Consider the following 288,358-nt stretch of genomic DNA (forward strand, 5'->3'; position numbering starts at 1 on the left):
ACTAAGCCACCAAGTGCCCCTAGGGTTTTTTATATATAGCATCATGTCATCTGGAAATAAGAAAAGTTTTACTTCTTCCTTACTCATTTGGATGCCTTTTATTTCTTTTTGTCTGATTGTGGTGTCTAGGAATTCCGGTACTATGCTGAACAAAAGTGGTGAAATTGGACATTCTTGTCTTTTTCCTGATCTTAGAGGGAGAGCTCTCACTTTCCCCATTGAATATGGTGTTTGCTGTGGGTTTTTTATATATGGCCTTTATTATGTTGAGGTATGTTCCCTCTAAACCCACTTTGTAGAGGCTTTGATCATGAATGAATGTTTACTTTGTCAAATGCTTGTTTTGTATCTATTAAAATTATCATATGGTTTTTATCTTTTCTCTTATTGATGAAATATATGGCATTGATTATTTTGAAAATATTGAACTACCCTTGAAACCTAGAAATAAATCCCAGTCGATCATGGTGAATGATATTTTTTAATGTAATGTTGGGTTTGATTTGCTAGTATTTTTGTTAAGGATCTTTGCTTCTATGATCATCAGAGATATTGGTCTGTACTTCTCTTTATCTGTGGTGTCTTTGTCTGGTTTTGGTGTAACTGGCCTTATAGAATGCATTTGGATGTTTTCCTTCTATTTTTTGGAATAGTTTGGGAAGAATAGGTATTAACTCATCCTTAAATATTTGGTAGAATTCACCTGTGAACCATCTGGTCCTGAACTTTTGCTTCTGGGTAGTTTTTTATTACTGATTACTGATTACTGATTACTGACAACTGGTGTGTTCTAACTTTCTGTTTCTTTCTGCTTCTGTTTTGGGAGGTTATGTTTCTAAGAATTTATCCATTTCTTTTAGGTTGTCTAATATATTGGCATATAGTTTTTCATAATATTCTCTTAACAATTGTTTGTATTTCTGTGGTGTTGGTTGTTATTTTTCCTCTTTCACTTACGATTTTCTTCCTGACTTTTAAAAGAAGAAGGAATTTTATTGCCTGCCAGAACAAAACTTAGTAGCTTCTTAAAAATTAACATATAATGTATTATTTGCCCCAGGGGTACATGTCTGTGAATCATTGGCTTACACACTTTACAGCACTCAGCATAGCACACACCCTCCCCAATGTCCATAACCCAGCCACCCTATCCCTGACCCCCCCCACCCCCCAGCAACCCTAAGTTAGTTTTGTGAGATTAAGAGTCTTTTATGGTTTGTCTCCCTCCTGATCCCATCTTGTTTCTTTCCATAGTTTGGCTATTGTGAACATTAAAAAAGTGCTCAACATCATTCCGCAGCAGGTAAATACAAGTCAAAACCACAGTGAGGTACCGCCTCACACCAGTCAGAACAGCTAAAATTAATAAGTCAGAAAACTACAGATGTTGGCAAGGATGTGGAGAACAGAGAACCCTCCTACACCATTGGTGGGAACCAAGATGTCCATCAACAGATGAATGGATAAAGAGGATGTGAGATATATGTATATGTATATATATATATATATATATATTATGCAGCCATCAAAAGAAATGAAATCTTGCCGTTTGCAATGATGTGGATGGAACTAGAGGGTATTATGCTAAATGAAATAAGTCAATCAGAGAAAAATAATTATCATATGATCTCTCTGATATGAGGAGGCAGGGCAGGGGGTTGGGGGGGTAGGGAGGGAAAAAATGAAACAAGAAAAGAAACAAGATGGGATCAGGAGGGAGACAAGATGGGATAAGGAGGAATAGAGGGTAACCTTAACTTTAAATCTGGAAGTGTCTTTGGGTCTCAAATTAGTTTCTTGTAGACAGCATTTTGATGGTTTTTTTTTAAAATCCATTCTGATACCCTGTGTCTTCTGATTGGGGCATTTAGCCCATTTACATTCAGGGTAGCTATTGAAAGATATGAATTAATGCCATTGTCTTGCCTGTAAGGTGATTGTTACTGTATGCTGTCTCTGTTCCTTTCTGGTCTGTTACTTTAGGGCTCTCTCTTTGCTTAGAGGACCACTTGTAATATTTCCTTTAGGGCTGGTTTGGTGTTTGTAAATTCTTTTAATTTTTATTTGTCCTGGAAGCTTTTTAATTCTTTCTGTTTTCAACGACAACCTAGCTGGATATAGTATTCTTGGTTGCTTATTTTTCTCATTTAGTGCTCGGAATATATCATGCCAATCTTTTCTGGCCTGCCAGGTCTCTGTGGTTAGGTCTGCTGACAATCTAGTATTTCTGTCATTGTATGTTACAGACCTTTAGTCCCAAGCTGTTTCAGGATTTTCTTTTTGTCACTGAGACTTGTAAGTTTTACTATTAGATGATGGGGTGTGGACCTACTTTTATTGTTTTTGAGGGGGATTCTCTGTGCCTCCTGGATTTTGATGCTTGCTCCCTTCACCAAATTAGGGAAATTCTCTGTTATAACTTGCTCCAATATACCTTCTGGCCCGCTCTCTCTTTCTTCTTCTTCTGGGTTCCCAAGTATTCTAATATTCTTTCATCATATGGTATCACTTATCTCAAATTCTCTCCTCGTGGTCCAGTAGTTGTTTGTCTCTCTTTTTCTCAGCTTCTTTATTCTCCATCATTTAGTCTTCTATATCACTCATATTCTCTTCTGCATCATTTATCCTAGCAGTAAGAGACTCTATTTTTATTGCACCTCATTAATAGCTTTTTAAATTTCAACTTGGTTAGATTTTAGTTCCTTTATTTCTCCAGAAAGGGATTTTATTTCTCCATAAAGAGGTTCTCTAATATCTTCCATGGTTTTTTTGAGCCCAGCTAGCCCCATGATGATTGTCAGTCTGAACTCTAGTTCTCACATATTACTATGTCCATATTGATTAGGTCCCTAGCTGCTGGTACTGCCTCTTGTTCTTTTTTATTGTGGCGAGTTTTTCTGCCTTGTCATTTTATCAAGATAAGAATAGATAAATGAGAGAACAAAATACTAAATGGGTAGCAATGACCTCAGAAAATATACACTAACCAAATCAGAAGAGTCTTAAAACTGGAGAGTTAGGAGGGGAGAAATGAGGGGGAAAAGAAAAAAAAAAAAAAATATATATATATATATTAGACTGGTGAATAGAACAGAGCCACACACTTAATTTTGGGTGTATTTTGGTCTGTTAGAATAAACCAACTCCCTAAATTTTAAAGAAAGAAAAACTTATATACACAAAAATAAGGGTAAACACAATGAAAGAATGGAATATGACTGTAAAGATGAAAATTTTAAAAGATTCTAAAGAAGGAATTGATAAGAAGGTTGAAAAAAGGAAAGAATGTGATCAGGCTGGAGACTAGAGCAAAGCCATGTGCTAGATTTAGAGTATATTTTGATCTATTAGAAGAAATTGTATCCCAGAATTTTAAAGGAAAAAAAAACCCTATATGTATATAAAAAGTAAGGTTAAATAAAATGAAGGGAAAAAATATGACTATAACAATGAATATTTAAAAAGTAAAGGTATTGATAAAATAGTTTAAAATGTTAAAATAGGAAAGAGGAAAAATTTTAAAAATAGAATAAGAAAAAAATAAAATTTTAAAAATTTAACTTTGAAAGACTAAGGGATTATGGGGGAAAAGCCATGAATTCTATGTGTTGCTTTCTCCTAGCTCTGGAGTTCCACAGTTATCTTTGATCAGTGACCTTGGTCTTGGCTGGATGTTCATGCTGATCTTCTGGGGGAGGGGCCTGTTGCAGTGATTCTCAATTGTCTTTGCCTGAGTCAGAATTGCACCACACTTGCCAGGGGTCAGGCTAAGTAATCTTCTCAGGTTCACTCTCAGTAGCTTTTGTTCCTTTAATGCTTTCTGTACAGCTTTGGAGGATGGGAATGAAGATGGAAGCCTCTCAATCTCCAGTCCTGCAGGAGCCAAGAGCTCGGGGCCCCACTCCTCCATGCACCTTTAGAGAAAAGCAGTCAATCACTCCCATCTCCCTGGTCTTGACTAAGCATTTCTATCTCTGGCACATGGCCCCATTTGGAGTCTCTAAACCCAGCGGATTCCTGCAGCGCACTCCCATGCCACTCCTCCCGGAGGAGGAAGGAGGGAGTCTCCCTGGATCATGGGGTCTCTGCTCAAAGACCAGGGGTCCGACTGTGCCTTGGATCATGGTTTAAGGTAACCCCAAGCGGAGAGCCCACTCCTTGGCTCCATCTCTACAGCTGGCTTCCCTGCTCCAATACCTGGGAGCTCTGCCACACTCAGACACCCCTGGTCTTTTTGTGACCGGTGGTTTCTGAGGCCACACTCTCCCCTTGAGGGCTCCACCTCCTGTTTAGCTTCTGGAGCGATGTCCCTCAGTGGAGCAGACTTCTAAAAGTTCTGATTCTGTGCTCTGCTGCTCTACTGCTTGCCAGGAGCCAGCCCCTCCCCCTGAAGTCTATCTTCCCATTACTTCGGGTTCACTTCACATGTCCTACATTCTGGAAGGTGGTTGATTTCCTGTTCCTAGAATTGCTGCTTTTCTCTTTGAGCTCCTGTTGAGTTAGTAGGTGTTCAGAATGGTTTGATAACTATCTAGCTGAACTCCAGGATCCTGATGATATTTTGGTTTCCGGCTCCTCTGCCATCTTCTCACTTGTGTTGTTGTTGTTGTTGTTTTGCCCTTTCACTCTTTTATGAGTCTGGCTAGAGGTTTATTCATTTTGTTAATCTTTTCAAAGAAATAGCTCCTGGTTTCATTGATCCTTTTTTTTTGTTGTTGTTGTTACTTTGTTTTGTTTTAGTTTCTGTATCATTTATTTCTGCTCTAAATTTTATTTCCTTCCTTCCTTTTGGGTTTTGTTTTTCTTTTTCTAGTTCCTTTAGGTGTAAGGTTAAGGTGTTTTGAGATTTTTCTTCCTTCTTGAGGTAGGTCTGTGTTGCTATAACCTTCCCTCTTGGAACCACTTTTGCTTCATCACAAGGGTTTTAGACCATTGTTCTCATTTTCATTTGTTTCCATGTATTTTTTGATTTCTTCTTTTATCTCTTCATTGACTTATTTATGTTTAGTAGGATGTTATTTAACTTCCATGTATTTGTGGTCTCCAGATTTTTTCTTGTGGTTGATTTCTAGTTTCATAGCAGTGTGGTCTGAAAAGATGCATGGTATGGCTTTGATCTTTTTGAATTTGCTGAGGCTTGTTTTGTGTAAAGTAATCTATTCTGGAGAATGTTCCATATACACGTGAAAAGAATATGTATTCTACTGTTTTATGGTGAGTGTTCTGAATATATCTGTTAAATCCATCCACCCTGTGTGTCACTCAAAGCCACTGTTGCCTTGTTGATTTTCTGTTTTGATGATCTGTCCATTGATCTCAGTGTGGCTTACTGTTGCAAAGTCCTTTACTGTTGTTGTATTATCATTGAGTAGTTCCTTTATGTTTGTTATGAGCTGCTTTATGTATTTGGGTGCTCCCATGTCGGGTGCATAAATGTTTACAATTGTTGTTATCTTTTTTTTTTTAAGGTTTATTTATTTATTTTAGAGAAAGAGAGCATGAGCAGATGTGGGGGCAGAAGAAGAGGGAGAGGGAGAGAATCCTAAGCAGACTCCTTGCTGAGCACTGAGCCTGACACAAGGCTCAATCTCACAACCCCAAGATCATGATGTGAGCCAAAATCAAGAGTTGAATGCTCAACTATCTGAGCCAACCAAGTGCCCCAATTGTTATGTCTTCTTGTTGGCTTGTCCCCTTTATGATATTTATAGTGTCCTTCTTTGTCCCTTTTTACAGACTTTGTTTTAGTCTATTTTGTCCAATATAAGTATTGCTATTCCAGCTTTCTTTTGACATCGTTTGCATGATAAATATTTCTCCACCCCCTCACTTCTAATCTGCAGGTGTCTTTGGTGTGAAATGAGTCTCTATTAGGCAGCATGGAGATGGGTACTGTTCTTTTATCCCTTCCATAATTCTGTGATTTTGATTGGAGCATTTAGTCTATTTACATTCAGAGTAATTGCTGATAGATATGTATTTATTGCCATTTTGTTACTTGTTTTGTGGTTTTGTAGCTTTTCTCTGATCCTTTATTTTCTTTCTCCATGATTTGCTGGTTTTCTTTAGTGATATATTTGGATTCCTTATTCTTTGTTTTTTTGCATATGCTACTCCTCTTTGATTGGAGGTTACCAATGCGTTTATATATAACATCTTCTCCTGTAGCAGTTTATGCTAAGCTGATGGTTGCTTAATTTTGAATTCATTCTGTACTCCTCTTCCCTCCATGTTTCAGATATTTGGTATCATATTTCACATCCTTCTATTTTGTGCTTCTCTTGATAGATTTTTACAGATATACTAATTTATTTTTGCCTTTGTGCTTCCTATCTTTCTTGCTCTTACTTGTGGTTTTTGTTTTCCACTCAGAGTCTCCCTTAACATTTATTGTAGGGCTGGTTTAGTGGTCATAAATTCTTCACTTTTGTTTGTTTGGGAAACTCTTTATCTTTCCTTTTATTCTAAATGATAGCCTTGTTGGATAGACTATTTTAAAAGAATATTTATTTATATGAGAAGGAGAGAGAGTGTGTGCACAAGCAGGAGCAAGGAGTCCCAAGTGGGACTTGATCCCAGGACCCAGAGATCATGACCTGAGCTGAAGGCAGACACCTAACTGGTTGATCCACTCAGGTGCCCCTGGATAGACTATTCTTGCCTGGAGATGTTTCCTTTTCTGCACTTTGAATATATTGAGCCCCTGTCTCCTGGACTGAAAAGATTCTGCTGAAAAATTAGCTGATAGCGTTATGGGGCTTCCTTTGTATGTAACTGTCTTCTTTTCTCTTCCAAACCTTAAAATTCTTTATCATTTTTTTTTCTTGGTCATTTTAATTACTATGTGTCTTGGTGTGGACCCCCTTGGGTTGAATTTGTTGTGGGGATCTCTGTGCCTCCTGAATCTGGATCTCTGTTTCCCTTTCCAGATTCAGGATGTTTTCAGCTATTTCTTCAAATACATTTTCTGCCCCCACCCCCACCCTTTCTCTCTCTTCTCCTTCTTGGATCCTTATAATGTAAATGTTAATTACACTTGATGGTGTTGCTGAGTGCTCTAAGTCTATTCTCATTAGGCAGCATTTATTTGTCTCTCACCTGTTCAGCCTGATTGCTTCCCATTACTTTATCCTCTGGGTCACTGATACATTCGTCCACTTCCTCTAGCCCACTATTTATCTTTGTTAAGGGCCTCACTAATGTCCTCTACCCTTTTCTGAAGTCCATTAATATCCTTATGATTACTACGTTAAATTCTCTATCAGGCATATTACATATTTGTTTCCACTTATCTCACCACTGTGATTTTTGTCTTGTTCTTTCAGAGCCAACTTCTTATAATAGTATTTACCACGTTGCATAGTCATTTATCTGTTTACCTCCTATTTCCCAACCCTATAACCCCTGCCCCAACCATCCTGGCAGATCTTTGTCTTTTCTGTGTTTATCCTAGAACATACTTATAACAGGGCTAGTAGGGACTACAACATTCCTAGTAGGACCTCAACAAATGAATGAATTCTTCTTTGGCCTGCTTCTAAAAACCAAATGCCATGTTATTCACATTTAATATTGGAATGAGTTACTTTTCTTCTTGTAGTTAGTTATGTTTTTGAACTCCTTATAAAGGTATTGTTAGAACTTTGCTCTCTCAATTCTATTAATTTCTTATATACAAAATACTTTTCTGCAATTCATTTTTCCTTAAAAATTACTTCCAGTCCTGCTGATGAGTCAGTAGCTCAAGTATCAGGAAGTGATTCTTTAAATATCTTTTAAATACCTATAATTACATACACCAAACCCACATATCCTTCTCTGACCCCATACTCGAGTTTGATTCTCCTGATTTTTAATTCAAGGAGGAAAATGTGAAATGACTTGGGGTGGGAATGGCAAAATGCAACTGAAAGTTAATTGCTCTCCTCGCTCAAATTTGCATAAAACTTAAAGCTAGAAGAAATATTAATAATTACCTAACCTAAATCCCTTTTTTAAAGTAAATCCTTTTTTCCTCCAGGAAACAAGACCAGAAGTCATAAAGGTCCTAAGTTTGCACAGCAAATTAGTGACTCGTTGATTCCAGGACATGTGTTTTTCTCTTCCATTATACTAACTGCTCATGAAAAATTTGGTGTTAAAGGCCTATTAACTATGCATATGGATCTTTTCAAGCTTCTATTTCCTCATATGTAAAGTAGGGATAATAATAGGAGCTATGTCATGGGTTTGTTTTGAGATTTTTTAATTGAACTGTAATTGACACATGATGTTACATTAGTTTCAGGTGTACAACATAGTACCTCCACAACTCTGTATGTTATGCTACATCCACAAATAGCTACCATCTGTGGCTATACAATGATACTGTGATACCATTGATTTTATTCTTTGTGCTGTACCTTGTATCTCAGTTACTTATTCATTCCAAAACTGGAAGTCTATACTACCCACTCACCTTGAGCCATTTGGCCCATCCCCCAACCACCAGTTTCTTCTCTGATTTATGGATCTGTTTGGTTTTTGTTTGTTTTTTAGCTTCCACATATGAGTGAAATCATATGGTATTTGTCCTTCTCTGACTGGCTTATTTCCCTTCGTGTAATACTTTTCTGGATCCATCCATGTTGGTTCAAATGGCAAGATTTAATTCTTTTTTTATATCTGAATATTCTATTGTGTGTGTGTGTGTGTGTGTGTATCTATATCTATATAGTGTGCATGTGTGTGTATATATATATATACACACACATATATATATATATCTATCTTCCTTAATTTGGCTATATTGCAGTATTTATAATAGCCAAGATATGGAAGCAATGTCCATGGATAGATGAAGAAAACACACACACACACAAATATTATTCAGCTATAAAAAAGAATGAAATCTTGCCATTTGCAACAAGGATGATCTAGAAAGGTATTGTGCCATGTGAAATAAGTCAGTCAGAGAAGGACAAATACCATATGATTTCACTCATGTGTGAAATTTAAGAAACAAAACAAATGAACAAAGGAAAAAGAAACCAATAACAACAACAAACAAAAAATCAAACCAACACCCACCCCCCACCAAAAAACCAGACTCTTAACTTTGAGAAAAAAACAGATGGTTACCAGAGGAAAGGTAGGTGGAGGAATGGGTGAAATAGGTCAAGGGGATTAAAAGTACACGTGCCTTGATGAGCACTGTGTAAAATATAGTATTGTTGAATCATTCTATTTTACACCTGAAACTAATATAACTATGTTAACCATACTGGAATTAAAAATTTTTAAAAATATTTTATTTATTTATTTGACACAGAGAGATCACAGGTAGGCAGAGAGGCTGGCAGAGAGAGAGAGGGAGGGAAGCACATTCCCTGCTGAGCAGAGAGCCCAATGGGGGGCTCGATCCCAGGACCATGAGATCATGACCTGAGCGGAAGGCAGAGGCTTAACCCACTGAGCCACCCAGGTGCCCCTGGAATTAAAATTTTTAAAAATGCTTCAATGAGCATAGCAGTTAATATATCTTTTCAATTTAGTGTTTGTGTTTTCTTTGGGTAAATCTCTAGTAGGGAAATTACTGGATGATATGGTAGGTTGACTTTAAATTTTTTGAGGTAATTCCATGTTGTTTTTCATAGTGGTTGCATTAATTTGCATTCCCACCAACAGTATAAAAGGGTTCCTTTTCTCTACATGCTCACCAATACGTTATTTCTTGACTTTTTGATTCTAGTCATTCTGATATATGTGAGGTGGTATTTCATTGTGGTTTTGATTTGCATTTCTCTGATGATTAGTGATGTTGAGCACCTTTTCATATGTCTGTGGGCCATCTATATGTCTTTTTTGGAAAAATATCTATTCAGGTCCTCTGCCCATTTTTAATTAGATTGTGTGTGTGTGTGTGTGTGTGTGTGTGTGTGTTAAGTTCCTAATATATTTTGGATATTAGCCCCTTAACAGATATATGATTTTTAAGTTTATTCTCCCAGTCAGTAGGTCACCTTTTCCTTCTGTTGATGGTTTCCTTCACTGTGCAAAAGCCTTTGATTTTGGTGTAGTTCCAGTAGTTTATTTTTTTGCTTCCTCTACTGAGGAGACCTATCTAGAAAAATGTTGCTAAGGCCAATGTTAAAGAAATTATTGCCATGTTTTCTTCTTGGAGTTTTATGGTTTTATGTCTCATATTTAGGTCTTTAATCTATTTTGAGTTTGTGTGTGGTATAAAAAGTGGTCCAGTTTCATTCTTTTGCATGTAACTGTCCAATTTTCCCAGCACTATCAAAGGGACTATTTTCCTCATTGTACATTCTTGCCTCCTTTGTCATAGATTGACTATATAAGCATGGGTTTATTTCTGATTTTTCTATTCTGTTCACATGCCAACTTGTGCTTAGACTTATCCTTAACCTCTTCCCGGGGGACATTAATACTCAAGTCTATCAGTGCCAGGAATGCAGCAGGTATTGTTGGCCATGGTTTTCCAATGAGTGACTGCCTTAGGCTCGCCCCTAGTAAATCATCTTATGGAACCACAGGGCCCTCATGATGTCACAGGATGAGTATCTTATGTCAGGATCAGATTTAAAGTCTTTTAGTGAATAGGGCTGTCACTCTCCATGTTAACTAAAACTTACTATTAACTTCCTCTTGTTCTTTCCATAGTCCTCTTTTGTAGTTCCAATGATCTTCTACCCATTAAGTCCATTAGCATTTTAGGATGACTTATTGGGATTGCATTTTCCTTCAGGACAAAGAAAATATTGTTTTCTGAAAAAATTGATAGTTTAAGTGGGGCTTCCTGAGACCAGCTGTACATGTTTGTCTAAGGCTGGCCTACAGTTAAATGGCCTTAATAGACATGAATGGCTCTGATAAGGAGGCAGTAATTGGACAACAGAAGTGCTCCTCTGAAGGCATGATCATCGTTTACTGCTTACAGTGGTAAAGGGGGTAAAGTAATCAGTAGGACCATGTGCTGAAGATAAACTAAAGGCAATATCCATGCTAGGATGGCTATAGCTAGGTGTAAACCTAGGGACAAGGAGGGAAGGAGGAAGAAATCCTCCACAACTGTTTACCTAACACCTAACATGGCTTAGAGTGACTATACAAATGTATATAGCATGTTATAACTGACCATCTTGCCAATGAGAAGCTAATCATCCCCCATATCTAGGAAAGCGGGAGGATCAACATGACACATATTTCCACACTAAGCTACTGCCAGCACCTGTAGGTATGGGCTCCTTATTCATAACATTAAGGTAGTATAACATTTTATCTGCTATGTGACTTGCATAGTCTACCCCTTCCACTGCACTCTCTTCCCTCACCTTGTTTTAAACTCACCCCTACCCAATCCCATCTACCCCTCCCCCCATATAACTGTCTTCCATCATGAGTTATAGGAACTTCTGGAAATTTGGTTAGAGCCAGTGAAAGTACATGTCAGTTGCTGTCTGCTTTTCATGACCAAAGTATCTAAATTCTTTAGTCCTTTCCTAGAAAGGGTTGAATGACTGTCTTTTGCTCCTACCCTCTGTACTGTATAAGTACTGATTCTCACAAGCCTGGGTCATATCTGTAGCTACCTGGTCCATAACCAGACCCTCATTGGCTGCCTTTTTTCCCTTTCTGGATAATGTTCTCCCTTCATTCCATGGGAATTCCAGCCCTAGAAGAAGGGACTAAGGAGGAGGCAGGGTACCTTTGGCAAACACTTGGGTGAATATGAGTCATTGTGAGTGTAATGGCCTTTTCATTTGTTAACTGTTTCCATGGTCACAGCTGGGTCTCAGGATGGGAAACAGCCCTCCACACACTGGGTATCATTACATCACTCCTCTTAGTAACCTCTACTGCCTTCCTGTTGCTTGCAGCATAAACAAGGTAGTATGGGAGGTATTCTGCATACTAGTTTTGAGCCCATTCTCCTCCTTTTTCTTCACTTTCTCCCAAGACTTCAATCCGGTGCTTACAATGTTTTCTTTTCTCAAGACCCAGTTCAAACATCACCTTCCTTGGGAGCTTCTGAGACTTCACTGATGTGTAGCTGGTTCTCCTTCCTCTGAGATCTCACTGTACTGTATGTTCACCTTCTCACATGGTACTCTAATTACTAGTCTATGCATCTGCCATTCCCACCCACCTTGCTCTTGATGGTGAGCTTTGCACAGGCTGGTGTGAGTCTTACTCATCTGAGTGTTGGAGCCTGTGTTCAACATCTGGCTCTCAGTAGGTATTCAGACAATATTAACTGAATGAAGGAAAAGGGAAGAGAATGGGTCTTCTATCAATTTATTGAGCAAAACACGGGTAGGATAATACAGTGAGGCACTGATCCAGTAAAGAGAACAATGATGTTTTAATGAAACTTCTTTTAAATCTGTGAAGTACATGTGAAGTAAATGCTTTTATTTTTTCCATAGGACAGATTTCCAAACAATGATCACAGTGCTTAGGTTAATAAGATACTGGAAAGATGAGGAGCCAAAGAATGCTATGAGATAACAAAATCTCTCCAACTATGTATCAAATGCAGATTACTGAAACATCAAATGAATGATGTTTAGAATGACATGACTAAAAACAAGACATTACAGTCATCAAGTCCATAAAACTAGAAAAAGTTATATCACAAAAAGACCTTTCATAAGCTATTAAATGAGCATATATGATAGACGAACCAATTTTATATGTGAAGCAGCTTATAGCACCAACACATTGGCAGGACCTGTAGAGTGGGCCACTGGACCGAGGCATCGGAGGGGAGGTTGGGGCGAGTCTCCGCCATCCTCTACTTAAGCCTCCTGTTTTACAGATGGTGAAATGGGGGCCCAGAGAGAGATGAAGTGCCTTGTCCGAAGTCTCAGGACATAGGGACACAGGATTGGCTGGAAAAGGAGCCAAGGCTACCATCCAGGCCACCCAACTTTAGGTAAGTGCTCTATTTTAGTCTACACATAATTCTATATGTTACATGTATTTCGTTCCTATTAACAGATCTACCATAAAAGAAATCAATACAATCATAACACACTCCAGTATTTTATTTTATTGAGAAGGACTGACATATACTATAGTTCATTTCCTGGGCCTCTATAGATCTTCAACTGATAGTTGGAATAATTAGACGACGCTTATCTTGGTTGTAAACGGGCTGAGCAGGCAGCATCCGAAGCCAAGTTTAGCATATCTTCTACTACCTAAACTGAGCTATGCCTCAAAATTACTAAGTCATTGGTAAATTTTTTTTTTTATAGTTTAAAATACAAAAACAGTACAGAGAGAAAGCAAGTTGGGTCCTTCCTTTAAAAGATCATTATGGCACTCCGATTTTAATAAGGTAAGGAAAGGTAAAACCCTGATTCTTTTTAGATGAATAAGTAACTACAACCTAGACCTTGTGAACGACCTGGTATAATGCGTTTCTATAAAATACTTTGAAGTCATGAACTTTTGTCTAGCATATTTTGCCACGGTCCTGAGGCCTCAATGGATAGACTGATGCACTATTGAACATATAAGAAGGAAAAGGAGATCACTATTAACAGAAGTAGCATTAAAGACAAAAGTCAATAATGAACACATTTAAATAGCTTCATAGATATGAAGCCAAGAAGTTGCAAGTATATTATGTGATTAAGTGTGTCTTTATAGTGGTAGTTGGAAAAACAACAACGCCAACAACAATACAACACATACTGGGTATTTGTCCATTATAAGCCAGCTACTGAAGAACAGTTTAATTGTAGTTCATAAGTTGAATAGAGCCTGATAAATAAAAGTGACTTCTGCATATCCTATACATAGATTTTCTTACACAGACATCTAGTTGAAAGTCAATCAACATTTAGCTACAATTTTCCCCCACTGGGTCTAGCACCCAAGGATGGGATTTCTCTTCTCCTGAACATGCCCTACACCTAGTTAGGAAGTTACATGACATTCACCCTCCTAGCCTTTATGATATCTGACCAGCAAAAATGAAATCTTCTGGGACCTCGAGTCCATTCCTTACCACTACAAGCACATCGACAAATAGAGAGCAAAACATGTTTTGTTTTCTGTTAGGTAAAAAGGACATAATTTAGTACTAAAGAATAAACTATGCTTGCTACTGAAAAGTTGCACATATGCCAAAAAGGTATAATAAAATTTCATAAAAATATTTAACAAACTGCCTCATAAATATTTAAAGAAAAATGTTAAAATCAGAATGAGAATAAGATTAGTATTCTGAAACGATCAGTAGAAAAATATACTTGTTAAAAGGAAAGGCCTCATTCAGTGAAGCATTAAATGTAATGTCTTTTTAGTGTACATTTCAAATTTTACCTTTAGCTCTCCTAAACAGGTGCCTCTAATTTACTTAGAAATGGGGCCTATTGCAAAACCAAGCGGTAGATGACAAGAGGTTAAGGCCAGTGGCATGATTTTCACACGATGTTGGAAAAGTGAGGGCAGTTCCCAATGCTGAACAGATAGGTGCCTGGGGAAATCCCGACTATATTTGAGCAGTTTAAAGACAGCCCTGCATTTGTTCCTCCACAATCAGCTTCATACTCCAAACCCAGACATTCGATTTTAAAAGGGGCTTGTGCTGCAGAGCAAGATTGTAAGAACGAGGGGAAACCACTGTAGGTAATATCCTGGGGTTGGATCCTTTTTGAAAATAAGCTTTGAAATCCTTCACTAGTAGGTATTTTAATGAACTAAAGATAACTGAGAAGCTCAAAGGCTTGTGTATGGTTTGAGCCCTTAAGTGAGCATTTTTGTTTAAAAAAGGGATCCTTTCTCCTTCTTTGATAAAACTAAAATACTCTGTTGACATAGGAGCTTCTTCTGGGTGCCACTGGCAAGTCCAAGGATGTGAGGGCTCTGCTCATGCCCAGAGGAATATTAAGAATCTGATGAGCACCTGCTGGAACCCTGAAGCCCCGGTACTGCACCCCCGAATCCAAGCCTGCCTGGGGGGTTTGTAGACAAGGTAGGAAACAACACAGCGGCCCCGCAGGTATTTGTAGTGTCTGATAACTTTGGCTTTTGTATGTTTCTTTCCCACCACGTTCCACCCACTTGGGGCTGGGGAGGTGATACCACACCTCTGGAAACAGCCATTCCAGCAGGAGAGGAAAGATAATGGACCGGGCATCGAGGAGGAATTCACCAGGGTTGGCGAAGGAAAGCAGCTGGCTTTCACACATTCCTGCTCCTCTTTGGGCGGGGCTCACGTGCACAGTCTCCCTCTGAGCATGGGGGTGGACATTTCCAAGGTCTCTACCCCTAACCCAGAGAACACAAGCCCCAGGGCCACAGCTGCCCAGAGTCCTCCCCCGACCAGCCCCACCCTTCTAGACGTAGGATCACTGAAGCCCAAAAGGCTCCCTTGTGTATATCTCCTTAGAGGGTTTTTAGTTCAGTTTTTAATTGGTACTGTTGATTATAACTTAAGAGGTCAGCACGATTTCTTCGCTACTCAATTACAGTGGCTAGGATCTTTAGGATGGCCTTCACTGTCTGTACAGTAACTACATGAAAAAAATCTTACCCACCTACATACAGCTCAAGGCAAAGGTATGACTTCTAAAGTTGAGGAACTGAGGGCATGGAAAAAGATTTTACTAAGGAAATAAGCATTGATATGTGTATATACAAAGACATATATACACAACACACTCCTCACGCAGGTATACTGTACAGTTGGCACAACCCTATTAAGAACATACTAGGATGTAAAGGTTTTAGAACTGAAGTCATTCTTGGCATTTTAATATAGACAGCTACTTAGGTAACTGAGGTCAGGATATAACTGGCTTTTTCGTATGTTTAAAAGGATATAATCGTCTTTTTTTCAATGGCCCAAACCAATATGACACCATCGTTATCAAATGGGAAAGAGGGCTGTTATTCTGGATGAAATCAGTAAAAGGTGTTTTAGAGAAAGGGCAACTTGGAAAATAAAGACGTCAGAGTCGATTATTCCAAGTTAGAGTATTTTAGTTATTAGCAGTGGTTACCAAATAAGCTGAAAGTAAATTTCTTCCAAGGAGCTGCTCAAAATTTGCTTTGTTGAGAAGAGGTGAGGAGCCATTTCAGCGTTCCTCTATAAGATGATGCAAGTTTTTTTATCCTTGAAAGGGTTTTCTGAGGTCGGTATCCCTATCAGCAAAGGGTCGCTCCTGGCGTGCTCCTCACAGTAGGACATGAGGTCCGCTGACGCCTTTGAAACCTGCCAGGGGGAAAAAACCCAAAGAAACAAAATTTATTTACAAACATTGTGAGTATAACTGAACAGCCACGCACTGGGCAGAGGACTGTTGGAGTGATATTCTGAGAGCCGGCTTCTCCGAGATTACTTGTGAGTGAGGAAAGGAAAAAGACGGACCAGTCTGGCAGCACTGGCCTTTTTTCGCCAAGTGGTCAGACTCAAAGATCAGACAGACCTCCTGTGTCTCCTGGTGTGAGCACAGATGACCTACCCCCAGTTGGCAGCTTGGAAAATTAAGTATGCCAGTATTTAACAGGAATCGAATCCTCAGCAACCCGGGGTAATTTCTGCAAAATGAGTGGCCTGGATTCTTCAAAAGTGGACTGTGTGGCAGATTATTATATGATCCTGAATGTTACCATTGTACTATGGCTATGTAGAAGAATGCCCTTGGGTCCAGGAGATAGACGGTGAGGGGTTTAAGGATGAAGAGTCACGAAGTTGCACAGAATGTTCAAGAGGCTTAAAGGATAGGAGGTGTGTGTGTGTGTGTGTGTGTGTGTGTGTGTGTGTGTGTAGACAGAAAGAGAAAGCAAATGAGCCAAAACGTTAATAATTAGCGAATCTTGGCAAACACTATAGGGGTGTTTGTTGTTATAACTCTTCTATAGGTTAGAAATTTCTCAAAGAGCCAGAGGGGAAAGTATATAGGAATCAAGGCAAGGGTGTATCTTAGTTTGCATTTGAAACAAAACTGGATTGCAGCAAGATTTAGGAATGGAATTATGGGCCTGGAGCCAATACTCTCAAGAGATAGTCAAGTTCTAGAAGAGCTTCAAGAGTTAAAGACCCAGCCTGGGAAAGTAAAAAGAGGGACAAAACCAGAAGGGGACGAATCAGTGCCTTCCTCTGGCGGGAGTTTAAAAAATGCCCTGCCCTGTTCAGAGGCCAGGGTGGGATATCCCACAGGATCATCAGATCCGTGTCTTTAACGCAAGAAGCACAGGGCAGCTGAGGCCTGTCAAATACAGCCCAGGCAGCCTGCTGTTTTGAGGACAGGTGACTGTCCCCAGGCCCAGAGGAATGTGTCAGGTGACTGCTCCAGTTTCTAGGAAACAGCATTACTCACAACATTCCAGGGCACACACTGCCTCGTTCCCTCTTGGGATTTGGGGTGGGGGAAGACTCTGAATTCAGGTGACCATATAAATGCCTTCCCGTTTCTTCCAGATCTCAGCTAAGGCTGGCATTATTCATGCTGGCTGCAGAATGTGTCTGTAAAATAGTCCACATACATTTAAAAAGCAGCATACTCTTAAAAAAAGGGGACCACGTGTGTTGACTAGCTGTGCAAGGCTAGCTCACCTGCAATGATAACTCTAGAACGCTTCATAAATTCCAGAGGGATGACAAGGGTGCGTTCCTTAAGTCCATCTGGACCCCCTGGCCCAAGGCAGAACACCTAGATCGTGGTACTTGACAGGGCTTGGTCAGGGAAGGTGGGTCCTCAGGGGATCCTGTCCTGGGTTTTAGGTTTTTCTGTCCAAACAGAAAGGCTAACTGAGACACTTGGGCTGCCCTGTGCTGAAACTAAAGTCTGTGCCAGGCAGCAATGAGAGTTAAGACTCTGAGGCTCTTTGCTTGCTCTCGGAAATTCCTGCCCCCACCTGCAATAAATGGCATTGTCTTCTCTGAAAAGTGGCCTCGCCTTGGGAGAGCAGAGGGGCCTGATTCCACCCAGGCTTCTGACCTTTATTCTCTCGATGGAGGCTTCCATTCTCAACTGTTGCACTGTCCTCCTGGCCTGGGCGATGTTGTTGGTGCTTGCTGTTTTGCTGGACATCTTCAACTATTGTTTCTACCTGAAACCTGAAAAGAACATCAATTGTTGAAGCAGTGCTAAAGCTTTCGCTCCTTAGGGGAAAAGGGTGTACCTTCCCACTTCTCCCAGGTGCTGGCAGGTAGTTACTAAGATGCCCTTCACTGGAGCTCCTACATAGATCTTTCGTTTGCAGTACTAGTCACCTAATCCGTGCACCCTGACACACAGCACAATGGAGGCTTTTCCAGCATTTTCTAAGAGGGAACAAACACTGGTGGTAGTCGGGGGGCCTCCGGCAACAGTGAGCAAATGCAAGCACAGGCCACATTACGCACACAGTTTAATATTACTGCTATGTACTTTAGTGGAAGGTTCGATTTTATTTCCTTTTGGCTCTTTTATCCAACTATTACACTGATTCAAGTCCTGGCAACCAAAAACAGTGAAGGAGAGTGCCTCTGGAGAACTTTGCACAAAGGGTGCATTTTTAGGTGCTATCGAGGTTTGCAATCGTTTGAGGAATGTTAGTTAGGCAGATAAGGAAGTCTTTATTCAAGGAAAAGTGGGAACCTTTCAGCTGGAGGATTCTCACTGGCAGACCCATTGCAAGTGTCCAAGGGGATACATGGAGTGGCCTCAAGCCTGAAATACCGAACAGAACTCTCTCTTTCCCTCCTTTGCCTCTGTCTGGCCTCCTCCTGGGGGCCGGGCCGCTTGCTAATCCCATACCCCCACTCCAGGGTTGTGGGTTGGCTCTCCTCTTTGGCCTGACCCTTGGATCTGAGACTGCCTTTTTCCTTGGTCAGCCCAGCCACCTGGTAAAAACGTAAAGGAAACCTCCTGGACCTTGAGCTTCAACCCGTCTGCTTGTCCAAGGACATATTCCAAAAGGAAGGCTCAGAGGAGAGCGCTACCAGGTGCCTCTGCCATATATGGCTAAGTTCTGTCCTGGCAAGGCGGCGACCAGGGGAAGTGCAGAGCTGGCAGGCCTGGCATCAGTGTGGCCGTTTGATGACTCACAGGAGCAGGTGGGCAGTAGGTATGCCTCCTCGTACGCTGCAAGGGCTCAGCAAAGTCTCAGGGCACCCTGGCGCCAGCAGCAAACCCAGGCTGACTCAACCTTCTGGAGGGGCTGCAGCGGTGCAGTCTATCTGCTGTAAAGGCTTAGGACCAGATAAGGTTGCAAAAGAGACGGCAAGCCCCAGGCTCCATGGTGTCCAAGCTGTGGTCTACCACAGGTGTTCCACCCGAGTTTTACCTCACGAGGAGTGCTCCCCAGGGCTCAGCGCCAAGACCCGGGTAGGGCCTTGGTCAGAAGCAGCTTTGGGTCAAATGCACAAATAAAACCGTGCTTTTAGCTGCATTCACAATTCTGATATCCAGCCTCATCGGCATGCTGCACATTCCTAAGTTTGGATCCTTCCTCTGCTGCTTACTGGCTGGGGAAGCTGGGCTGGTTACTCGACCTCTATGAGCCCAAGTTTTCTTCTACATAATTGAAAGGGAGGAGTGTGTCTGAGGAGTTAATTCGCTGATGCACATGCAGTATTTAGCCAAGGACCAGGGCGCTCCAAAAACAGCAGCTGCTCTTCTATTTATCCTTGGAGGTCACTTGTGGACCTGTCTCCCTCCCCCCACCTCCCTGCCAGGGTCACTGAGTCCCTGGGATCCTGATGACCGGGCCTGGGTGGGGGAAAGGGCTAAGGCATCATCCCCTTTCCAATGCACCCCCAGGCAACTCTGCTGCAGCCCTGCCATGCAGAATGGAAGGGCTAGTGACAGCCACTGAAGCATCGCCTAGAAGAAGGAAGCCCAACACAGCGGGAAAGAGGGAGGAGGAATCTTAGGGCAGGGTAAGGTGACCCTGCTTTATCTGAGGCCTTGGCGACCTCATTTCCATATACTCCCTGCCAAGCTGCCTCTTCCTCAGATTCCTGCAGCCCACCCCACCCAAAGGAGAGGCCTAGGGCCAGCTCCCACCCAGCAGCCTGGCCCAGAGTGCTGCTGTGCTCCCAGGGAAGGCCTTCGGAACGGAGCCTTTGGAATGGGACCGAGGCGGGCAGCAGGCTCCCTGCAAACGCAGCAAAGTGCACGCTCCTTCCACAGTCGTTCCCTGCAGCACGCTGAGCTGGGCTCCCATGCCAGCTGGCCAGGGTTCTGAGGACTGGCCCCCAGCCTCCAGAACGCAAACATGATACCCTTCTGAAGGGCCTGCCTCCTAAGGACTTTCTGAATGTCCCTTTGGGGGAGAATAACGCCAAGCATTCTCTTCTCCTCTGCTTCCAAGGCACGAAGTTTCCAAGGCCTGAGTGAGTTTTCCTGCAACTGCTCCATCGTTCACACGCATCAAGACTAGTCATAACCAGCAGAGAGCTCACCAGCAGGCTCAGTACGTACGATCCTGGGGTGGGGCCCTCTAACATTGGTGAGAAGCCGCAGCCAGGACCTGAAGGACTTTCTTTCTGACTGTATTACCATCCAGACAAACAAGAGTGAGCAACTGACTGCACGCTCGCAGGTTTCCCCCATGCTGATAGCTGCCCTCCGACCTGCTCCCTCCCCGCCTGCCTTCTTCCCTGCTTCCTTCCCAGGGACTTCTCCTCTGCTTCAGGGAGAGTGGAGCCCTTCCTCCTGTCCCACCAGCTTTTCTCAGGTTCCCCAACTCAAATACAAGTTCTCTTCTCAAAGGCCACTTCCCTCTCCTGGCCTATGTATAAACCCACCCAGAAAACTAGTTAACATTTAGGACAGGGGTGATTTCCACAGCTTTCCAGATGATTAAACACAAACAATTTCCTCCTAAATAGGAATAGCTCTGGCTGGTCAATTAAATGGGGCATGTGTGGTCATTCCTAGAAAAAGCTGTGTACTGGGCCACTGGAAAACAACATAATCTCTTATTACAACATTCTTCTTATAGAGAAGAATTCTACAGTTTCAACTTAAGCAGCCTCCAGGAGGGCCGCGCTGTTTTGGCTGTTGAACCGCGGAGTCTACGGGAGCCCGAGGTCTAGGCCAGGATTTCCTCCCAAGCTGCAGCTGCTTTGCATCTCCTCACAGGCAGGCTGGGGCAGACCAGGCCAGAGAGCCTCTCCCACCCTGTTTGTGCCTTTGGAGGGTTTCTTTGCTCTTCCCTCAATGGCAAGGATGTCTAACTGGCTGCTTGTGCCACCAGATGGGTGAAAAGCTTGCTTTATTCTTACTTTAAGAATCGCTTCCAAGGCAAACAACACCTGATACTTCTGTGGAACCTCAGGGTGAACACGTTGCTTTCAGATGCAGGGCTCTGTGAAGCCTCCCTGTAAGCCTGAAAGCTGGGTGGCTGTTTCATCCTCATTTTAGAGATAAGGCACCTGAAGTTCGAAAAGCTTGCTCCAAGTTCACCCAGCATCTAAGCCTTGAACTGGCTTGTAAGCCTTTCACCCCAGAAGCCACATTCCCCACCGCACCAAGAAGAGGATGCAATTCCAGTTAATCTGACCCACAAACACTCAGGGCAACGGTGACCGTGACCCTGATGACCCGGAGTCCTGAGCTTGCTGACTGCTCTGCGGCTGTGCACCACCCTTCTGGGCCAGAAAGCATCTGTTTGTCTAGTGCCCTGAAAAACAGACCTCCCCTCTCCTTCCTGCAAGCTAAGCAAGAATGTTCTCGCTGTCAGGAGCAGCTAGGACTGAGGTCAGCATCTGGAGATCCTGAGCGACCGGCGCTGGATCCTCCCTTCCCCCGCCCTAGAAGCAGGGAGGCCTGCGCAGACCCCCACGTGGATAAAAACATGGCTATCGCTTCTGCGACCTTGTTCGCATTTTTACAAGTGGCTAGCAGATTTGAATAAACACGTGTGCTATTTAGTTATTCAAATACTTGGCGTTAGTTCTAATGCTGTTGTTCATCTGAAGTCTTAGGTTCCTAGAAATTCCTAGGAACACAGCTTCCCATTAGGGTAATAAGAGCACCTTAATCTTTGTCTGGAGGGGCCTGGAGCAGGGAGAGGGCGGGGATGGAAAGTATGTCAGGGAGCTCACTCCGTGAACCAGCAGCTGAATCAGAGGTCTGCTGGGCTGGCCAATAACTGAATCACTGGAGTGAAGCCAATGTTCTGAGTAAACACACCCCTTCTGTGTATAATAAAAGAGCAGGGTTAAAAAAAACCAAAAACCAAAAAACAAAACAGGTTTCCACTTCCCCTCTGATCTTGCCTTCTACTCTCTATGTTTTAATGTCTTACCCTGGCTCTTTGTCCCCCCTCATCCATTAAAGGGGTGTGGGCAACAATGCCAGTCTCACAGGGTTGCTGGGAGAACAAATAAGCATCTCCCCATACTGTACCCTACACAAGCTATTTAAATAAATGCTTGGTCCCTGGGTTCACCGACAAGACAAAAAAATCACGCGTTCAGTGAGAAATGAGAAAAATGCACCCAGCAAAGCAGCAAAAGAATTTCAAGGTAGTGTGATAGAGTAGCAATATCTTTCTAATACGGTCCGAGAGGGAGTGCAACTAGACTTTTAAGAACACTTACTTTAGGGGCACCAGGGTGGCTCAGTCGGTTAAGCGTGTGCCTTCCGCTCAGGTCATGATTCCAGGGCCCTCTGATCGAGCCCCCTATCAGGCTCCTTGCTAAGCGGGGAGCCTGCTTCTCCCTCTCCCTCTGCCTGCCTGCCACTTCCTCTGCTTGTGCTCTGTCTCGTGCTATCGCTGTGTGTCAAACAAATAAAATCTTTAAAAAAAAATTAAAAAGAACACTTACTTTAATAAATCTCACGAACATTTATTTTAAATCAGAGTCTATGGGCTGAATGCAGGTAGGTGTGTTTGCCTGGGCCCCACAGAGGGTTAACTCAAGTGTGTGTGTGTGTGTGTGTGTGTGTGTGTTTTAACTTTGAATTGATTGTCAATGTTTGAAAAGCTGAGATATTTCACTTCAAGACAAAGATTTCGGGAAAAGTCAAAATCTTACAAAACCAGGCTGGGTCCGAGTAGTGGCTACTGTTTTCACACTTGCTGGGACACCTGCCGGTCCCTCTATTTGAACTTGTGACATGGCCTTTGTACCGTGCCTTGGACACTAAGTTCTGGCGACATACTCAAGGATTAGGCCAGGGGACTTAAGCTGACTCCTGCCCTTACCATTGCCTGGGAACCCATGTAAGCCTCAATTTTCTCATGGGAAAAATGGGGATAATAATACTTTTCTATTTCAAAGGGCTGTTAAGAGCATCAGATAAAATACGCACGTGAATGTAATAAACACGAAGCAGACTCTCACTGAGAGGTAACTACCTACACCCTCCACTCCCATCCCTGCTGAAGTGCTCTCAGCACCCCTCCATCCCTGCTGATTGGGTACTGAGCAGCTCCCTACCCTCCCCCTGCTGTGTCCTGAACAGTGGCAATGGACAGAAAACATGACCTCTCCTGGTGTTATCAGTGGAAGCATGCCCCAACCCCCAACAGACATGCTGACGTCCTAACCCCCAATAACTCAGAACAAACCGAATTTGGAGAGAGGGTCTTTAAAGATACAATTCAGTGACGATGAGCCCAGTCCGGGGGGTGGGGGCGGCGATCCAGTATGATCGGGGATCCTCACTGAAGAGGGAATTTAGACGCAGATGGGTAGAGAGGGAAGAACACGCTAAGACAGAGGGAGAAGATGGCCCCGCCACAGAGAGAGAGGCCACGGAAGAAACCCACCCTGGTGGCACCTGAAAATAAATGTCTGCATTTAAGCCACTCTGTCTGTGGTGCTCTGTGACAGCATCCTGAGACAACAGGGACACTAAGGTTTTCTTGCATCTGGATGACGTGGGCTCTGCCGATGGGGTACATTCATCAGAGATCTGGAAAGTAGAAGTGAGGCCAGTTCTTGTGGCTTGGCTGACTTTCCTGCTTCAAGCAGGGTAATGGGCAGGCTGCATCTGGTGGAGACGGGAGCATCACAGCGTGTAGTCACCAGCAAGCTGGCGCTAAGAAGCCCTATGGCTACAGCAGCCTCCCGGGTCTCCACTTCCTGCTGGGTCCCGGGGGCCAGTTCTGCACGCTGAGGTCTGGAAGTTGGTCCTGGTCTGAAGTTGAGAACCAGTTCCTCCAGCCCTTCCACTCATTATGCAAGCAAGCACCTCATCCCCGGTGCGAGAGCCCATTCTGCCAGCATTGCCAAGAATGCTTTCTGTTTGTTGTAACTGAACCCTGACTGATACACAATTGTTAATCTGTTGTTTTGTAATCTGCAAAGAATTTACAGAGATTAGCTATGATTTCTATTATAAGGCTATTATTGCTGAACACACCAAACCCTAAGATGTAAAAACAGAGAGATGCAAGACATGAAATTCTTTTTCTCCTTCTCTCCAACCAGAGCTTGCACCCTGTAAGATCAAGGGTGGTGGACCTGGGACCAGTCACAAGTCCTGCCCTGATCCTGCCCTGTGCTGAGAGCAAAGGGCAGAAGAGAACAAGTTCCTGGCCTGCAGAGGGGAAAAATGAGAGGCAGACATGAGGAAGGGCTGCATGGAGCTGTGGACAACGTAGTTTGGGCTGGGGAAGACACAGTGACTGGAACTCTTCTAAGACTTTATATAGGCTCAGAATCCACAAAATGAAGAAGAATAAGGAAGCACTTTCTCAAGACCTCAACAGAGTTCATCCTCTAAAAGTAGCAAGCTTTTCTACTTGCAGACCCTTGCAAAGTCCTTATCTGGTATCTTTGAGGAGTTCATTTTACCTGCCATCCCGGCACAGGTCCCTGAATAATAATGATGATGGTGGACAAGGATACTGTTGCTTTAATGATGATTTTTGAAAACTACCACCATTTACTGAGTATGTGCCTGGTAAATGAATGTTATGAATCATTTCATTTAATCCTGTTAGAAAGGAGTTCTTTTAGCATTTCTGTTTTACAGATGAAACACAGAGAGGTCAAAGTGACTATATTATTTATGCAGCAGAGCTGGGACTCGAGTCACCTGATTCCCAAGGTCATCCTCTTAATCACCACCTATCATGCTTGTCTCAGAACATCCAGAACACAAGGGAGGAATGGGGAGGAAGCAGGGGAACTGTCAGGAGCACTGAGCAAAAGAAGGCATGACCTCCATTTAAAATGAGCCTGTTGCTAAAAGAAAAAAAAAAAAAAAGAGCCTGTTGCTAATTTAAATAGGTAATCTCCAGAGCAATGGCAGTAGGTGCCCAGTTAAGTGGCCTTGGGAGAATACCTACGTGAAGAAGAACTAAAAAAGACTGCCCCAGATTCTAGGTAAGGCTATTGCTAAAGACGCAGGATGATCCCATCACGCCTAATGAAGCTGGTAGGAAGCCACGAGAATGAGCCAGTCTTGGTAATAAATCCGGGAGACTGTTGCAGAGCCTGAGTAGTGGGTTCCTAACTTCACTGTGTATCTAGAACATCTGGAGCACTTGTTAAAAAAAAATCTGATTCCATAGGTCTGTGGCAGGACCCAAGAATCTGCATTAAAGCTTTCTACATGATTCTGACTTGGTCCTTCTGAGAAACACCAATAATGATCGTCAGAATCTTACCTCTGGGTTCTATCCACATTTATTTTTGTCTGGGAATTAAAATATGTCCATTTAAAAGAATGCCACTTCCTATCTATGCTTAAGTTTTCAACGTTCTGAATAAGCCCGGGAAAATTCTGACTCCTTTTAATGACCTTAACTTATAGGATTAAGTAGCCTTTGGTTTGAAATAGCTATCATTTAACACACTTCTTGGCTACAAAATTTACATTTGTTTTCTGAACAGTCACTTCCTTCTGGAAAGTTTCTCCTCTCAGTGATGCTAGACTGTCCTGTTCTTGCCTGTCTGACGATGTTCTTTCTACAGCTCTCATTCCTTCTTCAAATTCAGTTTTCTCAGGCGCTCAGTCCTGGAGGCCTGATGCAGCCAAGTGAACAGGGTTTTGACAGTCGGATAAATTTGAATCCTGGCTCAGCACTTACTACAACTCATTTGCTTCACTTCTCCGAACTACAGTTTCCTCATCTGTAAAATAGGAAGGGATGATAATAGCCCTGACTTCACAGGGTTGTTAGCAGGAGGAAATGAAAGAACGTATGTAAATTACCTGGCACCTGCCTGACCCACATTGGTCTTCAGTCAGGTAAATGACGTTCTACCGTGACATGGACCATGACCAATGCGCTTCTCATGCAATCCTTTACCACAATTCCACGCTCTTAAATGAAAGCCAGTTTAAATGTACACACAAATGGCACACAGGTGCTTTGAACACAACACATGGAAAAGCTGGTGAAACACCACTGCCCGCCCTCAACATTTCTGATGTCCCTTTCTTCAGAGAGTGACATCACCATTGTCCCGGTCACTGAGGCATCCTCATGCCTCCATTCCCTTCTCCTAATTCCTTAGATCAAGTGCTAGCCAACAGAAGTCTGAATTTTTCTAGTAGCCACATGAAAAAAGGAGAAAAAAGAGAAATTTTGATATATTTTAGATGGCTATGACCAAAGTCAAAATATAGTTGATGTAAAAAACTGAGATGTTTTACCTTCTTTTGGTACTGAATATTTAAAAGCTCAGTGCCCATTTTACATAGATAGCCCATCCTGATTGGGACTAGCCACATTACAATTGTTCACGAGTCGCAGTGGCTGCCTCAAGGGGCAATGCAACTGTAGACCCTGGCATTTTCCAAATTCTCTTGCTCCCTACATTTTGACACGCAGTCCATTTTTAGTCCCCCTCCCGCCCCATTCTCTCTGCAGCCATTGTCTCTCCAACGTGGCTCCCAGCACCTCAAGTTAGGGCCATGGTCTCAGCCTCATTATAGGACTCCTGCCTCTCACCTTTCTTTCTCCACTCTCATCTCTTCTGATTACTAGACGCTGAGATGTAGGGCCGCTGTTTACTTTTTCTCCCGTCGCAAACCAAGGGTTCCCCAGGACCCCAGGAAAAGTCCAGAGGGCTCAGCTTTCAATCCTGATCCTCTCTAACATTTCTGCCACTGTAATAAAAATCCTCATCATAAAGGCACTGCTGCCACGCAGAGCTTGCTCTATATGCCAGACTCCAGGCTCCACGCCCATTCCTGTCAATACATTATCCTGCTGAGTTCTCGCCGTCACCCTGTGAGAAGATGAGAAGATGGGTTCTCTTCTCATGGCCATTTTACAAAGGAAGGAACCGAACCACAGACAAGTGAAGTCTGTGCCTCATGTCAAACAGCCATCAAGCTGCTTAGGTGGGATGTGAGCCCAGGTGGTCTGACCGCCGAGGCCAGGCCTGGAAGCTTCCCCGTGACGCTGCTGTAGCACCCAGGGGCTGTCAGCCCACTGCCCGTCTTTTAGTGAGCTGTGTTTACAAGTCCTCTTCCAAGTGTCCTTGCAAGTTCTCCGCCCATTTCTCTTGGCCTGTATAAATTCTTTCTTTTAGGCCCTGGTTCACATTTTTCTCTCTTCCAGAAAGGTCTCTCTACTTCTGCTTGCAGTGATTATTCCCTTTATGAATTCCGGCTCCATGCGTCAAGCTCAGGGGTTCAAGGATGCCGAAGGGGTGACCCGGGCACCAAGGCGGGGGGCAGGCAAGGGCTGTGTATACTCATGTTTCCTCTTTCTGATGTGCAGCTATCATATATGATATATGATATAGCTATCATCCAGCTCTCAAAAGGGTGACACATTTATTTCAGTGCTAAGGGTGTGTCAGTTTGTGCTTACTGTTTGTAACTGACTTTGCATGTATGAATATTGTCTTCCCACTGAACTGTGAGAAGTTTAGCTCTATACTAATAGTAACCCAGTAACATTTATTCATCACTTACTGTGTGCCAGGTGCTGTATCACATACTCTGCACCGTTACTCATTTACTATTATCTGCGACTGTAGGAGGTCGGATTTATCATACCTATGGAGACTGAAGCTCAGGACGGTTAAATAATTTGCTCAAGACCAGACAGCTAGTACACAGGGGAGACAGAATTGGAACCCAGATCTCTCCTACTTCAAAGCTACACCCTTAATTTCACAGATGCGTAATCCCATGCCATCTTCTCTCTCCTATTGACTAATTCTGAGAATGGGGCTTCAATAATCACTCGGCTAAGATTAAGACACGAGATGTAGCAACCAACACACCGACCAGCGAACCTATCACCCTGGGGAGTTTGTGTCGGGTGTTTGTTTTCTTAGAAATAGGATCCACCCCGCTGCTCCTTCCCACAAGTATCCCACAAAATACAGACTGTTCTGAGCCAAAGGTCACCCACCTGTCTGGTTCCCTTCATAGCTCTGCGAGGCCTGGGTGGAGTCTCTGGGACTCCAGTGCACTTGACCGCGTCAGTTGCTGGCACTGTGTGAACGCAACTCCAGCGTGGGCTGGCCACCTGTGCAGCCCCCAGATTCCAAAAGCAGGGCTGCTCTGCACCCCCATCTTGTGCCCCAAGCAGGTTCGCAGTCAGTGAAGGTGGGTTGCGGGGAGCAGCTCTGTGCCGGTCACCTGCAGACGTGCAGGACCAGCCCCTTCTGCTGACGCCAGGCCGGGACGCCGCAGAGGGATGGGTTCACAATCAACAAGGGGTCCGACCTTTAGAAAAACACGTCTTCCTCTCACCCTCGTATAGCAAGCCTGGCTGAGAAAGGATCTGCTCCTATCTGCGTGGCTGCCTTGAGGATCGCTGGAGATCCTGTCTGTTTAACCACGCGAGAATGAATAAATACGTGGGTGGATTCTAGTTACTTAAAATCCAACACAAAAGCTGACAGAGTGATTTTTCTGTGCCAGGCACTAGGTTACGGGCTTTATTTAAAGTTATTTTATTTACTCAGAAAAAGAAATGACTATCTCACTAGCTTTTAAAATTTTAAAAGAATATGTCGATCTAGGAAAAATTCTGAATGGATTTGCCCAAAGGGTAGACAAGTAAAGCTCGCTGTCCTTCTACACTAGACTTCCCGAGGTGGTCACTGTTACCAGTTTCCCGGGTTTCCTTCTGAAGACATCCCCTGCATATATAAGCATGATGATTTATAAATCTTAAAAAATGTATATGTCTTTAAAAAATACAAACGGGACCATGTTTGATGCATGGCTCTGTCCCGTGTTTTTTATTCTAACACTCTAATCTGGAGATCATGGTGAAGGTGGTATTAATCGCCTACTTTCCAAATAAGGAAACCAATGCCCTCTGGGATGCCTAGTGCATAAGGAAACCCTGGGGTCCCTAACCCTGACTGCACGCTGCAGCCGCCTGCAGGCCTTGTATAGGGAGCTTGCAGGGCTGGAAAGAGGAAGTGGGAAAGACCAGAGAAGCAGAAGACAAAACTCCTGCGTTAAAAGGGCTCATTGTTTTGGGGGGCAAACGGTGCTATCTGACGTGAGAATGATTTCCAAACAATGGAAAAACATATCCAAGATCCAGTTCCATGGTACCCGGAGGTGCTAAGCATTTGCGAAGTGAAGCAGTCTCAGAATGGGGAGTGGCCCCACTGGGGAAGTCCCGTAAAACAGGTGAGTCTCCACTCCAGCAGACAGCAACATCATCCCTGGGGACCTCTTAGAAGTGATGATTCTCAAACCCCCACCCCAGACCTCCTGATTCAGAAACTCTGGAGGCAGCGCCCCAAGCAGCTTAGAGTTTGAGAAGCCCTTCAGATGCTCCCTAATGCTGAAGAACCACTGTGTTGGAAGAAGAGGAGTTCTGAATTAGAACTTACAAACAAGAGGAACATCAGGCTGTTAAATGAATCAACAGGTGGTCATGTAAACCAAGCTTGGTCCACATTCCTGGCATTATCCAAGGACTAAACTGAGGCCCACAGCCTTCACCTTGAGGAGGTTATTGCTGGCAAAGGACATAGGACCAATCTTCCTAAAGAAGGAGGTATTCCAAACTCCTACCTGTGCTAATGGGTCTGTGCCCCTTTGGATACCCACACCCAGAGAACCTGTCCCTTCCTTTCCATCTGTGTAACCCACTGGAAGTCCTCTGTATCAGCCATCCCAGACCTGCTACCACCTGCCCTAGCTGAGCAGGGAGGGAGGTGGTCTGTAATGGGGTCCCTTGCCCAGAATGTTCTCCACAACGTAGAGGTTCTATCTTCGCTCCTGGTTTCCTGACAAAGCAGAAGAACAGAGATATTTTGAGTTCTGGTCATAAAGACCTAGCATCTGATCCTCTCTAAGCAAGGACATGCCTTCTGAGACTGCTTAGCAGACAGACGTTTACCCACCTGCATGCAGTCCACTCTGACAGACAACCCAAACACCTATTGGGAGAGTTGAAAAGTGAGGCAACAGGCAAATGTCGCTGCCTCCGTTTCCACTTAGGAGGCAACCAGGTAGTCCTTTTTCTTGCCTGAAGGTGCCAGCTGCTTGGCGGCACGGAAGGAGTGGATTGAGAGAGAAGGCGAAGAAAAGAGTGGGAAGGCTGAGCAGCTTGCTGACATCCACAGTCATGGCCACGGCTGTGCTGTGTAACAAATATGGCATGTGGGCTACCAGACTGGGGACTAAAAGGCTTAGGATGCCGATAGGATGGACCAAGTCTTGAAAAATAAGGAATAAAAGGCCAAAAAAGCACGACAGATGGAAGCCTCAGGAACTTGGGGAGAGGATGGTCAGTGGGGACTTGGGCAAGCAGAGAGGTGCATGAAGGAGACACTTCTTAAATGAATCAATCCTTGAAGGGTAGCGACTGGGTAGGTGGTAGCAAAGGAGTGGAGAGAATTTCAGAATGGATGTTGAAGGCGTATAAGAGTGGGTTAAAGCTGACTCCATTATGTGAATTTGGGAGTCCCCAAAGGTTTCTGAGCAGAAGCGACAGGCACAGGGAATATCGGAAAAAGAACTGAATGAACTTATGTTGGGCGGAATAGAACTAGGAGATAGAGAAAGAAAAGACGGACTATTGCCATGGAAGGTCTAAAGGCAGACAATGGGGTAAAGAGCCCAGGCTTTGCATGTCACTCAGTATTGCATGATATTGAATCAATGACTTAGCCTCACTCAACTCCTAGGTTCTCTGTCTATAAAATGGGATACCAAGAGGGCCTGCCTCACAGGATTTAACAATTAAATGGACTCCTACAGGAGAGAGCCTGGCACACGGAAACCACCCAGTGTTATCTATCGCCATTGCTACCAGGACTTCATCAAACAGAGGAAAGTGACTGGAATGTCAAGAAAGAGCTGGAGACAAGAGTAGGAAATGGAAGAAGGATCAAGAGTTCTTTCTTGGGGCCAAATGGGGACTGACAGCCCAGAGATGGTGCTTTAGCCCTAGACTTGGAGGGGGCATCTGAGGGAAAGAGCAGCACACTTCCGGGGTCTTCCTCGCACAGGCAGGGACAAGAAGGGCAGATTCAAAGGAGCGGGGCAGAGGTGAGGGGAGGCGGCGCAGACGCTGCCAGGATGGGAGACACCAGACAGCTAGGAAGAGAGAGGGATGTTGGGGATGTAGGGCAGACATTAATGCTATAGAGATAGGCTTAGCTAAAAATACATTCTACCCGGAAGACAGACTAGAAGAGCATACTCTCCATGTGGCTATTGCTTGGTGGAGATTAGTAGGGGACCTTCCGTGTTGTTTTTATGCACTCCCGCAGTGTGTACATTTTTATTTTTTCGGTCTCAACAGCTAACACTTCTGTTGCATGTCGTTTGCTTGTCAAACATTGTTCTGAGAGCTTTACAGATTCTGAGATCCAGTTCTGAGAGCTTTACTCACTTAATCCTCAAAACAATGCTATGAGGTGCTCACTACTGCCTTTCCCCAATTCAGGATGTTGTGTGGAGGAGCCGGCGCTCCAAAGGCGGCAGCCGGTTCCAGAGCCCGTGCTCTGCACCATGTGTGATGTGTTCACGATGGAAAAAAAAAAAAAAGAATCCCAGTATGTGTTACTCAGAAAACCAGGAGGAGGGGCAGTTACCAGTCACTTTATGGGGGCACAGGAAGGAGAGAGCGACCATAGCCCATGGGATTGGGTGAGGAAGGGGTTTGGGGTGGGGGGGCCCGGGTGAGGTTGCTACGGCACGAAGGGGACGGAGGTCCCACGATGAGGGGTGCTAGAGAGAACTATTAGTTCAGGAACTTCGGCGGTGCCCTGGGGGCAATTTCGAGAAGTATTGGTGTGCTGAAGATGAGGAACACGCTGCGAACTTTGAGGGGTGGGAGGATTGCTTCAAGAGGTGGCTGTCATCTGGGTGTTGTAAAAAGCAGAGGAGGCGCTCTGAGCAACTAAGGAGAGTGTGAAAATGCCAGAGAGGTTAAATGAGGGCCCAAGAGCACAAGCTCAGGTCAGAGGTCTGGGATGAGAAAGGGAGGCCTAGAAGACACCAAGGGAAAACAGGGGAGCAGGCACCCAGCAGCTCGGGCCAGAAGCCTTTTTCCAGGTGAGTGACAAAGGGCCACCAACCAGAGGTGCGCCCAACATCGCAGGCCAATCTCTCAGGCATCGCGCTGGCCAAAGGAAGCCAGGCGCAGGAGCACATGCTGTCTGATTCCACGTGCAGAAAGTTCAAGGCCAAACAAAGTGATGGTGATAGAAACTAGATGAGTGGACAGGGGGAGAGGAGATGTGTGGAGCAGGACTGGCCATGAGTCTGGGGCTGACTACTGAAGTCAGGCGACAGGTGCATGGGACGCCTTCTTCCTTGGTAGATGGAAAATTTCAAGAATTAAAAGTTAAACCCTGTGATCCTAAACACTTCATGGTCTAGAACATGATAATAATTAACACCATAAGAGGAGCTCTGTCATTAAAGAATGGAAGATAGGTTAATTATTATCTACCACTTCCTCCTCCAGATCATGATATAGCAAGTACGTCCAATGTCCACAGTGCAGGGGAAGGACCTGCCTTCTGAGCAGGCGCAGAGAGGATGAAGGCAGCCATAATCCGGGTCCTCTGCCCATTTTACACAGCACTCGGACCCCGAGTCCCAGATGCCAAAGTGCAACCCGCCGAGAAGCACCGCTCCCTGCATTCACCCTCAAAACACAAAAGCCTGTGGTCCACATACCCATAACCAGTAGGCTAAGAGACATCATAGGACATTTAATTTTTCTTTCTTCTTTCATCTCCCCTTCTTCCATTAACTACAGCAGGAAACACGCTCTACCTCCTCTCAAACATGTCCGATTTGATAACTGCTTTGAAGAAAAGCAAAATCTATGAAATTCCTAGGGTGACCAGCAAGGTAAACTTGGCCTGGCCCTCAGGGCTCGAAGTACTTGTTGTTTTGTACGCAGGTTCCTGAAGACATCAAAAATAGAAATACCACACGATCCACTAATTGCACTACTGGGTGAGTGTAAATACTGGGTATTTACCCAAAGATAACACAAACACTGATTTGAAAAGATGTATGTGCCCCTGTGTTTTCTGCAGCATTATTTACAGAAGTTAAGATACGGAAACAACCTAGATGCCCGCAGAGAAAATTAATGGATAAAAAAGTTGCATAAACATCCAATGGAATATTACTCAGTCACTAAAAGAGAATGAAATCTTACCACGTGCAACAAGATGAATAACCAGAGGTAGTCTGCTAAGTGAAAGAAGTCACTGGCCTTGGCAGCAAGTGACAGCTTTGTCATTTTTCCTCTTCATACTTCAGGAAACAAAAGGGACAAAATATTCCTGGGACTGGGCACACGGCAGGAACTCAAGAAAACTTTACCAATGAAATGATGACAGAAGTCTCCATGGCAGTACCTTAGGTGAGTGGTAAGGGCCTGAACCCAATGTATGAACACCGGAATTTCTGACAAATGTGATTGTGTCACATTATGAAAGGATTCCTTCAGATAATATTTCCCCGGATGCATTATCTACTGGACCAAGAGGTTAAGTCAGAGAAACTCATCGTTCAGCTCGGATTCTAATTAAATGTCAATTAGGAACTGCTTCTGTGTCTTGAGCACAGTTCTACTTGGTTTCCAAAATATCATATGAGTCTGCATACTGTCCTCCTTTCTCTACTTAGGAAAGGGAGGGTGGGACAGACTTTGGTTTGTGACCCTTGGCTTCAACAACAGCTCCTTCTCTGGCCTCTGGCCTTGGTACACTTTTCCCCTTAAGCATGGCTACAGCAAAGTAGAATTCTGCTGCCACTTGCCCTGGAAACAAAGAAGTACCCCCAGAGGCCTCCACCGCTTACATCTGCTTAAAGTGGGGGGATGGGACCGTTTCCCAAGGGTAATTCATCTCATGAGTGCCCTTTGGGCATAACACACACTTTCAAGCAAATCCTAATAGTTCATACGGCAATATTAATACTTTTCATCGATTCAGGTATTTAACTGTAAAGTTACTTAAATTTTTCTAACACTTACTGAATTCAGGGATTAAACTCCTGAGAGAGATGTAGGAGATCAGCATGTAGTTGTTTGTGGTCAAATAGAATCCTTTTGCCCCATGAGACTCCTGTTTTTTAGTAGCTTGTCAGGAGCTTCCCCTCTTAATATGTAGTGTATTTTCACTTATAACAATTGCACATGCTTTTTTTTTTTTTTTTAAGATTTTCTTTATTTATTTGACCAAGAGAGAGGAAGAGAGCACAAGAAGGCAGAGCAGCAGGCAGTGGGAGAAGCAGGCTCCCCACCGAGCAGGGAGCCCAATGCAGGGCTCAATCCCAGGACCCTGGGATCATGACTTGAGCCGAAGGCAGATGCTCAACCGACCGAGCCACCCAGGCGCCCCTGCCCATGCTTCTTAAAGGGAGGAAGGTATTGATTTTTCCTCTCTTAAATATATCCAATTAATGACATTTTCTTAGAAGCAGATTATACCTGCACTTAGGAGGTAACGTGGAGCAGAGATCACAAAGTGACTAGAAGCTGGATTCCTAATAGGGCTGCTTTTCAGAATCCCCTAGACAGCTCTTTCAGGGCACCCACATCCAAGCCTCCTGAGTTAGAATATCAGGGGTCGGTCCTGGCCTAAGTGCATCTTGAGAGAGCTCCAGGTGATTTGGCTCGCACTCTGGAGAAAGAGCACGGGACTTGAACACGGAAGGTCTGATCAGGTACAATGCCCAGGTCTCTCTGCCTGCTCTGTCTGAATTAAACTAGTGGCCCTGGAAAAGTCACTTCCTCTTTCTGGGCCTCAGTTTCCACATCCTTAAGAAGGGAGAACTTATTAATAGAAGTGCTCTGTGCTGCTTCTTTGCTTTTTTTTTTTTCTAAATTTTTGAAACTGAATGTAGTTATACAATGTTATACTAATTTCTGGTGTACAACATACTGATTCAACTTCTCTATACATTATGCTCTGCTCACGAGTGTAGCTACCCTCTGTCCCCATACAATGCTGTTATGGTACCATCAACCACATTCCCTATGCTGTGCCTGTTATTCCCGTGAGTTCTTCGTTCCATAACTGGAAGCCTGTGTCTCCCACTCCCCTTCACCCGTTTTGTTCCTCCCCAGTGCCCTGCCCTCTGGCAACCATCAGTTTGCTTTCTGTATTATAGGTCTCTTTTGGCTTTTTATCTGTTGATTCATTATTTTTTTAGATTCCCCATGGTCCTCCCTTCCCTACTCTTCAGAACTACCTGAACCGCTGGTTTAAGCTCTTAATACTTATATGGGTGAAAGATGACCGGGACAGGGACTGCATGTGCCCCAGAGTGAACTGACTGGGTGACAGTAACCGCTGGATCCAGTGCTCTGGGAAGATCACGCACGTAGTGGAAGGAGGGTCAGTATGGAGCTGCTCCTGAAGCTCTCCAAAGACATTATACCTGGGGAACCAGACATTTTCAAACCAAGGGGGTCCGAAAGCTGGCAAGTATACAGGAGGGAAAATAGTGTCTATGGGTGTTTAAAAATAAAGCCATGCCCACAAATACCGTAAGCTCGCTTTTAGCCAGAATGTTCTGGGAAAGGAGATTAGAGTAAACTGAAATTTCTGGTTGGGTTACCATGTGCATGAGCACACTGTCGCCAGTTTTCAGAGATAACAGCACAATACATACGTAGCCCTGAACATAACTGATGGTTAAGAAGGCACTTCTGTGAAATTTCATGATTCTAGATAAAGCTGAAGAACTCTTTGAACAAGTCCATCTTTTTTTGGTGCTGACCCTGATGGACGGTCCCACCCTCCTGACTCTGCTCCCAGTCTTCTCCTGGGGGCGTCTTCATGTCCCTGATTGTCCTCTGTCTTGGGGCTGACGTCTTCCCCTGTCTGAGCCCTCCAAACTCAGCTGTCCTTGAAGATTCTGCCTGAGTGCCTATTTGTCCTCTCTCCAATCTCCCTTTCATCTGCTCTCACGGGCTGGCACAGGCTCTTACATGTATATCTGGCCTGGGATCCCCATCCAGAGAGCCTGCTTGTTCCTCAGACTCACCGGAGGCTGGACTCCCCGCTCTCTGACACAGGGGGCCTTCTCTGGATTTGGCGTCTCAACCTCCTTACTAATAAAACATCTTTACTCTAGTTATCTAGACTCCAGACTTTAGTTCTGAGACCATCTCCTTTTTCCTTGACATCCAAAGAGGCGACCAGTCCGTACAGGTTCTATTTCCCGATCCACACTGACCTTCTGGTCAGCCTGTCCCCTGGTGTGTGCTAGGAGATGACGGCAGTGGCCTTTCTGTTCTTGGTTTCCCCAAGTTCTCCCTCAACGGCTGCTCACCTGTCAGATGGCTGGTTGCCGGCCAGTCATCCCAGATAATGGCAAAAGCTAATCAACAGATAAGAGCTCTGGAGCTTGGCCTGATGGTGGTTGGGAATGAACAGCCCGGAGGGGTACCCCTCGGAGATGGCTGTCGCAGCCCCTGAAAGGCAGAGTTTGCGGATTCCCAAGGCTCCTTGAAACACGGTATGAAACCACTGCTCTGAGCCATCAAAGATACTACCGCCAGATAAATCTTCTGAAAATCAGCTCTAGTCACACAATGTTCCTCAAACACCATGTACCGGTTGGTGGGGATGGAAACTATGGCTGTATTCACTTGGGCAGAACACTTCCACACTGCCATTCTCGTCCTGGGTGAACACCAACAGAAATGTGTTCACCGGAAGACATGCATTAAGATGTTCAGGGCGACACTATTCATAATGGCCCGCAAACGGAAACTGCCTGAATGACTGAAACAGGAGAACACTCACTTGATGGCACACTCTACAGCAAACGCCAACGAACAGGCCTCAGATCCATGCAGCAATATGGGTGAATCTCACACATACAATGCTGAGTGAAAGCCAGATTCACAGAAGAACAAAAAGGAGCACACACTACAGGAGTCTAGTAAGTACAAAGATGGGGGAGACTAATCTGTGTTGTTAGACATCAGGATAGAAGTTACTTTTTTTTTTTTTTTTAAGATTTTTATTTTATTTATTTGACAGAGATCGCAAGTAGGCAGACAGGCAGGCCCCGAGAGAGGAGGAAGCAGGCTCCCTGCTGAGCAGAGAGCCCGATGCGGGACTCGATCCCAGGACCCTCAGATCATGACCTAATCCCAAGGCAGAGGCCTTAACCCACTGAGCCAACCAGGTGCCCCTAAGAGGTTATTTTTGAAGGGGACGGTAGCAAAAGGGGCAGGGGGGTCTTTCCCAACTGCTGGCTACGTGTGTGTATTTAGCCTGTGGGGGGGGGGGTGGCGGAATTATACTTGTGATCTGGGTAAGTAGCTGCATGCTGTACTTCAATAAAAAGTTAAAACAAAACCATCGGCTGCGCCCCATTAACTTGAACCAAACACAACTTTCACTGTGGCTCAGAAACCCATTATAATATGGTTCTCACCCACCTTTCCGGTCTTTTCTCAACTCTTTTTCTTTTTTCCCCTCCATGAGATGCTGTGGGTATTTACATTTTCTGGGCAAAGGGTCCACAGCATTGATCAAAGGGGCCACGTGATCCAAAAGAGGAAAAGACAAATCATCATCCTTGCGGAACCCGAATGATCTCTGAAACTGAACTCTGTGACTCGCCTTGTTATCTTTAGAAAGCCCCCGCCCCTCCCACCCTCCCTTGCGAGATTCCACCCCTGTTTGCAGGTCATGTCGGGTTACCTCCACTACCAAGTCTCTGATCACCCTCCACCCCAAAACTCCCCCCTCCCTCTCTCCCACAACTGTTTATCAGGGTCCACTCTGATCCTTCGGTAAGCACCGAGCATGTACAAATAAACAAATCCTCAAGGAGCTTTCCATCCAGGAGAGGGAAAACAGATGTATCCACAAATAACTTCAAGCAGAAAGAAGCATCGGAAGAGAGGTTGGCTGAAGGGGAGTTCAGGGTACACGGCCATTCCCTGTGGCTGGGGGAAATCTGGGCAGGCGTTGTGGAGCTTTGCACCACTGGAGCTGAGAGGGGAGGGCATTATGCAAAGGCTAGTGTTATGAAAGCTCTGGTGCTGTGTAGGCCAGATAAGGAGGTACGTCTAGAGCAGAGACATTTGAAGTCGTAAGAGATGGGGTCAAAAGACTGACTGCCAGGCTCTTAAGTCTGAATTTGGATGCTGTAGGCAATGAAGAGCCACTGAAAAATTCTGAGCAGGGAACGATATAATCAGAAGTGTGCCTCCCTGTTACATCAGATGGATGGAGATGGTCTGCTCCTCCTCTAGGGGTCTAATACACATCGTGCTGCTTCTGCGGCACAGAACAGCCTCTTGCTTTGCAATGTGGTTACCTGCATGCTTTGTTTTTGTGCCCCCGCTACGGCCACTGGACTCAAGCTAATGCAAGACAAGACGGGTTTTAGTGCTAGCATACTGTTTACACACGGGAACACTCAATAAATATTTACTTAACAAATCAATGGGCAATGTCTACCTCAAATGGTTTTTGAACAAATGAGGAAAGAAAGTGGGGGGAAATGGGAAAGAAAACCACACACACGCCATAACACCAATGAGCTGGACGGTTCAGGTGCTCCACTCAACCTTAGCATTCCAGCGCAACGCCTACACGTTCACAATTCTGAGCGACTGACACCTGGAGGAAAACTACAATCACAAAGGAGAATGTTTAAAGTTCCTTAAGGCTTGCGTGAACACCAACAGAAATGTGTTCACCGAAAGACATGCATTAAGATGTTCAGAGAGACACGATTCATAACAGCCCCCAAATGGAAATTGTCTGAGTGACTGAACGTGTGTGTGGACCAGGGGGCCCTCAACATGAAAGGGGCTATTCTTACATCAGAGTCTGGTTAGAGCTTAGCACCCAGACCGTGGAATGTGGGAATCCAGCCTCACCCTGGGCCCTGTGTCCTGACATCCGCGGCATGTGGGAAGGTGGGGAAAGAGAAGACAGTTTGACCTCTCAGGTCCCTGGGGTTCTTTATCTATCAAGAGAGATTTCTGGGACAGCAAATCCTCTGAATGCTGCAAAGAAAGGGGCTCTGCCTCCAAATCAAAAGAGAAAGAAAAATCACCCCCTGCACAGCGGGTCCCCGGGGCACAGTACTGCTCACAATAAAGGCCACCGGAAGACTTTTCTTTGCACATCACCACCTTTTACCTTTTGAAGCACTTCCAATTTGTTATCACATCTCCCAACCACCATGTCATTAAATACTCTGTCCTGCCAGTGTATGAGAAAATGGAGGCTGAAGGAACTTCAGGCTGAGGACTTACCCAAGGCCCCCAGGACTTGAGAACCCCAGGCGCTGGGGCTCCTGACTCTCAGAACCCCCCCTTCCCCCACTCCATCCCAGGCTTTCTGATGGATCATTTCCACCCTGGTGGGGCTCCAGGGTTTGGGGACGTGGCTTTCACAGGGAGTGAGGACTCAACAGGGGTGGCCCAGTGATAAGGTGCCCATGTCTGTGTGAGCTTGGGGTGCCTCCCTCCAATTGGTCAGGGCATGGGTGAGGAAGGGGCTTTATCATGGCCCAAGGCAATTCAGGGGGAGTTGAACTCTGGAGAATCTGAGCAGCTTGTGTGGCTTCCCCAGGGAAGGTATGAGGAAGGAAAAGCAAAACACAGCAGCACCATCTGCAACGGCCCAGGCTGGGAAGCCACGGCCTGCGGAGGGTACCCTGCTCTGTGACTGGAACTGGCCCATTTTCTGGTCTGGTCTGGATTTCCTTCCTTTTTACTGCAACGCCTCCCAGCCAGTCAGGCGAGACCCACGGTTGGCCACCACTACTCAGTCTTGCCCTATTTATGGAACTGGCTTGGGTATTTGCCTTTTATTACATTCTTCCCCTTTTCAATAACAAAAGGAGTATATTGAGACATTCAAACTATATGCATGACCATGGAATGAAAAGCTAAAAACTCCTTCCTTCTAATCTCACTTGGAAGAGGTACCCACTGTGCATAGTCTTTCCTTCCCGGCACAACTTCTGCTGGCTTTCTCATACATCCTAGACACGTATCTGGTTTTTGAACAAACGGGACATTTACATACAGTTCTGTAAATTACCTTTTTTTTTTTTGACTCAACAATTAATATATTAAAAAAATACAAAAAATATATTATGAGCAACCAGACTTGATCATATGGAGGGTTGGTACATTTTTCTAATTTTCTCATTCTGAGACTCCTGAAATTGACTAAAAGAATACAAAGGGCAACATAAACACATAGGTTTCATTTTTAAAAACTAGTCTTTTCTTCAATTGTTCTCCTTCCCAGTGGACTGCTCCCTAATCACCTTGAGAGTCATGGCAGGACCAACCTCAGAACATCCTGGGGAAGGGAAGACCCAGACCCCACCGAGTGATATCTGCCTGCTGCAGGACGTTCTGAGAAGTGGTTCGGGCACCAGTGCCCAGAGGCTGAGTCTACAGAATTTCGAGACTCCTCACCCAGCATCCACTCCCTTCGGAGGGGCTCTTCTGGTTAGCTGTTGGGCACAGGAGGAGTCGCAAATTCAGTGAAAGTGCAACGCTTTGCAATTGTTTCCCCCTCTGGAGATCCAGGGGCCAAAAGTTTGCAGGGGCAGCTGTCTTGTTTAAATAGGGAACCCGAGTTCCCTTCTCAGCAGCACATTCTCCCTGCAGAGTTTCCCTGGGGCCACCCAGAAGCATGTGGCTAAGCCAGATAGTGATCCCCTGTCCCGGGAGGAGTGTGTGCCAAACCTGACTTAGAGGCTGAGACCCAAACCCCGTTCTGAGCTGCTATCTGGACCAACCAGATAGGGGAGGGACAGAGAGAATCCGGGGCAGCTACGGAGAACACCAAAGGGAAGAGTAGGTCTCTGCCCTCGAGTCAGGATCTGCAGACAGAAAGAGGGAGGTGGGAGGGCGTGCCTGTGATGTGTTTTCTGAACATGGCGAAACAGCATTTTGGTTGTGGTCAGACCCCACAGGTAGCACATGTTTTGATTCGTTCTGCTACATTTAGAATATCAAGTGCTTCTCTCCGTGCACAACAGCCCTCTGGTCCTTCAGAGGCACCGACTGAGGGCTCACAATCACCCTGGGTGCAGGAGAGTACTATTACATTTCCCTGTTAGAGGGGAAAAGTGAGGCAGAGGAAGCTAAATAATTTACCTAGCTAGTAGCAGACATGGGATCTGAACGCTTACCCCTCAGGCTGCAAGCTTTCCTTTGCTAGTGTGATGTTTCTCAAAACGTGTTTATGACTTAACAGGCATATGTGGAAATAAGGCTCCAAGTCCCATATATTTTGGAAAACCCTCACTGGAACAAAGATAAGCAGGCTTCTTTCATGCAAGACTTCTAAAATGCATTTATGATTTGCAAGAGACATATGGTTTGCAGCATTTCCCCCAATTCTCTGAACACAGAAATGTTTTCCTAGGAACATCTCATGAGATCAGTGTGTTCTGCTGACCACACTTGAAATAAATGCTGGCAAAGGGAGTTGCTGGGAACAGAGCTTAAGGTCTGGCTCTCGCCATTTAACTAACTTTGCGACTCTGGAAATGGCTTAGCCTGAGCCTCAGTTTCCTCATTTGTAAAATGGGAATAACAGCAATTTGTGCCCTTCATGGAGCTGCTGGGAGGATTCAGTGCATAAGCAAAGTTCTTAAAATGGTGCCTGGCTTGAAGCAGTCAATCAATGGCAGCTATGAAAACTGATGATCAAGAATACTAACTATTTAAGAAGAACAAGGGAATTAGCAGAGAATCCCCAGAAATATCCTTCCAAATGATGTTCACCAACAACAGTTCCTCCTGTTAGAAACATGAAAAATGTCTGCACAAAGGAAAGTCCTGAAACACCATAGATTGCATTACCATTCCAAGGGAAGGGGAAACAAGGGAAAATATTTTCAAAAAGTCGTTCAGAGAAAAAGTTTCCTTGGCAAAGAGGGTTCTCCGATACTGTAACTGAAGCAGACCAAGGACACCAGCCAATTCCCTGAGCATGAAAGCAAGCTGAGATGTCCTTCACAAGCAACAGAGTCAGGCGCTGGACCCACTGCGTCAGGGGAAAGGAGGGAGATGCACAATTTTTTTTTGCGGGGGGAGGATCAATTCTCCTAACTGAACTGAAAATGGCTTGGCACCCACAGGATGTCTTCCTGTTCCCATCTCACGGAGTGACTCATGCATCTGCCATTTCGCTTGTAGCCACTGTGGGAGCACTCTGCAGCAGCTCTGCCTCCACAAAAGGCACCCCCCCCCATTCTGGTCATGCCTGCCAAACATGTGACAGTTCACAATACACCAAAATGTGCCCCCTCCCCAAACTCCACCAAGCTGCTGCGGTGGGAGACTGTGGCTCCCTGAAGCTAGAGTGGAAACCAAGGGCAGAGCCCAGGGCTCCCAGACGCTGGGCACCTGAAGTAATTTGCTCCGGGTGAGCCAGCTCTACACACTGGCCTTGCTTCCTGTTGTGCAACTATGTAAATGAACGTGTGCTGGGCCAGCTGCACTGCGTGCCAGGGATAGTGTGAGTAATGGAGCACCTCGGCAGCCTCTCAGGGGGACTTGTGCAAAGAGTTGGGATACCAACTCTGGGGGGGGGGCAAAGGGCACCTCTTCCTCTTACCAGGAAGCTGCCCATGAGTATGGACAGGCACTGTCCTGGCAAGCACAGCCTGGGGAAGACCATCAGGAGATAGAGTCTGAGATGGAGGGTAAGTCCAACCCAGGGGACTGGACTCCAGGCTAAACTCAGATTAGTTTTTTGGGGATCCTTAGAGGCCTCAGTTTCCCTATATGCAAGATAAAGGGGAGCTGGTCTCTTATCCCCAGGGCCTTTGTGCAGGCCCCAAATGTGTGTGTTACCTAATGCCCACAGCAACGCTGAAAAGGAAGTGTCTCTCTCCCCACTTTGCAGATATGTAAACTGAGGCTTGGAGAAGTGAGCATAGCTGCAGTCCATACAGGTGGTGGTGTTGTGCAGCTGGGATTTAGACTGAGAATTGTGGATATTCAGATGTGTCCCATCCTGAAATTCTATGTGGGCTTCTAAACTTTCTTAAAATGATATTTACAACACAAATCAGTTCTTAACTTTTGACATGAGAATCAGTTGGTACATGACCTACAGCACATTAAAAATTTTACTTCCCGGGGTGCCTGGATGGCTTGGTTGGCTAGGCTTCTGACTTCAGGTCAGGTCAGGAGGGATGGAGCCTCGCATTGGGCTCCCTGCTCAGCAAGGAGCCTGCTTCTCCCTCTCCTTCTGCCTGAGTAGGCTCTGCATACTTGTGCTCTCTCTCACATACGCACTTGAGCGCACTTGCTCTCTCTCTCTTTCAAATGAATAAAATCTTCAAAAAAAATTTTTTTTCTCTTTCCTTGACCCTTCTGGGACTATTCTTTCACTCTGCCAAATAGAATGTGTTTAGGCAATTGTGAGTGGATTTTGAAATGAGCGAAAGCAAACTCTAATTATAATTCTCATATTCAATCATTAACAAAATAAGTCATCGAAATAATTCCATGGCTAGACATGAACGATGTTCTAAGGCAATACCTTGGTTACTGGTCTGAAAAAAGTTGGTGCTGAGAGACAGAATAAACATGGGGTGGTGGAGAGAGCGTCTATCCAGCTTATGGTCCATGGAGGCCCAGTCGTTAATCAGCTGCTTAATTTATTCAACTCACTTAATCCCATCCCTCTTCCCTTTCTTCATCAGTAAAACAGAGGGCTTGGAGTAGATGCCCATTTCCCACCTAGTTCAGTAAAAAAGACTCCTTTTAATGGACAAATGCTGACTGAACTCTCTTCCCTCCGAAGACAGGTGTTCTTTGGCACCTGTTATGAGAATACAGAATGACAAAAAATTAACACAAGTGTTGTTCTCTTTTATTAATCACAACATCTTCCTACAGTTGGATAACAGTGCACTGATGTTCAAGATTTTATTGATTCACCTTCTTGTCAGTGCATGGCCCCATGACATTCTGACCCTTTGTCAAAAATGGTCTACTCTCCTTACCATCCACTGTCCACAGATTTTGAACTTTTGCATTAAGTGGTGTCAAACGTTCTTTTCAGTGGCCCACTTTGATGTTATCACATGCTAATTATTTCTTAAGAAACTACATACCAGGTTTCTATTTTTTGTTGGGAATAATAAAGAAAATTTTCAGTCAACAATTTCATTTGGTACTAAACCACAGTCACTGTGCAACCGATGCATTTACTCACCAGACACGTACAGAATGCCTGCGCTGGGTAGACAGAGGTGAGTGAAACAGAGATGGTCACTGTCCTCCCAGAGCTTCGGTCTACTGCAAGGCCTTCTCCCCCAGTCCCGAGCACCCCCACTTCTGCATCTCCAGCTTTGACCTCTCCCAGGGGGCTGTGGCTTCTAACATCCGCCTACCAGCTCAACATCTCCATCTGGATATCCACTGGACATGCATCTCACACTCAACACCGGGAAGGTTACCTCCGGTTTCTTCCCCTTCCGCTTGCCAAAACCCTTCCTCCCTTGGCATTCCCCAATCCCTGAAATGGCAACATCATTTATCCAACGCTCAGACCCCAAGTACTTGGAGTCATGCCGGTCTCCTTTCATGACCAGCAGTTAATCTGGGGAGAAAGAGCTGCTGGCACCAGCTACAAGAACACATCCTGAACCCAGCAGCTTGCTGTTACTTCTATGCTTCTGTGCTCCCAGCATGTTCCAGGGCACACTCCCCTCTCCCTTTCCTATTCCTCTCTTTCTGCCCTACAAGTTACTTTACAATCAGCAGCTAAATTTAATTGAATCCCATCACACTGTTCTTTTTGCTCAAAATCTTTCGGTGGCTTCCCTTAATTCCTAGAATAATTCCAGGGTCTTAGCATGGTTTAGGAGACCCTAGATCTGGCTCCTGGCCACTACTCCAGGCTTCTTTCCCACTCTCCCCCTAATTCTTGTGGTCATAAACGTGCCAGGCCTGCTCCCACCTCAGGGCCTTACCGTATGCTGTTCCCTTGCTTGGGATGCCCTTCCCTTACATATCTGGGTTATGTAAACAAACATCTCTGTTTGTTTTTTTCCCTTTCAGTTTCTGCTCACATCCTTTTTCTCAGGATGGCAATTCCTTGATTGTCCTGCTTGAAACAGTCATCACCCTACCCCACCTGTTACTTTCTTTCTCCTTACTCTGCTTCTGTTTTCTTCTGAACACGGATTACTGCCTCATATTACATTCTGTGTATTTTTTGACCTGAGAGTTTTTTTTCCAACCTCAGCAGGTTCACCCCTCCTTAGGCAACCTGGTCGTCTCCCACTCCCAGGAGGTCACCATGTTGATGCCAAACTTAGCGCAGACCCCCAGCTGGCCTAACATCCCACAGCCCAGAACCTATGAGCTCACAGAACCCTCCTGTTCAGCCTCCTGAGGAGCTGGGACCACAGGCACGCACCATTGCACCTGACAAGGTCTGTCTTTTTCAATGCTGTTTTCCCAGCTCCTGGAACACTGCCTCGTATGCATGTGTTGAGTGACTGAGTGACAGAATTCTATAAATACCATTTATTGAGTGTGTCTTATGTGCCAACTTCTGTTCTTACTTTCTAACCTATACGACGACCTGACAAGGTGTATAATATTACAAGCATTTTGCAAATAAGGAAACATACTCAGAAGGTGTATGGGAGTTGCCCGCGGTCTCACAGCCACTAACTGGAAGAGGCAGGGTTTGAACCTGGCTTTAAGTTGCAAATATGAGATAAGAAGGCCGAGGAAATGGCAGAGTGTCTGGGTGGCTCAGTGACTCTGCTTGGTGAGCCTGCGGTTAGCGGGATGCTGACACTTCGGTGAGAAGGAGATCACAGAAATTATGCTAGCAGCCACTGCAGAAGTAGTCCCAAGTCCTACTTGGATGTGGTGGTAGCAGTGGTGTCAGGGAGCTCTGCTGAGGCTCAGCCAGTCCTCACCACCCTCGGGCTTTCACACAAGTCCCGTCTCCCACCAGTTCCTGCTCACATCGGCCTCTTCCTCCCTTATTCATTAGAGGGTCCGGCTTTGCTCAATTCCAAAGCCTGGTCTCTGACCATGTGTGGCTCTCCTCAGGGCTGGCTGACAGATCTGAGGCAGGTGGAAGGTGCCCAAGGGTGATGGGCAAGGTGCCCCGAAGAGAGAAAGCCAGCTACTCCTTGCTCTGTGCTTGGGCTAAGGCAGCACAACTGTGAGACACTATGGGCACGTTTAGGCCTCTGCTGGTCGGGTTCTGAAACCCCATCAGTGCCCTCAGAGGGGATCCTCTCCATGAATGACCTGTGCTCGTCAAACTGAAAGAGAAGAACCAGTGGGCTTGCTCCTCCTTGCACAGGACAGCCCTCCCTGGGACCAGGGGCTTCAGGGAGGATGCCACGGGAGACAAGGGGAGGCTGCCTGGGGAGCACATGGGCCAAGCAAAGGGAAGTGAGTAGTAGCGAGATGGCTCAGTTGGGTTGTGGTGAGGTCCGAAGGCCACCTTGAGGTCTAGCAGATATCTGTCTGGACAATGCTCAGTGACCATCAGCTGATTCTTCTCCCTTCCAGACTCCAGGCAGAGCTCCTGCTTTCCAGGAACACATTCTCTAAGAGGAGAGCTCCAGGGACCATCGTTTCTGTTAATACTCAGACCATGATTAGAATTCAGGGCCTAGCTCTTCCTGCTCTGAGACCCCCTCCTTCAGGTGACATCTTGATGGTCTATCCCCTCCCACTGTGTTTGGATTTTTGCCAATTTAAGTCTTGGAAGATCATCTTAATTCCAGGCTCTACTGGAGAACTGAGTGAAACTCTACAACCTCCTACCCACTGACCACCAATGTACAACAGAGTCGCCACACAGGGACCAGCAGGGTCTTTATGCAACCTAAGTTTATCAGACACCTACTGTTGCCAGGATCCGTCAGAGAAACCAGGGATGGAGCAGTGAGGGAAGGCTGGCATTACACAGGTGACAAGAAGTGTTGTAGATGTTGTATGGGGGTGAGCTCTGTGCTGGGAAATAACAGAGCAAAGGGGCTCCAAGTGGTCCCAGGCATCAACGATGGACTTCCAGAAGTGGTGTTTAAAATCTATGCCTTGGGGATGCCTGGGTGGCTCAGTTGGCTGGGCGGCTGCCTTCGGCTCAGGTGATGATCCCAGCGTCCTGGGATCGAGGACCACATCGGGCTCCCTGCTCAGCAGGGAGCCTGCTTCTCCCTCTGCCTCTGCCTGTATCTCTGTCTGCCTATGCTCGCTCACTCTCTCTCCCTCTGTCCCTGACAAATAAATAAATAAAATCTTAAAAAAAAAAAAAAATCTATGCCTTGGGGTGCCCGGGTGGCTCAGTCAGCTAAGCATCTCCTTTGGCTCAGGTCATGATCCCAGGGTCCCGAGGTTGAGCCCTACATAAGCTCCCTGCTCAGTGGGGAGTGTGCTCCTCCCTCTCCCTTTGGCCCTCCCCCTCCGCTTGTGCTCTGTCTCCTGCTTTCTCCCAAATAAATAAATAAAATCTTAAAAAAAAAAAAAACAAAAAAACAAAACTATACCTTCAAAGGAGGAGTCTCCTACAGAGTTGTCTACTTGGAAAGTTAGAGATTTACTCCTAATGATCCCCCTGTTGCTAAGAATATCCAGCAGATGAGTTTCAGTGGGAGGGAAGTGTTATGTTTCCATGCTTGTACACTACAGCAAACCAGAGCTGGGCACGAAGCAGACACAGTGAGTTCAGACAGTCCAAGTTCAAACGGCCTGCTTAATTGAAGCCTAATGTGGCCATGATCGCCACTGTGAAGCTAGAACTGCTGTGGGCAGTAGTTGTAACTCTTCCAAAGTTACTTTTCAATCCTCTTCCAAAATGCATTAAAAAAAAAAGAGTCCCTATCTTTTGAACCAATAATTCTAACCTACGGAATTTATCCTAAGGAAATAATCCAAAGTATAAGGCATGTGCATTAAGATATTTACTACAGTACTATCTGCTGAAAAATGAAGAAAAAAATAAAAATTCGCAAAACATACTAGTGGATAACTGATGGTATGTCAGCAAAAGGCAACATCCTACATCACTGAAGGTGTAATTTTGAACACCGTATTGCTATATAAAAATATTTAGGACAGTACATTAGGAAAACATTTGTACCTCTGCTACTCACAAGGTGTATAGAGATTATATATGCATATGGACAAAGAGTGATTTGAACATAGAAAGATGAAACTGATTTGCCTAGATAGGACTATGAATGCACTTTGGCTTTTGTTGTTTGAGTAATAAAACCAATGAAGAATATAACAAATGAATATAATCAAGTATCCCATATTTCTTCCTCACTCAGCTAGAGCAGAGGCAAATTATTCCCTGAAGGCCAAATCCAGTCTGTTGTCAATTTTTTCAAGTAAAGTTTTACTGGCACATGGACATGTCCACTCGATAATGTATTATTCATGGCTGCTTTCACCCTACAGTGGCCGAACTGATCCTTGTGGAAGATGCTGCATGGTCCACAGAGCCTGAAAGAGTTACTATCTGGCCCTTTACAGAACAAGTCTGCCAATCTCTGACCTAGGGTAATGAAATGTTACGGCTTCATTCAGAAGTGCACTACATGTATAACCCACCAGGTACTCCGCGAATATGGACGGATAAACAGGGTATCAACTGTTTCGTACTTTCATCCAGTAGCTATTAGAACAAAAAAGAATTAAAATGACCTACCTCCTCCAAATGTTGCTCTCCACTGACTGTTCCCACTTCAGCTCAGATATTAAGGTTATGCATTAATCATACAGCTTATCTAATTTGGACCTCAGTTCATTTTTATAAAATACACACTGGGGAAAGAAGACAGAAAATGACTTCTTAAAGATTATGAGTGCTGAGAACTAAAAAACATTTCTGATGGTTTAATGGTTTTTTTGTTTGCTTGTTAAAGCTCTTCAGGGCTTTGGGGAGAATAAACAAGTCAGAATTCCTGGCTATTCCAAATGACTGCACACCTGGACTTCAAGGCCGCTTCTTTTATAAGGTCATTGCCATGTGCACCCAACGTGGACTTTTCGTCCAAGCTGCTCCTACCGCTCTACAAAAATGCATGGACTATGGAAGAAAGTTCGCTGTATTCTAGCCCAAGTCTCTACACCAAGATGTTACCTGTGCTGATAACGGCCTGGCATCTGATTCTTTTGTTTGCAAAGAGGGGAAAGAGGTGAGCCCAAGCTTCATGGCTAACAGCTGGTTCTCAGATTTTGGAAGAGCTGGATCACCCCCAACAGGAACTTAGCACCAAAGTTACAAACTGCTCTTTGATTCCAGCATTCTTAGAGTTTATAACAATTAAACTAGCTGCTTGACATTAGAGCAAGTTATTGAAAAAACTACTGTATTATGTAAGGACAAACTCTAAAATCAAGGCAGCAAATTCTAGGTCAAAACTCACCAACTGGGGCGCCTGGGTTGCTCAGTGGGTTAAAGCCTCTGCCTTCGGCTCAGGTCATGATCCCAGCGTTCTGGGATCAAGCCCCGCATCGGGCTCTCTGCTCAGTGGGGAGCCTGCTTCCTCCTCTCTCTCTGACTGCCTCTCTGCCTACTTGTGATTTCTGTCTGTCAAATATATGAATAAAATCTTAAAAAAAAAAAACAACTCACCAACTGGCAGCTGGAGGGCTGGACTGGCCTGCAGACCTGTTTTATTTTGCCTGCAGGGAATTAGTTAAACACATACACAGAGTGCCAACATTTAGAAATGGAGAGTTTTCATATAAAAACCCAGGTATCTGGCACGTTTACAGAGAACACATTCCCATATGGTTGCTGAGCTGGGGCAGATGGGTCTCGCTCCCTGTCCTGGCCTGAGTCCTCCCGCATCTGAGTTTTTGACCACGGGGTAATAAAAGATCTTCTGTAAAGTTGTTCTAATGTGTCAAGCAGGTGGTGGGACCAATGACAAGCGTAGGAATCAAAAACTTCCAAGTCCTGAGATAATTTCAGTTCTTCCTCCTTCTCCTCTCAGAGGTGGCATGAATGAGGGACAGCTCACCAGACATAGATTCTCCAGCACTCCTCCAGAAATCACTTGAAAAGAGGCCGTCACAAAAAGACTCCTTCACAGCAACATGCATTAATATCAAGAAACATTTTATCCTTTTGACTCCAGTCTCTATTTATTACCCCGGACTATTCCCCAACTGCCCAATCTTTATTATTATAAGTATGTGCTGGGCTTCTTCCAGAGGTAAGCCACTATACTACAGACTCACAAGGAATCTAGGAATTCCGTGATCCTAAGGATTTGATTAAGTTCAGCTGAGAAGAAAGCACCCATGCAGACCAAAGAGGTCTTCACTCCTAATGGCTCTAACTCTGTGCCAGGCACTGTGCCTGGAGCTTTCATCCTCAGGTCACTCCAGGAGATAATGAGGATGATTATTTCAAAAGAGGAGTACATTTTAGAGCCTTAAATGACGGAGTCCAACTAAGCTGAAGAAAAGAAGAAAAACAGTGCAGAACCGTATGTGCAAAGTGACGTCGCCCCCCCCACCAAAGAGAAATATTTTTGGTTATAAATAAAGTCACTCTTCTTCAGTGAAAGAATGCTAGCAAATTACCATGTGATTGGTCTCAATGTCAAGGAGTGCTATATTCCACTCTTTGGAACATTCAATGATTTTTGGTGGTCACAGAGATACATTCTTTTTTTTTTTTTTTTTAAGATTTTATTTATTTATTTGACAGAGACAGATCACAAGTAGGCAGAGAGGCAGGCAGAGAGAGAGAGAGGAGGAAGCAGGCTCCCTGCTGAGCAGAGAGCCCGATGCGGGGCTCGATCCCAGGACCCTGAGATCATGACCTGAGCCGAAGGCAGCGGCCTAACCCAATAGCTAATGTTTATTTTAATGTTTGTTAGAAAAGCATAATTACACCCTAGACCAATGGTTTTCTGGATGATATTGTTTACGAAGAGCCTACTGTAAAAGATCCAGTCAAGAAGTGGGCAGAAGACATGAACAGACACTTCTTCAAAGAAGACATGCAAATGACCAACAGACACATGAGAAAATGCTCAACATCACTCAGCATCAGGGAAATACAAATCAAAACCACAATGAGATGCCACCTCATACCAGTCATAATGGCTAAAATGAACAAGTCAGGAAATGACAGATGTTGACAGGGATGAGGAGAATGGAGAACCCTCTTAAGCTGCTGGTGGGAATGCAAACTGGTACAGCCACTCTGGAAAACAGTATTATGGAAGCTCCTCAAAAAGTTAAAAATAGAGCTACCCGATGACCCAGCAACTGCACTACTTAAGTATTTAACCAAACGAAACAAACACAGTGATTCAAAGGGGCACCTGCACCCCAATGTTTACAGCAGCAATGTTCACAATAACCAAACTATGGAAAGAGACCAGATGTTCATCAACAGATGAATGGATAAAGAAGATGTGGACTATTACTCAGCGATCTCAAAGAATGAAATCTTGCCATTTGCAACAATGTGGATAGAACCAGAAGGTATTATGCTAAGCAAAATAAGTCAGAGAAAGACAAATACTGTATGATTTCACTTGTATGTGGAATTTAAGAAACAAAACAGATGAACACAGAGGAAGAGAAGGAAAAATAAAATTAGATGAAAACAGAGAGAGAGAGGCAAATCTTCAGAGACTCTTAGCTATAAGGAACAAACTGAGGGTTGCTGGAGGGGAGGTGGGTGGGAGTGTGGGGTAACCGAGTTGGGTGATGGGCATTAAGTAGGGCACTTGGCGTAATGAGCACTGGGTGTACACGCAACTCACGAATCGCCAAATTCTACCCCTGAAATTAATCATACAGTGTATGTTAACTAAATTGAATTAAAAAAAATTTTTTTTAAAAAGAGGCTAACCTAAAAGCTGAGTTAACTTGAAATAGATTTAAAGAAAAACAGTAAACATATGATATTAGATGCCACACAGGTATGCAAAATACTTGTGTTTTATTCAATAGAAGAGTAAAGGCACAAGCTGTCTACTTGTTAATAGAAGAACAAAGGTCTCTGATCCTGAAGGGCAGAATTCAGAATAAGGCTGGATTCACTAAGGATAGCATCTCTGGCTGGTCTGACTGAAGTCACTTTTCAGGGTCTGAAGGAAGGAAGGAGGAGGGGAAGCTGGGCAAACACGAAATGCCCTCTAGTATTTCAGGAATCTGAATCTTGGATTCTCACCATTAACATTTAGAATGTGTTGTACCTCGTACCTGAAGCAGAAGCAAGGTTCTTTTTACCAGAGCCAGCTGGTTAGGCCAACATTATCAAAACATGGTTACATAAAGCAAAATGCAACACATTTTTGTTAGCAAATAATGAAAACTAATGGCACCTAATCCCATGACACGAAGATTTGGGTCCAGCAGTTGAGAGGTTTTTGTCTTTGCTGCCTGCACAGCCTAAGGCCATAGCCAGAGCGTGAGCCCTCCATCCGGTTGGCTGGGTTAGGGAGGGAGGACAACAGGCCAGAATGCCCCTGGACAGAAGCACCTTGGCAAGGTGAGGCCCCAGGGAAAGAAGACAGCTGAGGTTTATTCCCATCTACCTATATTTGAATTTGCTTCTTGACCCTGTCACCAAAACAAAACCCAAAAGACAAAAATACGAACAAAAGGAAAAAAACAAACAACCCCCCCAAATGTTTAAAAATTTAAATGTTTAAAAATTTAAAACTCCTGAAAACTCAAAGAGCAATTACTACAGGTGGCTGTGATGTTTGCAGCAGCAGGAGCAACTTTAGGAGGCAGACCAGTCATCTAGCTTTCGTTGAAAGTACTGCTCCCTGGGAGGCTGGGGAGCATCAGTTGGACGCTACATTACTTTCTGGAAATGGATTGAGATGGAGAGGATGATATTTTCCTATAAGTAGAGTACTGAAAATGGCTCATACTGTAATAACCTAACACGCCACTTTAGGTGTGTTAGTGTGTGAAAGAGAAGGGAGGACGTCCCCAGAGGTCATTGCTTGAATGATGAAACCACTACTAAGGATACGCTCAGTGGTACTGACTGGGTTCTTACTATGTATCAGGCACTGTGCTAAATGCTGTGCAACAACTAATTTATTTAACCTTTACACTAATGCTATGAGGGCACCTACTATGATCCTCATTTGACGTAGGGAGAAACTAAGGCACAAAGAAATTAAGTAAATTGGAGCTAGCAAGCCTCACAGTGCTGGGATCTGACCTTAGACAGATGAGCTCCAAAACTTTGCTCTTGAATGCAGATCCCTCAGATGCATTCTGAGCACGATGGTTCTAGGTTAAGCAGCGGGGGTTTTGAGCTGCCAAATGTTGCATGTGGGTCTACAGCCCGAGCCAAAATTCTTGGGGTGTCCAGGGAAAGGCAACAGCTACCCGGGCTGTTTCTTCTTCCCTAGCCCTCATGTCGTACTCAGGCACCTTTTTAACTAACTGATTTTCAGATATGTAAAGCACATTCATGAAAAAGGATGCCAATTTGTAATCTGCAGAGAGCCTGCATATCATAGTGCAGCTTTCCAGAAATGGATGGAGACAAGGCTCAGGTCCAAAAGCTTGAATGTGTAAGCACTACTACTACGGAGCGGCCACAAGGACTCGGGTGTTTTTGTGAGGGGCTATGTAAATACAATCTCCTTTCATCATCACTACAATCCAATGAACTATGCTTTAGTCCCATTTTACAGATGGAAAGAATGATGTCCAGAGAGGTTCGATCATTTGTGCCAAATCCCACTCCTACTAAGAGGCAGATCTGGGATTTGAACCTAGGCTGCTCTAGTCCCACCCAAATCTTCTGTCCCTCCTTGAGGCAATATGCCATCCCCTTTAGCCACCCGGAGCCTTGGCTAAGTTCACAGACCTGAGCCACCTGTCAGGCCTTGACCAGCTTTGCCACTTCCAAGGTGTGTGACTGAGGGCAAGTCACTTACTAATCTCTGTGCCTCTTTCTTTATCTCCAAGATGCAGGTAACAACTGTACCCATCTCTCAGTCTGCACTGAGGAGTGAACAAGGTAGTATCTGTAAGGTGTTTAGAATAGTGCGTGGCACATAGTGACTATTCCACAAACGCTGTGAAACAAAGTACAAGTCTCTCTTATGTGGGCATCTACACACAGCTGATAAGCCAAGCCAGGGGTAATGGACATGTCATCAGTGGAAGAGGTACCTAAATCTGATCTCTTAGTGGCCAAGGAGCCAGCCCTTCACGGACACTGGCTGTGGGACCCAGCAGGCTCTTTGAACTGTTGAACTGAAAGGATCCATTTGGAAGGGTTCTAGGCTTTAGTCCCAGATCTGACAGGAGTTAGCTGTGCAATTTGGAAAAGGCACTGTATTCTTCTGGGCCCCATTTCCTCCTGTGTTAAAACTACTGGGCCTCCCGTGACCAGGACACATGGCACAGGGAAAGAAAGAGGGCAGAAACTGCTCCCAGTGCTCTGGGTTCTGGTTCTCCCACAGAGGAATTTTGTGACTTTGGACAAATGGTTTCATGTCCTTGAATTTTTATTTTCTCTCCTCAAAGATGAAGAAAATGGTACCTGTCCCCCTTATCTCACAGGGTTAAGGAAAAATAAGAAAGCAAACTTGAGAGCCCCTCTGTGACAAGTGTTCTACGAGACCATCTCCTATTTCTGGGTAACAGGTGGACACTTTATTTAATAAATAAATGTTTGTAGAAATGATTTGATCACTTCCTATGGTCTGGAATAAGCCCCTTATTACTTTCTCTCTGTCTCCTTAAAAGCTAAGGTCTCTGAAGGCAGGGGATCTTCATCTATATCCCAAAAAAAGTAAGCACTTAACTATTTATTGACTGAACCTGTGGAACGTAGCAACACATGAATTAGTGAACAAATGACTTTGAAGTAGCATGAAAAGCAAAAAACCAAAAACCAAAAACCAAAAAAAAAAAAAAAAAAAGCTAAAGCTGACCTAAAATTTTAATTAAAGCCCAGAGTACAGAGAGACAGAAGGGAAGATGTGCAAGTATAAAGCTCTTCTGTATCACCTGACTCCTCTGAATTCTTTTCTTTGGGGAATTGGTTTGGTCCAGGAATGGAAGAGTTCAGATGCTATAAAGTGGTTAAATTAACATACGCAGCAGGTACACTGACTTTCTAAAGCTGAATACCAGCTGGGATAATTAAAGGCCAGAGCCTTCTCCTTCTTTAAAAATTGACTCCCCTATAAACTACCTGCTGACAAAGGCATAATTAAGTTGACTCCTGTAAGAATACATAAGGAAACTTTTCTCCTCCATTTTTAATTAAAAAAAAAAAAAAAAAGTTTCCATTTCCCCCCAAGCTCAATGAGCACTCAAATGCTCAATAACTAAAATGAAAGTTACAAAACACTTTTTGTTTTCTTTCTTTCTTCTTCTTTTTTTAAAATTAAATCTGCAACATCCTTTCTTCCCAGTAACCAATTTGTCAGAGGTCTGGAAGTGGCTTGTGCTGGGGAAGGCATCCGGAGGGAGGCAGCTGCCCAAAAGAGGAGGTGGTCACACTAGCTCTTCACGGGGGGATGGAAAAATGCCCAGGAGCCTCCTCCATGACTGTCCGTCTGTGTGGCCTAAAATAAAATCTGCAATTTTTTTTTTTTACACTGTTCTAAAAATAGGGGTTTGGCTTTAATCCACCAGTTGGTGTTTTGATTTTTAAATTATGTGCAAAAAAAAAAAATCATGCTTAACCTAATGAGTACTGGTAAGTAATTCAGAGAGATTACAATTTTGATCTATAGGTTCTAAAACATTCATTCTTTTAGAATCTGGGCAAAGGTGAGTAAAGATAAAAGGAAGGTTGATGCTAATGATGTGAAAGCTTAAACTCCAAATTGAAAGCAAAAGGCCAGTAGACATCCCTAAAGTAAGTAATATTTTAGAAGTTTTCTTGGAGGGGAGGTAGGTGATGGAGGGAGCTATAATTCAATAGTTCACACAAAATAAATGGAAGAGACTGGTGAGTTTTGACTTATATCCTTCCTGATGTCATTTCTGGAACCAACATTCATGTACACAAAACTAGAAATAATTCCTAATAGGGATCTTTAAAAGCAAAAAGAGTTTTCTGAGTGTTGGGTGGTCCAAGGCTTGGTGTTTGGGATAAGACTTTTTTTTTTTTTAATTTATTTGACAGAGAGAGTGGCAGTGAGAGATGGAATACAAGCTGGGTAGTGGGAGAGAGAGAAGCAGGCTTCCCGCTGAGGAGGCAGCCCGATGTCGGGTTCTATCCTAGAACCCCGGGATCATGACTTGAGCCAAAAGCAGAGGCTCAACGACTGAGTCACCCAGGCACCCCTTTGTGATAAGGCTTTTAAAAGCTCCCTCATTAGATGCCAATCATAATGTATTTTAAGAAAGATGTGCTATTATTGCATCTTAATTAATGAAGATTAATTTCAACATAAATGAAATGGGGCTAATCTTAAAATAAGGCTTTCAATAGACAGGAGTGAGGTGAGTGAGGACTGCCGTAAAAAGCAAGTATGAACGCTGTCTGCTTCTGGAAAGACTGAAGTACCTTCAACAATTGATTTTGCTTGTGAATTTTGGCAACACAGTTTTCAGCTAATCTCCAGAGTCCAAAGATTTGGAATTTCAGTGTGTGTGGGTAGCATCATGTGTGACCCATGAAAGTCACCATCTCTTCTCCCCCTCTCCCCGGAACAAACACCCACAAACCGACGGAGATGCTCTGAAGGTTAAACTGGCTAGCTCAATTGTCCAGGAATGTACGCTATGCAAACAATGTCGGCTCCCCGTGCCAAGGCAGAGATACCAGGGGACTTGAGGCTGCTGGCCAGGAGGAGAAGGATGGGGAGGCATAGTTCTATTCATTGGGGCAGAATGGGAACCCACAGAGAGCGGCTGCAATGTTTCACTCTCCTAATCTGCAAAAGACAAATAGTTACAGAACTTGCTATATTAAAACCAGAGACTGTTAGTCTGAGGAGGGCAGGGGAAGGCCAGCAGGAATGAAGAGCCTTCCTTTTAGGGAAAAAAAGGCGGGGTGGGAGGGGCTGGGGGAATGGGGAGAGATCTGCGAAGTGGACTACAATTTACTTATTTAAAGGATTCTTCTGTTTCCAAAATGGTTCTTTGGAAGAGGGGAAGTCCTGGGTATTTAGGGGTTTGGTTAAGGATCAATGAAGAAATCCCTGGCTTTTTCAGACGCTCCTGGCAGAGAAAGAAACGGGTGTCCAGGAGGCAGGCCGCCAATCAAAGATCAGTCGCCTGATAGGAAAGTCAGAGCAGCCTCGCAAGGGTACCTTAGGCTTCTGGGAAGATGCGGTTTACTTTGCAAAAATCTCCTTTATGCACTTTTTTTCTTCGTTGGAGAAATACAAGGGATGTGGGATCTTCAACGGAGGCAGCAAGAAGGGGGCAAGAAGCAGAATGGGGTAGGGGGGGCATCTCTCCCTGGGGTGTCGGGTGTTTCGCTTGCACTCTCTTAGGGTTCCTGAAATAATTAACATGCACTGCCATTCTTGTTTTTCTAGTGGTGATTTCATCCAGTCCTTGTAGAAACTCAGCATTAAATGTCAGGGTTTTGTCTTCTGGAAGGCAAAACTCCCCTCCAAACAAGAGAGTTCTGCATACCGCTGAGAGCACGTGGGATCCGAAATGTTTGCAGAGTGCTAATCATTAACACACTGTGTTTGAAGGCAGGACAGCCTCTTTCTCTGCTGACTATCTTGTTTCCTTCCATTGGGTCCTGCCCTGTCCTAGTTTACTTTCTGTTTCTCCCACTCGTTTCCATGCATCCGTCTGCAACACAGGCACGCGAAGTCCTGAAGAGCCTCTCCCTCTCTGCTGGCCAGCTCAACACTTTGCTCACTAAACCCTTTTTCAAAATAAACTCATCTCTGACTTATTTTTCCAATGCCTCTCCCTCTTCTCACCCTCTACCCCCACCCCCACGCCTGGGAGTATGTGCGTGCGTGCGTGTGTGTGCGCGCACGCACACGGGGTGGGGGGGGGCTCTTCTCCTTCCCAAGTAACACAGGATAAGGAAGGAGAAGTAAGATCTGTAAGAAAATGTAAATAAAAATGCCTCCGAGAGAAGAAGAGCTGGTAATTAAAGCATGGAGGCAGCCTGACCTGGGTCTGCATCCTGACTTTGTCTTTGCCTAGCAGTGAGGCTTTGGAGGTCACTTAACTTCCCTAAACCTTAGCTGCCTGGTCTGCCAAATGGGGGGAACAATGTAACAACTCCTCCAGGGCTCTAAGGAATTAAAGGAGATAATGAACTATATGCTGCATTCCCAGCGCCTGGAGCAGAGTAAACACCGGACCAATGCGTGTTTTGATATCATCACTACGACTATTATTATAATATAAACTCTTTGGCTAGTAATGTCACCTCCCCTCTGTCCCCAAGTGCCCAAGGAGTAACAAGGACTCAGTGCTTCTAAAAACTCCAGATCGGTACCACAAGGAAGGCCTGGATGCAATTCCTGGCTGATCACAGGCCCTGGGAAGCACTGCTCAGAGGCAATGCACAGCATACAGCTATATTTAGGCCTTTTCCATCACCGCACAGTGGTTGCTCTGGAGGCCTTACCTGGCCGCCCAGCCTTGGCCACATCCTTCCCCCACAGGCTCTCAGCCTTCCCAGGAGGACACAGGGAGGCCCCAGACTCAGGAATTTACTGCCCACTTGCTGCGCCCCACCCCCACGACTCTTCTCACTTTAGGTCCGTCTTGAGAACAATGACAAGCAATAGCTTCTCACGAAGAAGACAAGGGCTCTCTGCCTGCTGTGAGTCATCCACTAAGGCCTGTCCCCACTGTAGACTCTCCCAGAAAGTGACACAAAACACACAAAGTCAGGTTCCACATCTCAGGCTGATTCACCAGGGCGTCTTCAGAGCTGGAGCTGTGGGCATGGGAGGTTCACCGCAGCCTAGCCTGCCAAGAGCCTAGCCTCCAAAAAGAAAAAAAAAAAAAGAAGAAGAAGAAGAAAGAAAGGAAAGAAAAGACAGAAAAGAAAGAATGGCTGAACCTTCCCTAATAAGGTAATGCCACACGCCATCTGTGGTTTCCAATTGCTCAGCACGCTGGCATCATATGACACTCAGTGCGGGCCTGGCTTGGAGCTTGTATGAGGCTCTCCAGGAAGACGAGAAAGTCTCTGGGGCGCCCCTGGGGGTTACAAATGAAGGGGGAACCGCTCTGCTGGTGGCACCCGCACCCCCCTGATTAGCCACACTTCCTGCTGCCCCCTGCTGGCTTTTGGCTTTGCAGCTGCAGGCATCAAAGAGCTCAGGGGGCTTTGCAGGCCAGCTCTTTCCCTCTCTGAGGAGGTACAAGCTTCCTGAGGGCAGAAATGCTCCTTGACGGCTTTTGTCTCATGCTGCTACGCTTATCACAGTGTAAGCCACTCAGCGGTTACTCAGTAAATGCTTGATAATGGAACAGTGCTGAGAATTTTACAGATCAGTAGGTGATCACTTTTTGCCCTTAGCCCTCCAACTTATAAACCAGCAGGATTTCAAGAGCTGGCTTCAAAGAAGGTTCTTAGGGAGCATACTTTCCCACAGAAACCGTGTGTAGCAGGGGGGTTAGGCTCCCAGGCCCACTCCTTTCTCAGAATATCCTGCCCATATTTATACACCCTCTCATTGAGCCGGACTCACATCAGTCCGACAGATAACGTGCAGAACAGACTTCAGTCCCTTCCATTTACTTCAATGATTCATTTTTAGTTACAGCATCAGTGATTTGCACAGATTTCTTCCCACGTCTTCTGGGATGCATCTCCCTATTTTAGGACATTTTACGTAGGTAATGATACGTAGGTAAGTATCTCACATCAGATACTTTAAAAAGAACATTTAGAAAGGTATTTTTGTTCATAATTTAACAAAAGATACGTGTACTTTCGTTTTCCTTCTGTATAAAAAATACAAGCTTTTTGCACCCCCGTGATCATTTTCTCCGGAATTACAGCTTCTCTCACACAGGAGACCTTAGCCCGATGGGTCTCAGGTCCCAGGGGCTTCTCTTTTAAAAAGCTGGATGTGGAGGTGTTAGGGGTAGAGGTGGCTAGGGTTAGGATCTAGGATTCTGTTGTTGTAGCCTGTGAATTAATAATTAATATTAAAATTTACTGGTTGGTGAAAAAAAAAATACAAGCTTTTTTACGATCTGAAACTACAATTATTATTTGGGCCACCCAGGACTTTTCCAAACATTTTATACACACGCACACACCCCTGTATATCCATTCATATTTACCTATTTCCAAAAAAGATTCGTAAAAATTCCATCCTCCATGACTGGCCATTTGTATTCTTGTTACACACACACACACGCGCGCGCGCACGCATTAAAATATTTATTTGCCACTAAATAAGCCAATGACATTAGCCTTTAAAGTAAAAACTACAGTTGTTCAAAAGTAAGGCAGAGTCTGTAAGAGACTTTCTTGCTGGGGCAAAGAGAGAATGTTTCATGGTCTACCTCCAGGAATACTGCTGTATGTACAGAGAAAAGCCTTCTGTGCTTCAGAGAGAAGAACAAACACCATCAGTTGCCTGGCAGAGGGTGAGGACAGTCTGTGGCCTCGGTGGCCAGTATCCGTCAGAGCCCACAGTGTGGCCGCTCCAGGGAAGCACCAGTCACTGCGGAGGGCGGGGCCTTCCAGCAGGTCAGAGCCTCTATGTCTGGGACCATGAGCATAAAAGTTCACATGCACCCAAATACTTGCTTTTGCACCTGCTCCCTTTACTAGCTCTCTGGACACTTGGGTCAACTGAATGGCCTTACGTTGGCCCTTGTTCCCCATTCAAAAGCATCCCTCAAAAGATAAGCCTACATATTTTCCACATAAAATGCAAGATACCTCTTGTATCTCTAAGACTGACAGAAAGCATTAACCCGTGGACGACACTAGAAGTGGGAAAACCAGAATAGCACTCAGGACCATCTCATGAACATAACGTACTCAATGCATGCACTCAGTGTACCTCACTCCATCTTCTGGAGCTTACTGCCCTTCTAACCCAAATCAGCATCTAGCGCAGCAAAACTGAGATGTCAGGTTAATGACCGTGAAGCATGACAAGTACCAGTGCATTTGTATCACAGCTGTCTTTCAACAAGTTATTGCCCAGATATAAGTAACTGCCATTTCTTCTCTACCCCGCTGCACAGCACCTGGGAAGAACTCATTATGGCCCATTCTTGAGTGATGGAGCTGACCCTTTAATGGGAAGCTCTGAATAATGGAACGTTCTTATTTACAGTCCCTCTCTCCTATCAGCTCTTATGGAGAATCTCCCATCATTGGGAGAAATACAATTTAATCAACATAGCAATTAATTATTAATTCACCTTTTCCTTGGCATTTCAGGATGTTGCTCTGATTCTAGCTCTGATCAGGGACTAGAGGACAGCTGTCTAGCTGTAACACATATAAAAGACTGGGCTCAATGTACTTAGGTCCTCATGGACAACTTTGAAGTATATTTACTTACTTTCAAAAATGTCACACATGAACATGAACGGAGCACTTTTGTCTTTTAGAAATGCAAAGTGCCCAGGGTGGGGTGCATAGGTTTTATGTAGTCAGATCCCAGTTATTTGAGTTGTTACTCTAATTTAAGGATGACAGATGTGAGGCACGTATGCTGCCTCTTCCCCCTCCTGTGCCCGCAGCAGACATCACTAATGGATCACAGTCTGTTCTTTCTTGTTGGGCCCAGACATGAGTTAATTAACAGCACTTTTCAACACCAGGGTTCCAATCAACTGTAGGTGGTGCATATGTTGAAAACAATTAGCTACTCCTGTTCTGACTTTGAACACCTTAATTTATGTAAATGTATGCAACTGACAGTTGACTAAGGTATCTTTACTTTCCTAACAATGTTCTCTTTATTCTCAGCTGGTCCCTTCACTAATCTTGCTACAAATAATATGAGCCATCACCTCTTGCCTTTACTATGTGCCAGACACCTGTTAGTCAGCACTAACTTATGTCCCCCTATGTCCTTACAAACGTCCCAGAGCAGAGATGGGTAGCGTAAATCTGATCTGTATTATAGCTTCTAGCTACTTTCTCCAGTGACTCCCAGGCTGAATTAGTGGCCTCCTTTTGGTGTCCTCCACTGCCACCACTGCACTGACCTCATTGCACTACAATGGCAAGTTCATGCAATTGTCTTCCCTACTCAACGAAGACAAGACCCACATCTTACTCACCTTTGAATGCCCAACACCTGGAACACAGCTGAGTACATAGTGGGTGTTCAGTGCATATGTTGCAACAATTTTTTTTTTCAAAGTTCCTGTTTTCAAACATTCTCAAGAGCTTCGATTCAGGCAGGCCCTACAGTGAACAGATGAACCACGGCAAGCTACCACCGGGAGGTCATTTACATCATAAAGCAAGGTGTGTTGGTCAGGTGAGGCAAAGCTGAGGTAGGGTCCGGTAGCCCCCAGTGGACTTTACAAGTCTGCCCTTGGCCTTACTCCGCCTCCCCACTTCCGAGCACTGAAAGCACCAAGCTCGCTCACTCACAGCTCTGTGTTTGCCTTCTTGCTTCACTGGCTTTTGTCCCCTTCCTTTCTCTGCCTGCCACACTGGATTGTTCTCCCCAGTTCTACAATCCCAGCACTTAGTCAAGTGTCTGGGCAGTGGTGCATAAAGACTCTTTGAAGGGGTCTGGAGTCAGAAGGGCACTGGCCTGAGTCAGGAGCACAAGGAGTTGCTTCCAGAACAGCCCTGACCGCTCTGGGTGGTTGTCTCTGTTCTTATTACTGGGAGAATGCCTGTGCTGGCAGGACAGGTGGGGAGCCTTGAAAGTGACACCAGATTTAAATTCTCTGCAAAGTTCTCACTTCTCCTTTTTGTGAGGCTGCCAGGTCCAGAGTTGGTGCTGTCACTCTAGAAGAGCCCCAAACCCTTTCCAGCTGCCTCGGGCCCCCTCCCAGTCTGCTTCGTGCAGCTCATTCTACTGCGACACGGCAGAACCCGGGGCCTCCTGCCTCTTGTGACCCTTCCAACCATCATGCCCAGAATTTCCTTGCCTCCATTTCTCCTCACTACCCCGCTGCACAGATTCTTGGGAGGATCAAGTGTAACCTCCCAGCAGGGCCCACAGGGCCCTTTGAGTTCTGACTTCTGACTACCTCTCTAGCTTGCTCCTGACCCCGCCCAGCTCCCACGCACCAGGCTCTGGTCACACCTGAACTTGCCATTCCCGTCCTCCGCCACAAACCTCCACCTACTGTTGTGGTCTCCAGCTCAGGGGGCGGCACCTCTCTGCTCATGCCAGACGCTCTGGAGTCACCCGGGGCCCTCCTCTCTCCCACTGCACCTTCTCTTCCATCTCCTTGCCCTGCTCTCTCTCTGCATATGCAGTATTTCTCAAATTCATATGCTTTTATTTCCACAGCCAGGAACCTAGCTGGGACCATGAGCAGCCGCCTACTGATCTCTGCCACACTGTCACAGTTTCCTAGCCCACCCACCTGCCATCAGAACTCCACCAATCCACTCTTCACAGCCAGAGTGATCTTCCTGAAAGACAAATCGTATCGTGTCCCTCTCCTTCTTAGTCTTCTTCTACAGCTTAGACATCACTTCCTCCAGGAAGCCTTCCTGGTGTGCTCCCATGGCATCTATATTTCTTCCATTAAAACAAAAAGTGTGCAAAAAACTCCCAAACGCCAAAACAAAACAAGGTGTGTAGGTCTTCTCCATTAGAAGCAAGCTCCATGAGGCTCCACCTTTCTCTCCTCTGAACAATGTGGTATTTTTTACGACTCCCTCTGTACCAGGCACTCTAACCTGCCACTCCAGAGCCATCTCTGCCTTCTGTCCTGCTGGCAGAACAAGTGCACCCTTTCTTCACGCGACTAGGGTAAATCTACATTGGTCTAGGCCATATAAGTGACCCCACCCCATTTGTGAAAGATGAGTTTTGGGGTGGGCATATGTACCACTTCTGCCAATGACACATGAGAAGTCAGCTGGGGGTGGGGCCCGGGTTTCTAAAGGTCTCTTCATTCTTAAGGAGGATGCATAAGAAGCAGTCCTCTATATGCCTTGGCATTGACAGGAAAGGATGAGCTGCCTGCAGCCTTTCTGTGCCCATGAGGAGAGCTAGCTGATGCTTTGAGGACGACACAAAGAACCTGATGTTGATGAGCTACTAAACTGGTCAAGTGGAGAAGGCCTGCATCGGAACTTCTTTTTAGATAAGTTGGCTTTTTTCTTACTTGTGGTCCAAACAGACATAAAGCATTTTTTCCACTTTAGATTGTCTTAGAGGTACTTAGGTATAAATCTTGTTTCTTCTGTTCCATTATGGGCCTTCTGAGGGCAAGGTTTACATTTTATATATCCTTGTATTCCCCAAAGGCAGCGTGGCTCATCTCCTCACACTCCTGGGATTGAATGAAGAGCCCACAGTGTCTCCTGGCTTCATACTGGGAGATCCCACTACTCTCAAAATGGGTCTTGCCTTCTTCAAGGGCTTCATTTTTTGCTTTTGTTTGTACTTTTAAAATCTTTGACATAGAAAGAAACATCAAAATATAAAAGCTCTGCGGTCAACTTTAGGAGGCTAACCCTATCTTACCCACCCTTACACACTTCGTAGCACTGAGTACACACTTTGTGAGAAGTGGATACTCAAAATGTTTGCCAAATGAATGATTTAATTTGCTTCTGGTGAGTCAAGGGCGCTTAAGACTTTTACAGAGTCCTAGGGTCATAATGATGAACAGTAATTACCAACAAACGTGCTAAATATATCCTGATCCCGGGCTGTCACTAGTGGTCAGCTTTTGTTTGTTTATAGGAAAGCCTTGATACCACCAAGAGGCTAAGCTTTAAACTAGGACAACAAGCAGAACTAGGCGCTGCGGAGTGAGCCAAAGACCAAGGTTCAGTCGCCTGGGGAGTGTGTGCACTGAAAGCTCATCCTGTCTGGCCTGGGACTTCAGGCTGCAACCAGATACGAGAGAGCCGACTGTCCTTCAGGGGCTTAGCATCCACGGGGTGGGGGAGAGAAACACAACTTCTCAACAGTGCAGCAACTACTCTACGAAGTAAGGCGGAGGGTGTGAGTGGGATGGCTGGGCGGCGCTGAGCTGGGCAGACCTCCCAGAGGGACATGTGGAGGGCACCCGAATGCAGAAGGGGAGTTAGTTCATCAGAGGAACAAGGAAAGAAAAAAGAAACAGAGTAGCACCTTCAGGCTTAGAGTTCATAAAAAGCCCCTTCTGACCACATCCTGGAGGGGGTAAGAGATGAGGCTAGAGCTGGACAGCAGCTGGGAGCCTGTGGCAGTAACTCACTGCGGAGTAATGGGCTTCTTGGGCTACAAACAGATGGAGGACAACTGATGCTGGGCACAGGTCCCCAAGAGTTTGTGGCGCTGTGCCCAGTGCTCAAAGAATAATAGCTTTGGACACCAGTCTCCCACCTTCTGGGTCTGGGATGGGATAGGGGTTTGTGTTGGAGGCACCATGGTACAGGGCAGTGGTTTAAAATTTCTCTTGGCTTGTAAAATACTTGGTTAGAATGAAATACGAAAACGAGTACAGCAGCTCCATCGAACCCAGGGTGTGTGTGCATGTGTACACATGCATGCGTGTGATATCAAGTCCTCCCTTCTCAGTCACCCCTATTCCATAGTTAGGGGTGCTCATGGTCGGTTCTGGTCCCAGCACTCCCGCTGCTCCTCTGTGACCAGTTCAAGCTTCTCTGACTCATTTTTTACCCCTGCAAGTCCCATGAAGGATCTGGACCTTAACATCTCTATAGTCAACACCTACTTTGGGCAGCAAAAGGGTTCGGTAAAATATCCTTGCCAACTGACTGCAAGAGTAATCCCTACTTTGAGGTTTCTGATTTGATGGAGCACAGTGTCTCACTCTGTCCCCTTGGCTGGGGTTTAGGAGTGCCTCAGCTCACATGTCCAGGTAGAACCCGGCTACCCAGAGCCCATAGTGTGGTATGACTTTTCTTTTCTTTTTTTTAAAGATTTTATTTATTTATTTGACAGACAGAGGTCACAAGTAGGCAGAGAGGCAGGCAGAGAGAGAGAGGGAAGCAGGCTCCCTGCTGAGCAGAGAGCCCGATGCGGGGCTTGATCCCAGGACCCCGGGATCATGCCCTGAGCCGAAGGCAGAGGCTTTAACCCACTGAGCCACCCAGACGCCCCCTAAGTGTGCCATTATGAGGAAGCAAGTAGGAAGCCCTGTTCTTGATGGGAAAAAGAAAAACATCCACATGAGTCACGAATCTCCTCTAGCCTATCACTTACACGTCTTCCCATCTCTCAAGGGTTCACAGCTCTGCTAATGACAAGGTGAACACCTGCTTCCAACTGCATCCTGGGAAGGTGAACACAGAAGGGGACACGTAATAGGGACAAAGGAGCAATGACGCGTGGGACCCTTAGTACCTGTGCTCTCCAGCTCATACCTTTTGGCCTACCAGGGGACCTCCGCCTACTGGCCATCAACTACCCCTCCAACAGCTCCAAACCTTCCGTCTATGTCCTTTAATATGCATAATTTTGGTCAGAGTGGGGGTTGGGGAGGAAAGTCTTGTACTTAGAAGGAAGAACACTACTTTCCTTGAGAAGGCTGACCCCAAAGGCTCTAGTTCACGCAGGCCTCCAGGGATGCTGACAAATTCGGAGGAAGATTCAATATGGATGGTTCAATTCACTTCAAGAGAAAAAGCAGCAACGAGTAGAAGGTTATGGAAACAAGCCTCAGAGCTCAGAACCACAGGTGTGAGGAGGAAGTTTCAGTCTGACTTCACCTGGGTTTCCTATTGCAATGACACATAAAGAAAAAAATCAAACAACCAAACCACTGGGACTGAATTATTATACCTGGAGAATGATTAATGTGGCCTGGGTCCTGTTTTCCTTCCTCAGAGCTCACTGACTCCGTGACAACCAGAAAATATGACCTGGTAGCAGTGGCCAGTTTGCTAACCGGGGAAGCAGGTCCTCTGCCCTCTGTGTCCCCTGGCGTCGGTGTGGTGTCAGGCCCGGGGAGCGTGCCTGCTCAAGGCCTGCTGAGTGCCCTCTGCACGTCAGAGCACACACGGATGGTGCAACATGGACGGCTGGCTTGCCACCCTGGCAGCCCTCCGGCCCTGGCTTGGAAAGGCTAAAGAGACACTGCTAGACACCATGAGAGCAGAGCAAACAAACTCAAAGAGGTCTACCAGAAAAATGTGAAGCAAATAAAATGAGCTGGGATGCTCCCCGAAGAGGTGTTTCCCGAAAACATTTGCCATAAGAGCGGCCTTTTCCTGACTGTTCCAATGGAAGAATATCTATCTTATTACCCACAAAAAGTTAGATACAGGGGCGCCTGGGTGGCTCAGCGGGTTAAAGCCTCTGCCTTCGGCCCAGGTCATGATCCCAGGGTCCTGGGATCGAGCCCCGCATCGGGCTCTCTGCTCAGTGCAGAGCCTGCTTCTCTCTCTCTCTCTGCCTGCCTCTCTGCCTACTTGTGTTCTCTGTCAAATAAATAAATAAAATCTTTAAAAAAAAAAAAAGTTAGATGCAAGATCCTGGTCCGAGAGCAGCATATGTATCCCGTAACATTAATGAAAGCTAGCAGAGGTGCAGTCTGGGGGTAAAAGGAGTATGAAGAACTGTTCAGCTCTTCCTTAGCGAGTCTCCTGTGTTGGCTAATACTCTGAGAACTCTTCAACTCCATAAACACTTATCAAGTACCTACTGCATACATACAAAGTGCTATAGGAGGCAGCGTGGTCTAGTAGTTAAAAAAGGAACTTGGGAATCATGTAGGCCAGGATCTGTGTCCTGAATGCTCTGCTTCCTTCCTGTGTGACCTCCACAAAACTATATAACCTCTCTGTGCCTGGGTTTCCTCAGGTAGATATGGTTGTTGTGGGAGGGATACTTAAAGATCTTAGAGTAACACCGGACTTGTGGTAAGTACACAGTACTGTTGCCTATTACTATTACTATTATTATTATTATTACAATCTTTCTGAGCCTCAATTTCCTCATCTAGAACTAGAAAACAGACATAATAAGCAAACCTACCTCATGGGGTTGCTGTGAGGATTAAACAGAATGATGCACGTATGGTGTTCAGCCTAGTAACTTACACACAGTAAGTGTGCAATAAATGCTAGTCATTGTTATTCCTAGAAGATTCTCCCCAAATTATTTTAAAAATAAGACACCTGGATCTGAATGATGGTCCATGCAACAAAGAAATCCTTTCTTTGAACAATATCAGCAAAGAACATTTTGTGACAACACTCCCCATCCTGAGTTCTACTGATGAACATAACACCCCAGCTCTGTGCTACTTAAACTCTGTGCTGACTCTTCCAGGAGCTCTGGTATCCCTTCAAATATTCTAGGCTGGGCGCCTGGGTGGCTCAGTTGGTTAAGCGACTGCCTTTGGCTCCGTTCATGGTCCCGGAATCCTGAGATCGAGTCCTGCATCAGGCCCCCCGCTCAGTGGGGAATTTGCTTCTCCTCTGACTCTCTCCACTCTCTCGCTGTTTCTCTCTCTCTCTCTCTCTCTCTCTCTCTCAGATAAATAAATAAGTAAATAAATAAAATCTTCAAAAAAATAGTCTAGACTTCCCTTTAATCTGATACTAATATGCCATCCAGTCTTCTATTTAAGGGACAACTTAAAATTGTGGCTTTGTTGGGGCGCCAACAACAAAGGCGTCTGCCTTCAGCTCAGGTCATGATCCCGGGGTCCTGGGACCAAGCCCCACATCGGGCTCTCTGCTCAATGGGGAGCCTGCTTCTCCCTCTCTCTCTGCCTGCTGCTCCCATTGCTTGTGCTATCTCTTTCTCAAATAAATAAAATATTTAAAAAACAAAAACAAAAACAAGAAAACAAACCTTTGGCTTTGTAAAACAGGGAGCAAGCCACAAAGGCTTCTGAAGCCCATCAACTGGGCTTGGAGGGAACAGAAAAGTGGCGTTTTATGGTATCAAACACCAGATGAAGCTCTCATAGCTGCTAACCTCGTGGAGCTCACCCTCCACCCTGGGCGAGTGCTGAGCGTGTTCTGCACATGACATCACCGAAACAAGGGCCCTGGCAAGTTCCAAGGTATTGCAGGTGTGAGCGGAGCTGTGGGCTCTAACCCATGCCTGGCTCCAAAATCCATGCACGCAAAGCCTGGGACAACTGCCTCCCTCCCCAAGGAAACTGCACAGGTCATCCAATGGCAACTAGCTTCTAATGGTAAGATCACTCCCACTGATACTCTTAGGGAAACCAATTCAAGGCTATCTTTTTTTTTTTTTTCTTTCTGCTACTTGGCCAATCACGACACCTAGTGGCAAGTTGAGGACAAACATCAGTCTCCTTAAAAGGCCAGTGGGTGGAGAGCCCCAAGAGCGCTGGGGTGGGGGTGGGAGATCTGATGGATCACAGCCAAAGGAAACTGACGCCCAGGGAAACGAAGCTAGCCACCTAGAGTCAAAAAGAGAAGGACGCCCATGTGGAACAGCATGGAAAGCCTAGACACTGGAGTCAGGTGCTGGGTTCTGATTCAGAATTCACCTTAATCCTACCCTCAGCAAGATACTTCCTTCAATTGTTGAAAAATACCGATGGAGCCCTACTATGTGCCAGTCACGGTGCCTGATGGTGGGAACATGATGATAAGCAAGGATGACAAGTCCCTATCTCCCCAGTCAAACAGGAAAGGAGAACACTTGCACAGGACTCAACAAGAATACTACCAGTTCATAGGAACTGCAGACTTAATCAGCGGCCAAGTAGCATGGTACTGAGCCTGAGGTACTCAGCTTATGTACTCCGTCTGCCGGCCGGCTGTAGGACAGCAGTGTGACTGTTACTCTTGCTTAAAAAATGAGTGGCAGAGCACTTCAGCTAAGAGCAGTCAACGGAAGGCTCTGATACCTTCCTACGTTTCTGAAAACTGAGGTTGTTGGACGAGCTGTAGGGGTGGAAGGCCTCATTCCAGCTCAGTGCTGCTCCCAGGATTTGGGGGGCAGAACTAGGACTAGACACAAGGTCTCCTGACCAAGAGTCTCGTGCTCTTTCTTCATACGCTATGCTAGTCAATGATGATTAATACTGACTGGTCGTGGGGCGCCTGGGTGCCTCAGTGGGTTAAAGCCTCTGCCTTCCGCTCAGGTCATGATCCCAGAGTCCTGGGATCAAGCCCCGAGTCGGGCTCTCTGCTCAGCAGGGAGCCTGCTTCCCTTCCTCTCTCTCTGCCTGCCTCTTTGCCTACTTGTGATCTCTCTCTGTGTCAAATAAATAAATAAAACTTAAAAAAAAAATAATGACTGGTCGCTATCAAATGCTCACTCTATGCCATGTTCTGAATTTGTAACACCCCAAAGAAGAACCTATGACACACCTTTAAAGAGGACTTTTTTTTTAAGATTTTATTTATTTATTTAGTCATAGAGAGTGCAAGCTCAAGCAGGCAAAGTGGCAGGCAGAGGCAAAGAGAGAAGCAGGCTCCCTGCTGAGCAGAGAGCCCGATGCGATGCGGGACTTGATCTATGGACCCTGGGATCATGACCTGAGCCACCCAGGCATCCCTATGACACACCTTTAAAAATGAAAGTAATACCTGAGTAAAAAATCATGCTCTCAAATGGTTAGATAAAGAAAAAATAAAAAGGTCCCAAGATAAATGGAGAAGCTTCCAACCTAACCCAGTTATGAGATTCTTAACAACTGCCTTGTCTCTGTTTGAGGTAGTTACACGGTGGATTAAAAATAATTCTGTATCAGTGTCCTCAAGCTCTCACAACTGTCATGAATAATGGGCCCAGGCAGATGGTGGTTCAAAGATGAATGAATGTCCAGGTAAGACATTTCTCAACAAAATTACTTTGGGGTAACTCTGGGTCTCTAGAAACAGCTACAGAGCCTGTAAGGCCACGTGCCAGGCAGACCTGACCCTTTGGTTTTACGGTGATTCCAAATGAATAAAGCACGTTCCAGGAGAACTGAGTACATCGGGAGTCAGTCAACTCTCCAAAATGGTACTGCCATCAGCCTTTGTTTGCTCCTCTCTGGGGTATCTAGGCAGCACAGAATTTCCGTGCTGGGGGCGATCAGACAAACCTCTACAGGGATTCTGCAATTGGAGGCATCGAGTTCATGGGGACCTGGCCGTGGGGCCACAGGAAGCAAGTCAGCTGCTTGCAACAGGAACGCTTCCTCCTGCACCTGGAAAAGCAGCCCCTGCAGCCTCCCTGGCCAGGATCTCTAGAATGAAACTCAGCAGGCCACAGTAAGAACATAAGCTAGATATGCTGGAATGTTCAGCCCATGCTGAATGCTCTGCTACCTTTTCTCTGAATGGCAAGGTCTCACTTAGTCTCCTAGATCTAGAGCTCAATGCCTATCTGACCGTCACCCCTGTCCCAGGCCAAGTCTGCCTCTCAAGGAACTACTACATTCCCATAGTATCCAGCACAGGATTGTCGCCCCAGATTTGTCTGTCTGCGGGCTCTGAACATCTTTAGAAGACAGACTGGGTGGCCCATCTGTCCTTAAGTATTTAGTACCTCATACTGTCTGAGTTGCACAGTGCTGACGTCCAAAGAACTGGAAAGTAAAGCAAGGAATTCAGGGCAGGGAAGAGGTTTAAGAGGTCAGGGTGTTTGAATTCCTGCCCAATACAGAATTTCCCTGAAAAAATATCATTACAGAAAAACTTAAGTTTTAAAGGTATGTGTGTACAAATATGCATACAGATCTTGCTTGACTTACCATGGGGTTATGTCCTAGTAAACCCATTATAAGTTGAAAACAGTGGAAAGCTGAAAATGCTTTTTATATACCGACCTACCAGTGGACCACTTTCTCATACTATACACAAAAATTAACTCAAAACTGACAAAGGACCTAAATGTGAGACCTGAAGCCATAAAACTCCTAAAAGAAAACATAGGCAGTAATCTCTGGGACACTGGCCTTAGCAACATATTTATGGATGTGTCTGCTCAGACAAGAGAAACAAAAGCAAAAGATTAACTACTGGGTTATACCAAAACAAAAAGATTTTGCGCAGCGAAGGAAACCATCCTCAAAACGAAAAGGCAACCTATTGAATGGAAGACGGTATCTGCAAATGATATATCTGATAAGGGGTTAATATCCAAAATATACAAAGAACACAACTCAACACACACACACAAAATCTCAAATATTCAAATTAAAAATGGGCAGAGAACCTGAATAGACATCTTTCCAAAGAAGACATACAGATGGCCAAGATACATGAAAAGATGCTCGCCATCACTAATCATTAGGAAAATATAAATCAAAACCACAATGAGATATTACCTTATACCTGTCAGACTAGCTACTATGAAAAAGACAAGAAACAGTAAGTGTTGGCAAAGAGGCAGAGAAAAGGAGTCCTGTGCTCTGTTGCCAGGAACGTGAATTAGTACAGCCACTGTGGAAAACAGTATGGAGGTTCTTCAAAAAATTAAAAATAGAACTATTATAAGATCCAATAATTCCACTATTAGGTATTTATCCAAAGAAAACAAAAACACGAGGGGCGCCTGGGTAGCTCAGTCGGTTAAGCATTGCCTTAGGCTCAGGTCATGATCCTGGGGTCCTAAGATGGAGTCCCATGTTGGGGGGGGGGGTTCCTGGCTAAGCAGGGAGTCTGTTTCTCCCTCTCCCTGCTCCTCCCCACCCCACTCTCTCTCTAACTTGCTCACTTTCTCTCAAATAACATCTTTTTAAAAAACCCATTAATATGAAAAGATATATGCACCCCTACTCTTAATGTGACATTATTTACAATAGCCAAGATATGGAAGCAAGCTAAGTGTCCACTGACAGACGAATGGATAAAGAAGAGATGATATATATATATACAATGGAATATTACTCAGCCATAAAAGAGAATGAGATCTTGCCACTTATAACAACATAAATGGACCTAAAGGGTACTATGTCAAGTGAAATAAAAATCAGACAGGGACATACAAATACCATATGATTTCCCTTATATGTGAAATATAAAAAACATATTAACAAACAACCACAGACTCATAAATACAGAGTATAAACTGATGGTTTCCAGAGTGAGGGCCATGGAGAGTAGGTGGACTAGGTGAAGGTCATTTAAAAGGTACAAACTTCTAGTTATAAAACTAATAAGTCATGGAGATTAAAAGTACGGCATAGGGAATAGAATCAGTAATATTGTAATAACAATGTGATGACGATGGTGAAGACACTTAGGGTCATGAGCACGGTGTAGTGTAGAGAACTGTCGAATCACTGTGCTGTACACCTGATACTTGTTTTTCTTAAAAGCGTATTTTTAGAGGGATAGATTAGAAATAATTAAACAAATACATACCCTAAAAATGAAAAGGCAAAAAGGTAAGAAGGAACCTTTGAGGGTGACGAAATGTTTTATGTCTTGATGGTGATGATGGCTATAGGAGTGCATACATTTGTTAAAACCCATCAGACTATGTATTTTAAATGGGTGTTTATTTTATGTAAATTATACATCAATAAAGATGATTCTTTAAAAAATAAAAATACAACAAGCTACCCTAAACATGCTCAGGACCCCTACTAAGGCTACACCTAGGCAAAATCATCTAACACAACGTCTATGTTATAATCAAGTGCTGACTACCTCGTGTTATGTACTGAATACTGAACTGAAAGTGAAAAACAGAATGGATGTCAACGTATCTGCTGTTCACCCTCACCCTCGTGACCATGACCCTGACTGGGAGTTGCATGTGGCTTGCGGCCACTGCCCCACATTACGAGAGAAAACCCTACCACCCAGTGCCAGCCTGAGAAAAGATCAAAATTCAAAGCACAGTTTCTACTGAATCTATTCCTTTTGAACCATCAAGAAGTTGAAAAATCGTAAGTCAGGGACAGTCTGTATGCGTGTGTGACTCCCTTCTAGTATACAGGTGTGTGCACGGTGGTGAAAACTCAAAGAGCAAGACTCACTCAGATCTTTCTTTGAGAATGAGCCATCATCTATTTTTACAAGATTTTTTCCTGATTCTTCAAGAAATACCAGCTACTTAGAGAAAAATGTGTAACATATATTAACACGGATGATAGATTACACAGTTAACATGTTGCTCTATTTTCTTCTAATATTTTCTCCCATGAGTTTTTAAAGGAGCTGAAATCACACTCTATGATACAATTTTATAGTTTGCTCCTTTGCAGCAAGGGCATCTCCCTATGTGATTACAAAGTCTTCATAAGCACCATGTTCTAAAACTTTTATTTTGACATAATTTTGGACATAGAGAAAAGTTACAGGAATAGCAAAAATAGTTCTCTTTCACCCAGATTTAAATTCCTCAAATGTCAACATTTTGCTATATTTTATTTATTTTTTTTTAAAGATTTAATTATTTGAGAAAGAGAGAGCCCAAGAAGGAGGGGCAGAAGGAGATAGAAACTCATGTAGACTCCACACTGGGCACAGAGCCCGACGTGAAGCTCAATCTCATGATATGAGTCGAAACCAAGAGTGGTACGTGTAACCGAATACGCCACCCACGCGCCTCTACTATATTTACTTTATTCCCTGTGCATTCTCCCCTCTAACAGAGAGCATGTGAGAGAAAGAGAGAGAGGTAGACAAGATATTGACTCTTAAGTACTTCAGTGTATCTCTCCTACAAATAAAGAGTTCTCTTATATAACCACACTACAATTAGTCAAATCTGGAAACTAATATTGATATTACTGCTATGGATAATATGCAGGATAATGGATAATACTGCTATTATCCAATCTAGAACCTTATTCAGATTTCAGCAATTGTCCCAATGATGCCCTTTACAGCAAAAGAGAACTCAAAATTCCACACTGCGTTCAACTGTCATTCTTAGTTTCCTTTACTCTGGAATGGTTCCTGAGTCTTTGTAACTCAAGAAGCTGATTCTTTTGTGTAAAGAACAATTATACTTGGGACACCTGGGTGGCTCAGTTGGTTAAGCGTCTGCCTTTGGCTCAGGTCATGATCCCAGTGTCCTGGGATCAAGTCCCACATCAGGCTCCTTGCTTGGCGGGGAGCCTGCTTCTCCCTCTGCCTCTGCCTGCCACTCTGTCTACCTTTGCGTGCTCTCTCTCTCTCTGACAAATAAATAAATAAAATCTTTAAAAAAAAAAAACAAAAACAAAAAAACAAACGGTTATCCTGTGAAATGCCCTTCAGTTTGGGTTTATCAGCTGTTTCTTCCTAACCAGATTAAGGTGATACACTTTTGGACCACAGAACTGAGCATACATGATTTTTAATGATTAGCAAGATTTCATTTTATATAAACCATCTCTTATTGTGGAATTTGGGCCATTGTATAATTTTGCTGTAATACCAAGTGAAGCTCTTCTTTTTTTCTTCCTATCAACTATCTACTTATTGGCTTCTCTCCATTATTTCCTATAATCATGATCACCTCATAAAAGTTAAAAGAATGAATTCAGGTTATTTTAAGAATATTTTAAGTGTTAATACATTAATAACCTTTTCCTAAAAAGAGCCTGTCAGTTTGCAGTCCCATAACTGATAAAAGTATTTACGTCACGTCAGACTAAGTGGCCTTGCACACTGCTATGTTATGAGATTTTTTTTTTATTTGGAAAGACAAAATACTGCATTGCTGTGTTAGCAGATTTCATCATAAAGTATGGTTAACAAAGGGTGTTGTTCCTTTCATGACATTGAATACATTCCTTTGCTTGTGTGTGCCTTCATTCAGCAAATATTCACTGAGTTGTCAACTGTGTGCCAGTATTCTAGGTAATGACATCAAGTTCTTAATGTAAAGAAATAAACAAGATAATACAGATTGTGCTAAGAGCCATGAAATTCTTCAGTAGTAACTGGAGGGGATGCTCCAGATAAAGGTAGCCGCTAGGTTTCTCTCACTTCATCTCACAACTACTTACCACAAAACTGCACCAGAATGACTGCAAGACCCTTGCCCTTACTAAAAACATGAACCCCTATTCTGTCCTATCCCAAACACCCATTTCTCCTGACTGTCCTAGTCAGCGGAGTCTGAACCTGAGCAGTTTGCAACTAGTGGAGTAATAACGAAAGCTTGACAATTCTCTGAAATGAGATTTCTGATGTTGCTCAGTCTTGGAATTACCTGAACGTCAAAGAATCACTCATGAATCAGGCTATCTCAACATTAGATTAATGGTCCCTTTCAACAGTGAAAAGGGAACAGATGACCAAGAAAGGGGCGTGTGTGTATTCTCCTCCAAATAACAGGGGTGGTGGCTGCAGCCGTAGGCAAGAAGGCTGTTAAGTGTTTACAGAGAAAAGCAACCTGGCTGTGCTATGGACTGGGACAAGGCCAGCAGAAATTCCAGCTCCCCGGGCTCACCCCCTCACCCCAACTTTGTCAGGTGCCTCAAGAAGTGAGAAATGAGCAATCAGGGAAAGTACAGCCTCTCAGGAATGCCTACTTAGCGCTTAGGACAATTGATTTCCGTATACTGGGTGCAAAAAGCAAACAGAGGACCCAGTCAAAGCAATGTTGTTCTTACATAAAAATTGCACGAGATAAAAAATTAAACACTATATATATACTTATGATCAATATTCATTAGAAACCTCTGTCAAATATATTTTTTAAGAGATTCACAATAATAACCTATAAAGTATATGCATGTTCTTTCCCTTCCCATCCTTCTTTTAGGAAAAACCATCTCAGGTACGCAACAAATCTGATGTATGAGGAACAAGCAGCCTCCTAACAATGCCATGCCCTCAAATACTAAGGTGCACTTCAGGACTTCTGAGGGCAGAGAAAGGAAAAACAACTATTTAAAGCATTACTAATAAAAATACTATGATTGTGTCCCCCACTTGGGGGATGAACATCTAGAACAATGGAGATGATAAATATTCACCCAAGGGTCATGAACTACCACTTAGTGAACAAAAGACAGTAGATGAGATTTATGATGGAGGCTCTCATTATACAAGACACAACAGAAGCTCAAGAATCAGGTCAGATCTGGTAATTAAAAGCAGGTGAGTAATTAACAAAGGATTAATAAAGGTGTTAGGATAAAATCGTATTTTAACAAGATGAAATATAGGGGAAGGTTTTTATATTTCATCTCTTATCCTGTTTTGCATTTTGGTTTTGTTTTCTTTTTAAAGATTTTATTTATTTATTTGACAGAGAGAGAGATCACAAGTAGGCAGAGAGGCAGGCAGAGAGAGAGGGAGAAGCAGGCTTCCCACCGAGCAGAGAGCCCAATGCGGGGCTTGATCCCAGAATCCTGGAATCATGACCTGAGCCAAAGACAGAGGCTTTAACCCACTGAGCCACCCAGGTGCCCTGCATCTTGGTTTTAAAAATATACAAAAAGCATAGAAAGTCATGTGAAAGAAGTATTACCTAGTTGGCCTAATTGTGACAGAAAGTGACTGTCTGGCAGGTGTCAGTAGCAAGGGTGAATGAACTAAGGCAAGTAGTTTAAACTAGCAGGAAGAACTCAAAAGATTCCAGTGTGGGCAATGGTAAGCTAAAGTTTGTAAGTTAGGATCATTCATAGGTACCCAGTTGGTGGCTGAAATTTTCTGTTTTCCGATCGTTTTTGTCTCTACCATAACTTCAAGGACTAAAAGGAGACTCAATACTGGTTGTAGTTTTCCATAACTAGCATTGGTGGAGAGATCTGGCCAAAAAAAATTTAAAAAAAATCCACCGTGGTTTAATAGGTGTGAGCCTTAAACCTGGTAGCATTTTAACCTTTTTCTTTACAGACAGAAAACAAGCATTTAAATCTAAGTTAAGAATACTTGTTTCAAGGCAAAAGAAAAGAAAAGAACAAAAAAAAAAAAAAAAAAAAGTCTTACAGACCAGGCCCCCTATCCTGACTCATCATCACAGGCTGACAATTTCTTTACAGATTATCAGTCAGAACAAGGAGGATGCCTTGGGCCCAACTTCGATGGCTCTTTTTAAACAATTCTCTAGTTTTCCTCCAGGGGGCGAAGTTGGCCAGCATTTCACTGGAAAAGGCCATTCCTTTCAAACTTGGATTTTTGCGCCTAGCACTAGGAATATATTCAAGTACAAAAAGGGCCATTTCCTCTCTTCTCACCTGTTTTCAATACATTGAATTCTGACTGATTAGCAAAGCATTCCAGCCCTTTGGTGCAACAGGAGGGAAGGGACTTAAGGGCAGTGGGCAGGAACACTTTATCAGCGCAGTCCCGGAGGCCGGCAGGCCTATTCTCCTAAAACTTGAGATCAGGGTGATGGTTTTGCCAACACTGATACAGTTTCATGGATATTACTTTTTTTTCTTTTAAGGAGAATTTTCCACTAGGCCTACGACGGCCAGCTGATGCCTTACACAGGATTGCTTCCTACCCGGCTCCTTTGCAAGGCCTCCTTCAGAACAACCACAGAAACTGCAGGAGATCTGGGAGCCCCTGCCCTGCCTTCCTGCAGGAATAGTGGGTCCTTTCCTCCTCCCGAGGGTGAATGCTGGCCCCGAACCAACGAGCCCAGATAGCAATTCCTCACTGGGCCTTCGTCCCCTTCCCTGAAAGGGTTAGATGCTCCCAGGGGAAACTCAGGTAATGGCGCAGAAGAGGACACACACAGGGGCAAAATCTGTACTCAACGCTGGGACAAACTGGAATTTTTTTTTTTTCCAAAGACCTTATTTATTTATTTGACAGAGAGAAATCACAAGTAGGACAAGTAGGCAGAGAGGCAGGCAGAGAGAGAGGGGGAAGCAGGCCCCCCGCTGAGCAGAGAGCCCAACGTGGGACTCGATCCCAGGACCCTGAGATCATGACCTGAGCCGAAGGCAGCGGCTCAACCCACTGAGCCACCCAGGTGCCCCCACAAACTGGAATTTTAATGTCTCGGTAGGTAACAGCATGACAGAGTAGAGAGAAAGACCCGGAGTGTGTGTGCCAGTTCTCCCTGGAGAACAGACCTAGTTTGTGTGCATCCTGAGCCTTATATAATTTGGGGGTTTCTTATTAGAAGAATATAAAATTAGTGCTGGCCCATTAGCCACAGGACATCAGAGGGGGTCCTTAGAGGGGAAGGGCCCTGAAGCTTGAGCATCATAACCATCATGAGCTCCCTGATCACCATGGCGGCTGAGGAGTGTGTTGCCAATCAGGCTTCCGTAAGCCTTGTCTACAAAATGGCAGTGGGTATTTTTAAGGTCAGGTGACTCAGTTTCTTTTTCCTCTTCTTCTCCTCCTCTTTTTTTTAAAGATTTTATTTGTGAGAGAGGAGAGAGCACAAGCAGGGGGAGTGGCAGGCAGAGGGAGAAACAGGCTCCCTGCTGAACAAGGAGACCTACAAAAGACTCGATCTCAGAACCCTGGGATTGTGATCTGAGTCGAAGGCAGACATTTAACCAACTGAGCCATCCAGGTGTCGGGGCTCAGTTTCCGCCTCAGGGAGTAGACTCAGGGGCTGGGAAAGAAAGACTGCAAGTGGCCAGTGCTGGCTGAAGGTGTCCCCTTGGGTTCTGCTCCCTCTTCATCCTGCCCCAGGCACATCGTCGCAGGTGCACGGTAAACACCTTCTGACCGACCAGTGGAAGTGGCCTGGCTGCCTCGCCTCTACCAGTTCCCCTCGTTGAGGCTCAAGCACTTCCCTTTTCTCTGGCTCACTGGCCAGGCTTCCAGCTCCTGTGTAAAGAAAGAGCACTCCTGAACTGCTTGCAGAGGTGAGTAAGTCTCACTCAATGTTAGAGCGGGTTTCCTGCTCAGATGGTTAATTCATTCACCACAGATGTCCAGGCATAAGTTACACAGACCTCAAAACCAGTCCCACAAAGGATGATGCTGCTGCCTTCTATACAGATCCTGGGTCCGGCACAGTGTGGGCACCTGGTAAAGACCCCAGAAGCCTGGAGGAGCTCTACAGCCCCAGAAGTGCCTGTCACCCAAGGAGGATCCTAGGAAAGAAGTGCTCAAGGGCACCCCAGCACAGTCCTGGCAGAGGGAACGAACCTCCTTCATTGGGAATATGAGCTCCGCCACAGGCCAGCTTGCCCCCCATGCCTGACCAAGACTCTGCCCCCATGTTGGTCATCCTGTCACCTCAGACTTGGCCTTCTCCCCCTCCTCCTGATGGGAAGGTCATGTCTCCTTTCAAGATCTCCTTGGGCTCCACGAAGGTGCCAACTCTGCCAGACTTAAAGAGAACAAAATAAACTGATCTGAATTTAGAGCACCTAGCCAAATCTAGCGATGTTTGCATATTTGCACAGTCCTTGTAAAAATAATATATAAATTTCTCCCAGTCTAGTGGCAAAACCGCTTAGCCAAATCTTTACAAGGAAATGAGAGGAGGCCTAAAGAGATGGCAAGTTGTTTAGTTAATGGAGCCTGCTTTCGTATATGCGACAGATTGGTATTTATAAGCAAACCCAGTCCTGAATGTTCTCGTTCTTTCTTGAACAGAACAGTGAGAACAACTTCTTACATAGAAAAGTGTCTTCATGAAGCCATTTGTCGCAAGGAAAATGTTCTACAAATTCTCACCTATAAAATGAAGATGGCATCGTGATGGGAAGAGAATTATTTGGTGTTTATTTGGGTGTTTACTGGGTGCCCAGACTGTGCTACACAATTCATAGGGATGATTTCACTTAATTCTCTCAATAACCCCGTACAGGATTAACCTCACCGTGTTAATGCAGAAATCGAGGCTTTAAGAGCAAATGACTTGTCCAAGGTGCTCAGAGGTGGATTTGAGGCTGGGCAGGCTGAGCTTTACTCTTACCCAGCCCTTGAGCCATGCTGCATCTGCACCAAAAGTCACTTTGCACACTACAAAGAACGAAGGAGCTTTACAAGATACTTTTTAAAAGCAGGTAGTTGCACACATTTTGATTTTTTCACAAACCGCTATTTGATTAAAAAAAAATCTGCTAAAGAATTGGGCTACTTTTCCCAAGTCTACAAGGTTATTTAAGAAATCATTGCAACAGTCAAAAGCAAACAATGATAACAGCTACTACTTGTTGGACCTATACTATGAGACAGGCCTCTGTGCTGAATTCATTACATGACTGCCTCCCCTTAATCCAGCTAGATTATGAGGCACCTGGCACTACCCTTCATTGAATAAATGGGGAAATGGAGGCTCAGAGACTCTGCCCAACTTATCTCAGCTAAGGAACGGTTTGAACTCTGGTCTATCTGCCTATGCTATGCACCTTCCGGGTATAAAGCGTGTACAAACAGAAAGAATGTTCTAGTTAGGAGCCTACTAGCTATTTCATACATCTAGATATTTGAATGGCCAAATGGAAAATACTATATTCTTTCAGGCCAAGAGAAGAACACAGGTGAGCAGCGGTAGGAGCGTGCAATTCTCCCCTCACAGCCCCTGGCTCCCACATCATCTGGAGCATGAGGGAGGGACAGAAGGGGGGAATGGAGGAGGGGGTTAGCGACATCCTGCCATCTTTATAAACAGCCAGCAAGGATAACATGAGGACATGAGCCACGTTCACATCTGGATACACAATGCTGAGTCCTGCCAGGGAAACTGATCCAGTGATGGAATTGCCCAAAATGCATTCTTAGACCATCGGCCCCAAAGAGACTCTAACTCTGACTCAAGTGCCTTGCTAGCACGTGTCACTTGCTCATCCAGGACTCACTCTGCCTTTACTAGGGTGTGGGGGACCCAAATGCAGGGTGACCCACTTTCCACCACAGCTGCCCCGCCAGCCTGCACATGACAAAGGAGGGCACCTCAGCACAGAGGCCAGGTTCCCAGTGCTGGGGCCAGAGAAGGCAGGAAAAGCCAAAGACCCCTTGAGGATGCTCAAGCCAAAAGAAAAACTGCAAAAAAGCAGGGGGGTGAGGGGTGGTTCTTGCAGAGCACATTCCACAAGGCTTGATTTTTCAGAGTTCATAAACTACGGATGGAGCCTTGATTAAAAATCCCCCCGAAGCATGGCAAATCAGCTCTCAGAACAAAAGAAAAACTATGTTAGGGTCATGAGCATGAGAAATAGTGGTTAAGCATGGAGTTTCCAAATGCTAGCTTTCTCTTGGGGTTATATCAGGTGCACTTCGGTGCCATGGTTGGGAAAACCATGGTAGGGAAAAGCAAGGTCAAAAGCTTCCCTGGGTCTTAGACGCAGGGTGTCCGTGGAAGCCCTGCCTCCCCCGAAATCTGCCACCCAAGCAGATTCTCTCAGTCTGGGGTACACACACACACACACACACACACACACACACACACACACACCCCTGACCCCATTAAAGGGAATGTAGCAGGGACCCAGTCTTCGCTTTGTAGAAGCAACACCTTCCCAGCAGCAACAAGTTATCTGACAATCGGAATAAGACATTTGGGAGGGAAAGAAGGAGGTAGGGAGCTCCCCATGCTTGCTCAGGTTTCAAGCACAGGATGAAGGGGTGCTTTTAGGGGTGTTAGAGGGGAGATCATTGTATTAGCCAGAGGTTAAGAGTTAGTCTAACAAGATGCTAAAGTGGAAGTTTCCACTCCAGCATCAAGACTCAACAGATGGGAAATTCCAAAGCATGGGGCCAGACCATTATGTGGCAATTCCTAAGAAGTTGACCTCGCTGGCTCAAAGATCCATACGGAGGATATATAAACAGGTTCAGGGCAGTGGAAAGTGACGGAGGATTTTGTGAGGCAGATTCCTCTAAAGTGCTCTGGTTCCTACCCCGTCCCAGGATGGCTGGGCTGGAAGGACCTGCCCTTTCATTTCAAGCCTCGAGAAAAGGGTTTCGAAGGCAACATCTGGAAGGCTTGACATGGGTCGCTACAGTCTGGGGACTGGTATGCCATTCCTGTTGCAGGAACAAAAATGTGAGGAGACACTAAAGAGGCCTCCGGTGGCAGAACAGAACTGTGTCAGGGAACGTGGCTGCTCTACCTCCTCTGGGGGGAGGGGGCGGGGCTGTGAAGCAGTGTGGACTCTGGGCTCTAGGAATGCCAGCCTTGGTCTCCTTAAAACAGGTTCAACCCAACAGGCTGCATTCAGCCTGAGGATGGGAGAACACAGATGGAAACCAGAAGCGGCTGGCTGATGGCCACAGCCAGCAGGAGACGCACTGCGTGAGTGTTGGGAGATCCAGAAGGAAAGTTCGAGGAGGGAGTCCTTCAGAAAGCCACAAAAGCAGCCTGGAGACAGAGAGAGAGTCCATTTACCCATCAGCCAGGCTCAGAGCACCCACTGCCAGGCAGGATGGTAGCAGTCAGGTAAGAACCTTCCTCTTTTCCTCCCCCTCTCTGTTACCTGGGGAGGCCTGATGCTGTGGGCAGCTGGAAGACGGGGAGACCTATACTGGAGAGATGGGGCGGGGGGTCTTCTCTTGGAGTGAATACTGACTGTTTATAGGCCAGACTGAGCATTTATAAAGTGTTTAGACCAGAACAAATGTGTATGTGTTACTTAAAGGGGCCGCAGGACTTCTCAGATTCCTAAGTATCATGAGGATCGTCATAGTATATTAAGTATCGTCATATGCTTGATCAAGTTTGTTTGTTTGTTTTAAAGATTTTATATATTTATTTGTCAGAGAAAGAGCATAAGCAGGGGGAACTGCAGGCAGAGGGAGAAGCAGGCCCCCCGCTGAGCAAGCAAGTCCCCAATTCGGGACTCAATCCCAGGACCTCAAGATCATGACCTGAGCTGAAGGCAGATGCTTAACTGACTGAGCCACTCAGGCATCTCAGCTTGATCAGGTTTTTAAAAGAAAATGGGGGAAAGACACCTCTCACAGAATAAACTTTAAAGGAACAGCAGGAGACAATAAAGCTGGAGGTGACTGGGGGCTCAGTTGGTTGAGCTCCTGACTCTTGACTCAGCTCGGGTCATGATCTCAGGGTTGTGAGATTGAGCCACACGTCAGGCTCCATGCGGAGTCAGCTTGAGATTCAGTCTCTCCCTCTCTCTTTCCTCCTGCCCCTCCCCCAGCTCATGCTTGCTCTAAATAAATAAATAACTTAAAAAAAAATACAGATGTGCCTTAATTAGGTCTCATGTCATGTGTGCAATGTAGTAGTTACAGTTAATCTTCGCTAAGCACAGATTATGTGCCAGGCATGAGACCAAGGGCTTTACAGATATTATCTCATTCCGTCCCCCTAACAACTCCATGAGGCAGCTGTTAGTATCCCCTTGAACAGCTAAGGAAACTACAGCTCAGAGAAGTCAGGCAACATTCCCAGAGTCACACAGGTGGGTAAGTAAAGCAGTAGGCTGGATTCAACCTCAAGTTTGACATCTAATCCCCAACCCTTCTTACTGTCACAGATGAGTGGTTTTCAGCAGACACTGGTGGCTGAAGCAGGGTAGGAGCTTGGGTCCTGCCCAGCCTTCCCTGCTGCGAGTCCCGAAACTAGAAAACCAAAGGACAGGGCTTGAAAACCACTCAACAGCATGATGAGAAGAGAGCAGTCTCTTCCAACTCTGGGATTCTATGACTCTATCACCTGTGGGTGGAAAGATGGAGAGAGGAAGACCCACAGCAGCTGATGTGGGGAAGAGGAAAAACACCGAGTTTGTATCCTGTGTTCTCAGAGAGGCAGCCCGGAGGAGCTGGTTCTAGTCTGTGCTTCTGTAACAGACCTGAGGTTCACAGAGTATAGTCCTGGGTAGAAATAAGTGGTTCAGATAATGCAGGTAAAGCACTTAGCACAGAGCCTGGCACCACAGTCAGCATTTTGGTAACTGGCAACTGGGAATGTAAAGAGTTTACATGTGTCTAAAGACCTCCACATGCAATTTAATGAAACATACTCAGCCACTGACATCACCGTGTCCCTTCCATAGGGAACTATATGTATCATGGACACTAAACTTTATTAGCTGAGCCAAGCCAAGAAACAAATGCACAAGATTAAGCTGGCCAAAATCTGAAACAATTTAAGTAAGCCTGAGCAATGGCTCTCAGACAGTAGGGGTCCATGAAGTCCTCCAAGACAATGAGGGAAACGGAATCCCTTTTTCCAGTAGAAAAGAAAAGAAAAAGTACATACACACAATTTTGCAAATAATTAGAGAAGCCCATTCACTGATTCATTCAATGGATTACAGAGGAGCCCATTCCCTGTCTCCAGGTTAACAGTCACTCTTCTAGATTCTGGGGATATGATAAGAGATCCATAGCCCCAAAGCTGCCTACCGGATCCCACGGCGGGGTCACCCATCCTTCACCTCTCCATATGCTCGTTGTTGCTAGTCTTGATCATGATACCTATTCTGGAATAGATAGTCAAAGTAACTGAAGCTAAATCTAATTTTAAATCTTCCCAGTTCAGTGGATCCCCTGATTCAGAATTTCTAAATCAGTGGACTCTGGTACCCAAAAGTTTTATCTGCTCAGCATTCTCTTACGTCCCTCTTCTGTTAACTAAATTCTTCCTTCTTTTGTAGGGACCCCATTCTATGGGATTCTGGTGGGATTCAACCTCTCTCAAGGCCATATGAACAAAACCTGGCCAGATACTGCTTACTGTCTTCCGTGTACTTCTGGCCAAGTTGATTCAGGAAGGGAATCCAAACTGGGCCAGCTAAGATTCCTCCTTGGTATTCAGAGAACAATGGCAAGAAAGGCAGTCTCTTTTCACTCAGATCCACAGCTGTGAGGACGATGGCCATATAACACTGATGGCTACCTCTGGCACCATGATATGGGAAGAGCTTGCCTGTGAATGAAGTTGACAGCACTGAGCTAAGCCAAAAGTTGGAGGGAGTGGGGAACCTGTGTGACTCAGTGGGTTAAGCCTCTGCCTTCAGCTCAGGTCATGGGATCGAGCCCCACATCGGGCTCTCTGCTCAGTGGGGAGCCTGCTTTCACCTCTCTCTCTGCCTGCTGCTCTGCCTACTTGTGATCTCTCTCTGTCAAATAAACAAATAAAATCTTAAAAAAAAAAAAAAAAGATGGAGGGAGTGAAAGATAATGGCTTGATGATATCTTTTGAACCCTGGATATAGCTCTACCTGAAGTCCATTCCAGTACAGACATCCTATTCATGTAAGTCAAGAAACTAGTTTAAATTGGATTTCTGATATTGCACACAAAATAACAATAATCATAAATAACAATAATAATAAAATAACAAATAAGCCTGGCCTAAATGAAAATAAAGCCCCAAAGGAAGTTTCCATTCATTGGTAGTACTTGTGGAAATCTAGGCTGCTCTCTGACAATGATCCCTACTGAATTAAAGGGTTTTCATCCTGTAATATTCCTACAAAAAGTGTAGGCTTAACCTTACTTTAACATGGTGTTCTGCCCCTGACAGTTCTTCTTCCAGTGCTGCCACCAACCAGACCCTACTTCTTGCAATAAATATCAAAGTTTCTGTCCTGAAGAAGAAAGTCCCAGAAGCACACAACAGTCACCCAGGCTAGCCCAGGTTATCGTTTGTTAACAGCAAGCAAATACTTATAGGCTGCTATTCCTATTCCCGTGAGATTCTCCAACTGCCCCGGTTCTCATCTGAACATTCCAGTATCAGAAGTGACCTAGAGCCAGGGGGCTCAAAGCAGGAGACATACTTGTGGAGCAAGGAAAGAGGATGAACAGGTCACAATGGACATGGTCGATGCAATTTCTCTGGAGCCCAAAGCCACTCTGCAGATGGAGTCAGGGTGTGATGATTTGAGACTGGGGAGAAATAATATTCACGGAGTCCTTTCGGAAGCTGTTTATTATTCTTTTAGAACAGGGATGGTAAGTCACTTTCAACTCCTGTGCCAAATTTGGTCCAGAGCCAGATACCCAGGCTTAGCATCAAGAACGGGGACAATCTGTGAAGTCTGATATGGGGTGGGGGTGGGGCATAAATACATGTATTTGGAGATTCTAGCTGAAACCATTAGAGTTTATCCTTGGATTAAGTGCACACCTGGACAGGAAGGGCTTTTCTTGGACTTCACCTGGGGGTTACATCATTTACCTATACCCAGGATAGCCCTCACTATTCTATTTGTTACGGGGATGTGGTTCACAACCTTATGCGGTCTTCTTTTTGTGGAGAAATTACTCTAAGTCATAACCTCTTCCGAGTAACTAGGATGCCTGTATCCTCCTGCCACTCTGTACTGTTACCTGAGCATGGGTTCTTTCTGGGAACGACCACCCAGAAGCTCCAAGGCAAGACTGGGGGACCTCACAGCTCATGTATGGGCTCTCACTTCCGCACTGGGGGCCCAACCTTATCTAAAATTTCCCCTACATTTCTTTCCCCTACAAATTTCCTGCCTTCCTTATTTTTGTGGGTCCCATTATAATATATGTGTATATAAAAGCCACCTCGGGGGCGCCTGGGTGGCTCAGTGGGTTAAAGTCTCTGCCTTCAGCTCAGGTCATGATCTCAGGGTCCTGGGATCAAGTCCCACATCAGGCTCTCTGCTCAGCGGGGAGCCTGCTTCCCCCTCTCTCTGTCCCTGCCTGCCTCTCTGCCTATTTGTGATCTCTGTCTGTCAAATAAATAAAATCTTTAAAAAATAAATAAATAAAAATAAAATAAAAGCCACCTTGGGGCACCTGGGTGGCTCAGTCAGTTAAGTGTCTGACTCTCGGTTCTGGCTCAATCTCGCGCCTGTGGGATCGACCTACATGCCAGGCTTTGTGTTCGTGCAGAGTCTGCTTCGGATTCTCCTCCCCACCACCCACTCTCTCTCAATTAGATAAATAAAATCTTTTAAAAAATAAAAATTTATTTTTGCACCAAAAATAAAATAAAATGAAAGCCACCTCAAAGCTCTTTGAAAGGAGACAAGCATGTATATTAGAGCATCAGCAATCAAAACACTGTAAAACAAATGGAACAGTGAAAGGAAGATGGTTTTATAAAGGCTGCCAGTTGGGGCAGCTCTTACGGGGCAGCCCCAGGTGAGCAGGCCGAGAAGGTGGTGGCCTTGGACCACGAACAGCCCTGAGCCTAACTGTCAGCACATGGCTTGGTCCTCCCCCACCACTTCCCGCCCTCATGCCTGCATAGCTCCCTCCACCCTGTCCTTCCTCGGGCAGCTGGTGCCCTCTGGCCCGTTCTGGTGCATCCCACACCTACTTTCTCTTTAGGACTACTGCTTGCTTCCCTTTTCCACCTCCTCCCATCAAATCGAAGTAGCTCACACTTCTACAGGACCTTGTACTGGACAATGACAGGTTGTCCATGGTTGGTAGCATTCCTTCTCACAGGGATGAGGACATTTTAACCAGGTTTTCTGAAGAAGGTAAAAACCCAAAGGACTCAGTCACTAATGGTGGAATAGGCTGGAATGATGGTAGAGATGCAATTCAACGGGGGAGAATCTTCTTGTAAATCTCAAAGAATTCTATGTAAAGTGTTAGCGCAGTGCCTAGGACAGAGTCAGCATTCAAAAACACAGCTGACACCAACGATGACTACTGTTGTTGTTACTGCTCCCACCATGACTACCCTTCGAAAACTCCCTACCTATTCCTCTCTCACCACCAGGACCACCACCGTGAAGGTCACTGCCCCTTTCTGCACGGTGGCCAGCCACAGATCCATAATCCATAATGTATTTTCATTATCTTTTATGGTTCACAAATCTCTTGCACATACATCATCCTTTTCGATCTTCTTGGTAGGCCATTAAGTGAAACATTATTCTCATTTTACAGATGGAGAAACTGGAGCTCAGCTAGGTTGAGTGCAGAAGCAGACGGGTCAGGGCTCCAACCAGGTCTCCTATAAATGTCTTGTTCTTTCCATAATGAGTGGTTACCAACTGCATAGCAATCACATGAGAATCATCTGAGCACTTAAAGATTCCAGGGGTCCACCCCAGACCTAATAAATTGGGATGGCCCAGGGGAAGGGGCTGTGAGCTTGTATTTTAAGAGGTGCCTCATGAGACCCTGATGATCTGCTGAGGGACAACCAAGCACAGGGTCCGTGCTGTCTCCTGAGAGCAGCTGCAACCCTCTCAGACATCTGTGCGGGGTCCCTCGAGGAAGACCTGGGTAGTCGTCTGCTCTGTAAAGTCAGTTTTCTACCACTGCATAACTGTTCTCTCCCCACAATCACATTAGGTTCAAAGGGAGCCCTGACAGAGCACTGGAAAAGGCAGACGGGCCAAGGTGAGGAGAGTGAACCGCACAACAGTGTTTGGCTTTGAAGCAGTTCAGAGCAGGGCAGGTCTCAAACAGCACACACAGGCAGGGAAGGCCCGATCACAGAGAAGGGAAAATTCTAGTGGGTCCTGCAGAATGCAGAGGGTTTCCAAGGAGGGAAGGGGTGAGCAGCAGGAGGTATCCTTAAGAAAAATGGTAATGGACCAGTCTGACTGGAATAAAAGGAGTAGTGGAAGGTGAGTGAGAGAGGGTCAGGCCAGAGGAAGGATGTGGAGAAGCCAGAGAGAGGAGTCAAGGCCGGTGCTGTGGACGATTTGAGACGCTGACAAAGGCGCGAAAGCCTGAGGGATGAGCCGAAGGATGACCGTGTGGTGGTGGCGAATGGAGGAGGGTTGGAGCTTGGGCCTTCTGGCACTGGCAAGACCACCTAGGAGTCTGCTCAAGGGAGATGGCAGGTGGCGGCCCCAGGGCCCGGCAATCACGATGGGGGGAGAGGGCGGTGGGCTATGGGATGGGTATGGATCTGAGACCTCACTCCATGCCCTTCTTTTTTCACGTGACTCAAAAACACTGCAGGACAGGACCACAAATGTGGCCACAGTCCTTCCCCTCCCTGTATCCGGGTTTCCCACAGTGCAATTCGGCAACTCCTCTACTAAGGAGCTGACTTTGCATCTGTCGCCTCTTGAATCCAGCCTGGCCATATAGCTTGCATTAGCCGACAGAACGTGATGGAAGCAACGTCGTGCCAAATCTGAGCCTCAGGCTCCAGACACTCCTGCTTTCAGTTGGTACCTGCCCAACTGCATGAGAGATGCTCAGGATAGCCTGAAGGACGGTGAGACACACATCTTAGAGTCATTGTCATCTGCTACCAGCCAGGTGACTCTCAGAAACAAGGCCTAACTGACCTGGACCTGAAGCTGACTGGAGAGACAGGAGTGGTCCCAACAGAAATCAGAAGAATCATGACGCAGAGCCCAGCTCGAACTACCAATCCACAACATTGTAGCATAAAGACATGATTGTTATTTTGAGTCAGGAAATTCTGGCTCAGATCTCTGGTAGTGTGTTTGGGGGTGATCTTTATGCAGCAAAAGCTAACTGCTACCCACTGCAAATGATGGTATCACTTCAGCACGAGGCAGTGATGCTATATGAAGCCCCAGAAATTTTCACACTTAAAAAGTGTATTATTTTCCTAACTCTAAAGTCAGTTTCCTGCCACTGCATAACCATTATGTCCCAACAATCACATTTAGGTTCAAAGAGAGAGGAGAGGAAAATTACAGCAAGAAGAAAGCTAATACATTATAGCTGTGAGCCAATTTTCATTACAACACACTGCAAGGCACTGTCTGAATTCCTTGGCTGAAATAACACTTTGTTGTTTTGGATACTGCCTGACACAAGCAGACCATCAACAGGGGCCTGGAAATAGTTTCACTGCAAGAACACGAAAAAGTTTTATTTTAATAGTATTGGCATGTAATCATAGATCTTTTCCCTGACCATGTTCTTAGCAAAGGAACATGGACTGATTTTTTTTTTTTAAAGGCTTGGAGACATCTTAAATCATTTCAGAAAGGAAAAAAAAAGTGTGACTAAACAGACATCATCTAATCATAGCACTGGTAGGGATGTATCTAACTTAGAAGCATGAAACATCATTTCAAAAATAATGTCAAACAGTCACATTGTTTTAAAACTGAAAGAACTTACCAGTAAGACTTCCTGGGGCCCACGGTTTTTAAGGTTGTAAGAGGTGGAATGAATCTGAAATAGAATTAAGCAAACACTCTGTAAGTAAATCACACTCAGGAAGGGTGTGCTTTTGGTCCCAGGGGACCGCCATGATGTTGCATATTTATTCTTTTAGTTAAAGATTAGCAAAGCTTTTTCTGGCTTCTGATGGAATAGGGAAAGATTTCTGCCTACGTATTTCAACTTCCTGAATAGAGAGCACTCTCTCATTTACTTCAGAGAGTGCTGGAAGTCTGAAGCCAGTACTATAAACCGTAGTGTTTTCGTCCAAACCCCTCCAAGTCAGAGGAAGCCTCCTTGGTTGTTGTTCTTGCCTTGGTCCCTCAGCACTCCTGCTAGGACCAAGCCATGGCTCCCTTTATGGAACCCGTGAAAAGACGGATGATCTAGCACAACTTGAAGACCAATGGGAAGAGAATACAAGGCTTCCTGATAATGGCCACCTGATCACAAATAACCCCCAGTTCTTGTTTTATCAGTAAGGGGGAGCCTAAGGCAGTGCTGCTCAACAGTACTAGACCACTAACCATAGATAAAATTTTATATTTTTGAGCAGCCACGTTGAAAAGGCAAAAAGAAGTGGATGCAATTTTAATATGTTTAGATGGATTGATTCAGAAAATTATCATTTCAACATATAAAGAACAGAAAAATCACTAATAAGACATTTCACATGCTTTTTTTCATACACAATCTTCAAGACCCAGCATCTCACAACCCAGACTAGCCATATTTCAAGTAGTCAATGGCCATGTTGGCTGGTAGCCACACCAGACACCGAAGGAATCCAATCTTAGCCTTCACAGGTACTGGCAAAGTCAGTCCAATGCATACGGAGATTTTATTCATCTATTTTCCTGTTCCTAGTAATCCATCATTACCCCATTCACGATGTCATTATACTAGAAACAATCACATAATAATAGCAAATATTTATATAGCACTTACTAGTGCCAGGAATTATTCTTGGCAACTACTTCAATTAATCCTCACAATAACTTTATGAGGCAAGTGTATTATCATTCCCATTTTGTAATGAGGAAACTGAGGCATGGAGAGGTTAAGTAACTTAACTCAAGGTTTTAAGATGTGACAGAGCGGAGATTCTTTTTTTTTTTTTTAAAGATTTTATTTATTTATTTGACAGAGAGAGAAACAGCGAGAGAGGGAACACAAGCAGGGGAGCAGCAGAGGGAGAGGGAGAAGCAGGCTTCCTGCTGAGCAGGGAGCCCGATGACAGGCTCGATCCCAGGATCCTGGGTTCATGATCTGAGCCAAAGGCAGACGCTTAATGACTGAGCCACCCAGGCACCCAGATTCTTTTTTTTTTTTTTAATATACAAAGTTTTTTAGGTTTTTTTTTTTTAAGAATTTATTTACATAAGAGAGGGAGAGAGCACATGAGTATGGAGCTGGGGTTAGAGGGAGAGGGTGAGAATCTCAGGCAGACTCCCCACTGAGCACAGAGCCTGATGTGGGGCTTGATCCCATGACCCTCAGATCACCACCTGAGCCAAAACCAAGAGTTGAGCACTCAACTGACTCCACCACCCACACGCCCAACAGAGCTGGGATTCTGATCCAGGTAGTCTGCCTCCAGACTCATGTCCTTAGCCACTGGACTCTCAATTAAGTGTGAATGGCTCAACATAAGGTAATTGCTTTCAGTTTTAATTATAACCACCAAGTGATTCAAGGCTGCTCTCATGATACATGGTCAGATAATAGCAGTGATGGCAGATGGAGGGGTTATGGGTTGTGCTAGCAAATTAAAATAAAAACAACATGGAGTGAGAGCAAAACCACCACAAACAGGCCTGAGGTCACGCCCAGGCCTAGGAGTACAGTATGGGGTTAATGGTGGGGGGAGGGGTGTCAGTCTTCAAAAAATCTTGTCTTCGTGGTTTTTCTGAGTGAAGGGCCCATCACTTTCATCAGATTCTCAAAGGGGTCTACAAGTTGGACACCTCTGTATCTGTCTTAACAGGGGTGGAGAGAAAGAGAAGATGAATCCAGTAGGAAGGAATTCAGAAAACACATCCTTTTTATTTAATCCATGGTCCCCAAAGAAATCACACCTAATGAGGAAAACAAGATCCACACATGAAAACTCCATGCCCAAACAGCAGGAAAGAAGGTGGGTCAATGACACTGTTGAGAATCCACAGGCCTTGGGCTGAGGCCAGTACGGGAGGCTGCCACCTGCTCCCGTAGGCTTAGCCCAGACCTGCCGGAAGTCCTTCAGTGGTCTCCTCTGGGTTCTAGGATGAAGTCCAACCTCTTCAGTGCACTCAAAAGCCACAGTGGTCTTGTGCCTGAGCACACAGAGATCTTGTCCTTGAGCCACACAGACCTGTTTACAGGTCCCTAAATGCCACTCACTCACTCCTCCGTGCCTTTGCATATCCTGTTCTGTCAAACACACCCTTTTCTCTACTCTATCAGCCTATCTGTAGGTCTCAGTTCAGAAGTCACCTTCCCTAGGAAGCCTTTGTGAACCCCTTTGGCTGACTTAGGGACAACTCTCTCTGTAGTCATGGCCGGGGGTCACTCAGTTCAACTGAGAAATACCTCCTCTTCCTCCTCCTCCTCCTCCTCCTCCTACTGGTAATAATTAAAGCTGGTTTTTAAGGAGTTGTGTGCCAGGCACTGTTCCAAGTGTTTTGCATGTTCCTTTAATCTACTCAGTAACCATATAGGGTAGGTTCTTTTATGATCCCATTTCGTAGATAAGCAAACTGAGACAGAGAAGTCAGCAGCCTAAGGTCACTCAGCTTGTAAGTGGCAGAGCCAGACTGTGAATAAAGACACACTGGGATAAAGAGTCTCCAAATATGTCCTTTAATGAAGCAAAAAGCAAGTTTTAACTTCGTCTTTTAAATCCAGCCAATCAGACGGGTGGTCATCTCCTTAACAGAGGAAACTCAGATCGTGGCCAACTCAAATCAAGCCTCCAACCAAGTTCTTTAGCCTCCCCTAACTTTGCACAAGGATCTAAGTAATAACATGCCCCCGAGAGCTTTGGCTGACCATTAAAAAGGAATCCCAGAAAAGATACTTTCCTTTAAAAGATAGGATATTCAGGGACGCCTGGGTGGCGCAGTTAGTTGAACGACTGCCTCCGGCTCAGGGCGTGATCCTGGAGTCCCGGGATCGAGTCCCACATCAGGCTCCCAGCTCCATGGGGAGTCTGCTTCGCTCTCTGACCTTCTCCTCGCTCATTCTCTCTCACTGTCTCTCTCTCTCAAATAAATAAAATAAAAAATCTTTAAAAAAAAAAAAAAAAAGATAGGATATTCAGGTTTAAAAAAAAAAAAAAAAAGGACGCAAAGCCCTCCTTCTTAAGGTTTATTTGGTTTCAAGTAACTCAATATGAGTATATTCCAAATACTGTTTTAAGTAAAAGTCTCATGTTGCAAATCCCCTTTTGCTGTCCAGTCATGCCTTGCCATTCTGTACCCTGCAATTGAATGATATGATTCTTTCCAGCACTATCTAAACTCCCCTCGGAGGAATATAAAAAGTGGCCTTGGAGGAGGACATTCCTCTCTTTCTTTAACAGTGGGAAAGACAAAAGTTTCAAGATCTGGGACATACACAGACCTCTAGGGAGAGAAAGAGCTCTTTGTCGCACACGTCAGAGGTGGCATCAGGACCATGGCCCAGCCTACCACTTGCAGATAAAGGCAATCAGCTATAACACCCACCCTTCCTACTGCAACATAAAAGACACCACCAACGTCCCATATTTATGGACGTCAGCATTATCTCAGTTATTAACAACCAAATTAGTAACAGCCGATTGTGTTTTGACTCTTCCGAGCTCCTCTTCTTCCACAATAAACATAAATGTAATTGTTATTGAGAGGCTGACGGAGTGCAAATTCTGTGCCAGGCATGGTTGTACTGCTGGAGACAGAGCAGTGAAAGAGGTAAACAAGGTTCCTGATACAGGGACCCTCCCACCAGAACGGGAGGCAGAAAACAAACACATATGCAAAGAAGTCCCTTGCAAATGCAAAGAAGATAACTTCAAACAGTGACAAGTTCTATAAATTTTCCCATATAACCATGGAGTGATGGGGTCTACTGAAGAATTTAAGTGTCTCTCTGGCAGCTGTATGGATAAGCTGGAAAGAGGCAACAGTGGATGAACGGATCAGTGGTGACAGGTTACGAGGCCATTCACGTGTTTAGGTGAGATATGATGGTACCTTGGCACAGGATTGTAGCAGTTGGGATGGAAAGAAGTAAATGGATTCAGGATAGGTTCTGGAAGTAAAATAATTAGGACCTGCTGATGAAGTGGATGTGAGAGGTGAGGGCGAGGAATGGGTCTAGATGACACCAAGGTTTTGGCTCAAGCACCTGGGTCAATGGTAGCTTCTCTGAGGGACAGACAGTTTGTGGGAGGAAAGAAAGTCCAGAATTCTGATTTGGCCAGGGCACCTGGGTGGCTCAGTTCGTTAGGCGTCTGACTCTTGGTTTCTGCGCAGGTCATGATCTCATGGCTCCTGAATGGAGCCTTGCCTAGAGCTCCTTGCTCAGCAGGGAGTCTGCTTGAAGAGTCTCTCCCTCTGCCCCTTTCCCCCACTCACATACACACTCTCTAAAATAATCTTTATTTTAAGAAACGAATTCTGATTTGCCCTTGTTAACTTAGAGATATTCAGGTGGCAATCTCAAGAAAACATTAAGAAGTCCAGTACTGTTGCTCTTAAATACAACAGCTGCGAGCACATGTCGGAATTGAAACTTAAATTAAGCACAATTAAAAACTCATTTCCCCAGTCACACCAGCCATATTTCAAGTAATCAAGTAGACAAAGAAAGGGCTACTGTACTGAACAGCACAGTGTAGATTACTTCTACCATTGTAAAGAGCTCCATTCGAGGGTGCCTGTGTGGCTTAGTTGGTTAAGAGTCTGACTTCTGCTCAGGTTATGGTGTCAGGGTTCTGGGATGGAGCCCTGAGGCCCATGGAGCTCCCTGCTCGGGGCGGGGGGGGATTGCTTCTCCCTCTGCCCCACCTTGGACTCACACACATGCTCTCTCTCAAATAATAAATCTTTAAAAAAAGAAAGTTCCACTCAATAGGAATTGTCTAAAATGCATACAATACCTCGCTAGACTCCCTCCACCACTATAACATTTACTGCAATCATAAAATACAAAATTACAGCCATGGGAGATCTTTAACCTTAAATAGCCATTGGAATCTGATCAGATTTATTTCAAGCCTTACATTAATTCTGTAGAAAATACATACAACAGCACTGTGGGAGAGTGGGGTAAACATTAGATTTATAGGCCTGGTTTCCAGCTGTCTTCACTACCAGTGACTTCCAGCGAATCATTTAACTAGCATGTGCCTCCATTTCCTCGCCTATAAAATGGGAAGGGACCCTGAATGAACTATATTGAGAAACATCATAGAGAATGTTTGCAGCTCTCCAAACATCTCCACTGTACCCTAGTCAGGTCTGTTATGATTTCACTTGCAAATTCTGACGGGATATTATCTCCAATGGCAAAACACAAATGAAAAGGCCTTCAAAGCATATAAAAGGCCCTACTGTAGGAGTAAAAGGCACATATTCCACAAAGGTGTGGGAAAATATACCCTGTGTTTTGAGTCTAGAACAGAAATTTGTATTACTAGAAGATGCATGGCATGGGATGTTTTCCATCTTTTTGTGTCTTCTTCAATTTCTTTCATGAGTTCTGTAGTTCCTCGAGTATAGATCCTTTACCTCTTTGGTTGGGTTTATTCCAAGGTATCTTATGGTTCTTGGTGCTATAGTAAATGGAACTCTAATTTCCCTTTCTGTATTTTCACTGTTAGTGTATAAGAAAGCAACTCATTTCTTATTGAAATCGTATTGACTTAGTATCCTGCCACATTACTGAATTCATGGATTGGGAGAATAAACATTGTTAAAATGTCTATACTGCCCAGAGCAATCTTTACTTTCAATGCCATCCTGATCAAAATTCTGCCAGCATTTTTCAAAGTGCTGGAACAAACAATCCTAAAATTTGTATGGAACCAGAAAAGACTCTGAATTGCTAAGGAAATGTTGAAAAAGAAACAAAGCTGGGGGCATCATATTGCCTGATTTCAAGCATTACTACAAAGCTGTGATCACCAAGACAGCATGGTACTGGCACAAAAACAGACATAGAGACCAGAGTAGAGAGTCCAGATATGGACACACAACTCTATGGTCAAATAATCTTCAACAAAGCAGGAAAAAATACACAGTGGAAAAAAGACAGTCTCTTGAATAAATGGTGCTGGGAAAATTGGACAGCTATATGTAGAAGAATGAAACTTGACCATTCTCTTACACCATACACAAAGATAAACTCAAAATGGATAAAAGACCTCAAAGTGAGCCACGAATCTATCAAAATCCTACAGGAGGGACGCCTGGGTGGCTCAGTTGGTTAAGCAGCTGCCTTCGGCTCAGGTCATGATCCCAGCGTCCTGGGATCGAGTCCCACATCAGGCTCCTTGCTCGGCAGGGAGCCTGCTTCTCCCTCTGCCTCTGTCTGCCTCTCTGTCTGCCTGTGCTCACTCTCTCTCTCTGACAAATAAATAAATAAAATCTTTAAAAAAAAAAAATCCTAGAGGAGAACATAGGCAGTAACCTATTCAACATTGGCCACAGCAACATCTTTCAAGACACGTCTCCAAAGGCAAAGAAAACAAAAGCAAAAATGAACTTCTGGGACTTCATCAAGATCAAAAGCTTCTGCACAGCAAAGGAAAGCCAACAATACAAAGAGTCAACCCATGGAATGGGGGAAGATATTTGCAAATGTCACTACAGACAAAGGGCTAATATCCAGGATCTATAAAGAATTTCTCAAATTCAACACCCAAAAAACAGATAATCACGTCAAAAAATGGACAGAAGACATGAACAGACACTTCTCCAAAGAAGACATACAAATGGCTAACAGACACATGAAAAAATGTTCATCATCATTAGCCATCCAGGAAATTTAAATCAAAACCACATTGTGATATCACTTTATACCAGTTAGAATGCCAAAATTAACAAGACAGTAAACAACAAGTGTTGGAGAGGATGTGGAGAAAGGGGAACCCTCTTACACTGTTGGTGGGAATGCAAGCTGGTGCAGCCACTTTGGAAAACAGTGTGGAGATTCCTTAAGAAATTAAAAATAGAGCTTCCCTACGACCCTGCAATTGCAGTACTAGGTATTTACCCCAAAGGTACAGATGTAGTGAAAAGAAGGGCCATCTTTACCCCAATGTTCATAGCAGCAATGGCCACAATCACCAAGCTGTGGAAAGAGCCAAGATGCCCTTCAACAAACGAATGAATAAAGAAGACAGGGTCCATATATACAATGGAATATTATGCAGCCATCAGAAAGGATGAATACCCAACTTTTGTATCAACATGGATGGGACTGGAGATTATGCTGAGTGAAATAAGTCAAGCAGAGAGAGACAAGTATCATATGGTTTCACTTAAGGAATAACATGGAGGACATTAGGAGAAGGAAAGGAAGAGTGAATTGGGGGAAGTTGGAGGGCTAGACAAACCATGAGAGACTATGTGAGAAACAAACTGAGGGTTTTGGAAGGGAGAGGGGTGGGGGGATGTTTGATCCTGGTGGTGGGTATTAAGGAGGGCAGGTATTGCATGGAGAACTGGGTGTGGTGCAAAAACAATGGATCTTGGAATACCAGAAAAATAAAATAAAATTTAAAAAGTTGTATGGCTCCTGACTTTATAAAGTAACGCTGTAATGTCAAAGAATCAGGAATCAAGGCTTGAGCCCCCAAGGTGAAAGACAGTAGGAACCAAAATGGCGACATGTCCCCTGCACCAGGCAAGGGCTTCTGTCCCAGGAAAGGGCACATCCTGAGCAGATGAACTGGCCTACTTTAACCAAATGGTGCCACCCTATTTATCTCCACCTTGAGACTGGCTCCTGCCCAGAAGAGCTGGTCTGGGCTGTTCGTGGGGAGAAAGTTCCACCTGTTCACTATCCTTAATCCACAGAGAGCCAGAGATCTGAAATCTTGTTTTTAATTAAGGAACTGCTGGTATGTGTCCTCAACTAATTTGCAGAGAATAGGGGAAGGGGGGAGTAGCCTGATTATGCCAAAGCTAGCAGAAAATTTTTAAAATACACATGTAATTCCCATTTTGCCAATCTCTATGAGAACATACAAAAAGCAAGAATAAACACCTGAAATGTTACACTCAACATATTTTTTCTGACTTCTCTATCGAAAGGGCAGACGCATTTTTTGGCGTTTTTTTAAGTGTGTGTGTGTGTGTGTGTGTACACCTGAAATATTACACTCAACATATTTTTTCTGACTTCTCTATCGAAAGGGCAAAGGCATTTTTTTGTGTTTTTTAAAGTGTGTGTGTGTGTGTGTGTGTGTATGTAGTGTGTGTGTGTGTGTGTGTGTGTGTGTATGTATTTTCCCCAGTGATAGGTTTAAAAGGACAGCGGGCATCTTTGGGCCCATATGCCCACCATCCTAGGGCTGCTACCTACTTTTGCCTGTTACCCTCCACAGACACCCATATTTTTACCTGACTATGGCCATTGTTTACATGCTATTGGTAGGAAACCCTGGGAAAGCTTTGGAGTCGGAAGATCTGGATTAGAATGTAGGCTCCTCCTCGGATCAGGTCCAAGTCCTTGAAAAATTTACCTCCAAGCTTTGATTTTCTAAAGTGTAAAAATACCTTTAGCACACAGTTGCTGTAAGAATAAGAAGGGAGAACACTGACTCAATGCCACTACGAAAGGCTCCATATTGACAACTATTCTTTCATTCTTCCATTTTATTTTAAGTATTTTCTGTGTTTCTACACATATTCATAATGATCGTTTAAGGAGCCTGGTAATAGTCCTTCACTTCGAAAAGTCCTAATGCATTAGGTCACTCCCCTAATGCACTTAATATGTAAGTTGTTGCCAGTTTTTATTATTACAAATAAGGTTACACTAGATATCTTCATGCTGTAGCTTTTTTCATTCCTTCAACTTAGGTCCCCAGCTTCCCTAAATTCCTAACAGTAGAATTAACAGTATTTTGTTTTTAAAAGGGCTTTTACGAGCATACAACAATGCCAGCACCAAAATAATGGAGAACTTCTGAGACCTTGGTATTTTATACATAAAAGGGTATTTCTCATGTGGTTTTAATTTGTATTTCTAAGATAATTAGTGAAAATGAAACATTTTTTTTCTGTTTATTAATGGTGACCTTGAAAAATAAGTTTATATGTTTTGCTTATTCACATAGTAGGGTCTTGATATTTTTGTTATGATTTAAATGAGCTCTTCATAGTACATGATAATTGAGTTAATATTTGTATTTGCTATATATTCCCTGTATTTTGAATTTAAGGATAACCATATTTGCATCTGCACAGCATTTTAATAAATAATAAGCAAAAGCCATAACTTGTATTAACTTCATGAGCTATCACATTGCTTCTTGGCAAAATGCTTGGCTTTTGATTGCTTTTCAAATGTTCATTTACACCCACTCTGGTTTTCACGGCAACCTAGGGAGTGAGCTGGGGATTACTATAATTCCCACTGTAAACCAAAGAAAACGGAGACCCACATAGGCCAGGTGACTTAAACAGGGTCACCGAATCTCAGAGATGGCTGAGACCAGACTCGGTCCTTCATTCTCAGAACCAAAGGAACCAAAATAAAGAGATGTATTTTTGCGCAAAATGATTTCCCAAAGCACCCATTCTATATTATTTCTTTCTTTTTTTTTTTTTAAGATTTTATTTATTTATTTGACAGAGAGAGATCACAAGTAGGCAGAGAGGAAGGCAGAGAGAGAGGAGGAAGCAGGCTCCCTGCTGAGCAGAGAGGCCGATGTGGGACTCGATCCCAGGACCCTGAGATCATGACCTGAGCCAAAGGCAGCGGCTTAACCCACTGAGCCACCCAGGCGCCCCTCTATATCATTTCTTATTAAAAAGCCTTTATACAAAGCATCAGAGAATCATACCTGCTGTGCTGGAGGATCTCCAGAAAGGCTGGCATTTTTTTAATTCAGCTTTTTTGAGATGTAACTGACAACAAGGAAAGCTGTATGATACTTAAAGTGTATGTCATGGTGATCTGATGCGTATTGCAAAAGGCTTCCCACCGTTTAGTTAATTAACACACCCATCATCTCACATATTTACCTTTTTCTTGGGGTGGGGTGAGAACATTCAAGTTCTGCTTTTCTAGCAAATTTCACTGATACAATACAGTGTTGTCAACTATAGGCACCACATAGATCCTCAGACCTTATTCATCTTAGAGCTGAAAGTCTTTACTAACCTCTCCCTGTTTCCCCCCAGCCCCTGGCAACCACTTTTCTACTCTGTTTCTCTGAGTTTGATTTGTTTGGTTTGGTTTTGATTCCACATATAAATGAGGCCAAGTAGTATTGGTCTTCTCTGGTTTATAAGAAATGCTAGTATCATTTTTAGAGAAGCCACCAATATGATGCCTTACATAGCAGACCATCCTTATGCAGTTACAATAATCCAAATAATGTAGACCTAAATTAATTGTTGCTTTATTACTTTTTTTTTAACCTAGCATAAATATAGCACTCCTTGCAAATATTCCCTCCTTGGGCTCAGTGAAACCACTCTTCTCCTTGAATTGCTTTATCATTTTCTACTTTTTATAATAGGTATTTCGGTATACATTTCACCTTTTCTACTGGATGATAAGGTTCCAAGGGTCCACAGCATATCTATCTCCAAAGAGCTTAGGACCCTGCTCTGCACAGAGGTGGCACACATTCAATATTTTATGGAGAGATGGTGAAGTACTTTCTATAGTTAAGAGAGAACGTTAAAAAAAATAGTTTAGTTAAAAATCAAAGCATTAAAGGCTGCATTAACTATGTGCCTTTTGCTATGCACTCCTTATTTTGGCAAGCATACTATCATGAGACAGTCCTAATGCATTCTTAGGCCAGAGGTCTGCATTAGCTAAACAATACCAAACTACACTAAACAGAATGTCCAACAATGTTTGCAGCCTTGGACAAATCTGTGTAATTCTGTAGATAGATCTGCTATGCTTTTATTTGCAAATTCTGATATAGCTCATTCCTCAAAAATTCACTGTGTACACACACACACACACACACACACACACACACACACCCCTACAAAAGTCCCAGTTCAGCATTTGGGAAAAATGCAGATAAAAATATGGAACATCTGTTTCCTAGTATCAGGAAAATTCACAGGAAACAATTAATGTTCACTAGGGAGAAAGAAAAATAATCTGGATCAAATTATAAAATGAAACATCCAAAATTCACTATGCAGCCTGCGAGTCGCCACATCTTCAGAACTGAGGGGGAGGATTTCCCATTTAAACGTGTCACAGTAGAAATAGTTTTATTCTGCGTATATACAAATACACAAAAAATTGTGTGCCTCCACCCTACATGACATGCTCCATTCCTAAGTCTCCCCACTGATGTTTATGTAACCCTTGGCAGTTCAGGCTGGTAGTGTGTATGTATTTTCATAATGTGCTCAGTGCCTTACAGAGAGAATGGAAACCTAACTAAACTGGATGGTCCCTGGACAGGGAGGATGTGGTTCTTTTGAGAAAAATCTGTTTCCCAAGGAGGACTGAAAGGACAGCGGCAGGCAGAGCCATAGCAAGGTCAAAGCAAATTACAGCTGAAGGTGGCGCATTCTTCCACAATCCTACCCCTTACAAGCCCTTCTGAACCCAGGAGCATGCCTGGCTATGTGGAAGGTCCTGTCCTGCAAGCACAACAGAGAACAAAACTGAGGCTCTCTCCTCCAGGAGCCCATGGTAAGTCACCTAAACAACCAACTAGGTAACTAGAGCTCCAGCAGCATGTAACCAAACTGTAGTCAGTACAAGGAGTTCCGAGGGCACACAGGAGGGGCACGTATCCCAGACTGGGATGATCATGGAAGGCTTCCTGGAGGAAGCAGTGTTGAAGCTGACCTGGGAAGGAAAACCAGGGTTAACCAGAAGATCAAAGGAGGGAGGTGTGAGCAAGGAAACAACTCATACAAATGCCCCAGACTGGAAGCAAGTAGCTCAGCACGCGGAGGGCTGCAAATAGCTTAGTGCACCAGAGTGGAGAGCTTCAGATCAGAGCGAGCCCTTACCACCTAAGAGGAAATACCAGGCAAAACCCAAGGTGGCGGGTGTGGGGGAGGGAGGCTACAGGACAGGCCTTACCACAACCCCACAAGGAAGACAGAAATATCTCCATTTTACAGATAAGAGGCTGGTTTTAGAAGACTGTATTTAGGGGCACCTCGGTGCATTAAGCCTCTGCCTTCAGCTCAGGTCATGATCTCAGGGTCCTGGGATTGAGCCCCGCAATGGGCTCTCTGCTCAGCAGGGAGCCTGCTTCCCCCTCCCTCTCTCTGCCTGCCTCTCTGCCTACTTGTGATCTCTCTCTGTCAAATAAATAAATAAAATCTTTAAAAAAAAAAACAAATAAAATCTAAAAAAATATAAAAAGACTGTATTTAGTGATATTCCTTTCTGTTAGTTGACCTACTTTTGCTTGGGGAAACCAACTCTTCTTGGTATGCTTGAGACTTTAGGTTGTTAGCACTGGAAGTTCCACATCCCAGAAATTCCCCTCACGGTCATACAACCAAGATGGGCTGGTCTCTCACTCAGAATTTGTGAGGGATGTGAATTGGACAATAGGGTTTATGCCCTAGGCTTTTATATGCGAAGTGGGGCGATGTTAAATGTGATCTACCCCCCTGAAATTGTCTGGACCATTTGAGCCATGGGACCCTCTGGAATATCTTGGCGACTTGGGGGATACTATATCATTTGCAATAATTCTTGCTGAATAATATGTGCAGAGCACGAAGACTAGTTGAGGACCCAGGGATCCCCAGCTGTTGCACTGAAGGGAAGGAACCACTTATGGAAAGGTTATGGAAAACAGCAATTAGCCAGAAGACTGGTCTGAATTTAATTTCTGCTGTTGTTCACAGAGTTAACCAAACATTCTCAGCTGTAACTTCCAACACTGAAAATCTTCCTGATACAAATTAGTCTACTTCTCTGCACAGAACAGTAAACATATTTTCATCGGTCTTTGTTAACTAGGGGTCTTACCTCACCCACTGCAATGGCTTACACTGTTACTCTTCAACAGAGTGAGTTAAAGTTTAGAGGACAAGGAGAAAACACAATATAGTGTCCAAAAAAATGTGGTCCAGCCAGGATATAACTTGATGACAATATCTGATGGGCAGGGGGTGGCCTTAAAGAATGGTGGCCCAAAGCTGGGCCAGGAAGAATCACAGAGAAGAACATGAGCAGGGACTGTAGAGGAGCTGATGGCTCCACGTGAGCTTTTGTTACAGTGCTGTGGACTCCAGCGGCCGCTGCCCAGGGTTCTTGGCTGATAAAAGGGAACACAAGCTCTTCAAGGGCGCTCCTTTCCTTACAACAGGGGTAACAGTGAAATAGCCCACATGGCCTTCCATCAGCAGAAGATGCAGAAGGACTTCAGACTGGTAAGAGTCAAGGGCCCACCATTAAATCTGGACTCCAAGGCGTCCTCCCCAGCCACTGTGGGACCTCCAGACGGAGGAATGGAGAGACGAGCCTCCGACTCTTCCTCTGGCAACAAACCTTGATCAGCCAACATATTTCTGGTTACCTTTCTTTTTTTTTTTTTTTTTTTTTTTTAAAAGATTTATTTATTTATTTATTTGACAGAGAGAGAGATCACAAGTAGGCAGAGAGGCAGGCAGAGAGAGAGAGAGAGGAGGGAGAGAGAGAGGAGGGTAAGCAGGCTCCCTGCTGAGCAGAGAGCCCGATGTGGGGCTCGATCCCAGGACCATGGGATCATGACCTGAGCCGAAGGCAGAGGCTTAACCCACTGAGCCACTCAGGCGCCCCGTATTTCTGGTTACCTTTCAATGAAAAAAATGTTTTTGAAATCCAACCATGCTTGAATAGAGCTCCTAAAAAAAAACAAAAAAAAAAAAACAAAAAAAAAAAACACACCAACTACTTGCTAGAGTTGAACTTTAATTAGCCTCAGAAAACTTAAAAAAAAAAAAAAAAAGTAAAATCGAGCAGCATTTACCACTGGTAATATGTAACTGTTTCCCTCTCAAAGTTCTAGCTTTGGGGGAGCATCCTGGGTAGTGGAGATAAGAGTTTCAGGGTGAAAAGGTTCATTTTGTCCACATGGCATAGGTCTCCTGGATGACACATGCTCTGTCAAACACGGAGACAGAGAGGAAGACAGTCATCCCACAAACACGCAGGTGGTGTCCGCTGCACAGAGTCAGGCAGCTTAAGGGCAGGAGGCAGCAAAGGGTACTGCCCTGAGCTGGAGCAGAAAAACAAGTCATGGAAGGTTTTGGTTTCACTCTGCCAGCCCTTTGGCGGGTGTGGATGAGCTACTCCTGCAGGACTTGGGGGGGGGGGCGTGGCCTCAGAAGCAAATGGTGTAAGTGCTCTCCTGCTGGGAGTGCCTACCCCACCCTGGTTTGGGGGCTCTGACTCCACGGACTGATTCAGTTTTAAATTACTGCCCCCCAAATATGGGTGGACATTGAGAGTCCTTTTGTCATTGAAAACCAATCAAGGGAGAGGATAGATTCTATGGACTTGTTCATCTTTTCCTATATCATCAAGAGATCGATAGCTTATAAAAGCAAACTGCCAGGGACACCCGGGTGGCTCAGTCGGTTAGGCCGCTGCCTTTGGCTCAAGTCATGATCCCAGGGTCCTGGGATGGAGTCCTGCATGGGGATCTCTGCTCGGCAGGGAACCTGCTTCTCTCTCCACCTCTGCCTGCCTCTCTGCCTGCTTATGTGCTCGTGCACGCTCTCTCTCTCTCTTTCTGACAAATAAATAAATAAATAAAATCTTAAAAAAAAAAAAAAAGCAAACAGCCTGGTAGAGCCTTCCGGTTCCCACACCTCCCACCTGCTTCCTGGATAAAGCCACCTTCGCTGTCTCTACTACAGCATTCGTTTGTACCCTCTTCCTTGCATTCTTAGGAGCTTTCCCATTTTATCCACATTCCGAATGACATGCTCTCCTGACTTTCCTTTGGGGGAGTGTACAGACCTGTACTCTCCGCACCAGAAAAAAACTAAAAACTCTCACCCAGAAGCAAGAGAAACACGGACACCTGTCATTCACCATACCCCCGGGAAGGGGCTGAAAGGCAGCCCCACTACATCAATGTTCTAACTGTGGGTATGGCCATTTCCATGCTCAGCCGCTCTCCCTGGGCCCTCCCATTTCTCATTTGTTTATGTATCTGCATGGACAACTAGATTATAAGGTCTGTGAGTGCACAAGCAGTACTTTATACTTCTACATATTCATCTGCCTTCCCACAAGAATGAGCTCTTTGCTAACACACCCTAGGTTTCCAGTGAACGAAAGGGGGTAGGGGTGAAGTCCTGAACGTCCACGTTAACTCACTATCTATACCTGAACGGCTCACAGCAGTGCAGTGGGAGAGTAATGAAACAGTGAATGTGGAAATTAGGTTCCCATTTATCTTCTATTGCTAAAGCTGGCTTTTGTTCCCACGAACATTTCTCCCCTAATTCTATGAACGACTGTGGATACTGATGATATAAGGCAGTATTTCTTAATGTTTTAAAACTCACACATGCTTTCAATGACCATAAAAATCTTGCCCTCCCTGACCAGATTCTGATGTGCCCTTCCATGGCTGTTTTCAGGAAACTATGATGTGCGTTCTCAGTCTCCCCTGCTGGATCCTTTCCTCTTTCCTAAATTTGTAACTTTCAAATCTACATCTCCAGTCCCAGCCTTTTCTCTGAACTCCGGAGTTACTCATCTGACTTCTTAACATCTTCCCAAGAATGCCTTACTAGGATCTCAAACTTAAAAATGGCCACAACTAAATACTTAATCATCTCTTCACACTGCTTCTTCCCTGGGGGCCCTGGAAGCAAGCCACCACCATTCAAGCCCTTGCTCAAGCCCAAACCCTCACTCATCTTTGGCTCCTTTCTCACCTATTATCCGTCTAGTCAGTCCTCCAGCAAACCCCATCAGCCCTACCTTCAAAACCTCTCTCGGATCCAGTCACATCTCAGTGTCTCCTCCAAGTCCCCAGTCCAAGCTGGCAGCATCCCATGGGGATGACTTACGCAGCCTCCCCATGGATCTCTGGGCTTTGGTCTTGCCCCTCCTCCCACCCAAGTCTGGTATCGCTCAGCAGGGGGGCATGTCATCAGTCACCTCACTCCCCTGCTCAAAACTCTCCAATGGCTTCCAGGCATGTTCAGCACACGTGCTAAACCCTTGGCCTCCCAGGCTCTATCTGTGAACTGGCCCTGGCTCACGCTAGCCAGCCACACCAACCTCTCCTTCTCCTGAAGTACCCCAAGCAAATGGGGCCCCTGCCAGGCTCAGTAGGTAGAACAAATGACTCTTGACCCCAGGGTCCTAAGTTCAAGCCCGACAAAAACCAAAAAACCAAATACGCCAAGCTGTCTCCTGCCTCAACAGTGAGACATTTTAGTCTCCCTCCTGCTGGAGCTTCTCAGATACTTTTCAACCTCACTTCCTACAGGTGTCTGTGACAAGGGTCATCTTCCCAGAGAGGCCCTACTCTCTCTTTTCACACTCTGCTTTGTCTTCCTCATAGAACTTAACGCTTCCTGGCATTCTCTTTTCTATCCTATCGAATTATCCCTCTCTTTCACTGGAATGTGAATCCATGAGAAAAGGATGTTGTTTGTTCATTGCTGTACCCACCCCCTCCCATGCCTGACGTGATGCCCGACAGGGACGAGGCATTTTTGGTTACTGAGTAAATACATAATCTCAAATAGCCAGAAATATTTTATGCAACTTGATTCTCTCATGTTTATATTATGAAAATACTTCCCCTTTTCCTTAAGCAAATCATCAGATAGCGTATGACTTTAAACAACACCATCTCCCTACTTAGGTCCTCATATTTCTGCCATCTCTGAAACACCCCACTGGGGAGTGGACTGGGGGTACGCCAACCCCTCGAGGGCCGATGATGTGGTGGGTGAGTTCAATGTATACAAATTCATGGCTATGTCCTGGGTTTTGAGCTAAGCATCTGACATGTTTTACAGCCTTTGGCCTCTGACTAAAGCCTTAAAGCTTTATTACCTTAGGAAAAAAAAAAAAAAAGTGCTCAGAGAATTCAACTAATAAAGAAACTGTCTACCTTATTTATGGTAATGACAGTGTTTCTTTCAGTTAATTCTGAATACTGCTGGGTCACATTTCAATGCTAAGCAGTCTGCTACACTACTTTTGTTGTATGTTTCCAAGCAGTTTGGACCCAGCGGCCACAGAAAATACTATGGAACATTAAAAAAAACTTTCAGAAGAAACCCAGAAGGAAGCACAGATTCCTCCTGCCAGGCTTCTTCCACACATTTGGGTTTTCTGGTGGCTTCTTCAATATGGGTGTTTTTCCTTCATGAACAAGTGCCATTTATCACAATGTCAGCGTTCGCTCTGGGGGGACAGCCATTCTCCCAGACTTCTGGCATCTTCCCAGCATGGCAGGGAATTCTACTCTGCCGAGACCAGTATCTCTCTGTGAATTCCACTTTTCTCTCCTTTACTTGGCCTCTTAGCAGATCTCAGCTTCAGAAAGTTCCGTCGACTGGTATTTGTCTACTGTCTCTTTTCTCCTTTTCTTAAAGCATCATCTTTCTGGAGCTTTTGTACGTGAAACTCTGGAACTCTCCAAAAAACACCAGGTATTATTCATCTCCAATCACTTGAGAAATAAGTCACACCGCACAGTTCAAGGACATGGTCAAATTCTGAGAGTGGAGTTAACAGAAATAGAAAACCCTGATCAGTATCAGTTCTGCCCTTTCACCTCCTCAATAAATAAAGTGCAATCAGTCGTACCCAGGTCATGGTAAGTTTTCACTTATATGTGTAAGTATTCCTTTAAAGCCTGAAAGTGTGGATGTCTGTGATGTGGAATCCCATTTGATCGTTTAGGAATGCAGTTGTTGGGTGACTGGTCTAAAGAGGAAAACGGCGGATATTGATTATCAGGCATAATTGTCATCCAAGTCAAAAACTCCCCCAGAAACATGTTTTAACCACAACTCTGAATTCCTAGAACATACGTGTATGCAATTAAACTCTGTGTGTCTTTGCATCCCTCTAGGGCTGTGCAAGTGGCTTTCTTTTCTTCTTCTGTTCTCTGAACCTTGGACATGGGCAGAGCCAACATAAACTATACACCAGTGACATTCTGAACGACCCTCAAATTCCTGCACTTTTCTGCAAAGCTTCACTGCCAACCCTCCAAAAGCTTCCCCAGCCTCCCTCAAATACTCTTTTACATTTTCTTCTCTTCACTCAGCCTGGTTGGGGAAGTATTTTGTTAATAGTCCTTTCTTTGGCCGGTGTCAGCATAGGGCTTCTGGCAAAAGTCAGGGCTGCAGCATTTCAGAGGCCCAGAACTAAGTCTAGAAAATATTTCCCTATTTTAACTCTTTTACTCCTGTTTTCTCCTGCAGCTCAAAAAGAAAGAAGGAAAAAAAAAAAAGAAAACCACCATTATACACACAGCAAGGACACAGAGAGCCCCCCAACCATTGTCATCCGGCTTCAAACAACAGAATCGTCACATCCCAGCTGGGGGCTTACAAATCCCGAATCCCCTAACACAGATAATGTCTTATAAAGAAAACACATGCAGCAAACTTGAACTTCCGTCTTGTTTACTTTTTCAGTTTCCTTGTATGAAAATGTGGCCCACGCTATGGCTGTCCACCCTCCACACAGCCCTCAACATTTCCCTGGTGACAGAACCCCAGTTTGTTCTGGTAGAGATGCTGTGAGCTCAGGAAAGGTCCTGGCCTCAGGGTTGGCTGTCAACCCAGTGAGGCTGGAGGGGAAGTTTTGTGAGGATGCTGGGAAAGGATTTTGCCTCCTTAAAAAAAGACAGAAGCATCGTGGTAGGTGCCTCATCGGTTCTCAACTTTGAAACTGGTCATGAGACAGAAGTGTGACAATCATTTGGTGACCACCAGAAAGTAAGTCTCTGTGTTAAACTCAACACAGCAAACAGGGTAGATCAAAGGTATAGAGGCAGCATAGATTCTTAGTGGCCAAAGGCAGAAGCAGCAGCCACCTCAAGACTACCTGAAATCTGGAAAAATAACCCCTTACTTGTTAGGGCCACAATTAGTCACGTTTTCTGTCATTTATAGCTTTTAATACACATGTGATAACAAAAGAGAGGTTTATGTCTTCTTAATTTGGTTTCCTTTAGAGGTGAGAAACCTCTAAGTTAAAGGCAAATACCTTGCCAAACCTCAAAGTAATAGGGCAACTATAACCTGCTGTTGATATATTATTTAGAATTATTATAAATAATAAATATTATTTATTTAGAGGTTCTCAAGTCATTTTCTTTCCACAGTGATTGTTCCATCCATCCATCTAACTATCTGTCTAACCATCCATTCATCCATCCATCCATGCATTCAACTATCCATCTAACCAACCATTCAACCACCCAATCATCCAATCACTCGTCGATTTTTTCTTTTATTCTGCCAACAGAATATTCTGCTGAGCCCCCTACCCTGGCTGGGCATTAGAAATACAAACAACCCAAAGGACAGAAAATAATATACCCATTTGAGAGAGAAAGGGCACTGAGGTTCAGAGGATTTAAATGTTTTCCCCAAAACTGCAAGTCTACAAGTGGCAGAGTTAAGAGTTAAATCTAGGACTATCCGAATTCACAGGCTTGTGCTTTTCACTAGACCATGCAGCTTCAAACTTAGCCATCACTTTGTTAGCCTAACACAGAAATAATAAAATCTATACTGATTTTTAATATTCACCAAGACCAAATGTCCACTGTCACCTGGCAGTCTGACTGACACTGTGTTTACAGGATGGTAATGTCACCATAAGGACTTCTGCTTCCACAGTGTTCAGCTTGAGTCTATGTACCATCAGCTGGGGACCTTTTCTACCTTGCTCACATGTGCCTGGTACTCCCTGGCACATGACAGGTTCTTCCTACGTTATCTGCTAATTAAATGAAGAAAAATAAGCCAAAGAATAAGATGCTGTCTCAGGAAATCCTCAATGCCAGTTCTTAAGACTCTTAGTTTAATAAGTTGATATCAAGTCCAAGACCTTGGCAGAAAGTGCCATTCCAGAAGGTGCATAATAAGTTGCTGACTAAGCAATCTGTACATGCTGTTTATAGCAAATATGTTCTTGTGAAACCCTGGAAACAACCCAAATGTTTAGTACTTGGATAGAAAGTTAAACCAATGGCTACTTATCAGCCCAGGGGATTATTTTATTGCCATCACAAGGAAGAAGATGTGGAGTGTGAGGATACAGAAAAAGGGCAGTATGAACCAAGGTTAGATGCAAAAGCAGATCAACAAAGAGGATGTATACTCTGATCCCAACTGTATAAAAATACACACATGGACAGTGGTATTACAATGTGAGTCTAGAAACTACAGAGGGAGACAAGCCATAAGAAATTCTAATCATAGGAAACAAACTGAGGGCTTGTTGGAGGGGGGTGGGTGGGATGACATGAAGGAGGGCACGTGATGTAATTACATAACACTGATGAACCAGTGACCTCTATGTCTGAAACTAATAATGTATGTTAATTAATTGAATTTAAGTAAAAAAATTAAAAAATAAAAAGGATATGCATGTAAACTCCTAAGGGTAGTTCTTAAGAGCCTGGAAAAATTCAGAATTGAATAAAGTCACTCACAATTGGCTTTTCTTTCTACTACTTTCTCTCCACAGACCTTCTTAGGATCAACATTACAGAATTCTTACAAAATGCATGTTCACAATTGAACATGTGACTAGTTTGAAAAACATGGCTTTTAGGTGCCTATGATGAAAATGAATGCCCTACTGATAAAAATGTCATCCATTCATTTGCCAAACTCAACGTCAACATTGTTCTCCATGCCTGAAGACTATGTGATAATGAATGCCCCATGTGTGGTGTGTGTGAAAAGCACAATACGTGACACTTTCCAAACTACACATCAGATAACCCAGTTGGCTTTGCAGGGACTATCATGCCTTGCTGAGACTGGCCTCTGGGGATGCTTTCTGCTTGAGACCTGCATTTCTACACCCTTTCCCTGGCTAACTTTGGCTTCTTCCAGAATTTCTCAACTTGGGTGCACTTCCCTCCAACAACAATGGGTAGCATTTACTGAATATTTTGCTGTCTACTAGGCACAGCTGTAAGCCCCACTTCAACCCTGTCTTCTACTCTAACCCCAGACAGGAAATATATAATACATAGCAGATGCTCAATAAAGACTTGTTTACCACTGAGTTCCACTTCAGTTCATCTAACTCTCATGTCCACACTGAGAAGGAGATATTAGAATTATCAGCATTTTATAGATGGGATACAGAGAGGTAAAGTCAATTGCTTAATGGCTAACATTTTGCTAAGGTCAACAGGAAAGGATTAAGTTATCTTTCTACTTCAGCTCACCCCCATCTCAATACCTGGCTCATTCTAACTTGGACTATCACACTTTTATGAGTTAAAAATTAATTGAGAGAAAACAAAAAGTCATGTTCACAAGAATAATTTCTAAAATCCTTTTTCTACTCATGCTTAACGTCCTGCCATGAAGATGCAGACCCTTGGAAGGCAGGGACCACTTACCTGTTCACACCTCACTGGAAGGTAGAAATGGTCCCCCCTAAGAGGTGTCACCAAGTACAGGACACTTAGAGAAAGGCAGTCCTACTGCGTGTCCAGCACTTAGATGCGTAAGCACAGTTGAGTCAGGCAGTGAAAAACCAGGAGTTCAACTGACTGTGGAAAAACAACTCAAGCATGAATAACACAAAACACCTAACATTCCGCACCCGAAATCTCAAAAAGCCCAACTAGAAGTACGTGGCTTATGCTGTGGTAGTTAAGACTTTGTGAAAATCCCTAACTGATTTGTTCAACTGACTTCCAGCAACACTTTTCATACTTCGCCTGAAGAAGTTCTGGTCTAGAAAATGTGGTGGGAGACGGAGGTATAAAAGATCAGTCCAGTTCCAGTCAGCAGGGATGCTGTCTCCGGCATGGTCCTAAGGTGGGTACACTGCATTTCACAAGAAAACCACTCAATCAAAGCCAAGGCCTTTCTCAGGTGGCAGAGCCAGCCAGGCTTGTCAAGTTCTGTTGCCCACAGGGTGGAGGCAACCAGCGCCCCCACTGGCAATACCAGGATCTCCACAGTGGCCTTAAAACAAGCTTCCAGGGTCCAAATTCTCTCTCCTCAGACCCTCAGTCTGCCCTCCTGTTTTTTGTTTTTTTGTTTTTTGTTTTTACGGTTTTATGAGAGAGAGAGAGAGAGAGAGAGAGAGAGAGAGAGAACAAGCACACGAGCTCACACAAACAGGGGGAGGGGAAAGGGGGAGAGGAAGAGAGAGAGCGAGAGAGAAAGCGCGCACTAGAGCCAGACAGCATCTCAAGCCGACTCTGTGCTAAGCATGAGCCCCATGTGGGGCTAGAATCCACGACCCTGATCTCATGACCTGAGATGAAACCAAGAGTCGATGCTTAACTGCCTAAGCCACCCAGGTATCCCTCTTGTTTTCTAGTGCTCTACACAACATGAGGCTACTTGAGCTAACCAATCTCTTCCTTCCTCTACCATGCTGATTTCCCCTTCCATCCTCTTCTTCCCTTCACACTGGCCTCTCAGCCATGCTGTTGCCAGGCTGGAATGCCCTGTGTCCATTCAAGTCCTGTCAGGCCCTGCTAACTCCACCTCCTCCAAGCCAACTCCCTCAACCCCACCTCCCTGACTGACTTCAATCACCTTCCTGTATGGTAAGCCCTTTTGTGGAAAGAAACAGACTCTCTAGAGTGACCTCAATTATTAGACACTTACTATAAGGATATACAGACAATAAGAGCTATAGCGACAGGTCTCAATGAGACGCCCCCCGCTCCAAAAAGGGGCAGGTCAATAACTGAAAGGAACTAGGATAGCCTCCAGAACTAGATTCTCTGGTCTTCCAACAGCAGCATGAGTGTGGAGTCCCGGATGCTGATGATGACCTAGCCTTTTCTTCTCGGCTTCTCTTGCTCCTGCCACACATCTTGGGTCTCCCCTCTGCTTCTTTGTAGTTTCTGCTCAGAACTTGCACAGTGGCCTCTGTGACTGTCTTTCCAGCACACAGATTAGAATGCCACTGGGCAACTCTCCTTGTTGCCTGGGTGTCTTTCATGTACAAATTCTTATAAAGAATCCTATGAGGCCTTTACAGTGGGCTGAGGTCTTTACAGGAGACCAGAATGCTTGGGAGACTAAGCCTATCGTAGGGCCAGGGCTCTTCTTGACTCAATCACCTGTGGCTAAGAGAGAAAGGTAAGGGGAGAAGTCACGTTAGTTAGGAACATGGCCTTTTTTTTTTCTTTTAAAGATTTTATTTATTTGATAGAGAGAGATCACAAGTGGGCAGAGAGGCAAACAGAGAGAGAGAGAGAGGAGGAAGCAGGCTCCCTGCGGAGCAGAGAGCCCGATGCGGGACTCGATCCCAGGACCCCGAGATCATGACCCGAGCTGAAGGCAGAGGCTTAACCCACTGAGCCACCCAAGTGCTCCGGAACATGGCCATTTTTAACAAACAGTCTAAGCTGCTTCCCTTAGCAGAAAGCAGATTTTTTGAGAAAGGGCTATAGTCATGGCAGACATGTTTACTAAACTCTCTGGTGAATGGCTCCTCTCCACATTTCTAATGCGCTTACAGTAATGTGCATTCCTAGCAAGGCTTGGCCATGGATGACAGATCACTGTATACAATTCTATGGTCATGTCATGCCCATTTGTCCTGATACTGTACCTAGCTAGGTAGTGCCAGAGAACCCAGAATCACAGGACAGTCATGGATAAACTTCACCGGAGGAGGGACTTGAGTTTTCACGGGTGTATGCCAACAGCTAGAACTGTTACCCCACAGAACTCATCGAGGAGTTCTCAAACTTTTTGGTCTTAGGGTCCCCTTTACAATCTTCAAAGATCTCCATGGCTTCTGTTTATTTGACTTCACCTACTGATATATTATTAGAAGTTAAAACTGATATAATTGATAAATCCAACAGATCTCAACAAAAGTGACATTTTATGAAAAACAACTGTGTTCTGAAACAAAACAAAAAGTTTAGTGAGATGACTAGATTCACATTTTCTAAATCTCCTTAATGTCAAGTCTTTGCAAATCTCTAATAGAAGACAGTTGGATCCTCTTTTCTGCTTCTCCATTCAATCTGTTGTGATACATTATTTGGGTTTTCATAGATGAAGCAAGTCCAGCCTTACACAGATATGATGGAAAGCCTTTACAGGTAATGGGGGCTATTTTTCCTTTGATACTACATCAAAACTTAACAAATGATGACTTTTTTTCAAGTGATGACTTCTTAAAGGTTAGCTCGAGCCCCTTCAGTGAAATTTTCACACTCTGCTATATTAAAACTGATTCGTCTATCCTGCATTTGAATAGAACTTTTACTCACGCAGAGTGTGCAGCACGTCGGTTACTGAGAAATATGGATTCACTGAGTCACCCAAGTTTTCCAAACGCTGACACATTTCATCACACAGTATCAAGAGAGCCCACTCATTAACATCACCACTGATCTCACCAGAAATCGTTCAGTACACTTTCTTGAAGTAATCTTTGGGTTAGATGTCAAGCTGCTGGTAGCAGACACAAGTTCTTTACAACTCCAATTTTTGCTTGAAAGGTAGAATTTTGTCACGGGCAACAAATACTGACAGTTGTTTCTCTTGAAGTGACAGCCTGGCTTTGTTCTTTTTTGAGAAACTGTCCAACAAAGACCCAAGTGTGAACAGTCAGAGTTTGTCTATCAGACATTCTTTCAAGTAAAAATGGGGTTAGTTTAGCTTGCAGTTCAGCCTACAACTCAAATAATCACACAAGTGTTTTTCCTCGAGACAGTCATCACTTGATTATCAGAAGAGCTTTATTCTCTTAGTTGTGTCACACAGAATATGAAAAGATGTGCCTTGAGGGTTGAGACTTAATACAGTTAATCACTTTTCCTGCTTCAAGGACACACTTCTATGAGATGGCATTTTTTTTTTTTAACCGTGATTGTGGGGTAGTGAGGAATGTGGGCCCTAGTACCATTTGGTGCCACCGCCTTATTAATGATTATGTAGCAAGAGTTTTAGACGCACTGCTTTTGCATCATTCCAAATGTCAAGATGATGAAAAAGTCAAATAATATCTTAATATTATAAAAATAAATTTGACTGTGTGGACACCCTGAAAGGACGTGAGGTTCCCAGGGTCTTTGAACCACACCTTGAAAAACACTGTTCTAAAAAGTGTTTGATATGGGCGCCTGGGTGGCTCAGTGGGTTAAACCCTCTGCCTTCAGCTCAGGTCATGATCTCAGGGTCCTAGGATCGAGCCCCGCATCGGGCTCTCTCCTCAGCGAGGAGCCTGCTTCCTCCCCCCCACTCTCTACCTGCCTCTCTGCCTACTTGTGATCTCTGTCAAATAAATAAAGAAAAATATTAAAATAAATAAAAAGTGCTTGATAAATATTCCTGAATAAGCCCTCTTATTAAGCATAGAGATTCTGGAAAGGTTTAATGGCTGAGATACCTTTCCAGGGGGGCCATCAAGACTGCACAGGATGTTTAAAGGTACAGGAGGGTGAGGTGAGAGCTCTAAGCAAAGGTAGAGCTAGAAATACGCAGGGAACTTCCTAGAGCAGAAGCAGAAGCAAATACCACTTTGGATGAGCAGCACCTTATGTGTGGCAAAGCATGGCTTGCCCCTCTCTCTCTGTCTGTTCCCCACCACAATCCAGTGAGATGGGTGTTGTCAACATCGCTGTTGTGCAGAGGGGGAAATGGAGGTCAGTCTGCAGCCCTCTGAAGGCAGGGACTAGGCTTGCTTTCCTCACAATGAAGACTGAAAATACTCGCAGAGTGACCAGCATGCCAAAGGTAACTAACAAACATTCAATGAATTAAATGAACGCATGAGCACAGCTAGGAAGCAGTCGCTCCGGGACCAGACCCAGGTCTTCTGGTACCAGATCCCATGTCGTTCCCACCATACCCTCATATCTTCAAAGTGACCAAAAGCAGGGTCGGGGTGGGGGTGCTTGGATACCAGGACGAGTGGTTTATGAACTGAAGAATTTGGAGTAAGGGAACTACATGATCACATTTGTGCTGCAGAGGATGAAACCCAGCAGGATCTGGACAGCTTGGTGTAGAGAGGGGTTGGAGGGAAGACCGATTTGGATCCTGTTTTCATGGTCGAAGTGAAAAGACAGACAGGGCGGGGGTGTCAGACCTCAGAGATGTCCCCTAGTTCTGACACTTGACTGTGTGAAGTGGGACAAGTTACCTTTCCTGTTTGATCTTATCTGCAGAACAGGATAATAATAATATATAAGTTAATAATATATATTATAATATATATTACTATATTAAATATAATAATACTATATAAGATCTTAGAATTATTGTATTAAATGAAAAAATGCACACAAAGCAACCAGGACAGTTCTTGGCTCAATAAACATTAGCTTAGAGAAAGGAAGGAAGGCTAAGAGGGAAAGAGGGAGGAGGGAAGCAATGGAGGGGAGGAAAAAGGAAGAGAAGGGAATATTTGTTGAGTGCCTGAGTAACCCTGGGCAGGGCCAGAGGGAGACCTAATCAGTAAGACCTGCTGTGGTTTCCTAACTAGAGAATATAAAAGAAGCATCAGCTCATTCTAGGGTTCCCAGTCTGGGTGACCAGAAGAATGAGCTGACATGCAGGTGGCCACAGGCATCCAAGCGGAAGTGCTGAGGAGGTGGGCGCTGTGGGTGCCAGAGGGCCAGACTTCCAACAAAGATCAGGAGGTGTGCTGGGGAGAGGGAATGTACGCTCAGGGAAGGGCAGAGAGTAAAGGATCAAGTAACATCTCTGAGGCATTGTAAGTGAGGGCAAATGGGGGAAAAAAAAAGGGAGAGAAGATGGGCTCAGAGACACACACAAGAAGGAAGTACATGCTGCAAACCATATTTTAACAGCTCCAAACACTCGTCTGCAAGGCACATTTAGGTACTAGCGCCGTCTCCAGCCAGCCGCTCCTGCTGCTCTGCCAAACCTGACATCTGATGCTTTCGTGACACCAGACTTCTGCCTACTCTGCTCTCAACGCCTGAAAGGCATCCACCGCTTCCCTAAAAGCTAACTTCTCAAAGAATGGCACCCCATGACACTTATTATTCTTTTTTTAAAAAAAAAGATTTTATTTATTTATTTATTTGATAGAGAGATCACAAGTAGGCAGAGAGGCAGCAGAGAGAGGGTGGAAGCAGGCTCCCTGCTGAGCAGAGAGCCCGAAGCAGGGCCCAATCCCAGAACCCTGAGATCATGACCTGAGCCGAAGGCAGAGGCTTTAACCCACTGAGCCACCCAGGCACCCTGACACTTATTATTCTTAAGGCCATCTGTTAAGATGATGGAAAAATCAGACTATCATGAGGGAGAACAGGGTTCAAAGTGGTACCTTTGAAGCTTTGGTTCCCTCATCATTCCCTGGGCCAGTGCAGCCTGCCCCCTCGCCCTGCCCGGCCTGGTGTGTGCCCCTCCACGCCCCACCACACACTCGCTTCTCCCTGCTCCTTTCCCAGACTCCCACTGGACCCTGCACCTTCCACCCACCACTCTTTGGCCTGGGTCCTGCTGTCACAGAGTGAGATGTGTCTCCCAACCCCCAAGACGTGGTCCTACCCCGGATATCGTGGATACGCTGTGTGTGGCTGAGTGAGGAAAGCAGATACAAAGGCACAGTAAGAGGAGCAGCAGAGGACGGGATATGGTGGGCCAGAGGTGTGAGGGGAAACCAAAGATGACAGACACGTCTAGCAGAAGTCAGTGGACTTCCCAGATGTTAGACTGTTAGGAATCTAAAGCATGCCTTCTCATCCGGAGAGGTATTGCCCACTCCCTACTCTAGGGGGTGGAAATTGGTTCCTGGGGGAGAGAAAGAAAAAAATTCTTAGATATTACAATAGCTTATGGCCCTCCAAAGTTCGACCCCACCCAATAAAATCTTATTCCTCATCTCACTTTGTATTGGTCTCACTAGGGAAAAATTTAAGTTAAATTTAAGCTAATTAACGATACCTATTTTTTCTCCTATGGGGTCATACTGAACAAAAGGTTGAGAAGCACTAATCTAGGTGATTCAGTACAAGGAGTGAGAGAATGGCACCCTTCAGGACTGAACGCAGGAGATGCTGGAGAGAATAACAGTGAGAAAGGTTTATTTCTTCTTCCCTTCATAGGTCAGCTTCCGGAACCATAACTACGCTGAGCATGTGAGTCAGCCCCCAGGTGAAGTGTTGACCATATATGGTTTTACTTTTTATCCTCACAACAATCTTATAAAGTTATGTTCCCTTTTTACAGACACTTAGAGAATATAGGGGGCTTACCCAACAACCCACAAGGGGTCAGAGGTAACAGATGCAAGTTTTTAGCCCAAGTCAGACACATCGTAGGAGTATAATTATCCTAACTATGAGCAGAGCTGGCAGGCCTGAACACATCTGTTGGAAAAGAAAAAAAAAACTTTCTGCTACATAGTGAGCTTATCCCAAATTGTTACTTGAAGGAGACAGGAGAAGAGCAAAAATGCAAGTGGGAGAGGAGACAACTGAAGGAGAAGGAATCCAGGCAGCAGGACAAGACAGATTCCAGGAGGAAGGGCTGGCCTTGGCAAGCGACAGAGCAGGGAGGGAGTGGAAGGAAGCTGAGAAAGCCAGCTCAAGGCTGTGGGCAGGCCTGGGGAGAAATCCTGTCCCCACTGAAGGCAGACTGAATGAATTCCTGGTGGAATCAATCAACACAATGGCATTACTTTCCCCAGCAACCTTCTTGAATGAGAATCAGTTCATTAATACTATGTCTCCATTCCCTCTCCTCAAGGCCCGGACTTGGGACAGGCAACCAGACACCATGCTTTAGGGAAATAAGGCCCAATCTTTTCTAGTATGAAGACAATTTCTCGCCATCAGAAACAAAACAAACAACTTCCTAGCATTCAGGAATAGTAGCTGTCCTCTAACTATCCATCATGAGAAAATGCTCAATTCACACTCTGTCCAGCTGAGACCCTTAGCAGGACTTCATAGTGTCTTTATCACAAAGATACATTTGAACAGACGTCCCACAAGTGAGACATGAAGTTTGTAGGTCGTGCCTTCTTTACATCTGGATTTTCAAACCCACTGTAAGAAATCCTTCCCCCATTCCCGTCTTGGACCACAGGCTGGGGATCCCCAATCTACAAAAGAGGTATTGCTGGGGGTCCAGTTCTCTGATGACCAGCAGTGGAAGGACAAGGGAGTTCCTGAAACTCTGTACGCCCGAGTCTTCTTTGAAATGTGGACAGTGATACAAGTTTTCAACTTCGAGTGAGACTAAACTCATCACATCTAACACAGAACCCACCACCCAATGGGTAGTGAATATAATTTCTGTTCTCCAGAATCGGTGGTTCTATTCTCAGCGTGCTCCCAGGACCCGCAGCATCAGCATCCCCTGACAACGAGTTAGACAATTTTTCAGGTCTCAACACTGACTCCTCCAGGGGTGGGCCCAGCTATGTCTATTTTAACAAAGCCTCCAGGTGAGCCTCTGATGCTCACAAAAATTTGAGAACCGCTGCTCTACAGTAGTGGTGTTCAACTTTTTTTCCTATATAAGCAGAGGAATCCTTTTGAACCAACATGAAACCTGTAACTCTGATGGGACAGGGTTGGTGATGCTCCACATGTCCCCTCTGGGTCCTGCCTCATTCCCCGTGGCCATCCTGAGGGACCTCAGAGGCAGGAAACCACGGCTTTTGGTATAGTTACAGATATTACAATTTTTGGTGGCGCCATTGAAAAATCCAAAAGATGCAACACTGTATCACTCAACTACAGTTATAAGGCAAATCCTGCCACAGTAAAATAACACTTCCCGGGGTTTTGAGGGGTGTCTTCAGCTAAGTTACCTCACACCAGGTCACCCTCAGGACTATCCTATTGGCCCGCTTTGGCTATTTTATGTGCTTGCGAGCACACGTCTCCCAAATGGCCAGCTAGCCATCCATTGTCAGCCCAGCTTTATGTCACACTGCCTGCTAGCCAAAACAGGCTGCACCCCATTCACGTGAGGCCAGAAAAGCTACTTATTTTGTCACAGCAGAAATAGATTTTATGCCTCCATCAAAATTTAGTGACACACTTCTGGAGTCGAGGCAGGCCCACCAGACAGCTGTGGGCATGGCAGCGGAGGAACGCTGCCTGGGAACAACGTTTGAGAACCACTGATGTAGACGTGGTAACTACGGAGACAATTCTTGAGGGGGCTGGTTCACTGCAGAACGCATGGGACCACATATTCCACATGGGATGTAAACAGGCTGCTGTGGAAAAAAAAGGAGTAAAAGGAAAGAAAGCCACAGTTCTCAAGAGAGGGGATCTGCTTTGGTTTCTCAGACCCAACAGCAGACTTCGGAGGGATGGAGAAGAGAACGCCCTAGTTCAGCAAGACTAAAAAAAACTAGCACCGCTGATCACATCCGTCGTCTGCCATCAGTACTGAGTCTTCCAGCTCCTATTTCCTATGGGCTGTGAGTTATTACCGTCTCTGCTCTGACAATAAGGTTCACCTTGACAAAGAAGTTCACGAACGGCAGCATCTTAGAGAAAAGAAAACCCACCCACGACTCACATCAAAACTAAAAATACTTCCAGACACCAAAGACTACTGAGGAGGAGGCAGCAGCAAAGGGATTTCCTTCCACTGATTTTCCAATGTGAGCCTCTCTCAATATCATGGGGGATTGGGAGTGTGCTTAACTACTTCAGGTAACAGACGAGGAAACTGAGGCACAGGAGGGCCAAGTGCCCTGCTGAAGTTCACAGCGCTGATCAGCGACAAGAACCAGATCTGCAGGAGGCTCCTGGGTGGCTCAGTGGGTTAAAGCCTCTGCCTTAAGCTCGGGTCATGATCCCAAGGTTCTGGGGGCTCACTGAGCCTCTCGCCGTTCTCTCCGCTCAGTGGGGAGCCTGCTTCCCTTCCTCTCTACCTCTGCCTGCCTCTCTGCCTGCCTGTGATCTCTGTCAAATAAATTTAAAAAATCTGAAAAAAAAAAGAACCAGGTCTGCAGTCCTATCGAGCACTGAGAGAGAGATTAAGTCTAACCCCCTCATTTATAGAGGGGCCACCCTTCATCCACAAAGTGGTTGGCCCACAGTGATTCTCCTGGTTTGGCAGAAGTACAGATGCACCGGAGCCGTTAGAAAAGAAAGCACCTCACCTGGTGAGAATGAGGCAGTCAGGAAGACCGGCCTTCCCCTCCTCCGCAATGTCTCTAAAGCTGCGATGGCCACAATGATAGCCAGGAACCACATGTGGCTAGATCAATTTTAACTTTAATTAAAATTAAATAAAGCAAAAAATTCACCTTCCCAGTTACACTAGTCACATTTCAAGTACTCAAGAGCCCCATGTAACTAGACTAAACATGTCTACCGCTGAGAAAAGTTCTACTGCACAGAGCCGCTCTAACGTACACCCTAAGGGCGCCTGGGGGGGCTCAGTGGGTTAAGCCTCTGCCTTCGGCTCAGGTCATGTTCTCAGGGTCCTGGGATTGAGCCCTGAATTGGGATTTCTTCTCAGCAGGGATCCTGCTTCCCTCCTCTCTCTTTGCCTGCCTCTCTGCCTACTTGTGATTTATCTGTCAAATAAATAAATAAAATATTTAAAATAATAATAATAATAATAATGAAGTATGCCCTATATGACAAAGGTGCAGCTGGACCTGGAATCAGGAGTCCCAGGGATCCCACAATTAGTCCTAGGAACTCGGGCAAATCTCTGGGCTTCAGTTTCCTGATCTGTAAAAAGCCGAAGTTGGACTCCATGACCACAGTGGCCCCTTTCAACTCGAACATCCCATGACTCTGCACCTAGAACTCCAGAGGGCAGGCTTCTCACCACCCGCTCTTCTTTCCTAGGACTGCCACGCTGGCCCTACATCAAATAAGATCAGGAGAATAATGCACTTGGACTCTATTATTTCCTGCAGGAACACAATCACTGAGTAAGAATGAAGCGGCATCCTTCTAATCATTTCAAGGGTTAAAATAAGAAACAGCCACAAGACAATCTCTCCAAATATGCCCTAGGAATAAGTGCCAAAGATACTAAGGATTCCCTCCCACCCCCCCCAACCCCCTGCAGGATTCCTCACCTAAGGATCGACATGACAAACATGCTGGATTTTAGGGGGAGAAAAAAATATATTCCTACAGAAAACTGGTACCACTCTTTTCACCTCGGAATGAAAACTACATTGTTCATTATGATTCCGGGGAGTGGGTTGGCTCCTCACAGGGTCTGATGTGTGGGCATCAGCCTGTGCCTGGGCACGAGGCCTCTCCCCCAGCTCCCGGGACCAGGGGGATCTCCTCACAGAACTCCTGCTCCCTTCCTGGGTCCAGCTCTACCGCACTGAATACCCACTTCCTGCAGAGACCACGTCTAACACTTTTGAAACTACAGCTAGAATGCTAGCGTGTTAAAAAACAAAACAAAACAACAACAACAACAAAAACACCAAATAGTTCAATGATCTTTCTACTATTCCAGATCACAGAAATATAAATCTGGAGTACCATGAGAATAAAAAAGCTGCGCCTCCAATCCTGAGGCTGGACAGAATTACTTATCCTGCCAGAATCAGCAGCCGGCTGGCTCCGCAGAGCTTCTGCATATTCCTGCTCACCATCTTCCCCATCAGCCCATCCAATTACATTAATTAAACTCCAATTAATTAAAATAACAATGGCAAACATTTACTGGGCTTCTAGTTAACTCAGTGCCAGGCCCGGTTCTCAGCAGATGATATATATCAACTTCCTTATGCCTCACAGCAGCCCCAGCAAGAGGAGGCTCCATTTTCCAGGAGAGAACATTGAGGCAGTGAAAGGTTAAATAACTTGTTCAAGGTCACACAGTAGCAAGGGGCAGAGCTGGGAATATGATCTATGGGGCAGGATCCTGCTCTCTGCCATCATAGTACCCTTCTTTTCAATATGCACAGTGAACACTGTCTCATCTTGTAAGGACTGAATTTAAAAACATACGTAGAAAACTTTGCAAAAACAAGCAAGCCAAGTTAAAAAAAAAAGATGTACCTGCTTAGCAAACACTACTTCTAGATTTGTGTTCTAACACGTCTTGCAGATAGCCCCGAGCCCTTCCTGAAATCCCGGAGAGTGCCAACCCTTTAATTCCGTCACTTTTGCAACATCTACTCTAAACTTCCTCAGCATCATTTTCTGGTGAAACTACCAAAACACCGTCTTCAGTGTGACAATCAACCACAGGCATATTAACAATCAGCAGAACTGTTCCTAACTACGAACTCCATCTTTAATAAGGGCAGATCATAAATAATAAAAAGACAATGGAGTTACGAACTGATAATTCCAGTTTTTGCAGCTGTTATAAGCCAGTTTAAAAACAAATTTGCATGAGTGATTGCTGGGCTTTTTATAAACATGGTACCATCCAGGAAGCAGTCCCACTCCCTCTTCTCTAGACTTTCTGTCCTTCAAGAAACAGGCATGCTGACTCCATAAGCGCCAAGTCTTCCAATGCTTTTATGTGTTTTCAGGATTTCTGTGCTTATCAGGACAATCTTCTGTGGACAATAAACGTCCCTGAAAGGTACCAGAAAATGAATGCTTACTGAGTTATGTGTGTTTTTTCAGTAGTAGAGAACAGCACAGTATAGTCGAGCAGGCACAGCTTTGAATTCAGGCTGTGCAGCCTTGGGCAAGTTACTGAACCTTTCTGAGTCACAGTATTCTCTTCTGTAAAATGAACTAATTATATTTCATAGCTTGTAATGCCTGGTCAAGACCCAGCACAGAAAAGTTACTTTCTGCTCCTTCTCATAATTAAAGTTATAAAAAGTGAAGTTAGTTTTAAAACCGAGTTGCAGGGGCGCCTGGGTGGCTCAGTTGGTTAAGTGACTGCCTTCGGCTTGCGTCATGATCCTGGAGTCCTCGGATCGAGTCCCTCTTCGGGCTCCCTGCTTGGCAGGGTGTCTGCTTCTCCCTCTGACCTTTCCCCTCTCATGCTCTGTCTCTCTCTCAAATAAATAAATAAATAAATAGATCTTAAATTAAAAAAACAAAACAAAACAAAACTGAGTTGTACTCTTGAGATTTCATTTTTCATTTTTGTTTGGTGTAAGACCCTTAGTAAGAGTTTTTGAGAGACACCCACTTTCAGATACTTCCAGAAAGTGTTACCACATGGAATGCTCCTAGCTCTCCAGGGTGAATGGGGGAAATCTACATGGAATGGATATTCAATCCCAACCCTGTCAAACAAAACAAAACGGTGTTTGTATCCAGCAAAACAAGCCCACAAATCATTTCTATGAATTTAAATTTCACAGGTCACCTTCTTTCACCATTTTTCCTTTCCCTGATAAAAATAAAAACGTGCTCCTGGACATAAAACAAAACTTATGCTGCCCACTATAGCCATTTCTAGTTAAAATTCAAAAGCCTATGTATGCCCCTCAAAAACAACTATTTGCTCTTGGACTCCATACAGTGAGCCTGGGAGTGAGTAACACCCACGTCACAAAATGCCAGGCTTCAGCCTTCTTAAGAAAACAGCCAGGAGGGGGTGTGACTTGCTGAAGAGATAGAAAGGTCTTGGTCAAGACCCCTTTGGCACCATGTACCTGTGCTGTTACCCTGTGGGTGACTGTCAAAGTGGGAACAGTGACATGCACCCTTCAAGGATACTCCTTTTTATCTTTACCTAATGGAACACACCAATAATTTCTTCATATGTTGGAAAAGATTTTTGCTTTTTAAGGGATGGCTTCAATAGCTCAAGGATAGAGAGCTCCGTGTGTTTCAAGGAAGGGGATGCCCAGAGAGGATGTGCGCTCAAAGGCTGCTCCCAAGCCCCATAAGGAGATGAGGACGATGAGGCAGAGTCTCTTAAGACCCATAGATGGTCACATCACCACTTCCCCATCGTGTCAATTACCCTCACCACAGACTGAGCGTTAACTCGGGCAGCAAGAAGGCCACCCTCCTGGCGCTCCCCACCCTTGCCTGTGTGCTGAACCCACCTGGGAGCTTTCCACTATCCTCTGGGCCTCAAGGCAAGACGGGCTGACCTGCCGGGTTTGGGTGCAGCCAGGGCTTTGTGATTATCAAAATTCTATCCAGCTGATTCTAACATAGAGACAAGCTCCCGAGTCACTCTACCCCAGTCTCTTCTCTGTCAAGGCTGCCTAAGCCACCACATCCTATTCCCTTTGAGAATTCTTTTTCTTTTTTTTCTAACAAACAAGAAAAAAGAAAAGATAAAGCTATTTAAAGATAAGCTATAATCCTAAATTTTAAACTTTTCTCAAGATCAAAGTTCAGGGTCAGAACTTGGTGTGACTTCATCCCTTTGCCCTGCCTCCATAATAAAGATTACAACCCGGTCTAGGAGATTGGAGCACAGAATATATTCCCGAGCAGGGCAGAGTATAAAGGGTACCTCCTTCAAAGAAGGTGGGAAGAAAAGTACATTAAGATGTTTACCGAGAGGGGAAAAAAGTCGAAACACCAGCTTCACTGCCATGGGGATATCCTCGAGACCTTTCCTAAGTCTCCAAATGCCTGACTTCGCTGGGCTCGTCCTTCTCAACTGAGCTCTCCGGCCTTCCTTACAAATTACTCACTCCTAGGCAAGACCTATTCTACTGCTTCCATCCCCCTGTAGTCTCCTGCCTCCAGCTCAGACCACCTCTGTCCCCCATCCTCTGCATCAGCTTTCCAGGGGAGCCCGCCCTCTGGAGAGTGCAACCCATAAATACCAGGGAGGCATCAGCCAGCCAGGCAGGTGGGGAAGGAGGGTGTCCTCAGGTTCTCCAGGCTCAGTTCCTGCCGACTTAGCCATCCTGGTACAGGAGGGGCCTGGTGGTAAGTAGTTCTGAGCCTGGCCAGTACCTGGACAGACTCCCAGCCCACAGGGTAGACTTGAGAAGGCTGCACAAAGTGGGGAAACAACAGGCGTGGGGTTCCCATCTCCCCTCCGCCCTTAGCTAGCTCCATGACCTAGGGCAAGTAATAGCAACACTATAGAAAGAGCCTCAGTTTTCCCGTCTATAAAGAGGGAATTGATGTTTGACCAGTATATTAGTCCATTTGGGCTGTTGTAACAAAAATACCATAGGCTGGGTAGCTTAAACAACAAACATTTACTTCTCTGTCATGCAGGCTGGAAGTCCAAGGTCAAGGTTGCCAGCACATTTGGTGTGGTTCAAAAATGGCCATCTCATCACTGCGTCCTCTCATGTTGGTGAGGTGAGACAGCTAATCTTATTCAAGAGAGCTCTGCCCCTATTACCTAATCACTTCCCAAAGGCCTCACCTTCTAATACCATTATTTGGGGGGTTAGGATTTCAACACTGGGATTTGGGAGGAGACATAAACATTCAGTCCGTAACAACCAGACTCCTCACAAACCCTTCTGAAAAGACATGCTCAGAATTCGATTTGAATACAATGTAAATTCTCTAAACATTTAGTCCTGTGTACACCAGACTGACTGCCAGCCTCTGACAGGCATATTTCAATGTTGAAATTAGTTTAACAGTATGCCTCTGGAAATCCAGACAAGAAAAAATTTGTCCAGAGAGGCAGGCAGAAAAGAGAGCAAAGAGGTGACAACAAGAGTAACAGCATCTAACATTGAGGGAGTTGTCTATGGCAGCTCTTCTGAGAGCTGGGAAGCCTTCAATGAAGCCTCCAAAAATCCTTGTGAGGTAGACGGGGACTGTTGCCCTCATTTTACAGAGGAGGAATCTAAAGTTCAGAGTGAGTTATGGTCTGAATGTGTGTGTCCCCTCAAAACTCACACTGAGATCCTAAACCCAATGCGGTGGTAACTGGAGGTGGCACCTTGGGGGAGGTGACGGGGTTACAAAGGTGGAGGCTTCAAGAATGGGATTCAGTGCTCTCCTGAAAGAGAGCTCCCCACCTCCCATCTTGTGAGGGGTCAGTGAGTCTATGAGCCAGGAAGCAGGCACTCATCAGACATCGAACATTAAGGCCAGTGTCTTAATCTTGGCCTTCCCAGTCTTCAGAACTGAGAGGAATAGATTTGTCATTTATTTTTTAAAAGATTTTATTTATTTACTTGACAAACAGAGATCACAGGTAGGCAGGAGGCAGGCAGAGAGAGAGAGGGGGAAGCAGGCTCCCTGCTGAGCAGAGAGCCTGATGTGGGGCTCGATCCCAGGACCCTGAGACCATGACCCGAGCTGAAAGCAGAGGCCCAACCCACTGAGCCACCCAGGCACCCCTATACTTGTCATTTATAAGGCACCTTGCCCATGGTATGGTTATAGTAAGCTGAGACCAAGAGGTAGTCACTCAAGGTCACATGACTAATGAGTGGCAGAGTTCAGCTTTGGCACTGGACCTGACCTCAAGACCTGGATCTTCAGCTTTTCAAGACCTGGATCTTCAGCTTTCGATGACAGTGTATCTACTTTAACTGTGAAACCATGCTGACTTCCCCATGCCCCCTTACCCAGGCCAAGGAAGCCAGGCTCCCCCTTCTCTGTCCTTCCACACTTCTCAACTCGCATTGCTATGGAACATTCCTATCTGATTGCCGTTATCTCTTTCTTCTGTGTCTATCACCCCCATTAGCATATGGTCCTCAAGGGCAGGGAAAGACTCTAGCAAGTGCCTCGTAAAGTGCTGGTACGTAAAAAACATTTTCTTAATGCATGAAACAATGAAACTGCGCTAGGTTTCAAAAGACAGGCAGGAATTTACTGGGTAGCATGAGCGACACTTTTTCAAAAGTAGAGGCGGTACCTTCTTCATCCTTCTGTCCCCAGAGACCTGCATTTGAGAAACGCGTGATCAACTCTCGGCCGAGGAAACAATGGGAAAACATTCAGAGAGATTTAAGACTACACACCTAGTAAAGGTAACCTAGCCAGTGTGAGTGAATCAACTGCAGAGGGCCTGTGGGAACACAGATGTGCTTCTCAAATTATCCGTGGAAAGAGATCAACTTTTTCGGTTTTCTTTCCAATTCAACATGGACCCACACTTGGATAAAATGCACTAAAAAGTCAACTGCTAGAAAAATGAAATATAAAATGCAAGTCCAACTTTTTATTAGATTCAAGAGTCGTAAAGTGACTGTCAAACTGCTATGCAAATGTCCAAACATGTACTTTTCACACGTGAGCTTCTCTAGCTGCAGCCTGTCAGCAAAGAGCTCTGCTGTCTGTAGTCCCAGCTCTGCAGGGCCCTGGTGCGGGGTTGGAGGGGCAGGCGGAGCAGCAGGAAAGATGAGCTCCAGTCCTGCTTTCAAACACTGGGGGAGAACAATGTTCACTGAGGGCTTTGTGCTCCACACATATTAACTCATTTCAATCCCACAACCTATCAGTGTGGTAGGTGTGATTATCACTCTCATTTTAGAAACGGAGAGATGGAGACACACAGCAAATAGATAAATCTTCTACGATTCCAGAACTTGTAGGAAGGCCTTGAACCTGGACAATATGAGCCCTCAACCACTAGACTGGGATGGCTTTGGGAGGCTGCAAGATAGGAAGTGACGTATTCATATTGAAGTTTTAGAAAAATCACCCTGGTGGCAGTGTGAAGGGTCAAGGTCGGTTTGGAAGCCATGGCAAGCACCCAGGTGAGAGAGTGCAGGGAAAAAGCAGGCCTGTGGGCTGGTTCGGAAGTGGATGTGGCATGCATTGGTGGGAGAAACTGAGCGGCAAGTGGGCAAGGAAGAGAGAGGAGTTCCAGGTGACTTGGTTAGGAGCCTGGCATTCTGGGTGGAGATGTCTTGACCCAGGTTAGAGAAGGCAGGAAGAAAAGCAGGTTTTGAGGGGAAAATGGTAATACTGGTTTTCAACAATGTCTACGTGAATTTTAAGAGCCTAAGATAAAGACAATCTGCAGGTACATCTTGGGGAAAATTCTAGAGATGGTGATCTTAGGATAGTTCATTGAGCTAGCTGAGCTAGCTACCTGAGTAGCTACTACTTAGACTCCAGGTCTGCTGAATCTTCTCTTTTATTCCTTCTCTCTTTTCCCCTTTGTCCTGCTTGCACTTAAAATAGTTTAAAAAACAGAAATTTGCCAATGGTAAACGTAGCTCCCTTTTGAAAATCACACAGAGTATGTAAAAGGGTTCTAGTCACCAATTCCAGTTGATAGGGGGAGAAGGGAGAGCCACACCACAAAGCAATTCTCAACACCAGCTGGGTGTCCCACAACTCAACTCAATTCTGACACTATGTGCCTGGAAAGACAGCACTAGATTCCACAGGTTAAGGGTTCAATCCTACGAGACTGCCAGCCCCTTCAGACCCAAGTCTCAAGCCCAAGTAGCACCTGTATTTCTGAAACACAGACTACAGATCCAAGGTTTCCATGACATTTCCCTTGTGTTTGGTTCATTTGTAAGGTTGCTCACAGAACTTAACTCATTTTATTTACTACATTCCTGGCTCACTGTACCAGGCTATCTCTCAGGATGGAAGAGATGCATAGGGAAAGGTGTGGGGAAAGGGCACTGAGCTCCCCAGGCGTGTGCTCCATGCATTGCATCTCCAGGCGTTTGCCAACCAGAAGCTTTTCCTAACCTCCTCTTTTTGGGTTTTCATGGCGGCTTCATTACATAGACACAATTGATTAAATCACTGACCACTCACTGGTGACTGATTCAAACTCCAGCCCTTCTCCCCTCCTGGGAGGTCAGAGGGGTGGGACTGAAAGTTCCAATTTTCTAACCAGGAGGTTAGTTCCCCCTGATAACCAGCCTCCATCCTCAGGTGGGGCTCAAAAGCCACCTCATTAACATAGCAAAAGAATGTTTAGCACTCCCATCACTTAAAAAATTCCGAGAGTTTTAGGAAAGGGAAGAACCATGTATATACTTCTCATTAGAAATCACAGTATTGTTTACCACTGTATCCCCAGAGTAGCTAACTGACAGACACCTGTTGAATGAGAAAGGATCATTTTTGTCCTTATTAAAAACTGTAAAAAGGATGAAGAGACAGGACCTCAATGATCTAAAACATTAGTAACAAAGAAACATATGAGTACAAGACAGACATGTCACAGGGCAATGTCTATCCCTCCAGCCCCTAAACCTGGTGGACACCACTCCCTACTGCACTTTGCACACAGTACCACCAGGGACTTCGGGACAGGTAACATGGTACCATGGAGAGCACTGACTTCAGCCCAAGCAAAATGCCACTACTACTAGCTCTTAAGCAATATTCAACCTCTCCAAACTTGCTTCCTCACCTGTAAACGTTGCTGGTATCACCTACCTCAGAAGGCCACTTCAAGGTGAGAATAGGTGTATGCAAAAGCTCCCAACTAGCACAGCCTCATGGTCATCAAATTAATTGCTGGAACACTATTTCCTCCCAATCAGCGCCAAATGCACTTAACTGTGAATGACTTCCACCGAAATTAAAGATAATAGGTTTAATGCGAGCAGTATGATCCTGATATTAATTATAATAACAATCCTTACTACCCGAGCACTTACTATTAACACACTGAATGTTTATATACATCAGTAGCTCCTTTAGTCCTAAGCTAAAGATAGTATTTCATTAATTCTAAGAAGCATATTCTATCACATCCCTGATACTGGGATGACTCTTTTGAGTAGGGAAAATGGTCTCCCAGAGCTGCCTATGTCCTAATCCCTGGAACCTGTGACTATATTATATTACATGGCAAAAGAGACTGCACAGTTATAATTAAGGTTACAAACCTTAATATGGGGGGGGTTCAGTCTGGATTATCCAAGTAAACCCAAATGAATCAAACGATCCCTTAAAAACAGAAATTTCTCTGGCCAGAGGCAAAGACAGCAGGAGACCTTAAAGAGATTCCAGGCATGAGAAAGACCTGTTGTTGGTTCTGAGATGTAGGGTCCAAATACAAGGACCAGAGAAAGGTCTCTAAGAGCTGAGGGTGGCCCCCAGCAGACAACCAGGAACGAGGCTGAGACCTCAGCCTGACAACTGCCAGGAACTGGAGTCTACCAACAACCTCAATGATCCTATAAATGGATCCTTCCCAGAGCCTAAGATGTAGGACTTGTAAAAGTCTAAGATGTAGGACTTGTAAATCCCAGAGCAACCAACCAAACCCATGCAACTTTTGACCTACAGAACTGTGAGATAATATGCATGTGCCGCTTTAAGCTGTTAAATTTGTAGTACTCTATTATTTCCAGCCATAGAAAACTAATAAAGTCTTAAGGCTGATGAGGGTTGCCGTGGGTTAGAGTTGAATCAATAGCAGTATTTTTCTTACTGGCACACAGAATAATGGCATGTCCCATAACTGATAGCCTCTTGAATTTGTTGTTATTATCTCTATGTTGCAAACAGGCAAACAGAGACTCTAAGAAGTCAGTGACTTGTCCAGGTGATTCAAACCATAAGCCTGAGCCCTAAACCATCACGCATACTATCAGAGAGCACCTGAGGGTGAAAATCCTGCTGAAAGACCAGGCCAGGAATGGCTGACCCGACACGCCCCCATGCCAGGCCCACATCTGGCAGGCATCCCTATCGCATGCGGGTGACTGACAAGACCCAGTCAAGTCCAGAAGTTACCTACCCTCCAGCATTATTCACCTACCGTGGATGGAGCACCTCAAGGTACTAGGCAATCTTCTACGTACTGGGGACAGAACAGCAGACCAAGAGCCTGTCTATGAGCCGACACTGCAGTGGGGGAGGCCAACACTAAGGCAACAGAAAGAAGTAGTAGAAGGAAAACTAAAAAGCATCCAGAGAACTGAAAAGCCTCCTTCATAAATTAGGATCATCGACACATTCAGACAGTGGAAAGGGGTCACTGGGCCCTGGGAATCAGGGCCCATCAGGTCCTTCTTTCTGGAGCTTTGATGGGCCTCTATACATGTGCGAGCTCCAGGAAGGACAGTTTGTGGCTGATGTGGGGTTGGTTTAGCTTTTCTTTTCTTTTCTTCTTCTTCTTCTTCTTTTTTGATAGAGCTGTAGGCTAACTTTATACAGGACTGCCTCATATGAATTTCTAAAAGCAAACCCAAAAAACCAGTCATCTTTTTTGCTAAACCACAATTTCTCTCTCTTTTGACGGATTTCATTTTTAAAAAGATGAAAATTAATTTTATGTGAACCTATCCTTCCCAGAGCTGACAGAAAGAGCCTGTCAAGAAGAAAGACAATTCTGGGCAACTCCAGTCCCACACCTCTTGCTGAATCCTGAACCCCGACTGGTCTACTCACATTGCACTTTTTCTTTCCTCTCTTTCATTCTGGCTACAGAGTAGAACAGCTCCCTGATGCTGAAGTCAAACGGAGAACAGGAGCCCAATTCAGTGGGTAAACAAACAAAACAAAAAATGCAGTGCGTAGAGCCTTTCAGGAGATACACATCAACAGAAAACTCTAGATTTCCTAAAAGATCTCACAGGAAATGCCACTGGAATTTATACGTTCTTAATCTCTTCTCTTGTTTTTGTTTGAGAGGGAGAAATTCTAGACTAGAAGATCATCCTCATTATGGTTTTGGAGAAGCCCCAGTTTAATAATACCATTAGCCCAAAACTATTTATAAATCAGACATTAGCAACTGGCATAAAACCCTACTTTCCACTTCTCTCAATTTTGCACTGACAATTTGGCAGCCCCCTCTACCCTGAGGCCCAAAAGAGCCACCGCATTCTTACGTCTGTATTTAAGAGATTCTGACAGCAATGTAGGCAAAAGGCTTGTTTCCGGAGGAAAGGTCAATAAATGCCCGCAGAAGGATGGACAGGCTCAGACAGCGTACAGGGAGAAAGGAACGAATGGCCCCAAAGCTCCACTTCACTCATTGTTTGAAGAACTTAAACAACTCCATGTTACCGTTTCTCCCTAACCAGGTTAGCAAAAACAGAAAGAGCTGACACACTTCTTGCTGGTGGGGCTGTGGGATTAAGGCCATCCAGTGCATTTGTCAGTAAGAAGGCAAAATGAGTCAACCCTTCTGTGATTCGGCAATCTCACTTCTGGGAATCGGTCCTGAAGGTACGGCTGCACAAAGGCAAAAGGACCTATTACACCTTTGTTTGTTGCAGACCTGTTTGTAACAGCAAAAGATTGGCAACAATCCAGAAGTCTGGCAAAGGGGATTGGTTGAATAAACGATGGTGCGCCCACGGACTGACAAAATAATGTACAGCTAGAGAGAGACAGAGAACTCCGTGTGCTGATGGAGATCTCCAGCACCTACTACTACTACACACACGTGTGTGCGCATGCACACACACACACACACACGCGCACGCCCACACATACATACATATATTATTTGCTACATTTACCAGTTGCACCCTGGGAAGACTTAGATGGGGAAGGGATGGAGCAAGGTTTCTCTGGGTTTACCTTTACATATGGTTATGAGGGCTTGGGGGACCACATAATATAAATACACGACCTATTAAAAAAATGAAGAGGGGCGCTTGGCTGGCTCGGTCAGTAGAGCATGTGACTCCTGATCTCACGATCTTGGGCTCAAGCTCCACACTGGGTGTAAAGCTCACTGAACAAAACAAAACTGAAGAGGTTGTACAGCCATTTTTCACCGGAGTATGAAGAAGAGGACAGGACCAGCCTGGGAGTCGCCTGTCTAAGGAGGGGTTGGGCTCAGAAGGGATCTGGGAGATTTGCACAGAGGCGGGTGAGTTCTCACAGAGACATCTGTGAATGCGCGAAACTCAGTCCAGAGCTCAGGTGAGCCCAGCAAGGCTGGAGAGCTCAATCTCTGCCCAGTTCTACATCACCTGCTGGGCGGGGTGGAAGGTGTCCCTGAGGCCCCTGACTTTTACTGCAGCCAGAAGAAAGTCAGAGACCTGCAGGCAAACGGGAGGCAAAGACAGAAATGCTAAGATTATCTCCCAGGCAACATGCCAGCATTTATTTGCTTTCTCAATTTGGACAGGAATGGCTGAAGCATGCTGCTCGTCAGATTATTTATGTTAAAAAAAAAAAAAAAAGAGGGAAAGCATGTACCAGGATATTCCACTTAATTCAACCGAGAGTCCTGAAAAGTTGAGCTTCCTGGCATTTTGTAAAATCAAACCATAAGTATAAATGCAATAGGGAAATCTGCTATTTCAAGAAATTCAGTAGGGAATCCTGCTACTTCTGCTTTGGGAATCTGAGTTTGCCTGAAGAAAGCTGCACTTAACCAAGATAAAATGCAACAGGCATTTAGGTTTCTGTACTGTGAGCTTTTCTTCCCCTGTATGTTCTGCCGTCCCTGCATGAAGGTGCGGAGGGCCAAAGTCCTAAGTACAAACCAGCGCCCCTATCCTCAGAACCCCTGTCTTAGTTTGACCAATCCAACGTGACTGGTCCTACCTGCTGTGTGATTGCCTCTCCGGAGAGCCGCCAGGAAGAGGAAGTTAATTCTGAGAGTAGGCTTTCTAAAGGATCAACTCAAAAGAGAAAGTATGCAAGAAGTGCCAGCTGGCACTGAGGGGGCACAGACAAACTCCCTTTCTTCGTTTTTGGTAGCTTTAGCAATAAGGCTCTCCTCCTCTTACCATAGCTAGAAAAATCATTCCGTATGAGAAGCCGTTGCTCACAGGGCAGTTCCAAAGGCTCCTGTAGCCACTGCCCGGCCCCGTCCCAAGGAAAGGGCCCAGGCTGGTCAATAAACCACACAAATCCCTTTGCACATTCCCAGGAGTCACCAATGTATTCATCAGACCATAAAAGGCGTGCAGGGACCCCAGCACGTATCAGGCAACACTGAGCATGTTGCTGGTGTTCGACAAACAGTAAACAATGTCAACAGCCCCTAAGCACTGGTCTTTACCTGCCCTTTAGGAAATGACAAATGGAAGAGGAAGAAACCCATCCCATGGCATGTGTGCCCCTGAACGTGCATTTCCTAGTACATACAATCAATTTTACTGATTCGATTAAAAAACAAAGAACACTGGCCCATGCACTTCACGGACACACACTACAGAGAACGTGATTTTATTGCTTCATTCCCCTGGCATTTATTAAACGCCTACTATGTGCCAGACTCTACCGGCTCATGGCAGCTCAAGTTTATTGTGGCTGAAGAGGCCTGTGAGAAGCAGAGCTATGCAGCCACGTTGTGCCCTTGTGTGAGTCAGAAGAAAGCAACCCCTCCAAGTGCACCTAGCCTTGAGGACTCAATGGCATCAGAAAGAAGTCCTCTCTCCTGGAAGAGTCAGTTCTAGCCTAGAGCATGGGGTTCTTGGAGCAGATCTGAGCCCCTACTTGTTTCTTTGGCCAGACACTCTTGTGCAGTGAACAACCTGTACAAGAGTTCAAGGCAGCCCTGTCAAGAACTCACAATTCAATCCTTCTGCTACTTGGCCAGGCATCCGACTCTCCCTTGACAACTTGTCTGAACGGCCAATCATGACATTATACACCCCAAACCTCGTGGTCTCACGTGCAGGCCACGCTCTAATAATTCAAAAGGTTTCAGTAGTCTGGGTACAGGACAGGGATCAAGTCGGCTGGCTTCAACACTTTCCAATTTGCCTGAGATTCAGGTTGAATAAACCCAGTGTGATGGTTTTACAGCAACAAAGTCCTCACTGAGCCTCAATAAAATCCAAGCAGCTTTTGGATTTTGATTCCTCTTTCCGTCCTTAGATTTATTTAGCCCAAGTTGATAGATAAATTGTGTTGCTCCTCTGTAATAAGTTTTTCTGTGAAAAGCAGACAAAAATTGAGGTCACCACAAGCTTGGGGTCTTAGTCAAAGGGTCCTGGTGAGAGCTAGGGTTTAAGGTTCAGTGCTCCAGGACCTTTTGGCCCATAGTATCTGCAGCTCAATAAAAGCCCGATTATTCTCTATCGGTAAAGTTAAGATTCCATCCCCAAGGGGTTTGTGCGGTTTGCACAGAGCCATTCAGGCTGAACTCCCTGTACAGAGATGCAAGTACAGAGGTAATGGTTGATTCATAGCCCACACCACTGAATATTTATAAGGATGCCACCCAAGTTAAACCAGAACCTACATGACTCTCTTTGGTCAACCAAAGGGGGTCCTATGTCAATTACATAACATGGACTGCAAGGAGAATGATCACCTATTCTGTAAGAAAGCCAAGTCTCTGCTAATAATCAACGAATGTGAAAAACTACAAAAGATTCTTAGCAACTGGTTCACAAGCAGACCTAAAAGAAATTCTTCTTTTAGCTACTAATTCTCCAGCAGCATTGAAAGTATCAAAAGTCTTAACCCATCTGCAACACTCTGGTTTTTATTATACAGTAATCTTCTGAAATGCAGATCCATTAAAAGAAGACAGAAACTCTCCTTGTGAGAGGATAGCAACCAGACTCTCACACTAAGCACTTTTATGGTACCCCATAAAGTCTGACATGATAAACCCAACATTTAAGTGACACTAGAAATGATTTTTAAGACTAGGCAATAAATGGAAAAATCCAGCTACAAGTAACCTTCAGTCAAATCACTCCACTCTACCCTAGATCCAAGTCACTTGCTCAGTGCAGTTCCTGAGAGAGGCACAGTGGGGAGGGCAGGACCGGTTGGTATGAGGCGGTTCTAGAACAGCACTCAGCAGGCCAGTTCCCTCCTCTGTATTCTCAAGGCCTCTCTGGGAGAGGCCGACTTCACAGATCACTTCATGCCTGCTGAGTCTCTGAGGCAATTCTGGAAGCTTTGACTTCTCTGACTGAAGAGGGCTAAGGCTGATGGAAAGGCAGTAATAATTCTCCTCAGGTCAGGGTCAGCACACCCCTAAAGAGTCCTCTACCTCCTCTACCCATCTTTCCCTTAATTTGATCTACAGTTTCTAAATGGAACCACCACTCCCCTTCCCCCCAGCCCCTTTCATGGGATACACCTCCAGGCCAGCTTCAGCAGAGCCTGCACAGTCCACAGGATGTGGAGTCGGAACCATGCTGGGTCCAATTCTGGTCTTGCCTCTGAGGGCCCCCCACCTCCAACTTCCTCATCTGGGCTGTTGTGAGGACTGAGTGAGATCATAAATGTGAAGGGCTTATATTGGGGCCCAGGACAGGGAACAGCTCAATACATGGAAGCACATACTTACACTGGAAGTACTTTTTTTTAATCCGTCAAACTTTCCTGTTAAACTGAATGCACTGATGTCTTCCTCGGGACTGTGGAGGAGGATGTGACAGCTGAAGGGAGTGTGTGCATGCAGCTTGTCAATGCAGGATCTAGACCTGAGAAGTGACCGTTTCCATAAAGTCAAGCTTGGTAGATGTGGTCCGTATGCAAAGCTTAATTCCAGACATTTCTTAAGATGGACCTCCAGAGGCCTCTGGGTGGCTCAGTCGGTTAAGTGGCCTGCCCACTCTGGATTTCCAGCTCAGGTTCTAGGATCCCGGACCGGCCCTGCGTTGGGATCTGCGCTCAGCAGGGAGTAGCTTCAGGATTTTCTTTCCCTCTGTCCCTCCCACCCCCCATGCTCTTGCTCTCTCTCCAGTAAATCAATCTTTAAAGAAAAAAAAAAAAAAAAAGATAAAACTACAAACTTCTGAAAGGGCCTCTCTTTTACCGCTAAACATTTCTCACTACGAAGGTTTTGACATTTAAGGACCTTCAACTGCTATGCAATCCAGTATTTTTTTCTAAAACAAAATCCTGCTATTTGTAGCTAATAAGCCAGAGTTTTTACTGAGTAACTGTTATGCAAGATTATATATATATGTATATATACACACACATATATATATGTATTTATACACATATATGTATATATTTTTTTTTCATTCACTGGAGAAACTGGATACAAAAAAGGGAAAGCCCCAGAATCCCACCATCCACTGGTCTGAATTTTCTTCTAGAATTTCCTTCATCTGCATAAATTTTTTGACCTAGCTATAATTGTTAATAATGCACTGTAACTGTGCACACTGTCCTTCCCCTATGTAACCTACCATAACACAGAACTTCATGGATTACTGTTTTATTTTTTAAATTTCTAATAAGAAAGAAAAATGGGATTGAGATCTAGAATTAATTTGTTGAACAAATTAATGTAGCAATCCATTTCACATTTAAGAAATGCAATGACAATTGTCTACTTATGTTCTCTTACTTTGTAAGCATTGTCTGGCAAGACTTTTTAAATTACTGAACCTTTTGAGATTTAGGGGAAACATTAAAATTTCCTATAGTTGTCTTCCTTGTTACAAAAGTAATGCATGCTCATTATATAACATTTAGAATGAGAAAAATCTCAGGAAGGAATAATTTAACATTAATATTTGCTGAACAGAAACCATGTGCCAGTCACTGTTCTAAATGCTTTAGGTAGATTAACTCTTTTATCCCTCACAATACCTCATAGAAGCAGAAAGATATGAAGCAACTTGCCCACACTTTCACACACCTAGAAGCATAAGACAGGAATCTAGCACTATGCTATGATGTTCTAGGAGTGAAAAGATTCGGTAATCAAGATTCTAGAAAAGATTCTAGAAAAGATTCTAGGAGTGAAAAGATTCGGTAATCAGGTCCTTCACTGCTTCCGCATATAATGTCATAGGCAAGAAATAATTCATAATAACACTGTACCACTTACAATTATTTAAAAAACAGTTATATTTTTTAAAAAACACTGTACCCTTTACAATTTTTAAATAAAGTTCCATTTCTGTATCTCTCTGGGGCAATCAGTAAAACGGGAAGTCATGCATTAAAGGAACTACCATTCCAATCAGTCCAATCACAGGTACCTGATATGCATTAAGGAAGAAATAACAGGTGCTTAAAAGAATTAGGCTTAAAGAGAGAAGCATTTTTTAAATTTTGCAGTTGATTCAGTAATGTGATGAGGAGAGTCCTTGAATCAGCTAAACACTCATTCTCACAAAAGTTTACAACCAGTCACAACACTTTAATAAAACGTTTACAATATGCTCCCAAACAGTCCTAAATGTTTCTGATGGCTTATCTGTTGGCATTGAACATCAGTACATGAAAAATAAATGGAAACCCTTGGGTCACATTTTTTCATACTTTAATTAAAAATCATACTTGGTTAAAGATAAATATGTCTGTTTCTGGTTTAATTTCTACTCAGGCTAATAAACACAACTTTTAAAAATATAAACTCTCTTTAAATTTAAAATATGATCAATGAAACGTTTCTGACTGCCTGGCTCTAAAAATATTATATGACTATAATTTCAGCAATAAAAGCGTATTAAAGCGATTGATCCATCAATCATAATTATTCATACCACTGTGGTAGAAACATGGCACACATGTTTAGATTGATAGAGAGATAGCTCTACCTATAGGATCAGGTATCTTCTTTGGAATTTAAAATAGCTCTATCTAGCATTTCCAGAAGGCTTAAACTGCCATCTTGTAATTTATCCAATAGCCTGCTGCTAGCTTAAGCTAGAGAAGTAAAATATCTAATCATGTTGAACATTAATTGTGTTAAGTGCCGTCAAAGTGCTTTGCAAAGATTGTTTCACATATTCTCATAATAATCCTTGAGACAGAGACCACTATCATCCACATTTTACCAATCAGACTGAAAAGATTAAATAGCTAATACTCCCATCCAGGTCTATCCACATCCAAACTCACACTTCAAACCACTGTTAAATGGCTTCTCTTCCACATCAGGCCTCAGAAAAACCTGACTTCCACAACTTACCTCCCTGAATTAAGCTTAAACTGATATACAAAACTTAAAACAAAAAACACCCTATACAAATCTGACCATTTATCTAGCAATGAACAATGTGATTCTACATTTGAAATTTTTAATTTCTTGTATCAGAGAGGTTTACAACAGAAAAAAAAAATTAATCTGGCATTAGGGAACCACTTCGTCAAGTGTTTTGGCTATGAAGCTCTCTGGTATCACAACTTGACAACCACCCATGTCCTTCAACAAGGAAGGACAAGAAGCAGCCCAACACCACCAATCTCACTGTTAGAGAGCTAATCTTTCAAATGAGACTGGAGCTTGCTACACAGAAAGATTTAAGGTATTAATCTTAGTCTCTTGTGAAACAGTTTCACATTTTTACGTATTTCTACACAAATTCAAATGCTGTCAGGGATCAAGACCTAGTGAATGACCTGGGTTAAACACAGTAAAAATACGACCACATTTTTATAAGGTCTAAACACGTAGTTGTTAGACTGCTCAGCATTTTTTGGACTTAAACTAGGGTTTTATGGTGCTAGTTAACTGTTAGGGAAGCAAAGGGACTAAACATTGGATCCCAGAGTCCTTTTACCACTGAAGAGTCTATAAAATGTTTGATTACTTTTAAAAACTACGTGTGTAAATCATGTTTGTTTATTGAAAAAAGGGGTTTGTTAATACATACAATTTAGCCTTAAAAAAAAAAAAAAAAGAGCTCTTCACTTGATTGTGATTGTTTTGGCAATAGTAAAACCCAACCCCATCATTCTTGCGTTGCCTGCCTTCCTGGTTCTCCTAGGTGAGGGCCGCCATCCTGCCATGATTTACAGGGAGAACTGAGAAGCACCAGCAATGGTGCAGTGTGGTGACTACCACTTTAAAAACAAAGCCGAACTCCGCTTTTAAAGCAGCGAACACACAGACACAGACCCTGACTCTGACAACACCCAAAAGATTCATTATAGACAGTCCATTCAGACGAAGCTACAACAGCCCCAGGAAATATAAACAGTGTCCGCAAAGACAGCAGGGGAGGAAAGGAAGTAACTGATGGGAAGGAAGCTAATCATGTGAAGTTTGTCCAACTCCACAAGGTCTAATAAATTCCCGGTTTGTTTCCACTCAGAGCAGCCATTAAACGTGCCCCGACACGTGGGCGCAGGGGACCTCCCTTCTCTCCCGTTTTTGCCCATTTCCTACTCTATAACCTTGTTTGTATACAACCACGCCCGGTCAAGGGTGACTACGAGATAAAAGGCCTCATCAGTTCTTCTCTTGGATTCCCTGCTGTCCAAAGTTTAACTCCACCGCGGTGATTTAACGAGTTCTTCTGTGCAAGTTATGAATGGCTTAAGTTTACAAGACACAAACATAAGGCGAGGGACAAGTGTCAGACGCCTTTAGTGGCAGTGTTTTAAAAGTGTTTTCAAATTAGTTTTAATTGGTCTGCCTTGGCTAAAATTAAGGGGGGGGAAGGGGGGTAGGTCACCCTGATCCATGTAATAAGGGTCCCGACAATGCTTTAAAAAAAAAAAAAAAAATTCAAGCAAGACTCTCGTCTGAGCCTCGACCTCCCCATACCACCTGCAAATACAGTCTCGAGCCCACTCACTGCTGGGGTCCCTCGCGGGACGTGTGACCTGGGCTCTCCTCTTTGACCCGCTACTTCCCCGCCAGACCCAGCAGCGAGCGGGTTCCAGGGCTGCTCGCCCGCCCGCTAATCCCAAGAAAGAGCGGAAGAAAGTAGGGAAGAGGGGCGTGGCGCCCCGGTCGCCCCTAGATGCCTGCCCGCCTCCAGAGCCTGGCACCACTGCAAGGAAGGGCTGGGCACACCGGAGCCTCCCAACCCCAACTGGGCGCGGGGCGCACGGCCGCAGGCGAGCTGCTAGACCTTTCCTGCCGCTCCCGCCCCCATCCCAGCGCCCGCGCCCCCAGCCCTAGCCCCACAGGGCCCCCGCTTTCCCCCGCCGCCGCCCGTCGAGGGCGAGCGCGCAGTCCGCCTCCAGGTTTCGACGTCCCTCGCCCTCCCTCCCCCATCCCCTTCTCCGGCGCCCAGTGCCCCGACCAGTCCCCGCCCTCCGGGACACTCTTCCCTCCCTCCTTCCTTCCTTCCTCCCTTCCCTTCCCTCCCTCCATCTCGCTTCCTAACACCGGGAACTCGGAGACGGCCCCCGAACTGGCCGGCCGACGCCCCGCGCTGCGCCCCTGTGCCCGCAGGGAGCAGACTCGCCACCTGCGCCTGCCGCTCGTGCCCACTCGCCTGCCGGTGCGCTCCCCCCGCCGCCGCCGCCGGGGACTCGGTCTCTAAGGGCTCCTGGAGACAGCTCCGACCTCTCCTCCGCCTCCCGCTCCTCCGGGCGCCGGCTCCGCCTCGCTCGGGGTAGGCGGGGCGGACAGCCCGACGGGCGGGGCGGCGGCGGCCCGGACTCCTTCCTCCGGCCCTGGCCCTCCCACCCGCCCAGGCACCCAGGCTGTTCTGGGCTTAGGCTGCCGAGTCCGTGTCGTGTCCCGCCCGCCAAAGGGGAGAGGTCGGGAGCTGTAGAGCTCCACAAACGTCTGACCGCCTTGGCCGTCCCCATTTTCCTTTCCCCAAACTCATGGACGCCCTGGAGTTCAAGGACGCTGGGGTCCCCCACTTCACAGGACCCTCCACCCGGCTGCTCTGACTCCTCCAAAGCTTCCTTCGCGTGCGAACGCCTCGCTAACCCCTATGCCAACCGTCCCCTGGGCCGCGAATGTGAGCGCTGCCAACCCCCTACACAAAAGTTAGGCTCTGCTCCAGGAATTTCTTAAGAAAACAGTCACAGTAAAATTTAAAGGGCCCTGGGGCCATGGGGAGATTTTGTTTCCCAGAAAATGGAGATGGAACTGCGGATTGTTCAATTTGAAGTGCATGCGCCCATCAGGAGCTTCTCCACTTCTCCCCCCATGAAATCTGCACTTCCAAATGACCCATACGTGGCAGAGTTCTGCATAACGAATTAATTGGATTTGGTTGGTCCTTTCTGAATGGATTCAGGGTCAGGTAGTTTGAAGAGTCTAATGTTTACACAGAGTTCGAACTATTCATACAAACAGTCATTCAAGGAACATTCACTGAGCACTTGCTGTGTGCTAAGCATCATGCTAAAGCTGGTGGAGAGACACAAAAATGATCAGATGAGGCGCTCACCCTCCAAAAGTCCAGAAAGAGTCAAAAAGGCGGATGTACAAGAAATCCTACCACTCAGCAGACTTCTTGCTTATCCCCAGGTATCTGTTTTCTTGTTTGACAGGGTGAAGACAAAAAAGAAGGTGAGGCCAAAGTAGGTCACTTGGAACCAGTGTGGGCAGAGTCCATGCTTAAATGGTCTGGTGGCATTGGTGCAGGATGTCTGTGTGTTGAGTTTCACCAACTGAAGGGAAGTGAAGCCCAGGGAAGTTTGCAGCCAAGGACTACAGTTAGGGCATGATCTTTACTCTTACTTTCCTCCCGACCCCCTACTTGGGTATCGAGTATCATTCCCAGTGAAACCATTGGACCAGGATGCAAAAGACATACTTGTAGGTAGAGGCAGTGATTGGATGCCTTGCCCTGGGAGTGTGGGTGTGGTAAGAGACACGTGCATCTCACTGAGTATGGCGCTCAGCTGCCGGATTTGTTTTGCCTATACAAGGGACAGCCAGAAGTTACTCTTCTGAGTAACTCTTCTCAACCAGTGATTGAGAATGCATGTATAAATACTGCCGTCCTAGTCCCTTAGCCTCCAGCTGGGACAACTCCAGGGTGGCTCTCTGCTGTCTACGGAGCTCCCTATGAGACTGGGCCAAATTCCCTCCCTTCTGCTTCAGGATTTTGCTTGATATCACATTCTTTTGCTTGCCCTTCTTACCCCTCTAGGTCCTACATCCCCTACCAGTGTTTCTTAGAAACCCATTCTAATCAGAACCAACTACATGATTTGCAGGGCCCCATGCAAGATATAGATAAATGTTCCTAACTTATCAAGAATTTCAAGCTGGCAACAACAGAGTATTAGACCAAGTATTTGGGGTCCCATGTTTCTGCACAGATGTGCATGACTCTAAGATGTCACATTAGTGAAGTTGGTCTGGATGTTAATAAAATCACTTTCACTTGAGTCCTCATCGTGAAGTCTGCTTCTGGGAAATCCCCAGCTAAGATAACAACTGTTAAAGTAAAACACCAGCCCATCCTGTGCAAGCATAATCACCTTATAGAATACACTAGTAGTGGGCATCCGGCAGCTTGGGAGGCTGTCCCTGGTAGGAGGAGGGCTTAGGTTAAGTTGTATGTAACAGGCACTTTAGCCATCAAAAGAAGGAAAACAGCTGAGAATGGTTTAGGTTCTTAAGATGATGTGGCAGGAGGTTGGGGTTTTAGTCCCATTCTGAGCCTATGCCCGAAGTGTTAATTCGGGTGGTGTTTTAGATGGAGTTACCTAGAAATACCTTACTTGAAGTTTAATTGGCAAGTAGTTAAAAAGTGACACCTCACTTGTAAGGAAGTGAGGTTGGCAGCATTGGGCAGAGGGAGAAGCTGCCTGTCAATGTGGTTACAGCTGGGCCTAGAGCCCAGAGGGTACTGGAGTTGTGTGACTCTTCAGAATTAAACCAGATTGAGTCCCAGGAAGTGGGCCTTTGTAATCTTCTCCACGTCCGGCATTCCTGGGAAGAGGTGTACCCATAGGCAGAGCAGTTCCTTGAGGGCAACACCTGCTGATGGACACAGCTGGGAATGGTCAGGAACATATGCGTCAGCGCTGAGCAGAGGATCTGGGAGAAACTCCACAGTATCGCTCCAGTAGATGATCTCTGAAATCTCACTTAGGCTTAGAGTCAGTCAGAACAGGAATGCACAGCCCAGCCCAGGAGGGCCTGACTCTCGGTCTTCTGGGCAGCCCCTGGACAATTTTTGATTGCATTTCACCTTTCTTGTACTATTTAATCTCCCATTTTTCCCCTTTAGACTTTTAATTTTTAACTTTTCTTTTAAGTTTTTTTTTGTTTTTGTTTTTGTTTTTTTTTTTAAAAGAGAGAAGGAGAGTGCAGCAGGGAGGGGCAGAGGGAGTCAGAGAGAGAAACTCAAGCATACTCCACTAGGAGTGCAGAGCCTAACATGGGGCTCAATCTCATGACCCTGAGAAACCAAAAGTAAGTTGCTTAACCACCTGTGGCACCCAGGTGCCTCTTAATTTTTAAGTAGGCTCTACCCACCATGGGGCTTGAACTTAAGACCCTGAGATTAGGAGTCACACATTCAACTTACTGAGCCAGCCAGGCACCTCTCCTTCAAAAAAACCTTTTTTTCCCTCCCTTACGTTCTGGCCCAATTATTTTCTACCCCTCCAATGGCACTAGAGACAAATAAATACAAATAAATGAACCAACTGCCCAAGAGTAGCAGTGTAGTAATGTAAAATATACATTATGAGATGAAGCCTTTGGGATCAAGTCCTGACTTTGCCACTAACAAACTGTGTGAATTTGGGGCACTTAACCCTACTGGACATTTGCATGTCTTTAAAATAAAGCAATTTTAAAAAATTTTAAAATAATAATAAAATAAAATAGATTTTAAGAGAATGGTCTCTAAGGTTCCAATTCTATGGAAATTAATTTTTTTTAGAAGACATGATTTTCTCATAGGGCATCTGGGTGGCTCACTTGACAGACTCTTGGACTCTTGGTTTCCCTCACGTCAAGATCTCAGGGTCCTGGGATCGAGCCGCCCTTGAGCTCCATCTCAGTGCACAGTCTGCTTGTCCATCTCCCTCTCTCTCCCTACCCCCCCACCCCGCCACACACAGCCACTGGCAAGGTACACTTTCTCTCTCTCAAATAAATAAATAAAATCTTTTTAAAAAGAGAGATGGTTTTCTCTGCTATATAATCTTTCATGAAGCAAGCAAGAGAAATGTTTTTATAACTCAGAACAACTGATTTTTAAAATCAGTTACAATTCACAGGTGAAGCACTACTTCTATTAACTTCTATTCAGTATTCAGTAACAACACCCTAACAAAAGCATCAGTCAGAAAGAGATGGGTGAAGAAAGATGGGGAAAAAAATTGGGGCAAATGGGTGAGTCTGTGAATGATGAGTTCTCCACAGACCTTGGAATCGTTTTTCTGGAATATTAGATTTGCTCCCTAAGAATTTTATTTCTCCTGTTACACATGGCCACACTCTGCCTGAACCTGCCCTAGAAGTTATGGAGAGCTACCTCCTTTTGAATAGGTTACCTGGGTAAGTGTTTCACAAACAGGTTTTTCTGCTCAGTCAGAAGTTACCATCTTCCCATGTAGAAGTTAGGTTAGGGAGAAGCACCCACAGTCTTGGAAATTCCCAAGTAACGTGTTGAAACATGTATGGCCACAGGCAGGAGCTATGACCAAAACTGTGGGTACAGATCAGTAGGCAATTCAACACAGTTCCATCCTCAAGTGGGTGGAAGCCTTCGGAGGCCTGGGTGGGAGTGGCCCAAAGTTGAGGCAATAACTTCTGTTAGTTGTTACTAACTCAAAGTGAGCTTTCTGGCTTATGATAGCACTAGGCCCTCTAGCTCAGGAGAATGGAAGTCTTCAGACACTGTTGCCTAGGATTCAACTACCTAGGCTCAAAAGTTAGCAAAATTCCCATCAGTGGAGGGTTTCAACCAGTGGGCCATTAGGAAATAGAGATGCAGAGGCTATGGGGGAACCAACCCAAATGTCCAGGACTGGACTTCGATTTTCAATCAATATATTGATATCAGGACAATGATACAGGACTTCTTTCTAAAGTGCCCTGTGAAAAGATGTAGATCTAAACATATTCATATAAGAAAATGCCCTGAACATATTTTTGAGCATAGAAAGCAGGTTATAGAAGAACATCATAGAATTTCCCACTCACATATAAAGAAGAGCACACACACACACACACACACACACACACCCAAATCAGTGCACCTGAAATGATGTTTGCCAAAATGTTAACAGGGATTTCTTTCTCAGGGTAGTGGAATTTCAGGTAAACTATGTTTTTAAATACTACATACATATTCATTCACTCATTCTTTTTTTTTTAAACAGTGAATGCATAATTCTCTATGAATAATGTGTGTGGTTTGTGTATTATAAATGTGTCTTTTTTCATATTATAGAAAAAAGAAAAAGTCATTGTGTAGACCAGGGTTTGACAAAACAAAGTAAAGCCAGAGGGCCAGACCACCAGCCATCTGTTTTGGTAAATAAAGTTTTATTGGAACTCAACCACACCCACTCATTTATCTGTTGTCTTTGGTTGCTTTTGCTTTGCAAGGATAGAGCTGAATGTTGTGGCAGACACCTTAGGGTTCAAGAAGCCTAAAATATTTTTCTGCCTCCTTAGAGAAGTATAGACAACTTTAGAGAAGTATAGAAAACTTTTTCAGAATGGCAAACTGTAGCCTACATTTTACTAATTCTTCAGATTTCAATGCATCTGAATTTTCTATTTTAAAAGAATATAGTCTGTATATGTAAAGTATCTCCCAGTCCTCAGTGGTGATTGTAATAACCAAGCAAAGTAACATGACCAGTTTTGGGGTGGTTAATGTCTGTGTATTCTCCATCCTCCTCCCCTTCTTCCCTCATTCTTTTCCGACTCCCCCTTTTCTCTACCTGCTCCTCCTGTTCTCCCCCACCCCCTGCTCTTCCATTTCCTTCTCATTTTTCTAGTGAAATAAGGTCACACCCTGTTCTCCATTTTGCCCTCAAATGATATTCCAGCTGAGAGAGGGGGAGGACTGAGGTTCTTCTCTCCTTCTGGCATGGGTCGCTCCAAGATAGAATGATTGAGAAGCCCTGGACGAAATAAATTATTCTTGGGGAGGATGCGTGAGGTCCCAAAAAGTCAACCCAGACCCAGAGGAAAAACAGCCAGCAGAGCTGTGGAGGAAAGGAGGGTGTCAGGCTCCCCAGGAAAGGCTGGGAACTGAATGGGCCAAACCCCCTCTCTTCCCTCATTCCTCTATCATATTCTCCTCTATTTTCCTTAAAAAGTCTCCCATCCTACACAATCCCTCTGGCCTTCAGGGTCACTGAGGAGGTTTGGGATTTTTCTCCTTCACATTCAGTGGCAGCCAGCATCAGTGCTCTCACAGAACCCACAGGAGCAAGAGGAAGCAGTGTCAGTCTAAGCAATGCCAGGCCTTTGCTCATTTCTAGAACTCGGCCAGAAGAGCTGGATGTTGGCCCTGATGTGGAATGTACTTAGATGCTAAGTAATTAAATTGTGCAACAGAAACATTCTCTTTGTCAACTACTCACCCCAGGCCTTCCCTGAAGAAAATAGAAGGACCCTGCAGAGTCCGAAAGGGAAGCAGCCTGGTAGACAATGATTAGATTATTCATCCATCTATAGCCTATGCCACTGGGTTTTGACTCAGACACAGTCAACCCTGTGGACCTGTGAGCTAAGTTGTGATGGGAATGGAAAGTATTTTCTCTGGCACCCTGATAACAAACCTGTTAATTTCATTTAGCTTTATATTCTGGTGAGAATGGAAAATACCAAGCCTGCAACCTCTGTGACTCCAATTTACACTCCATGGTTCTCGGAATATCTAAAATGTTTTTCGGAATGCAGGGGAATCTCAGAAAATGTAATTAAAATTACTTTTTTTTTTCTTAGTGTGTCAATATTACTCTAGAAATATTGAGATAATAGAATAATACCAACAATGCCAGGGTCCTGGAATTATTATTAGTGTTATTCTATTATCTCAGTATTTCTAAAAATAGAAATATGAACTATTTTTGTCCTGAGACTATGCTGAGAATTACGTGCCGCATTAAAAATTTGAATGTAATAAAGGTGCATTAATTTAAAAAGTGTTCTGATCATATTCCTCTCATGTTTTAAATCCTCCCTGGGTGTCTTATTGTTATTTTCCTATTTCCTGGGTTACTAGGAAGGTTGGACGTCTTTTCTTGTATTTATTAGTCATGTATGGTTCCACTACTGATTTGGGCATGGATCTACTTCCAGAGGCCTCTAATGGATTGTGCTAGATATTTTTGTATTCCTATAAATAGACTTGAGCTTTGTTCTGGAATATAGTTAAGTTACTTGGAAACAAATTTATCCTTTTAGGTCTTGCTTTTAAGATTTATCCAACAAGATTAGGGCAGTTATTACTCTAGAGCTGATTTTTCCCCTACTGAAGCAAGATCTGAATGTCTACCCAATGCTCTGTAAGTCTTGAGGTTTCCCAGTCTGGCTGGTAGGAAGAGGCTCCATTCCTGGCCCTGTGTGAGCATGTAGCACTGTTACCTCTAATCTTTAGAGATGGTTCTTTCCCTGGCCCTGGGCGGTTGCTTCATCTGCATGAGTTCCCCATTACTCATTATTCCCATCGTACACATCATCATCATCAAGGGGACTCTCTTCTAGTCTCTAAGTTCTCTTTCTGTTCAACTCTCTTTCTGGTGCTCTGTCCCGTGAGTCCTAGCTGCCCTGACCTCCCTGAGCTCTCATCCCCCCTTCTCAACTCAAGGAGTCCACCAGACTCTTCCTGAATTCCCTACTCTCTGCTGTCCTGGAAACTTCCTCAAGACAGGACACTGGGGGACTCTGTGAGTCTCCCCACTTTTTTTTTTTTTTTTTTTTAGTCTCTCAGGGATCACTGTCCTCTTGATACCTGAAGTACAGTATTTTGCAAACTGTTGCTTCAGATATTTTGTCTGTATTTGGGTTGTTTCAGGTGGGAAGATAAGCCAGTTCCTTTACCCCATCTTGACTGTAAGCAGCTGTCTCCTTTGTCATTCTAAGTCATGCCTTGGTCTTCTTTCTACTTAATCATTATCTAACACTGTTTTGTACATTTCCTTTTTTGTATGGTCTGTCTCCCTCAGCAGGCTATAAGCTCCCTGAGGGCATGTCTGTTTGGTTTACTGTTGGTCCTCAGCTCTTATGGCATTGCCTGATGTACAACAGGACTCGTGAAATGTTGAAGGAACGAATGAAAGCTAACTGGGACCATTAATGGGAGGCTCTGAATGCCAAGCAGGGAAATTCAACATTTTGTTGAGAGCAGAGGCTCTTATTCTGGGGCTAGATGGACATATGCCAAATTCTATTATTTGCAATTTGAGGACATTGTGGGGGTACAATGCTGGCAACTTCAGTCAAGCAACTCTGTAAATCTGCCCAAGCTTTTGGTAGATTAGGTCACATTTTTGGAATTGGCTTGGAATTCAGAAACCTGGCAGTAATAATGAATCTTGCCTTTGACCCTGCCTCTAATCTGATTGGCCCTAAGCCCTTTACAAATATTAATTATGTTTCACAGTGCAGTTGTCACCCTGACCTCTTTTCTTAGGCTGGTAACACTGGGAACCAGTGTTCAGCACTCTACCCCGTAACAGCAAGCTTACTCCTCCTTAAAAGAGAAAGCCCATCTTTATTAACATCCTTAAATTAGTAAGTATCCTAATGATGAACTTGACAAGTGAGTTATTTTCTTAAAAACTTCACTTGAGGGCGCCTGGGTGGCTCAGCTGGTTAAATGTCTGCCTTCAGCTCAGGTCATGATCCCAGGGTCCTGGGATCAAGTCCTCTCTTGGGCACTCAGCGGGGTGCCTGTTTCTCCCTCTACCCCTCCTCCCCCTCATTCTCACAATCCCTCTCAAATAAATAAAATCTTAAAAAAAATTTATAAACTTCACTTGATAATTGCAAAGGTCTCTCCACTGTCTGACTCTAGTCTACAAGATAGTCAACTGAGGGCAAGATAAAAACATTAGAAATTATAGCTACATTTATTATGTGTCTTTTCCTTCTGTTAGTGCAGTAGTTCAGGTATATAATATGTAAATAAAAACACACATATTTGGACCACACACTCAAAAGTCCTTACTGATGAAGTACACAATAAAAAATTTAGAGATCACAGATTGAGTTTTCCTCCCAATTCCCCTTACATGTGTCCAGGTTACTCTTCCTAGAAGTAATCTCAAACTGTGCTCCATTCTTCTGCCAAAACAAACAAGAAACAAAACCCCCAAATCTTCTATAGGTTCAGTGTAAGAGAAGAACTGTAATAGTATGCTGACATTGAAAAGAAGGGAGTTTTTTCATGCAGACACAGTGGTCGCTCCATAATTATTAATAAGCCTTCACATTTGTACAATGCATCAAAATTTTATGCACTGAACTTTGCCTACAGGCCCTCCCATTTCAGGAGAACATGGTCTGCTTTCAGCCAAGATTTATATACTTAGTTCTACTCTATGACGCCCGTTAGCCTCTTTTAGAGATTAAACTATGGCCCCCTGAACAATAATTGCGAGGTCGTGAATATTTCTCTATACTCCATCCATATATGTTAACAGACTGAATTACTGAAGAGATGAGGCAAATAAGGAACTTTAGATGTGCCAGTTTATTTACTATAAAAGTAGTTTACAGAAATAGCAATTGAGTAAAAACTAAGCTACAATGCATAGTGTGTATGAGAGAGAGAGAGAGAGAGAGAGGTCTGTGTGTGTGTGTGTGTGTGTGTGTACGTGCACACACGTGTAGGGCTTACACAGTGGTTGTGGTAGGTGATACAGCATACATTTGGTCTTTAACTGCAGGGCTCTGTGGGTTTCCGTAGGTCTCTTCTCTTGGACTGTTCAGATACACCAGAAAGGAAATCAGATATACTCTTTGGGGGTGGGGAAGGGTTAAGCCTGGCTGTCAGCATTCTAGGAACCTGCAGATCTCATCATGATTTTTGTTGTTTCGTTTTGCTTTTAAAATCTAGATTCTTACTCTTTCTTTCTTTTTGAGTACCTTTACTCATCTGCAGCTCGTGTCCACACTCTTTGGATTTCTGATCATTTATTCATTCAACAAACTCTTTACCTGGTATCTCCTTAGCACTTGGTGCCAGGCATACTTCTAGGTGCTTGCAATCAAACCCACCAGCAATCAGAATAGGTGAAAATACCTGCCCTCATGGAGCTTATACTCTAATAGAATACATTTCCAGTCTTCTGCCTAAAGGAGGGAAAGTGGTTGGCTAGCTGGCTGCAAAAGGAAGTGGCAGGAATGTGAATTCAAACAATCCAATTTGAGGCCCACTTCACATCCCTATCATCAAAAATACTTGGTGCCTCCAATTCCTGAGCCTTTCTGGATCTCGGTGGATGAACCAGCTGGCTCTGTATTAGCTTACCCCTCCCCTTTGCAGACATTTGTATTTCAGCTTGCTTTCTTCTGCTATCAGCTGGCCTCGCTTGTTCATGTACTCTTTCTTTTCTTTTTTTTTTAATTTATAGCTATTCTTTTTTTTAAATTTTTTATAAACATATAATATATTTTTATCCCCAGGGGTACATGTCTGTGAATCACCAGGTTTACACACTTCACAGCACTCACCATCATGTACTCTTTCTTGCCCGCGTTAGTCTTCTCTCTCATTTTCGTTGTTCTTGTGACGTATGCTGTGCTGTTTTTCATCTAATGTTATTTTAGTGGGATTTGGGGAAGGAATAGAGCTAATTCTGTGTTCCCTTAATTATGTTTAACCATGTGTCACTAACCCTCCATACGGGCACAAAGTTGCTTACCTGACAGGCAAAGACAGCACCTGCCTGCATGGTGGTAGTATCAGGTTCTGATGGTCTGATAGTCCCATCTCTAGGAGGCTGTATGGCTTGACTTTAGAATGAGATCCCAGAGAACTTACATAAAATTCAGTATTTCTAGGTCTCTATTCTCATGACTCATTTTTTTTCCCTTTCTCTTGGCCCTAAGAATATGTCTCATTTAACTTTCTTCTTCCCTGAATCATATTTTTCTCTTATTTTTACTATTGACCTTCACATTTTTCTTGCTTTGATATCCATGATGAGATATTCCCAGTCATTACACCTATGTGCTATGTGTGTGAGACACTGTTCTTTGTTTGCATTATCTTATGAAATCTCTACTAACGCCCTATGAGCTGGGCATTGTCATTGTCACTCTGGATGACATATCAAGTCTACTACCTTATATTAAAAATGCAAGACTAAGAAAGATTAAAAACTTGCCTACAAATGAGTTAAGTTTTTAAATATTCATGAAATTTACATATTTCATAATCATTTCATAGTTTACATATTATCAAGGCCTTGGGTATTTCTTGGAGATAGTTTGGAGTTCTGGTGCCACAAACCTCCAAGGCTTCCTGTCAAGGGAGCTAAATATCTACATTGAGAGCCAATCCAAAAACACAGAACTAGATGTATTTGATGGGAAGGTATGTCTGGTTAGCTGTGCTGGAGGGAGAAGCCAAGATAGGGTTTCTACTCCCTCTAGACTGACTGAGTCTAGAACAGCAAGACCTGAACAGGTTCTAATTCATCCACCTAACCCACTGCGCAGGAGTAAAGGGCTGGCCCACCTCACCTTCACGCTGCAGACCAAAAATCTGAATAGACAGCACAAGGATTGCTAGGCCTACTCTCAAGGAACACCCAGAGTGAGACTGCCACCGCAAGCAGCTGCATGAAGAAGGAAAGGATGCTCACATCGAGCACCATTTTTACCTCCTGCTTCACGGGGATGTAGAGTCAGGCTCCAGCCTTTTGGACTAGCTAGCACCTTCTCCATTCCTCCTTGGGCCAGCTGTGAGGGGGCCTACAGAGCGGCTGTGGGTGTGGGTAGGAATGCTCTCTCCCCTGAAAGCTGAGCAGAAGTATTGCCTTTTTTTGTGGGTTGAGGTAGACGAGTGGGGAGAAGGGAAACATAAGTACCCTTCTGAATGTTTCTGTTTCATGGAATAAAAATGCCAATACTGCAAACATCTCTTGTGGCTGGTTTTCTCTAGTTCATCTTTTAAATCAATGTCAGTTGCAGCCCACTCAGTGGGTTTCTTGACTCACCAGGATTAGGAACCTAATTTGAAAACATTATTCTAGGAGGTTTATTGGTGAGAAAGAACGGCTCTTGTCTGGAACATGCTTCAGTGGACCCTTTGGTTATGCATAAAGGAGGAAGTAGGCACTCTGTTGGGCAGGAGTGGCTGTGACAAAGGCATGCAGTTTGATATAACTGCAAAGGACAACACAAGTGAAAAGTTATTTCCTCAGGTAAAGAGATTATTAACATCTAATAAAGTTGAACATCTTTTCATGTGTTTACTTGCCATTTGTCTGAGTTTGGGCTGCTATAGCAGAAAACCATAGATTGGATAACTTAAACAATCAATATTTATTTCCTCACAGTTCTGGATGCTGGGAGTCAGCATGGTTGGATTCTGAATGAGGACTAAGAACCTTTTCCTGGTTTATAGATGGCCATCTTCTCTTAGTATCCTCACATGACAGAAAGAAAGGGCTACATAAGGACTCTAATCCATCCCCTCATGAGGCTCTACCCCAGGACTCAACTGAAGTGCCCACCTCCTAATACCACCGCCTCAGGCATTTGGATTTAACATGTGAATGTGGAGGGAAAACATTCAGTCATAGCACCGGGTGTATATCCTCTTTTTTTTTTTTTAAGATTTTATTTATTTATTTATTTGTCAGAGAGAGAGAGAGAGAGAACACAAGCAGGCAGAGCGGCAGGCAGAGGCAGAGAGAGAAGCAGGCTCCCCACTGAGCAAGGAGCCTGATGCAGGACTCGATCCCAGGACTCTGGGATCATGACCTGAGCTGAAGGCAGTGGCTTAACCAACTGAGCCACCCATGCGTCCCGGTATATATCCTCTTTGGTGAAATAACAACAGCACCTTTTTTTTTTTTTGAGAGAGAGAGAGAGAGTGGGCAGGGGGTTAGGGGGAGTAGCAGAGGGAGGGAGAGAGAGAAAGAATCCCAAGCAGGCTCCATGTCCATCACATAGTCCTGCATGGGGCTCTATCTCACGGCCCCGAGATCATGACCTGAGTTGAAACCAAGAGTCAGATGCTTAACTGACTGAGCCACCCAGGCACCCCAAACAACAGCACTTTTAATAAACCACACACTAAAATAAAATGGGGTAGTAATATTATTAACAATGGCAGTAATATTGATCATAAGAATAAGTGTTCAGGGGCCCCTGGGTGGCTCAGGGTGTTGAAGCCTCTGCCTTCGGCTCCAGTCATGATCCCGGAGTCCTGGGATTGAGCCCCACATCGGGCTCTCTGCTTCTCCCTCTCTCTCTGCCTGCCTCTCTGTCTGTCAAATAAATAAGAATAAGCTTTCAATCTTTTAAAAAATAATCTCCTATGCATATAACTCTGCGTTAGGCACCAAGGATACAAAGATTAACTAAACAGATAGGACTCTTTCCTTCATGGAACTTACAATCATAAGGTAGGTGAAGAACTGAAAAACCTTTAAAAAAACAAATACATGGATGGATGTATAATTACAAATCTATAAAATGTATAATTATAAAAAGTAATGTTCCCTAAAAGAAAAAAATTAAAAAGATGTCATAATAAAGAAAAATGGAGATAATTTACACTAAGAGTCAAGTACTTCCAATTCATACCTGAAAAATGAATAGGTAATATTCAAGTGCTACAGGGCCAAGAGCAACTCAGCCAATGAGAACAGCATGAGTGAAGGTCCTGAGGTGGAAAGGAGCTTGGGATGTTACATAAATCCAAAGACAGTGGTGTCACTGGAATGCAGAGCAGTTGTGGGAGAGTGATGTGAACTGAGTTTCACAATACAGGCAGAACCCAGATAATACAGGCAGAACCCAGATAAGAAGCAAGAAAATCAGTTAAGAACCTACTGTATAAGTCCAAGCAAGAGATGTTGGTTTGAACCAGCATTGTAACCAAAGGAATGGAGAGATTGGTGGATAGCTTTGAAGTATATTTTTGAGATAGGACTGACAAGACACTGATAAGGTACTGTATGTTGGGATGGAGGGTGAGGGGCAGGGCAAGTGAGGAAGAAGAAGGTATCAAAAATAATTCGCAGGTTGCTTGATTAAACAGCTGGGTTGATGGAGATGCCTTTACCATGATGGTGAAAATGTGAGGACTTGATTTAGTGGTAGAGGCAGTGGATAGTGGTCATGTTATTTTTAGATGAACGTCAATTCTGAACACTGCTGTGAGTGCACAAAAAGAATAAACCTATTTAATGGTGCAGTACATATAAGGGTCCCACAACCGGGGACAAAAGAGTTGAAGCTACAAGAGAACAGCTCAAGTTCAGAAAACGGCACTCTTCCCCTTGTTTCTGAGAATTTTCAGTTTTCAAGAAGTGTGGGCAGGTGTCCACCAGATGGCAATATTTCTTTATAAAAGCCCAGATTTAGAACCCATACCTTTCTGCACTACATCAAGGTGGGTTCTTTAGGGGCACACAGCCAGAGTCTAGTCAGATCAGTGCGAGTACAGCCCAGTCCGCTGAGTTATTCCAGGAAATATGCACAGGCGGAGGCAGCCTTATGAGCAAGATCCTTCTGTGACCTTTACAAGGAGACAGGCTTGTGTGTGTACGTGCATTCTCTGGGGCTAGTGCTTCAGATCACAAAAAGCCCCTTAACTCAAAGTGCTCTTAGTCTTAGTCCACGAGTAGCACTGGAAGCCTCACATAACCTCTCTGAGACTCTTTCTTCCCTTGTAGAATGGTGGGGGGATTCGCACCAAGCTCATGCGGTTAGCCCAAATATGAAATTGGATAATCCCTGCCTATGAGGGGGGACTAACAGGGTCCTGGTAGAAAGCAAGCACCTAATTCCTGGTGGTCTTATGGGCATATTATCCCCCAATCTCCCTCCCTTAAGGCCCTACCCTTTTCTAGCTTTGGTCACAGGCAGCTTTCCAGGCATGACCTCCTAAGAGTGACAGCAAGATGGCAGACTCCCTTCCAGGTCCCCTGAAGCTAAGTCTTATGGCAAGTGCTCCTCTTTGATAATTTTTCCTTCCAATTGCATTTACAGAAAGACAGAGTCCTTCTGCAATACTCTTGTCCGATTTGACAGGCAAACCGTGAAGATGGAGACGGAGGAAGCTCCTAAAAGGAACACAAACACTGGAAAATCGGCCCCTTCCTAACACTCCGCATTGAATTCATTTACTCTCTGTTTAGTCGCTTTTCCTAATCTACTGAAACGTGTACAATTGCTATCTGCAGACTTATAATTATATATTCCCAGCCTATCAGGTGGGAGCGGTCCAAGGACTCATTTTGTTTGGAGGCTGATGCAATTGGAATGCAGCACAGATCCTGGTAAGAAGTCAGCTCCATGCTAGTCGGCCCCTGGGTCAGCCACAGGGAATCTTTCTACAGCAGAAGTCAGCCACCTCTCCCAGCATATTCATCTTCCTCCTTCCCTACTAGCTCCGCCCACCAGGTGCTTCATTTTCCTTTAGAAAAGCCCAAAATAGCTGGATGCTTTAAAACCGTATTTTCAGAAAGGCCACCGATTATTACTTTATACAGTAATACTGCTTTAGAGGTGGTTTTGGCTTCCTTTTATTTCATATGGGGGCTCCTGCAGGGGAAACGAGAATGTGGTTGAGAAGGGAATAGAAATACACCTTCATTATGGAGGGAAGGGAAAGACTTTTTTAGTCTTTAGCTTGTATCGCAAGTAGCAAAAAGAATCTTTGTTTTTTCAGTCTGTGTGAAAGATCTCTAAATGGGCAGGGTGTCACGCACAATGCAGCCACGTGGGATAGACAACTCGGTCTATTCAACAGTCGTGTACCGAGAGCATCCATGTGCCAGACAGTGTTGTGAGCAGTGCCTGAAAGCACTGGCCTCATGCAGTTTACATTCTAGTAGGGAACACACTCAGAGAGAAAACAGATAATACGCCAGGGAGTGATGACTGGCATGGAGAAAATAAAATGGGGAATTGGGAAAAGGCGTGTGTGTTGTGTATATAGTGTGTGTGTTTGGGGGTGGTGCAATTTTAAATACAGGAGTTAGAGTGCCTAATAGAAAAGGTAGCACTTCAGTTAAGACTCAAAAAGGTAAGGGAGGAAGCCACATGGAAGCCCAGTGGAAAGAATATTCTGGAAGGAGGCAAGAGCCCTGGCACAAAGAGTACCTGTAGGCAGAAACCCTGCTCTCACAGACTGAATGAACAAGAGAGAGCCAGGAGATAAGGTCTGGAGAGTTAGAAGGAAGACTTCGAGGACTTGGTGGCTATCCCAAGAGTTTGAAGAGGAATGCACGATCTGATCTAGATTTTTATTTTTTTTAAAGATTTTATTTATTTATTTAACAGATAGAGATCACAAGTAGGCAGAGAGGCAGGCAGAGAGAGAGAGAGAGGAGGAAGCAGGCTCCCCGCTGAGCAGAGAGCCCGACACGGGGCTTAATCCCAGGACCCCGGGATCATGACCCAAACCAAAGGTAGAGGCTTTAACCCACTGAGCCACCCAGGCGCCCCGATCTAGATTTTAAAAGATCACTCAAGGCCTTGTGTTGAGATCAGAATGTAGTGGGGGCAAGGACAGAAACAGACTGGGCTATTGGGGCTGTTACCTGACTCCAGGCTTGGGCCAGGGTGGTGGTGGTGGAAGCAGGAGAAGTGGTCAGATCTGGGGCCAGCACGGTTTGCTGATGAATTAGCTGTAGGATGTGAGAGAATGGCCAGAGTCAAAGGTGAGATCAAGGTTTGTGGAGGTGCTGCCATTGCCCACAACAGAGAAGACTAGGGGGAAGGCTTAGCAGGGGAAAGACAAAGAATTCAATTTCGAAGTGATCAGTTGGAACCTCTGATGGGACACCTCAGTGGAGATGTGGAGACACGAGCCGGATACAGGAGTCCGGCGTTTGATGTGAAGGTTCTGACTGGAGAAACACATTCATCAGTCTTTACTGCACAGACATTATTTACAACCGTGAGCTTGGACGGACTTAACCAAAGGAGTGGGTATAGACGGAGTAGGAGTCTGAAGGCTGAGCCCTGGGGTCTACTAGCAAGTAAGGACTGGGAGCTGGGGTGATGAAGCATCTAGCAAAGGTGAAGGAACAGCTAGTGAAGAAGGAGGAAAGCCATGAGGACTCCATCTCCTTGAAGCCAAGTGAAGAAAATGGTTCACAGAGAGGGAGTGATCAACCATGCCTAGGCTTTGACAGTTCATATAAAATGAGGACTGAGAATGGGTCGCAGGACTTAGCCAAGCAGGATGTCCCCCCCCATCTTTTCTCTCTCACAGCAATCTCTTGTCCTCTTCATTGACAGTATCTTCACCTGCCCACCCTGTAATTCTTGTCTCTTTTACTGGATATTAACCCTACGGAAATCAGGAACCATGACTATTTTGGGGAATCATGCCTGGCACATATTAGGAGCTCTCTGTGATATTTATCTTTCTCCTGCCTTTTGTTTTGCCACATATCTTCCATCCCATCTACCCTCCCTTCCTGATAGTGCCCCGAATGACGTTGGGGGCGTTCTCTCTCTCCTGTTGTGTGTTGCTTCCATGCGATGGTGAATTCAGGTGCTTGTCTCCTACTTAAGAGGTCAAAAGGGGCCGATGTTGGCTGGGCTCCCTACACCAGAGGGCAGGCTCTGTCCATCAGCAGCTCCTCAGTTTGCCCAGCATCTCTGTCCTTACCAGACCCCACTCCTGGTGGCAGACTGTTGCCACAGTTCCCACTTCCTAAGCCTCAGTGTTGCTCTGGTGCCCGTTTCTCCAGCCTCTCTTTAATTCTCTGAGCTCCCAATACCCTTCCAGTAAATCTCCTTTTGCTGAAGTTATCCAGAGCCAGTTCCTTTTCCTTTCAACTAAAAAATTACAGCCAGTAAGCACTCAATAAATACTTGGTGAATGAATGAAAAGTACGGTTTTCATTTCACAAATGGAAAGTCCAAAATTCAAAGAGGTTGAGCCACTCATCTAAGACCACATACCCTCCGTATTTCACCAATTCTCTGACATAACGTTTTCATATTCTCAGATCTCTGCCAGGATGCATTTTGCAATTGATCCTGTCTTATAGTTAACTGGCAGTATTATTCTGTTTTTAGTGGTTTATAAAATAATCCTGTGTCTTACATTGGTTTAGACTCAATGAAATACGGTACTAGTGTTAGAGTCAAGATTCAAACATACCTCAAAAGTCTATACACTTTTGCTTCCCAAAGAAGTTTACGATCTCGTTGGAGGGGGAAAAGAAAAATGGAAGAAACCCAAAACCTTCTAATGCTGGACCTGATTAAGGAGTATATGAACTCTGAGGAGTTGGGTAGGGAGCATTTGGGTGGGCATTAAAGAGATAGGAAAGACTTAGCTGAGGGTGGTTCAGTCAGTCAAGCGTTTGACTCTTCATTTTGGCTCAGGTCATGATTTCAGATCATTAAATTGGGCCCTGCTTCTTCTTTGGGCTGTGTGCTCAGCAGGGAATCTGCTCAAAATGATCTCTCCCTCTCCCACCTTTCCCTTAAAATAATAAGAGAGAGAGAGAGAGAGAAGAGGAGAGAGGAGAGGAGAGGAGAGGGGAAGGAAGGGAAGGGAAGGGAAGGGTAGGGAAGGGAAGGCAAGACAAGACAGACTTTGGTTAATTAAAAGGAAGGTGAGCAGACAGGACAGGTGGGAGGTCTGCATCCTAGATGCTGGCAACAAAGCTGAGGCAGGGATGCACATCTGAGCATGAGCCTGGGGCTGGGGACACTGACTGCTCTGTGTCTCCCTCACTCCTTTCCTTCTTCTCTAAGGCAAATTATTCCCTCAGTTCTCCCTGTGTTTCCTGTCCCAGTTCTCTCCTGCTGCAACCTTTTTCTGGCAAGCTCCTCCTCCCCTTTTTCCCCCCGTCACTTCTACTCTGTGTAGAGGGCAGAGTCCCTTCTGGAACCAGGAACAAGGAAAAGGCATTCTAGGGGGAAGGACTGGCGTGTGTGAGGGCATGGAGATGGGACAGGAGCAGGGATGAACACGACGGCATAGCAGGCTGCATAGACGGTTTATTCATTCATTCAGCACATTTGATCTAGTGCACACCTGGTACCTCTAGGCAGTGGGGATGTAGCAGTGAAATCCAACCAGAGTGCCTGCCTTTGGAGCTTCCATTCTGATAAAGAAAGGAAGAGAAGTCAAAAGCAAATTTAAATATATATGTTTATATGTAAATATGTACATACACATATATGTAAAACGATGTCAGACAGTGTAAAAGCAATTAAGAAAAACACTGAAAAACTTACAGAACGGATAATGATGGGAGGGGAGCTGCTAATTCAAACAGAATGGCAGGGAAGTCCTCTTTGGTAACAGAACATGTCACCAAGGGACGGAGAAAGTCTTCTGAGAGAGAGTCTTGTGAATCTCTAGGTGAAAAGTATTCCTGGGGGAGGACACAGTACATGCAAATGTCTGGCAGGGGGATCGCTGTTTAAGGAACAGTGTGCCCACAGCAGCGTGGGCTCCTGGGGGAGGACACAGCACATGCAGAAGCCTGGGGGCGGGGGATCATGGTTTAAGGAACAGTGTGCCCACAGCAGCGTGGGTGAGAGGCAGGCACTAGCAGAGGCTTGTGGAAAAGTAAGGTTTAGCTAGATCATTCAAGCCTCATCAGCATTACGAGAGTCTGGGATTTTATTCTAAGTGCTTGGAAAGCTTTTGGAGAGGTTTGAGCAGAGGAGAAAGAATAAGAAATAGATGGCGCCTATCATTGAGGAGCTGCAGCGCTGCCCGAAAAAGTTTGAATGTGATTTTCTAACGTCCTGGGATTTTCATTTCTGAATCATTTAAACAGAATAGGAAATCAGTCCTAATGAATAAATATGATGTTCTGTGGAACACAGATAGGCCCCCCACCTAGAACAGATGTAATGAAGTGATAGTTTGTTTTGACAGAAACAGGCTACAGAAGGTTACACTCCCTCCCCAGTGTCTTTGGTTGTCAAGGAGATACCTCTGGAAACCTCTTATATCTAAATGTCACCGTGTAGCACTTAGATTTTTCATGTTCTCCTTTTATTATGTTATTGTAAAGTTCACTGTGTAATCTGGCCCAGGAGTTAACAATTTCATCGCCCCTGACTCTATTTGCCGCAAACTACCTTTCCGGAGATTCTGCTCCTTGGTCTTCCTCCCTCCTTTCCAAGATAGTTTCCAGGAGGGGGTTGCCCCTGAAAAATAATCAGGTACAGCTCTAGGAGGTCCGAAGTGCCAGTCAGGCTAAAAGAAGTGGCTTCATTCTGAAAAGCTAACGAGAAAGGGCGAGTTGATAGACTCCCCTCCACAGATACATATGGCACAGGGTTTTCTCAGCACAGCACATTACCTCACCTGTTGATCAATCAGGGCGGGTCTCCTGTTCATTTGCAGAGAGGGAAATTGAGACTCCTTGGGAAAGAGCCCTAACCAAGGAGTTGATGGTCCTGCAACTAACATCTTCTTGTGTAGTGTGATGTCTACAACCCTGCACTTTTTCAAAGATACGAGCCGGAGGTGATAGATTAATTAGTCCAGTGCCTCATTTCCTCACCAGACTCTGACTGAATGCCTTCTGTGAGCTGGGCACTGTTGGAGGGAGACCCTGGGGACACCCAGGTGAGCGAGACAAAGCTCTGCACCCCCGTGCAAGCCCCTTCTGCCCTAAGCAGACATGACTCTAGGCTGTCAATGCAGATGCAGATGCAGAGGGTGAATCCGTGATTGACCAGAGTTGGCCCTTTAGATGGCATCTGTTTGCTCTCCCTGGCTTAGGCATACAGGATTCAGCGTCCGAGAGAGATGACTCCTGATCAGTTCTTCCTCTGAGAGGAAACAGGTTTTTCAAATAAGCTCCAGTCTAAAAGACCAGTGGAGACCAGTCTGGAGATTAAGATGGCCACGAATATTGTTGCCAGGGATCAGCCTCTCCTAAAGTGTTTCATAAACTGTTTAACAGTTTATGAAATTCTGGCGAGTGGAGTCTGTTTCTCCCAGCTTCTTCAAATCCTGTGCCATAAAGCATTAGGTCTCTATGCTATAATACACAAGTAAGGGTAGATGATGCATCCTGCTATCACCTCCTTTCAGCACAAGGGAGGGAACAGGTTGATGTCTTTGGACTCTGAGCATCACTTACCCACAACAGCAACACTTGGCTCTTGCTGTGGGAGGTCTTAAGGGCCTCCATCTGCTAGCAATTTGCTTTGAACAAATATTTGTATCCGAGGAGAGAATGGAATTTCTATATCAAGATATCTTTTTGAAAGCCCTGTCAACAACCAGCATATTTAAAGAAAAGTTATACTATCTATACCTCTGCGTGCACACCTCAGTCATTCAAATCTTCCAGAGATCACCCAAATCAGACAAAAGAGAAATGGAAGAAATGTATTTTGATGTTTAGCCATTTCAAATAAGAATGTATTCTATACAAATAGCTCACACTGCATTATCTGATGTTGTCCTCAGACTTTCATCCAAAATGTATATGTATATGTATTATCAAGAAAGGCTCAGATCTCCCCTCTGGCTTTAAGTGGCTCTGGTAGTTTAGAATCGGGCTAATAGGCAATTGGTGTGCTGGGTTTGGGGCATCAGGGAATTTTGTCCACATAGCAGACTGCTACTTGGGGAAACTGATTTTGAATGAAAATTATAATTGATTTGAGTAAGAGCTGAAGGCATTCTGGAAGACATGGGGCCAAGGTTCCAACTGCTCCCTGAGGCCTGGTTAGGGAAGGGCTATGGGGTTCCTAAAATAAATCAACCTCATGCATAGAGGACATCTGGGCTGATGACCTGGAAATCAAGACATTAATATCATATCACACTGACACAGAACTGGTTTCTACACAGTGCATTGTTCATCCTAGTAGCTCTTTCTGGACCATCAGAAATTAAAAGCCTGAAAAGGGGAGCATCCCTGAGAACAAGGTGTCATCTGAAAGACTTAGAACTTCAGAGTCCAAATAAGGAAGCAAGCACTGCAAGGATGGGGCAGAACCAGCCCCCATGGGGACACCAAGTAGAAGACATGGCAGCCCTGGGCCCATCGAAGGGGCAGTGGGAAGGGGCAGCTGGGAATATTGTTGCCCTCTGCAAACTCCTGGGAGGTTGTTAGACTAGTTAGATTTGAGGATTTCCCAAAATACCACTTCTTGCAAATAGGGTATGAGGGTGTTTGAGTATTCAAGTAAAATAGAAAGGTGATACAGCCTTATTTTACTCTGAATTGTGGGACAGGACATACTGGTTTCTCTCTGTGTGTGTGTGTATGTGCGCGTGCAAATGGGATTGAAATAAGGGCAATATCTTTCTCATGGAAAAGTCATGGCTGAATGGGAGATTACCAGGGAGCTGTGCTGAGCACACAGGCTAGAAAAAGCCATCGGGGAATCCCTGGGAAATACAGAGGGAAGAAGAAGACGACAAGAGTGGCCCTATCAGAGTGATAGAAGATGTTAACTTTATCTTGAATCTCCAGAGCAATATGTGGAGGGTGATATGAGGATTCTCACTCAAACTCTTAAATTTCTAAATATCATGGAATCTCTCCTTGAAAGGAGAGCAGGCTAGATCTGATGTTGCAGAGCTCTGGGGCGTGAAAGGTCTCCTGTTCCCCCAAGTTTGGACACCTTGAGAGACATGGGCTAACTTGATGATTCATGCAGGAATGAGAACATGCAGGTCATAATGAAACCCATGAGGTACTAGAACACCCCAAGAGGGTACAATGAAGAGTCAAATTATACCCCTAAGAGGAAAATATTTGACCTTTGTTCATTGAGGCATACTTCTAAAATCATCACAATAATATATTTTTTAGGCTCATTTGTGCTCTACTGTTGCAAGAGGGTCCTCGTGAAAAGAGGGAAAGAGAGGAGGCCATGTTTCTGCACCTGACATATCCTCCATATCATGTTCTTAAGGACTCATAATGATCCTTGAAGTCCTCCTAGGACAAGGTGGGGTACACATAAATGAAATAAAATACCTTTCTAAAACTCTGGCAATAAAACTGATCAAGTCAAGTTTTTGGTTTGCCTCTTCTTCCCATGACAGGGAGTAGCCACTGGAGAATACAGCCACAAAAGAGGAAACTGGCAATGTTAAGAAAAATTCCTTTTAATAGGTAAAAGCAGTAACTATGGGATACCACATGTGGCTAACAGAATAATGGCCCTTCAGAGATGTCTGTACCCCAGCCACCAGAACTCACAAACATGCTTCCTTACATGGCAAAAGGGACATTTTGCCGTATGCTTATGGACCTGGAGATGGGGAGATTGTCCTGGATGCTCTGTGTGGACCCAGTCTAATGGCAGGGGTCCTGAGACATGGAGAACCTCTTCCAACTGTGGTCAGAGAGAAACATTCAATGATGGAGGCAGGGTTAGAAAGAGACAGTGTTACTGGCTTTGAAGATGAAGGGGCCACCAGCCATAGCACCTCTCAAAGCTGGAAAGGGCAAGGAAACGAATTCTCCGCACAGAGACTCCAGAAAGAAAAGCAGCCATGTCCATACCTTCTGTGTAGCCTAGTGAGGCCGGTGCCAGACCTCTGACTTCCAGAACTGTGTTCAAGCTACTAAGTTTATGGTAATTTGGTACAGCAGCCACACAAAAAAGTAGACCACACCAAGTATAGGTAAAGTAAAAAAAGTCAGCCAAGACCTCAAAGTGTTAAAAAGACAGAAAAGACCCAACAGCTGATTTTTGTTGAATTTATTAAAAATAATTGTATTCATATAGCACATAGCTATAATTACTTTAACATTTTTGGTTCATGTGTTATTGACATCAAGTAAGTTTTTCCGGTCTTTTAAAAGAATGCATGATTTTCACAATTGTCATGTAAGGAAAATCAAGTTATAAAGGAACATCCTGCGATATGAATTTATGAATCTATAGTTCTCTATTAAATCCAGCAGCTTGTCACTATCATTAGTCTTATATAGAGCAGACTTTATATAAGTGGGACAAGATCATTGCCAAGATTCTGAGCTTCCAGTGGTTTCTCTTGTGGCTCTTGCCACAAATCTAATCTGCCTCCAGCCCTGTTATTTCTTCTACCATCATGGTCCTTGCATCTGTTCCCTTTACAGCAACTCATTCAGGCCCCAGCACTCCATACCTGGACAGATAAAACAGATGTCTGACTGGTGGCTTTGGCTCTTGCCTTTCCCCTCTATTCTGTCCTGCACACGCTGTCCAGATTCATGTCTCTAAAAGACCTTCTCCATTGTGCTGCCCACCTGTAAGAACACATTCACACTTCTTGTCATTGGGCACGGTAGAGGTTCTCAGCCATTAGCAGGACCTGATTACTGGGAGGGGCTTGCAAGTGACTCACATGTACCCAGTACTGGTGTTCTATGATTTGTAGATGATTTCCTTTTTTAATGAAACGGGGGGGATTTATTCATTTATGTTCCTTTCACATATATTCGTAATACATTTATTAGGTACCTGGCACTGCTTCTATATACTGAGGACACAAGGGTGAATGAGAGAGAAGAGACCACCTTCCTGTGTGGGGAGAGAGATGATGCTCTGTGACATAAACAGGAAATGTCTGGTAGGGTTAAATGCTATGCAAAATATTCAGACAGTGGGAAGTAATCTAATAACTGGGTGGCTACATTAGATTGAGCGATCAGAGTAGACTTGTGGAGCAAGGTGACATTTGAGCTGGTGGCTGCAAACATCTGGGAGGTGAGCATTCCAGGAAAAGAGAAAAGCCAAGTCCAAAGAGTTTCTGTGGGGTGTGGAGAATTCAAGGAACAGAGAAGAGGAGAGAGTGACTAGACTGGTGAATTGAGCTGGCAAGGAAAGCAGTAATTAGATCTTACCTCTCAGGAGCAGAATCCTGGATTTTGACTTTCCTTCTAGAGTGGTAGAAAGCCACCAAGGGTTTAAATCAGGGAAATGACATGCTGACATTTGTTGTTGCTGCTGTTGTTGCTGTTTTTAATTACTTTAGAGACAGAATTTAGTGATTCATCAGTTGCATATAATACTCAGTGCTCATTCCATCAAGTGCCCCCCTTAATGCCCATATTACCCAGTTATCCCTTCTCCCGACCCACCTCCCCTCCAGCAACCCTCAGTTTGTTTCCTGGAGTTCAGCATCTCTTATGGTTTGCCTTCTTCTAAATTTTTGTCTTATTTTATTTTTCCTTCCTGTTCCCTGTGTTCATCTGTTTTGTATTATCTTGATCCCAAAACCAAACAAAGACCCCACCAAAAAGGAGAATTACAGGATTGTGATATAACACATTAATTAAAAAAGGTCGGGGGCAAGAACCATATAAATCTGCTCAATAGAAGGAGGAAAAAAAGCATTTGACAAAATAAAGTATCATTTTTTGGATAAGAACCCTCTGCAGTGTAGGGATAGAAGGAACATACCTCAATATCATTAAAGCCATATACGAAAACCCCACAATATCATCTTCAATGGGGAAAAACTGAGAGCTTTTCCCTTAAGGTCAGAAACTTGACAGGGCTGTCCACTGTCACCACTGTTTTTCAACATAGTACTACTAGAAGTCCTAGCCTCAGCAATCAGACAACAAAAAGAAATAAAAGGCATCCAATTCAGTTAGGAAGATGACCTGATACTCTTAAGTAGAAAACCCAAAGGACTCCACCAAAAAAATTGCTAGAACTGAACAGGAATTCAGCAGCCACAGGAATTCAACACACAGAAGTCAGTTGTACTTCTATACACTAATCAAGAGGCAGAAGAAAGCAAAAGCTAATATTTCCTTTTAGAAGCTCACTTGGGTGGAGGTCAGTTAGGAGCCATTACTATGGTCCAGGGAAGAGATTGCTGTGGCCTGGACACAAGTGACACAAATGCAAGTAGAGATGTGGAAGAACAAATCTGGAATATATTTTGGATGGCCGAGAAGACTTGCTCATGACTGTGTGTGTAGGATGAGGCAAAGAAAGTGACTTGTGGGTTTTTTGTTTTGGGGGGCTTTTTTTGTTTGTTTTTGTTTTTGCTCAATCCACTGGGTGGTTGGTGATACTATTTATTATGATGGGGGGACTCAAAAACTATCATTATACACATCCACTACTATACTGAGCTTTGCTGGTTTATGAGGCATGTGGGCAATTTGCCTTTGCATGAAATGATGTAAGACCACTAGGCTTTATAAGACTTGCTTCCATTTTGTATAATTCTATAGTACCCCTCTTTTTAACTGAATTCCCACCACCGGAAGTTTCTCCCTTCTTCTGTTAAGGGCTAGGTAACCAAATACAAATGTCCATTAAAATTGTTTGTAAAGTAAGAGTAAATGGGATCTGAATGAGGGCATTAAAAAGTTCCCCAAAAGTAAAGGATACCTATTTTGTTTCATGAGTTGCAGGACAATAATGGAGATTGCCCAGAAGCCTTTTCTGCCTACTTATTAAGAGAAAACACTGCTGAATAAATCCTCTCTGGATAGATAAGGAGTTACTGCACTTCACTTTTGATATTTTTAGGAGTTGCCTGTCTGCCCTTCCCAAAGTCCTTCTCTACCAGTAGCTGAGCCAGCTTGATCTCTATCAGGTTTGGCCCCATCTGTCATGCCATACTTGCTGCTAGTTAAAATCTGTTTTGTCCCAGTTGTAGTTACTGCATTTCTACCCTGTTATTTTGACCTGATCTCCCACAGTATCTGATTTCTATATCTGTACCTTTACCTTGTCTCCCTGAGTGCCTGCCTTGATAACTTCAGTTCATACAGAACGGTGACTACAAGTTTTTCCTTTTCAGTCTTTTTCTTTCACTCAGGTTGGAACACATGTTCTATTTCTGAACCAAAGCCTGAAAACAGAGACTCTGCTACCAATATTATACTAGCTAGTATTTTCTGAACATTTATTACGGGCCAAACCCTGTGATAAACATACCATACAAATGATCACTCTTAATTCTTACAGCTATGCAGTGATGTGGGCTTTATTATGTTATTTTTTAAAGTTTAAAATTTTATTTATGAGAGAGGGACAGAGAGAGAGAGAGAGAGAGACAGAGAGACAATGAGGACAGAGGAGAATTAGAGAACAAAAAGCAGACTCCCCACTGAGCAGAGAGCCTGAGGTGGGGCTCTATCTGAGGACCCTGGGATTGTGACCTGAGCCGAAGGCAGGTGTTTAACTGACTGAGACACCCATGTGCCCATATTATGCTTTTTTTTTTTTTTTAATAATGAAACTGAAGCACAAAGAAAAAAGGTATTCTTCCCTGGGTCATACAGCTAGTTAGTAGGTGATAAAGTGAGGTGCAGAACACAGGCTGTTTGAAAAGTCGCTGCTCTTTATCATTATCCTATAAATGCATACTCTAGATTGATACATTGACTTGAATCCCTTGGCTTACTTGATCTGGGAATCATTTCCTTTCCTATTCCCATCTGCTCCTTAGTTGATGTTCCTCTGTGGAGGACTGCAGATCCATGCTCCTTCACGGTCCCATGTCCCCGCACTCCCCCTTTCCATGCCAGATCCTTTTATTACCTATGCTAGATTGCCAGAAGCCTGTTCTACAGAGGCAGCAGATATTTTCATTCAGCTCCAGACTTAATAAATAGTAAGAAAGTAGTTAATAATTTAAAAGTACACTGGTTAACCAGGGCTATAAAGTATGTGTCATTGTTCCTATGTTCAAAATGATAAGAAAAAAGGTACAGAGATTGAAATTTGCTCCAGATCATGAGGATATTCTGTGCTGGGTTCTGATTTCAACCCACGTTTGACTGATGTCAGTGTGTCCTCTTAATTAATTTCTGGGAACCTGTCTTCCCAACGGCTCTTGCTTTGGGACAAACAGGCTTCCTATTTTACATGTAGCATTATGCTTCTATTTTATTTCCTTGTAAATAAATGTCCTTATTTGAGTTTTTATAGTAATGGAAGTTTTTTTAATATAGTTTTCATCCTCTTGTCCACTCCCTTGAAACAGTAAAACTGATGAATTGTTTCTGTTCATCTCATTTTAGAACACTGTTACTCTTTTTCTTGTTTTGGATTTGCACTTTGGAATTCTTGTTTTGTCTGATTCTTGCCTTAGAATGTTTTTTAATCTGAATACATTACTGTCTTAGGAAAAGAGGGCTTTTCTTAATAAAACTGAGTAATGCAGTTTCTATGACAATAATTGCTTAACTATTCTGAAATAAACGTATCATGTATAATGCATCACTAAATGCTCAAAACTAGAGGAAAAAATTATAAAGGCCAATTTTATAGAAAACCCAAAAAGGTTTTAGAAATTTAAAAAAAATTTTTTTGCCACATTCTGAGCTGGCCTGAGCCACCTTCAGAGACATACTGGCTAAGGGTCAACTTTAGATTCTGAACTTAATTCTACAAACATTTACCAGACTCCTGCTATGTAACTGGCTATGTTCTGCGCTGGTCATGCAGAACGTAATAAGAGACAATTTTTGATTTCAAGAAACTCAATCAGAGGGTGTGGGTGAGTAGACAGCTATAACCAATAATCATCATAATAAATAACAAAATAATAATAGCAATATAGTATGACAAGTATACCAACAAAAGCCTCTCTAATTCGTACCTGGCTCCCTGGTGCTACCTCAGGCTTTTGTATTTCCCAATATCCTTTGCTTTTTATTTGCTTTTTCCGTAAAATTGTTAAGTAGTTAAACTTAAATTAACTGGAAGACCACTTGCTTGTACTCACTGATTTTCGGATTAGCAAGAAATCCAATTTTAATCTTATTACATATTTCACTTAATTGTTTTTTAATCTCCAAAACTTTTTTCTTTTTAAAAGATTTTATTTATGGGCACCTGGGTGCCTCAGTGGGTTGGGCCTCTGCCTTAGCTCAGGTCATGATCTCAGGGTCCTGGGATCGAGTCCCACATCAGGCTCTCTGCTCAGCGGGGAGCCTGCTTCCCCCTTTCTCTCTGCCTGCCTCTCTGCCTACTTGTGATCTCTCTCTCTCTCTCTCTCTCTCTGCCGAATAATTAAATAAATAAATAATCTTTAAAAAATAGTGCACAGTTAGATTTAAAAAAGAAAAAGATTTTATTTATGTATTTATTTGAGAGAGCAAGAGAGAGTGAGGGGAGGAGAGGAGAAGAGGAGAGGGAGGCTCAGAGGGGGAGGGAACAGGACAAGCAGACTTCCCCCTCAGTGCTGAGCCTGAGATGGGGCTTCAGTGGTGCTCCACACAAGACTTGATCTCACAACTCTGAGATCACAACCTGAGCCTAAACCAAAACTCAGACGTTTAACTGACTGAGCCACCCAGTTGCTCCTAATATCCAAAACTTTTATGTTGAGTCACTTCTACAATAGCTCCCAAATGTTATTATGTGTAAGAATCTCCTTGGGAACTTGTTAAAACACAGATTCCTGGGACCCTCAACTTATCTGTAAAGTTCAGATTCATTAGCCCAAGCACAGTGCCCAGGGATTTGCTTTTCAGACAAACTGCCCAGTAATTCTGATGAGACTGGTTTGGGGGAGAACAGTGTCCCTCTGTGTCACCGTAGTTTGCCAGCTGTGGGCTGGTTTGTTGTTCCTCTGATCTACTCTGCTCTGCATTTCTGGCAGGCAAGCTGGTTTCCCAGACTCTTGTCAAGTGGTTCCCAGCTGGTTTTGGCCAATGGGAGGCCCTGTTGGGAGACTGGAGGGCAGGAGGAAGGAAAAAGCCTCTTTCTCTGCCTCATGTGGAGTCTGGAAGTGGATAAATGCCCTCTGTGGCTCTTAGTGTCTGCTGAACAAGCCCACAATAAGAATTCTAGCTTCTGCCATGTTCCTGGCTTCTGGGACCCAGGAACACCAGCCCCCCCAACCTGTTCATCAAGGCCAGGGGTGGTTGCCATTACTGTTAACTTCGGAGTTGCCTCCCTCTAGCCAATTCTATCAATGCTCTGCCCATACCTGAGCATGCCTGTACCGTGTCTTTCCAAGCCAGCTTGATTTCCAAAGGTCAGCTCCTGACAGTGTCTTTGTTGGAGGGCTATGTTCAAGTTGCCGAAACCCACTTTGTGTGTACAGCAGGCTGTCAGTGCCTAAGAATTCACATTCCCTGGGGGGATAATCCTAATCAATAAGTGACCAATATAAATAACTCAGCCCCCAAGCCCCTTGGCTAGGATAATTCTAAGATTATTTTGCACTGTTTTCCAGAGTGTCCATGTGGGATTAAGCTCCAGCTGCCCACTTTGTTATGTGGCTCACTAAGAAAGCCCTTCAGTGGTTGCCTTGCCTTCCTGTCGCATAGGACTCCCTGCCTCATCTACCTATATTCCATTTGAACACTGGTCTCAGTGTCTAAGAAGCCTGCTTCTTAGAAACCCAAACTAAGACACTCACTGGCCTGGTTGGTTTCTCAGCCTCTTCTACGGCCCATAAATCAAATTCCAGGCATGGCAGTTCCCATATCTGAAACTCTTCCTGGGCTTTTCTGGGCATCCTGGTTAGATGAAGCTGGGTACTAGGTACAAGGTACTACAACTACTCGGGTGAACACACATGATCCCAATTCCCACAGGGCTCACAGGCTACCAGGGAAGACAAACAAGCTTCTGGAAAAACAGCAGACTTTGGAAGCCACTGCAGATCCTGCTCAGGAGTTTGGGCCATGTAGGCCTGAGGTGGGTATCAAAGGGGTTCAGGAGTATGGGTGGCATGCCGCTTTTCCCCTTCAGTTAACAGGCTGTGGGGCTCTCTGGCGGATGGACAGTTCTTAGCTCAGAACTTCTGACAGCAACATAATGAACCTAACTGAATTTTCTTTCGATGAGCATGGCTCTTGTAATGCCTCATGCAATCCAGACTTTCAGAGACAAAATACATAGATAATATAAACAAACTCATCCGCTGCCTCCATTTACCGAATGCTTTCTCTGTGCCAGGTCTGTTCTAGGCATTGGAGAATCCATGGTAAACTTCAATTTCTTGCCTTCCTGGGCTACAATACATTTGGGCACAGAGACAATATGGTCTAATTTCTCCAGAGGTGTTTTTGCGGGGGGCTGGGGCACTTGTCTCTTGAAATACCCTGCCAAAAAAAGTGCTCCTTGGTAAATTAAGAAATGCTACATATTTTACCTCCTATTAAAGATTCATAAAACAGGGGTGCCTGGGTGGCTCAGTGGGTTAAGCTGCTGCCTTCGGCTCAGGTCATGATCTCAGGGTCCTGGGATCGAGTCCCGCATCGGGCTCTCTCCTCAGCAGGGAGCCTGCTTCCCTTCCTCTCTCTCTGCCTGCCTCTCTGCCTACTTGTGCTCTCTCTCTGTCAAATAAATAAATAAATAAATAAATCTTAAAAAAAAAAAAGATTCATAAAACAAAGTTCACTAATTAAAGGCTCTGAGAAGTCCTATAGTAATGAAATCTGATCCCTAATTAATTTTTCTGTGTTAGCCATCTGTTGTTTTTGCCTCCTCAGTGTGTTTGCCCCTTTCTGGGAACAGAACCCTGATTCTGTTCTGGGGAACTACTCTTGGTGATAGGATACAGCGCTAAAGGGCTGTTAATCAAGATGACTTGTCCTGCCCTGGCCAAAGTACAGACACATGGTGGCCTGAGATAGGCCAATGAGATGCTTTCTCCCAGGAATCTGTATCTTAAGAGTAGGGTGATGCTGTGATTAAATATGGTTGAAGTGCATTAATCACAGGAGTGGTACTCTGCCTCCTGATCTTTCAAACTGCTCTTTTCCTCTGCTTTTCAAATTTTGATTAACCAGCTTTCCTTTGTACAGTCGTTCACGTTGTGCACCACAGAAGAGCACCAAGAGTGAGAGAAGGAAAACATTCCTGTTGTGGACTCATTTCACCTTCTATGAGAATGGGGGTAGATCATCTCAAAGCAGCAGGGGAGACCTCCTGGTGACATAAACTTGCCCTAGCATCTAGGAACACACATTCACCTGCATGCCAACTTGTTGATGCCTGCACGTACACGAGCTGGTCCCTGTGCAACCCCGGGTATTCTCTGGCCTTGCTTCTCTCATTCTTCTACTGCTTTCAGATGCTTTGACAGCACTGGAGAGCATGCTTATCTAGACACAGTCCCACAGCTGAGGAGCAGGGCTGGGAGTGTGGTGTGCACCTACTGCCAGTGGTGTGTATGCTGCAGATGGGGATGTGGCTGAGCAGCCAGGAATGTGGGCACTTGTGTGCATGCCCTCACATCCGCTTGCCAGAGCCCTTACACACCTCCTCTGGAAGAGCCTAGAAAACCAAGGGGCTTTTCTTCTGTATTAGTCTCTTCAAGCGGCTATAACAAAAATACCAGAGGCCATGTATCTTATAAACAACATAAACTTTGTTCTCTCAGCTCTGTTGCCTCGAAGTCCAAGATCAGCACGGTAGGGCAGTCGGATTCTGCTCTTCCTAGTTGGAGACGACTTCTCACCCTGTCCTCCTAGTGGAAGGGTTCGAAGTTGCTCTGTGTTTCATTTATAAGAACACTAATCCCATTCATGAGGGCTCCACCCACATGATCTAATCACCTTCAAACCGGCTGGGGCTCACCTCCTAACAACATCAGACTGGGCATTAGGATTTCAATATAGGAATGTCATGGGGGTGGGGGAGGGGAGAGAAGCAGAAGCATTCAGATGATAGCAATGCGCAAGCAAGAGGCTCAGGTTTTACTTTATTCTGAGTGGGATGCCTACACTGGAGCCAATTAAAAAATGTTTGATTTATGGCACCAAAGACATCAGTGTCCGGCCCCTCCTTTTACCCACTTACTCCTTTCCCTTCCCCTTCTCTTTCCTTTCCAGGGGAGGGAGCCACCTGCCTGTTTCAACTTTCCTGGGATGGCCTGACTATGGCACTCAGTTGTGCAATAATAAATGAAAGAAAATTTTGTTTATTTGGAGAAAGAGAATCCTTCTAAATTTGTACCAGTGGCAGCATTGCCTCTGAGCTGCCCCCTAGTCTTCTAAACTGCTTGAGCCAGTTAGAGTCAGGCAAGGTCACTGGTGCCTGAATCTGAGGTGATGCATCCTGTGTCCTCTTTAACGGTCTTTCAGCTCCTCAAAATTTGGTTCCCTGGCCTAGTGAAACGAGCACAGGAGTAAGGAGGAAGAGATGGAACTGTACTGATGAAAAACCCAAAGCCCACTGAAGCGAACAGGAGGCAGGGCTTCTAGGAATACAAAGTGGAGATGACAAATTCTCTCCCATGAAAACAACTAGCGAAAATTCTCCCAACCATTCAAGGCTGGGGGAAAATGACAAAAGCAAACAACAAATTGTGAAACATTTATTCATGAAATCCTGCTGAACTCTGGGTAAGAACAATGGGAGTTTGTGGTGTTCTTGCCTGGGGCTATTCTGTCACTTACCACCCCGCCCCCTCATCTGCTGGCCCTGCTGCACTATGGGTGGGGCTGCCTGGGGAAAGCCCCTTAGCACCGGAGGGGACCCACTTGATTTGCAGTGGTGGCCAGTGGCAGTTAAGATCAGAAAACTCATTAGCAAACAAAGAGCAAAAGCCTGGGTGGCTCAGTGGGTTAAGCCGCTGCCTTCGGCTCAGGTCATGATCTCAGGGTCCTGGAATCGAGTCCCGCATCGGGCTCTCTGCTCGGCGGGGAGCCTGCTTCCTCCTCTCTCTCTCTCTGCCTGCCTCTCTGCCTACTTGTGATCTCTCTCTGTCAAATAAATAAATAATCTTTAAAAAAATAAAAGAGCAAAAGCCAGCGGCCTTTCCAGCCTGAGCTTGCGGCCAGAAATTTAAAAGGAAGATCTTGAAAATTAGATGAGCCCTCCAAGTCTCGCTGGCTGAAAGGCTGTGTGTGCACCCAAGTCCTGGTGGGGTTGAGGGGAAAGGAACAGCTGGGGCAGACTTGAAATGTGCACATATAGATATAAATACATAGCATATATGGTCATATAGATTTTTAGATTTACCATCTCTGATGTTCTTATTTCTTCCTGTGGATTCTATCTATATCTTGTTTAAAGGATACAAGTTTATACAAAGCATGGTTATGATACTATACTGCTAAATATATATATCATAATATATATTATACATTATATATAATTGCATGTTATTATATAATTTTTACATATTAATGTATAGTTTATATATTATATATACAATTTATATATAAAACAGCAATAACAGCATAAAGAAGGGAGAAGAAAATGGAGCTATATTGGAACAAAGTTGCTATACTTGTACAGAATTGTCACTATTAACCTGAAGTAAATTATAATGAGTATTGTAATCCCTTGAGCAACTATTAAGAAAATAACAGAAAATATGTTGAAGAAGTGAACTGATTTGCACAGTGTCACCCAGCCAGCCAGCTGGAGTGAGGAGACACTTCTGCTATCTGTCCCCAAATGTCAGTTCAGGCCTTTGATACCAGCCACACATCCTCCTTGTTAGGGTATGACCTCCTGTCCTCGATCTGATTTAGTTCTTTGGAATAAACACCCAACATATGGCAGGACACTTGGCCTCTAGCCAAAGTTAGAAAAGCTGATGTGGCTGAGCTGTTCACGGTCAACTGTCCCCCTTCCCAAGCAAGACACAGACCTGGCTCCTCCTCCCTGAGTCTATAGGGCTCAGCAGTGCTGTCCAGAGGTTAGATAGCTTTGGGGCAGCTGGAGTACCCAAGGATTTTCCTCCTCTTCCAGCACAGTGGAACCTAGAGGGAGGCCCTGCATCGTATTTCAATCAGCTGACAGTAGCCTCCAGCATTTCCTCTGGTTCCTGTTATTCAGAAGATGAATTTTACTGTTGTTCCCTCCAGCCCATACACAAATACACTGTCCCTTTTCCCCACAGCCTCCATTATCCACAGCTCTGCAGAAGGCAGAGAGAGGGGGAAGCAGGCTCCCCGCTGAGCAGATAGCCCAATGCAGGGCGCGATCCCAAGACCCCGAGATCATGACCTGAGCTGAAGGCAGAGGCTTAACCCACTGAGCCACCCGGGCGCCCCCACAGCTCTTTAAGTTCCAACATATTAAATTCTCTTCCTCAGCACCTGAGATTTCTTCACCATCAGGATGAGACTTGGGGTTTATCACACTTTGTTTAGACTAAGTCTCTGATGCAAGAGGCCATGGCTTCTGAGCTTATCCCATTGCCGGTGTTTCGAGTCACTTGGGGAGGCTGTTAAGAAGCAGAATGACTCATCGAACACTACATCAAAGACTAATGATAGACTATATGTTGGTTAATGGAACTTAGATTTTTTTTTTTAAGATGCAGATTCTGGTACATCTAGGGAGAAGACTGAGATTCTGCATTTCTCACGTGCTGTGATGGGGATGGTGCTGTTTGGTGGACCATACTTTGAGTGGCTAGGTTCCATATTAGCTGTGTTCCCACACCCTCCTTGGAGCTATGAGTAACACAGCATTATTTTAAGGATACTGAAACTTAGGAAATGAAAAACAGGATTTAAAATGTTACAAGAAAAAAAAACCATGTAATCGGGGTTCTTGACTTCAGAATGTAAACATTTTTAAAAACCTTCAATACTAATACGTTCTGTTGTGTTTTGCCTGGGTTTTACTATCATCCCTGGCTGCTTCTGTCTCTTTCAAGTGTTCAGTACGACACAGATTCGTCTTAGAACTCTTCCAAATGGTCCTGATTAAGATAACAAAAATAACTCATTGTATTTATCCACCCAGCCATCTGTGCGACCATCTGTTTAACCATCCAGTCTCCCATCTCTTCATTCATCCAGTGATTCCTAGAGTCTATGTCACACCTATGCTGTGAAGGTGTTAATGAGACAGTTTTTGCCCCCAAGAAATTTCATCTCTGGTGGAGATGACAGAATTCTTAGGATAGATTCTCAAAGACAGTACTCATGTAAATGGCTAAATATTATCAGCATGCCAGTTAAGGACTTGGCTGTAAAGCTGAGCCATCCACAATCAGATCAACCATGTAAACAATGCTTTCAGCAACATAAACAAAACAGAATTTTGTTTTCTGGCTAAGTTTAACTTTTCTAACTTTCTTCTAGTCTCACAAAGGATCAATTTAAATTAAAAAAGAAATTCCCATCTACCTTCTTTGCTTTAAGAAAGATGTATTCCTTCCATTCACAGAGAAATAAGGGGAATTGGCAGGGGTGCCTTTAAGGAGGTAGTTATTAGCAGCATAGATGATAGTGTTTGTTGATTTACTTGAATCAGGAAGCTTTTTAGAGACTGCAAAAACTCTATAAAGTGCCACCAGTTTGAAGCACAGAGTAGAATCGCAAAACTTTAGAAAAGGAACTTCAAAGTTCACATCATTCGTTCCCTCCCAGATTGGTTAAATCAAACAGCCTATTAGAGGTATATCCAGGATTTCTGCTTTCAATCTTCCCCTCCCAGAAAAATCAGTATCTGCTAACAGTGTTCCCACCAGGATTTTCATTAGGGCCAGTTAATCTTAAATTCATACATCCTTGTCGATTACGATCAATACCTCCTGCTTTGTTAATATCACGACCCAGAGGCTAGCTACCTCATCACTGTCACCTCTTTTTCCTTCACACACACTCCCATTCATGGCAAAGTCATGAAAACTGGCAGGATTTAGCTCTACAAGTGACCCCAGAGGCACAGACAAGATGTGAACATACTTTGGAGCACTGACATGTGACAGAAGAGGAAACCCTAACTCTCACTGAGGGATACTCACTAGTCGTTCCCCGCCCTGCTCTGCCTGCCCAGTATCCACTGTTCTTCCCATGACTGACCGTATGTGCTCAGCTTATGGCCAAAATCCACCCCATCCCTTCCCTGAGGAGAGTTGTTACTTTTTGAGCTCAGGCTCCAGACCATGGACTGGGCCAGTGGGCAAGGTTACTGTCCCTTAAAACACACGAAGCTCTTCTCTTTCTCTCCTACTTCTCAGAGCTGGATAAATAAATAGATTCTAGATGATTCCAATGATTCTCTCTTCAACTTCCTGACTCCCTGTGTCCAGACAAAGCAATAAGATGTCAAGATGGGAATTTAGGGCAAGTAGCCCCATGCCCCACTGCAGACTTTATCAAGGCATTACGTTTGGGTTTTAAGCTTGCGCACAATTAGTAATAAAGTGATACTCTGATTTTTATTTATTATTTCTTTTTCAGATGGCTCCCTCAGGAACTCCAAAAGAAAGGGATATAAGCAGCGCAGGATGTGGGCATTTCTGGGTCCCTGACCATGAAACAATTGATATCTCTAACTCCTTTCTAGTACTGGGGAGAGCAAGTAGTATAATGTATCTATTAGGGTTCAGTGCAGGAAAGAGAAGCCACTCTAGCTATTTTAGTCAAGAAAGATTCAATAAAGGGAATTAAATGATAGTAAAAATCACTGAAGCCTGGGAGGAGGAAAATCCTTGCTCCCAGAATAACACAGCAGGACTGACCCCAGGGGAGTTACCACCTCTGAGGCTACCCCAGGAAATTTTGAGTAGCCTCTCCTGCAGCCAAGGACCCTGCATTTCATGGTCTGAATGGCACCTCCAAGGATCAGAAAGCCCAATTCAGGAGGCCACTACCCCTGTTGCCTCTGTCACAGCTGCCTCTCCTTAGACACCATAATCCTGCTATAGAAAAATTTCCTATCTCCAAGATACTGTTTGCCAGAAAAGATAAACAGACCAAAAGGAGCAAGGAGGAGGCTTCTGCCCCATTTCTGCCTTCTGTACCTTGCAGAGTGCATCTAACTGGTGGGACATAATCTGTATCCACACCCTAGCTGCAAAAGAAATGCAGCTTTCACCTTCCTGCTTCTGCAGTAGGGACAGGCACATCGGGAGGAGGGAGAGCAGGATGCTGAGGGGCGCGTCCATCCATCAGGTCACCACACAGAGTACATGAAGGTGAGTGTTGTGTCACAGTCCGAATGTGCACCCTTTCAAAATTCTTAGGTTCGAATCCAAACCAGTAGGGATATTATGAGGTGGGGCCTTTGGGAGGTGATTAGGCCATGAGAGTGGAGACTCCAGGAATGGGATTTTAGTGTCTTTCTAGGAGGAGATGTGAGAGAGCTTCCTCTTCTCTGCTTTCCTCCTTGTGAAGATACAACAAGATGGCATTTTGTGTTCTGAAAGAAGACCCCCCCCCCAGACGCGACCATTCTGCCACTCTGACCTTGGTTCTCCAGCTCTAAGAGCTGTGAGAAATAAATCTGTTGCTTATACACCACCTGGTCCATGGTACTTTACTACAGCAGTGCAAACACACTAGGATAGGTGAGTATATTACTTTATACTTGAAACCTTGTGCTTTAATTGTTACAAGCTGGAGGAAAACATAGGTAATAATGAAAAGGACCAAGAATGTAATAAAGGTCAGATACTGGCTGTACCTAAGAGAAACCCTCTAAAGCAACTGAAGTGGCAAAGGAGACCCACGAAAGGAGCACTACAGTAGCTCCTGGAATCAGGACAAGACTTAAAAAGGGACAAGGTCAGCTGCCTCAGTTCTTGATCGTTTCCCTATTCCTGTTTCAGGAAATGTATAGGAAGGCCTGAGGTTGGATCACATGACTCCTTCGATCCTCCCATCCCCAAGATTCCTCAATTTTGTCATCCTGGGAATAGAAGTTCTTTATCCAGAGACACGAGGACAGGAGCATGTCATTTCCCTAAAGAATGGAGATAATAGAGGGTGCCTGGGTGGCTCAGTTGGTTGGGCGACTGACTGCCTTTGGCTCAGGTCAAGATTCCAGAGTCCCACATCAAGTCCTGCCTCAGGCTACCTGCTCCACAAGGAGTCTGCTTCTCCCTCTGACCTTCCTCCTCTCATGTTCTCTTTCTCTCTCTCAAATAAATGAATAAATTAATAAATAAATAAAATCTTTTTATAAAAAAAAGAACTGAGATAATAGGGCAGAGGTTCCAAGGGGGAACAAAAAACAGAAGAGAACCAAAATAAGAACCAAAATAGTCTGGAGAATTCTCCAAAATCACAATTTAAAAAAAAAAAAAAAGGTGAACCACCAAAAGAGAAAGAGTAAGAATGGTGAGAGAAGTATGTGGAAAACCAGTAAAAACTGATGCTCACAAAACCAACGGAAGGAAGAATTTGGGAAGTAAATGGTGGCCAATGATGGAAAGTACGATTAAGATGAGAATGAAAACTGAGGTGATAAAAGAGTAATTTATTGATATGAAATTCACATAATTTAAAATTAACTATTTTACAGCAAACCATTCAGCAGCATTTAGGACATTCACAACACTGTATGAACACACCCTCTGTCCAGTTCCAAAGCATTTCCATTACTTCAAAGTAAAACCCTGTATGTATCGGGTGGCATCTTCCCTGGTAACCATCTGGTCCTGGTGAACATCAATCTGTGTCAGACCTCCATGGATTTATCTATTCTGAGTATTTCATATAAATTAGATCCTATGATGTGATCTTTCATGTCCGTTTTCTTTCACTTAGCATAATGATTTCAAGGTTCCTGGATATTGCACTATTTACCATTGTTTCATTGCTTTTTATGGCTGAATAATATTCTATTGCATAAATATGCTACAATTTTTAAAGACTATTCATCCATTAATGGATGTTTGAGCTGTTTTTATCTATTGGCTACTGTGAACAGTGTTGCTATGAACATGCCTATACATGCACTTTTTTTTTTAGCATTTTTTTTTTCAATTTGTTGGCGTATATATGGAGGAGTAGAGTAGTAGGGTTAAATGATAATGCTATGGTTAAATCTGCGGGAACCAAAAAGCTGTTTTTTGAAAACTTGCTTTTGATTTGGCAGTTTGATATTAATTGTTGACCCTAGCTACTAGAAGACTCTCAGGAGAAGAATGACAATGGGAAAACAGATGGTAAGGGATTAAAAAGTAAATGAGTTTAAAATTTTAAAACTTTTAACAGCTTTATTGATGCACACTAGACATATGATAAACAGCACATATTAAAAACAGGTTTTAGCCTCAGGGAGAAGTGCAGGCACTCCTCTTCTCAGATAGGAATAAAGAAAGAGTGGTTTCTGTAAACATATAAGTTAGAAGTGGAGAAGAGAGATACTAAGGGATTTGACACCTGATGTTCTCTTCCCTGTAAAAGAGTTGTCTGAAATGAGAAGTATGGGAGTAGGAGGCTTAGGAAGATGTGGTAGAGGCAGTCAAATGCTTACTCCAAATCCATTCTTCCCTTCTCAATAAAGACTCTTGATTTTGTTTAGATGACCAACATATACAGCCTAAGAACTGCATTCCCACTTTACTTTACAACTAAATATGCTCCTGTGACTAAGTAATGGCCAGCAGGATATTAATAGGAATATTATATGGGACTTCTATGAAGGTTCTTAAAGGGAGACAACTTGGCTTTGGGATGTCCTTGTACCCTTCTGGACTACTACCTTCCTGCTGTCTAGAGCATGATGACTGGTGCCCAGGCAGCCATTTTGGGTCTTGAGGTGATCTTGAGGATAGAAGCAATCTGTTGAGGATGACAGAGCAGAAAGACAGATGCCAAGCTTCTTAGGACTTTGTGGTATCTCCATAGCACACCAGGATTGCCAATCTCTGATTTTCTTTTATCTAGTTGAAAAATAAACTTACATCAAGTTTAGGTCACTGCTCTATTGTGTTTCAGTTATGTGTACCCAAATATAATCCTAACTGAAATAGGAGATTATCAAAGCTTAATACAGTCTCTAAGGTGAGTGGGAAAAGGATCTTACTAGGGTCCAGTAAAGCGATTCATAAGCTAAGGACTCAGTGGAAGGAGTCATCAATCTGGAAGTTTATATGCTTTACTCTTTCAGCCTAGGAGTGGAAGCACAGGCACAGATTTGAAAGATTCTCCAAGGACTGGCAGCCACTCCAGCAGATGCAGAACGATGTTCAAGTGAAGAACTGAGAATGCTATTAATAGGTTTGAAGCATTTGACCTTGGAATACAGGTTGCATAGGAAGGCAGTTTGAGCTTGTGATACTGGCTACCTACTATTGGATTCTTGGACTGGATTCTGGAATGGTTTTAGAATACAGGTTGCATAGGAAGGCAGTTTGAGCTTGTGATACTGGCTACCTACTATTGGATTCTTGGACTGGATTCTGGAATGGATTGAGAAGTAGAAGCTCCTGAGGTTGTGATTACACAATGGGATTAAGTCTAGCAAATCAAGGAAATCAACGGAATGATGATGCTAAGGCCTGGGTGTGGCCATGGGAGTAAGGAGATGGTTGCAGTGTCATGGAAATGAAATGACAGCATGAAGGAGGCTCAGAAAATGTGGGCCTTGATGGAATAGGGCATGACTTTGCTCCCTGAAGTGACCCAGAAGGATATCAATTTGAAGTCTGCTAAGACAACTAAACCCAAGAGGAACAACAGCTTCAGTTCCAGCCTTAAACAGGCAGGTCACATTGAAAGTTTCTGGAAAGAAGTCCAAAATGGACTGATGGGTGCTTAAAGCAGGGCAGCTACAGAGACCTTGTGAGAAGAATGCACGAACTACCACCACAACCAAAGAGCAGTGCATGTATCTCCAATTAAATGAAAGAAGCCAAGCAACGTCAGGCCAAAGATCCCCGAGGTAGACAGTGACTTTCAGAAAGGCACCAACCAATTAAATAAGACATTTTCCATCTTCTGAACACAAACATTTCAATTAGTGGCATAGAGGAAGGATCTTTCCTTTTAAATTAAGTGTTTCTTTTCTAGCTGTCAGAGATATGATGTTGAAGGAAAAGAAACAGACCTGGGACAGGAATTCCATGTATGTTTTTAGAAAAAATCACTGTGCTTTTGTATTGATTTGTACCAGAGAAAGAAAGTATAATTTAATAAAATAATGTTCTCAGCCAGGGTAGCACGTCAGCCTGGAAACAAGGTCAGGGAAATGGTTGGTAGACTGAATTCTACAGATAATGGCTGGATATCTGACGTGTGCCTTTAGAGTAGAGGTTATTAACCTTCCAGCATGGACACCCTCTCCTCAGAAGGTCAGGAGGCAGTGGGGCATGGTGTTAACAGAGTGAATTCTATGATTAGACCACCTAATTTTGAATTTCTGCTATTTGAAATATTTACTTGGTGTCCTTGTGCAAATGATCTAACCTCTAGATGTTGCAACTTCCTTATCTTAAAAATTCTTCTTGTCATTTCCACCACCCACACTGTAACGCTCCCAGAGGTCAGCAATATAACCAGGTTTGGGTTTTTTTTTTTTTTTGTATACCTCCAAAGAAATTCTATTCAATTAATAGTCCAGAGATGTATGGTGGATTTTTTTTCCTTTCTGCTTAAAAAACACTTTTTTGTTCCCTTTCCAAAAAAAAAAAAAATTTAACAATAATTTCTTGGAGATCATTCCGTAGCATTACACAAAGTGTGTCTTCAATTGTATTGAAACAGCTTTCACATTCATTATCTTATTTGAAAATAACTAGTTTCCTCTCTCCTTGTTGTGCCACAGCAAGCAAGGTTATTAAATTGCTTGCTGACACACAGTGAAATATTGTTAGAGCTTGGACCAGAATATAAAACTTCCAGCCCTACATCTATTGTTCATTTCTTAGACCAGCCTGTATGTGAAACTGATCTGAGAATCAATGCTTTTTCTCTAATAAGTCCATCTGGATGTTTGCATTGAATGGCACTGTAGCCCTACCCCACCGTGTAACTAAACATAGTTGTTCTATAAATGTTTGTTGAGCAGAATAGGATTGGTTAATTCATAACCCTGGAGGATGATTCACATTTTTATCATTAATCCCTCACGTTTCCTAGGAGATATATCATTAGCATACATACTGAAGGAAATGTTGGGCATGGGTGCGAATACAAAATGTCCTGGTCCCAGCGAATACAAAATGTCCTGGTCCCAGCCAAAATTGTTTAGCAAGCTGGAAAAATTTGCACAGTCCTCCAGATCACACCAGTAAGTCAGCTAGCACCTTCCTGACTCGTAAGGCCTCCAACCTGTGAGTTCTACTCAGAAATAGTGTCTTTATTTATTTATTTATTTATTTATTTGAATTCTGTTACATTAGGCACCATACAGTATACCGTTAGTTTTGGATGTGATGTTCCTCCATGATTCCTTGTTCGACAAAGCAGGAGAAAACAGCCAATGAGAGAAACAGTGTCTTTAATCTTCAGTTTTGCCCTCTTGTGATTCCTATAGCTACTGAAGAGAAAACCATGAACTGGCTAAACTATGCTTTGCTTATAAATCTTCTCTTTTGGAATCTGGAAAATGATTATAGGAAATTCACCTAATTGTGTATATAAATGTGTATACTGAGAGGGGGTGACACTCTCCTGTGTGGTGTGAATATATGCTCCCATGTGAGAAAGGAAGACCAAGCCCAAGATTCTGAGTGTCCTGTATCACCCAGTTTTCTGTGTGGGATGGCTCAGGGAGGCATCAAAGAGGTTAGACTGAGTCAGCTTCTCTGCCTGGCAGCTTTGAGGTATACAAATGCATGTAGGAAAATCAAGGAGACAAAACTTGAGTATGTTATTAGAGCCACAGATTACTAACTTCTGAGCCGCTGGGAATTTTCTAGTACTTTATCATTAACTTCTATCTTACTTGCAGAGATCATACTTTAAAGAATTCCAATACTTCAAAATCAGTTGAGGCTTGCTTTATGATCCAGCTTATGGTCAATTTTGATAGTCCCCATAACATTACGAGGTAGATATTATCATCCCCCCATTCCACAAATATAGAAGTTGGTACTTAGGTTAAAGAAACTTGCTCAAGGCGGAGTTGAAATGCCAGCGCAGTTATCTGGGCTCTTAAGTCCATCCTCTTAATCACTATTCTATAATACCTCCATCTATAAGGGAAAAAAAAAAAGCAGATCTAAAAAAGATCCTACATCTGAGACCTCCTGATAATTGTACTGGGTGAGGTACTTAGCACAGGTGAAATATGGTGAACTTCCTTTAAGAGTCCTGTACTGGGCGGGAGATGGCTATTTAAACATATTGATGGCAGAGATGAGTCCATGTGAGGTCTTGTCCATCAGTTCAGGATCCTCATGGACGAGCTTAGTTTAAGAGGAGAGGCTGTTGAAAAAGAAATGTTTGGGTGGGGGACACAAGATCATTATTGGAAAAGAAGTAACAGTAGGGGAAATCCTACTTACACTTCTGTCAGTTCTACCCACTGCACCAGAAACTTTTGTCTAAGACCTGGGAAGGGGACAGGAAAAAGAACAGAGCTACTTTGTAGGTGAATACTATTTCCCCATTTGGCTTGAAGTGCCCATATCTCAGAGGGAAAGAATTATGGAAGACTTGCCAGTGAGCCAGACCTCCCAGATCACCACCTATGTGCTGTGATATAGGCCCTAGGGATCCTCAAGGTCATTTGCAGGTGTGAGAAAGATATATCAATCTGGACTCCAGCTATTCTGGGAGACAGAATAATAATACAAGATGTTCACAACAAGTGATTTATGCAGAAGGAAGACATCTATATGAATGCTACGTGTAGAGAGAAACCTTTTTAAAATTGACTCAATGGGGGGAATGGTCGAAGGGGAACCTAAAATGACTCTTAGAGGAGAAAGCAAAGGAAAAAAAAAGAGAGAGAGAGAGAGAATAACGTAGTTAACAAGGAAGAGAGATGGGAGAGTTCCAGCCAGTGAAACGCATTAAACAAACAAATAAACAAAGAAAAAAAACCAAACACAGGTTTGAGAGTTCTGAACGAAAGGAAAAGAGCCTGAAAAGTGGCCAATCACATCTAGGTGGTACACATAGCACTTCTAAACTCAGGAAGCATTTTCCGCTCAGCCTGAATATATGAAACCTCTTGTGGACAAGGGCAACAAAGAATCTGAGATAGTTCCTTCCTGAGCAGATTCAAAATTAACACATCAACAAATCAAAATCAAACAAATATAATCAAAATAAACAAATATAGTAGTGGTAGGACAGGTAAAATAGGAAATCTGAGGTTTTAGAAATGGTCTGTTATGAGTGTTAGGGCAGCAGTGTGGCAACAAAGTGAGCAGGTTTTAGAAACTGGGTTCACCCCAGGGTTCCCAGTGTTTACATGTGGTCTGTATATTTAACATGAGATATGTATGTTACGTAGCATTTTCTCTTAAATATATATTTTTGCATAATTTTGTGGTTATTTGCCTTGTATATCTGGTTTTTCCTACAGTAGTAAAAAAGATAGTGGGGAAATAAACCAAAAGGAAATTATGCCATAGAACTATTTCAAAGAATTAATCTAAAAATGGTCCTGATTCAAGTATTATATACATATTGTTTCATCAAAGATCCTGAGTCACACTGAATAATTGAGGGATTAGGTGTAACTGACCCCAAAAGAACCAATGGTAACACTTCCAACCATCCAACTGAACCAGGGCTTTGTATACAGGGAGAAAATGTAGCTAAATTTGTGACCATAAAAGCCTGTGAAGAGGGGACATTTTTCTTTAAAGATTTATTTATTTATTTGGGGGACAGAGAGAGAGAGAGGCACAAAGAGAGAATCTTCAAGCAGACTATGTGGTAAGTGAGGAGCTCAAAGTGGGGCTCTATCCTATGATGCATGAGACCATCACCTGAGCCAATGAAACAAACGGTTGAGTCTGAGGCTCAACCAACTGAGCCAGCCAGGTACCCCAAGAGGACATTTTTTTTTTTATCTCTGCCTTCCCATTGCTTAGTAATGCACCTAGAAGGTAGAGATGCTTCTCTGTACACATGCATACACATGCATACAGCTTCATCTGTTGGCACCTCCTATGTTCCCCATAATTCTTCACAGACTATGTAAATGATGGTGTGCTTGAGGGGTACAGACGTTACATGCCATAAGAATTGAGATGAGGGGGAAATCCCATCTGGCTGGGGACATCCTAAAAGGCTTTTTTTTTTTTTTTTTTTTTTAAGAAGAGGTGGGACTAGAATTAGACCTGGTGAGATGTCTATGGATGAAAAGAAATAAGGAGGAGACTCCTTGACACTCTGGTGTCCAGAGGCTGGCTGGGACTTCAGCAGAAATCCAGCCAGATGGAGATGGAGAATGAGAGCTCTGGAAGTCACTACCTGGTGTCAGACTTGCAGAGTCTGCAAGGAATATCTAAAGCCATTTATCTACGAATAAAAATGAAAATTTGAACCTGCAGAGATTCCTTAATAGGAAAAGGAGAAAAGCAGGAAATAGGACCAAATCTCTGGGTAAAACCTCCCTCAGGGGCTGATGGAAGAGATGTCTGCTACGTCAGATTCAGAAGGAGGTGAGCGGAGACCAAAGCCTCATGCAGGCCCAAATGGCACTCTGGGTAAAGGAAGTTCAGTAGGTTTTTCAAGTGAGCAGGGAGGAAAGGCTGATAGGGCTGCCCCAAAAGGTCTGGGCTTCTTGCAAAGCTAAAGCTAAAAAAAAAAAAAAGAAAGAAAATATGTCTGAGGAAGCAACTGGAGAGAAAAACAAACAAACAGATGTCCAGTAGGACTCTGCACAGTTCCTAGGGCCTGTCTCTCTGTGCCCCCACATCCCCCCAGCAACCAGTCACCACTGAGGCTTCCATGTCATTTCCTTCTTGGGGTGGCGCTGACTCACCACACTCTAAAATGAGTCCCTGCCCATCCTCCCTCACCGCTTCATGAGTGCTGTGAGAAGTAATTCATTTATTGGAAAAACATTTTCTTTTGGTTGCTGGGTAAATGCTTCCAGGGCTAAATATCCATGCATTTTAGAGAAGCTGAGAAGATTGTCTCTAAAGTCTAAGAATTTGTCTGAAATCAAAACATGATACCCCTTCACTCTTTTCCTCTTCACCTTCTAATGCCCGCATCCCACATCTGGCAGGGCCTGGACTGTTCCCTGGAGAAGGGGAAAATGAGCGTTTTTGGAAAAATGACCCAGGAGTCAGCAGGCACCTTTAGTGATGTTTTCACATTTCCCATAACACAAAGTCAACCTCAGAGGCTTCAGCAAACACCCGTACTGTCACTGTGAAAGGTGAAGGTCAGACTCAGGGATCACTGTGTGAATGGAGGAGGAAGGGACATTACAGATAGGCCTCCCCAAAATCCAGGGTAGGTGACAGAAGGCCTTCCACAGCCATGGCTGAGCAGAGGCCAGAAGACATTCCTAGGGTACAGGCAAGCTGTTGAGTGCAGTTCTCTGTTGCTAACAATGACAAAGATACTATCCAGTGCCTATTGGACAAACACTGAATGCTTCTATCTATCCACTCATTTAATACTTAGAACCTTATGAGTTAGGCACTGTTACTAAGACAATTTTATCCCCTCTCCAAAAAGGAAAAAAAATGAAACAATGTAGATAAAGCAGTCCACTTTGACCACCACATACCAGTTCACTGGAATTCCAGAATTGTCTCTTAACATTTACATACAGACATTTGGTGGCAAGACTGTGCCCAGGTTTTTTTGCATTATTTTGCATTGACACAGCTGCATCTGTCTTCCTGTGTACTTGCAAGCCATACTTCAGAGTAGTGACCAAGAAGTGGAATTGCTGGGTGAGAGGGAATGTGAATTTTTAAAAAAATTATTACCTACTCCAGACTGTCCTTCAAAACGGCCTTTTGGATTTGTTTCCTCAACAGCAGTATGTGAGAGTGTGCCTTTGCACACTATTCCTCAAGAAAACCTGTTAGCAATCTTTTTACATCCTGTGTCAATCTCGTGTGTGAAAAATAAGGTCTTATTATTATTTTAGTCTGTTTTCCCTTGATTATCTATGAGATTTTACATTTTTTCACATTGGCTATTTGTCCTTCTTTTGCAGATTACCTGCTCATGTCTTCATTTATTCCTCTTTGGTCTATTTATTGACTTTGAAGGCTTCTTTACATATTCCACATGGTTCTGAGTTGTTATGTATGCTACAGATACTCCCTCTCCGTCTACATTTTTCTTTTTAGCCTGTGGGGTCTTCTGCCATTTCAAAGTCTGATGTATTCAAATGTATTTATCTTGCCTTTCTTGCTTTTGCATTAGGGCTTTTATGTATTCTGCTGTATTTTATTCTATACTTTTTTATTTTCAAAAGCTTTTATTTATTTATTTGACAGAGAACACAAGCAGGGGGAGCAGTAGGAAGATGGAGAGGGAAAAGCAGGCTCCCCACTGAGCAGCGAGCCCAACATGGGGCTCCATCCAAGGACCCTGGGATCATGACCTGAGCGGAAGGCAGATGTCCAACCCATTGAGCCACTCAGGCGCCCCTTTATTTTATAATTTAATGGTTTTGCCTTCATGGTTGGCTCTTTAAAACATCTAAAACACATGAAACATTTCTGGAAGAGTCTCTCTTCTTAGTCTACCCACAGAACATGCTGACGGGGATGCTAATTATAGAACTGAACCCAAACACAAGAGGAGTAGAAGCAGCCATCCTTCTCTCTGAGGACGTGCCAGCAGCCTGCGGGAGAGTGTTTGCTAAGGCATGCATCTATAGTCCCAAACAGCTAAGAGAATCAGACTCCCCTGAATTTCCTTTTTTTTTTTTTTTTTTTAAGATGGACCCTGAATGGAAGGTTTTCCAGAGTACATTAGTGCCGTAGGATATTAACAAGGCATTAGAAATTATCACATGAGGAATGGCTTTTGTGGTCACATATGACTGGGAGAGGTTTGGTTAAGCAATGTTAAATGGGTTTCTTTGGGGACAGTTCAGTCAGCGAACATTTATATTGGTCAGAGTCTACAAGCTACTTTTAAATGGAAGTTGACAGTGTATTGAAAAATTCAAGGGATCATTCAGTTCGGAGCCAGTGTTCTCAACCTTAGCTTCATTTTTGAATAGCCAGGGGAACATAAGCAAATATGGGTGGATCTAAGTATCCCAGCCCAAGAGATCAGATTTAATTGATCTGGGATAGAGTTTGGACATGGGAATTTTTAAAAGCTCCCCAGATGATCCTCATGGGCAGTCCAGACAAAGAACCACTGTTAGGTGGTATCTCAATGCGGTTTTGATTTGAATCTCCCTGATGGCTAGTGATGATGAACACTTTTTCATGTGTGTTAGCCATTTGTATGTCTTCATTGGAGAAGTTCATGTCTGTTCATGTCTGCTGCCCATTTTTTGACATATTATCTGTTTTGTGTGTGTTGAGTTTGGGGAGTTCTTTATAGATCCTGGGTATCAGCCCTTTGTCTGTATTGTCATTTGCGAATATCTTCTCCCATTCCGTGGGTTGCCTCTTTGTTTTGTTGACTCTTTCCTTTGCTGTGCAGAAGGTTTTGATCTTGATTAAATCCCCCAAATTCATTTTCACTTTTGTTTCCTTTGCCTTTGGAGACATACCTTGAAAGAAGTTGCTATGGCTGATGTCGAAGAGATTACTGTCTATGTTCTCCTCTTGCATTCTGATGGATTCCTGACTCACACTGAGGTCTTTTATCCATCTCAAGTTTATCTTTGTGTATGGTGTAAGAGAATGGTCGAGTTTCCTTCTTTTACACATAGCTATCCAGTTTTTACAGCACCATTTATTGAAGAGACTTTTTTCCACTGTATATCTTTTCCTGCTTTGTCAAAGATTATTTGACCATAGAGTTGAGGGTCCATTTCTGGGCTCCCTACTCTGTTCCACTGGTCGATGTGTCTGTTTTTGTGCCAGTACCATGCTGTCTTGGTGATCATAGCTTTGTTGTAAAGCTTAAAATCAGGCAATGTGATGCCCCCAGCTTTTTCTTTTTCAACATTTCCTTAGCAATTCCGGGTCTCTTCTGGTTCCATACAAATCTTAGGATTGTTTGTTCCAGCTCTTTGAAAAATGCTGGTGGAATTTTGATTGGAATGGCACTGAAAGTACAGATTGCTCTAGGTAATAGACTTTTTTAAAAAGATTTTATTTATTTATTTGACAGAGAGAGATCACAAGTAGGCAGAGAGGCAAGCAGAGAGAGAGAGGAGGAAGCAGGCTCCCTGGTGAGCAGAGTGCCCGATGAGGGACTCGATCCCAGAACCCTGAGATCATGACCTGAGCTGAAGGCAGCGGTTTAACCCACTGAGCCACCCAGGCACCCGGTAATATAGACATTTTTAACAATATTTATTCTTCTGACCAATGAGCATGGAATGGTCTTCCAACTTTTTGTGTCTTCTTCAATTTCTTTCATGAGTGTTCTGTAGTTCCTTGAGTACAGATCCTTTATCTCTTTGGTTAGGTTTATTCCAAGCTATCTTATGGTTCTTGGTGCTATAGTAAATGCAATTGATTCTCTAATTTCCCTTTCTATATTTTCATTGTTAGTGTAAAAGAAAGCAACTGATTTCTGTCATTGATTTTGTATCCTGCCACATTACTGTATTGCTGTATGAATTCTAGTAGCTTGAGGGTAGAGTCTTTTGGGTATTCCATATAAAGTATCATGCCATCTGTGAAGAGAGAGAGTTTGACTTCTTCATTGACAATTTGAATACCTTTTGTTTCTTTTTGTTGTCTAATTGTTGTTGCTAGGACTTCTAGTACTACGATGAACAAGAGTGGCGAGAGCGGGCATCCTTGTTGTGTTCCTGATCTCAAAAGAAAGGCTGTCAGCTTTTCCCCATTGAGGATGATATTCGCTGTGGGTTTTTCATAGAGAGCTTTTATGAAGTTGAGGAATGTTCCCTCTATCCGTATACTTTGAATCATTTAATCAGGAACAGATGCTGTATCTTGTCAAATGTTTTTTCTGTATCAGTTAAGAGGACCATGTGATTCTTCTCTCTTCTCTTATTGATTTGTTCTATCACACTGATTGATTTGTGAATGTTGAACAACCCCTGAACCCCATGGACAAATCCCACCTGGTCATGGTAGGTAATCTTTTTAATGTTCTGTTGGATCCTATTAGCTAGGATCTTGTTGAGAATCTTGGCATCCAAAAATCACATTGAGATACCACCTTATACCAGAATGGCCATTACAGTACACCTTACATCAGAATGGCCAAAATTAACAAGACAGTAAACAACATGTGTTAGAGAGATGTGGAGAAAGGGGAAACCTCTTACATTATTGGTGGGAATGCAAGTTGGTGCAGCCACTTTGGAAAACAGTGCGGAGATTCCTTAAGAAATTAAAAATAGAGCTTCCCTAAGACCCTGCAATTACACTATTGGGTATTTACCGCAAAGATACAGGTGTAGTGAAAAGAAGGGCCATCTGTACCACCATGTTCATAGCAGCAATGGCCACACCACCAAACTGTGGAAAGAACCAGGATGCCCTTCAACAGATGAATGGATAAAGATCTAGTCCATATATATATACTATGGAGTATTATGCCTCCATCAGAAAGGATGAATACCCAACTTTTGTATCAACATGGATGGGACTGGAAGAGATTATGCTAAGTGAAATAAGTCAAGCAGAGAGAGTGAATTATATGTTTCTGCTTACTTGTGGAGCCTAAGAAATAACACAGAGGACATAGGAAGATGGAGAGGAGAAGGGAGTTGGGGGAAATTGGAGGGGGAGATGAACCATGAGAAACTGTGGACTCTGAGAAACAAACTGAAGGTTTTGGAGGAGAGGTGGGTGGGAAGTGAGCCTGGTGGTGGGTATTATGGAGGGCATGGCACTGGGTGTGGTGCATAAACAATGAATTCTGGAACACTGAAAAGAAATAATAATTTTTTAAAAAAAACGTTATTAGTCCAATGGCTTCACTTTAGCAGTCAGCGACACAAGCAGCTGATGGGAGGTCAAGTATCACAAGCTAGTTTGGAGACTCGCTGGGATCAGAGATGATGTTTGGAATGCCAGGCCTGGCCTTCCCCTCTATCCTGAGTTGCTTTCTCCAACACATCATTGGGCATATAAGGTCCAACCAGGACCAGGCAGATGTTTTGGTGTTTGTCATATGCTTCCTTGTAGCTTCTAAATGTCCTGTTTCCTTATCTGTAAAAGCAGCATATTCCCCAAAGATACAGATGTAGTGAAAAGAAGGGCCATCTGTACCCCAATGTTTATAGCAGCAATGGCCACGGTTGCCAAACTGTGGAAAGAACCAAGATGCCCTTCAACAGATGAATGGATAAGGAAGATGTGGTCCATATACACTATGGAGTATTATGCCTCCATCAGAAAGGACAAATACCCAACTTTTGTAGCAACATGGACGGGACTGGAAGAGATTATGCTGAGTGAAATAAGTCAAACAGAGAGAGTCAATTATCATATGGTTTCACTTATTTATGGAGCATAACAAAAAGCATGGAGGACATGGGGAGTTAGAGAGAAGGGGGTTGGGGTAAATTGGAAGGGGAGGTGAATCATGAGAGACTATGGACTCTGAAAAACAATCTGAGGGGTGTGAAGTGGCGGGGGGGTGGGAAGTCGGGGTACCAGGTGGTGGGTATTATAGAGGGCACGGATTGCATGGAGCACTGGGTGTGGTGGAAAATAATGATACTGTTATGCTGAAAATAAATAATTTTTTTAAAAAGCAGCATATTAATACACCCTCTCCCTCACTGCAGAGTTGGCCTGAGAAGGGAATGAATTAATGCATATTAAAGTGTATTAAAAATGTACACTGGGGCGCCTGGGTGGCTCAGTGGGTTAAGCCGCTGCCTTCGGCTCAGGTCATGATCTCAGGGTCCTGGGATCGAGTCCCGCATCGGGCTCTCTGCTCAGCGGGGAGCCTGCTTCCTCCTCTCTCTCTCTGCCTGCCTCTCTGCCTACTTGCAATCTCTCTCTGTCAAATAAATAAATAAAATCTTTAAAAAAAATGTACACTGTACAAAAGGAAGTAATGAGAGGAGGCAGGCAAAAGCAGGTAATAGAGCCTAGGAGTGCCCTGTTTATGAAAAGGGCTTGGGAGATGTTAAACCGTAATTGATGGTGGGAATGAAAAGCACCTGCTCTTATAGAACAGTTTCTTAACAAACACACCTAGAATCCCTCAAGTCCCAGGCAAGTTGTCAGTATTACCTCCCTCAGGGAACCCCTGATTAAGGTTACCAGCCCCAGGTCATCGGAACATAAATTTTACATGATTAACATTTACATGCATATGCATGAACACTTACATAATTTTGCATGCTGTGTTCAATAATCTCCAACTTCCTAAAGTAGTATACATTGCAGTTGTCATGCCAGAGATGTCTTTCCCTGGTCTATACTCTGATATAGGGACAATTGTTAGGGCCTAGAGAGGCTGGAGAAATGGAGGGAACAAGAAAAGTTGCAGGTAGAGAGGGAGGCATCCAGGGGACAAAAGAGAGGCCTCAATTTGCTCTAGCAAAGGAGTCAATGGAGTACTGTGGCTTGCCAAGAGCACCATGAAACTCTCATGCTTTCCTGCAGAGGCTTGGAAACATTTAGGGTTTTCCAGGAATCCAGAAAAGGAGCCTGCCATAGGCCATGTGCCTGGGAGACCAGCTCAACATTTAACCACAAAGGAAGCAAGGAAGCAAGGAAAATCTGAGGGAAGCATAGCCGGTCACAACAGACCTTCCCTTGAGCTGTACACCCTCATTAACAATCCCACAGAGTCTGTGTCATTCATAATTCATTCAAAATATTTTTGTGTAGGCACTGGGGACACAATAGTGAATATATAGATCCCATCACTTTTTTTTCCCATCCCTATACTTGTAGGGATTATAGTTGTCTGAAGGATATGGACAAAAGTTAAAAGAAAAATAAAAGAATCTTAACTCTGCAGTGTTATGAGGGGCTGGAGAGAGATTGAGGGATGGGAGGCAGGCATCTGCTTTAGTTAGGATGGTCAGGGGCAGAGGCCTGGTGGGTGACAAAGGGGCATTTCAAATAGAGGGGAGACGTGTGAAGGACATGGAGGCATTAAACTTGGCATGCTCTGGGAAGTGGAGGAAAACCAATGTGGCTGGAGGGTAGAGTGAAGAGGACCATGGCAGGTGAGCAGAAATGGGCAGGGACCAGATCATTCCAGCCTTGGGTAGGGGTCATACATCTATTCTACAGTATCTGCTAGCTGCTTGAGGGATGGTCAGGGGTTATATTCAAAATAACTAACACTTGCCACGGGTGGACTTAATCTTAACAAGACCTGAAGAGCTTATATAATTTTGGGGTACTTCTTTAAGAAAACTCAAAATGTCATTTTAAAGTTTAAAAACAAAACAGGTAGCCTTGTAAACCCATCACTAGGGTCTTTGAAAGGTGTTATACAAGGCAAGTCCTGAAGCTCAAACTTTGCTGGCTTCACAATGAACCTTTGAAATAAATCCACAGCAGGTTCCAGCCATAAGCAGAGATGAGCTGTCCTGGAGTGTCCCAGCTAAGCATCAGTGGGACAGGAGAGGCAGATGGTGTGAGTACTGTGGTCCCAAGAGGGTGGGAAAATTCTACAGAAGGAGTCGGGCAAGGGTGTTTAGATGTTTGCAAGGGAGTGGTGATAAAGATGGCCTCTGAGTTAAGCCACAGAAGAAAGAAATGCCACAAGAGTTGATGGATTAGAGGTGCCATAAAGACTTAGAACTGTAGACATAGGGTTATCAGAGAAAATGGACTGAAAAGGCAGTGGTGCAGTGGAAGAAGGGCTCCTTGGAATTTGGGGGTTAGAAGTGGTTCGTTCTCTGGTAATGACAAGGAACAGGACAAGGAGTGGGTACTTTGGGTGGCGTGAAGAAAATGTCATTGGAATTGAGTGGGTGGCTGGAGTGGAGGCAGGCTCATGCATAAGGGTGCACCAGTCACAAATAAGGATGTCTCTGGTTCGGGGGAGAGGAAGAAAGTGAGGATTTTGTTTTTAAAATGGAAGTGGAGAGCCCCACATTTGGGACAGCTGTAGATCTCCTTTCCTTGGTTGTTAGCCATGCTGTACAGGATCTGGAAAGGAACGTGTCCACAACGCCTGAAGTTTTCTCCCACGAATGGTTTCCACTGTGGTTTCAACCACAGCACTGTGGTTGTTTGGGGCTCAACTCAACCTGTGACTAATTATAGAATTGTTTGTACTTTTCCTTTCCTTGGGGGTGAGTGCCTTCCAAATTGTCACAATCTCTATATAGAAAAGTTTGTCATTAAAAAGGAAAAAAAATACTATTTAAGTTTTTGGTTTTCAGAAGCCTTTTACAGTTGTTTCCTCATCAGATCATCAAACCCATAGAACAATGGGTACATCCTCATACAAAAGAAGAAATAGTCTAAGAAGTAACTTCCCAAATCACACAGCTGCAGCTTGAAATACCTAAGAAGTGCCATAAACACGATACCTGAAGCTGTATCTAAACATTCGGCACACCGCCACCCCCACCATGACCAGTGCTCTTTCCACCACACTGTGGCGCCTTCCCTCATGCCTCTTGTGGAGATGTCACCATCTCAGCTGCTTCTACTGTTGTTTGGTCCTAATGTTGCAAGCCTATTAGCCTCTGGCATGAGCTTCCCCTTGGGCTAGAGACTACAGGGCTTTGGAACTTGAAGGACCCTCTGTAACCTTCATTAGGAACTCATGTAACTAAGGTAGTCATGGACTGCGTTGGCTTAGAGAGGCTGAGGGGACAGTAGAGTTAAGTACGGGCTAACTAGGGCTGGAAACTCCACTTTCTCACTTACCAGGTCTGATGAGCAGAATTGCTGAATGATGATTGTGATCATCGAATGATCAATTGTCAAATGATGTCCTGAACTTGTGTCATACTTGGGAGAGGGTTTCACTGGTCCCCACAAGATAGGTTATTGATTCCAGAAGCACATCCAATGAAGCATTTCCAGAAGTGGTCAGAGCATTCTGATCCTGCAGGGCATCCTTCCAAGAGGAATACTCTATCAGCATTTGGGAAACGTTACTCACTATATTCTCTCTCCTTGGTCACTGGTGTTTTACCACTGCTATAATAAATTACTATACACTTGGTGACCTAAACCAATAAAGCTTTAGTCTCTTACAGGTTCTGGAGACTAGAAATCTGAAACCAGCTTTAGTGGGGTAAAGCCTAGGTATCAGCAGGACTGATTCCTTCTGGTGGTTCTCAGGGGGAATCCATTTCCTCGCTTTTCCTCTTCCAGGAGGTTGCCCATATTCACAGACATGCTCTTTCCTCCATTCTCCAAGTGGCTGTCTCTAATCTATGTTTCTGTTGTCACATGGCCTTCTAACTCTAAGTGTTGCTTTCCTAGTCTTTTTTTTTTTTTTAATTTTATTTATTTATTTGTCAGAGAGAGGGGGGGGGGGATAGAGAGTGAGCATAGGCAGATAGAATGGCAGGCAGAGGCAGAGGGAGAAGCAGGCTCCCCACTGAGCAAGGAGCCCGATGTGGGACTCGATCCCAGGACGCTGGGATCATGACCTGAGCCGAAGGCAGCTGCTTAACCAACTGAGCCACCCAGGCGTCCCAGCTTTCCTAGTCTTATTAACTAGGTCAATGGATCCACCCAGATAACCTAGGATAATCTCCCCATCTCAAGATCCTTAATTTTATCACCTTCGCAAAGTCCCTTTTGTTGTATAAGAAAACCTGTTTATAGATTCTGGAGATTAGATGTGGACATCTTCATATTCGTGAGACCATATTCACTTCACCAGAGAGTCACAACAGTAAGAAAGAAATCCTGAGAAGGTCTGAAGTAAAAAGAAACAAACAAAATAAATTGACTTAACTTTGTTAATCTTATCATTTTTAAAACTTGACCTTTAAGACTTTAAGTTATTTGGAGGAGGAGTCAAGATGGCGGAGAAGTAGCAGGCTGAGACTACCTCAGCTAGCAGGAGATCAGCTAGAGAGCTTATCTAAAGATTGCAAACACCTGCAAATCCATCGGCAGATCGAAGAGAAGAAGAACAGCAATTCTAGAAACAGAAAAACAACCACTTTCTGAAAGGTAGGACTGGCGGAGAAGTGAATCCAAAGCGACCGGAAGATAGACCCCGGGGGGAGGGGCCGGATCCCGGCAAGCGGCGGAGCAACGGAGCACAAAATCAGGACTTTTAAAAGTCTGTTCCGCTGAGGGACATCGCTCCAGAGGCTAAACCGGGGCGAAGCCCACGCGGGGTTGGCGTGACCTCAGGTCCCACGGGGTCACAGAAGGATTGGGGGTGTCTGAGTGTCGCAGAGCTTGCGGTTATTGGAACGGGAAAGCCGGCTGCAGAGACAGAGCCGACAGTAAGCTCGCAGCTCGGAGTTGCCTTGAACCGGTCGCAAGCTCGGTGAGCTCGGAGCGCGGCCGGAGGTTAGGCAGACGCGAGTTACTAGGAGCTGTTCTCTGAGGGCGCACTGGGGAGCGGGGCCCCCGGGCTCTCGGCTCCTCTGGGCCGGAGACCAGGAGGCCGCCATTTGTATTCCCGTCCTCCGGAACTCTACGGAAAGCGCTCAGGGAACAAAAGCTCCTGAAAGCAAAGCCAAGCAGATCACTCAGCCCGGCCCCTGGTAAGGGCGGTGTAATTCCGCCTGGGGCAAAGACACTTGAGAATCACTACAACAGGCCCCTCCCCCAGAAGATCAACAAGAAATCCAGGCAAGACCAAGTTCACCTACCAAGGAGTGCAGTTTCAATACCAAGGAGAGCAGCAGAATTCCAGAGGAGGAGAAAACAAACCACGGAACTCATGGATTTCTCCCTGTGATTTTTTAGTCTTGCAGTTAATTTAATTTTTTTCTTTTTCATTTTTTTTTCTCTTCTTCTGCTAAAATTTTTTATAACTTTTACCCTTTTATTTTTTAATGTTTTTTAACTAGACTATCTAATATATATATATTTTTTTCTTTTTTATACTTTCCTTTGTTCGTTTTCTTTTAATTCTTTTTTTCTTTTTTTCTTTATTTTTGAACCTCTTTTTATCCCCAAATCAGAAGAGATCCTAATCTCTTCAATCTTTTTTTCTTAATTCTTTTTTAAATTCTTGATTGAATTTTTAATTCAATCTCTTTTTTTTAATTCTTTTTTTCTTTTTTTTCTTTCTTTCTTTTTGAACCTCTTTTTATCCCCAAATCAGAAGAGATCCCAATCAGAAGAGATTGGGAGATCCCAATCAAAGGAGATCCCAATCAGAGGAGATCCCTCACCCAATCGTGAGGGGGGAGAAATCCCCCCTCACGATTTGGGATCTCTTCTGATTTGGTTAAAGCATATTTTCCTGGGATTGTTGCCACCCTTTTAGTATTTTACTTGCTCCTTCATATACTCTTAGCTGGACAAAATGACAAGGCGGAAAAATTCACAACAAAAAAAAGAACAAGAGGCAGTACCGAAGGCTAGGGACCTAATCAATACAGACATTGGTAATATGTCAGATCTAGAGTTCAAAATGACAATTCTCAAGGTTATAGCCGGGCTTGAAAAAGGCATGGAAGATATTAAAGAAACCCTCTCCAGAGATATAAAAGCCCTCTCTGGAGAAATAAAAGAACTAAAATCTAACCAAGTTGAAATCAAAAAAGCTATTAATGAAGTTCAATCAAAAATGGAGGCTCTCACTGCTAGGATAAATGAGGCAGAAGAAAGAATTAGCGATATAGAAGACCAAATGACAGAGAATAAAGAAGCTGAGCAAAAGAGGGACAAACAGCTACTGGACCATGAGGGGAGAATTCGAGAGATAAGTGACACCATAAGACGAAACAACATTAGAATAATTGGGATTCCAGAAGAAGAAGAAAGAGAGAGGGGAGCAGAAGGTATACTGGAGAGAATTATTGGGGAGAATTTCCCCAATATGGCAAAGGGAACGAGCATCAAAATTCAGGAGGTTCAGAGAACGCCCCTCAAAATCAATAAGAATAGGCCCATACCCCGTCACCTAATAGTAAAATTTACAAGCCTTAGTGACAAAGAGAAAATCCTGAAAGCAGCCCGGGAAAAGAAGTCTGTAACATACAATGGTAAAAGTATTAGACTGGCAGCTGACTTATCCACAGAGACCTGGCAGGCCAGAAAGAGCTGGCATGATATTTTCAGAGCACTAAACGAGAAAAACATGCAGCCAAGAATACTATATCCAGCTAGGCTATCATTGAAAATAGAAGGAGAGATTAAAAGCTTCCAGGACAAACAAAAACTGAAAGAATTTGCAAACACCAAACCAGCTCTACAGGAAATACTGAAAGGGGTCCTCTAAGCAAAGAGAGAGCCTACAAGTGGTAGATCAGAAAGGAACAGAGACAATATACAGTAACAGTCACCTTACAGGCAATACAATGGCACTAAAATCATATCTCTCAATAGTTACCCTGAATGTTAATGGGCTAAATGCCCCAATCAAAAGACACAGGGTATCAGAATGGATAAAAAAACAAAACCCATCTATATGCTGCCTCCAAGAAACTCATTTTAAACCCGAAGACACCTCCAGACTTAAAGTGAGGGGGTGGAAAAGAATTTACCATGCTAATGGACATCAGAAAAAAGCAGGAGTGGCAATCCTTATATCAGATCAATTAGATTTTAAGCCAAAGACTATAATAAGAGATGAGGAAGGACACTATATCATACTCAAAGGGTCTGTCCAACAAGAAGATCTAACAATTTTAAATATCTATGCCCCCAACGTGGGCGCAGCAAACTATATAAACCAATTAATAACAAAATCAAAGAAACACATCAACAATAATACAATAATAGTAGGGGACTTTAACACTCCCCTCACTGAAATGGACAGATCATCCAAGCAAAAGATCAACAGGGAAATAAAGGCCTTAAATGATACACTGGATGAGATGGACATCACAGATATATTCAGAACATTTCATCCCAAAGCAACAGAATACACATTCTTCTCTAGTGCACATGGAACATTCTCCAGAATAGATCACATCCTCGGTCCTAAATCAGGACTCAACCAGTATCAAAAGATTGGGATCATTCCCTGCATATTTTCAGACCACAATGCTCTGAAGCTAGAACTCAACCACAAGAGGAAGTTTGGAAAGAACACAAATACATGGAGACTAAACAGCATCCTTCTAAAGAATGAATGGGTCAACCGGGAAATTAAAGAAGAATTGAAAAAAATCATGGAAACAAATGATAATGAAAATACAACGGTTCAAAATCTGTGGGACACAACAAAGGCAGTCCTGAGAGGAAAATATATAGCGGTACAAGCTTTTCTCAAGAAACAAGAAAGGTCTCAGGTACACAACCTAACCCTACACCTAAAGGAGCTGGAGAAAGAACAAGAAAGAAACCCTAAGCCCAGCAGGAGAAGAGAAATCATAAAGATCAGAGCAGAAATCAATGAAATAGAAACCAAAAAAACAATAGAGCAAATTAACCAAACTAGGAGCTGGTTCTTTGAAAGAATTAATAAAATTGATAAACCCTTGGCCAGACTTATCAAAAAGAAAAGAGAAAGGACCCAAATAAATAAAATCATGAATGAAAGAGGAGAGATCACAACTAACACCAAAGAAATACAAACTATTATAAGAACATACTATGAGCAACTCTACGCCAACAAATTTGACAATCTGGAAGAAATGGATGCATTCCTAGAAACATATAAACTACCAAAATTGAACCAGGAAGAAATAGAAAGCCTGAACAGACATATAACCAGTAAGGAGATTGAAACAGTCATTAGAAATCTCCAAACAAACAAAAGCCCAGGGCCAGATGGCTTCCCGGGGGAATTCTACCAAACATTTAAAGAAGAACTAATTCCTATTCTCCTGAAACTGTTCCAAAAAATAGAAATGGAAGGAAAACTCCCAAACTCATTTTATGAGGCCAGCATCACCTTGATCCCAAAACCAGACAAGGATCCCATCAAAAAAGAGAGCTATAGACCAATATCCTTGATGAACACAGATGCAAAAATTCTCACCAAAATACTAGCCAATAGGATTCAACAGTACATTAAAAGGATTATTCACCACGACCAAGTGGGATTTATCCCAGGGCTGCAAGGTTGGTTCAACATCCGCAAATCAGTCAATGTGATACAACACATCAATAAAAGAAAGAACAAGAACCATATGATACTCTCAATAGATGCTGAAAAAGCATTTGACAAAGTACAGCATCCCTTCCTGATCAAAACCCTTCAAAGTGTAGGGATAGAGGGCACATACCTCAATATCATCAAAGCCATCTATGAAAAACCCACTGCAAATATCATTCTCAATGGAGAAAAACTGAAAGCTTTTCCACTAAGGTCAGGAACACGGCAGGGATGTCCATTATCACCACTGCTATTCAACATAGTACTAGAAGTCCTAGCCTCAGCAATCAGACAACAAAAGGAAATTAAAGGCATCCAAATCGGCAAAGAAGAAGTCAAATTATCACTCTTCGCAGATGATATGATACTCTATGTGGAAAACCCAAAAGACTCCACTCCAAAACTGCTAGAACTTATACAGGAATTCAGTAAAGTGTCAGGATATAAGATCAATGCACAGAAATCAGTTGCATTTCTCTACACCAACAACAAGACAGAAGAAAGAGAAATTAAGGAGTCAATCCCATTTACAATTGCACCCCAAACCATAAGATACCTAGGAATAAACCTAACCAAAGAGGCTAAGAATCTATACTCAGAAAACTATAAAGTACTCATGAAAGAAATTGAGGAAGATACAAAGAAATGGAAAAATGTTCCATGCTCCTGGATTGGAAGAATAAATATTGTGAAAATGTCTATGCTACCTAAAGCAATCTACACATTTAATGCAATTCCTATCAAAGTACCATCCATCTTTTTCAAAGAAATAGAACAAATAATTTTAAAATTTATATGGAACCAGAAAAGACCTCGAATAGCCAAAGGGATATTGAAAAAGAAAGCCAAAGTTGGTGGCATCACAATTCCGGACTTCAAGCTTTATTACAAAGCTGTCATCATCAAGACAGCATGGTACTGGCACAAAAACAGACACATAGACCAATGGAACAGAATAGAGAGCCCAGAAATAGACCCTCAACTCTATGGTCAACTAATCTTCGACAAAGTAGGAAAGAATGTCCAATGGAAAAAAGACAGCCTCTTTAATAAATGGTGTTGGGAAAATTGGACAGCCACGTGCAGAAAAATGAAATTGGACCATTTCCTTACACCACACACAAAAATAGATTCAAAATGGATTAAGGACCTCAATGTGAGAAAGGAATCCATCAAAATCCTTGAGGAGAACACAGGCAGCAACCTCTTCGACCTCAGCCGCAGCAACATCTTCCTAGGAACATCGCCAAAGGCAAGGGAAGCAAGGGCAAAAATGAACTTTTGGGATTTCATCAAAATCAAAAGCTTTTGCACAGCAAAGGAAACAGTTAACAAAACCAAAAGACAACTGACAGAATGGGAGAAGATATTTGCAAATGACATATCAGATAAAGGACTAGTGTCCAAAATCTATAAAGAACTTAACAAACTCAACACCCAAAGAACAAATAATCCGATCAAGAAATGGGCAGAGGACATGAACAGACGTTTCTGCAAAGAAGACATCCAGATGGCCAACAGACACATGAAAAAGTGCTCCATATCACTCGGCATCAGGGAAATACAAATCAAAACCACAATGAGATATCACCTCACACCAGTCAGAATGGCTAAAATCAACAAGTCAGGAAATGACAGATGCTGGCGAGGATGCGGAGAAAGGGGAACCCTCCTACACTGTTGGTGGGAATGCAAGCTGGTGCAACCACTCTGGAAAACAGCATGGAGGTTCCTCAAAATGTTGAAAATAGAACTGCCCTATGACCCAGCAATTGCACTACTGGGAATTTACCCTAAAGATACAAACGTAGTGATCCAAAGGGGCACGTGCACCCGAATGTTTATAGCAGCAATGTCCACAATAGCCAAACTATGGAAAGAACCTAGATGTCCATCAACAGATGAATGGATCAAGAAGAGGTGGTATATATATACACAATGGAATACTATGCAGCCATCAAAAGAAACGAAATCTTGCCATTTGCGACAACATGGATGGAACTAGAGCGTATCATGCTTAGCGAAATAAGTCAAGCGGAGAAAGACAACTATCATATGATCTCCCTGATATGAGGAAGTGGTGATGCAACATGGGGGCTTAAGTGGGTAGGAGAAGAATCCATGAAACAAGATGGGATAGGGAGGGAGACAAACCATAAGTGACTCTTAATCTCACGAAACAAACTGTGGGTTGCTGGGGGGAGGGGGGTTGGGAGAAGGGGGGTAGGGTTATGGACATTGGGGAGGGTATGTGCTTTTGGGTAAATTGGAAGGGGAGATGAACCATGAGAGACTATGGACTCTGAAAAACAATCTGAGGGGTTTGAAGTGGCGGGTGTGTGGGAGGTTGGGGTACCAGGTGGTGGGTATTATAGAGGGCACAGCTTGCATGGAGCACTGGGTGTGGTGAAAAAATAATGAATACTGTTTTTCTGAAAATAAATAAATTGGGGGAAAAAAAAAAGTTCTCATCACACACACACACAAAAAAAAAAAAGACTTTAAGTTATTTTTATGAAATGGCAATCTTTTTTCTGATTAGCTGCTGTCTCTTGAAGGGAAAAAAAACTTGTTTTTCAGTCTTTGGTAAGTACATGCACTGGGTACATGGGTCTCTTACAAAGACTTTTTCTTAGGCTCTTCTGAGCCCTTTTTTGTTTTTAAGAATGAATGAATTGGGCGCCTGGGTGGTTCAGTGGGTTAAGCCGCTGCCTTCGGCTCAGGTCATGATCTCGGGGGGTCCTGGGATAGAGTCCCGCATCGGCCTCTTCTGCTCAGCAGGGAGCCTGCTTCCTCCTCTCTCTCTGCCTGCCTCTCTGCCTACTTGTGATCTCTCTCTGTCAAATAAATAAATAAAATCTTTAAAAAAAAAAAGAATGGATGAATTAATGAATTAATGAGAGATAGAAAGCAATTTTAAGAATAAAAGGAAGGTTATAACTTTTCTGCTTATTCATTTCATCCTCAAATTATGGAGCTATAAGAGCACCTAACACAGTATTTGTCCAATAGATATACCTATGTGATTTTACATGGGGTTCTATGGGGTCTAAGTGTGGGCAAGTGCCATATGCACTTACCATGTGAGAGCCCATGTAAAGAAATGTGTAGTGGGGGTGCTGGCCATCAGGAGGCACAATGTTGCCTGAGATGATTTCCCTTTTAGGTCTTTAGGATTCTGCCCTCTGGAGACTTTAAACAAAATCAGAGAGTGAGTGTCTTCCTGGGAACAGAGGAACAGTGACTCCAAAGGGCCCAAGACTCATCTTGGCTTCCTCTGGAGTAGAGGGTTATTGGGAAGAAAGTGTGGCCCTGAAGACATCATCCAGAGTGCCAGTGACCAGAAGCAAGGTCACCTGAAGGCTGGTTTGTACTCTGGCTCCCAGCCACTGGCCCTTCATTTCCTCTCACTCTGGGTCTATCTACATTCATATTAATTAGTTTTATATTAATATGAACTTACAGAAAATCCATATAGGCTTAAATTGTAGGGAAATTTAGTGTGGCATTAGGGTGGTTAATCCAGAAACTTAACCACTTAAGGTTCTTCTAACTTCCTATTTATCCATCCTTACCTGGCTGTCCTTGTAGGGTTTCCCAAGATGGCTTGCTACCACAACAAGGCTTAATGGAGGAAGAGGTACTGTTTCTATTCATATGTGTGTCTCTTCCTTTTTACTTTTAGTGGACTAATTTTCAAGAAATATCAGGTTATAGCAAAGTTGAGTGGAAAGCACCAATTTCCCATGTAACTCTTTATCCTGTTACACAGACTCCTCCTTGACAACACTCCACCCCAGAGTGTACATTTGTTACAACTGGCAAACATACATTGACACGTATTATCACCCAAAGTCCACAGCTTCCATCAGGGTTCACTCTCGTGCTATATATTCTATGGGTTTGGATACACATATGATGTGTATTCCCCAATGTAGTATCATACAGGGTGATTTCACTGGCCTAAAAATCTTGTGTTCCACTTACTCATCCCTGCCTTCTCCCAAACCCCAGAAACTTCTGATCTTTTCAGTCTCCATAATTTTGCCTTTTCCAACTGTCCTATGATTAGAATCATATACTATGTAGTCTTTCAGATATGTGCTTACTCTTATGACCAAATACCTCTAGAAGACCTGTTTGCTTCTCATTGGTCAGAACCAAGTCATATGGTTATCCCTATACAAAACCACTGGGGGTTGATTATCCAAATTATACAGTCCACGTTGGCCATGAGATGGTGGGTGTGTATCCCCATCCCTCCAGAAGTAGTATCTGTGAAAACTGCCTGTAGAATCTCTCCCTTTAAAGAAACTTGAAATAATAAACTTCCTTTAGCTTATGCTGTCCTGTCCCTACAGTTGGTTTTATGATAGGACCTGAGCAGAAGAACATGACCACAGCACTCAGATGACTTGTGAGGCAGTGGGAAACCAGCCATTGGCTGGTGGCTGACTGAAGCTCTACTTGTTCATCCTTCGTCTATGGCAAGGGTGGCCTGTGGTAATCACAATGACTTCTCTGTAACATGCAATGCTGTTTGCTAGCATTTTGCCCAAAGTAAAACTTCTTTCACAACTGGTATCAATCCTCTCAGACCCTTCCATTGCTTTATCAACTAACTTTATGTGATATTCTAAATCCTTTGTTATCATTTCAACAATCTTCACAGCATCATCACCGGGAATAGGTTCTAGCTCAAGAAATCACTTTGCTCATCCGTAAGAAGCAACTCTTCACCTGGTCAAGTCTGATCACGGGCTTGAAGCAATTCAGTCACATCTTCGGGCTCCACTGCTAATTCTCATTTGCTTGCTATTTCCACCATGTGAGTTACTTCCTTCACTCAAGTCTTGAATCCCTCAAAGTGAGAGATGGAGGATAAGGGCTGGAATCAACTTCCAAACTGCTGATTTTGATATTTTAATCTCTTCCCATGAAAAATAAATGTTCTTAATAGCATCTAGAATGATGAGTGCTTTCCAGAAGGTTTTCAATTCACTTTGCCCAGATCCATCAGTAGGGTCACTACCTATGGCAGCTAGATCCTTCTGTGTTAGAAGGTTAAAGGAGGGTCAGTAAAGTATCCTCCAAACTGAGAAGGTACTTTGAGACTGAAAAGTGAGTTTTATTCAGCATAACTTACTGATGGGGGCAGGAATCAGGTGGACAATCCAGGCACCGTGCAGCTATTATTCACTCCCTCTTCTCTGCCAAGTCTCCAGCTTTCATAGAGCGAAGGGCATGGTGGTGAAGTCACAGGGTGTTTATCTAACGTGGTACCATTGTGTGCCAGAGGATCTCATCTCTACTAGTCCCTTATTCTGTGTACCACTTTAGGGATGATCAGAACAAGCTTGCATTTTGGTCAGGGCATACATTAACCCTTATGGGGCTGCAACCTATGGTCCTGAGGGAGGTCAATGCATGGGCATGAACAAGATGGAACACCAAAGAAGGATGCTGTGATTTTCTCTGAGAAGGCTATACTAGGCACCTGGTATGGATGGGCGAGTAACTTTGTTGAGTTCCCTGTAATCTATTGTCATTTGCCAGTACTATTAGATTTCTTTACTGGCCAAACTGGATTACTGAATGGGCTTTCAGTAGGCCTGATGACCCATGCATTCCTAATTCTTTAATGATGGCAGTAATCTCATCATGTCCCTGGTAGCTAATAGGTTTGGAATTTACCGTTCTCTGGGGATTTGGCAGCCTTATAGGTTCCCATTTTACAGGACCTATGACAACAGGTCTCACTACTCAGATATACAAACTGAATTCACCACTCATTGTAATTAAATCTAGGCTCTGTAGAACATCTATGCCAAAAATAAATTCCAGGATGGAGGAGATAAGTTCTAGAAAACAGCAAGGGGAAGGGGAGGCCTCCAGTCTGTAGGGAGACACTAGTTTGACCTTGACAAACTGTCCCTCATAATAATCAACAGGCTTCATTTCTCCGCAAAATCTTGAGTGGTTTCCATAGATAGGTGTGCATTCAGTTTCAGTGTCCTTTAGAGCTAATATAGTCTGTTACTGAAAGACCAATAAATGGTTAATTCAAAAAGGTGCCTCTTGCATGCACTACAGGGCAACTTTGGCCATTGGCCTAACCCTTGATCTCTAGGAGTTGGGGGTATCTACCCTTGAAATTCCTGTTAGCAGAGGGGCACTCAGTGACACACCTGGCTTTTATGAGCCTTCCTTTTCAGAACACCTTCCATAGGCTTAGCAAGACCATACTGGGTGATCTGTATTTTCTCTCAGGGTCCCAGATAATATTAAATCTTGCCACAATTACCTGAGACCTTAATGGGCCCCCTTTCGCCATTTTAACATCGGCAGTATATTCCTTATCTGTTTTTCCACCTATTTCCCTTATGACAGATTCTTTCAGTTTTATTTAAGTCAGCCACCATCACAGCTACTGTATCAATGGGTCAATGAACCAGAGGGGTTAAGAACAGATACTAAAGTCTCATACCATGCCCCTAGGGTTGATTCTGAGATACAGTCTTTCATACCAGGGAAAATAATTCTTTGTCTGGGCCTCTAAAATGCTGAGCAAAAATGGCATGTTTCACTCCCAGTTCACATATAATTTATTGTAGTTCTTTCTTAGAGGTCAAGAGTCCAAGAGCAGAGGGAACATTCCATTCATTAGGCCAGGTTATCCTAATGCTAGCATTTATCTAATCAAATTAGCTAAGCACCCAAGATTCTCACCCATGCCTGTGGCATATCATCTTTGTCACAAGGCAGGATGAGCAGTGACTAAGGCCATTTTTGACATCTCAAACCAATGCAGAATAATACCATTTCCCCCAGTACCCAAAATTGTAACACCAAGCAGTCACCCCATTTTGGCCCTTTTGCTTAAAGCAGCTGCTTAGTTTCACTAATTAAGTGGTAGCATATCCCCTAATGGGAATTTCTTCTTGGTCATCCCCATACTCATGGGTCTTTGTTTGACTCAGAGGGCAAGTCTGTAAGTCATTTTCCTCCTCCACTGTATTGTTGTCCTCATCAAAGGAGCCATTAGCCAGGTATCCCATGCTTTAGGGGCCCAATTCTCTTCAGATAGAATAGTTCTCACTTTAGTGCACACTAGTCTGTGCCCATGCATCTTTGCCAGTCACACACTGTAATAAGCCTTCCTCCTGTTGTTGGATTCTTTTGGACATGCCGTCCGTCTTAAAGGAACATAGGCTTTTACATCCTTTTCCAAAGCCAATGCTTCTCCAGTCTGTTCCAATTCTCTCCTTACTCATAATCGCCCCTTTTCTTTTTCAGAAGCTTTTCCAGTTTTATTGAAATATAATTTATGTGTAACATTCTATAAATTTAAGTTTTATAAGTTTTAACCTTTTGATTTCATATATTTATATACTGCAAATGGTTACCACCATTAGTTAACACCTGCATCATGTTAGTTACTTGTGTGTGTGTGTGTGTGTGAGAATATTTAAGGTCTACTCTTTCAGCAATCAGTTATTCTTTGTGTTGAGCTGATAAGCACTTCCTCCATCTGCTACCTAGACGTGTTCCATGAGAGAGAAAGTACGTTTCTCTCAGCATGTCTTGCATTTTTCTTCCTATAAAAAACATTTAACTGTGTCTATAAGACCCCTTCCCACAAGGAGTCTTCTCCTTAATGGCTTCAGTGCTTCCCTATTTGGTGGATTCCCCAGGACTGCTTGTGGGTTTGTTACAAAATACTCTGGGTCACCTACCTCAAAGTACTTCCCAACTTCTAACATACACACTTCCCTTATTCACTAGCATAGAGTCAGCCCCTTGCTACCAGAACACATGCCCCATCAGGCAGGCCAATTTTGCCTGTTGTTAACTTCACTGAGGTGTCTGAGATGCTACAATAGTGTTCCTGTATCTGACACTCCATTACCACTTGGATAAGTAAACTGCATAAAGCACCTCTCTCTTCTAGATGAGGCTCAGGCCACAGCTGTTTGTGGCAGCTACTCCTCTTCTCACCAGTGGTGGTCTCCTCCATACCCCCACATCCTCCAGCCTACACCATCCCTCCTACACAGCACAGGAAGTAATAGTTCTCTCTTCAGAAAAAGTGTACCTAGGCTTCATAATCCCCTTTTCATGGTGTCCCCAACACAAAGATCAATGACCAAGCCACTGCTCAACAGCTAGTTCACTTTCTCTTCTCCATTTCCTTTCCCTATCATTTCAGAAAGGGTCTCTAACAATCCCTCGGGCATTTTGGGGGTGTCACTGTACTCATGCACTGGTCTGAGCCACTCATAAAATCCGGCCAAGTCTTCCCACATGAAGGCAGCTGGACAACCTGGATTTCCCCCTCTGGAGAGCAAGGCTTCCCACCCCTATACAATGAGGCTTCTCCCCCAGGTCCCCCAGACATGGACAATGGGCTCTCCACCACCACACACCTGGCCTTTTAACCCATTCTTGCTTTGTTTTCAGTCTGCTCCTGACTGGCTTGCCAATTGTTAGAAAGTAGAGGAGGGTCAACAAATTATCCCCCAGACCGAGAAGGCACTTTGACACAGAAAAGTGAAGCAAGTCACTTCATATCCATTATCATTTACACCAAGTTTTATTCAGGGTAACTTACTGATGGGGGAATCAGAAGGACATATGATCCAGGCACCACGAAGCTATTCTCCACCAAGTCTGGGCCTTCATCCCCAGCTTCTAGAGAGCAAAGGGCATGGTAGTGCGGTCAAGGGTAGTTATCTAAAGCAGCACCACCTGTGAGTTAGAGACTCTCATCTCTACTAGTTATTTAAAATAGAGCGAGCCTTCTATGCACCACTTTAAGATCAGAACAAACCTTCCTGCATTCCGGTCAGGGAAGGAATTGAGTTCTATGGGTCCCGGAAGAGAGCCCCAAGGAAGATCACCACAGGGGCATGAACAAAATGGAGGCCAAAGATGGAGTCAGTGTTATCAGCACTCCTACATTTATGAAATATATTTCTTAAATACTAAGACTTGAAAGTCAAAATTACTCCTTGATCTATGGACTGCCGAATGGATGGGGTGTTAGCAAACATGAAAACAGCATTAATCTCATTGTACATCTCCATCAGAGATCCTGGGAGACCAGGTGCATTGTCAATGAGCAGTCAGATTTTGAAAGGAATCTTTTCTTCTGAGCAGTAGGTTTCAACCATGAGCTTAAAATATTCAGTAAATTATTTTGTAAACAGATGTGCTGTCATCCAGGCTCTGTTGTTCCACTGATACCACACAGGAAGAATAGATTTTACATAATTCTTAAGAGCCCTGGGATTTTTTGAATGGTGAGCACTGGTGTCCACTTAAAGTTACCAGCTGTGTTAGTTGATAACAAGAGAGTCAGCCTGTTCTTTAAAGCTCTGCAGCCAGGCATTGACTTCTCCCTTCTATCTCTGAAGTCCTGAGTGTATCTTCTTCCAGTAGAAGTCTATTCTGTCTACACTGAAAACGTATTGTTTTGCTGTAGCCACCTTCATTTTCTTACCCAGATCTTCTGGATAACTTGCTGCAGCTTCTACACTAGGATCTTGCTGCTTCACCTTGTACTTTTATGTTCTAGAAATGGCTTTCTTCCTTAAGTCTCATGAACCAACCTTTGCTGACTTCAAATTTTTCTTTTACAGTTTCCTCACCTCTCAGCCTCCACTGAATGAAGGAAGTTAGGGACTTGCTCTGGAGTAGACTTTGGTGGAAGGGACCGTTGGGGCTGGTTGGATCTTGTAGGTAGACCAAGAAAACTTCCTCCATACCAGCAATAAGGCTGTTTCACTTTATCACTCATATGTTCACTAGAGTAGCACTTTTAATTTCCTTTAAGAACTTTTCCTTTGCATTCCCAACCTGGTTAAATTACAAGAAGCCTAGCTTTTAGCCTATCTTTTGACATGCCCTCCTCACTAAGCTTCGTAATATCTAGCTTTTGATTTAAAGTGAGAGATATGAGACTCTTCCTTCCACCTGAACACTTAGAGGACTTGCAGGGTTATTCACTGACCTAATTTCAATACTGTTGTGTCTCAAGGAATAGAGAAACCCGAGGAAAGGGAGAAAGTTAGGGGTTGGTTGGTTGGTGGAGCAGTCAGAACACACATATATTTATCCATTAAGCTCACTGTCTTATATACACGTGGTTCATTGTTTTGGCACCCCAAAACAATTACAATAGTCACATAAAAGATCACTGACCACAGATCATCAAAACAAATATAATGATAATGAAAAAGTTTAAAATATTGTGAGAATTACCAAAATGTGATACAGCAACATGAAGTGAGCAAATGCAGTTGGAAAAACGGCGCCAACAGAGTTGCTCGTTGCAAGGTTGCCCCAAACCTTCAATGTGTAAATAACACAGTATCTGTGAAGTGCAATAAAGCAAAACACAATAAAATGAGGAATGCCTATATTAGTAAACTATATTAGTAAAAAGCTTAAACAGAAGGTGTACCTATTCCAAAAGTGCTTCAGGTACTGATACACTGAGATGTACTTATAATTACTATTTTTTACCTGTCTTTAGGTCTCTGCTGAAGTGTTATCTTCTTGGAAAGTTCTTCTCTGACCACTTTACCTAAAATCATACCCCCCATCATTCTCTTCGAGCCCTCATTCTCTTTCTTCTTTTGTTTAAAGCACTTCTTTCCATATGACATAACATTATATATTTTTATTTGTTTGCTATCTCTTTCCCCTCTAGACTGAGGGATGGAACTGCGTTTTGTTCACTGACATTCCTCAGACTTTGGAGCAGTGCCTGACACATAGTAGGTGCTCAATAAATATATATTGAGAAGGAAATGAAACCACCAAGACTGACTTTAACTGGGAGTTTCCTTCTGAGTCATGTGGAAAAGGTATTAAACACCAGAATAAAATGCAAGCCCTGTTTGCCAGGAGGATGGGAGAGTGGCTGTTGAGTGGAAAATCAGCTCTGAGTCAGGATGAGGTGGTTGCTTGTGTTTGTAGCTTCCTAGCTCTAAAGAGCCTGTGTCCTCCATCTTAAGGAGCTTAAGATAGCCCTGGGCACTGAGTAAGCCATGTCCTCCATGGTCCAACCCATGCAAACCCTCCTTTGAAGTGTCTGAGCCATAAGGTTAGTATTTCATGATTTTTTTCCTCATCTAATTTAAGGTCTTTTCTAATCTCTCATGAAGTTGTACAGAAGAAAGCAAAGCCATGACTCAGACATGCCTCCTGAATGTGCCCTGTAGATTCTTGCAAAAGCAATAGATTTTCCTGCCTAGGTTTCCTCTGTTAAAGCACCATTCAAATGGGAAAATAAATTATTAGTGTTTTTATCAACAGCAAACATAGTATTATAATTCCTTAGACTGTTTTACCACTTTTCATACTTTTCTAGTTTTTCATTTGTTGATTGAAATGATTGGTCAAGTAGCAAGGTAATCAGGGCAGGCTGACAATCCCCCATCCCCATTTAAAGAGGAAGAAACTGAGACACTTCTTTCCTCTGCTCTGAAGGGACCTGTCCACACAGTAAGTGACAGAGCTAGGATATGAACTTAGGTTGTCAGACACCAAGTTCCTTCTTTCTATGATATCCATATTAATAAACCTTCTCTGGCCCATGCTGAATTGTTAGGGTACAGAGTCGACCACCCCTCAGTTAGACAGAGAACACTCTCGATAATGCAAGTCACACAGCGAGGTTTATTTCCAGCTAGCTGGGGTCCAAGTATCTGCCCGGCGCAGCGGGTTTCAACAAGGACCCAGAGCACTCAAAGCCAAGGGTTTATATAGCATTTCAAGGCAGTTCTCCATGCACCCCACTTTGACAGTTTAACTTTGTTTAACCTTTTGCCACCCCAGCGTTACCCTGGAGCCATCCTGGCGGTTAAGTGAGATTTAGGTTTAGAAGAAATTTAACTTTATTTACATTTCCTTCTGCCTCAGCCTCCTTGAGTTTTATGGTGCGACCTTAGGCCTTGAGGAACTGAGCCATTTGTCTCTGGAAATGGGGCCATTGAAGAGACAGCCCTCTTTGTTGTAAATCACCAGGACATTTGCAAACCAAGGGAGATTCCTGTCTTGTAGGATTGTGATCTCTGCAAGTTAACTATTTGTTTTTCTTTAACATTTGGTCCCTATGGCACCACCACCTAACTGCCCTGGTGGTATATGATTAAGTTGTTTTTCCAAGTTTTAGCTACTTTCTCTTATCTCAAGTTACGTGCGCAGTGTGGACTGGTTAGGGACGCTCAGTAAAATGGCTTCCCGGCCTTCAGGATGGCCATTTTTATACTAACCCACTCTTACAGAACAAGGAAATTAAACTGGATTGAATTTGGCAAACATTTAACAAATATTTGCAAACAAGCCCATACCTCAACCCTAAAGAAGGAGGGTCTCTCCAGTGCTTGAAGGAATAGGTCACCCAGTATAATTTTTTCTTAAGCACTTACTATCAGCTAAGCTGGGCTAGGTTCTGTGAAACACACAAAGAATAGAAGACAGTTTGATATAAGATGCCCTTTGAATTCTTTTCTCACCCCTAGGCTGCCACAGTGCTGCATTTTAACTCCATTTTACCTGCTTAAATATGTCACAAGGTGGTGCAGATACAGTGCATCAGTTCAACCCCAGGACTGTGATCTCCTAGCAATGGCCCGTGTATCCACTCTACTGCATTGGAGCTGCCAGTGCTTTCTGGCACTTCTGAGACCCCTCTGTAACATCCTTACCTTGTTTCATGTCCTGGGTGCTTTCCTATCAACACACTACAAGTTGATTTTTTGTTTAAATGGTGCCTTAGCTTTCCCCTACATATTATTGTAATTTAGAGTGTCAATGTGAGAGGAAATTATGAAATATAATCAAACTGGAAAAGGAAGGGTACATGGCAAAGTGAATTTGCCTGGCACTTCCCATAATATTGGAAAAATACCAGCTGTCCACATCAAAGTATAAAGGGCTTATAGAAATTTGGGAGGAAGCTAAAGCCTGCCTCAAACAGCCCTGTAGCTCTCTAAAGAAAGCCCTACACTTTCTGCTACCTAAACGAAGCTGAGATGCTAAAACGCATTGGTACAATGTACCAAAAGAAATAACATTCTTAGGGACGTAGGGACCCTGGAGTAGCTCTATTAAGCATGACCTATTCACTTCCCCACCAACACCTATCAAGAGGTCTCAGAAGACACGTCCTCTTGCAGCAGGACACTAAGATGAAATTTCTGTTTCTGGCAGTATGCAAACTAGATGACTGACCCTCCTGCAAAAAGAAATTGAAAATGTCTGGATAAAATTTTTTTTTTTAAATTAAGCGCAACCATGGACTGGAGAGTAGAGAATACTTTGAGTCCAAAACCAAAGTAAATAATGAGGAACAAACTACCGATACACACAAAAAAATAGATTCATCTCAACACCATTATGCTGAGTGAAAGAAGTTCAGGCAATACAGAGTACGTACTGCATGATTTCATTTCTGTCAAGTTCTAGAAACTGCAAATGAATCTATAGTGATAGGAATTAAGTCGGTTAGTAGTATAGTGATAGAAAGTAGTTTTGTGGGGGGCCTGGGTGGCTCAGTCACTTAAGCGTCTGCCATAGGCTCAGGTCATGATCCCCATGGTCCTGGGATCAAGTCCCTCCTAGGGCTTCCTATTTGTCAGGAAGCCTGCTCTCCCACTACTGCTCCCCCGGCTTCTGCTCTCTGACTCACTCTTTCTCTCTCTCTCCCTGTCAAATAAATAAATAAAACTTAAAAAAAAAAAAGAAAGAAAGAAAAGAAAAAAGAAAGTAGTTTCTCAGGGATGATGATGGAGGAAGGGGTGTGTAGCGACCAGGTAAGAGGATACTTGGGGTGATGGAAATGTTTATTATCTTACTTACAGGTATGATTTAATGAATGTATCCTGCTACAATTGATCAAATATGTACAGTTTATGATGCTTCAATTACACAGCAACAAACGAAAACAAACTCCAACTAACTAACAAAAACAAAGGGATTATTAGGAGCCCAAACTTAAATTTAAGCTGTTAAGTGTTTTTCATCCTGAGCAAAGACACCAATTCTGGTGACCTACAGTTCCCCTTTCACAACCTCACAGGACCAGGGGAAAAGGCAGAAGAGCCCAAACTGCTGAGTATAATAGGAGAGTCCCTGCACAAAGTTGGAACTTCAAAGGTCTATACCTTTAATGTAAGAGTGACCATCAAATAAACCAGCCTTTCACCTCCTACACATGCAGGGGATGGGAAGTTCTAGTTATTTTATCTTAACAGCAAACACCAGGTTTCTGGATCAGGGATCAGAGCAATTATTTACTTACAGCAATAACAGTGTGGGTCCCCCAGGCTCCATTTTCCCTCTGAGCAGCAATGTGATAAGGGCAGATGTTCACCCTGCATGTACAGAGGAGTCCTTCAGGAGGGGAGCCCTGGAATTAGGAGCCTCCGTATATGCAGAAACTGGCACACAGCAGCCGCCTGCTCCTCTGCAGGGGAAGGAAACAGACCTTTGCTCTCTAAGGTAATCAAATCCTCTCTGCGAAGAGAAGAAGGTCTCCATGTATTTACAACCCTTTGAAATGCAGACAGATAGCTCCAGGAGAGATAAACTTGCAAATCTCCCCCTGGGTAGTACTGTCTTCAGCTAGTGTTTGCCATTTACTCATACTTGGCTGGGAGTTTTCACTCAAGTGCAAACATGAAAACATTCACCTGTTTCCCAACAGGGGACAGATGGGCAAACTGCCTATTTCAAGCTCAGTTGCTTACTGGGGGGTAGGGGAAATGCCCACTTGAGCATTCATAAGCACAATATGGCCTCATTTAGACAAAATTACCATTACCTGGATGATAATAATAAATTAGACAACTGATGATTTAATAGTTGGTTAGGCATAGCTCAAGAAAGAACTGAAAAATAAATCTGAAAAAAACTAGTATGCAGCAAAGGGAGACAGAGAGATGAAAATATGAAAAAGAAGTTACTAGGTATGGGGGAAAAGAGTAAAAAGATCTGATGAGACTAACTGGAGTCCCAAGAGCAGAAAAGGGATATTATGAAGGAGAGGCAATTTTTGAAGAATAATGGCTCCAGAACTGATGAAAGACTCCAATCCGCAAACTGCAAAAGACCAATAAATTCCAAGCAGGTTAAGTTAAGAGACATACCCTCCTAAGTACATCAGACTGCATATTAAAAGCAGCAAGTGAAAAAGACATATTACCCTCACAAGAACACCTAAGTTACTAGACCAAGAAGTCAATTGATCTTTTTAAATGGAGATGCAATTCACATAGCATAAAATTCACTCTTTTAAAGGATACAGTTCAGTGATTTAAGTGTCTTCCCAAGGTTGTACAGTCACCACCACCACATACATCCAGAACATCTTCATTACCAAAAGGAAATCTCAAATACACTAGCAATTACTCTCCATCCCACTCCTTCCCACCACTGGCAGCCAACTATCTAATGTCTGCCTCTATGGATTTACTTATTTTTGACATTTCATATAAATGGCATCATATTACATACGTGCGTGTGTGTATATATATATAACATGTGTCTGGTTTATTTTACTTAGCATAATGTTTGCAGGGTTTATCCTTGTTGTAGCATGCATTAGTACCATGTTCCTTTTTGTAGCTGAGTAATAGTCCATTGAGGGGAATCACCATATTTTGTTTGCCCATTCAACAGTGATGAATATGCAAGTTGTTTCTGCTTTTTGGCTATTATGAACGATACTGCTAGGAACTAGTCATGTACAAGTTTTTGTGAGAATCAGTGTTTTCAGTTCTCTTGCTATAGGCCTAGAAGTGGAATTGCTAGGTCATGTGGTAACTCTGTTTAGGTTTTAAAGGCACCACCAAACTGCTTTCCCCAAGTGGCTGCACCATTTTATAATCCTAGCAGCAATGCCTGAGGGGTCTTGCTTTTCCCACTTCCCCTCCAACACTTGTCATTGTTCATGTTTCTGATTACAGCCATTGTAGTGAGTGTGAAACAGTATTTCACTGTGACTTTGATTTGTATCCTCTAATGACTAATGACATTCAGTATGTTTTACATACTTATCAATCATTTATTTTTCTTCTTTGGAGATATGTCTATTCAGATACTTTGTTCAGTTTTTAATTGGATTGTCATTGTATTATTCAGTTATAAGAGTTACTGATATATTCTTGATACTAAATTCTTTTTTTTAAAACAGTTTATTTATTTATTTGACAGACAGAGATCACAAGTAGGCAGAGAGGCAGGCAGCAAGAGAGGAAGGGAAGCAGGGTCCGTGCTGAGCAGAGACCCCGGCTAGATCCCAGGACCCTGAGATCATGACCTGAGCTGAAGGCAGAGGCTTAACCCACTGAGCCACCCAGGCGCCCCATCTTGATACTAAATCCTTAACTAGATATGTGATTTATAAATATTTTCTCCCATTTTCTGAACTGTTTTTTCAATTTCTTGATAGTATCCAGATGCTTTTTTTGAATCATGGAATACCAATTTCAGAAAAAAAAATGTTTTCAATTGTTACTTCTTTTTTCTTCAATTGTTACTTCAGTTGTTAATCTTCTCCTGATTTGCTGGTGTTCTCTATTCTTCAGCCTTCACTGGGTAAATCCTTATCATGGCTGCACAGTGACATACCACAGTGTTAGTAATCCTGAGTTGGTCATTTCTTCAACCCAAGCCTTGGGGAGTACAGAATGAATGTCTGCCGCTGACCACTTAAGAGTGGTTAGTAAGAGAAAGCAAGTAGCAGATTGGGTAGATTTTTATTTTGTGTGTGCACATTGCACATGCAGACATGTGTGTACTCACATGTGCACGAAGATTCAGACCCAGAGCTGTTCAGACAGATTAATAAAACAATGGTGATGAGGGAGCAGGAGGCTGGCTGAGGACAAAGCAAAAGCTGGCACCTTGCACCCCCTCTCCACCGGCTCCCCTCAGTAACATGTGTGACATTCCTCAGCCACCCCTGGCTGCCCTAAAGGAAAAAAGCAAATAGTTAACTTGCAGAGATCCCAATCCTGCAAGACAGGAGTCTCTCTTGGTTTACCAATATCCTAGAGATTTACAACAAAGAAGCTATTTTAACAATAGCACAATTTCCAGAGGCAAACAACTCAGTTCCTCAAGTCCTAAAGTCACCCTCCCCTCCATAAAACTGAAGGAGGCTGAGATTTAAGGAAATGTAAATAAAGTTAAGTTTTTTCTATACCTAAATCTCACTAACAAAGACGCTTGATAGCAGGATTGTGACATCCCACCAGGAATCTCCCAACTATCTTGATGTTAATGGCTTGCCAAAAGACAACAGTGATCAAGTCGCAAGACCTCCGGTATCCCTGCACCTTGTAGGCCCTCTTTAGCATATGAAAGCTCCGTTGAAACCCCCTTTTCCCTCACCTTCCCCCAACCGCAGGGTACAAAACCTGCCATCCCTCACAAACCCGGGCAGCAGCTCTTTCTGCCCACGGGTCCTGTCCCTGTGCTTTAATAAACCACCATTTTGCACCAGAGATGTCTCAAGAATTCTTTCTTGGTCATCGGCTCCGGACCTCAGCCCACCGAACCTCACCTAGGTTCTGGAACTTCATCAATGGTATCCCCTGGGTTGGGGAGCCATACTGACTATATGTGGATGCCTGCTCTGGGATTCAACTTACCATATTTTTTTTTTTTAATTAGCTTTGCTGGGTAAATGTAAGAGAGAATAAAGTGATCCTTTCATTTCCATTCACATGTACTGAGAAATTCCCTTTGGGGAATTCCCACAGCCTCTTCTTTCCATTCCATCCCCACCTCCCTCTTAAGGACTACTGAGTATCAGGGATCTGGCCAGCTCAGGATCTCCCACCTCACTTTAGCTTCCTTCCGTTGGTATCTCTGTCCCCCTGGTTCGGGTGATCACCATTGGCTGCCTCCAAACCTGCCCCCTTGCTGCACTCTCTCAGTGTCTCACTGCTGCCCTAGTATCCCTCCAAAACATCTTGTCATTTATACTCTGAGAACCCAAAAAGGGTCTAGGGTCTTTTTGTTCTTTGTAAATACTTGGCCTCGGTAAAGTTTTTTTGAAAGAATATGTAAATGAACACGTTACTTCTCTGCACAAAGTTCTTCACTGGCTTCCCATTACCTTTCACCTGATGTCAAAAAGACTTGGCATAGCTTACACAGTGCCTTCCCAGTCTTGCCATAATCAACATTTCCTGCTCTGTTCCCTACCATCCTCTTTTCTCTCATACCCTGTCCTCCCCTAAAGCACATCCGCCATGCCTCACTCAGTGCCCCATCACCAGCATCAACTCCCTATCTCTGGGCCTTTATTTTTTATTTATTTTTCTTTTTGAGTTTTTAGTTTCTATTTATTTATTTATTTATTTCCAGCATAACAGTATTCATTATTTTTGCACCACACCCAGTGCTCTATGCAATCTGTGCCCTCTAGAATGCCCACCACCTGGTACCCCAACCTCCCACCACCCCCCCCCGACACTTCAAACCACTCAGATTGTTTTTCAGAGTCCACAGTCTCTCATGGTCCACCTCCCCTTCCAATTTCCCCCAACTCCCTTCTCCTCTCTAACTCCCCATGTCCTCCATGCTATTTGTTATGCTCCACAAATAAGTGAAACCATATGATAACTGACTCTCTCTGCTTGACTTATTTCACTCAGCATAATCTCTTCCAGTCCAGTCCATGTTGCTACAAAAGTTGGGTATTCGTCCTTTCTGATGGAGGCATAATACTCCATCGTGTATATGGACCACATCCTCCTTATCCATTCGTCTGTTGAAGGGCATCTTGGTTCTTTCCACAGTTTGGTGACCGTGGCCATTGCTGCTATAAAAATTGGGGTACAGATGGCCCTTCTTTTCACTACATCTGTATCTTTGGGGTAAATACCCAGGAGTGCAATGGCAGGGTTATAGGGAAGTTCTACTTTTAATTTCTTGAGGAATCTCCACACTGTTTTCCAAAGAGGCTGCACCAACTTGCATTCCCACCAACAGTGTAAGAGGGTTCCCCTTTCTCCACATCCCCTCCAACACATGTTGTTTCCTGTCTTGCTAATTTTGGCCATTCTAACTGGTATAAGGTGATATCCCAATGTGGTCTCTCGGCCTTTATTCACTTAATCTCTCTTCCCAGAATGTTCTTCATTTCTTTTTCTTTTCTTTTCTTCTTTTTAAGCTAATTGAGATTCTTATCCTTCAGGATGAGCTCCAGCATCTTTCTGCTCTGCAGACTTCCCTGAAAAATCTATTGGGATCATGTGTCTCACAATACCTATTGCTCCCCTGCGCTTTGTCTACTCCTCTCTGACAATAGTTACATCCTTCCAGGCTCCTTTCTGGAAGGCTGGATTCTCCCTATCCTGACTGTATCCCCTCAGCGCCTGGCTAATATACCTTTGTTGAATTGAGCTAAACTTTTATGTGCAAACTTAATTTCTGATTTTATCATCCAGGAAGAAGAATCAGGAGAAGTAGGTATAGATTCTAGAATCATCTCTTGATTGCCCCTGAATTTTAGATATTTCAGACCAAGCTGAAATGCCTGCCTCATGGCACCCTTGTGCTGTTTCTTTCTTTCTCCTCTTTCCTTCTAGTCTCTGGCTCCTCTGCATGGCTGGTGGGTGTGGGATCAGCCTCCTTCCCACAAAGTTTGTTTGGTTTGTTTGATGGTCCCACAAAGGAGGAGGAAGATGACCCTCCCTGGGACTGTCCCCACATGATCTCTGGATCTCTGGACAGATAGTCATCCAGCTGCAGGCAGGTAAAGGAATGGGAAAGCAAAGCAGGTTTTCAGACCTCCTTTTCCTCTCTTGTTCCATAGGGAAACTCCAGCAGCTTACCATGAGAGGAAATAACTCAGAGCAAGGGTTCTCCTCTAGAACTCAGAATGCTATTCCAACATGCCATCTTTTCCCTGCAGTCTCTAACAGTTGCTCACTGCTCTCCTTGACTTGGAGTATCCTTCCCTTTACAGCCCTCCTGTATTTCTGGCCAATACTTCTTTATCATTTCAGGATTCATTTAGCTGCCTCCTTGGTGTTCTATGTGTGCCCTGTGCTTACCTTTACTGTAACTACTGCCCCTTCCATTGGAATTGCCCCGTATGTAGACTCCCTGCATCACCCCAGATGATATACACCTTATGTACAGAGCACTTAGCATGTAGTAAGTTGTCAATAAGTACTTGATGAATGAATAAATATGAAGCTGTTCCCACTTATTCACCTGCCCTTGAGAATAACACTATGTTTCCTGGTGAATATAAGAAAGACCCCAAAGTAACCAGTATGTTGAAGTGCATGACTCATGGAATTTAATTAGGTTTTGTGTCTCCCAACGCCTCATTCATTCATTCATTCATTATTCGTCCTCTGTCCCTGCATAAAAATGTGGGCAGACCCATAACTAGCTATCCTTGGGTTATATAAACCATCTCACTTTAGTAATCAGAAAGTCAGCAGCCAAGTCTTATCTTCCCAGTGACTTGCTAATTTTGTCCTCTCCATTTAAATTCCACTCCTCCTTTCTGTGAAAAGTGCCCATTATGGGGGGTGCCTCGGTGGCTCAGTCAGTTAAGCCCTCTCTCTCAAATAAATAAATAAAATCTTTTAAAAAATGTAAGTGCTCATTATGTTTCACCTGGAGTTCTGCAATAGTCTTATACTGGCCTCCAAGTTGGCCTCTCCTACTTTCTAAAGAACAAGTGAACTTTCCACAAAAGTTTTCAAGGGCTCTCAGTTGTCTACTGAGTCAAATTCAAATTCTTCACCTGGCATTCAAGAGTTTCCATGACCTAACATGAGCCCATTCTTCCAGTTTTATCTCCCACCAACCTCATGCAATCTTGTTATCACTAAATTGTTCACGGTTCCCTGAACACGCCTTTGCTCATGCAGTTTCATCAACCTGGATGCTCTGACCTTGGTTTTTTCCCCATCAGGACCAACTTCATCCCTCAGGCTCAAATGCTACGTTCTCTTGGGAGCTTCCCCCAGCTCCCCAGTTGGAATTATTAAATAATGTCTCAGGAATCCTGTAGCTGCAGAAGGACTTTCAAAAAGCCCAGTGCCTGTTACTCCAACTTAATGCATAATTGTTAAATGCCTAATTTTATCAGATGCATTATTGATTGGCTGCTACAAGGGCAGGGGTTTTGGGGGCATGGATTGGCAGGAAATGATCTGTGGATTGGTGAACTGTGAAGGCCTCCAAAAGAGATAGCTCTCTTTTGGTGGGGTGGTAAATGATATTCTGGGTATAGAGAGATGGGGGACAAATGCAGGACACAGAAGACACAACAGGCTAAGAAAGTCTCCCTTTCTCCTCATAGCCACGGATACCCTGCCCCCCTGGGTTTCAGTAACAGCACTCAGTGGAGGATGTGTCCCTGACAATGTGACGGTCTGATAAACTCAGAGAAGCTGAGAATTAGAAAATAAACTTCAGACCTGTATGTCCTAACTGAATGTAAGGGCATTTTAAGATCAGAAATTTGGCAGCCTGGGGAAGGGGCTTACCAAACATTTTACTCTGTCTCTGGGCTTCATTACTTTAGGTTATTTTAGGGTGATGAGATTTTGTAATATAACTGTAGGCCAAGTTTGCTTCCGAGCTGTAGAGTGTAGAGAAAAGGAGCCCTGTCTGGTTCAACATAATAGATGGTCCCAGCCGCACAGCGCTTACTTCATCTCCGTTTTGCTTTATAATGTTAAGAGTTCTAGATAGATGTAATGCCCTGTTAGACTGTTTGCTTCTCAAAGACAGGCACCCTAGAGGTTCTGCTTTGATGTGCACATGGAGGATGCTTTGCACACTCACTTTTGGTGTTTGCTTATCAAATAGTGGCTGCTTTCTTTGTTTCAGCTGCCCTGCTGTTTGTGGTTAGTTCACTCAGCTGCCTGAAGCTGAAGCCTAATTAGGGCATGGCTCCAAATTCAAGCCAGGTGTGGAGATTAGCATCCTGCTCTTTCTCAACCCTCTAGGCAAAAGTGTAGTCAGCAATCAGTGATCAAATAGGGTGATAGAGATTGGGAGATGGGGATGTGAAGTTACATTCTTTAAGGTTTTGCATTCGAGGATTGGATAGTCAAGGGTGGAAAATACAATGAGTGTATAAGTAGAATTTGCTATGCTACAGTGTGCTCCTATAATACCATTTAAACCACACCGCATTGATTTAAGAGAGAGAGAGAATAGTGTCTATATCATGTTCAAGTTGTGTTGGTTTGTATATAATTTTCCTGGGTGATGGGAGCTAGACTGATGGTAACAGAATTATAACTACAAGTAGCGAAGAAAAAGCCCTCAGTTTGGCTGCTGTATTTCAAGAAGCCCTCTCAGCATATTTTGGGAAGATTAAATGTAAACACCTGCACTTGGGGCTTGTTTCCTAGATCGTGCCCTGCAGCCTTGCACATTTGGGGGGCAGGGATCTGTCCTTCTGTACTTGCCTTAATGGCAGTGTAACTGCACAGTCATTGTGCCTGCAAGCTACCATCTTTACTCTTGTTCCATGCATTCTAATACCACTTCAATGGGCACAATGCTCTGCACATGCGATGTTCTGATGAACATACTGTAAATCAAAGACTGGCCTCCAAATTTCTAGATAGCTCTCTTGCATTCCAGGCAAGAGGTCCTCCCCAGATAATCATTATTTGATTATATTATCAGTAACATCACATTCAGTTCTTTTGATGGGCTAAGCAAGAAGGCCACTTGTTAGAAAAGGCAAGTTTGTTCTTATGAGCCAATGAATTTAGTCCACCTTTCAGCTCTCTCCCATCAGGCCCCTGGTGAGTGTGCCTTCCTTGACCTTCTTTAAAACCTAGCACTGCTACACCCCCTATCTGCTATGCTTGCACTGCTCCCCAAATTAAAGCATTGATATATTTACCTACTTATTGGTTGTCTCCACTAGAATGTAAGCTCCCTGATACAGCCCAGCTCTTAGAAAAATGCTGGAGCATAACAGGTGTTCCTGTTATGCTCCTGTTATGTTCCAGGTATTCCTTCTATCACTCATAAAAAATCTAAATTCTACCTTCTGGTAAAAATGCTTAGGAGAATGCTTTGGCAATGCCTTCTATAAATGAATGTATGCCTACTCTGCTACCTGGCAATTTTAGTCCTAGGCATGCACCTATGTTGGAGTCTTCCAGTTCTTTCCCAATATCCATTCTCTCCTTCCTCCATGGAAATAGAATTTCTAGCTGGTTATATGACTGCCTAGAATAAAGACTTAATTTCTCACCCTCCATTGTAGCCAGCTGTGGCTAAATAATTTCTGGCCAATGATATATAAGTAGAAATACTGTGTAACATTTCCCAGGAACCTTCCTTAGTAGACAAGTGATATGTACACTTTGTCCTCCCTTTTTATTCTTCATCTCACTGCCTTAAATACAGGATGCCATTATCTTGGATTGTGAGGATAAGAGCCACATTCTAGAAATGGTGGCACCATGAGCTGGAAGAAGGCTGGTTCTCTGGGGACTTAGGGGAGTAGCACTGTTCCATTAGCCATGCATCACATCCATCCAGACTTCACGTAAATACATTTCTATCTGGTTTATCCCACTGTTATTTTGAGTTTCTATCACTCATGGCTGAAACCAAGCCTAACTAAAATAATCCCCAGAAAAAACCTGGCATGTACACAAGAATACCTGTAGCTCAACTGTTCGTTACAGAAACAAACAAACAAAAAAACCCCACCCAAATCCATCAAACATTAAGTGGATAAATTCTTCCTGTAAAGTCATAAAATACACTTTTTGGTAATGAAAGTGACTGAATGACAGTTATCTTCATCAGTATAGACAAATTCTCCAAAACATATGAAGCAAAATAAAATGGCTCAGAATACATATAGTATGATAGGAAGTATGATATAAAGTCCAAAAGTAGGCAAAATATATGTTCTTCAGGGATACTGTCTCTACCTTTAAAACAAAAGAGAATGATTAACACAAAGTTCAGGAGAGTGACCATCGCTGTGAGGAGAAGGGTGGGGTACATGGAAGGCCTTGAGAGGTACTGGCATTTCTGTGAAACTCTGGAGGGGTACATGGCTTGTGTGTTTCCTAATTACTCTTTAAATCAGACAAACAGACATACATACTTTCGTGAATTTAGAGTATGTTTCTCAATACAAAAGATTCTACTCTGCCCTCTGGTGACACCTGAGGGGTGTCCTTTGTTTGCACACCTTCTTCCTTAATAACAGCTACAACACACCTGAGAAAACCACGAAAGACTGAAGCAGATATATTCACAACAAGCATTCAATACATTGAATGACGATCAGTACTAAATGGCAAGGTTGGAAGAGCAAATGAACGCCTATGTAAAGTGAGTTACCTTACTCACTTAACATTAATTTCTATCAATTACTTCACTAGATTCATTTCCTTCCACTTAAAGCTTACATCCTTTCCTAACAGAAAATAGAAATTTACTAATTCAGCACATTTTTAAGCACCTACTGTGTTTTTTACACTGCTTTACACTTCAGAAACCAGCCTGAACAACATCTATATGTACAGACTCCAAAGTGTCTTGAGCATAATAAGAATCAAGAACAGTTACATCACTATTAAAACTGCCACTATATAGATTTATTCTGAAAGCTTAGAGCTCTAAAGCAGGCTAGCACCAAAACCCCCTCGAGGCAACCTCTCCAACCTTTAAAGGTTCATCTCTGTAGGCTTAAGTCTATGAACTCAACTTTCAGAATTTTAGTGGCTTTAAACAAGAGTTTTTTCCTTTTTTTTTTTAATAACCATTCTGCTTTGGGTTGGGGCTGCTTTTCAGTGCAGTCATCCTCCAGGTGTAGGCTCTGAGTTTCAGGCATTTTGTGTTTGTGACACTTAATGTCAAGACTTGATTCCACAATCACCACTGCAGGATGTGTAGCTTGAGAGTCTTCAGTCATATTCTGTTGGCTAAAGCAAGTTATATGGCTCCTTCTAACATCAAGTGGGTGGGAGAAGGTCAGTTCTTTGAGGATCTAAAAGGAGTGGATACCAAATACGTGTGAGTAGTGACACAGAACAGGGTAGTATAATTAGACATTTCCAAGTGTTCTTATGTACCATCCCTCACCTCTGTTTAAATAGTCAAGAGACCCTGTAAGGAAATTATTAGTATTTCCTTTGTCTAGATAAGAAAGTATGCCTTGCTTGCCTATGCTGGGTTTGTCATGAGAGGTAGAGAAATAATCAAGATCATTAGGATGGGACCTAGTCCAATCTCTCATAAAAAGAAATTAGGACACAGAGGTACAGAAGGAAGACCATGTAAAGACACAGGGAGAAGACAATGATCTATATGCCAAACAGAGGCCACCAAAGAGATGGAACCAGCCTATAACTTGCACTTGGACTTCTAGCCTCCAGAACCCTAAGAAAATTAATTCCTGTTTTTTAAGCCTTCCAGTGGGCTACTTTGTTATAGAAGACTTAGCAAACCAATATACCTGGAATCTGGTAAACAAAGATCAAAACAAAATGTTAACTATTAATTTTAAGTATTCTGACAGTAGAATTCACTTCTATTGCATTACAATCCTTCACTTTAATACTTGGCAGTATTTGAAACCACATTAACTTCTGACATCTTAAATTATGGGAATCCTTGTCTCTGATCACAAGACCTTACCCTCTATGGTTTTTTGTTTGTTTGTTTGTTTTTAAGATTTTATTTATTTATTTGAGAGAGAGACAGTGAGAGAGAACACAAGCAAGGAGGTCAGAGAGAGAAGCAGACTCCCCGTGAAGCTGGGAGCCCGACATGGGACTCGATCCCGGGACTCCGGGATCATGGGCAGCCGTCCAACCAACTGAGCCACCCAGGCATCCCACCCTCTATGATCTTCTATGTTTATCCTCACCGAGGACTCAGCCTCTTCATAAAATGGGAAGATCCAAGATGTCAATATTCACCTGGATTCATCTTCTTCCCTACCCAGTTTGGACCTAATGGTCAAGGAAAATCTATTTTCGTCATCTATACTGTGTAAGCCATTCTCTTTACCCTACCTCCTTGCCACTGGTTCCCAATTCTAGAGATACCCAACCATTTGCTTTCTTTGACTCCATTCCCAGATTGTCAGATAAATGCTAAAGAAAATTTTACCGTCTATCTTCATGCCACATCTGCTTAAGGAATGTGGAATATGCAACAAATGTTCTTCTAGGTTCAGCTTTCACAACTGTCCTTTGTGATAGCTATTCTCACTTAGTAGCTAACAATAATCTGTACTGTTGAAGGAGTACTTACAGAGAAGTCTGCAGAAAGTGAAATACTAGTGTGATTTGGTGCCCTATGTTAGGGTCAACACATCTGTGATTTTCTTGGTCTTCCCCTCCTCTTGTTACCGCACAGTTTAAGATGGCTGCTAAAGCTCCGGAATTTATTTCCTTTGCTCATGGCAACATGAAGGGGCAAACTTTACACCTGGTACCAACTCCTGTATTATCTTATAAACTCCACCTTTAAATGTTAGGGCCGCTCCGGCTCCATTTTTAGTTCTCTCATATCCTTGCCACACACATACGCTCCATCTGTGATCTCATCTAAGGCTTCTAGGACCAGCCACACCATGCAGATGATTGCACAATCTCTGCTTCTGGTCTTCTTCCTTGAGCTCCAGCTCTTAATCTGCACTTGGATATCCATCATACCTTTCCAAAGGAACACGATCAAAACAAGGCTATCTCTCCATTTCTACATCTATCTTCTCATATTCCTGATGGATGGCACTGCCACTCTCCCTTCTCATAGATAAAAGCCATGTAAGGTCTTTCTTCAGCTCCCTGGCTCCTCCCCTCACCAATAGCTCATAAGCCCCCAAATCCTGTCAGGGTGCCCTCCAATGGCTACCATTGCACCTCTCTTCCTGTTCTGCTTTAGCTCAGGTCCACATCAACTTTCATTTCCCTACAAGCCTTCCCCTGTCCCACATGTAATTAGATGCTCTGCAGGGGCAGTGTCAGCAGAGCGGCTGAGAGGGCAGAGTGGCAGCCCAAGTTCATCCTGGTTGTGCCACCCCCCCAGTTACATGACTCAGGGCAAGTTATTTAACCACTCTGTGCCTCAGTTTTCTCACCCGAGAAATGGGCATAATAATATGACTTACCTCTTTGACTACTATTGTGAAGAATAAATGAATACATTCAACACATTTTGAAGAGTGTCTGGCTCCAACCCTGTGCTATTGTTACTAACATTTAAAATCAGATATGTGTATAACGTGTTCAGCACAAGTGCTGAGCTCATGGTGAGAGTTCAGTAAATGTTAATTATTATTATTTTTATCTGTGCTTTTTCTACTGCTGCATTCAGGATCCTATTAAAGTACTTCTCACTGCATTTTATAATTAATTCATTAATATTTTTGTCCCTCACCAGACTGTGTATTTTCCCCAAGCAGAATGCAGACCATATTTTAGTCATCACTATATGTATAGCATTGAGCACAATGCCTGGGACAAAGGAGAACATCAATAGACGTTTTCAAGTGCATAAATAAGAAAGACAACAAGCAGTTTGCATAGCTCCTAACAGTATACGAGCTCCCAATGTAGGAGTTCTTGATGGTGCATCAGCTCCTTTGACATAATTCTGCGCCCCCCCATCCCACCTCCAGCCTCACATACTCCGCATTTGGAATTCTTCCTTGATGCTCCACACTGATAGAGCTGGATGCCCTGCCCATATGTTTCTGTAGCACACCGTGCCTGCTTATTCCTATGATAAATTATCACACTTAAAGGTATGATACTTGTTGCCTCTCTTCATAGATGGTCACCTCCCCCCACCCCCGTAGGGCAGGAAGAGCATCTTATTCAACACTAAATGCCCTGTCAGTGAGCAGTGTATTATCTGCCACACAGCACTCAATATGTATCTTTGACTAGATGTATGCATGCATTAATTCTTACAACACTGTGAGACCAGTGTTGGTATCATTCCTTTTAATACTGGAGGAAACTTAGAATTAGTGAAAGGAAATACCTCCCCAGAGATCCAGGAACAGAAAATTTGGTTGAAGACATATGAAAGAAGCAAATTAAATTGGTAACCATGTATATGTAACTGCATGTGACAAAGTCCCAAAGTGACAGTGGCTTAAGCAAGGTAGACCTTTATCTCTCATGTCAAAGTCTGAGCTGAAATGGCAGCTCTGCTCCACTAAATCTGCGGGGATCCTGATACCTTCTGTTCAATGGCTCTGCCAGTCTGGGTGTTCTTAGTTCTGCTGGCTTGGTCCAAGAAGGCTCACTCCATGTCTGCAGTTCAGGCCATGGGGAATAAGAATGAGAAAGGAGAGAGGATGTTTCTCTCCTTGAAGGCTATCCTCTGGAACTTGCAAAGTTCACGGTCACTTTGCACAGATGGCCACATCTAACTCTGAGAGTGACTGGGATATATGGGCTTCAGACTGGGGAATCATGGGCCTGACTTCAAAATTCCATTCTTCTGAAGAAGGACTGAAATAATATTGTTACCTCATGGTCTCTTCTCTGGATATTAAAGTTGCCCTTTTCCTGGGTGGAGAGGAGATGCTGGAAAAGAAAGGGAATCATCCTAGAGATAGGTTTCTTTTTCAGAGTAACATAACTTTGACAGAGAAAGACACAGCAAGAGAGTCTCTCTGTCAAAAAAAAATAAATAAAACCTTAAAAAAAAGTAACTTTTTCAACATGTCAATAATATGAAACAATAGGGGAAAGGGTACTGCTCTAGAATGAAAGGCACTTAGGAGACACAACCAATGAAATGTGTGGCTCTTTTTAAAATTCTAATTCAAATAAAACAACCATAAAAATGATAATTCAGGAATTTGGGAACACCCTATATTTCAAATATGATAACCTGCTGTGTGTAATGATGTCGCACTTTGGATGAGATAACAATATTTGTTTTAGAAAATATTTCCTCAAAGAGGCATGAAATGACATGGTGTCTGCTCCTAATTTGCAAGAGAACAGAGTAGGGAAAGATGAAACAATGTGACAGCCTTGACAATTATGGAATTATCTTACTTCAGGCTATATTTAAATTTATTCTCAGTAAGAAAGTTAAAACAGGGGGTGCCAGGGTGGCTCAGTTGTTTAAGCATCTGACTTCAGCGTGGGTCATGATCCCACGGTCCTGGGATAGAGCCCTGTATCAGGCTCCCTGCTCAGTAAGGACACTTCTTCTCCATCTCCTTTTGCTCCTCTCTGCTGCTTGTGTTCTCTCTCTGTTTCAAATAAACATCCCTTCCCCAACTAGCTCAGCCCCATTAATAGAGATCTTAGTCCAAAGATGGATATAATAAACATAGGCTCTACTTCTTTGAAAGTTCCAGGTCTTTGCAGAGCTCTGGGAATGGCAGGTAAAAATCAACACACGTGTCCTTATGACTAAGCCTCCCTTTCAAATGCTCCCCCGAGCTTGGATTTTTCCTTTAGACTCTAATAGCATGGACATTTTAAAAAAGAAAAGTAGCCCTACAAAACACTTAACATGCTGGGCTTGGTTGCTGGCATACACTAAGAGAGAATCAGGAAAATCCTGGCATAGCTTGGACCTCTCTCTGGGGGGTAGGGGGGTGCTCGCTCCTTTTCTCCTTAGAATGTGGACATTATGTCAAATACAGAAGCAAAATAATTTTGACCCACAGCAGGTCATGGCTTCCTAGTGTTTCTTCCAAAAGAGGTAAGTAAAAGCACTTTTCTTTTTTCCTTTCTGGAGCTCCTCTGCTCTACTCTGCAACAGTCAGGTGCAAGGATGACATTTGTTGCCACTCTGTTTTTGTGGTAGCTGGGGAGGTTTAGGGCAGGTATAGCTAAGAGGATAACAATTTTCAGAGAAAAAGGTCACCCCTAAATGGCTCTCAGCCTCAGCAGCAGGGATGATTTTCTCCCGATCACCGCGTTACTGCTTTTCAGAGGAAACTAGAATGAAGAACTACTATATTCTGTGCTGCTGATAAAAAGGTTTTCATGTATGCAGAGCTAGAGATCTACTATGACAACACGTTCATGATGAATTAAGTGAATGCAGTTGCTCACCCATATAAACCTATATATACCCATGCGAAGTCAGCTCTGTGTGTGAACCCCTGAGCATTAAATTTATTTCAAAAAGCTCTTCTTGAATACACTGAGGAGTGAGATCTGCTCTTGACCTCATGGAGCTGAATGTCTGGCCTTACTCCTATTCTTTGAAGGTCAGTGCCACAGAATATTGTGAAATTCAAGCTGACTTTTTCCCTAAGGTGCAAACAGTGTGCCCTGCCCCCCACACTACCAATTCTGCTTAATGTCATATATTATATCCCCCACTGATATATGTATTGATAGGTTGATCCTGAACAAGATCCAAGAATCATCTGGAAGATTTCTCAAAAATTTTTAACAGAAGACCAGGCCTGTGATGTCCTTCCTGAAAACAGTGTTCTTTTGATCTAATACACACTATTCCTTCTCTTAGAGCTCCGCATTCCTCTTTAGTGCATTTATGTCTCCCAGACTTTGCAAGAAAGAAACTGATTCTGGAGCACCTGTGTGGCTCAGGTGATTAAGTGTCTGCCTTTGGTTCAGGTCATGATCTCGGGGTCCTGGAATCGAGCCCCGTGTCCGGCTCCCTGCTCAGCTCGGGAGTCTGCTTTTCCCTCTCCCTCTGACCCTCCTCCTGCTTGTGCTCTCTCTCAAATAAGTTATTAAAATCTTCAAAAAAAAAAAAAAAAGAAAGAAAACTATTCTACCTAGTGTTTCCCAGACTGGTTTACCTTCAGAGAGCCCTTTCATCCAATAACCCTTTTATTTGTGTTTCATGAAACATACTTTGGGAGATGTCAATCCAGAGACATCTTAAACCAGGAAAATAGTTCACACCTGTGTGGATTAAATGAAATAGGAATATGTCTAAGTGGAAACAAGGTTAGCAGCTCTCTTTGACTTTTGACTTACTTGAAGCTAAAATCTAAGACACTGAAAAATCTTGTAAGATCTATTTACTAGGCATCTTGCTATTTAGGTTTTTTAAAGATGAAGATAATCTTATGCTTCCCTGAAGCTTTCTTTCAAAATGAATTGAATGTTAATTAGAAAGCTGAGAAGTGTATCAAGCAGGGCCACTGCATTGCGCCGTTTGGGGGCTGGAGGAGGTGCATGGCATGAAGAACTGCTCATCCAGCATTTTTTCCACGACCTCCTTTCTTCCTCCTCATGAGGACCATTATGTCTATGTTTTTCCTGCCATTCACTGCTTACAAACCAATTTGCTTTATCACTGGCCATGTCCTTCTCACATAAACACAAGTCTCCTTTACCCAAAATCCTTTTCTTTCTCTTACCTAATTATATCATGAAATTCTCTCTCTCTAGACTTGTCATAAGTGCAAAAATGACACTAATTACCAATGATGGGCATGAGGACACTTCCTACTCTTACAGCTAGGAAGGAGAGAGCCATAAGTGTTTGCGGGAAAATGAAGACATTATAATAACAATGCTGTCACTTTCAAAGTCCTTCAAAGTCCTCAGAAGTCTCCTTCAGAATCTCCCAGAAAGTTTCTGTCTACCTCTTTATCTTTCTCTAATCATGCCTGTCATATTTCAAGTAGCTTTGTATAAGATAAGTAAATTCAAGTATTCCCCAATACCATTTATCTCTGGGAAGGATTCTGGAGACTTCGTACTGAAGAAATGAAGACTCAGAGAAGTAGAGTTACTGCTGCAGGACACACAGCCATCAGATGAAGGATAAGAGAATATGCTACCCCAAATATGCCACTTCAGCATAAGGGTTATTGATTATTATTTCTGAAGGCAACCAAGAAGCAGCAGATGGAAGAAAAGTTCTCTGCCTTCCCCCCAGTTGCCTAAAAACAGGACATAAATTTATAAAGATGCCACTTCTCCCCTCTCTACCAGGAATGATGAAGGTTAATTCCTGGAGACAGCTTTAGACCCTTATCAATAAAAGAAGGCATGACACCACAAAACTTATTCTTTATTACCTTGCTTTTCCTGATAACCTCTCTATAACTGGTATCCCCTATACCTTTCTTTCTTTTGTCTTTAGTGGAAGACAGTCTTTGAGCCAAGATTCTAAACCACCTTCACCTTCAAGAGTTATTTGTTTATTTTCCCATGGGTATTTCTCATGTACACATGAGCGACTGAGATGAAGCAGACATGTTAATAACTGTTCGGTTTTCTCTTGTTAATATATCTTTTATTACAGGAGTCCCAGCCAAGAACTCAGAAGAATAGAGAGAAAATTATTTTTCCTGCACTACAGCAATGACAGGGGATTTGAACTAGGCCTCCTTTCTCTCCTCTAGGCACTCATTCTAGCACCTCATGCTGTTTTCTCATACCCCAGTGCCTAATTTTTCTGTCTGATTTAGTAATACTGGTGGCCAACACAGAGTGTGAAGGAGCAATCCCCATGGGGAAGGGTTAAATGTCAGAGGGTAGTTGGGGCATGGGGTAGAGTGATGTGTCCACCTGCACCACTAAGGCCCCATCAGAAAAGTTGTTGTCATTGCCCAGAGACCAAATTCTAGGTTTCCCTGGACACACACTGCACTAGGAGTCCATTCCTGGCAGCAGTTTGTGGGGCATAAAGAGTACGAGCCCAGAAAGACCTGGGCTTGAATCTGAGGTTGGCCACTTGCAGGTTTAGTGGGTTAAGAGCAACCCCCCAAAATTCATGATCACTCCAAACCTGTGAATGTTTCCTTACTTGGAAGTAAGGATATTTGCAGATAAAATCAAATTAAGATGAGGTCATATTGGATTAGATGGGGCTTTCATCCAATGATTGGTGTCCTTAGTAAGAGAGAGAAATATGGACACAGAGACACAGAAGGGAAAGATAAACATGTGAAAATAGGCAGAGACTTGAGTTCTGCTGCCATAAACCAAGGAACACCAAAGATTGTCTGCAACCACCAGAAGCTAGAACGAGCAAGGAAGGAATTGTCCCCAGAGCCTTCACCGAGAGCATGGCCCTACTGGCACCTTGGTTTTCCACTTCGAGCTTCCAAAACTGTGAGAGAATCAATCCCTGTTGTTTTCAGCCACCCAGTTTGTGGTCCTTGTTTTACAGTAATTTGAGTACCGAAATGAACACAAGCTATGTGATCAAAACTTCTCTGAGCCTTAGTTTCTTCCTCTAGGAAATGGGAATAAAAGCAGGGATTATAGGGTTCTCTAAAGCCTCTGGTTCAATCCATGTGAATTCTTTTCTGGGTGATGCAGGGGGAAGAGGTGCCCACAGCAACCCTGCATGAGTCTAAGCTATCGTCAAGGCTTTCTGAACAGCCAGCAACTCCTGAGAAAATTAGCTCTTGTCTGTTCTCCAGAATATTTCCCTCTTTTCACTACCGTGGCTCCCTTCTGGCTCTTTCTTTCCAGACAGAGAGAACAGACTGGGGGCACCAATGGCTCTTGGAAGCGGGACCGGTTTTAGCTGGTGATAAATGGATTGCTGCCCACAGGAGAGCTGCGGGCTGACGTCAGAGATGGCTGGGCACTAATTAAGGGGTTACTGTGTTTACAGGAAGAGGAGAAATAAATGTCAAGACTGCAATGTTCCAGCTGCTGCTTTACAGGGTTGAGACCAACCATGACGCCTTTTCTCTGAGAGGGTGGCAGGTCTGACTGTGCAGGGCCACCCAGGTTCCTCACGTGGCGATGACAAGCCAGGCCTGGTGCCCAGAGGGGTAGGTGTCTCTTGCTCTCCCTATTCTCACAGCCCATCACCTTTTCCCCACTGGTACTTTGTTACAGACAGAGGGAAAAAAGAAGGGAGGAAAGTTCTGTCTAGTTAATTGAAACATTTATAAAGGAGCCACGTTTCCAATCTATTGCCCCGCTGCTCATGATCCCCGCAATCCTGCTGTTGGTATTTAGAACTGATAAATCTGTCTTTCTAAATGGCTCCTAAGAGGCTGCTTAGATGTAGAAGGCCAGGAAATTAAAGAGCCTTGGGAGGGGGGCTGTCAGCCTGCGCTCCCACCACGCCCCCATGTCAGGCAGTGGCTACGGCAGGAGAAAGCCAATGAAGGAGCAGAGCAGGGAGTGGGAGGGGGACATTTGGACTTCCCATCACTGCCAAAGACCCAGAAGAGACCCCATCTAAGGCTGATAGCTGCAAAATAGGAATTGACTACCCAGTGTGCCTCATCTAAAGTTGGCTATAAATCAAAGCCTCGTGCCCTCTGCCAGATTCTCAACCAGTTTATTATCTAGAAGGGACAAAGGACAGGCCCCCTGCCCCCACACCACAATCCTGACCTATGGTTCCTAACTCTGGAAGACTTTAGTGGCACTGAGCCTCTGAATTTCCAAAACAGAGTCCCAGGTTCAAAGGGATATGGGGACAGGAGAGGTGGACATGGTGCTGGAGGGGTAGAAGGCAGCACCCTAGGGAAAAGCAGCCCCCAACAGGACACAGTACTGGGAAAGGGGCTCTGGTTAGAAAAGAAATATGACATCCTATTTGGATCCAGTTGAATCTAGCAAAAAAAATTAACTGCAGAAATGTTTCTAAAAATGTTTCCACTTCTTTTTTTTCACATGGGAAAACTAAAAAACTGCAAGAATTGAAATGGTAATTATTATAGGTACTACTTACTATGTGCTATTACGTGCCTGCATCCATACATCTCACATATTCCTGACAGTAACTTTGCAACGTTGGTGTGATTGTTCTCTCTGAATAGATGAGGAAACTGAGGCTCAGAGATGCTATTTAAGGTGTCTGAGATCACACTGTAAGTGGATGAGTCTGGATTCAAATCAGTCTGATTCCGTGGTCCATGATCTTTCCCTTCTCTTGGTGTTCCAGTTATTCCAGTTATTGTTGTATAACAAGCTATCCCGGAATCAGTTGAGTCAAACAACAGCCATTTGGGCATGTTCATGATTCTGTGGGTAAGGATTTAGGCAGGGCTCAGCAGGGACGGCTCATTTCTGCTCCACATTGACTGGGGTCAACCAGGGTGGCCCAAGACCTGGAGATTGCTGAGCTCTCCTGGGGCCCTATGTCTGGGGTTGCACTTTTGACTTTCCCCTAGATTCCCTGATCTTTCTCCACATCACAACTGCTTACGGGTTTCTTCACTCACACATCTGGTGCTTGGATTTGGGTGGCTGAAAAAGCATCTTTCTTTCTCCACCCAACCTCTCCATGTGGCTCTTTCGGGCTTCCGCATAGCATGGTGGTCTCAGAAGAGTCAAACTCTCTACATAACAACTGGCTTCTCCAGGATTGGCAGGAAGAGACAGGGGTTAGAAGATGCTAGTTTCTCAAGTTTTGAGCCTGGAAACTAGCACAGTACAACTTGCCATGTTATACTGTCCACATGAGTCACAGAAACTGTCCAAATTCACCACGCTCTCATTAGATGCTTTGTGAGCATCATCTCTATACTTGATAGAGGCAGGTGTGCAACAGAGGAGTCCTTTTCCTTAAATCACACTGTTTTGGAGGATAATGATAATGTCTCAATTAAGCTTAGCTTTTTAGATTTACAAAGAACTTCCAACTGGCTCTCTTATTTGAGCCTCACAATAAGACTTCGAGGCAAGGAAAGAGGGTTTTATTATTCTCACTTTAAGAAAACTAAGCTTTCAAAGAGCAAAGAGGCTTATTCAGAGGTATATGGTGGGTAAACTCTCAGCCCACCCAACTCCATACCACCCCGCTGACTACAGTTGAGAGCTTTTCTACCATAGCCTCTGCCCTACTAATGTGCTCTGATTGGTCATATACTATTATTCTGCAGCTAAAAAAAAAAAAAAAAAAAAAAAAGAGGAACATTTCCAGAGGGCTTTCAGAATAATAGCTCTGTTAATAAAATATAGAGCTGGGAATGATAACTCCACTTTACAGATTATAACTCAGAAAGTTGTGTTTTTTACCTTAACTAAAATTAAACATTTGTCTTTTACTGAGGTGAAACTCATATAACATAAAATTAACCATTTTTAAAATGAATAATTCAGTGATATTTGGTACATTCACAATGTACAAGCATCATCTCTACTTAGATGCAAAAATTATTTGCCATCATATATATATGGAATATATATATACACATATTATATAAAATATACATAATTTTGCCTTGTACATGGAATCAAAATGCTTTGTAGGTAATTATTAATGCTAGGCCTTATTCAAATGAAAAATGCTCTGTCTCTGGACTCACACTGACCTGGATTGAAATCATAGCCCTTCAATTTTCTAGCTGTGTGGGTCTCAGAAAGGCATTTAACTGAGCTGTTTCCTTGCTCCTCATAGATGGAAATAACGATGTCTACTTAGAAAGGAAATTGTGAGGACAGGTGAGATAATGGGCTCGAGCACGTCTTACAGGGAATGGCTCTTTGTGGCTGCTTAAATGGTGGTAGTTGTTATTCACAGTATTAATAACCAAAAAAGAGGTACAGGACCTTAAGGAAAACCATTATGAACTTCTGGGCCTCAAACGCCCAGATGGAAACAAAAGTGTGAGTCTAGACAATTTCTAAGCTCTGATATTTAAGGTAATAAATAACTTGTCTGTCTTCCTTTTCCATCTTTAAAAAGTCTCCTGCTGGGGCACCTGTGTGGCTTAGTCTGTTGAGCATCTGACTCAGAGTCTTGGGATCAAACCCATACATCGGGCTTCATACTGCTTGAGAGTCTCTCTCTCCTTCTTGCTCTGCCCCTCCCCCCACCCTCTCTCTCTTCCTCAAATAAAGACACCTTTAAAAAGCCTCCCGTCACTGTCTTCTTCTGCCCAACCCTTGACAAACACACATGCACACACACATACATACAAACATCATACACACATGCACACATCTTATTTATCTTTAGATAGAACTTTAATTTTTTGACAGCTTTATTGAGGTATACTTGACATACAATAAAATGCACATATTTTAAGTGTACAGTTTGTTAAGATATGTATATGTCCACAGTTTTCACTATAATCAAGAAGATGTATTACTACCTCCCCTCAAAAGTTTCCTGTTGCCCCTTTGTAATTGTCTTTCACATCCCTCCCCACCTCCTAACTATTTGATGTTTGAAATATCCCCACACTTAGTATTTCTGTTATCTAGGATGTGCAGACACAGATTGCCTTGCGCCAGGGACTATGTGTGTTTTGCTCATTATTGTATCCCAGCAACTGGTAGAATACTGGAAAACAGGAGATGCTCAACAAATATTTGTTAAATGAATGAATAAGTCCTTTGTTCCTTCACTTCTGATGCAGAGATACTTAAGCTTTTTTCTCTGAGTGCTATGGTGATTGATGCCAAGGTAGCAAGAGCTCTGGGGGCTGGAGTGGCTGGGAGCATTTCACAGGGGAAGTAAATTGCCAATGAGGCTCCAATGATGAAAAGGGGTTGTTGAGGAAGGCAGAGCTAATAGCTTGAACACAGGCCAAAAAATAATATGGGAAGGATGAGAAAGTAGGGAGTGGATAGGAGACAAAACAGTGACAGACATGATTGACAAATGACAAGAATCGATCTCCCTGGAGTTATGGGAAATCAGAGACTTTATGAAACAGAAAACAAAAACAAAAACAAAGCAGGGAGTGCTGGTACCTTGGCTGAGAATCAGGAGATGTAAAAGTTGGCACAGATGTTCAGGATTAGACAAATGCCCTCCGGATGCAAATGGAAAGATGAACTCCAGCGAAATGAAATAGATTTCTCCAGTTCCCACAGTAGATTAGTAGGACAACCGGGAAGAGTCCAAATTTCTTATTCTCTGCCAACTTTATCCATTCATTTTTTAATATTGATTTCTTTACTTAATTTATTGACCTCCTGCAATATGCAAGCACTGTGCTAGCACTGGGATTACAGAGACCAAAAAAAAAAAAAAAAAAAAAATCAAGTTCCTGGCCTCAGGGAGCTCATAGTCTAGTGGAAAAGATCAGAATGATGCCATGTGAGAAGAATTTGACCTGCTGATCATGGCTTTGAAGATGAAGAGTCCAAGAGCTAAGGAATGTGGGTAGCCTCTAGAGGTGGGAGAAGCTGGGGAAATATATTTTTTTTAGAGCCTCCAGAAAAGAATGTAGTCTGCTGACACCTTGATTTCAGCCCAGTGAGATCCAACCTGAACTCGTGAACTACTAAACTGTAAGAGAATAAATCTGTTTAGCCTTAAGCCACCAAGTTTGTGGTCATGTGTTACAGTTGCTGTAGAAAATAAAACCAACTCCTTTCTAGCTATAGAGCTAGGTACTTAAATTCTCTGAACAACAGTTTCCTCAATACACAATAATGATAGTCCTTAGCCCTTGGCTTTTTAAGGAATAAATAAAAGAATCAAGATAGTCAGTAATGCTTGGTGTTGTAAACTGAATTGTGTCTCTCTCCCACCCCATTTGTATATTGAAGTCCTACTCCTTACCTAAGAATGTGACTGCATTTGGAGATAGCACCTTTATTTTTTATTTCTTATTTTCTTAAAAGGTTTATTTATTAGAGGGAGCACCACCAGGGGTAAGAGTGGAGGGAGAGGGAGAAGCAGACTCCCTCCTGCACAGGGAACCCTACACATGAGACTCAATCCCAGGATCCTGAGATCATGACCAGCCAAGACAGAGGTTTAACCAACTGAGCCACCCAGGCGCCCCTGGAGATAGTGCCTTTAAAAAGGTGAATTTGTTAAAATAAGGCCAATAGGATGGACCCTAACCCAATCTGGCAGAAGAGGAAATATGGACACACAGACATCAAGGATGTGTGCACAGAGGAAGGATGACGTGACGACACAAGAAGGTGGCAAACCGAAAGCTAAGGGGAAAGGCCAGGAGAGTCCAACCTGCTGGAAACCTTGATCTTGGCTAGCCAGCCTCCAGAACTGTGAGAAAACTGTTGTTTAGCCCACCTGTCTATAGTACTTGATATAGGAGCACAAGCAAACATGGTAAGTACTGGTCTGCAGGGCAGACCTAGAATACTTGGGATTTGGTCTGCACCTGTATAAGATATCCATCCTCTGATACAGTAGGAACAATTCAATCTCAGGAGATGCGCTGCTCAGAAACGGACTCCTTTTGAGAGACACATCCATCCATGCATGTTCTCTTCTTTAGCTACACTCAGAGGATCTAATCCATGCATGTTCTCTTCTTTAGCTACACTCAGAGGATCTAATCCATGCATGTTCTCTTCTTTAGCTACACTCAGAGGATCTAAAAACCATCTGGCAGATGAGGGCCCTGGTGGTTACCATGGTGAGGCAGAATGGAGCCGGGAGACAGGGGCATGTGTGTGTCACTGCCTGACACTTGCGCCTAGGGAAATGTCAGCCTGGTTTGTGTTCATTTTGGACAATATTTTTATCCATATTTCCCCCCCCACAAAGTCATTTAAAAAACATGCATGTCCAGTTCTGAACACTGGGAGTTTTCACCTATAGATGAAAAGTTCTTTGACAAGAGGGACTGGAGAGTTTTCCCATTTTCCTCCTTTCTGGGTCTCTCTCCTTCCCTCCTTCACCCCCCATCTTCCCCACAGCATTGAAACCCATGTCTGTCACTGAGTTGATGCTCAAGAAGTATTTGTTGGATTGAGCGGAATTAACTAACCTTTGGAGAAACTGTTTTCATATTTGCTGCCGATTTCAAAAAGCACTGCCAATTAATTTCAGAGGGAGGGGATAGTTCATGCAAGTGGCAGGCTCTGATATTTGTCTTAGAGCTTCAGCAGGATGAAGATGTGAGTAGGGGACAGGGACCAGTGCCAGGAACTCAGTCCCCAAACAGGGATTGAGAGCAAGGCTCTGGACTTGGTCGGACCTGGGTTTGTATCCTGGTCTGCAGCCAATTCCTTGTATGACAGGGAGCCAGAGATTTCACTGCTCTGGCCTTTTTCATTGTCCTCAAAATAGCGGTCCTGATCATACCTGCTTCGTGGCGTTCTTCTGAGGCTTAATAGAGATGCTGCAGGTAAAGCCCTGTATCTGGACAGTATTCAACTGCTAATATTCTAGCAGTTATTACACCATTATTACAGGTTTTCATTAGAGCTCTATTCCCAACTACTCAAGTTTGGGCACACACTTCCTGAATTCTAACATTCTGAGAAATGTTCTTTCTCACTAAGGTCATGTGTGGCAGCTGGTGTGGATAGACCAGAGACCTGCACCTCCTCCTAGGCCATCTATGGGTTCCCTTCAATAATTACAGGGTGTCTGAGGCTTCCAGAGTTAGAAACGTTTGGGGACAGTAAAAGGCTGAGCCTGGAAGGGCAGGGACCTAACAGACAGGAGGGAACAGGCTCAGACTAGCCTGGTGGATCTTCATGGAGAATGCAGCTGCTAGGAGGGCTGGCTGGGAAAGGTGGCCTCATTCATAGGCAGTGCCAGGCTCTAGAAGCAATCAGCCACAGGGCGGAGAGTCCAGGACTGCTCATAGAGCCAGCAAACAGCATTGCGGAGCAAGTATCTTTGGCCCTCTGCAAGCTCAGTCCTGTTTCTCTCCTTCCTCCCTTCTAAATTAAGCTCCCTGTTTCTGGCTTTATGCAGAAGCTGAGAGTTGGGATCTGCTGGACTCCTTCACTTTCTGGCAGGCCTCCTGCCTCAAAGCCCCTAGTGGAAGCTTCCATTCCCTCCCAGCCCTGTACTCCCCCACCCTTGCACCTTCCATCACCCCACCCAATCACTCTTCAGGTCACAGATGGGCTGTTGGGAGAGGTGGAGGGAGCATCAGTAAGGGGGTTTACCGGGTGCTTCAACCACCCAAGAGCAAAATCTACCATAATTTACTGCACATTTACTATGTCAGGCATCTTGCCCAGTGCCTCATATGCTGAATATCAGCATATGTGCCCTAGGGAAATACTTCTTTTCATCCCCCATCTTGTGAGTGAGGAAACAAGTCCATGTAACTTAGTGATATGCTTGAGGTTTTATGCCAAAGCCAGGATTTGGACCTATCAGTCTAGCTCCCAAGGAGGTGCTTCTCAGTATAGAGAGGCAGAATGAGGAGAGCAGGGCTTGGGAGACATGTTAGTTTGAAATCTGAGCCCACCACTTAACTCTGCTAGCAAACTTGGGAATTGATCTCTCTGTACATCACTTTCCCATCTATAAAAATAGCGATAATGATAGTATCTCCTTCATAATGATGGTACCTCCTTCACAGAGCTGTTAAAGGATTGTATGGGCCAATACATGTAAAGTGCTTAGGTCAAGAGTCAGCATATAGTAGGCTCTCTCTGAACATTTGCTAATAAGTACCTCAGGGTGCCTCTGTGTCTTGGTGACTTCCTTGCAAAGCTGCCTGAAATCTCTATATCAGAGAAAGCCTGGAGCTTCCTCAGATCACAGGGCACTCACTGGGATGCCAGGTGCACCTTCAACAATCCTGGCCAAGACCCAATGTGCCTTTCCAGAGGGTAGGATGAGGCTGGGGTAGAGGGATACCTTATCCTTTCTTGATCCCTTTGCTCTTCTTTGCCCTTATACACACTTAATCCTGGAAAGCTTTTTAATAATGAGAATTATTCAGAAGGAACTGAACTCCATAGACCTAGATTTGTACCTTTCATAAGCTCTGTGACTTTAGACAAATCAGGAGTTACACACCTTGGTTTCTTCATCTATAAACTAGGTACATGACAGAATGGAGGGCAACCAGATGGAGAAGGGCCTGAGCGGGGAACGGTGGCCCCGAAGTCATTGCCTTCATGGCAGATTTGTCCTAGATGCCTTAAGAGCTCCTTAGTGCCCTGCAGGGGTTGAACTCTTTGAGTGACTCCTCAAAGTCAAAGTGAAAGACCTGTGGTCTCTCACTTCACTTCTTTGAGTCCCAGACACTTTGGTCAAATTCAAGGTTTAGTGTTCAGCATCACTAATTATTAGAGAAATGCAAATCAAAGCCAAAATGGGCTATAGCCTCACACCTGTTCAAATGACCATATCAAAAAGACAAGAAATAATTTAAGTTGGAATGTAAACTGGTGCAGCTATTGTGGAAAACAGTATGGAGTTTCCTCAAAAATTAAAAATAGAACTATAATATGATCCAACAATTCCACTTCTGCTATTTATTCAAAGGAAAGGAAAACACTAACTCAAAAAGACATCTGCATTCCCCATGTTCATAGGTGCATTTTTTTTATGATAGCCAAGACATGGAAACCACCAAATGTCCATCAATGGATAAAGAAAATATGATATGTGTTTGTGTGTGTGTGTATATACACACAGAGATATATTACACATATATAACATATAACTATATAATAAAATACTATTCAGCCACATAAAAAGGAAGAAATCCTACCATTTGTGACAATATGGATTGACCTTGAGGGTATCATGCAAAGTGAAATAAGTCAGACAGAAAAATATATGACCTCACTTATATGTGGAATTTTGAAAACAAAACAAAACAAAAAAACCAAAACCAGTATTACCAAACTCACAGATACAAAGAAGAGACTGGTAGTTGCCAGAGGCGGGGTGAAGGGGAGAAGGGTGGGTGAAATGGGTGAAGCTGGTCAAAAGGTACAAACTTCCAGCTATAAATAAATAAGTCCTGGGGATGTAATATACAGCATGGTGACTAGTTAATAATACTATGCCATATATTCGAAAGTTGCTAAGAGAAAAGATCATTTTAAAAAAAGAAAAATTTTAGGTTCAGAAGAATGGATGATTTTAGCTTTGAATTTATCATAGATGCAAACTCAGAAAGAGGCTTATTGGAGATGTTAAGATGGAGAATTTCTGGTCCTTGTAGCTTGATTCTCTTAAAAGAAATTTTGACTCTAATGAGAGACAAAGAAGGACACTATATAAATGAAACAATTCAACTAGAATATGTAACAATTGTAAATATTTATGCATCCAACATGATATTACCCATAAAGCAGCTAATAAAGCAGCTAATAACATAAAAGAAGTAACTGACAGTAATACAGTAATAAGAGGGGACTTTAACATCTATCTTACATCAATCATCCAAACAAAATTTGTGAGGAAAGAGTGGCTTTAAGCGACACATTGGACCAGATGGATCTAACAGGCAACATTCTGAAAAATTCCATCCCAAAACAGCAGAATACACATTCTTTTCAGGTGTACATGAATCATTCTCCAGAATGGATAATGTATTAGGCCACAAAACAAGTCTCAACAAATTTTAAAAGACTGAAATTATACCATGCATCTTTTCTGACCACAACACTATAAAACTAGAAATTAGCCACAATAGAGATCTGGAAAGAACACAAATACATGGAGGTCAAATAATATGCTACTAAACAATGAACAGGTCAACCAAGAAATCAAAGACAAAATAAAAAAATACAGAGAGACAAATGAAAATGAAACACAGTGGTCCAAAATCTTTGGGATGCAGCAAAAGTGATTCTAAGAAGGAATTTTATAGCAATTAAGTTTTACCTCAAGAAACAAGAAAAATCTCAAATAAACAACTACTTTTACAACTAAAGAAGCTAGAAAAAGAACAAACAAAATCCAAAAGTGATAGAAGAAAGGAAATAATAAAGATTAGAGCAAAAGTAAATGAAATAAAAATAAGAAACAATAGAACGAATCAATGAAACCAGGAACTAGTTCTTTGAAACAATCAGCAAAACAGATAAATCTTTAGCAAGCCTCATTAAGAGAGAGAAAACTCAAAATCAGAAGTGAAAGTAGAGAAATAACAACCAATGCCACAGAAATACAAAGGATTATAAGAGAATATTATGAAAAATCATGTCAACAAATTGGACAATCTTGAAAAAATGGATAAATTCCTAGAAACACAGAACCTCCCAAAACTGAATCAGGAAGAAAGAAATTTTCAATAGAATGATTACTGACAATGAAATTGAATCAGTAATCAAAAAACTCTCAACAAAGAAAAGTCCAGAACCAGATGACTTCACAGGTGAATTCTACTAAATACTTAAAGAAGAATTAATACCTATTCTTCTAAAATTATTCCAAAAAATAGAAGAGAAAGGAAAGCTTCCAAATTCATTGTATGAGGGCAGCAGTATTCAGATACCAAACCAAAAAAAAAACTGCAAAAAAGAGAGAGAGAGAGAAATACAGGCCAGTATCTCTAATGAACACAAATGCAAAAATTTTAAACAAAATATTAGCAAACTTAATCAAACAATATTTTTAAAAAATCACTTACTATGATCAAATGGGATTTATTCTTGGGATGCAAGGGTGGTTCTATATTTGTATATCAATCAACATGATATATCATATCAACAAGAGAAAGGATTAAAATCATACAATCATTTCAATAGATGCAGAAAAAGCATTTGACAAAGTACAATATCCATTCATGATAAAACCCAACAAAGTAGGTTTAGAGGGAACTTACCTCAATATTATAAGGCCATATACTAAAAACTCACAATTAACATACTCAATGGAGAAATGGAGAGTTTTGCCCCTAAGATCAGGAATAAAACAAAGATGTTCACTCTCTACACTTTTATTCAACAAGGTATTAGAAATCTGAACCACAATAATAAGATAAGAAAAAGAAATATAAGGCATCCAAAATAGAAAGTAAAAAGTAAAATTTTCACTATTTGCAAATAACATGATACTATACATAGAAAAATCCGAGAGTCCACCAAAAATTGGTATTGGTAAATGAATTGGTAAATGATTTGGTAAATTGGTAATTGAATTGGTAAATGAATTCAATTAAGGTCTCAGGGTACAAAATCAATGTACAGAAATCTGTTGTGTTTCTATAATAATAATGAAGTAATTCATTATTCTATAGTAATTCATCTTCTATAGTAATAATGAAGCAGCAGAAAGAGAAATTAATAATCCCATTTACAACTGCACCAAAAATAATACCTATGAATAAACTTAACCAAAGATGTGAAAGACCTGTACTCTGTAAACTATAAAACACTGATGAAAGAAATTGAAGATGACCCAAATGAAAAGATATCCCATGCCTGTGTATTGAGAATCCTGTTAAAATTTTATACTACCTGAAACAATCTATAGATTTAATGCAATCTCAATCAAAATACCAACAGCATTTTTCACAGAACTAGAACAAATAATCCTAAAATTTTTATGGAACCACAAAAGGTCCCAAATAGCCAAAGCAATCTGGAAAAAGAACAAAACTGGTGGTGCCTCAATCCCAGATTTCAAGATATAGAACAAAGCTTTTATAATCAAAACAATACGGTACTGGCACAAAAACAGACATGGAGATCAACAGAACAGAATAGAGACCAGAAATAAACCCATGATTATATGACCAATTAATCTTTGACAAAGGAGGCAAAATAGGCAATAAGAAAAAGTCTCTTCAACAAACGGTGTTGGGAAGACTTGGACACCTACATGCAAAATGATGAAATTCTACAACTTTCTTACAATGCAAAAAAACAAAATCAAAATGGATTAAGGACCTAAACACAAGACATGAAACTTTAAAAATCCTAGAAAAGAGTACATGCAATAAATCCTCGAATATGGGCTACAGCAACATTTTCTTAGGTATGTCTCCTGAGGCAAGGGAAATAAAAGCAAAAATAAACTATTGGGACTACATCAAAATCAAAAGCTTCTGCAAAGCAAAGGAAACAATCAAGAAAATTAAAAGACAACCTATTGAACAGGAGAAGATATCTGCAAATGGCATACCTGATAAAAGGTTAATATCCAAAATATATAAAGAACTTATATAGCTCAACACCCAAAAAAACAATCCAATTTAAAAATGGGCAGAAGACATGAATAGACATTTCTCCAAAGAAGACACCAGATGGCCAACAGACACATGAAAACATGCTCAACAGCACTCATTATCAAGGAAATGCAAATCATTAGAACGAGATACCACCTCACACCTGTTAGAATGGTTAAAATCAAAAACACAAGAAACAACAAGCATTAGCAGGGATGTAGAGAAAGGATGCAGAAAAAGGAACCCTCATGTACTCTAGGTGGGAACGCAAACTGGAGCAGCTACTGTAGAAGAGATTATGAAGGTTCTTCAAAAAATTAAAAATAGAATTTCCACATGCTCCAATAATTCCACTACTGGATATTTACCCAAAGAATAATAAAACACTAATTTGAAAAGATATATGTACCTCTACATTTACTGTAGCATTATTTACAATAGTCAAATTACGGAAGGAGCCCAAGTATCCACTGATAGATAAATGTCTAAAGATGTGAGATACACAAATATATTGGCATATATGTATACACACATGCATGCCCACACACACACACAAACACACACTGGAATACTACCTCAACCATAAAAAAAAAAGACTGAAATCTTGCCATTTGCCAGAACACGGATGGATCTAGACAGTATAAGGCTAAGTGAAATCAGTCAGAAAAAGATAAATACCACAGGATTTCACACATATGTGGAATTTAAGAAACAAAACAAATGAAGAAAAAACGATAAACCAAAAGAAAGAGACTCTTAACTAGAGAAAACAAACTGATGGTTCCCAGGTTGGGGGGCAAGTGGGAAGGATGAGGGATGGGTGAAACAGGGGGAGGGGATTAAGAGTCCACGTACCATGATGAGCACTGAGTAATGTATATAATTGTTGAATCATTTTATTTTATACCTGAAACTAATATAACACTATATGTCAATTATACTGGAATTAAAATTAAAGAATAAATGAAAATTTCAAAAACAATAAAAAAATAAAAAAGAGAAATCTAGGCAAGGAGAGAAAAGTGTCAAAGGACCCAAGCTAAATGACAGGATCCAGCTCCTCTGGATTCATGCTCCCTTGTGGCAGCTGTGGGAATGGCTTCTATCTTCACTACCACTCAGAAGAGTAGATGGCTCAGCAACTGACAGGGTATAAAGAAGAGATGTGGAGGGCCTTGTGGGCTAGTGCATGTCTGCCCATAGTCTCTGCTAGTTGTACTCACCAAGGCTGAGTTTTAACCTTGTCTTTTCACTGGAATCTAAGTTCCATGGGGGTATACCCTGTCTGGCTTCTCCCCACTTGTTTTCCTAGTTCTTGGCACAGTGCCTGGCATGTGGCTGAGCTTATTGATATTTGTAGAATGATAACTGAATGAATGTTAACATTGTTATTATCACTGAAATGAAGATTCCCTTTTCTGCAGTATAAACCATGCTTGTTGAGCTTGTGATCTGTTGAAGAGATAGCTTGGTGGATGCAAGCCTCAATTTTCCATACTCACAACAGGATAAAGTTTTTCCAAATGCTGGTCTATGAAATAAAATATATTATAATGTCATAAAATAAATATCTGCCAAATAAAGGTTTTGGCAAATAAAGACCAAATAATCTTATTTGGTCAAATAAGATTAGAAAGTGCTAATCAATCATATTCCCCCCCCTTGCATCTCAGTATATCAATGATTTAAATGTTCTGAGAAGCCCTGCAATATAAAAATCTGCTTATCTTCGCTTACCAATTGCCCATGGAACCATTTTCTCATATAACATGCATTGGATATCTCTTGGTACACAATCATTCAGAAACTGCTGAATTACACTTGAGCTTTTCAAAGGCAGGAGCAGTGTATCTCCTAAGTGTCTAGCAATGTTGTAAACATAAACGTTGGTCAGGAAGTGCACACTGACAGACTATCCTAGCAGTCCTGTATTTTTTTATATATGTATTTCTGAGGTTTATTTCCAAAACAGCAAAAGCTTGATTGGAACTTAATGTAACTGCTGATAAATCATAATTAATTTATTTTCCTCTGCGCCAAGATTAAACCAAGGCAATTTGTAATGATTTATTCACAAATATAATGGAACCATAGGATTGATACTAATTCAAGCTCTGTCACTCAAGCTCTGTGGCCTCAAGCAAGTTACTGATTTTTGAGTGGCTTAAGAGCCCTTGATTTTTACTTGCTAAACCCATTCCTTCATAGTTATCTACAACTACAACTCCAAAAATGGTGCCATCATCAACCCATTTTTCTCAAGCCAGAAACATAGGTACCATTTTGAATTCCTGACTCCCACCTCATTCCAATCCACTGGCAATTCGTATTGATTCTACCACCCAAATACATTATATCTCAAAGCTATCCAGTTCTCCCACTTCTACTGTCTCCTGGATGGGGTCACAAAACATTATCTCTTCTGGTAACTAGGAACCACTTCAGCGGTTGTTTGCTACTTTTTATTTTTTTCTTGGTCTTCTCCCTCTGTAATCTACCACAATGTCAGCAAGAATGATCTTAGAATATGAATTAGATTACAGCACTCATCTGCTTAAAAGTCCTTCAATGTGGGGTGTGGGTGCAGTCGGTTAAGCGACTGACTCTTGGTTTCAGGTCAGGTCATGATCTCAGGGTCTTGAGATCAAGTCCCACATCAGGCTCTGTGCTCAGCAAAGAGTCTGCTAAAAGATTCCCTTTCCCACTCCCCTCACCCCGACCCACTCATGCTCTTTCTTAAATAAATAAATCTATCTTTAAAAAAAAAAAAAAAGTCCTTCAACCTTTCCACTATATTCAGAAAACAATCCAAACTCCTTATCATGGTCCGCTATCTTTTCTGCTGCAGCTGCTTATCTAACATCTTCTGTTTGCTTTCTGCATCCCTAATACATGACTTGTCTTTCATTTTCCCAGACAATCCAAGCTTCTGTCACCTCAGAATCTTTACACATGCTGGTGACTACCTGCAACAGTGATCCATCCACTCTTCACATGCAGGGCTCTTCCTTAACACTATCACTTTCAGCCTAAATGATACTTCCCAGAAAGACTTAGTCCAACTCCCCACCCCCCATCCTCACTATGAAAGTAGGTACCCCCAACTTCTCCATCTCTGTGCTTTGTTTCTTTTACAGGAGCACCTGTCACTGTTTGATACTATTTTCTCTGTGTGTGTTTGTGTGTGTGTGTGTGTTGCCAATGGACTAAAACCTTCATAAGCCAGAGACCATGTTTCTTCCTTATAACACCAGTGCCTAGCAGAATGACTGCAGATGCGGAGAAGAAAACAGGCTTTTCTTTTTTCTTTTCTTTTTTTTTTTTTAATTAAAAAGCCTTCATTTTCTCAAACATGAATGAATATAACTTGTCTTGCCTTACCACATACCTTTAAACTTGTTCTAGAAAGTAAATGCATGAAAAAATATTTACTGAGTCACCACTATGCACAAAGCATTGAGCTAATAAACATGATACATCGTTTTGGAGTCAGAAAGACCTGGATACTACTAGCCACCTGTTCACTGTCTAATGGGATCTTCAAGCCTTTCCTTGAGATGTGGCTCAAAGTACAACCGTGTCATCCTGCAGGGAACATCCGACAGAGACTCTTGCTCAAGGGTGACAAACAACCACAGCTTTCAAAGTCCTCCTGAGCCCCAGGCAGACACTACAAATTGATAATGACACTCTTTGCTGCTAAGCCTGGCCTCTTGCCTCAAAATCCTTATCAGCTACTACTGTTTGATGAATGCTCTCATGAGAGACAAAGCTAATTTTTTTTCCTCTTGGCCCAGCCCTCCCCTGTGTCCTGCAGCAAAGAGAACTCTGGGCCCATGAGCGCCCTCACAGCAGTCCCCGTCCCCCTTCCCAGTACCGGCAGATCTCCCTGCAGAAGAATCCCTTCTTTTGCCCGCTCATGAGCCAATCCGCCAGATTGTTGAATTGTTCCACACCATTGGCCATACATTTTCCTTACCCTTAATGCACTTTTTAAAATAGGGTCTTAGCATATCATCATGTCTTTAAATTCCTTGGTGCTGGTTCAAATCTCTACATTTGATCTATGTGGAAATAAGCTGCTCTAGTAAATTATCTGGTATAGCAGTGAGAACTCAAGATTTGGAATCGAGATGGGGGTTCCTGATTCATCCTTATTGCGCTGTGCAACTATCTGCAAATCATTCCTGTACTTCAGTTCTCTCCCTTGCCAAGCGAGGACACTAATAACAGTATATGTTTCATATATAACATTAGCGTAACATATAATGTTACAAGGTATCGTAAATGAACAACATTTGGAAAAGTTAAAACTCTCAAGTATTCAATAGCAGTGTGTGGTTATTTTTCTTGCTTCTACCAAAAAAAAAAAAAAAGAAAACAAAAAACCTCCCTCTTTTTTCAAGGGCGGCTGAATAAACAGGGCAGCTTTTCAGAGCAGCAGGCATAGCATACATTCCATTATGCTAATGTACATTCACTTAGAATGTAAAATTCCAGCCGGTGGCCTTGAGGTGTTAATGAGTTGCCACTTAGAAGGGCCAGGAAGCAAATTAAATGTGCAGTCTATGTATAAAGCCTCAGAACTGCCAACTCTCTACCTGTCTGGAAGCTGAGCTGCTTAGGTCCTTGTCCTCTGTTTCCATTGCTCAGTTTAGAAGTTCCAGCTGCCATATTCAGTCCATGTGCATAATATCAGTGTCTTCCCTGCCATCCTGCCCAGACCCATCTCACCCCAGGCCCCAGCTAAGTGAATGGAATTGACGCATCCAGGATTTGGTTTCTTCAGCAGAAGGGGATGGAGGTGTCTTGGTTGCAAAAAGGGAAGGATGCCTACTTCCAACTCACTGGGAAACATGCTTTAAAAACTTCTTGATGAGTGTCATTGCCACTGTTCAGAAAAGAATTTGGGGGAAAACAAAAAAAGAATGCTTCCTGGAATGTTATAAACATTCAAAGAAGTGAAGTAAGAAGAGTAGAATTGTACTCCTGAAACTAATATATAACACTGCATGTTAACTACCTGGAATAAAAACAAAAACTTAAAAAAAAAATAAGAAAACTGATGGTGATGTCACATAGAACACCTGCTAAGCACCAGACACTATGCCAACACCTACACCTAGACTTTTTAAATTTAATTTCAAATAGGGGCACCTGAGTGGTTCAGTCAGTTAGGCATCTGACTCCTGATTTCGGCTCAGGTCTTGCTCTCAGAAATCGTGAGTTCAAGCCCCACTGTGGGCATCACACTGGGCATGCTGTCTACTTAAGAGAAATTAATTTCAAATAAAAAAGACTTGGTTATGTACATGGTTTTCACAGTTAATTATTTTTACAAAGTTTGTTAAAGCAACATCAGCCAGCCTGTCATACTCATGCTACTTCAACAAACTGTTCCTATCACCCAGAGACAACTGCTTTGAACTTTTCAGCAGTTTCTTTGGTTATTTATCTCCACATTTCTTAATAACATGCTTATACTACTATTTCTCTATTTTAGAGCCTCTGCCTTGACTTCCTGCAGTGGAAGGTGAGAATTCAGTTCTCTTATACACTCCTGGAGAATGCACGTGTGCGCCTATACACTCCCCCCATATATACACACCACGCACCACAACCTTTGCTTCCCCTATCCTCTTGAAATATTCATATCATAATATCTGGTGATATTAAAATAACCAAGTAAATTTTATTCACAGGTGAGTCATAAGGTATGCATTTTTCTTGTATACTCTTTGTGGTCTGGTATCTGCCAACTCTTTCAAGGCTTTCACTTTTGCTATCTCATATTGAGATTACCACATGCTCTTTTTTGTTCTATGAATACTCCTTGTAAGAATAACGTGTTCTGAGCTGTGGGTACAACAGAGTCTCATTTGTCTATGAAGATACTAATAATAGTTATTTTTCTGGTTTATTTCTTCCCACATTGTCTCTTTTTTCAAATGCCCCTTTCCCCACTTTTTAAAAAAATTTGATTTTGTTTTGTTTCTTAGTTTTGGACTCCTCTGCTCAGGTTGGAGCCTCCCTTTAAGTGTCTTCAACCAACCCTGCGCTGTCAGCACATGTTTAAAAGCAGAATACTAAAAAAGCCTCATGGAGGCTTAGAAGGGCATGAGCAAAGCTGGTGGTTGGAAAGGCTTCATGGTAGACAGGACAGAACCAGCAATGTCAGTATCTGGGTCCCTTTTCTCATGGGATGGGCACATTATTCCAAAAAGGCTTTTATAGCCTGCAACCTGGAGATATTAAGCCTGCCTACCAGACTTCTGGACCCTAAGAAGGAAAAGACAAGGCAGTCTCAGAATTCAGTATGTGAATTTTCACTGAATTCATCTGTTTTGGTACATTGTCGCTGCCTTCCATGCAAGTGGCCCCCAATCCCAAGTCCTTCTGGTTTACTCTCTCCAGAGAGTTAATCTCAATTTTCTACTTCTAAGGAAGGTGTAACTGCAGACTTTGAGAAGTAAGGAGGTGGTCTAATGGTCTAACTGTATTGTAAATAGATTTTAAGATTTATTTATTTTAGGGAGGGGGGAGGAGGGAACACAAGCAGGGGGAGGGGCAGGAGAGGGAAAAGGAAAGAATCTCAAGTAGACTCCTCACTATGCATGGAGTTCAGTGTGAGGTTTAATCTCATGAGCCTGAGATCACAACCTGAGCAGAGACCAAGAGTAGGACACTCAACCAGCTGAGCTACTCAGGCACCCTATAGATAGATTTTCAATCAGTCCTCTGGTTTGAGCCACCACCTCCACCTGCCCCCAGACACAGGTTTCATGGATCCATGGTGATGCCAGTTCCCAAGTCACTGCAGCTCTGTGGTGTATCTCAGCTTGCATTTGGATAATTCCATGGATGGGTTAGGGTTCAACATTCTGAGGTCTGCCAACCCAGTTGTCCTTTATCCTTTTGCTTTGTAGCTTTAAGAATTTTATTGCTTTCTTTTCCTCTCTTGTTCTCTTTGTTCTTATAGCTTTATATATATTTTTAGAGATTTATTTATTTTAGAAAGACAGAGTATGTGCAAGTGTGGGGGGGAAAGGGCAGAAGGAGAGAGAGAGAGAGAATCTCAAGCAGATTCCCTGGTGAGCACAGTGCCTGAGCCGGCCCAATCTCACAACCCTGAGACCATGATCTGAGCTGAAACCAAGAGTCAGACACTTAACTGACTGATTCACCTGGATGTCCCATAGTTTTACTTTAAAAGAAAATCCCTTTGTTGTCTTATGATCGGCCTGAGGGACCAGGGAAAGCCACATATGTTCCATCTACTGTTATTAACCAGAAAAGAGAAAACATCGATACAAAAAGTTGGCGGGGGGGGGGGGGGGCATATGACACCTATGTCTTGACAAGATGACACTGCCAGGGGTCCAGAGCAAAAGTAGAACTCGGTTTTCTCAAATCATCTTTTTTTTTCCTAAGTGCAATCTCACTAAGTAGAACTATTTTCTAAATTTATTAATAAGAAACAGCTCATGATAAGAATCCACATTACTGACTTCATAGTATGATTAGATGTTCAAGTGTGCTAGGGCTGCCAGAACAAAATACCACAGACTGGGGAGGGGGCTGCTTAAACAACTGAAATGTATTTTCTCACAGTTCTGGAGGCTGGAAATCCAAAATCAAGGTATAACTGCGTAAGCCCAATGTTTCTCCCTCTTCTTATGAGGACCCCAGGCCCGCTGGGTCAGAGTCCCACTCGTATGACCTCTTTTAAACTAATTACCTCTTTAAAGACCCTGTCTCCAAATACAATCACATTTGAGGTATAGGAGTTAAGACTCCAACATATAAATTTGGGGGAGGGGAAGACACACGATTCAGCTCATAACATCAGGCATTGTTCTAATCACTTTATTTCGATTCCTTCCCTTATTCATCACAATAAGCCAAGGAATAAGTACTATTATGATTGAGGAAACTGCTGTTCAGAGAATTTAAGTACCTAACTCTAAGGCTCTCTAGCTAGAAAAGGGTTGCATTAATTTTCTATTGCTATTATAAACACATTACCACAAAGTTGGGGGCTTAAAACTATCCAGGTTTATTATCTCACAGTTGCACAGTTCACAAGTTTGAAATGGGTCTCTCTGGTCTTAAATTAAGGTATCAACAGGTTTTGTTCTTTTCTAGAGGCTCTAGAAAAAAAAAATGTTTCCTCATTCTTTCGGACTTCTTGAGGCCGCCCACATTTCTTAGCTCTTGGACTCTTCCTTTGTTGAAGCCATAACCAGCAGACCAAATTCTTCTCACATTGAATCACTCTAACCTTTTCTGTCTTCCTCTTACAAATTGAAGGGCTCTGAATTGTACTGGGTTCACTTAGATAATGCAAGATAACTCCCTACCTACAGCAGCTGGTTAGCCATCTTAATTCCCCTTTGCCATGTAAGACAGTCATCTTATGTTGGTGCTAAATTATATTTTACTTTAAACACTGGGAGGGAGTTTGGCCTAATGAAAAGAGGACTGGAATCAGAACTGGAAAATCGGTGCTCTGTTTTCAACTGTACCAATCTGCAGTTCATCATCTTTGTCAAGATACATTATATCATCTATGCTCTTCATCTTTTTGTGTTGTGCTCTATCTTCCTGTGGCAGCGGTTCTCAACCACAGTGATTTGACAGTCTCTGGGACATTTTTGGTTGTCATGACTAGGGGAAGAGGAGGTGCTGCTGATATCTAGTAGATGGAAGCTAGGATCCTGCTAGATAAAACACAACACACAGGATAGTCCACAACAACAAAGAATTATTGGGCTCCAAATGCCAACAGCGCTGAGTCTGAAAAACCCTCGCCCACTGTTTCGGGGAAAATGTACTGAAGAGCTTCAGGAGAGGAAGATGGGGAATGAGTAAGGAGGCAATGACCATAGTCCAGGTGGAGATAATAGTGCTTTAGAATAAAAGAGTAGCAACAGAAAGACATAAATGGTAGGATTTAAGATCTATTTTGGAGATAAAAGTGATAGGGCTTTGAGATGAATTGTTATGTATGAGGTGAGGATGGTGTCAAGGACCATTGCCAACTTGCTTTTATGACCTTCTGGGTAGATGGAGATGCAGTTACTGAAATGGAGACTTCCAGAAGAAAAATGGATAATGCTTAAACAGATCTTATTTTATTTCAATTCCAATCTAAGTATATTAACTCATGGCAACCCAGTGAGGTAAGTACCATCAACATACTCTTTTTAAGAAGGAAAATAAGGAGGTACAGGGAAATCAAGTAACTTTCCCAGGATCCCCCAGCCAGTAGTAAGTGTGTTTTGAATGAATAATACCAAATTCCAGAGTCTGTGCTCTTCACCATTGCATAATACCAACTTTTGGAAGAGCAGATCTGGGAAGAAAGACCAAATCTCTTCCCATGACATCACATCCTTCACTACTAAGATCAGAGTACATGCTTGATGACTTCAACACTCCTTTGCAGACACACTCACTTCTCTTTTCTTACGATGCTTCCATGGTATTTATCGGGCAAAATTCCCCAACTTGAATCAATCAACTGAATGCTTTTTTTGCTGCTGTACCTGAGGTGCCAGGTGCTGCTGAAGTCCCCAGAGCTTTGGGAATTGCTAGAGTTACAAAGTCACGGCCACGAAGGTCCATAGCAATTCACCCCTCTGTTTATTCAGTGCACTTTCTGCCCCATTCTCCCCATGGCCTTCTCCATCTCCTCTCTGCTCACATCCCCCTCCATCTCTTACTCTGGACACTCGATAGATATCCCCGTGCCCTATTTCACAAAGAAAATACAAGCCCTAGGTTGACACTTCCTCATCCTCCAGACAGCCCCAACTATAAATATCTCCCTATTCCCACCCACTCTATCCCTCTTTTCTTCCCATGTTAATGGAAAATAGATCATTCTTCCCAATTAAAATCAATCCATCTCATCCTGTGCTTGGGATTCAGCGTCCTCAGAGACCTCTTTCGTGAGTTATTCTAACATTCTCCCAATACGTCAACTTCTCTGACTTGTCCTGCACCTTCCCAGCATTTAAAGGCATTCTAGGCTGGTTAGACATATACAAAGTATCATTCTTATTATGACTTTTGCTTAGCTGGTATCAGATACAGGAGAATAATATCCAGGGCACTGTGCTAAACGTGAATCACAGTTTACTCTGGGTACAAGACAGTTTATAATTGTAAACTATGTCTTTACAATAATTTATATAAACATAATTAAAAGTTACTGATTTCTTTTCCAAAGCTGGAACAACTGTTCAAGTCAATTTTTTTTAGAAAATATCCAATCATATTTCTTTCTCAGAGAAAATAATTTCATAACCATAAGGAGGATGTGTGCCCTTAAACTTAGATATACTCTGCTATTGTATCTCACCTTCCCCCCTCAGGTTCTGGTCAAATGTACATGTGCAAGAGAGGAAACAGAGTACAAGAACAAAGACTAATTCTACCTGTGAGCTAAGGAGGGAAAAGGCCACTCTCGTGTTTTTTTAAGAAGTATGTGCCTTTTCCTCCATTTACTTAGTTATTTAGAAATGGTTATTGAGCTCCTCCTTTGAGCCAGGCCCTAAGAAAAACAGATGCTAAACCTGACCTTAACATCCTGTGGAGATGCAGTGTCTTTAATAACAGCAATCCTAACACAGGTCTACAATCCCTGAGCCATGGTTTCAAAGTTCACAGAACTTTGAAAACAGGAATTTTTTTTAGAAGTGGGCAATACCTGTTTGTCAGTAAACCTGATCAGGCTGACTTGAAGCCATTTATAGACTCCGTTCCAATTACTGAAACATATGCCAGGTATTCAGACATGTATCACTGAAGGATATTCATATGTTAGATTTACAACCGAGGAGAGCCTATGAGACCAAAGGAAGGCCTTATGAAGGTGAAAATTCTGCAGTGCTTCTGGCTATAGGAGTTTCTAGGTATGGATTATACGTCTGTATAAAGAGAGGCTCATATAGAGAACAATTGTTGAGTACCCCTCTGACTAACAAATACCATGCAAACTCCTTGTAGGCATCATCTTACTTAAACCTCAGGACAGCTCAGGGAGGTAGGCATAGCAATTACAGATCAAGATAATGGGTCTCCAGTAGTTTATACAACTTGCATAAGGAAGGGGCTTAGCTGGGATTCAAACTCTTATCTGTTGATCTATGTATGCTGATATATGTATGTTGATATATGCACCAAACCACTCAGCAGTGACCAAGAGGGAATATGTGTCAGAAAGTGGTTGGTCACTAACTCATGTCGCATCATAAAAGCCAGAAAGCCATAAAGGCTCATATGTTTAAAAAGAGGCCTAGTAGGGCACACAGAGGAGGCAGACATGCATATTTCCTAGGGATTTAGGGAACACACCATAGAAGAGGTGGAATTTGGGCAGATTCTTACAGAGTCAGAAATCATTTTGCTTGTAAGTGGGTAAGCATGTTTAGTCTTCTCTGCTTGATGGCAAAGAGACCCCTGGAATGGGTGCTGGCATCGTTTTTATGTGAGCTTTTCTGGCTTCTTCCTTACTGTGCTCTGTGACAGGAGAGTGAGCTGGGGCTCATGGTTATGCATAGACCTGTTTCCTTTGGCATTAGGAGTGGGCCTCTAGGCTTAGAGCTTGTGTGGTAGGCCTGGCTACATAGATTTTTTTTTAAAAAGATTTTATTTATTTATTTGACAGAGAGAGAGATCACAAGCAGGCAGAGAGGCAGGCAGAGAGAGAGAGAGAGGAGGAAGCAGGCTCCCCGCCAAGCAGAGAGCCCGATGTGGGACTCGATCCCAGGACCCTGAGATCATGACCTGAGCCGAAGGCAGCGGCTTAACCCACTGAGCCACCCAGGTGCCCGGCTACATAGATTTTAAAGCTCAGCATCCAGGTCACAGTCAAAGAAGTGACCCTGGGGATCTTACAAAATATATTTTATTTGGGAAAAAAAAAAAGCTTATTTTTGTCTCAAGAGGTTGTATATCAAACTCCTTTCATAGGTCTTAAAACAATGAAAAGGATTTGTCTTGGCTGTGGGGGATTTTTAAGGGCCTAACTTCCTATGGGACCTCCAGAACACGGGCCTTTGCTCTCTGGGGCAGGGAACAAGCTTCCATCATAAGTATCTCCTACAGCCCATCAGCTTTTCCCCCGAAGGAAGCCTGAAAATTTGAAGACTTGGTTCACAAGCTGCTATAACAGAATGTTCAGTACATCTGTGTTAGGATGGGGCGGTGGGGTAGAGAGAAAGGATATTGTTTTCATCCTAGATATTAAGGTGTTTAATAAGAAATGGGAACAAACAGAAAAACCATGACCAGTCAGACACAGGTTATAATCACAGCTGAGAACTGGAAAAAGGGGTATTCTATTATACAGTCCCATCTTGGGACATTCCCATCTGGGGCTGAACTGACTTGAAGTCAGGAATGCTGGCTTCTTCTAGATGTACTAGTCAGGGTCTGTGACCATCCTACCTACTCTGTTCAATAAGGGCAATGAGATTCCTTCTAAGCTGATAAGTCTTTGTAATTAGGATTCTAAGCTTTTAATTTCACACTTAAAATACTTAAGCTAAAAAGCCAAGTCAAGACAGGACATACCCATTTTTTTCAGATAATATATATTCACATACAAATGTCTATGTTCAGACACAAATATTCACAAATATCCACTCCTGAGTGGTTTGGTGCGTATATCAGCACACATGTATAAACAAATGAGTTTGAATCCTGGCTAAGCCCCCTCCTCAGGCAAATTATTTAACCTAGTGGGATCCCAATGTCCTGATCTGTAAAATGGGGATTGCAGTGTCTACATCCCTGAGCTGTCTTGAGGTTTAAGTAAGACCATTCATATAAAATGGGGAGGGGGAAGGCAGAGGCAGAGAGAAGTTGCTGGGGAGAGGGTTTGATACAGGACCACCAAGTGTGCCTGTGATGGAAGAATCATACTGTGAAGGGTTAAAGCGAGCTGCAAGTCCTGCTCTGAAATGACCACTCTCTCTAATGAATTTAATAAACCCACCTAGTGATGTGCCTGTTCCATCTGCCAGGCTGGGGCAGAGTCAGCAGGTTTTGGCTGCCAGCCTAGGGGTGATTATCGCGTAGCCAATTACAGATTGGCCTCACTGTGCGCACCTGTAATAGAAAAATCACTAGGCTGTCTAGTTTCAGAGCTGACACTGAGTGGAGGCTCATTTCACCTTTGGCTTTTCCCGTTCCCACTCCAGGCCTGTTCCATCTAGCAATACATGCTGACTAATAGCATCTGAGAGCCAGAGCCAGCCTGATGTCTTTGTGGATCAGCGCTTGATCTCTTTGGACCTGAGGCTTTGCAAATATCCCATGCTCCCCCAATGATGGGTGGGGTATGATGGCATAGTAAATTGGAAAGGGACTCTAAAGGTATATGAATATGTATTATTACATTTTAAAATTTCATTCAAAAATGATAAAATGATGTAAATAACACCATGCTAATTTAACTGCGGGGTCTGAGTAATATTTGACTTGATCACAGAAGCAGCCTGTCTATAAAGAAGTTCTGAGATGCACCTACACTCATTTCCCAAACATATATGGATCACCTGCATGTGCTAGAACAGTGCTAGAAACAGGGATTGCCAAATGGAGTTGAATTTGCCCTCTGCATGCAAGGGGCTTATAGCATTAAGGGGAAAGAGACCTATAAAGAGATCATTAAAACACAATGTGATGAGTACTTTGCAAGGAAGGGATGAAGTGTGTTAGAAACACAAGGAAGAAACAAGAGATGGATTTGGATTTGGTAAAATGTATATGTGTATGTGAATGTGTGTGTAACATGCAAGCCTTTCCTTTGTGAAGGTAAAGATATAGCTGAAGCTTGAAACTTATTAGATGACAGGTTTGGGAGTGAAATCCTATAATTTCAGGGAAAGGAGCAGAATTGCCAATTGTTATAGTAAGTACAGAGGACAGGTTCATTCATTTGGCACACAGTTACTCATCGCTAGTTTGTGTGAGATACTGGGAGAAGGCTGCTTCCTAGTGGGGAATAAGAAGGCATAGTTCCCATCCTCACAGATTTTACCTGGCAGTTGGGGAAACAGACCAAAAATAAGTAAACAAATAAATAAAAATTACAAATTATAGTTAAATAAATAAACACATAATGTGGATATAAATCAATGTCATGAAGGAAACCTGAAAAGGGCTAAGACAGAATCATGAGGGAGATACTTGGAATAAGGTGTTAGCTCCTTGAGGTCAAGTCTGCTGACACCAGAAGGATAAGGACTCTATCGTGAGAAAAGTAGAGAGCATCCAAGCAAAAAGAACAGCACTAATGAGGGCCTTAGTGGGGACAGAAGTCTTTGAAGAACCGGGAGACTGATGTGAAGGAGGCAATGAATAAGGTAATGAGAGAGGAGGAGCATGGCATCAGTGAGATGGAGGGGAGAATTTCATGCATTCCTATCCTCCCCACCTCCCGATCTTATCTGCTTTTAGCTTGCTTGGCTAGCTTCCCACACTCTTGCAATAAAACCCAAAGTCCAACCAGGTCCCACTGACCTCCCCTGACCTCTCCTTGCTTGCTGCCCCCTGGCACACTCTCCTTCTTGCTTTTTGCTTGAACTCTGCAAGCATGTTCCCATATTGGAGATTGGGTGCTGCTCTTCCCACCACTGGGAATACTCTGCTCCCAAGCATTACCAAGATTCACTCTCTCAGTTCATTCCCATCTTTCCTCAGATGTCATCTCATCAGAGAGAGGCCTTACTTGACCATCCCAGCTAGAGTAGATATACCCCATCTCCTGACACTGTCTCTTTGTCTTGCTTTATTTTCTAGAATAATTCATTATCACTACTAGTGTTTTAGCATACATTTCCTTGTTTACCTATTCATCTTCTGCGTCTTCTACTAGACTATAAGTCTCATGAACTGTACATATTAGACTGGGGCTGGCTTCATGGGTGTGAGACCTGTGCAGTTGACTAGGGACCCATCCTCAGAATATTTCTGTGCTTAGTTTCATCCTCTGCTGTTGCAGTCTCAAAATTCACAATAATTTTACCCCAAAGATACAAATGTAGTGAAAAGAAGGGCCATATGTACCCCAATGATCATAGCAGCAATGGCCACAATTGCCAAACTGTGGAAAGAGCCAAGATGCCCTTCAACAGACAAATGGATTAGAAGATACAGTCCATATATACAATGGAATATTACACAGCCATCAGAAAGGATGAATACCCAACTTCTGTAGCAACATGGACGGGACTGGAGGAGATTATGCTGAGTGAAATATGTCAAGCAGAGAGAGTCAATTATATGGTTTCACTTACTTGAGGAGCATAAGGAATAACATGGAGGACATTAGGACAAGGAAAGGAAAAGTGAGTTGAGGGAAACTGGAGGGGGAGATGAAGCAAGAGAGACTGTGGACTCTAAGAAACAAACTGAGGGTTTTGGAGTGGAGGGGAGTAGGGGGTTGGGTGAGCCTGGTAGTAGGTATTAAGGAGGGCACATATTGCATGGAGCACTAGGTGTGGTGGATAAACAATGAATCTTGGAACACTGAAAAAATAAAATAAAATTCAAAAAAGCTAAAAAAAATTTACAGTAACTTTATCCTTGAATTTGTGTGCTGGCATATACACAGAAGGGTGTATGCTCAGGGGAGATATTCTGGACAATAGTACATGCATGTAGTTCTGGTCCAGCAGCAATGCCCTGCACACCAGTGGCCTGAACACTTGATATGCATGCTTAGAGCATGGGGTGGTTCAGGGGCTTTGGGGGACCTCAGGCAGTGTCTAGGGACAAGATGAGGCTACTATTCACAGTTGTGACAGTGACATCAGCAGCATAAGCAGTAGCCACGGTCATAGGAGAGAGGAGAGATTCTATAAGGAGGAACAACTCTAGGGCACCTGGTTAGAAGCTGGTTTGCCCATTCATCCCTGCAGCTTATCCTTAAGACTGCACAGATATCAATGCTTCAGGCTAAGCACAAGGACAGAAATTGCTGGTGCTCGGACAGTAGACTTCATTGGCAAATAATTACAATATAAAAGCATACGCATTGAAATTGTAATAAACCTTAGTATTAGTAAATTATTATAATTCTACAGAGTTTGGAATCCCTGGTTTGGAAAACTGCTAAAATATTGCAAATATGTATTCATAAGCTTAAAAATAGAAATTAAATGTAAACACTGTTGCATGTCATAGAAAAGAACATCATTTTTATATGAAACTTCAGATGAACCAATTATTAACAAGAAAGATAATTTTAAAATTAATTTTTCCTTCTAGTTGAAGATACAGTGATAGAATACATAAACAGGCATCCTGAATTACATACAAACCATAAAGTTACTTTAGGTTCCTTACACAATCTCCATAACTTAAAGTCAGAGAAAATGTTAAAATACCAGTGTGTAAATTGAACTTAAAATTAAATATAGACTCTCACAGAACTCATTTCTGTATGAAAAATTAAATCTCTTTGGAAAAAATTATGCTGTAAGAATCATCAGCTCTAAATGTAATTAAATTTATATTTCAAAGTAATTTGCTTGAAATTTATCCCAATGTTGTCACAACCCACAGAATACCTTTAACAGCTCCAGTAACAGCTGGATCAGCAGAAAGATCCTTCTAGAAATTAAACATTTTCAAACATTATTTCCAGCCATGCATTTGCCAACAGTGATTGATGTTTCTTCAATTTTATTTCTTGAAATGAAGGTGCTAAAAGTATACAGTTTGATGACCTAATAAACTGATTTGCAGAAAAGTGAGCCAGAAGAAATCTTATGATCCATCAAGATGTCACACTGATATATTATTTATTGTACTGTATAAAATTATGAGACCAGAAATGTTATTTTTCAATATGTAAGTTTATGTTGTTGCTCATGTATCATTATTACCCCAATACATAAGTAATAAAATATTTTTAAAGGAAAAAGTTTTATATTTTTAATACCTTTAATAACACTTTTTTCCCTTGCTTTTTGATAAAGAGCATTTTCATTTTGCACTGGGCCTCACAAACTGCATAGCCAGCCTTGAGTCCAGATCCTAGCAGAAAACACAGTGCAATTCCTATGGTTCAAGAGATGTGAATTATGGAAATCCAGAACGAGAAGGGTTAACTAGCAAGGAATACTGAAAGATCACTTGACTGGCAGTGATAAGATGCTGTCACACTTAGAGCTGTAGAAGCAAGCAAAAAAGTATTACAGATATCAGTTAGAGCTGGACCCATGGCGATGGGGGTGTTGCCCAGCAAGAGCTTGTGGTCCAGAAGGAGGCAGCCACAACCAGAATCCACTGGCCAAAACCGTGGGAATGAGAGGTAGAAATTCCCTGACATCTCTCACCTCTCAACTTTCAGGCTCTTCTATAACTTCTGTTGGTAGAACCCTACCAAAAGCTAGGGGTCAAGGCAGGAGGGGTGGCACAGTCTCCTGGATCACAGAGTAGGGCAGAAGAGAGCAGAGGAAGGACTGCTGTGTGTGTGTGTGTGTGTGTGTATGTGTGTGTGTGTGTTTGCACATGCACACGTGCCTAGGCCCCTATACATGTGTTGTGACATACAGAAGACTAGGATCTTCTCTGTTAGAATCACTGCTATATCCCGAGAACCTAGAACAGTGCCTGACACATGGTAAGTGTTCAAAAAATACCTGTTCAATGCAAAGAAGAATAGATAACTCCATGTCTGATTAAGTCATGCTAGTAGCTTCATACAGATCAGCATTTCTTTCTTTCTTATGAATGCTTTTCCTACTAATGTGCCTCACACCACTGAATAAGATTTATAGGAGGAACCTCTGAAGACTCAGATGTCAAGACCCCACAGTGCACACAACTGCCTTGTAAGAAAAGAATCCCAGCAGGCTTGGTTCTCTTCCATATGCTCCTATGACTCAGGCAATGCCCTTGCAGTGAACCCTGCCCTGACACCTTAGCTATGGCTGACTAGACCAGCTCAGTGAGTGACCATATAGCAAGGAGACCTCTGCCTGGGGTTGTGGGGGGAGAGTGGCTGTCAGGATGTCTGTCCAATATGAACACTCCATACTGAGAGGCAAGTCAGTCAAATCCTCCTTTCGGGGTAGTATACCTACTGAGTAAGCAAAGAAGAAGTAGAGAAGTGGATCTTTTCTTACTCTTTCATGACCTACACTAAGGACTAGAAATTGGGCAGAGAAAGACACTAACATGAGGAACTGCTATGTCCCAGATATGTGAGAAGCTACAATGACCATTTCACATCTACGATGTCACAAGTATAAGGACAAAAAGCCAATAAGCTAAGCATAGCACAGTAAAAGGACATGAAGGATTTTGTTGATGTTATCATTAAACTGCTGAACCAATACTAGTCATCACCTACCTCAAATTAATTGTTATATAAAAAAACTTTATATTTATTTCAGTTAATGTTAGTTGGGTGTTGTATTACTAGCAACATTCTTTTTTTTTTAAGATTTTATTTATTTCTTTGACAGAGACAGATCACAAGTAGGCAGAGAGACAGGCAGAGAGAGAGGGGAAAGCAGGCTCCTTGCCGAGCAGAGAGCCCGATTCGGAGCTTGATCCCAGGACCCTGAGATCAAGACCAGAGCCAAAGGCAGAGGCTTTAACCCACTGAGCTACCCAGGTGCCCCTACTAGCAGCATTCTTAAAAAATACGGTGGTGGTCATGGTCCCAAGATATAACCCTTTACTTCTACATTTTCCTTCTCCTTTTATCTGCCATTGGCACTTATAGGTACTGCCTCATTTCACTGGGAGGTCTCACGACTGATGCATTTATGGGTCTCTTGTATAGAATTCTATATTCTATTCTAGTATTTTGGGGTTGGAGGAAACACCTATTAAATGTTTAAGATTACATTAACATTTTATTCCTCTATTTTGCTACACTGAAATCAACTTTGTATCATAATTCTGAGTGCTTAGTTTAAGCTGTGTGTGTGTGTGTGTGGTGTGTTGTAACTCCTAGAACAATGGGAGTTTAACCTACTGTTTTACTACTAGATTTATAAAGGACAATGCAGTGGGGAATGTCTTTACAGCAGGGCAAGTTGAGACAGGAACATAAAGGACACAAGCGATCAATATGACAATTTTAAACAGGAGTTTTGTGAATGTGAAGTTGTTTGAAACTATCCTTGGAAGCAGGAGACAAAGGGAGAGACTAGAAAGGCAATGAAGGCTGAGGAATAAGGAAGTTTCTCCCAATGAAAACTGAACAGCCATATTTTGTCTCTAGTGGCCAAAGAAGGTTAGCTATTACACTGCACCCTATGAAATTGCTGATACTTGACTTTTTTTTTTTTTGACCCATTTTATCGAAGATAGAGCTTCAATTATCCTACACTGCTGGCAGAAATGCAAGCTGGTACAGCCACTTTGGAAAACAGTATGGGGATTCCTCAAAAAGTTAAAAATAAACCTACCCTATGACCCTGCAATTACACTACTGGGTATTTACCCCAAAGAGCAGAAGTAGTGGAAAGAAGGGCCATATGCACCCCAATGTTCACAGCAGCAATCTCTACAATAGCCAGACTGTGGAAGGAGCCGAGATGCCCTTCAACAGATGAATGGATAAAGATGTGGTCCATATATACAATGGAATATTACGCAGCCATCAGAAAGGACGAATACCCAGTTTCTGCATCAACATGGATGGAACTGGAGGAGACTATGCTGAGTGAAATAAGTCAAACAGAGAAAGACAATTATATGTTTTCATTATTTATGGAACATAAGGAATAGCATGAAGGACATTAGAAGGAAGGGGAAATTAAAGGAGGGGGGAAGCAAAGCAGAAGACAAACCATGAAGGGCAACTGGGTGGCTCAGTGGGTTGAGCCTCTGCCTTTGGCTCAGGTCATGGTCTCAGGGTCCTCAGATCCAGCCCCGCATGGGGCTCTCTGCTCGGCTTCCCCTCTCTCTCTGCCTCTCTGCTTACTTGTGATCTCTGTCAAATAAGTAAATAAATAAATCTTTAAATTCACACTTTAAAGAAAAAAAGAAGACGACAAACCATGAGAGACTATGGACTCTAAGAATCAAACTGATGGTTGTGGGGGTGGGGGATGGGTGTGATCGGTGAGGGGTATTAAGGACCACCTGGATTGTATGGAGCACTGGGTATTATACGCAAACAATGAATCACGGAAAAACTAATGTCCTGTATGGTGACTAACATAATAAAAAATAAATCTTAAATAATAAAAAATCTAATTTTCAGAAAAAGTAAAGAAGGATAATTTCTAGCTACTAGTTACATAATCTTATGTATTTGTTACATAAGAAACACATTTCCTGGGGCACCTCAGTGGCTCAGTGGATTAAGGCCTCTTCCTTCAGCTCAGGTTGTGATCCCAGGGTCCTGGGATTGAGCCCCACATTGGGCTCTCTGCTCAGCAGGGAGCCTGCCTCCCTCTCTCTCTCAGCCTGCCTCTCTGCCTACTTGTGATCTCTCTCTCTCTGTCAAATAAAAAAATAAAAAATAAATCTTAAAAAAAAAGAAACATTATTTCCTGGATAAAAAGAAAAAATGCAGATAAATTTTTAAAAAGTCACATACACATGTGTGATATAATATAGACATCCTTTTTGAGTCTTAGAATTTCCATCTCTCTGCTTATACTACCTGTCTGTTCTTGCATGCTGTTTACCTTATCCGCTAAGCTTTTACTGTGTTAATCATAGCTGTTTAAAATTTCTGATCCAATAATTTCAACATCCTTGCCATATCTGAGTCTGGTTCTAATGCTTGATTTATCTCTTTAAATTGTGTTTTTTTTTTTTTCATTGAATGGATAGATTAATTTGAGAACTAGTGTAACTTAACGGTTACATACCATTATGTTTAAATACATAGTATCTGGAGTCAGAGTACCTAGATTCATATTCTTCTTTGCTACTGATTAGCCAAAGTCTGTGAGCTAACTGGTTTTCCTCCCTATGTCTCACTTTCTTCATCTGCAAAATAGAGAGAATACTTTGACCTGTTGTCATAGGGTTCTTGGAAAAATTACTTGAGTCAGTATATGCTGAGCTTTTAGAATAGCGCCTGGCACACAGTACCCCTTTGAATGTGTTAGATGCTATCATTAACTCATCCTCTGTTGTTGGACATCTTAGTTTTTACCAGTTATTACTATGATATATAATCCTGATAAGTCTCTGCTTTGATCAAATCTTTGTGCACAGCCTTAATTATATTCTTAACATGCATATCAAAGAGGTCCCTGTTTTGGCTGCAAGAGACCAAAAAATCCAACTCAAATTTAACTTCAGCAAAATGGATAAGTAAATAAATAGATAGAGATTTAATAAATAAACAAAAGTATCAGTTCAAATAACTGCCAAGTCCAGGGCTAGAGGTGGTGCTGCTTGATTCAGGTACTAAATCATTTCTTGCAGGATCAGTGCCTTTCTACTCCTCAGCTTTCCTTTTTTCCATATTAGATTTATTCTCCAGTTTCATATGGTAACAAAGTGGTTCTAAGCCAAGTCCTCCTGCATTCCAGTCCAGAAAAAAAGAAAAAGAAAAATTTCTTCTTCTCAGAACTGGATACAAGTTAAAAGTCCTGGGCCTATCTGACTCCTAAGGACCAGACTGAGTCATTAACCCATCCCTGGTTCTATGACGAGGGCAGGATGGGTGGAAAGCATTGAATGCCTCAGCCCTGGAGCTAGAGAGGTATCAGCCTAACCCAAATCATAGGAAAGGATAATGGAGAAGAATGGCCTCACAGAGGAATTTAAAATACTAAAAACAACAACCAAAAAAAAAAAAGAAAAAAAATGGAAAGAAAAGAAAGGGTAAAGGGTGGCCAAAAAACACAGATTCCTCTATTGATTATTTTCTCAGATGGGTTTATTTCTTTGTGGGAAAAAAAATGTGCGTCTCTAAGACTTTTGATACATTTTGCCAGTTTTATTCCTTTAAAAGGTTTGTAGCAATCTGCTCTTTCACTAACATTTCCTGGCACTACAGCCAACATTGGTACTGTCACAAGAAAATGGTATTTGTCAATCTGCTAGTATACAATATGTATATAATATATGACATATGAATACATATCATGTACAACTATCTCACTTTAGCCATTAGTTTGGATCATTTTGCCAACCAACATCTTGTGAGAACTGTGTCTGCATCTATTATGTGGGGTAATAGGAATAACTACAGCCAAGAACGCTTTCAGAGGACCTAAAGGTTCTGGTGCCAGTCTGGGGACCAGAGGCCTGGGCTCTGGCCTGACTCAAATCTCAGGTAAGATCCTACAAGAGTCACCCATCTTTTTAGAGCTACATTTTCTCATCTGTAAAATCATGGCTTTGTACCAAATTATTCTAAATTTTTTTACTGGGGGATTCCTGGAAAGTACTAAGATTAACCGATAAATTTTTCTCCTTCTTGGCCTTGCTAATTCTTAGTGAAAAACAGACAGACAAACACTAAAAGGCAGGGACCAAAAGAAGGAGCCAGAGAAATAAGATGCCCATATAATCTTTAAATTCAATGTTCAACTCTTGAAGATATGAACATTCTATAACAATGATGGACAAAGTAACAGAGCCGCCACCTGTACTCAGGCGACAGGAACAAGCTAATGTCACATCAGCCTGGCCTTAGTGGCTCTTTTTGTCCCAGATAATGTCTTATTTGATTCTGTCTTAACTAGGCACCTGCCTTTACTGCCCTTTAAGAAATAGAATCTGAAGGAAGGAACATGGAACAGAGTAGCACAGAAACTTGTTTATTCACTGAATGAATATTTATGAATCACATACTTACGCAGCAATCAGTGTTACAGACCCTGGGTTTGCACCTGTGTGTGGACCAGACATAGCCTTTCCTCTCCAAGTGGGTGACAGGTATTGACACAAACCCTCATGCAATGGGTTATTTTAGCTACTATAATAGAAATCTTAATTAGATATTGCATTTAATTCTGTAAGAATACCTCAGAAAGGCATAGAATAGCTGGACCTGGCTCTGTTTCAAAAGGCATAGAAGGAACAGCAAGAGCAGAGATGCCAAGTTTGAAAGAACAGGGAGGGGCTGCGGTTCTTAAATGCTGGCCTGAGGGGGCATGATATAGGCCACAGAGGTGGGCATAGGAAAAAAAAAATTAAAGGCACTGAAATCATGTTAAAAGTCTGTTGAAATTTACCTTGAAGTGAGGGCTGTGGAAGGGCTCTAAGCTGGTAGTGTGATGTGGGCAGGTCGGCATCTTAGAAAGACCATACCATCATGTGTGTGAAACATGGATAACGGGTGAAGATTTGAGAATGAAGACAAGGAGATAGGGTGGGAGAGAGGTGAGGTCAGCCAGAAGAGAACTAAGTCATTTCTGAGATGGCAGACTGGCTTTCTGCTGCCACATAATAAAACAGCAAACTCCAGGAGCTGAAAACAGCACCCATTTATTAGCTCACAGTTCTGAAGGTCAGAAGGGGCCTGGTGTGGGGGTATTCTTTGGACAGGGTACTACGAAGCTGAAATCAATGTGCCCGCCAAAGCTGTAGTTCTCAGCTGGGGTCAAGGGCCTCTTCCATCCTCACTCAGGTTGTGGGTGGAATTTATTTCCCTGCCTTCGTAAGACTGAGGTTCTGGTTTTCCTGCCAGGTGTCAGGTGGCAGCCACTGTTAGCTCCCCAAAGCCATCCTTCTCCATCTGCAGCTCACATGTGGATGCTGGGCTTCTTTAAGTCAACCAGCTGTGTCTCAGACTTCCTTCTCTGTGACCATCCTAAACAGACTCTGCTTTGAAAGGACTTACATGTTTAGAGTAGGTCCACCCATTTTTCTTGACCAACTGAGCCATGCGGGTGCCCCTTACAGCTCTACCCACTTTTCTTAAAACCAACTGTGCCATATTACTAACCAAATGACAAGAGTAAAATTCATCACATCCACAGTCCCAGGGATTATGCAGGGTGTGTATAGGCAGGAAATCTTGGGGCCATCTGAGAATCTGTCTGCTACAGATGGTATAAAACAACAGCAAAAACTAGAGGGAAATGTGTCCCTAACTGCATGAGGGAAGAGGAAAGACTAAAAGATTTTGGGGACTGAGTGGTTTGGTTCACTAAGGTAGGGGGTAAAAAAGGGGGCTCCTTGGTGGCTCAGTTGCTTAAGCATCTGACTACTGGTTTCAGCTCAGATCACAATCTCAAGAGCATGGGATAGTGTCCTGTGCTCAGCAGGAGTCTGCTTGTCCCTCTCTCCCTCCCCCTGTTCAGCCCCCTGCACTCTGCCCCTGACCTGGTGCACCCATGCCTCCCCCGCCCCCCGCCTCAAATTTAAAAAAAAAAAAAAAAAACACTTTTAAAAAAGGAAAAAAAGACCTGGAGTTCCACTTTGGACTTGAGGTTGATGTGTCATGTGCTATGTGAGTGGTCCAAGAGACAATAAGCATGAAATACAGGAGAGTAGTTAGGAAGGAAATAAAAGACTTTTTTAGTTATTAGTAGAAGATACCAGAAAGACATGGAACTGATGGGCTTGGTTTTTTTCCTCTTCCTTATGATTTTCTTTTAATAACATATAATGTATTATTTGCCCCAGGGGTACATGTCTGTGAATAAATTTCCACAAACTCCTAGATATAAGTTCCTTAAGAGCAGGGTCCATGTCTTTTCATTCCTGTATGTTGGGTGCCTTCCCTATAGTACGTATTCAAAAATTGGATGGATGGACTGACAGATGCATAGATGGTATGCATCTGTATATAGTTTACTGAATCCTCAAAAACAATCCCACAAAGTACTTTTTTTATACAGAAGAGAAAACTGGGGCTCAGAGAGATTTTTTTAAAACCCTGGATCACACATATGGTCAACAGGAGAGATGAATTATAAATTCTGGATGTCTGATTCCAGAGTCTAAGCTCTTAAACACTAAATAATCCACTTCTTTCCCTAATCTCCCCACCTTGCTGAGAAAAATATCTCCTAACCAGGAGAAACAGAAAACCTAGGTAAAGAAATAGCATTTGGCCCTTGAGATAGGAGCTGGACAGCAGCAGCAGAAATGAGGAACCTGGGTAAGGTTTCCAGATTTAGCAAACAGTAATACAACATGCACAGTTAAATTTGAATTTCAGCTAAAGAGCAAAAAACGTATTGTGTAAATAGGAGCTCATTATCTAGCATGCTCCAATCAGGCCAGGAGTTTTACTCTCTTGTGTAACTTTTTACCTCCATACTTCATAGCTTGTGCTAGTTCCCTTTGTGGGACCTCCTACCCTTTCTTTTAGCCAATCTTAATACCAAAATCCAGTTTTCAAGTTCCATCCATATTAATTATCACTTGCTCAGCACTTTCCTACCTACAAAATAGATTCGTATAGATGACCTTGTTCGATTTTGAATCAGCCTTGGAAGTGAGCAGGGCATGTGTTATTATTAGCCCCTTTGTACATGTGAGAAAACTTGAGATTTGGATCCAACTTACACAGATCATTCATTCACATACCTGGGACTCTAGGGTCTTATGACAGCAATTTCATTCTTTTCCACTTATCCATAGGTACCTCTTCTCCTGCTCGGCCTCTCAGTTTGGCTCCTGATTTAAAGTCTACTCTTACTGTTCAATATATGTACATATTACTTTTCCAGTAACACTTAAGTTCTCTTCAGACAGGAATCTGCCTTGTGCATCTTTTGCCCCATCCCCCCTTTCATGCATATCCAGATCACACTGATGAATTTTCCCAAAATCTTGTGAAATGCTCTGGAAAAGCCCCCCAGGTCTGAATAACCTGTAAACTAGCATAAGTCCTCGGTAGGATGAATTTCCAGTAACTCGTGACTAAAACTGTCTTGTTTTTCATAGAATGCCAAAAATTGTCTGCTTCCAAAATGTGGCCAAATATTCTTTGTTGCTATCTCTCAGTCAGTGGTTTCTCCTGGGTAGACATTTCGATCGACCACAAAAATGTCCCAAACAAATAGCTAAGGAATAGGCTAGTTTATCTAATAAAAATTCATTCTTCTGCCATTCATTTGACAACACTTAATGACCCCTGCAACGTGCCAGACATTGTGCCAGGCAGTGGGGATTGAAAATAAGTGAGACATTGTCCTCTGCTCCAGGAATTCACAGTCTATAGGAGGTGATTTCATTTTACACAAAGGCTGGACTACAAAGCATACCAGATAAATGTTGTGGAAGTTTAGAGGTGGAAGATATTTACCTTCACCTTGGAAAAGTAAGAAAATATTACTTTCATTTTCAACCTGAATCTGCTCTAATATCCATATAGCCAGTCTTGATTTATTATGTGGATTGTAGCCTCAGAGTAAGTGCTATGAGTATCTCAAGAATTTTAAGAAAGACTAAATGCTAGTGTAAAAAAAATGGTAAGCTCAACAAGAGGCACTGAAGGAAGGCAGTAGGTATAGTGGGGAGGAGTCCCCCACCCACACTCTATCTTTAACTCCTCCTCTGCTCCAGGGAGAAGCAGCAGGGCTTGTTCACTCTTACTCATAATCGTTCTTCTTTGAAATTTCCTCCTTTGCACTGGTCATTCACCATTCATACCCACCAGGACAAACTGGTATTTGTCACTAATTTGGCAATTGATGATCAACAAATGAGTAGTGAGTAACTAAGCTCCCAAATAATACTACTACCTTGCACTGGTATATCAGCTTCCAAGGTTTTGCTTTGTTTGTTGGGTTTTTTAAAGATTTGATTTATTTATTTTGAGAGAGAGCACAAGTGGAGGCAGAGGGAGAAAGAGAATCTCAAGCAGAATCCACGCTGAGTGTGGAGCCCAACACGGGGCTCTATCCCAGGACCCTGAGATCATGACCTGAGATGCTTAACCGACTGAGCCACCCAGGTGCTCCACTTCCCAGGTTTTTAAATGGTGTCTTGAGCTCACACTTTCCAGTTTTATTGAGATATAATTGACATACAGCACTGCATTAGTTTAAGGTGTGCAGCAAAATGATGTGACTTACATATGTTGACATGAGTACCACAGTAAGTTCAGTTACTATCCATTATCTCATCAGATACAAAGAAAAAAAGGAAAATGAAAAAATGTGGGTTTTTCCCCCATGATGAAAACTCTTAGGATTTACTCTGTGAACAACTTTCACATATACCATACAGCAGTCACTGTGTGTTACATTACATCCCCAGTACAGATTTATCTCATAACCAGAACCCTATTAATTATTTTATCTCTTTAATACAGACTCAGAACTCAACCACCACAAAACAGGAAAGATGTCAGTGTCTCTCTGGCTCCTTAAGTTAATGATCTATTGAGACTCCCCCACCTGCTCCTCAACAGGCAGCCCAAATCTTCCCACGCCTGCAGTGAGACATAACTCTGGCCTTCCCCCTCCTCCAATGGGTGTTGATGGCATGGAGGTTAGCCCATCCAACTGCCACTGTTCTTAATGTATGTGTCCTCAGTAATTGGACTATTTCAGAGGGGGAGTTACCAAACATTATGGAAAATAGGCATTGTCCTATTTGGTCCTATTATAGATCTAGCATTATGCCAAGTATCTGAAGGAGAGATGCCCTAACTATCCCTGAACAGGTCCCTTTAGACTTAGATACCATCCAACTCTTTTTGCAAGGATGTCTTTGCATTTATGGGACCTCATTATTGCATTTAATGGGCCAGGCTGTCAGGCTGTAGACGTAATAGACCTATTAACTGCACATAAGTGTTGTAGATGACACAGTGTACCCAATTCAAAGGAAGAGTAGTCCCCATAAAATTTACAATGACAATAAAAAGCAAAATAGAGGTCTCTCAAACAACACCCCCATTACAATCCCATTCCAAATCTTTGGCACAAGAAGCTCAGGGATTTAGGATTCTTCAATTATTTGATCTGGAGAAACCACTTATACAATTGATTTCTGCTCTTTTGCAGGTCTACAAATATTCATCTTAATTACTCATCATCCTCTCCAGTCAACCTCCAACCTCTGTACAACCCCCAGCACTCCCTTGCCTCACCATGTGCTTTCCCATTAACCTTCCCTTTCCGGGCTCCTTGCCATTCTCAGACTCCCCCATCAATCAATATTATATATAGTGTGTTTTTTTCCCCAAACCCCATGGAGATGATTTAGCTTTCACATGTCTGCATCAATATAAATTTGCCCACCAGAAACCTGGCCCTCTAAGACCCTAGGGCTACTGGTTCTCTGGCACTACTCCTGCTCAATAAGGACTCATGCTCTCCTCCTCCATCCCACCTCTTCTCATTTTATGCAACCTGGCCTGTGTTCTGCCACCATACAGCACTTAGATCACTCTACCTCCAACCAGAGAATTCACTTATTTCATGGAGCCTTCTCTCAAAAGGACCACCTCTTATCTGTTATATTGGACCTCATCACATCTTTGGTATTACAGGCATAGATTTAGGTATTTTCAATTCTGTAACACAGACTCAACTCAGAGAGGCCACAAAACAATGTCCCAGCTCCTGGAAGACCACACACTTCAAACCGCCGAAGCCACAGATGCCATTAATGAGAGACAAAACTCTCTGGTTGCTAAAGTAGCTAATAACAGATTGGCATCTGACTACCTACTGGTATTTTTAAGTTGGGTGTGTGCCTTGAAGTGAACCTCCTAATATATGTAGGTCAATAACACAGAAAAGGCCTTCAGAAGAGTCCTATAAAGCAAACAATTAAAATAGTGTCATTACTAAAATACTCTAAGACATTTCCAGGACTCCATCCATTTCTTTTTTTTTTTTTTAATTTTATTTATTTATTTGACAGAGAGAGATCACAAGTAGGCAGAGAGGCAGGCAGAGAGAAAGAGAGAGAGAGAGAGGAGGAAGCAGACTCCCTGCTGAGCAGAGAGCCCAATGCGGGACTCGATCCCAGGACTCTGAGATCATGACCTGAGCCGAAGGCAGCGGCTCAACCCACTGAGCCACCCAGGCGCCCTTCATCCATTTCTTCTTCTAGCTATCTCCTTTTGCCTGTGGCAAGTAATGCCCTACTACCTTTCAGAAAGCTATCATAACACCTGCTGGTCTTCTTATTTGGGGTTGACTTTGCAAATACATTTTTATTTTCAAATACATTTTTATTTGTAGGAAAACTAGGAGGTTGCTATATTACCCCCACATATCTCAGATGAGTGGTGAAGAGCATGAGAGAGAAACTGGGACATCACTACCCCAACTGACATTCCTGTGTCTGACAAGTCCTTGTACAATAAGGTTCACACTCTTCCACTCCTGTCCCTTAATCTCAGGTGTGCTCTTACTACCTCTTTCATACTTTGCTGTAGCAGGTGGGTTATCCTCCCAATGGGAGGACTTTCTCTTGATAAACACCCATACACTCTCTACATGCTCTCTGGACCTTTACCTGAAGACCCATTCCCTTTGTCCCTCACCTTGAGACTTCCCCACCAGTGTAAGTAATAAATCTTCCTCTGGTTATAAAAAAAAAAAAAAAAACCCAACCCTAATCTTAATGCTTCTGACTTTGGAAACTAACCTTGGGAGAAGGCTTCCCCATGTTACGATGGAGTTGTCTCACATGTGTTGTAAAAATTATTTTGCTAATGAGGAAATGGAGAAACTTTGAAGACATTCTAGATGACTAGACCCTACCTGACAGTTAACACTAATATAATCATAGCCTTTTGATAAAGCCAAATTGTTTAGGATAAACTTAAGGCTACAGATCTTTTGGTATGTGGTAGAATTTCAACCAGAAGATTTATTTGCCTGGAAATGACATCTGATAGCTGTGGCAGGAGTTAAGAGGGAAGGTTCTAAGCCAGGTTCTAAAATAGAAAAGTGGGATGGGTGAGTTGGGGGCTTGCTCATGGGTTCTCAAGTTCTGGTGCTAGGAAGTAGCCCCTCAGGAAATGATTCTAATGATTCTAACTCTTGTCCACTGTCTGGCCAAATTCTTGTAATCACTTTGTGTGACAAACTCTCTCACAGGAGATAATGCTTCAGCTTTCCTACGCCCTGCCAAGTGGTTTCTTGGGTGACCAAGTACACAATAAAACCAGAGTCCTCAGAAAACTCAAGTCATGACGACATCCTGGAATACAGGGGTTACCAGACATAGCAGAAGAACCATATTGCTCAATCTTTGGTAGGGCAAAGTTCTGTAAAATGCACTGATCTGCTTTTCTCCCAAGAGACTGTCAGAATCTTTTTACCCTCATGGCACACAATAATGTGATACTCATTTCTGATTCAACAGGGATGTTAAAGGATGCTAGAATAATAAAGGGATGTGTAAGGGCTCCAGTATATGCCATAAAATAATAATGGCTCTTTTATCCTGAGCATCTACCATGTGTCAGGCAATTTACAACCATTATTTCTTAAATCCTTACAGCAAGTCTATGAAGTAGTTACTACTACAATCCCCATTTTTCAGAAGAGGAAAGTGGAACAAATTTCAAGATCATTTAGCTAGCAAAAAAAAAAGACAGAGCTGGTTTTCAAGTCCACGTCATTCTCCAAATTGTAAATTATAACCAGTGTCTTTCTTTCCTTTGATACTGATGATGGGCAAAATGATGCCCCTCCCCCCAATAAAGGTGTCCACAACCTAATCTCCAGAACTTGTGAATATGTCACAAGGTAAAAGAGATTTTGCACATACAGTTTAGGAAAAAAATCTCGTGATGGATAGACTGTTCTTAGGATTACATGTATGGGCTTGATGTAACCACAACAGTCCTCGTCAGAGTCAGAGAATGAGATGTGACAATGGGAACAGAGCTTACAGAGAGAAGGCCGTGATCCAAAGAGTGAGGGTAGCCTCTACAGGCAGGCATAATTAAGGAACGGATTCTCCTTTACAGCCTCCAGAAGAAATGCAGCTGTGCTGACACCTTGATCTTAGCCCTATAGACCCATTTCAAATGTCTGCCCTCTAGGAACAAGGAATAAAAAATTTGTATTGTGTTAAAACTCTAAAGTTTCCCGTCATTTGTTCCAGCAGCAAAGGGAAACTAATAAAATGTCTCATTGCACTTCTTACTCTCTGATACCACTTTTTATCTTGTAGGATATAAATATATAAAAATACATAAATATTCCAACAAAATTTTAACTCTTTTTTTTTTTACTCCTCTATTCCTCCTATATTCTACCAAATCTTACCTTTTTTTCAGTGTCCATGTTGTACTAGGCACTACCCTAGAAACTTTATACTCATTTTATTTTCCTACCACCTTGTTGTACAGATAGCTAGTTTTCAATACAAAATGTGTGCTTCCCCTCTATTGTACAGAGAGTTGTTTCTAGAAATTGCTTGCTCAACCAGAGACTACATTTCTTTAAGTTTTCTTATCTGCAGGTGTAGCCACATAATTCAATTTCACTAATAAAATCTGAGCAGAGGTAGCATGGTTAGGAAACACACATCCCTTCTCCACTCTTCCTTTCTCCTCTGCAGAGCCCTGGAAAACTATGTGTTAATAATGAATGAGCCATAAAGTGGAAGAAGGCTTCGTCCCTTTTCATCATTGTAATCTTTTAAGAGCAAGAAATAGGCTTCTATTTGTGTAATCTACTGAGACTTGGGGACTTATCTGTTATATCACCTAGTGTGATTTTAACCATACTCCAACCCTGTGAGTTGTATATTATTAACCTCATGTTTAATGGTAGTGAAGCTAAGGCTCACGATGATAAAATAACTTGACCGAGGTAACAAATCTGAAATTGGCAGAGGCAGAATTATGACTCCACAGACCACTGTATTTCCACAATACTACATAGTATCCTATATAAATTGCTGGTCAATTGTCTCTTGAACAAATCCTTTATTTTTTTAAAAAAACAAAGTTTCTGAATCACAGATTTCAGACCTAGAAAGCACTTTAGAGGTTATCTCCCCTAAATCTCTTACAGACCTTCAGAGATAAGAGAAAGGAGACCACCAGAGGCCAAGTGACTGGCACATGTGATGAGACACGGCCCATTCAAGAACTTTTTCATTACTCAAACATTCCTGTACGTCAGCTTGTGTTTCAGTTAAAACTGGTTTTCAAACATTTCTAGATAAAATTGCCCCTGACCATTAAGGCAGAGTCTTCTATTTACAATTAAAAAAAAAAAAGAAAAGAAAAGAACTTAACTATATTAAAAACAAACCAGCCAACCCAAGGTTATTAATACACGCACACGAACACACACACCTCCTAATCTGTTCTCTCTTGATCTACTGAGACTAAATGATCTTCATGCTATAAAAATTAAAGTGGCAGAGCACCGAACAGATGGAGAGAGAAAAGAACGAGATGAGGATTCCACATCTTGGCAGTCTGCAAATATGTTCTACTACAGTAAACATATTTTTAGCAAACATAATGGCAACCCATATGCTGATCTCTCTCTAGAATTCTCTAGTTCGGCTCATTTGTTCTCTAAGTATAGCTGAACTTCTTTGCAATAAATAGCTATACCCCGCACTTTCTTAGCCTGGGAGTTTAAGAATGCCAGGGAACTGGGTAAAATTATAAACTACAATTAAGATTTTGCACTGGGTGAAATTTTTGTAGTGAGAGCAGAGCACGGGCACTAGGATGGGCTATTCTGAGTTCTACTGACCTGATTTCTTAATTTAATGCTAAGTTAATTCTGAGACAGATTAATTTCCCCCCAAAGCTGTAATTTCTTTAACACTGACAGCTCTGGGACACGAAGATCTGGAAATCCGAATATGCAATGTGCCGTGAGATAACTGGAGATCCACCGTGTTTGTGATTCTCCCTGATAAATTTTGATTTCAACCCAGCATCTTAGCGTCAGCAATTTTCATACCCAAATGGAGCTTGAGGCATAGAACAAAAGGTCTCCCAAGTTTCTATTACCTGGGAATTAGCTTATGGCTGCAGCTGCATATTAAATACGCTCTTCATTCCTTCGTAGTTTTTCTGTTAAATTCATTTTCAAATTAAAAACTACCTTTTATGGGCACCTGGGTGGCTCAGTGGGTTAAAGCCTCTGCCTTGGGCTCCAGTCGCGATCCCGGGGTCCTGGAATCGAGTCCCACATCGGGCTCTCTGCTGGACTGGGAGCCTGCTTCCCTCTCTCTCTGCCTACTTCTCTGGCTACTTGTGATCTCTCTCTCTCTGTCCAATAAATAAATAAAATCTAAAAATAAAATAAAATAAACCTTTAAAAAAATTTTCAGTTTTCTTGAGCAACATATAACACAAAATTCACTCACGTAAATTCAAGAATTTTGAGGGAATTTACTGAACTCTGTAACCATAATCAGAGTGGAATTTTAGAACATTTCCACCCCGAAAGGTTCTCTCCTACCCATTTTTGCTCCTGGCTCCCATTCTCAGTCCCAAACAATAACTTACTGTTTCTTATAGATTTGCCTTTTCAGGCCATCTTAGATAAACGGCATCTTACCGTATGTGGTCTTCTGTGCCTGGACCTCCAAGTTCCCTTCAAAGCCACTCAGGTCGACGAACCAAAAGCGGGGCGCACGGAAGTCCGGGGATGGGAGGACGCCAGCACGTGAAGCCCAGCTGCGGCCTGGGCGTCAGGTCCTCGATTGCGGTCAGAGGCCTCCTGTACCAGATCCTTCCGCACAGCGTGGGAAATGAAACACCTAATTTTGATCCTTCCGCCGATTCGCCTACGGAAACCTTGTTAGGACTAACTTCTTTTACAAAGTCAAGTTAAACCATCTGAGCTCCGCCAGGACCACGGCTTTTAGAGGAGCCAAGCACAATAATTTAAAAACAATAAACATTCTGGGCTCAGTGGACACTCCGCTAAGCATATCAAGGATATTCTAAGAGGCAGGTGGCAGAGACTAGAAATTTGGGGCGTGCATCCATGCTGTGATTTGCATCAGATTTTCATTCCGTGTCGTTCTTGAGTGGTGGTGTATTACCTGTGTGTACCACAGTGTGATTATCCATTCACCAACTGACGTCTTGCTTATCCCTTCACCATTCGATGAAGTTCAGAATTGTCTCCTCATTTGGGATATTATGAATAGAGATGCTGCTATAAACATTCATGTGGAAGCCTTTGTGTGAAAATGTTTCATTTCTTTTGGATATATACCTGGGAATGGGATTGCTGGGTCATGCGGTAAATTTATGTTTAACGTCTGTTAAAAAATCATCCAACTGTTTTCCAGAGTGGCTCTGTCATTTTGAATTCCCACCAGCAATATATGCCAGTTTCCCCACATCCTTCCCAGCATTTAGAGTTATTGCCTTTTTTTTTTTAAGCTATTTTATAATTTTGGTTGGGGTATAGTGATATCTCATTGTGAGTTTTCTTTTTAAGATTCATGTATTTATTTTAGAGAGGGAGAGAGTGTGTGAGCAAGAGTGGGGAATGGAGGAGCAGAGGGAGAGAATCCCTGAGGCCTCCACATGGGACTCCATCCCATGACCCATGATGGGACTCCATCATGACCTGAGCTGAAACCAAGAATTGGGTGCCTAACTGACTGGGCCACTCAAGCACCCCAATCTCATTGTGGTTTTAATTTGTATTTCCCCAATGGCTAATATGCTGAACATCTTTTCATGTGATTATTTGCCATCTGTAAATCTTCTTAGATAAACGTTTGTTCATGTCTTTGGTCCACTAATTATTTTTTTAAAATGTTGAGTTTTGAGAGTTCTTTATACATGTTTGATAAAAATACTTCATCCAATAGGTGATTTACAAATAATTTTCCTCCAGTCTGTATATGCCTCTTTATCCTTTTATAGAGTTGTTCACAAAGCAAAAATTTTCAATATTGATTTTCATGCTGACAAAAATGCACTAATTATTCCTCTGACAGAGTACACATTTAGTGTCAAGTCTAAGAGCACTTTATCTAGTCCTAGGTTATAAGATCTTCTATGTTTCTTTCTGAAAGTTTTATAGTTTTGGATTTTTCCATTCAAGCCCATGATCCATTTTGCATTAATTTTTTGTACTACGTGTAGAGTTTATATTGAAGTTTTTTTCTTTTTTTCCTTTTTGCTTGTAGATGTCTGTGTTAGCACAGTTTGCCATAACAAAGTATTATAGACTGTGGTGCTTCGACAACAGAAATTCATTTTCTCACAGTTCTGGAGTATAGAAGTCTGAGATCAGGGCTGCGTTCTTCGGGAAGTCCTTCTTCCAGGCCTGTGGACTGCTGTTTTCTTGCTGTGTCTTCACATGGAAGAGAGAACGCTCTTTCTTCCCCTTATTATAGGTCCACCAAACTTAGCAGGTTAGGAGCTCACCCTTATTATCTAATTTAACCTTAAACACCTCTTAATAGCCCTTTCTCCAAATACAGTCAAACTGGGGGTAAGAGCTTTAACACATGAATTTGTGCAGGGTGGCAGACAAAGTGGGGGACACAATTCAGTTCATAGCAATGTTCTGTCACTCTAGCACCATCTGTCAAAGACTATCCTTCCTATATTGAATTGATTTGGCACTTTTGTCAAAAATCAGTTGGGTGAGTGTGGGGGGGTCTATCGTGGGACTCTCTGTTCTGTTTCCTTGACCTGTGTGCTTGTCTCTTTTCCAATATCATACTGTCTTGATTACTGTAACTATATATTAAGCATTAACATTGAGAATTAACTCTGAGATTCTTTATTTTTTATTTTCGCTTATTTCTCTTTTTAAAAATTACTTTGGCCATTCTAGCACATACCTTTTTCATACAAATTTTAGAATAAGCTTGTCTATGTCTCACAAACCATGCTGAGACTTTTATAGGAGTTGCATTAAATCTACAGATCTACTGACTCCTATGAACTGGCTAGATGCACACACAAGCCTAGAGAGGAAGTGTAAGGGGTGCAGAAGTAGTGTAAGAGGGGCAGGTGGCCTGGGATGGGTTAAAGTGTGTATATAGTGGGAATTCTGCTTTGGGCTGAATGCAGCTGACACTGACTCTGTCTCCACCCTCGCATCTAGAGCCTCCTCTCAGAGCCTGCAGGAGTCCCAAACAAACCAACCGCAAGGCTTGAATTCAAGTCCTCCTTATTTTTCTCTGTGTGGCCCTGGGGCATAACGACTCTCAATTTTGTGACTAATCTACCCTCAAAGACCGATCAATTGCATGGATCCTAAGTTGCCAAGTTTCATGAAAGAAAATAGAGAGAAGGAGAACATACATAGAGAAGGAGCCTGGGAAAATGGACCCTCTTTATTACTAGCTATGGTTTAGACCTAATCCCTCTCTGGAGCCTTGGTCCTGATGAGCAGATCTGGGAAAATTGAAGACTCTCTTTGCCCTTTTAGCTTTAAGTCTAGACAGGAAATGCCTCGGCAGACAGATGAAGACTCCCTTTCCCTAAGCCCCTTCACTGGTACCCTTGTGGTGTCTACTTGACCTTCCCAGGGCACAGACACTCCTCACTTAGCCTCGTAGGAGAAGAGCTATCCAAAGCCCAATACAGAAGGCAAAAAGGGAAAGGCTAAAGAGACCCCATGGTATTTGAACTCCAGGATTGTTATTGTTGTTGGAATCGTTTTCCTTATCACACCGGAAGCTCTGCCCTGGCCCTATGGCTTTATTTTCCATGGCCTGGATCCAAAAATCTGATTTTCACTGTTCCATAGAGGCGGAGCTGGGACGATGGAGGGGGGAGGCTGCCTTTCCCTTAGTGCTCCCTCACTGTGCTACTGAATCTGTCTGCCTGCATTGATGGAGAAATTGAGCTTCATAAATCATCATGCAGTTCACACAGGCACTAACATCAGATAAACTGCCTGCCAGCCCAGCCGTGACAAATCACTGCTTGTTGCTAGGCTGCTCCTTGGAGCCCTGAGAGAAAGATTTCACGGTGCAGTAACAACCAGTTATGTGTCTCACTAGTGGCCAGAGCCGCGACTTTCACCTTCCAGTGCCTTCGCTCATTGCGTCGCCTTTTTTAGAGCGATCCTTCGATCCACCACCAGACTCAGCTCTGCCACTGTGACGTCTCTCCTCCCTTAGCAGAAAGATCCTGAATTGCTCCCCTCACCTCGCCCTAACAGCCCTCTTCCCTTATCGTACCTCTAGCATGATTGGTTTTTTTTTTTTTTTCCTTATTGGGCAATAAACCATGCGCAATGGGGGCCCTGGGGATATTTCTGATCAGGGCAGCAACCCAAGTCAGATGTGTGCTTCAGTCAGATGAGCCTGGTGATCATGGAGCAGGGAATAGTTGGGAGAAAAACCCGAGGCCGGGACAAACACTGAAAGGTGGTTCTCACAATGTGAGAAATAATGAGGTTGGAGCCACCGTGGGGGTAGTCTGAACAGAGATTGTGGACTTTGATCCCAAAGTGTTGGTAGGTTTCACCTGAAAAAAAAAAAAATGTGATTTAGTTCTCTTAATCAGCTGAACAGGGAAGGGATCGCTCTAGACAGATTGAATGAGATCAGGTGCATCCAGCGCCTTGCCGGAAGCCTGGCACAGAGTAGGCACTCAGTAATTGTTGCCTCCTTTCCTCTCCCCTCCCCACACAGCCACCACAGTCTGGATGGCCATGATGCTGGGAGAGTCCAGCAGGCAGAAGAGGATTGTGGAAGCAGACCAGAGCGGAGGACTCATCACTTACAGATGGAAAAGACTGAGGTACATTGAAGCAGATGGAGGAATGGCCTTAACTGCTCTTGCAGCCGAGTGGTATAATGGATCGGGTTGTCTGAGATTTGAAAGTTAACCATGGACAACAAGAGGCCAAGTTTCCACACTCACTAAAGAAGGTTGTTAAAATTCATGGAGCAAAGAATCTCTTGAAGACACGAGATTCATGATGCTCTTTTCACAAGGAAGTGGAACTAGAAAATTTATTATAACCAAAGGCGCTAAATGTATGCCATGTTTGGTGCCCTCCCTCCTTAGAACAGGGAGGAGGAGAGACACCAAGGGCAGTAGGGCAGTCAGGTGATCTCCTTAAGCACAACCCTGTTTTCTTCGTCCATGTAGCTTCCAGCCAAGAGAGACCAGAATAAAGTCACCTTGGCCATCAACAACTGCCTATGCTCTCAGAATCTTTGCTTCCTTATCACTTTATTTATTTATAAAGAATTATTTATTTGAGAAAGAGGGAGCATGCATGCGTGAGGGGGGAATAGGCAGGAGAGGGAGAGAAGCAGACTCCCTACTGAGCACAGAGCCTGAAGCAGGGCTTGATCTCACAACCCTGAGATCACAACCTGAACCAAAATCAGGAACCCAACACTTACCTGACTGAGTCACACTGGCACCCCAAACCTTTGCTCTTTAAATTTAAAGCTTAGAAATAATCCTACTGTGATTATTCTCTACACAGGGTATTTGTTAAGTTTAAGTTAAGGGAATGGGAACTATTATCTGATGTTATGTGTCCACTCTAAAGTCACCCATTAGTTATAGAAACTTCTTTTTAAAACACTAACTTGAGGGGCGCCTGGGTAGTTCAGTGGGTTAAGCCTTTGCCTTCGACTCAGGTCATAATCTCAGGGTCCTGGGATGGAGCCCTGCATTGGGCTCTCTGCTCAGCAGGGAGCCTGCTTCCTTTCTCTCTGCCTGCCTCTCTGCCTACTTATGATCTCTCTCTCTCTCTCTGTCGAATAAATAAATTTAAAATCTTAAAAAAAAAAAAACACTAACATGAACAGTTGACTAAGACTTATAACAGCTTCCTGCTGCCCTTACACAAATCTACAACCTTGAGCATGACTTACAGCACTCAGCATGTTCGGGCCCTACTCATTTGCCAGATTCATCTTGTACCAGGCCCTCCTTCACTCTTTGTACTCTGGCTGCATTTGCCTTCTTTATAGTTCACCTGAT

At 43.2% G+C, this 288,358-nt stretch overlaps 1 protein-coding gene and 1 long non-coding RNA gene across 2 annotated transcripts; both read right to left on the reverse strand.

Moving 5' to 3' along the window:
• Window positions 1-12,281: 12,281 nt before the first annotated feature.
• On the reverse strand, window positions 12,282-143,535 carry GNG12 (G protein subunit gamma 12). Its single transcript, XM_044238441.1, has 4 exons — window positions 143,405-143,535; window positions 91,181-91,234; window positions 17,961-18,079; window positions 12,282-16,231 (listed from the first exon to the last, which is right to left on the reverse strand). The coding sequence occupies exons 3-4, from the start codon at window positions 18,051-18,053 to the stop codon at window positions 16,106-16,108; spliced, it is 219 nt and encodes a 72-aa protein (XP_044094376.1). The 5' UTR covers window positions 18,054-18,079; window positions 91,181-91,234; window positions 143,405-143,535; the 3' UTR covers window positions 12,282-16,105.
• A 42,469-nt stretch (window positions 143,536-186,004) lies between these two features.
• Window positions 186,005-218,323, reverse strand: LOC122900074. Its single transcript, XR_006383170.1, has 3 exons — window positions 218,131-218,323; window positions 198,497-198,689; window positions 186,005-187,025 (listed from the first exon to the last, which is right to left on the reverse strand). It is a non-coding gene; the product is annotated as an uncharacterized LOC122900074 (long non-coding RNA).
• Window positions 218,324-288,358: the final 70,035 nt, after the last annotated feature.

Source organism: Neovison vison, chromosome 2 (assembly GCF_020171115.1).
Source record: "Neovison vison isolate M4711 chromosome 2, ASM_NN_V1, whole genome shotgun sequence".
In the NCBI taxonomy this organism is placed as follows: domain Eukaryota; kingdom Metazoa; phylum Chordata; class Mammalia; order Carnivora; family Mustelidae; genus Neogale; species Neogale vison.

Coding starts and splice junctions, on each gene's coding strand:
- GNG12 (XM_044238441.1), bottom strand. CDS start 18,053: ATGTCCAGCAAAACAGCAAGCACCAACAACATCGCCCAGGCCAGGAGG. Junction 16,232..17,960: donor CCTCCATCGAGAGAATAAAG/GTCAGAAGCCTG, acceptor TCCCCCTGGCAG/GTTTCAAAGGCGTCAGCGGA.